This window comes from Centropristis striata, chromosome 21, assembly GCF_030273125.1.
Source record: "Centropristis striata isolate RG_2023a ecotype Rhode Island chromosome 21, C.striata_1.0, whole genome shotgun sequence".
NCBI lineage: Eukaryota > Metazoa > Chordata > Actinopteri > Perciformes > Serranidae > Centropristis > Centropristis striata.
The window spans coordinates 1,614,871-1,903,228 of record NC_081537.1 but is presented as its reverse complement, the minus strand read 5'-3'; the positions used below and the strand labels follow the sequence as shown (position 1 = coordinate 1,903,228).

The following is a 288,358-nucleotide window of genomic DNA, read 5'->3' as shown; positions in this document are numbered from 1 at the left end:
ACAAAATGACCAAAAATAGATGTAGAAATGATCAAAATAGACACAAAATTGATGTAAAAAAGATATAAAACGACCAAAAATAAATGTAGAAATGATCAAAATAGACACAAAATGACCAAAAATAAATGTAGAAATGATCAAAATAGACAAAAAATGACCAAAAATAGATGTTAAAATGATTTAAAAAGACACAAAATGACCAAAATTGATGTAAAAATGATCAAAATGGACACAGAATGAATAAAAATACAGTCGCGGAAAAAACAGCTTTGTGAGGGGCATTTTGTGGCATCCTCTTCTCTTGCTGTCGTTGTTGTTGTTGTTTTCAACACAAACCACTGAGTCACACACTAGAGCAGCTGGAGCCAAAAGCTGCTTCTCCTCCATTTAGTCAGTTTTTACTAAGAGATGATGGAAAAACTGCTAAAAGAATCTAGTTGTAGTCTGTAAATAGTTTCCTGATAGATTAACAGTCTAAAACCTCAGAGTGAGACTAGAAACTAAACACTAGATGTCTTTAGATGTTTTACACGAGTCTTTTCCAAATCTTTTAAAGTCTTCTGATGTTCAGGTAGCATTATAGATGCAGTGAAACCATAAAAGACTACTATTAATTATTACTAATTAACTCGTCTCAGACCAACAAGATGAATAATCAGGACCTAGTATTAGAGACTGACCTCTCAGGGCCTCCACCACGTTGTCCTTCTCTTTGTACACTTTGTGGATGTTACTGATGCTGCCGGAGAAAAGGAAAAAAAAAATATGTTCACAAAGTGTAAAAACAGGAGCAGAAGAGCAAGTCTGCATTATTAACTCAGCCTCAAACACATTTCTACTGGAAACTCTCTCAGTCAAACGCTTTAGAATCAAAGGGTTCATCCTTTTAATAGATATTTAGGACAGAGATATTTTGCGCTAAAAAAGTACGCTAACACTTTATATTAAGGAACACATATTCAATATTAATTAGTTGCTTATTAGCATAAACATTAGTAACAGATTGGCTCTTAATTGGACATTATTAAGTAGTTATTAATGCCTTATTCTACTGGATCAACATCTTGAACACAAAAAAACACACCAAAAACACAATTTTTTTACCAAAAACACACACACAAAATGATTTTTTTAACAAAAAAATACAAAAAGAACTACAAAAAATCCATCATAAAAAACCCGCAAAAAAAGCCCACAAAAACATAAAAAAAACGTTAAAAAATACATTAAAAAATCACAAAAAACATTCAAAAAACGTTAAAAAAAATCACAAAAAACATTAAAAAAACGTTAAAAAATACATAAAAAACACACAAAAACATTTAAAAAAAAGTTAAAAAATACATAAAAACCACACAAAAACATTAAAAAAACTTTAAAAAATACATTTAAAAAAATCCTACATAAAAACACACAAAAAAAACACTAAAACATTAAAAAACCGTTAAAAAATACATAAAAAAACCACAAAAAACATAAAAAAAACCGTTAAAAAATACATAAAAACCACACAAAAACATTAAAAAAACGTTAAAAAATACATAAAAACCACACAAAAACATAAAAAAAAACGTTAAAAAATACATTAAAAAAAATCACAAAAAACATTAAAAAAACGTTAAAAAATACATAAAAACCACACAAAAACATTAACAAAATTTTTTAAAAATACATAAAAATCACAAAAAACATTAAACACAAAATATTGCATTAAAAACGCTGAATGCACACTGCAAAATTTGAAATAACCTCTGCAAAAACTTCTGTAAAATCATGTTTCACCTAGTCATGGTGGTTTTCACTTTTGCTGGAAAAGAGTTGACGCGCTAAATGTGACATGGAAACAGAAGTCGTGGACTCCAGAGGATTAAATATGTGTACCCCAATATATATAAGAGTGTAATATATATAATATAATATATATAAGTGTTACCAAAAGTATTATTATTTGTTGTGAACGCCGTTTCCACGACACACTTATCAGAACAGAAAACAGAAAAATGCATCCAACTGTCCATATTATATAGATTTTTCAGATTATTCAGGTTTTTACCGGATGGCTTCTTTCCCTCTGAACTCTGGAGAAACCGGCTCGACGGACTCGTCGCCACCGGTGGCGCCCTTCACCTCGGCGTCGTACACAGAACTCACTTCCACATATCTCTTCCTGCGTTTGGACCAATAGGACGGCTTCAGGAAGTAGACCAAGGACCTCCTCATCCCAAACTCCCCTGGGTCACAAGGAGAAACGGTAGGAGGGAAACTTATTCTTTACCTCTTATTATCATGTTTCAGTGAACGCTCAGGGAAGATTAGCTGTTGTTATATGTTACAGTATATTAACTGTATATATATGCCAGAGGTAAATAAAAAAAGGTAAGCTTAACCAAAACTGGAAAATAATGTACATTTCAGAATTATACAAGTAGGCCTTTTTCAGGGAACAAGAAATGGGTTAACAACTTAACTCTATGGAGTCTTGGGCTATTTTGTCCATTTTTGAATTCTTTTCATGTCTTTGGAAGTCATTTTGTGTCTTTTTTGGTCATTTTGTGTCTTTTTTTGGTCATTTTGTGTCTTTTTTTAGTCATTTTGTGTATTTTGGTGTCTTTTTTTAGTCATTTTGTGTCTTTTTTTTTGTCATTTTGTGTCTTTTTTTAGTCATTTTTGTCATTTTGTGTCTTTTTTTGGTCATTTTGTGTCTTTTGGTGTCTTTTTTGTCATTTTGTGTCTTTTTTTGGTCATTTTATGTCTTTTTTGTCATTTTGGTGTCTTTTTTTGGTCATTTTGTGTCTTTTGGTGTCTTTTTTGTCATTTTGTGTCTTTTTTTGTCATTTTGTGTCTTTTTTTAGTCATTTTGTGTCTTTTTGTGCCTTTTTGGTCATTTTGTGTCTTTTTAGTAATTTTGTGTCTTTTTTTGGTCATTTTGTGTCTTTTTTTGGTCATTTTGTGTCTTTTTTGTCATTTTGTGTCTTTTTTTGGTCATTTTGTGTCTTTTTTCAGTCCTTTAGTCCAACATAAAATGTGATTTTGAATCTTTTTTTTAACTTTCAAAACACTATCATGCTCAATAAAGAATTTTAAATGTTGCAAATGTGCATTAATTTCAGAGTACACTGAGACATTAAACTGCACCATTTTCAATTAAATTCTGGAAAAGTTGGTGTGTTCTAAAACTTTTGACCAGTAGTGTATATATGTATATATATATATATATATGTGTGTATATAAAGTGTGTGTGTACTCACCAGGCAGCACCTGGTCCAGGTAAACCGCCAACACCAGGTAGAGGATGCAGTCCACCACCAGCATGAGGAGGGGCACGTAGAGAGGGTGGGGGCCGTTAGCCAGGGTAGAAAACACAGCACCGTCTCCCTGAGCCTCCAGGTACACCACCTGACACACACACACACACACACACACACACACACACACACACACACACACACACACACACACACACACCTTCAGGATCTAGTACTAGTACTAGTACTAGGATCTAGTAGGTCAGGAGCTTCATTTTTTAATAACTGCATTGGTCCTTACAGATTATTATTTGTATGTTTAAGCAAACAGACATTATGCAATACCAAAATAGCTTACCCATCTATAAAAGCAAGATGTGTGTGTGTGTGTGTGTGTGCATCCTCGATTTTGAAAGTTTTTTAGTTAATTAAAAAAAAAACCACACAAAAACATTAAAAAAAACGTAAAAAAATACATAAAACCCCCACAAAAACATGCATAAAAAAACACAAAAAAACCCACACAAAAACATAAAAAAAACGTTAAAAAATACATAAAAAAATCACAAAAAACATTTAAAAATACATACAAACCACACAAAAACATTTAAAAAAACGTTAAAAAAATACATTAAAAAATCACAAAAAACATAAAAAATACATAAAACCCCCACAAAAACATGCATAAAAAAAATACAAAAAAACCCACACAAAAACATTTAAAAAAAACTTTAAAAAATACATAAAAAAATCACAAAAAACATTTAAAAATACATAAAACCCCCACAAAAACATGCATAAAAAAACACAAAAAACCCACACAAAAACATAAAAAAAAAAAACGTTAAAAAAATACATAAAAAAATCACAAAAAACATTTAAAAATACATAAAAACCACACAAAAACATTTAAAAAAACGTTAAAAAATACATAAAAAAATCACAAAAAACATAAAAAAATACATAAAACCCCCACAAAAACATGCATTAAAAAAACACAAAAAAAACCCACACAAAAACATTTAAAAAATACATTAAAAAATCTCAAAAAACATAAAAACATGCATAAAAAAACACAAAAAAACCCACACAAAAACATTTAAAAAAACGTTAAAAAATACATTAAAAAATCACAAAAAACATAAAAAAATACATAAAACCCCCACAAAAACATGCATAAAAAAACACAAAAAACCCCACACAAAAACATTAAAAAAACGTTAAAAAAATACATTAAAAAATCACAAAAAACATAAAAACATGCATAAAAAAACACAAAAAACCCCACACAAAAACATAAAAAAAACGTTAAAAAAATACATTAAAAAATCACAAAAAACATAAAAACATGCATAAAAAAACACAAAAAAACCCACACAAAAACATTTAAAAAAACGTTAAAAAATACATAAAAACCACACAAAAACATTAAAAAAACGTAAAAAAAATGGCCCTGCACTAGTACTGTGAGTTTCCCAGTGGAGCATGGTTTTGGTGGTTTTGATATGATGGCGGGTTGCTGTCACCTGAGCGATGCCGATGGAGAAGGCGCTGGGGGAGAGCAGGCAGAGCAGCCAGACCAGCGGCTGGGGGAAGTCCTTCATCAGGACGGTGAACAGAGACAGACAGCCGAACACCACCGTCAGCATGGAGCCCACCGTGCTGGCAAACTTAGGCTTCTTAAACAGCGGAGTCAGCATGAAGGAGAAGAAGATCTGGACAGAGAGAGAGGGAGAGAGAAGAGAGGAGGGAAAAGAATCAGTAGGTCAAAGACTCCCTCCATCAGAAAAACCTCCCGTCTCAGTTAATGCTGATTATATGCAACTTTTTGCCATTAAAATCGATCTATAAAAGCAAGAAGCGTCTGTGTGTGTGTGTGCGTGTGGTTATGACCATAAAAAGCTACAAAAAAAAAAGACACAAAATGACTAAAAGACACAGAATGACCAAACAAAGATACAAAATGACTAAAAAACCCCACAAAGTGTCTTAAAAAAAAGACACAAAATGACCAAAAAATGGCACAAAATGACAAAAAAAGACACAATGACAAAAAAAGACACAAAATGACAAAAAAAGACACAATGACAAAAAAAGACACAAAATGACCATAAAAAGATACAAAATGACAAAAAAAAGACACAAAATGACCATAAAAAGCTAAAAAAAGACACAAAATGACCATAAAAAGATACAAAATGACAAAAAAAGACACAAAATGACTAAAAAACCCCACAAAGTGTCTTAAAAAAAAGACACAAAATGACCATAAAAAGCTAAAAAAAAAGACACAAAATGACTAAAAAACCCCACAAAGTGTCTTAAAAAAAGACACAAAATGACCAAAGAAAGACACAAAATGACCATAAAAAGATACAAAATGACAAAAAAAGACACAAAATGACCATAAAAAGCAAAAAAAAAAGACACAAAATGACTAAAGAAAGACACAAAATGACCAAAAAATGACCAAAGACACAAATGATCAAAACACACATATTGTACATATTGAAGTATTGTGATTTTTCCAGTCTCTCCTGTCCTCTCCTCTCTGCTCTGTGTAAACAGCCTCTCCTGTCCTCTCCTCTCTGCTCTGTGTAAACAGACTCTCCTGTCCTCTCCTCTCTGCTCTGTGTAAACAGTCTCTCCTGTCCTCTCCCCTCAGCTCTGTGTAAACAGCCTCTCCTGTCCTCTCCCCTCAGCTCTGTGTAAACAGCCTCTCCTGCTGTAGTGGTCTGTGTGTAATGTAACTTCCTACTGGCTGCACTAGTGTAAAAACAACAAGACTTATTATGTATATTTTGAATAGTTGCGTAAAAACATGATGCAACTTTATCATTTCTGACAGTTCAAAAGCAGAGAAATGTCTCATTTAAATCAGAGTAAGAGGTTTTTATTTGGTTGCCTTCATTTAAAACCTCGTATAACCATTTTACACCTGGATTACCTGAGATCTACAGATCTATAACGTCATTTATCAGACGATTTTATACAAAGACACGAACATTAGAGAGGTAAAACAAAACAATAAAAGAAAAGAAAAGAACCAAGACTAGAGTAACTCCATCATTGCTCTACTCACTGAAGATATCCCGTAGAGGAAGATGAGGAAGAAGATGACGAAGAAGTTGCTGTAGGGGAAGAGAGCGGTGTACGTAGCAATGATGGACATCAGGATGGACATGGTGGTCACCAGAGCAGCATAGAGCAGGCCCCACGACAACCTGTTGGACAACACAGCAACTTCAGCATAAACATGACAATCTGTTGAACACAGCAACTTCAGCGTTAATATGACAACCTGTTGGGCAACACAGCAACTACAGCATAAACACCACAACCTGTTGAACAACACAGCAACTTCAGCATAAACATGACAACCTGTTGGACAACACAGCAACTTCAGCATAAACATGACAACCTGTTGGACAACACAGCAACTTCAGCGTTAATATGACAACCTGTTGGGCAACACAGCAACTACAGCATAAACACCACAACCTGTTGGACAACTCAGCAACTTCAGCATTAACACCACAACCTGTTGAACACAGCAACTTCAGTATAAACAACACAACCTGTTGGGCAACACAGCAACTACAGCATTAACACCACAACCTGTTGGGCAACACAGCAACTTCAGCATAAACAACACAACCTGTTGAACACAGCAACTTCAGTATAAACAACACAACCTGTTGGGCAACACAGCAACTTCAGCATAAACAACACAACCTGTTGGGCAACACAGCAACTTCAACCACACAGAAAGGTGTGAATCAAGGTTATTATAGTTCACCAAAACCAACAAAATAACAAAAACTAGAAGTGAAAAAATATTTTTGTTAATTGAAATAAAAATAAAAATGACATAAAATTATTAGAAAAACACAAAATTTACTAAAAAAATGACACAAAATCACCAAAAAACCCCCACAAAATTACCCAAAAATGTATAAAATTATTAGAAAAAGACACAAAATGACTAAAAAAAGACACAAAATTACCAAAAAAGACATTACTAAAAAAAAGGACACATTATTTTAAAAAAGGCACAAAATCACAAAAAAAAGACACAAAATGACAAAAAAAAAGACACAAAATGACATTCCATAACATTTCCACTTCTTGCGGTAACAACAACACGGCAGATAATAAACGGTAAACGGTACCGGTAGCGTCGCCATAGAAACAAGTGAAACAAAGCTCCAGCTGGAGCAATAAAGGGACCTTCCACACACAACACGGTAAAGTGCCATTCATATAAAACTCACATTAAACTTTCATATCAAGGTGGGGGCCACAAAATATCGTCACGAGGGCCACAATTGGCCCGCGGGCCGCCAGTTTGAAACCCATGACGTACATCTTATGATTATTTTCTGATAAAACCCGGTGAGTGTTGTTCCTCACCAGAAGGACGTGTCGTAGAGCCCCATCATGGTCATGGTGTCTTTGAGTCGATGCTCCTTCTCCGCCGCCACGTTGACGATGAGGAAGGTGACGAAGGGTGTGAAGGCCAGCACCAGGTAGATGGAGATGAGGGCGTGGGGGAACTTCTGCACCTCCACGGAGCCGGGCTGCCCCATCATCACCACCTTCAGGTCCATCTCACTCCACACCGCACGCTTCGTCTGCATCTGGACACCATCATCAGCTTTATTCAGAAAACTACAGGTTTACTGGCTCTTTCTCACATGAGGAGAAGGAGAAGATTACTTTATTAACCCCACAGTGGGTAAATTCTACCTCTGCGTTTAGGCCACTCTCCAGTTGTAAGCACGATTCCCAACCTCTAGGCCACCGTAACAAAACCATTACAAAATGACCAAAAAGACACAAAATGACTAAAAAAAGACACAAAATGACAAAAAAAAAGACACAAAATGACTTTAAAAAGACACAAAATGACTAAAAAAAGACACAAAATGACTAAAAATAAGAAACAAAATGACTTTAAAAAGACACAAAATGACCAAAAAAGACACAAAATGACTAAAAAAAGAAACAAAATGACTTTAAAAAGACACAAAATTACCAAAAAAAGACACAAAATTATTTTAAAAAGACACAAAATTATTTTAAAAAGACACAAAATTACCTTTTTGGGTAATTCTGTGTATTTTTTTTCTGTCTTTTTAGTATTTTGTGTCTTATTTTGGTCATTTTGATACTTCCTCCAGGTTATTTGAGTTTGAGACCCCTGGCCTAGTACAGGGGTCGGCAATAAAGTTTGGCTGCGGACCAGATATTTTCCAAGCCATTATATGACGGGCCACCGGCAGGCTCCTACGTTTCAGCACCCTGAAGAGGACAGCGGGAGAAGTGACGGAGCTGATCATTGACTGTATACGTGACCCTGCAGTAAAACCAGCCCACAACTTCTCCACCCTGGCAAAAGAAACGATCCCCTCTTTAGATCAGGCTGCGCTGGAAATGGAAATGATTGATTTCCAAACCACCTCCGTTGTGCGATATGCGTTAAGAAGTGTGGAGTCTGTGTGTGCCTTTTGGATAGGCCTACTACGCTCTGAGGAATACAGCAACCTCAAGACAGTCGCACTTTACACTCTGACCATGTTCCCCTCCACCTACATGTGTGAGTCGTCCTTTTCAGCTATGAATGCAATAAAAACGCACGAGAGGAATAGACTGACTCACAAAAATCTCGAGAACTGCCTGAGGATTAAAGTGACGTCTAATTCACCAGATATCTAGCCTGGGTATACCCAGACTGCCTTGCGCGCTCGAATTTAATTTCGAACTGCGGCGGAGTCTGGAAACTAGGAAGGATTCTTAGCCCTGTTTTAGGGATCCAATCACAGAGCGGGGAGGGATGGCAAGACGATGACGCGTACTACTCGGCACTTGGAAGCTTGTAGTTTTCCGGATCCAACATGGCTGCTGCAGACGCAAAACTCTCTTTAGCTGTAGATGGTGTTTTAAATAGTTTAGAGCCAAAGTTGAAAGGCGAAAGGTCTCTGGGGGCTCCGCTGAGATCACCGGCGTTATGGTAGCGGGGCTATTAGCGTCGCTAGCGGCTAATAGCTAATAGTCGCTAATAGCTAATAGCCGCTAACGGCGCTAATAGCCCCGCTACCGCGGACAGCGGAGCCCCCAGAGACCCCCAGCAGCTTGTTTATTGCCCATAAAATCAGTGGATGTGTGGCTGAATGACATGAGGGGGAATAAAGCGTGAAAATAAATAATCTTACAGAAAGCGAGAACTGGAGAAGCAAAGCAGCAGCAACACTCTCTCACAGACACACACACAACAAACATCCATCTCTGTTGCTCTACTACGTCATCTGGTATAACTGATCTGATTGGCTAAGAGCTACCTACAGACGCTTTGATAGACATTCTAAGCGCCCAATAAACGGCTCTGGAGGATCGTAAACCACACCTCCTCTACAGAGAAATACATTGCTCGTTGCCAGACTAGACCTCATTTGAGAATAGTCTGGTGTTAGCCAGGCTACCAGATATCCAGAAAATAGTGACAAGCGGGAGATGCCACTTTTCACACTAGGTGAGTAATCTAAACAAGGGATTGTGTCTAATCTGAACTGTCTCGTTGTAGGCTAGGCCTAATATTACTAAGCATACAGTAAACGTAGCACGTCTGCTCTGTCGTTTCAGGAGCGTCGAGCACTCCAGCCCATGGTCGAGTGGATTCAGCATTTTTGCTTCGTTCTTTTTTGTTCTGATTTGCTCCAATTTGACTGGGCAATTGTATTGTTATCAGTTTACATTTTTGGTGCCACCACAGACAGGCCTAAATAACTTGAGTATGTTATGTTTGAAACTCGTGTTTTACTTTTCACAGTCTGTTTGATGTCTGGCATGTTTGAAAGAAGTCGTGTTTTCGCTATGTGCTTTGTTTGAAAGACAACCTGTGGACTAGTTTCAGCTAATTTCAGCACCAGGCGCTATCCAATGACTTCATTTGTCTTTGCATGTTAAGTGTTCACGCTGCACATCGCTAAAGTGTGTATTCACCCTCGTATCCAGATGAAGCATTATTATTAGACTCAGGAAATTTTTCTGTTTTGGAAAATTAAGTTTGTAAATAAAGAGCATTTTTGAGACTGTCGGTCCAATTTTATATTTTTATTTTCATTATATTTTCATATATTTTTCAATGTAGTTCAAACAACCTCAAGGGCCAGATGTTTCATGCTTGCGGGCCACATCTGGCCCGCGGGCCGCCTATTGCCGACCCCTGGCCTAGTAAGTCACTCCACTCCACACCAGCTCCAACAGCTTCAGATCTTGTTTGTGCAATAAATAATAACAATTCCTTCACATGCATACTGAACTTTAAACCACCAGAGACTCTCTGTTCAGTCTCCAGAAACACAAACTCTCTTAGAAGGTTTTACATTCATATATCGCTCACACTGATTTATTTATTATTTGACAGTTACTTGTTTTTATTTTACTGTCCCTGGTTTTATTTAACTGTTATTTACACCACATGTATATAGTGTTAAATGTTAAAGTGTTTAGTGTTCAGATATTTTCCCTTCTCTTGATATTTCTGTCTGACTGGTCGTTTGGAAGCTGCTGTGACCAACACAGTTTCCCTGCAGGGATTAATAATAAAGTATTTCTATCTCTCCATCTTCCTCCCCTCTTCTTCTTCATCACGGAGGAGGAGCTGCTGTAACCAACACAGTTTCCCTGCAGAGATTAATAAAGTATTTCTATCTCTCCTCCTCTTCATCATGGAGGAGGAGCTGCTGTCTCACCTGAATGATGGCGGCGTCGATCAGAGACTGGAGGCGGATGAAGCCAGAGTACCAGTAGTTAGCTGCTCTGCAGTTCACCGAGCTGGTGAAACAGTTGGCTGGAGGAGAACAAACACAGAGATACAAGATACAAGATAGAAAGGACAAACACAAAGATACAAGATAGAAGATAGAAACGACAAACACAGAGATAGAAGATAGAAGATAGAAACGACAAACACAGAGACAGAAGATAGAAGATAGAAACGACAAACACAGGAAATAAATCTGTTGCTGTACACTGACAAACACTACAGGCCAAACGTTTGGAAGCAAGGACTTTTTTGTTTCTTTTTTTATTCATTTTGTGTCTTTTTTTAGTCATTTTTTGTCCTTTTGTGTCTTTTTTTTTTATTTTGTGTCTTTTCTTAGTCCTTTTGTTTCTTTTTTAGTCATTTTGTGTCTTTTTTTAGTCATTTTGTGTCTTTTTTAGTCATTTTGTTTCTTTTTTTAGTCATTTTGTGTCTTTTTTAGTCATTTTGTTTCTTTTTTTAGTCATTTTGTGTCTTTTTTAGTCCTTTTGTTTCTTTTTTAGTCATTTTGTGTCTTTTTTAGTCATTTTGTTTCTTTTTTTAGTCATTTTGTGTCTTTTTTTAGTCATTTTATTTCTTTTTTAGTCATTTTGTGTCTTTTTGTGTCTTTTTTTAGTCATTTTGTTTATTTTTTAGTCATTTTGTGTCTTTTTGTGTCTTTTTTTAGTCATTTTGTGTATTTTTTAGTCATTTTGTTTATTTTTTTAGTCATTTTGTGTCTTTTTTTAGTCGTTTTGTTTCTTTTTTTAGTCATTTTGTGTCTTTTTTTAGTCACATTGTTTATTTTTTTAGTCATATTGTTTCTTTTTTAGTCATTTTGTGTCTTTTTTAGTCATATTGTTTCTTTTTTTAGTCATATTGTGTCTTTTGTGTCTTTTTGGTCATTTTGTGTCTTTTTTAGTCCTTTAGTCCAACATAAAATGTGATTTTGAATCTTTTTTTTAACTTTCAAAACACTATCATGCTCAATAAAGAATTTTAAATGTGTCAAATGTGACCAAAGGTGTCAAATCTACCATATAAGAGGGTTCCATCCAGTTCTATCATTTGATACTAAATCTATTTGAGCTTGTCTCCAGTTTTACTTGGTATATCATCATCAAACTGAAACTGGCCTCATGGAGTTTACAGCCAGAACTTTAGAGGTAAATGTACAGTAGGGCTCCACGCTGCTTTGTTTTATACTCTGATGGAGGCAACAAGTCATGCTTCCAATACTGACCAGTCATTCTGCAGGTCAGGGAACAGGTCATTGTCACTGAGTCTTTATTGGTCATTTTGTGTCTTTTTGTGTCTTTTTTTAGTCATTTTGCATCTTTTTTTGGTCATTTTGTGTCTTTTGTTGCGTCTTTTTTAGTTATTTTGTGTTTTTTAGGCATTTTGTGTCTTTTTTTTTGTCATTTTGTGTATTTTTTTTGACAATTTTGTGTCTTTTTTGGGTGATTTTCTGTCTTTTTTTGTCTCTTTTGGTCGTTTTGTGTCTTTTTGTTGTGACTTTTTTAGTCATTTTGTGTCTTTTTTTTAGTCATTTTGTTTCTTTTTTTAGTCGTTTTGTGTCTTTTTTTAGTCATTTTGTTTCTTTTTTTCTCATGGAGTTTACAGCCAGAACTTTAGAGGTAAATTTACAGTAGGGCTCCACGCTGCTTTGTTTTATACTCTGATGGAGGCAACAAGTCTGGATTATTTGGAGCTTTTGGACACTTCACAGAGTTAATGAACTTAAGAAAGTATCCAGGCACAAACCTGAAAAATGCCTTGTATACGTCCTGCTGTTGTTAAAGCCAGAGGAGGTTACTTTGAAGAAAGCAAAGTCTAAGCAAGAAAACCCCAAATACTTGATAATTATAGTTAAAACGTGTTCTAATAAGTGACTTTTTATATAATAATCATGTTTACATGTACAAATTTGATCTTGCTTCCAAACTTTTGGTGTAAAAAACCTGTTTCTGCTCTGCCGTTATAGGGATACAGAGTGTAAAAACTGGTGGCACAAAGGAAACTAAACAGACAAGTCAGATTAAAGTGTACCGATGGACTCGGTGTAGTCGCTGGGTAAGGGCAGCTGGTTGTAGGGGAAGCGTAGCCTGTACGACGTGGCCGAGCTGTCCATGAACACAACACCAACGTAGCTGGACGGCTCGTAGAGGCTGGCGTTCTCCAGGTCCTCCTCGCTGGCAAACATGTCCAGGTGATCCTGCATGTCTGACCACACCACAAGGAGGAGAAACCAGTCAGAAACCAAGAAGATCTGGTGCCCCACAACCTCCCTCACTCCCTATCTTATCTGTCTTATCTATAAAAGCACGTCTGTGTGTGTGTGTGTGTGTGTGTGTATGTGCATCCTTGACTTTGAAGATCTTTGAATTAATTTTTCTAAATATCATTATTTACGTAGGACGTGTTGCAGCATTGCACTGTTTCTGGTTAGACACCTTTAAGGGGAGCCCCGCCCCCTTTTAGTGGAACTCCGCCCATTTAGAGGAGCTCCGCCCACTTTTAATGGAAGCCCTGCCCCTTTTAGGGGAGCCTAAAAGGGGCAGGGGCAGGTTTAAAGTGGCTACAAGGTTCCATTTTACAATAATATTCTAATAGTTTCCAGCAAATATCAATGTTCAATGTGTATATGCTGGATGGTGTGGTACCTTATGGAAAGTAGTAGTAGTAAAAGTTTTATGGAGTTGCAGATTAATACATTCTTCCTACGGGCACTGCACTAGTCTGATAAACACGAATGTTGTAAAAGGGACAAAAAAGACACAAAATTACCAAAAAAGACACAAAACGACCATAAAATGATACAAAATGACAAAAAAATGACAAAAAAATTACACAAATAGACCAAAAAAGACACAAAATGACTAAAAAAGACGCACAATTTCCAAAAAAAGACACAAAATGACCAAAAAAGACACAAAATTACCCCAGAATGACACAAATAGACCAAAAAAAGACACAAAATTACCAAAAAAAACAGGAAATGACAAAAAATGACACAAAATAACTAAAAAAAGACGCACAATTTCCAAAAAAAGATACAAAATTACCAAAAAAACCCCCACAAAATTCTCAAAACTATGAAAAATTTTGATTGTTCCAGCCTCTCCTGTCCTCTCCCCTCTGCTCTGTGTAAACAGCCTATCAATGTTCAGTGTGTATGTGCTGGATGGTGTGGTACCTGATGAAAAGTGTTTTATGGAGTTGCAGACTAATACATACTTCCTAGGGGCACTGCACTAGTCTGATGAACACGAATGTTGTAAAAGGGACAAAAAAAAGACACAACATGACCATAAAAAGATACAAAATGACCAAAAAATGACCCAAAGTTACCAAAAAAGACCCAAAACGACCATAAAAAGATACAAAATGACCCAAAAATGACACAAATAGACCAAAACAGACACAAAATTACCAAAAAAGACAGGAAATGACACAAAATAACTAAAAAAGACGCACAATTTCCAAAAAAAAAAGACACAAAATTACCAAACAAGACACAAAATGAACAAAAAAAGACAGGAAATGACAAAAAATGACTAAGAAAGATGCACAATTTCCAAAAAAAAAGACACAAAATTACCAAAGAAGACACAAAACGACCATTAAATTATACAAAATGACCCAAAAATGACAAAAAAATACACAAATAGACCAAAAAAGACACAAAATTACCAAAAAAGGACAGGAAATGACAAAAAATAACTAGAAAATTTCCTCTGGGGGAAATTTTGAAAGGGCCACGGGGGCTACTGCCGGTGTGTGTACACTATGATGAGATTCTTCAGCGATTTCAAACAATTAATACTAGTAATGTTATGATACTATTCCTCTTCAAGTATTTATTTATACAGCAACCTATGCCCTTTAACCTCAAAATGTGTGTGTGTGAAACATTTGTATCTGGAGGAGTGTGCGCGCTTACACGCGCGCGTGCGTAAGCGTGTGTGTGTGCGTGCGTGTATCTGTAACTGTAATCACATCAAAGCATCAAAGCGTTGGGGTCGACCAATCAGAGCAGAGCAATCAACGGAATTAACAGCTGTGGAATCTTCTGGCACAGTGACAGCAGCCAGAGGTGGGCAGACTGGAATTTCTGTCCTCGAACAGAAAGCATTTTTGGCAAAACCATAATACCTATCATTGATCCGACTTCACTTTGAGCGTCCTGAGTTCTTCCTGAACCTCTACATATGTTTTAAAAAAAAAAAGAAAAAGAAAAATAGCTTTGTTAGAGCGATCTAAAAAAACAGTTAAATCTCACTTTTTCCGAAATCTTCCTGCGTTTTTAATATGGGAGCCAATGAGGCTGTTGGTGGTTTTGGTGGCGCATCTTTGCGTCGTACGCCCAAATTATAACTCTGACAGCTTTACCAGAGGATTGTGAGGGAGAAGACTAATTTTCCTACGTTTCTATGTATAAATTATTTCTGTAGAGTGGAATTTGCGGCCTGGAGTGCAGTTTTAAAATGTATTTATTGACAGTTTTTTCTCTCCCTCTACACTCTGGCGATGATGTCACACACTGTGACACGAACATTCCGTGCAATACACACCCATTATAATCTCAGAATTTCTCCAAAAATGATCATGGTCATTGAACAGGGATTGATAAAAAACTATATGACCTATCGAAACGTGGATTAATACACCGATACACAAGACTTGTGTCTACTGTTTAAAGTTTAAATGGAGTCTCTAGGTGAAATTATGCCGGAGAAGTAGACGTCTGAAAATCTTCAATTAATGTTCTTTTTTGCTCATTTTCTTTCGGCCGTCCCATTCATTTCAATGCAAAATTTTGGGCAGTTTTTCGCGACTTACTTCCCGAAAAATTCATATTCTGTAGAGAAAAGTAATAGCACACCGATCCCGATCAAACCGCACGTTTTGATATATAATTTAGCGGGACGAAATTGCGTCCGGAAGAGGAAGAAGAAGAAATCCACAGTATAACAGTAGTGCAGCACTGGTCCCTACAGATATTGCTGTAGGGACCAGTGCTGGGGAGATTGCCCCGAGGCCCTAACTAAAAAAGATGCACAATTTCCATGGTTTGTATGGTAGGTGTGTATATTCAGAGGATGACTCACGCATCTCCTGGGCCACCTCCTCCATGATGTGGTTGGTGATGTTGGTGATGGGCGTGTAGCCCAGCCCCTTGAAGAAGTGGTCGTCCCTCTCCAGCTCCATGGTGCTGATGCCTCCATAGTAGACGGGAGGGTTCAGGATGCTGATGAGGACCAGGAGGCCCAGCAGGAGCAGAGGGAGGATCACTTCCTGCACACACACACACACAGTAAAGGAGTCAACCCTGACAGCACCAGGCAAGGCTGGAGCAGATATCACACCTTTAACCCTCTATGGCAGCTGTTCTCAACCTTGGGGTCCCGACCCCAACTGGGGTCGCGAGATGATTTCTGGGGGTCACCAAATCATTTAGGAAGTCAGCTCTGTCTCCACTGTGTTAAAGTGTTTTAGTCTTTTTTGGTCACTTAATGCCTTTTTTTGGTCATTTTGTGTCTTTTTTTTTTGTGTCTTTTTTTGATCATTTTGTCGTCAATTTGTGTCTTTTTTGGTCATTTTGTGTCTTTTTTTGGTCATTTTGTGTCTTTTTTTAGTCATTTAGTGTTTTTTTTCGTCATTTTGTTTCTTTTTTGGGTAATTTTTGTGTCTTTTTCTAGTCATTTTGTGTCTTTTTTTGTCATTTTGTTTCTTTTTTGGTCATTTTGTTTCCTTTTTTGGGTAATTTTGTGTCTTTTTTTAGTCATTTTGTGTCTTTTTTTGTCATTTTGTTTCTTTTTTGGGTAATTTTGTGTCTTTTTTGGTCATTTTTTCTTTTTGGTCATTTTGTTTCCTTTTTTGGGTAATTTTGTGTCTTTTTTTGGTCATTTTGTGTCTTTTTTTAGTCGTTTTGTGTCTTTTTTTGATCATTTTGTGGTCAATTTGTGTCTTTTTTTTAATCATTTTGTCGTCAATTTGTGTCTTTTTTGGTCATTTTGTGTCTTTTTTTGGTCATTTTGTGTCTTTTTTTAGTCATTTTGTGTCTTTTTTGGTCATTTTGTTTCTTTTTTGGTCATTTTTTTGTCTTTTTGGTCATTTTGTTTCTTTTTTTGGTCATTTTGTGTCTTTTTGGTCATTTTGTTTCTTTTTTGGGTCATTTTGTGTCTTTTTGGTCATTTTGTGTCTTTTTGGTAATTTTGTTTCTTTTTTGGGTAATTTTGTGTCTTTTTGGGTAATTTTGTGTCTTTTTGGGTAATTTTGTGTCTTTTTGGTCATTTTGTGTCTTTTTGGTCATTTTGTTTCTTTTTTGGTCATTTTGGTCATTTTGTTTCTTTTTTATTGTCATTTTGTGTCTTTTTGGTCATTTTGTTTCTTTTTTGGTCATTTTGTGTCTTTTTCGTCATTTTGTTTCTTTCTTTGGTCATTTTGTGTCTTTTTGGTCATTTTGTTTCTTTTTTTAGTCATTTTGTGTCTTTTTTTTGTCATTTTGTGTCTTTTTTTAGTCATTTTGTGTCTTTTTTTGTCATTTTGTTTCTTTTTTGGGTCATTTTGTGTCTTTTTTGGTCATTTTGTGTCTTTTCTTGTCATTTTGTGTCTCTTTAGGTCATTTTGTTTCTTTTTTAGGTGATCTGAACTGTGTGTGTGAGATTGTGTTCAGTGAGTGGGGGTCACGGACAACATGCATGTTAAATTGGGGGTCGCGACTCAAAAAGGTTGAGAACTACTGCTCTAGACCACAGACAACACATATATAAATGTATTTTTCAACTACTTTCGGACAAACTATACCACCATTGGCCTATTCTATTTCAGAGGCTATTTTTATTTAATATATTTTTTATTTAAATGTCACTTTATGGAGCTTTGATTAAAAAAAAAAGGAAGGTACTCCTGTTATACAGTATTTATGGTCACTTAAATGAACGGTTTCAACTTGTGACATATCATATTTGACTTTGACTGAACATTTGCATTCACTTTGCGATAAAAATACCGAGGTATATATATCAGATATCAATATTCAGCCTAAATATATCTGGATATGACTTTTGGTCCATATCACCCAGCCCTACTTGTGACCATAAGTGTGACAGTTAGAAAATGAATCATCAGATAAATAGAGCACTTTGCTTTTAGACTCTACACACATACTTCTTTCTATTTCCTTGTGATGAACTCATGACAAACAGCCAGATGTCCATTAGTTGTGTCCTGTTATCCATAAACAGTTTGACTCGGAGCATCACAGGAAATTGGAACAATACATCAGGAGTCTCTCACATGTCAACAGCTGATTTTAAGAGCTTGTTAGGCCTGTAAGCAGCTTTAGACAAAGAAATAGAAATACTGGGTTCCACTATGAAAACTATCAGGAGATTTGGTTCAGTGGGATTATATATATAATCAGAGTGGAACGGTTCACAAACCAGACAGAAAAAACATTTGGTGTGTCCTTACCACGGAACATTGTAGAAAATGAGTCAATCAGTCGATCACTTTTACATCTATTTTTGGTCATTTTGTGTCTATTTTGATCATTTTTACATCTATTTTTGGTCATTTTGTATCTTTTTTAGTCATTTTAACATCTATTTTTGGTCATTTTGTGTCTATTTTGATCATTTTACTTCTATTTTTGGGCATTTTGTATCTTTTTTAGTCATTTTTACATCTATTTTTGGTCATTTTGTGTCTTTTTTGATAATTTTTACATCTATTTTTGGTCATTTTGTGTCTTTTTTGGTTATTTTACATACATTTTTGGTCATTTTGTGTCTTTTTTGGTCATTTTTACATCTATTTTTGGTCATTTTGTGTCTTTTTTGATCAGTTGTACATCTTTTTTTGGTCATTTATGTCGTTTTTGATCAGTTGTACATCTATTGTTGGTCATTTTGTATCTTTTTTAGTCATTTTAACATCTATTTTTGGTCATTTTGTATCTTTTTTGATCATTTTTACATCTATTTTTGGTCATTTTGTATCTTTTTTAGTCATTTTAACATCTATTTTTGGTCATTTTGTGTCTATTTTGATCATTTTTACATCTATTTTTGGTCATTTTGTATCTTTTTTAGTCATTTTTACATCTATTTTTGGTCATTTTGTGTCTTTTTTAGACATCTTTACACTTATTTTTGGTCATTTTGTGTCTTTTTTAGTCATTTTTACATCTATTTTTGGTCATTTTGTGTCTTTTCTGATCATTTTTACATCTATTTTTGGTCATTTTGTGTCTTTTTTAGTAATTTTTACATCTATTTTTGGTCATTTTGTGTCTTTTTTGATCATTTTTACATCTATTTTTGGGCATTTTGTATCTTTTTTAGTCATTTTTACATCTATTTTTGGTCATTTTGTGTCTTTTTTGATCATTTTTACATCTATTTTTGGTCGTTTTGTATAATTTTAAGTCATTTTTAAATCTATTTTTGGTCATTTTGTATCTTTTTTAGTCATTTTTACATTTATTTTTGGTCATTTTGTATAACTTTAAGTCATTTTTACATCTATTTTTTGCAATTTTGTATCTTTTTTAGTCATTTTTACATCTATTTTTGGTCATTTTGTGTCTTTTTTAATCATTTTTACATCTATTTTTGGTCATTTTGTGTCTTTTTTAGTCATTTTTACATCTATTTTTGGTCATTTTGTGTCTTTTTTGATCATTTTTACATCTATTTTTTGGTCATTTTGTGTCTTTTTTAGTCATTTTTACATCTATTTTTGGTCATTTTGTATCTTTTTTAGTCATTTTTACATCTATTTTTGGTCATTTTGTGTCTCTTCTGATCATTTTTACATCTTTTTTTGTCATTTGTGTCTATTTCGATAATTTTGTGTCCTTTTTTCATCATTTTTACATCTACAGTCATGGAAACATTCTTGATAATAACCAACATCATTCTGAATAAAACCATGTTGTGTTACGTCACTGAGACAAACCCAAGAATAGTTAAAGACTGATATGAACCAGATTATTACCTTAAACTGAACCATGGAGATGATCCAGTAAACTCTAGATTTACTAAATTTACTTGAGACAACGAAGCTTCATGAAGCATTTCCTTTATCTACGGAGACCAAGAGATGGAAAAACCACACTCAATCACCATTGATGAAGCCTTTTTTTAAAGCCAAGACCTCCATCTAGTGGGGTCAGAACATAAAGGAAATGCTTCATGAAGCTTCGTTGTCCCATCACTATGTGAACCTGAGCCTCAGGAAGAGAAGCTGATACACGGAGACATTAAAAATGCATCAGTGCAACTTCAAACCAAATGAAAGATGCATGTTTAACAAACAGGAGAGTGAAAGGAAAGAGAGGCCGAAGCCCAAAATCTGACTGTGTGTTGTATATAAATTACATTTATATTTAGCAGACACTTTAATCTAAATCAGGGGTCTCAAACTGGCGGCCCGCGGGCCAATTGTGGCCCTCGTGATGATATTTTGTGGCCCCCACCTTGATATGAAAGTTTAATGTGAGTTTTATATGAATGGCACTTTACCGTGTTGTGTGTGGAAGGTCCCTTTAATTACTTTTATGGTAATTTTGTCTTTTTTTAATAATTGTGTGTGTTTTTTGGTAATTTTGTGTCTTTTTTGGTAGTTTTGTGTCTTTTTTTTGTAATTTTGTGTCTTTTAAAAGTAATTTTTCTGTCATTTTGTGTCTTTTTTGGGAGATTTTGTGTCTTTTTTTTAATAATTTTGTGTCTTTTTTGTTAATTTTGTTACTTTTAAAAGTAATTTTTCTGTCATTTTGTGTCTTTTTTGGGAGATTTTCTGTCTTTTTTTTTAAAATAATTTTGTGTCTTTTTGGTAATTCTGTGTATTTTTTGTCATTTTGTATCTTTTTTTGTCATTTTGTGTCTTTTTAAAGTAATTTAGTGTTTTTGCAGTCATTTTGAAAAACTAATAAAAAAATAAACTAAAACTAAGCATCTTCCAAAAAATAAAAACTAATTTTTGGTCATTTTATGTCTTTTTTGATCATTTTTACATCTATTTTTGGTCATTTTGTATCTGTTTTAGTCATTTTGTATATCTTTTTTTGGTCATTTTGTGTCTGTTTTGATCACTTTTACATCTTTTTTTGGTCATTTTGTTTCTTTTTTGGGTGATCTGAACTGTGCGTGTGAGATGGATGGGTGGGTGGGTAGGTAGGTGGATAGACGGATAGACAGATAGACAGATAGACAGATAGATAGATAGATAGACAGACAGACAGACAGACAGACAGATAGATAGATAGATGGATAGATGGATAGATGGATAGATGGATAGATGGATAGATGGATAGATGGATAGATGGATAGATGGATAGATGGATAGATGATAGATAGATAGATGGATAGATGGATAGATGGATAGATGGATAGATGGATAGATGGATAGATGGATAGATGGATAGATGGATAGATGGATAGATGGATAGATGGATAGATGGATAGATGGATAGATGGATAGATGGATAGATAGATAGATGGATAGATGGATAGATGGATAGATGGATAGATGGATAGATGGATAGATAGATAGATAGATAGATAGATAGATAGATGGATAGATGGATAGATGGATAGATAGATGGATAGATAGATAGATAGATGGATAGATAGATAGATAGATGGATAGATGGATAGATAGATAGATAGATAGATAGATACCTGGAGACTCTGCTGCTTGGTCCTCCACTTGATGAGCAGGTTCTTGTAGAGGAGACTTCTGGTCTGGTGCCAGACTCCAGCGTCTCTCTTAGGATGCATACTTCCTGCATGCCTCATCTGGATCACGTACGGACGGCAAGTCTCTCTAATGCTGGCCTCAGCTGCAACAACAACACAAGGAAAACAGAGGATTAAAAGATTGTGGTCTTTTTTTGTTATTTTGTGTGTGTTTTTGTCATTTTTTTATTTATTTTTTTGTCATTTTGTGTCTTTCTGTCATTTCACGTCTTTTTGTTGTCATCTTGTGTCGTCTTTTTTGTGATTTTTTGTGATTTTTTTGTGATTTTTTGTCCTTTTTATGTCATTTTACATATTTTTTGGGTAATTTTACGTCTTTTTTTTCATTTTACGGCTTTTTGTCATTGTGGTCTTTTTGTTGTCATTTTGTATTTTTTTCTCTCTAATGCTGGCCTCAGCTGCAAGAATAACACAAGAAAAGAAAAGCAGAGGAAATCAAAAGATTTCCCTTTATGTAATAAATAACACAAGAACCATTTTCAACACAATCGGCTTCATAATTATTCAGACTGGGGCTGGGCGATATATCCATATAAAAGATATATTGATTTTTTAAAAATGTGATATGGAATCAGACCATATATATCGATTTAAATATATATTTTTCTTTTTTTATATATATATAAATGCTGCCTTTGCTAGGGTTTGTAATATTTAGTTATATATATATATATATATATATATATATATATATTAAATCAAATTACCTAATTTAATTTTTTACTTTTGTAATGTTTGTTATTCTTTTCTCATATATATATGTGCATATATATATATTAATTAATTAATTAATTAAAAAAAACTAATAATAATAAAAAAAAAAAAAATATATATATATATATATATATATTTTTTTTTTTTTTTTTTTTTTTTTAATTTATTAATTTTTTTTTTCCAGAAAAAGATGGGCTTTTACTTAATAGGCTTAAAAAAAAAGGTTCTCCTGTTGTAATACCGTATTTATGTTCACTTAAATAAACGGTTTCAATAAAACTACTTGTGACATGTCATGTTTGACTAACTGAACATTTGCTCTCACTTTGCGATAAAAATATCAGGATATATATCGTATATCGATATTCAGACTAAATATATATCGGGATATGACTTTTGGTCCATATCACCCAGCCCTACTTGCAATTATTAGTTATTTCTATAAAAAATAATGATGAAATTATTATCAAATTAACATAATTGTTTACTGTGCCGTATTGCCATACACAGTACCATTAAAAAAAGTAATAATTTTTATTTATTTTTTCCATTTATCCATTTACAATGATGTCGAGAGTTCAGAGAAAACACAAAACAGAGTTCAGAGAAAACACATGAAAAAACATTAAAAACTGTTACAGTGAAAGGCAGAATTATTGGTTATCATAGTTTTTAGTTTTTTTAATAAAATAAATAAATAAAAATAGAGGACATTAGAGGATAAATAATAAAGAATAAATTAAATGAAAATGAATAAGTTACTGTAAAATGCCCGAAAATTATACTGTGGATGAAATATATAATATATATTAAATATATTAAAAGACAGCTGCTCTTCTCAGTGAGTCACCCAGTTCTCCAGAGCAGCTTCACCTGGCTGATACTGCACCATCACACCTGTCATACCTCTCATAGACCTCTATAGTACCTCTCATAGACCTCTATGGCACCTCTCACAGACCTCAATGCCACCTCTCATAGACCTCTATGCCACCTCTCATAGACCTCTATGCTACCTCTCACAGACCTCTATGGTACCTCTCATAGACCTCTATGGTATCTGTCACAGACCTCTATGCTACCTCTCATAGACCTCTATGGTACCTCTCACAGACCTCTATGCTACCTCTCATAGACCTCTATGGTACCTCTCACAGACCTCTATGCTACCTCTCACAGACCTCTATGGTACCTCTCATAGACCTCCATGGTACCTCTCACAGACCTATATATATATATATATATATATATATATATATGGTACCTGTCATAGACCTCTATGGTAACTCTCATATATATCTATGGTACCTGTCATAGACCTCTATGGTACCTCTCACAGACCTCTATGGTACCTCTCACAGATCTCTATGCTACCTCTCATAGATCTCTATGGTACCTCTCACATATCTATGGTACCTGACATATATATATAGTACCTGTCATAGACCTCTATGGTACCTCTCATAGACCTCTATGGTACCTCTCACAGACCTCTATGGTACCTCTCACAGACCCCTGTGGTACCTCTCATAGACCTCTATGCTACCTCTCACAGACCTCTATGCTACCTCTCACAGACCTCTATGCTACCTCTCACAGACCTCTATGCTACCTCTCACAGACCTCTATGCTACCTCTCACAGACCTCTATGCTACCTCTCATAGACCTCTATGCTACCTCTCATAGACCTCTATGGTACCTCTCATAGACCTCTATGCTACCTCTCATAGACCTCTATGGTACCTCTCACAGACCTCTATGGTACCTCTCACAGACCTCTGTGCTACCTCTCATAGACCTCTATGGTACTTCTCACAGACCTCTATGCCACCTCTCATAGACCTCTATGCTACCTCTCATAGACCTCTATGCTACCTCTCACAGACCTCTATGCTACCTCTCACAGACCTCTATGGTACCTCTCACAGACTTCTATGCTACTTCTCATAGACCTCTATGGTACCTCTCACAGACCTCTATGGTACCTCTCACAGACCTCTATGGTACCTCTCACAGACCTCTATGGTACCTCTCATAGACCTCTATGCTACCTCTCACAGACCTCTATGCCACCTCTCATAGACCTCTATGGTACCTGTCACAGACATCTATAGTACCTCTCACAGACCTCTATGCCACCTCTCATAGACCTCTATGGTACCTCTCATAGACCTCTATGCCACCTCTCATAGACATCTATGGTACCTCTCACAGACCTCTATGCTACCTCTCATAGACCTCTATGGCACCTCTCATAGCCCTCTATGGTACCTGTCTCCAGCAGCTAGCCGTTAGCCTGTGAAGCAGCGCTAACCTGCTGATGTGTCCCCGTGTATCAGGGTCTTCCTCTGGATCTATGGATCTATGAATCTCCGCCATATTGTTTCTCTGGTGTCTGTGGACTACAGACAGTGTTTTTTAAATCTGTGACGACACACTAACGGACAGAAAGGAGCCGTTGGTCTGATTATTACCTGAGCTACTGACACTGACTGGAGGCCAGCGAGCTGCAGCAACACAGCAACACAATATCCATGGCAACGTCAATGATAACATGCAGATATTGAACATACTCACGTATGAAATACATTAAGGCATCATTTCCTCCCTGGTGGCGGGTTAACGGCTTCACATTACACGCTTTATGTCTAAATATCTCCTAGAAACCAGCTGCTCGCTGCACTACGGCGCTACTTCCTCCTGTCAAACACAGACGTGACGTCAACCAATCAGATGCGCTCGCGGTGTTAATGACAACGGTCTGAACCAATCAGAATGTTCAGAATTCACCGATGGATTTTATTGTCATCACAAACAAAACAGTCAACATATAAAACTCATACATGTATATAAATATAAATATATATATATATATATATATATATATTTATATGCATATATTATATATGTGAATTCTATATGTATAATATATAATTTATATATATTCATATAAATTATATATATATTTATATATGTATATATACACATATATTTATATATATTCATATAAATAATATATATATACATATATATATGAATGTGAATCGAATTTATATATATATAATTTATACATATATTATATAATTTATATATATATGTGTGTGTGTGTGTGTGTGTGTGTATATACACATTTATTTATATGTATGTGTATATATACATATATACAAATATATATATACATATATAATATATATATATAAATTATATATAATATATATGTATAAATTATATATATATAAATTAGATTCATACATATATAGATCATATATAATATCTGTATATATTTTATATATATATATATATATATATACAGGTGCATCTCAATAAATTAGAATATCATAGAAAAGTTTATTTATGTCAGTAATTCAATTCAAAACGGTGAAATAACACGTTATATAGATCCATCACACACAGAATGAAACATTTCATGTCTTCATTTATTTAATTTCTTCTAATTATTATGATTATGGCTTACATTTAATGAAGACCTGAAATTCTGTGTCTCAAAAAATGTAAATATTTAAAAAAAAAGACCAATTTTAAAAAGTGTATTTAATATTATTTTATTTTTATTATATATAATTTATAACATTTACATATTAAATATACTTTTTAAAATTGGTCTTAACTTTATAGTATATATAGTTAATCCTCTAACTTAGACTTAGGATCTCAAACTAATAACTATTTATCTCAATATAATTATTTAATATTGCTAAAATCATTATTAAGTACCTCAAAGTAAATACTGCAAAATAGTGTGTTTGTATTTCAAAATAACTTCAAATAACTACTTAGGACTTCAAAATAAAGAGAAATGTTATAAAAGTAAAGACTAATTTAGTACTTTAGGACAAAATAATGACCTGGTACATACTAACTTATTATTATTTTTAAATACTAAGTCATCAATTCTCAAAGTTTCTCATTATTTTGAGAACAACTCAAAATACTTTTGCTACTAAGTCAGTATTTCAACATTAACAAGTCCATATTCAAGGTGATGTTGATCATTATTTAGCAATATAAAGTCATTATCATTATTTTGAGTCTGCATCATTTCAAGATTAATTTAATTTATTAATATTATATATAATTTATTAATATTATATATAATATATACTTAATTTCAAGATAAGTAATATAAGTCACTCTTTTGAGAAATATTCACATTATAATGAATTATTATATTACATTAATACATTACAGGGTGTTTCTTATCACACCACATTGGTGGAAATAAGTACAATCATTACTTTTTTTTTTAGAAAAATAACTTTTAATACTTTTAATTTCAAGACATTTTTAAATTCTTCTGGTCCTGAGAAACAGGTGAATACAAACTGCATGTTTATATTACAGAATTAAAATTTTTTGGTCAAACTTTGTTAACCCTTTGATGCACAACATGGGTCAAACATTTCATTATGGGGTATAGTGTGTGTATAATTCTAAGGAAAACTGAATTTAATGAATTTTGGAATAAGGCTGTAATATAACAAAATGTGGAAAAAGTGAAGCGCTGTGAAAACCTTCCAGATAAAGACAAAATGATACATAAACATGTTAAATATGTTAAATATATGAGTGTTTGGCCTCTCTCACTGCTAAAGTAACTATTTGAAACAAATTACTATTATTATCTTAAATCAAATTTGGATGAATGAGTCATTTCTGAGTGTGTAAAATTGATGTAATAATACAAAAACTATTTTTCTTCTTAAAGTATGAAAGGAAAAATGGATATAATGATCGATTGTAATAAAAAAAAAGATATTCAAAGAATACTCGGACTATTCAATCATATAAAATAAATTGATTTTAAAAGAAAGACACAGCAGCATGAAATAACATGAGAAATGAATGTTTTGTGCATCAAAGGGTTAATTAGAACAGAACTTATTGTGATACAACATCTCCAAACATATCAAATATTAGTAAAATTTAAAGCAAAACACATAATATTTCCATTTAATGCAAAAGTGCAGCCATGAACAAACAGGAGCTCTTTTATTTAACAAAAATGACAAAAAAGACACAAAATGACCAAAAATTGATGTAAAAATAACCAAAAAAGACACAAAATGACCAAAAATAGATGTAAAAATGACAAAAAAAGACACAAAATGACCAAAAATAGATGTAAAAATTACAAAAAAAGACACAAAATGACCAAAAATAGATGTAAAAATGACCAAAAAAGACACAAAAACAAATTACTATTATTATCTTAAATCAAATTTGGATGAATGAGTCAAATGAGTGTGTAAAATTGATGTAATAATAAAAAAAACTGTTTTTTTTCATGAAGTATGAAAGGAAAAATGGATATAATGATGGATTGTAATAAAAAAAAAAGATATTCAAAGAATACTCGGACTATTCAATCATATAAAACAAATTGATTTTAAAAGAAACACACACAGCAGCATGAAATAACATGAGAAATGAATGTGTTGTGCATCAAAGGGTTAATTAGAACAGAACTTATTGTGATACAACATCTCCAAACATATCAAATATTAGTAAAATTTAAAGCAAAACACATAATATTTCCATTTGATGGAAAAGTGCAGCCATGAACAAACAGGAGCTCTTTTATTTAACAAAAATGACAAAAAAGACACAAAATGACCGAAAAAAGATGTAAAAATGACAAAAAAAGACACAAAATGACCAAAAATGGATGTAAAAATAACCAAAAAAGACACAAAATGACCAAAAATAGATGTAAAAATGACAAAAATAGACAGAAAATGACCAAAAATAGATGTAAAAATGACAAAAAAAGACACAAAATGACCAAAAATAGATGTAAAAATGACCAAAAAAGACACAAAAACAAATTACTATTATTATCTTAAATCAAATTTGGATGAATGAGTCATTTTTGAGTGTGTAAAATTGATGTAATAATACAAAAACTATTTTTCTTAAATAACATGAGAAATGAATGTGTTGTGCATCAAAGGGTTAATTAGAACAGAACTTATTGTGATACAACACCTCCAAACATATCAAATATTAGTAAAATTTAAAGCAAAACACATAATATTTCCATTTAATGCAAAAGTGCAGCAATAAACCAACAGGAGCTGTTTTATTTGAGGATCTGTGGCAGCAAACAAAGAGACTAAACAGTGAAAACAGATGATTTGAAGAGGCGTAAAGCAGCAGAAAGGCTTTTATCAAACACAACCGTTGGAGAGGCGGTACTCCTGTATGAAGTTAGAGAAGGGAGGAGGTGTAGAAGGAGTGTAGGAAGCCTCCTGGACGTCTTTAAACTGGAGGAAGTGATGAAGAAGAGGAGGCACCGGGAGCTGCTGCACCACGTCGCTCTTCATCAGCTGATCTGATCCCAGCAGGGAGCGGAGCTGCAGCCGGCAGAGCTGGGAAAGACCAGGAACGGAGTCTGGAGAGGAACGGAGGAGAGAAAACTGGTAAAACTCAACGCTGACTACTTATACTGAGCTACAGAGGCTAACTGCAGCAGCTAGCAAAGGGTTAAACTGAGGAAAACAGCTTTTTTAACGTGTTTTAACCAAGGTTATTATAGTGAATGTAAACTAACGAAATATCCAAAACTAGAATTGAAAAAAACATTTTTGTTAACTGAAATAAAATAAAAACGAGAGTTTAAAAAAAAAAAAAAAACGATAACTGACTGAAACTGTATTTTGTTGTTACAAAACTAACTACCTTTATAAAAGAAAAAGACACAAAATGACCAAAAATAGATGTAAAAATGACTAAAAAAGACACAAAATGACCAATGTAATATTACATCAAACATCAATCACATATTTTAACATTTGAGACTTATTAACTATCCTATTTTGTTAAATTGGTGTTTTTTTCCAATGGAAATTATTATCTGGTGGCTCTAATAAGTCTCAGATGTTAAAATATGTGATTTTCCAATGTAATCTGGTGGTTCTAACAACTCTTTTAAAGTTAAACCTTCAAAATAAGACAAACATAGTTACACATATACTCAGTGTTTCACTTTTTTTATCACTACTCTTCTAAAGCACAAGGTGATTTGTGACCCATGTTGGTCATTAGAAGGTGTTTATATGTTGTCACCAATTTAAAACCTGACAAAGAAGACACAAATATTAACTATCCTAGTTTGTTAAATTGGTGTTTTTTCCAATGGAAATTATTATTTGGTGGCTCTAATAAGTCTCAAATGTTAAAATATGTGATTTTCCAATGTAACCTGGTGGTTCTAACAACTCTTTTAAAGTTAAACCTTCAAAATAAGACAAACATAGTGACACATATACTCACATTGTTCATTTAGTGAATCACTTTTTGTATCACTATGAGGTCAAGTATAATAACTGCTTGGTTTTGAGTTGGTTTTTATGATTTTTATATAATTATTTCTCTGAAATAAAGCAAAATTGAAATCTAAAACTTTGTCACAAGATAAAACAGACATCAAGGAGTTAATTTTTAGTTATAACTCAATTTTGACCATAAATGTAGTTACTGCAGTTAGACTCTGTAAGGCAGAACAGTGAAAGTGAATCCGGAGGGCGTATTTAGTCTCTGTACCTAAATGTGGACATGGTTCCCAGGTCTTTTCTGCTCGTCTTTGGTCCAGAGTTTGTTTCAACGGCAGAGGAAGACTCGACCAGTTTAGGAACTGTAGCAGGTAATTCAACGCCTCACTGTCTGCATGAGCCACCCTAGAAAACACAGAGAAGAAGAACTAAATGATCAAGTAAAGTAGCCATTACACTGATAAAAAGGTGTTTAAAAACCAGATCAAACAGTAAATCTGAGGGAAATGATCTTGCTGCATGGACAGATAATTTACCTTGACAAGATTTATTAAATTAAGATTATTAAATCTAGAAATAAGCATGTTGAACACTTAAAATAATAAATGAACTCTTAAAACAAGATAAATGATCTAACACTTCTAAATCTAAAGTTTTTTTTTATCTTGGTAAGAACCAAATAATCATCAGGTCACTCTGCTCGGGCCAGTTCATCACTGCTGGCAGCTTTACTTTATCTCTTTTCTACATTTTTTGTCTTTGTGAAGATTTAAAAAGACGCAAAATGACCAAAAAAAGACACAAAAAAGACCAAAAAAAGACAAAAAAAGATGTAAAATGACCAAAAAAAGACATAAAAGAGACAAAAAGACGCAAAAAGACACCAAAAAGACACAACAAAAGACGTAAAATGACCAAAAAATAAACAAAAGGCATAAAATGACCAAAAAAACCACCCAAAAAGCAGACACAAAAGACATAAAAACACCAAAAAAAGACACAAAAAGTTTTTTTAATCTTTGGTAAGAACCAAATAATGTCTTTTTTGTTCATTTTGTGAACAAAAGAAGATTTAAAAAGACACAAAATGACCAAAAAAAGATACAAAAAAGACCAAAAAGACCAAAAAAAGACAAAAAAGATGTAAAATGACCAAAGAAAGACATATAAGAGACAAAAAGACACCAAAAAGACACCAAAAAGACACCAAAAAGACGTAAAATGACCAAAAAATAAACAAAAGGCATAAAATGACCAAAAAAGACCAAAAAAGAGATAAAAAGAAACAGACACAAAAAAGACACAAAAAAGACACAAAAAAGACACAAAAAAGACGCAAAAAGACAAAAAATACGTAAAATGACCAAAAAAAGACATAAAAGACGCAAAAAAGACACAACAAAAGATGTAAAATGACCAAAAAATAAACAAAAGGCATAAAATGACCAAAAAAACCACCCAAAAAGCAGACACAAAAGACATAAAAACACCAAAAAAAGACACAAAAAGTTTTTTTAATCTTGGTAAGAACCAAATAGTCATCAGGTCACTCTGCTGTTCATTCAAATTATCTGTCCATGCAGCAAGATCATTTCCCTCAGATTTACTGTTTGATCTGGTTTTTAAACACCTTTTTTACAGTGTAAATACTTCACCAAAGAGGTAAAAAGCAGAAACATACATGTGAGGCTGAAGCAGCAGAGAAGGTTCCAGTCCGGCCTTCAGGACAACAGGAAGCCAGCAGGCGGCGAAGTGGACTTGTTGTTGAGCCACAGAGAGAAGATCGCTCATTTCCTTCTGCTTCAACACAGTTTTTCCATGACGATGTGGTTCAGAGCAGGAAGTGGTGGAAGTGTCGGGTTGAGGGATCCATCGATGCTCCAGGATCAGCTGTAGAAGGTCGGTTTTCTCACTGGACAAGATATAAACCCAGTCGTTCCTGCTCACAGCTGCTCCTGCTGCCACCAATAACCTCACTGACTCACTGGAACAGAATCAATATCAGGATCACATCAATATCAGGCAGAAATACACCTGTTTAATGCTTGTTACGGTGGCCCTGAAGTGCAAATCATAACGGCAAATCAGAAAACACAACAAGCAACTACTGTTATACTGTGGATTTCTTCTTCTTCCTCTTCCGGACGCAATTTTGCATTGAAATGAATGGGACGGCCGACAAAAAATGAGCGAAAAAGAACAATAATTGGAGATTTTTAAACGTCTACTTCTCCGGCATAATTTCACCTAGAGACTCCATTTAAACTTTAAACAGTAGACACAAGTCTTGTGTATCGGTGTATTAATCCACGTTTCGATAGGTCATATAGTTTTTTATCAATCCCTGTTCAATGACCATGATCATTTTTGGAGAAATTCTGAGATTATAATGGGTGTGTATTGCACGGAATGTTCGTGTCACAGTGTGTGACATCATCGCCAGAGTGTAGAGGGAGAGAAGAAACTTTCAGAAAATAAATTTGAAAACTGCGCTCCAGGCCGCAAATTCCACTCTACAGAAATAATTTATACATAGAAACGTAGGAAAATTAGTCTTCTCGCTCACAATCATCTGGTAAAGCTGTCAGAGTTATAGTTTGGGCGTAGGACGCACAGATTCGCCACCAAAACCACCAACAGCCTCATTGGGTCCCATATTAAAAACGCAGGAAGATTTCTGAAAAAGGGAGATGTAACATTTTTTTTAGATCGCTCTAACAAAGCTATTTTTTCATCTTTCTTAAAAAAAACCATATGTAGACGTTCAGGAAGAACTCAGGACGCTCAAAGTGAAGTCGGATCAATGATAGGTATTATGGTTTTGCCAAAAATGCTTTCTGTTCGAGGCCAGAAATTCCAGTCTGTCCACCTCTGGCTGCTGTCACTGTTCCAGAAGATTCCACAGCTGTTAATTCTGTTGATTGCTCTGCTCTGATTGGTCGACCCCAACGCCTTTGATGCTTTGTTGTGGTTACAGATACACGCAGGTGTAACACAGGGCGTAGGTTAGAGGTGTTGTGAGATAAACAGACCTTTATGGAGTGTTGGAGGTGTAACACAGGGCGTAGGTTAGAGGTGTTGTGATGCCCAGTATCTTGGAGCAGTCCTGAGCGTCGGGGCTGTAACCTTCCTCCAGCAGCAGCTCCACACTGCTGCTCTGTTGGTTCTCTATGGCCACGTACAGAGGACTCACCAGGCCGTCACCTCCATCACACACACGGTCTGTAGCAGCTATCAGCCTCCTGAGGACCCTGGAACGGTTAAATGACTCGTATTAATGGAAAACAATCCTGTCATATTTGCATACAGCACCTCCTAAGAAGGGAAAAATCTGTTTACAATCATGATCATGAGCAAAAATGTGAAACCTTCTCTGTTTCAGCCAATGAGAGAATAAAATGCTGTGAATGAGGCGGGACTCACTCGCCGAAACGCCCCTAATCTGAAAAGGAGCTGTCCTAGCGGTCTTTTGTCAGGACTTTTTTCATCCCTGTAGAAGAGCAGGGCCGTTTTTCTCCCCTGAAAAAAGCCTGGTTGCTGATTGGATAGAACGCTAAGCAGGATGTGACGTAGTACTCTACACGACAACAACGCGCGCCATTTGTAAACTTTGTTGCTATATTTAGCGACTTTTCAGACCCCCTTAGTGACTATTTTTCAAAAAAAGCGACTGGAGACAAATCCAGCGACTTTTTCTGGTGTTATTGGAGACTTTTGGAGACTCGTTCTTACTCTTCTTAACGAGCCGCGGGGGCCGGAGGCTCTTCTTAACGAGCCTCCGGCCCCCGCACAGTTAGTGATGCCAGTTTATTCACAATCACTATTTTTATGATCAGCAGAGACGCTGTGCATAATTAGCAACGGCGGCCACAGTTGCTTCTTCCATGTTTAATCTGTTGTGGCGATCTAAAAACGTCACCTCCAGAGTCTCTAAATCCCTCTGGGAGCCTTTTTATAATGGAGACACGCAGTGTGAGCGGACTTTAGAGTGGGCGTGGCCTGAGACTTTAGAGAGGGCGTGGCCTGAGACTTTAGAGAGGGCGTGGCCTGAGACTTTAGAGAGGGCGTGGCCTGAGACTTTAGAGAGGGCGTGGCCTGAGACTTTAGAGAGGGCGTGGCCTGAGACTTTAGAGAGGGCGTGGCCTGAGACTTTAGAGGGAGCGTGGCCTGAGACTTTAGAGAGGGCGTGGCCTGAGACTTTAGAGAGGGCGTGGCCTGAGACATTAGAGAGGGCGTGGCCTGAGACTTTAGAGAGGGCGTGGCCTGAGACTTTAGAGAGGGCGTGGCCTGAGACTTTAGAGAGGGCGTGGCCTGAGACTTTAGAGGGAGCGTGGCCTGAGCCTTAAGAGAGGGCGTGGCCTGAGACTTTAGAGAGGGCGTGGCCTGAGACTTTAGAGGGAGCGTGGCCTGAGCCTTAAGAGAGGGCGTGGCCTGATACTTTAGAGAGGGCGTGGCCTGAGCCTTTAGAGAGGGCGTGGCCTGATACTTTAGAGAGGGCGTGGCCTGAGACATTAGAGAGGGCGTGGCCTGAGACTTTAGAGAGGGCGTGGCCTGAGACTTTAGAGAGGGCGTGGCCTGAGACTTTAGAGAGGACGTGGCCTGAGACATTAGAGAGGGCGTGGCCTGAGACTTTAGAGAGGGCGTGGCCTGAGACTTTAGAGAGGGCGTGGCCTGAGACATTAGAGAGGGCGTGGCCTGAGACTTTAGAGAGGGCGTGGCCTGAGACTTTAGAGAGGGCGTGGCCTGAGACTTTAGAGAGGGCGTGGCCTGAGACTTTAGAGAGGACGTGGCCTGAGACATTAGAGAGGGCGTGGCCTGAGACTTTAGAGAGGGCGTGGCCTGAGACTTTAGAGAGGACGTGGCCTGAGACATTAGAGAGGGCGTGGCCTGAGACTTTAGAGAGGGCGTGGCCTGAGACTTTAGAGAGGGCGTGGCCTGAGACTTTAGAGAGGGCGTGGCCTGTGACATTAGAGAGGGCGTGGCCTGAGACTTTAGAGAGGGCGTGGCCTGAGACTTTAGAGAGGGCGTGGCCTGAGACTTCAGAGAGGGCGTGGCCTGAGACTTTAGAGAGGGCGTGGCCTGAGACTTTAGAGAGGGCGTGGCCTGAGACTTCAGAGAGGGCGTGGCCTGAGCCTTTAGAGAGGGCGTGGCCTGAGCCTTTAGAGAGGGCGTGGCTTGAGACATTAGAGAGGGCGTGGCCTGAGACTTTAGAGAGGGCGTGGCCTGAGACTTTAGAGAGGACGTGGCCTGAGACATTAGAGAGGGCGTGGCCTGAGACTTTAGAGAGGGCGTGGCCTGAGACTTTAGAGAGGGCATGGCCTGAGACTTTAGAGAGGGCGTGGCCTGAGACTTTAGAGAGGGCGTGGCCTGAGACTTTAGAGAGGGCCAGGCCTGAGACTTTAGAGAGGGCGTGGCCTGAGACTTTAGAGAGGGCGTGGCCTGAGACTTTAGAGAGGGCGTGGCCTGAGACTTCAGAGAGGGCGTGGCCCTCACGGCTATCGTCTACATTATACAATTTCCTCCCAATTTGATATCACTATAAACGGAATATCTTTGGACTGACCATTTGAAATTGTCGCCTTGGGCTCTGGTTATCACATGGATTTATTCACTTTTTTCTCACGAGTACCAAAAACAATGTTTTTACGGTAATGTTTTCTAGTACAGGATGTACAGTCTCAGGCTGTGAGTCAGTACCCGATGTGTCCGGATGCAGCAGCAGCATGAATAGGAAGCTGGAACCAGTCGTGGCTGCAGCAGAGGTTAGGATCTGCTCCACGCTCCAACAGGAAGTCCACACAGGCCTGGTGACCCTCCTGAGAGGAGATCAGCAGGGGCGTGGCCAGGTCCGCCGCCTGGGTGTTCACATTAGCTCCTACAGGAAAAACAGAATGAAACACAAATAATAATGTGTCTCATTTCACTTTATTACTGTTCAAAGAGAGGAGTAAAGCTGCACCACAGGCAGAAAGGTTCAAGATCAAATTCGTACAAAAAAGATCATAGTTTCATTGCAACAAAATAAAGGTGATTATTATATAACGAGTCACTTATTAGAATACATTTTGACTCTTATTATTTAAGAAATGCATGTAAATGTTATAGTTATGATCAGGACTGAAGTTGGTCAAGAGATTTGATGCATTGAAATTGAAAAAAATACTAATATCTCATATTTTATAGCACTTTTTAAGAAGTGAACATTTTTTGCACCAAGGATAAAAGTTGGGTTGTTTTTTTTATAAACTCACACTGCTCAAAAATAAAATTAATAATGCATTTTGATCAATGTTGTTGTCAATTATTGATGTATCCAAGGGTCTAATAATCCCCCCCAAAAAAATCCAGTTTGCATTTAGTATATGGAAGAATGTTCATATTTTGTGTTTTTATCATTTAAAACATGTGGATTTACATTTCTAAAAGGGCATTAAAAGGTTAAAATTATTCAGGAAATGCATGTAAATGTTATAGTTATGCTCAGGACTGAAGTTGGTCAAGAGATTTGATGCATTGAAAGTGAAAAAAATATTAATATCTCATATTTTATAGCACTTTTTAAGAAGTGAACATTTTTTGCACCAAGGATAAAAGGTGGAGTATATTTTTTATAAACTCACACTGCTCAAAAATAAAATTAATAATCAATTTTGATCAATGTTGTTGTCAATTATTGATGCATCCAAGGGTTTAATAATCCCCCCCCAAAAAAATCCAGTTTGCATTTAGAATATATCGAAAAATGTTCATATTTTGTGTTTTTAATCATTCAAAACATGTGGATTTACATTTCTAAAAGGGCATTAAAGGGTTAAAATTATTTAAGTAATGCATGTAAATGTTATAGTTATGATCAGGACTGAAGTTGGTCTAGAGATTTGATGCATTGAAAGTGAAAAAAAAAAATTAATATCTCATATTTTATAGCACTTTTTAAGAAATGAACATTTTTTGCACCAAGGAAACTTTTGCAACAATAAACTCACACTGCTGAAAAATTAATAATGCATTTTGATCAATATTATTGTCAATTATTGATGTATCCAATGGTCTAATAATCTCCCCCCAAAAATTCCAGTTTACACTTAGAATATATGGAAAAATGTTCATAGTTTGTGTTTTTATCATTTAAAACATGTGGATTTAAATTTCTAAAAGGGCATTAAAAGGGTTAAGAAAGCCATTGTGAACAGAAAATGTAAGTTTCTTCCAGACTTTTGTCCTGTAGTGTGTGTGAAAGCTCTTCACCAGCATTAACGAGGATCTCCAGACACTCCTGCCGTCCGTACTGAGCAGCCACAAACAGAGGAGTGATCTTGTGGTCGTCTAGAGCCTCCAGGTTACACACATTGACCAGAATCTGCACAATTTCTTTATAACCCTGAGGGGGAAAAGAAAATAAAGGTGAATAACCTCCTCACAGTGCTGTGTGTTAGAGTCTCTAAGCCAGCGGTTCCCAAACTTTTTTAGCCGTGCACCCCCTTCTATGTCCAAACTGGGTTGACCCCCCCCCAATCCCCCACACCTTCAAAAAAAACCCAAAATGCAATAAGAGTTTTTATAGCCATATTAAAGGTGGAGGATGATGACAGGCTCAGGATCAGAGGCAGAAAGCAGATCAGTTGGGACAAATGTTATAATATTTTGAGATGCGTTGAACAAAAATTGCAGCAAATTTAAATGAGCGTGGAGTGAACACAACCCGTCATCATAACACAGGCTGGAAAAATGATACAAGAACAAGAAGATAACTTCTTCTACGCTTCATTATAAGATCAAAAACAACCAAAAATGACCAAAGATGACACAAAATTATCAAAATAGACACAAATTGACCAAAAATATATGTAAAAATTACCAAACAACCAAAAAATAGATGCAAAAATGAACAAAAAATGACACAAAATTGAAAAGCCTGTATTTATCAATTAATTAATAACACGTCTTTATTGTGTGGGGGGAAAAAAAATTTAATTGTGTCATTTTCAGATCGCCATTACATTTTTCATCTCGCGCACCCCCTAGCAGCAGCTCACGCACCCCCAGGGGTCCACGCACCACACTTTGGGAATCCCTGCTCTAAGTTCTATACTCACCTTATAAACAGCCTGATGGAGGCAGCTCCAGCAGGACGCCGTGTGTGTCCTGTTCACCTCCGCACCTTCACTGACCAGCAGCTCCACAATCTGCTGATAGCCTCCATCTACAGCTGGAGGAGAACAGGAAGCTGCTGGTCAACACTGCAGATCCACAGCAGTTTAACTTTAAATGGGTGTGCATCCTCGATTTAGAAGATTTTTCAATAATTCATTTTTCTAAATATCATTATTAACGTAGGACGTGTTGCAGCATTGCACTGTTTCTGATTGGACGCCTTTTAGGGGAGCTCCGCCCCCTTTTAGGGGGATGTTGTAAAAGGAACCAAAAAAGACACAAATGACCAAAAAAAAGACACAAAATGACTAACAAAGGACAGTAAATGAGCATAAAAAGATACAAAATGACATAGAAAGACACAAAATGACAAAAAAGACACAAAATGACCAAAAAAAGACAGAAAAGGACTGAAAAAAAGACACAAAATTACATAGAAAGACACAAAATGACAAAAAAGACACAAAATAACCAAAAAAAGACAGAAAAGGACTGAAAAAAAGACACAAGATTCCATAGAAAGACACAAAATGACCAAAAAAAGACAGAAAAGGACTGAAAAAAAGACACAAAATGACCAAAAAAGACACTAAAGGGCCAAAAAATGACCAAAAAATGAGACAAAATGACCAAAAAAAGACACAAAATGACTAACAAAAGACATTAAATGAGCATAAAAAGATACAAAATGACAAAAAAAACACAAAAAGACCAAAAAATGACAAAAAAGACACAAAAGGGCCAAAAAATGACAAAAAAAATTGACAAAATGACCATAAAAAGATACAAAATAACAAAAAATTTGACAAAATGACCAAAAAAAGACACAAAATGATCAAAAAAAAGACACTAAAGGGCCCAAAAATGACCAAAAAAATAGACAAAATGACCATAAAAAGATACAAAATGACAAAAAAAGATACAAAATGACAAAAAAAAGATACAAAAGGACCAAAAAATTACAGAAAACGACACAAATCATTGTACATCCCACTTTCACACACAACCTCATTTGGCCAGAATTGATAAATCTCCTTAATCTCCCACTATATATATATACACGCCCGCCGATAGGGGGGGACAAACGGGTCTGCTGTCCCGGGCCCAGGGTAGGGGGGGGCCCAGAACTGGGCCCTCATTAAATTATGGAATGATTAAAAAAATAAAATGAAATAGGCCTATTTGTGGAAAAAATATGTAATATTTATTTGAGTTAAAAGCTTTTTATTTGTTTTCTTCCTAATTGTCCTTGAACTAGTGGTCAAGAACCCCCCCCCCCCCCAACACAAAAATGGTTTGGCCACTGATCAAACTTTGATGTTGCCGTTTGATTTGAAGTTCGCTCAAAATGTCCGGTAAACACAAGTCCGGTGCTCAGAAACGGAAAGAAAAGAGAAGACGAGAAGAAGCAAATGGAGGCCTTATTTTATGAACAAATATTTTTTAAAAAGGTGGTGACGGTGAAGCTGGGACTAGTAAAGTGAACGTAGAGCAAGGTAAGAAACAGCGCAGCCAATGTTTACAGCCTTGTAACGTAACCTAACAAGCTCGCTCTAATGTTAACGTCCATTAGCTTGTATGAAAGCCTGACACAACACGTTATCTTTGACAGAAACAAAGTTTGGTAGCTCCGTCAGAGAGGATGAGACAGAGAGGGGAGAGATCCAGCAGCTGTCAGGTGACAGAGAGAGAGAGAGAGAGTCATTTATAGTTTATTTATTTAGTCAGTTATTTTCCTGCTAGTGTCAGAATTCCAATACATATGAAGAGTGTATTTAGCAACAGCGCATGTGTAGTTTGTTAATCTTAACCATTATTGTCTCTTGTCAAAGAGAGATGTGAGGAGAGGAAAGGAGAGGAGAGGAACAGGAGAGAATGTTTTTGCTTGCAATGTTTTATTAAATTAATATTTAATTTATTTTTTAAGTATAAAATAGATTCATAAAGCTCATTGCACAAATAGGCTATCTGCAAAAAAGCTTTTTGTAAATCAGGGATATTATACTTGAAAGATGGGAATTAGCCCCTTATTTCAAAATATATACTCATAATCTACAGGGTAAATAGCTGCACATTTAGTCATGGCTTATAAGGAAAGAGGAGAGGAGAGGAGAGGAACAACAAGAGAAAAGGAGAGATCTGGGCGCGGGGGGCCCATCTAAGATAATCTCGTCCTGGGCCCAGGCAAGACTGTCAGCTGGCCTGTATATATATATACACTACCGGTCAAAAGTTTTAGAACACCCCAATTTTTCCAGTTTTTTATTGAAAATCAAGCAAATCAACAGCTTGAAAGGGTCCAAAGGTAAGTGGTGAACTGCCAGAGGTAAATAAAAAAAGGTAAAATATAACGTATATATTATAATATAAAGTAGGCCTTTTTTCAGGGAACAAGAAATGGGTTAACAACTTAACTCTATGGAGTCTTGGGCTATTTTGAATTCTTTTCATGTCTTTGCAAGTCATTTTGTGTCTTTTTTTAGTAATTTTGTGTCTTTTTTGTCATTTTGTGTCTTTTTAGTCATTTTGTGTCTTTTTTTAGTCCTTTAGTCCAACATAAAATGTGATTTTGAATCTTTTTTTTACTTTCAAAACACTATCATGCTCAATAAAGAATGTTAAATGATGCAAATGTGCATTAATTTCAGAGTACACTGAGACATTAAACTGCATCATTTTCAATTAAATTCTGGAAAAGTTGGTGTGTTCTAAAACTTTTGACCAGTAGTGTACTTCCTACTGGAACTGCACTAGTAGGGATAAACAATACTTAAAGATGTGTGTTTTCTACACATGAACACCCAGGTGATAAAGTGATAATGTGCTAATGTTGCGTACCTGCGTAGAGAGGACAGGACAGGTCGTTAGTCAGCTGGTTGATGTCAGCCTGAGCCGTGATGAGGAGTCTGACCAGAGACAGGTGACCCCGCTGGGCCGCCAGGTAGCAGGCTGACTCCCCCTCATGGGTCACAGAGTTCACAAAGCTGCTGGAGGAGCCTGCAGCTGACAGGACAGACAGGAAAACAGCCACTAAGTTATGTGTGTGGCTGAAAGGTTACATTATCTGCTCCCAGCTTCTAAACTTTCACAACAACAACAACAATAACAAAGAAAATAACTTTTCTTACACTGCAAAAAACATGAAGCTCACCAAGTATTTTCTTCTTGCATCTATTAATAGTATCTTAATTATCTTGTTTTGAGTATAATTTACCTGCTGACCATAGCTTTATGTGCTTATTTAACTATCTTATTGTGTGAAGACTTTTTTTAGGATTGACATTGTAAGTTTTTTCATGCTTTTCAAGCTATTCAACATTTGAATATGGTTTTTACCTAAAATATTGGTTTCAATCGAGAGTTTTAGTTGCATGTAGATCAGGGGTCTCAAACTCAAATTACCTGGGGGCCGCTGAGGCAGTATTAAAATGACCAAAAAAAGACACAAAATTACAAAAAAAACCACTAAATTACTTAAAAAAAGACACAAAATTACAAAAAAAAGACACAAAATTATTAAAAAAGACACAAAATGACAAAAAAAATACACAGAATTATTTTCAAAAGACACAAATTGACAGAAAAAAACTAAATTACTTAAAAAAGGAACAAAATGACCAATAAAAGGACACAGAATTATTAAAAAGACACAAAATTATTAAAAGACACAAAATTATTAAAAAGTCACAAAATTATTTAAAAAAGACACAAAATGACCAAAAAAAGACACAAAATGATGAAGAAAAAAAACAAAATTACTAAAAAAAGAAACAAAATGACCAAAAAAAGACACAAAATGACAAAAAAAAGACACAAAAGGACCAAAAAGACACAAAATGACTAAAAAAGACACAAAATGACTAAAAAAAGACACAAAATGAAAAAAAAAAGACACAAAATGACCAAAAAGACACAAAATGACTAAAAAAAGACACAAAATGGAAAAAAAGACACAAAATGACCAAAAAAAGACACAAAATTACTAAAGAAAGACACAAAATTACTAAAAAAAGACACAAAATTACCAAAAAAGTAATTAAAGGGACCTTCCACAACAACACGGTAAAGTGCCATTCATATAAAACTCACATTAAACTTTCATATCAAGGTGGGGGCCACAAAATATCGTCACGAGGGCCACAATCGGCCCGCGGGCCGCCAGTTTGAGACCAATGGTTTAGGTTGAATGTTATTTCAAAAGCATTTTCTATCCACCAAAACTAGTTTCAAGTATTTCTGGCTTATTTTAATGTTACTACAGTCGGGCTTTTAAAGCCACAATTGCTCAAAATAAATATATTTGGATTTATTTCAACACATTATTGTTTTTCCAGTGCCAAGATATTTTTTTTTTACTTATTAAAAGAATTCTTACAAAGAAACATTTACTTACTGCACTGGCAGATCATTTGACTTGTTTCGAGCCTGTATTTGCTTAATTCTAGTTATTTATTTCTTATTTTTTGTCAGTTTTTGTACCTTTAGCAGCAGCCAAAAAATGACCAAAAAAAGACACAGAATTATTAAAAAGACACAAAAAATTATTAAAAGACACAAAATTATTAAAAAGTCACAAAATTATTTAAAAAAAAGACACAAAATGACCAAAAAAAAGACACAAAATTACTTAAAAAAGACACTAAATTACTTAAAAAAGACACAAAATGACCAAAAAAACAACTAAATTACTTAAAAAAGACACAAAATGACCAAAAAAGACACAAAATCACAAAAAAAAGACACAAAATTACAAAAAAAAGACACAAAATTACCAAAAAAGACACAAAATTATTAAAAAGACACACAAAATTACCGAAAAAAGTAATTAAAAGGACCTTCAACACACAACACGGTAAAGTGCCATTCATATAAAACTCACATTAAACTTTCATATCAAGGTGGGGGCCACAAAATATCGTCACGAGGGCCACAATTGGCTAAGAATATTTGGATTTATTTCAACACATCATTGGCTTTTTTTACTAACTTATTAAAAGAATTCTTACAAAGAAACATTTACTTACTGCACTGGCAGATCATTTGACTCGTTTCAAGCCTGTATTTGCTTAATTCTAGTGATTTATTTCTTATTTTTGTCAGTTTTTGTACCTTTAGCAGCAGCCAGAATGTCCTGAGCACACTCCCTGCTGCCGGCGGCGGCGGCCTCGTGCAGGGCGTTCCAGCCGCGGTTGTCTCTGCCGTCCACGCTGAATCCTCTCTTTATCAGCCGCCTCACCCGCCGCCTGCAGCCTGAACGAGCTACAGCTGCAACACTGGACACCGTGTCCCCGTAGCACTCGGAGAAGTCCATCCCTGCTGCTGGGGACAGACGAAGACGCATTCATTAGGACAATATTTTATTACAAGTTTGATAGATCATTTTGTAAAACGAATAAAAACTAAACTAAAACTAAGCATCTTCCAAAAAATAAAAAATAATTAAAACTAGCAAACTCACTCTAAAAACTCATTAAAACTAACTGAATTTGAAAACAAAAAATCACAACGAAATTAAAATTAAAACTGATAAAAATGTCAAACTCTTCTGATAGATAGATGGATAGAAAGATAGATAGACAGTGTTAAAGTGTTCATGTGGTTTAGTCTTTTTGGTCATTTAATGTCTTTTTTTGGTCATTTTGTGTCTTTTTTTGGTCATTTTGTATCTTTTTTAGTAATTTTTACATCTATTTTTGGTCATTTTGTGTCTGTTTTGATCACTTTTACATCTTTTTTTTGGTCATTTTGTGTCTTTTTTGGTCATTTTGTGTCTTTTTTTGGTCATTTTGTTTCTTTTTTGGGTGATCTGAACTGTGCGTGTGAGATAGATTAGATAGATAGATAGATAGATAGATAGATGATTGTGGCCCTCGTGACGATATTTTGTGGCCCCCACCTTGATATGAAAGTTTAATGTGAGTTTTATATGAATGGTGTGTGGAAGGTCCCTTTAATTACTTTTTTTGGTAATTTTGTGTCTTTTTAATAACCATAAACAAATATAACATTTGATATAACCTTAAACAAATATAACGTTAGATATAACCATAAACAAATATAACGTTAGATATAACATAAACAAATATAACGTTAGATATAACATAAACAAATATAACATTAGATATAACATAAACAAATATAACATTAGATATAACATAAACAAATATAACATTAGATATAACATAAACAAATATAACACTAGATATAACATAAACAAATATAACATTAGATATAACATAAACAAATATAACATTAGATATAACATAAACAAATATAACATTAGATATAACATAAACAAATATAACATTAGATATAACATAAACAAATATAACATTAGATATAACCATAAACAAATATAACATTAGATATAACATAAACAAATATAACATTAGATATAACATAAACAAATATAACATTAGATATAACATAAACAAATATAACATTAGATATAACATAAACAAATATAACATTAGATATAACATAAACAAATATAACATTAGATATAACATAAACAAATATAACATTAGATATAACCATAAACAAATATAACATTAGATATAACATAAACAAATATAACATTAGATATAACATAAACAAATATAACATTAGATATAACATAAACAAATATAACATTAGATATAACATAAACAAATATAACATTAGATATAACCATAAACAAATATAACATTAGATATAACATAAACAAATATAACATTAGATATAACATAAACAAATATAACATTAGATAAAACATAAACAAATATAACATTAGATATAACATAAACAAATATAACATTAGATATAACATAAACAAATATAACATTAGATATAACATAAACAAATATAACATTAGATATAACATAAACAAATATAACATTAGATATAACATAAACAAATATAACATTAGATATAACATAAACAAATATAACATTAGATATAACCATAAACAAATATAACATTAGATATAACATAAACAAATATAACATTAGATATAACCATAAACAAATATAACGTTAGATATAACATAAACAAATATAACGTTAAAAATAACCATAAACAAATATAACATTAGATATAACATAAACAAATATAACATTAGATATAACCATAAACAAATATAACATTAGATATAACATAAACAAATATAACATTAGATATAACATAAACAAATATAACATTAGATATAACATAAACAAATATAACATTAGATATAACCATAAACAAATATAACATTAGATATAAACATAAACAAATATAACATTAGATATAACATAAACAAATATAATATTAGATATAACATAAACAAATATAACATTAGATATAACCATAAACAAATATAACATTAGATATAACCATAAACAAATATAATATTAGATATAACATAAACAAATATAACATTAGATAAAACATAAACAAATATAACATTAGATATAACATAAACAAATATAACATTAGATATAACATAAACAAATATAACATTAGATATAACATAAACAAATATAACATTAGATATAACATAAACAAATATAACATTAGCTATAACATAAACAAATATAACATTAGCTATAACATAAACAAATATAACATTAGATATAACATAAACAAATATAACATTAGATAAAACATAAACAAATATAACATTAGATATAACCATAAACAAATATAACATTAGATATAACATAAACAAATATAACATTAGATATAAACATAAACAAATATAACATTAGATATAACATAAACAAATATAACATTAGATATAACATAAACAAATATAACATTAGATAAAACATAAACAAATATAACATTAGATATAACCATAAACAAATATAACATTAGATATAAACATAAACAAATATAACACTAGATATAAACATAAACAAATATAACATTAGCTACCATGGTAACATTCATGAATCACTATATAACTTCCGCATTCACTGCGGTGTATAAATGTCTTCAGCTTTAATAAAACACTAAATAAATGTTTATGAGACCCAACAGGTTCATTTAGTATTTAACTTGAAATAAAATGTTATATTTTTAATTTACCTGAGTAACGTTATGAGTAACAACGGCTGGACGGCGTCCCTCACGAGTCGCTGTTTGATGACGTCACACCACAACATCCCGTCGCATGCAGGCTGACGTCAGATGGATCATTAACCCTTAGTTTGGAGCTATTTTGTTGGTTTTTGATTATTTTTCATTCTGCCTATATATATGTATATGTATATATATATATATACATACACATATACATATATATATATATATATATATATATATATATATATATATATATATCACATAAAAAATATTTACTATGACGTATTAGTATTATTGTTTTCAGCACTACCTCACCAATATGACCTGATCATTGTTTTTTATATTTTGATTTACTGGATCAAAATTTTGGTAATTTTGTCTCTTTTTTTGGTAATTTTACGTCCTTTTTTTTGTGGTAATTTTATGTATTTCCTTGGTATTTTGTGTCTCTTTTGTGTCTTTTTGGCCATTGTATGTATTTCCTTGGTATTTTGTGTCTCTTTTTAGTCATTTTGTGTCTTTTTGGCCATTTTATGTATTTTCTTGGTTATGTTGAGTCTCTTTTTGGTCATTGTGTGTCTTTTTTGTGTCTTTTTGGTCATTTTATGTATTTCCTTGGTATTTTGTGTCTCTTTTTGGTCATTGTGTGTCTTTTTTGTGTCTTTTTGGTCATTTTTGTATTTTCTTGGTTATGTTGTGTCTCTTTTGATCATTTTGTGTCTTTTTGTGTATTTTTGGTCATTTTATGTATTTTCTTGGTTATGTTGTGTCTCTTTTGGTCATTTTGTGTCTTTTTTGTGTCTTTTTGGTCATTTTATGTATTTTCTTGGTTATGTTGTGTCTCTTTTTGGTCATTTTGTGTCTTTTTTGTGTCTTTTTGGTCATTTTTTGTATTTTCTTGGTTATGTTGTGTCTCTTTTTGGTCATTTTGTGTCTTTTTTGTGTCTTTTTGGTCATTTTATGTATTTTCTTGGTTATGTTGTGTCTCTTTTTCGTCATTTTGTGTCTTTTTTGTGTCATTTCACATCCTTATTTGGTAATTGTATGTATTTTCTTGGTAACAAGGGATGATAAATCCATTTACACTCAGTAATTTTATAGATTACAGGTACATCTCATGTGTTTACTGTCGCTGTGCTGCAGTTCCTCGCCGCCGCCACTAGATGGCAGCAAACATTCATTTTAACCATAACGCTCCTCTCTTTGTACATAATATTAAAAAGAGTCGAGATTAATTTCACACTCGAAGCAGACATAACGAAGTTAATTTGGTATTTTTTTTTACCAGGATTTAATTTGCTGGTTAAATCCACCAAAGACTATTAGTTTTTAAATCATGACTAGATGTTCGCTTTTTCTCCCTGCAGGACACCGTCCGTATCCCGGATGTAGGTGTGGAGCAGATGACGACACACATAATGGAGGAGCAGCTTCTCTAGCCTACTAGTTAGTTTATTCAACAGTTTGTTTATTTAACAGTTGTTGTTGTTTACTCTCCTGCTGCAGAGCGGAGCTGGGATGCTGCTGCAGGATGGGAAACCTGTTTGGAAAAAAGAAAACGACCCGAGTGACAGAACAAGACCGAGCGGTGCTGGTGAGCTAACACATTAGCCTCTCAGCTAGCATACTGACCTGTAACAAACTACAAACTACAGCTAAAGTTAGCCTCTCAGCTAACATACTGACCTCTGACAAACTACAAACTATAGCTAAAGTTAGCCTGTCAGCTAACACACTGACCAATAACAAACTACAGCTAAAGTTAGCCTGTCAGCTAACATACTGACCAATAACAAACTACAGCTAAAGTTAGCCTGTCAGCTGACTCACATTAAACTACACATTAAACCACAAACTATAGCTAAAGTTAGCCTGTCAGCTAACATACTGACCAATAACAAACTACAGCTAAAGTTAGCCTGTCAGCTAGCATACTGACCTGTAACAAACTACAAACTACAGCTAAAGTTAGCCTGTCAGCTAGCATACTGACCTGTAACAAACTACAAACTACAGCTAAAGTTAGCCTCTCAGCTAACATACTGACCTGTAGCAAACTACAAACTACAGCTAAAGTTAGCCTGTCAGCTAACATACTGACCTGTAACAAACTACAAACTACAGCTAAAGTTAGCCTGTCAGCTAACATACTGACCTACAACAATCTACAAACTACAGCTAAAGTTAGCCTGTCAGCTAACTCACATTAAACTACAAACTACAGCTAAAGTTAGCCTGTCAGCTAACATACTGACCTGTAACAAACTACAAACTACAGCTAAAGTTAGCCTCTCAGCTAACATACTGACCTGTAACAAACTACAGCTAAAGTTAGCCTGTCAGCTAACATACTGACCTGTAACAAACTACAAACTACAGCTAAAGTTAGCCTCTCAGCTAACATACTGACCTGTAATAAACTACAGCTAAAGTTAGCCTGTCAGCTAACATACTGACCTGTAACAAACTACAGCTAAAGTTAGCCTCTCAGCTAACATACTGACCTGTAACAAACTACAGCTAAAGTTAGCCTCTCAGCTAACATACTGACCTATAACAAACTACAAACTACAGCTAAAGTTAGCCTGTCAGCTAACATACTGACCTGCAACAAACTACAAACTACAGCTAAAGTTAGCCTGTCAGCTAACATACTGACCTGCAACAAACTACAAACTACAGCTAAAGTTAGCCTGTCAGCTAACATACTGACCTGTAAAAAACTACAGCTAAAGTTAGCCTGTCAGCTAACTCACATTACACTACACATTAAACTACAAACTACAGCTAAAGTTAGCCTCTCAGCTAACATACTGACCTGTAACAAACTACAGCTAAAGTTAGCCTCTCAGCTAACATACTGACCTGTAACAAACTACAGCTAAAGTTAGCCTCTCAGCTAACATACTGACCTGTAACAAACTACAGCTAAAGTTAGCCTCTCAGCTAACATACTGACCTGTAACAAACTACAGCTAAAGTTAGCCTCTCAGCTAACATACTGACCTGTAACAAACTACAAACTACAGCTAAAGTTAGCCTGTCAGCTAACATACTGACCTGTAACAAACTACAGCTATAGTTAGCCTGACAGCTAACATACTGACCTGTAACAAACTACAAACTACAACTAAAGTTAGCCTATCAGCTAACATACTGACCTGTAACAAACTACAAACTACAGCTAAAGTTAGCCTGTCAGCAAACATACTGACCAATAACAAACTACAAACTACAGCTAAAGTTAGCCTGTCAGCTAACATACTGACCTGTAACAAACTACAGCTAAAGTTAGCCTGTCAGCTAACATACTGACCTGTAACAAACTACAAACTACAGCTAAAGTTAGCCTGTCAGCTAGCATACTGACCTGTAAAAAACTACAGCTAAAGTTAGCCTGTCAGCTAACACACTGACCTGTAACAAACTACAAACTATAGCTAAAGTTAGCCTGTCCGCTAACATACTGACCTGTAACAAACTATAGCTAAAGTTAGCGTGTCAGCTGACTCACATTAAACTACAAACTACAGCTAAAGTTAGCCTGTCAGCTAACATACTGACCAATAACAAACTATAGCTAAAGTTAGCCTGTCAGCTAACACACTGACCAATAACAAACTACAGCTAAAGTTAGCCTGTCAGCTAACATACTGACCAATAACAAACTACAGCTAAAGTTAGCCTGTCAGCTAACACACTGACCAATAACAAACTACAGCTAAAGTTAGCCTGTCAGCTAACATACTGACCTGTAACAAACTACAAACTATAGCTAAAGTTAGCCTGTCAGCTAACATACTGACCTGTAACAAACTACAAACTATAGCTAAAGTTAGCCTGTCAGCTAACATACTGACCTGTAACAAACTACAAACTATAGCTAAAGTTAGCCTGTCAGCTACCATACTGACCAATAACAAACTATAGTTAAAGTTAGCCTGTCAGCTGACTCACATTAAACTACAAACTACAGCTAAAGTTAGCCTGTCAGCTAACATACTGACCAATAACAAACTACAGCTAAAGTTAGCCTGTTAGCTAACTCACATTAAACTACACATTAAACTCCAAACTACAGCTAAAGTTAGCCTGTCAGCTGACTCACATTAAACTACAAACTATAGCTAAAGTTAGCCTGTCAGCTGACTCACATTAAACTACAAACTATAGCTAAAGTTAGCCTGTCAGCTAACATACTGACCAATAACAAACTACAGCTAAAGTTAGCCTGTCAGCTAACATACTGACCAATAACAAACTACAGCTAAAGTTAGCCTGTCAGCTGACTCACATTAAACTACAGCTAAAGTTAGCCTGTCAGCTGACTCACATTAAACTACAGCTAAAGTTAGCCTGTCAGCTGACTCATATTAAACTACAAACTACAGCTAAAGTTAGCCTGTCAGCTGACTCACATTAAACTACAAACTACAGCTAAAGTTAGCCTGTCAGCTGACTCACATTAAACTACAAACTATAGCTAAATTTAGTCTGTCAGCTGACTCGCATTAAACTACAAACTATAGCTAAATTTAGTCTGTCAGCTGACTCGCATTAAACTACAAACTATAGCTAAAGTTAGCCTGTCAGCTGACTCACATTAAACTACAGCTAAAGTTAGCCTGTCAGCTGACTCACATTAAACAACAAACTATAGCTAAAGTTAGCATGTCAGCTGACTCACATTAAACTACAGCTAAAGTTAGCCTGTCAGCTGACTCACATTAAACAACAAACTACAGCTAAAGTTAGCATGTCAGCTGACTCACATTCAACTACAAACTACAGCTAAAGTTAACCTGTCAGCTAACTCACATTAAACTACAAACTATAGCTAAAGTTAGCCTGTCAGCTGACTCACATTAAACTACAAACTGCAGCTAAAGTTAGCCTGTCAGCTAACATACTGACCAATAACAAACTACAGCTAAAGTTAGCCTGTCAACTAACTCACATTAACCTACACATTAAACTACAAACTATAGCTAAAGTTAGCCTGTCAGCTGACTCACAATAAACTACAAACTATAGCTAAAAACAGGCTTGAAATATTTCACTCTATGTGTAATGAATCTATATCCTGTATGAGTTTCACTTTCTGAAATGATTGACAAAAAATATTGAACTTTTTCATGATATTCTATTTTTTTTAGATGTACTTGTAATCTATCTATCTATCTATCTATCTATCTATCTATCTATCTGTTAATTATCCTTATCCCATTTCAGATTCTGCCTGTAAATTACGAAAGTAAACAAACTTCTTTTTTAAAAGTTGAGATATTAATTACTTTAACCAGAGTGCTGCTCAGAGCTGCTGGAGCTCCGGACTGATCGATGGAACATAATGTTCAAATCAAATCAAATCAAATCAAACTTTATTTATATAGCGCTTTTCATACATAAAAATGCAACACAAAGTGCTTTACAAAAAAGAAGAAAAAACAAACAATAAAAATAACAAAACCCACCCCTCCTTCCCCCACATACACATCTGTAAGTATACATACACAAACATGCACACACGCATTTAGTCATGCACGCACACAAACACACTCAGACTCACACACAGCACATATTGATTGACAGTGTAGAGACATGTCAGTAACTGACATGTCAGTTACACGTTACACTGTTGAAGTGTTGTGGTGTTTGAGTGGAAGCTGCAGGTGGTTTCCTGAGTCCGAATACTAACATGAACCTGATAGCTGCTCTATCTAAAGCCAGTCCAGGCCATTAAATGCACAGCAAGCAGCTGCTCTATGATCTCAGTGACTGAGTCTGTGTGTAACTGACAGCTCTGTGCATATAAAACATGTTCTCATGTGTCTGTTTTCTCTTTGCAGCAACTGAAACAGCAGAGAGATAAGCTGAGGCAGTATCAGAAGAGGATCAACCTGCAGCTGGAGAAGGAGAGGCTGTTAGCCAAGCAGCTGCTGAAAAATGGCAAAAAAGAGTGAGTATACAATCGTTTACATGACACTTGAAAAACACAAATTATTGCCTCAGTCTGAGAAGAGAAGAAGAGAAAGTTATTCTGTTGAACTGTCCTCAGTCCTGGCTTTTTTTTTTTTTCGGAGAAAGAAGTAAAAGACACAATATGACCAAAAAAAGACACAAAATGACCAAAAAAAGACACAAAATGACCAAAAAAAGACACAAAATGACCAAAAAAAGACACTAAATGACCAAAAAAAAGACAAAATGACCCAAAAAAAGACACTAAATGACCAAAAAAACACACAAAATGACTAAAAAAAGACACAAAATGACAAAAAAACACACAAAATGACCAGAAAAGACACAAAATGACAAAAAAAGACACAAAATGACTAAAAAAAGACACACAATGACTAAAAAAAGACACAAAATGACTAAAAAAAGACACAAAATGACCAAAAAAGACACAAAATGACCAAAAAAAGACACAAAATGACCAGAAATGACACAAAATGACCAAAAAAGACACAAAATGACTAAAAAAAGACACAAAATGACCTAAAAAGACACAAAATGACCAAAAAAAGACACAAAATGACAAAAAAAGACACAAAATGACCTAAAAAAGAGACAAAATGACCAAGAAAAAGACAAAATGACCCAAAAAAGACACAAAATGACCAAAAAAACGAACAAAATGACCAGAAAAGACACAAAATGACCAAAAAAAACACACAAAATGACCAGAAAAGACACAAAATGACTAAAAAAAGACACAAAATGACCTAAAAAGACACAAAATGACCTAAAAAGACACAAAATGACCAAAAAAGACACAAAATGACAAAAAAACACACAAAATGACCAGAAAAGACACAAAATGACAAAAAAAGACACAAAATGACTAAAAAAAGACACACAATGACTAAAAAAAGACACAAAATGACTAAAAAAAGACACAAAATGACCAAAAAAGACACAAAATGACCAAAAAAAGACACGAAATGACCAGAAATGACACAAAATGACCAAAAAAGACACAAAATGACTAAAAAAAGACACAAAATGACCTAAAAAGACACAAAATGACCTAAAAAGACACAAAATGACCAAAAAAAGACACAAAATGACAAAAAAAGACACAAAATGACCTAAAAAAGAGACAAAATGACCAAGAAAAAGACAAAATGACCCAAAAAAGACACAAAATGACCAAAAAAACGAACAAAATGACCAGAAAAGACACAAAATGACCAAAAAAAACACACAAAATGACCAGAAAAGACACAAAATGACTAAAAAAAGACACAAAATGACCTAAAAAGACACAAAATGACCAAAAAAGACACAAAATGACAAAAAACACACACAAAATGACCAGAAAAGACACAAAATGACTAATAAAGACATAGATGGTGTAAAAAAAACATTTTGAGACGTAGCGTTGTGGAAAGACGATTATTTTTGAGTGCTTCTAATTCACCCGTCTCTTGGATTTGAACAGCAAAGCGCTCCTCTTGCTGAAAAAGAAGCGCTACCAGGATCAGCTTCTGGACAAGACGGAGAACCAGATCGGGAACCTGGAGCGGATGGTGAGGGACCGGAGGATTTCAGAGGCGAGGTAACGCGTAACGTGACACTAAAAGTTCCTTTTCTTTTCTGCGTTTTTTAGGTCCAAGACCTGGAGTTCGCCCAGATTGAAACGAAGGTCATTCAAGGGTTAAAGGTTGGAAATGAATGCCTGAAAAAAATGCACGAGGTAGGTGATGCATGCAAAGTGTCCCAGAAGTGTGTTTAACCCATAAGAACCCAGATCTATTTACCCTTAAAGGAACAGTATGGGGGTCTACCACAGACCAGGTGGACCACATAGAACACATTTTGATGTTTTTTCAAAAATTCTACCCCTAAATGTCAAAGATCTGAGATGTGACATATATACGATACATTGGGCATTTATTGTATTTATGTTTATGATATTTCAAGTTAAATGACCAAAAAAAATACACAAAATGACAAAAAAAGACACAAAATGACAAAAAAAGACACAAAATGACTAAGAAAAGACACAAAATGACAAAATAAGACAAAATTATGAAAAAAAAGACACAAAATGACCAAAAAAGACAAAAAATGACCAAAAAAGACACAAAATGACAAAATAAGACAAAATGATGAAAAAAAAAGACACAAAATGATGAAAAAAAGACACAAAATGACCAGAAAAGAGACAAAATGACAAAATAAGACAAAATGATGAAAAAAAAGACACAAAATGACCAAAAAAAGGCACAATATGACCAAAAAAGACACAAAATGACTAAAAAAAGACACAAAATGACTAAGAAAAGACACAAAATGACAAAAAAAAGACACAAAATGACTAAGAAAAGACACAAAATGACAAAATAAGACAAAATTATGAAAAAAAAGACAAAATGACCAAAAAAGACACAAAATGACCAAAAAAGACACAAAATGACAAAATAAGTCAAAATGATGACTAAAAAAAGACACAAAATGATGAAAAAAAGACACAAAATGACCAGAAAAGACACAAAATGACAAAATAAGACAAAATGATGAAAAAAAAGACACAAAATGACCAAAAAAAGGCACAATATGACCAAAAAAGACACAAAATGACTAAAAAGACACAAAATGACTAAAAAAAGACACAAAATGACTGGAGAAGTCACATGACCACCACACCAGGGTGTTGAGTTTACGTCTCTTAGGGATTTAATGAGTTAAAGTGAAGCATAAAGCTGAATATGGGAGATTCTAGAAGATTTAGCTTGTTACATAGGTTCTTATGGGTTAAAACATGATGTAATCTCACCCTCCACCTGTATCGCTGCTCTCTGATTGGCTGCTTCTCCCTCGTCAGGTGATGTCTGTGGAAGAAGTAGAACGGATTATGGATGAAACCCAAGATGCAATCGAGTACCAAAGGGTATGTTGACTCAGTCAGAAATACAGGAGGATTTATTTCTTTACCTCTAATCTACTGAGAGGTTGTTGTGTTGTTTACTGTTTGTTTCTGTTGTTTCTCTGCAGCAAATAGACGAGATGCTGGCCGGCTCTTTAACAGAAGAAGATGAAGATGCTGTCCTGGCTGAGCTGGAGGCCATCACGCAGGTTAGTGGAAATAAAACTAAAAATCATTTAGCACAGTAGTTCTCAACCTTTCTGAGTCTCGACCCCCAATTTAACATGCATGTTTTCCGCTCACTGAACAGAATCTCACAGTTCAGATCAGACAAACTCAGTTGATACGATGAAATTTGGACAAATAATGAAGCAGACAACAACTAAAACATCTCTCTGACCAAAATGACCAAAAAATTACATAAAATTAAGCAAAAAAGGCCTCAAATTGACCACAAAATGACAAAAAATAGCCCTAAAAAGAAACAAAATGACTAAAAAAAGACAGAAAATGACAAAAAAAAGACAGAAAATGACATAAAAAAGACAGAAAATGACCAGAAAAGACACGAAATGACCAGAAAAGACACAAAATGACCAAAAAAAGACATAATATGACCAAAAAAAGACACAAAATGACTAAAAAAAGACACAAAATGACAATAAAAAGACACAAAATGACAATAAAAAGACACAAAATGACCAAAAAAAGACACAAAATGACCAAAAAAGACACAAAATGACCCAAAAAAGACACAAGATGGCCCCTAAAAAGACACAAAATGACCAAAGAAGACACAAAATGACGAAAAAAATACACAAAATGACCAAAAAAGGAAACAAAATTACCAAAAAAGACACAGATTGACCACAAAATGATCAAAATGACACAAAATGACTAAAAAAAGACACAAAATGACCACAAAAAAAAACACAAATTGACCAGAAAAGACACAAAATGACCAGAAAAGACACAAAATGACCAGTAAAGACACAAAATGACCAAAAAAGACACAAAATGACCAAAAAAATACACAAAATGACACAAAATGACCAAAAAAAGACACTAAATGACCAGAAAAGACACAAAATGACTAAGAAAAGACACAAAATGACTAAAAAAAGACACAAAATGACCAGAAAAGACACAAAATGACCAAAAAAAAGACACAAAATGACTAAAAAATGACACAAAATGACCAAAAAAGACATAAATGGTGTAAAAAAAAAAAAAAAAAACATTTTTGAGACGTAGTGTTGTGGAAATTTCTGTGTTGCTGGTGAAGAATCAAATGGAGACTCCTGCTGGTCGACAAGGTTATAATTTTCTATGCAAAGAAAAGGCCTTTCAACACACGAGCAGTCAAGATGAAGGAAAGAAAACTGCATTTTATGTCTGAGGATAACACTCGTGGTTGATGGGAACAGCTGATGTATCTGATGTGTCCTCTCTAATCTGTTTGTCCTCTCAGGGAGATGTTGAGCTCCCAGAGGTTCCTGCAGACGAGCTTCCAGAAGTCCCCGAGGCTGCAGAGGAGAAACCAGGTCTGTTTTCTGTATTCTTTTCTCTGTGTGTTAAATTCCCCTTTGACCCTTTTCTGTGACAGAGAGTATTGTTATACTGTGGATTTCTTCTTCTTCCTCTTCCGGACGCAATTTCGTCCCGCTACTAGTCCTGCAACTTCAAGAGTTGCAGGACAAATTATATATCAAAACGTGCGGTTTGATCGGAATCGGTGTGCTATTACTTTTCTCTACAGAATACGAATTTTTCGCATCGTAAGTCGTGAAAAACTGCCCAAAATTTTGCATTGAAATGAATGGGACGGCCGACAAAAAATGAGCGAAAAAGAACAATCATTGGAGATTTTTAAACGTCTACTTCTCCGGCATAATTTCACCTAAAGACTCCATTTAAACTTTAAACAGTAGACACAAGTCTTGTGTATCGGTGTATTAATCCACGTTTCGATAGGTCATATAGTTTTTTATCAATCCCTGTTCAATGACCATGATCATTTTTGGAGAAATTCTGAGATTATAATGGGTGTGTATTGCACGGAATGTTCGTGTCACAGTGTGTGACATCATTGCCAGAGTGTAGAGGGAGAGAAGAAACTGTCAAAAAATAAATTTGAAAACTGCGCTCCAGGCCGCAAATTCCACTCTACAGAAATAATTTATACATAGAAACGTAGGAAAATTAGTCTTCTCCCTCACAATCCTCTGGTAAAGCTGTCAGAGTTATAGTTTGGGCGTAGGACGCACAGATGATCCACCAACACCACCAACAGCCTCATTGGCTCCCATATTAAAAACGCAGGAAGATTTCTGAAAAAGGGAGATGGAACAGTTTTTTTAGATCGCTCTAACAAAGCTATTTCTTCATTTTTCTTCACAAAAAACATATGTAGCTGTTCAGGAAGAACTCAGGACGCTCAAAGTGAAGTCGGATCAATAATAGGTATTATGGTTTTGCCAAAAATGCTTTCTGTTCGAGGCCAGAAATTCCAGTCTGTCCACCTCTGGCTGCTGTCACTGTGCCGGAACATTCTACAGCTGTAAATTCTGTTGATTGCTCTGCTGTGATTGATCGACCCCAACGCCTTTGATGCTTTGATATGATTACAGTTACAGATACACACACACACATTTTGAGGTTAAAGGTCATAGGTTGCTGTATAAATAAATACTTGTAAAGGAATGCTTGTTGTAGGTGTGCTCCTTGTATATTATATAGTATCATAACATTACTTGTATTAATTGTTATAAATCTCTGAAGAATCTCATCATAGTGTACACACACCGGCAGTAGCCCCCGTGGCCCTTTCACTATTTCCCCAGAGGAAATTTTCTAGTTTAACTCTGCGACTGTGTTGTTGTTTCAGAGAGGGAGCGTCCCCGGAAGAAGGCGGAGCGGGAGATGCTCGCCGCCTAGGAATCAGACCGACCTCCATCAGCTGGACCTTCTAGTACCACATCAACCTCCAAACACACAGACATTTACTGGAGAACCCTCTCTCTCTCTATCTATCTATCTATCTATCTATCTATCTATCTCTATCTCTATCTATCCATCAGAGGTTTCTAATGACGTAACAGCAGCCTCTCTCAGACTCTGGGTTTCCTCCATGTCAGACCGGGGCCGGGGTCGGGGTCCCTGCAGCGGGGCCGGGGTCCCTGCAGCGGGGCCGGGGTCCCTGCAGCGGGGCCCCGAGATGCTGTGAGATCACATAACTGTGCCTACCTTTGCTTTATTACTAAATCATTTACATTGACTTTACTTAAATGTAGTGAGTGTTCGGACAGCGAAGCCTTGTGAAGCATTTTCATTTTCACGGAGCCCAAGAGATGGCGCTCTTTGTTCAACAACCATTCAATCACCATTGATGAAGCCTTTTTAAAAAAAAACCCATTTAGGTCTAAAACACCTGGAAAAAATGCCTGTAAAACCTTTACTGATTTTGGAATAACCCCCTAAAACCTGAAGTTTTTTTTAGTAATTTTTTGGTAATTCTGTGTCTTTTTTTTTAATTTAATTTTTTAATTTTATGTCTTTTTTTGGTAATTCTGTGTCCTTTTTTAATACTTTTGTGCCTTTTTGGTAATTTTGTGTCTTTTTTTTTAACCCATTTAGGCCTGAAACAGCTGTAAAAACTGCCTGTAAAACCTCTGGGCGATTTTAAAATAACCCCCTAAAACCTGAAGTTTTTTTTTAGTATTTTTTGGTAATTCTGTGTCTTTTTATTTTTTTATTATTTTTTTTCATTTTATGTCTTTTTTTTTTTTTGGTAATTTTGTGTCTTTTTTTTAATATACTTTTGTGCCTTTTTGGTAATTTTGTGTCTTTTTTTTTACCCATTTAGTCCTAAAACGCCTGTAAAAACTGCCTGTAAAACCTCTGATTGGTGATTTTAAAATCGGCCCCTAAAACCGGAAGTTTTCCTGTAAATTCAACAGAAGTGTCAACTCTTCCTACTAAATAATGTATTTTTCAGCCTCTGTAGCAGATAGAAATGAAATTCTAAAAGTATTTATAGTAGTATTTTACCTATATGTGGCTTTCATGAGAAGTTGACTTTATTTGTCCAAACCTTCAATAAAGTTTTTTTTAAATCAACTTGTTGCATTGTGACACTCCCACATGTATTCTGATGCATTTCATTGGCCAAGAGACCGAAAATAGGTGGAAAAAAATACAAATACTACAAAACAACAACGTATCCGCTTTCCCGCCTTTTAATGGTAGAAATGCGGTATTGCTTTCCCGCCTTAAATGGGTTAAAGCCAAAACCGCCATCTAGTCTAGGGGTCAAAAACAGAAACAAAAAAGGAAATGCTTCACGAGGCTTCGTTGTCCAATCACTACTTAAATGCATGTATGTGTTAGACATTATAATTAATCAAATGACCTTTTAGTCAGGTGCAAATATGGTTTAATGCAAAAAAAAACTTCTACCAAAAGGTTTCTCAGTGGTTTAAATTATGAGATGCACTTAAAAACATACTAAAAGTTAAAAAACTATTTCTGACTTCAAGAAATGCTCCATTTTCAAAACCTCCAGGTCTTTAAAATGACCATTACTCCTTTTAGTCAGGAGGCGGGGCTAAAAAAAAAAGTTCCATATAAAATCTATGAGAACCAAAACATCTTCCAAGCCACTCAGAAGGTCAATCTTGGTGTCAAAATCTACATTTTCTGGGTCGAGGAATCATTTAAAGTTATTGAGAATATCACTAGATGATTATTTGATCCAATAGATTATATTCATTTTGTATTTATGTCATTTCCAACTCATTAATCTAGGTCATATACGGTGCAGATATTCTGAAAAATGAATAACGTGCATCAATTTAATTGAACTTTATTAGCTTCAATCGTATTATTTATTACATTTACAACCACCAAGATTTGATCAGTTCCAGTGAGCAACACTTTACAGTTTCCCTTCAGTAATTATTATTATTATTATTATTATTATTATTATTTCTCCTTATTCATAGTATTTTCTAGTGGTCAGATTTTGCTCAACTTTCAGTATGTAGTATTATGGACATCTAATACTACAAAAAACAGCTGAGAAACCTTTTGGTATAAGTTTTTTAGGGTTTTTTTTTTTTCCATATATGCACCTGCCTATATCTATAAAGGGTCAATTTGCCAAAATGACTCACCTGAATGACTGTAATTTATCCACTAGTGTTAGTTTTTCTAATGTTTCAGTGTTATTTGTTCAGGCTTTGGGTTTTTCCGCCTCCTTTCATCACCGTGGAGGCGAATGGAATTTTATTTGTGACGATCATGAAATTAAAAAAAGTGCTTTTTAAAAAAACTCCTCAGTAACTTCTCTTAAAAAGTTCCACTTTATAATCCACAGACTGAAACACTGTCAAGGCTTTTTTTATTGAGACTACTTTGTACTTAAATACTCTAAGAAAATCCATCTTAAATTAAACAGTTCATTCATTTTTTTTCCTTTTCTGGTTTTCTACATCATACATATTCAAATTGTAAATAAAAAAAAAGTAGAAAGTTATATTATATGCTTTTATTTTCTTTCTTTTCTTTGTGGATGGACAACTTCCCAAAAAGACCTTTTTATTTTTGGTTTTAAAGTCTCCGTCCACTCAATAATCTGTTCTTCTGTTATTGCATCTAAATCTGAGGTTCTCTTCAGGTATATTTCAATGAAATATACACTGAATAAATATATAAACTATTGTTCATATTATTGTTTGTTTGTCAACCATAAATAATGCAACACCTACCGTTCTGATACGCCTTGAGGTTTAACCCTCTGAAATCTTTTTCGGCTATTATGTCCGTTAAAAATCTTCACCATGCCATTTTGTTCCCTTTTTTTGGTCATTTTGTGTATTTTTTTAGTCAGTTTGTGTCTTTTTTTAGTCATTTTGTGCGCTTTTGGATCATTTTGTGTCTTTTCTGGTCAATTTGTGTATTTTTTTGGTCATTTTGTGTCTTTTTTGGTCATTTTGTTCCCTTTTTTTGGTCATTTTGTGTCTTTTTTTGGTCATTTTGTGTCTTTTTTTAGTAATTTTATGTCTTTTTTTGGTCATATTGTTTCCTTTTTGGATCATTTTGTGTCTTTTCTGGTCAATTTGTGTCTTTTTTTGGTCATTTCGTGTCTTTTTTGGTCATATTGTGTCTTTTTTTTAGTAATTTTATGCCTTTTTTGGTCATTTTGTTTCCTTTTTTGATAATTTTGTGTCTTTTTTTAGTTAAAATATAAAATCTGTGCAGATCATCTCTGCAGGACCAGGCAATAATGCATTTTCCTTGTTGTTTTTAGTGACCTGACCCTTTAATGAATACATAACTGGCTCTCTGTGGTTTATTTTCTCCTCACAGTACGAGCCTTGTCTGCCTCACAGCTTTGCTTTCATTCCACTTATTATTTGACCCGCCCGGGAACTTTTTTCCTAAAGTACTGAAACATTTGCATAATAAGCATCTGTTTGTCAGAATATTCCCCCAGCCTGACCCCCTTTCAAACAGCTTAACTAATCTAATTCTCTGCTCCCCTGGTGGATTAGTTCAGTGTCATTGGAAAAAAGAAAAAGGGCTAATCAAAACGTCTATGAAACCCAGACAACCGTTATTAATCTCTCCATGGTAATAACTCTGCAAACCTGGATCTTAGTATTATTATTATTAGTATTATCATAGCAGGACCTGTAATTATTTTACTGTTTATGTCATGGCCTACATTCATAAGGCTTAGGCTGGAGTATCTTTTGAAGATCCATCTCTAACTAATCTGTAAATCAGTTAATCTTACAGACAGAAGAAACTCTGGTGACTAATAGTCACGCTGCACAAGCATCAAACCTCTCAGCTGGTTTGGAGGTTTTACACTGTAAAAAATGTGTTAAAAACCAGATCAAACAGTAAATCTGAGGGAAATGATCTTGCTGCATGGACAGATAATTTACCTTGATTTCAAGATTTATTAAATTAAGATGATTAAATCTAGAAATAAGCATGTTGAACACTTAAAATAAGAAATTGACCAAAAAAAGGCACAAAATTACCAGAAATATATGCAAAAATGACCACTCAAAAGACACAAATTGAAAAAAGAGACACAAATTGACCAAAAAAAGACACAAAATGAACAAAAAAAGACATATAATGAAATTAAAAAGACACCTGCAGATATTGCTGTAGGGACCAGTGCTGGGGAGATTGCCCCGAGGCCCTAATAATCAGGTCATATAGGTGAGGTTGTGCTGAAAACAATGATACCAACATGACATGGTAAAGATTTTTAAGTGGTTTATACAGGCAGAATGAAAAGGTGTCAAAAACTGACTAAATAGGCCCAAACTCCAAAGGGTTAACAAGATTAACACACAGGACACAAACATTTTGTCAGCAGGAATTAACTAAAACGGCTCTGATTTTTCCAGCAAAGATCTCACAGAATTTTGTGTCTTTTTTGGTCATTTTGTGTCTTTATAGTCACTCTGTGTCTTTTTTTTGTAGTTTTGTGTCTTTTTGTGGTCAATTTGTGTCATTTTGTGTCTTTTTTGGGTCACTTTGTGTCTTTCTTGGTAATATTGTGTCTTTTTTTGGTAATTTTGTATCTTTTTTTGTAATAATTCTGTGTCTTTTTTTGGTCATTTTGTGTCTTTTTGTGGTCAATTTGTGTCATTTTTGGTCATTTTATGTCTTTTTTTTGGTCTCTCATAGAGCAACAGTTGAAGTGTGGTGTTTAGGCTGAATTGGAGTGAATCAATCCAACATGTGGTGAAAAGAGTGAAACCTGCAGAGTGGAGGAAGGTTTTCACTCCATTATTGTCACATTATTACCTGCTTTAGATGAGTCTGTCTCCAGATGGAACCAGTGATTTCAGATTTAGAGTAGAGAACGTATTAAAGCCTCTCTGCTGCTGCTACAGAGTGGCCTTGAATTAAACCTCACTCACCTGTTTTCTACTGGACAAAAGCCTCGACTAGAGCTTTTCAAAATAAAAGCAAGATGCTAAATGTCCCTGTCTGTAACCTTGGAGTGTTTTCACTCCACAGAAACAGCGTATTGATCCTGGAATAGCCTGAATATCTTTCAGTCTTTTAGTCGACTTCACTGATTTCACTTCACACTGATGTCCTTGTTTTGTCATTTTGTATCTTTTTTGGGTCATTTTGTGTCTTTTTTTGGTCACTTTGTGTCTTTTTTGGTCATTTTGTGTCTTTTTTTGGCCAATTTGTATCTTTTTTGGCCAATTTGTGTCATTTTATGTCTTTTTTGGTCACTTTGTGTCTTTTTTTGGTCATTTTGTGTCTTCTTTTGGTCACTTTGTGTCTTTTTTTGGTCACTTTGTGTCTTCTTTTGGTCATTTTGTGTCTTTTTTTGGTCACTTTGTGTCTTTTTTTGGTCATTTTGTGTCTTTTTTTTGGTCACTTTGTGTCTTTTTTGGGTCACTTTGTGCCTTTTTGTCATTTTGTGTCTTTTTTGGTCACTTTGTGTCTTTTTTTGGTCACTTTGTGTCTTTTTTTGGTCATTTTGTGTCTTTTTTGGGTCACTTTGTGCCTTTTTGTCATTTTGTGTCTTTTTTGGTCACTTTGTGTCTTTTTTTGGTCATTTTGTGTCTTTTTTGGTCATCTTGTGTCTTTTTTTGGCCAATTTGTGTCTTTTTTTTGGCCAATTTGTGTCATTTTATGTCTTTTTTTGGTCATTTTGTGTCTTTTTTTGGAAACCTGCAGAGTGGAGGAAGGTTTTCACTCCATTATTGTCACATTATTACCTGCTTTAGATGATTCTGTCTCCAGATGGAAGATGAGATTTAGATTTACAGAGTGGCCTTGAATTAAACCTCACTCACCTGTTTTCTACTGGACAAAAGCCTCGAATAGAGCTTTTCAAAATAAAAGCACGATGCTAAATGTCCCTGTCTGTAACCTTGGAGTGTTTTCACTCCACAGAAACAGCGTATTGATCCTGGAATAGCCTGAATATCTTTCAGTCTTTTAGTCGACTTCACTGATTTCACTTCACACTGATGTCGTCCTGTTTGAATGGAGCGTCTCTGTGGGGGCTGTGGGGGCTGTGGGAGCTGTGGGAGCTGTGGGAGCTGTGGGAGCTGTGGGAGCTGAGTGGGAGTGGGCACAGACGCACAGACAGGAACCTGAATGTCAGAGCGCCGCGCTGATGAATCACAGACGTGGATCTGAGGCGAGATAAGCAGGACGCAGTGAGGAGGAGGTCAACGCTGCTGAATGGAGAGAGAGAGAGTGTGTGTGTGTGTGTGTGTGTGTGTGTGTGTGTGTGTGTGTGTGTGTGTCCTGCCCACCTGAATACACCTCCACTGTGGACTGAATAAATGCACACATGCATAACTGTTAACTCTTTATGGTTCACATTATGATGCCAGTTAGGAAAACAAGTGTTTTTTTTGGTCATAATGTGAAAAAAAAATCAGAAGTTTTTTAAGGTTTGTTGTCCCATAATGGTGCACAAGTGAAAAAGAAAGTTTTTTTTAAATTAATTTTAACATCATTTATTTAATAAAAGTGTAAAAGATTCAGTAGCTTCAACAGGGAACAATACATAACATTTTACATTTAAAAATACTATAAAAGGAACTTTTTTAACTGGTTTCTTGTCTGAATGTTGAAATGAATGTCTTCAACAGTCTAAGTGGGTGAAACTATCAGAAATAAAGCTTTACTCACCTATCAGTAGGAATATATATTTATATTTATATTTATATTTATATTTATATATATATATATATATATATATATATAAGGAAGGAAGTTTTTTTTTCTGGTCAATTTGTGTCAAATTTGGTCATTTATGTATTTTTTTGGTCATTTTGTGTGATTTTTGGTCATTTATGTCTTTTTTTTTGGTCATTTTGTATATTTTGTCTTTGTGGTCAATTTGTGTCTGTTTTGGTCATTTTTTGTCATTTTGTGTGATTTTTCTGGTCAATTTGTGTCATTTTTGGTCATTTATGTCTGTTTTTGGTCATTTTGTGTCTTTTTTTGGTCAAATTGTGTCTTTCTTTGATCATTAATAGTAAAAATATGTATATATATATATGACTGCATATATTGACTGCAATAAACTGGGTACTACACTGTAAAAAATGTTTGTAGAAATTACAGTAAAACTCTCAAATTACATCAGAAATAGGGTGTAAAATTTAAAATTGTATATCACTGGAGTAGACACTTTTAATTAACGAAAAAAAATATATATAAACATGTATCTGTTTTTTTTTTACTTTTTAAACTATGCTGTGTATATCCTCTGTGTTTTATACGTATATATATTTCATTTATTATATATATATATATACATATATATGTACAGCAAATGTGTTAAAGTAGAAAGTGAGCTATTTAGTATGATTATAATAAGTACAAGTATAATAATATTACAATCTAAAATAAAAGTCTCGAGTCACCAGCGCTGCTTGTTCCTTGAACTCACCGTCATTAACAATCATTATCTTTATTAATTTGTGTTTAATGAGACTTCAGTCAGCAAACAACTTGTTTTTATGGTAAAAACCAGCAGCTGTGGTTTCCAGAACTTTACCGTAATAAATACGGTGCAACTTTTTTTAATATTACGGTAAAATCATATTAACACTGTTGATTTCACGTTTAAGAAATTACATTTTATTCCATTTTTTGCTGTATAAATAAAAAGTTTTTCCACCAGAAGAAACACTGTTCTGCCATATAATTAACAAGAAAATACTTTATGAATGAAAACGCATAAATTAAAGATTTTACCATTTAATATTACAGTATATTTCTGTTAGAGATATGGTGTTTAGTACATTTAACAGTGAGAAAAAGTATTTTTACAAAAGATTTTAAAATGACAGTGATGACTTGAATCTATATTACATTAAATACATATTACAATGTATTTAAAAAAATACTGTTTTGGCAGATATATACATTTTGATAAAGCTTGTAATCCCGTTCTTTCCTTAATCGAGTCCATCCTTACATGATTAAGATACATTGATATAACTTTTAAATGTTTTTGGTGTGTTGATTTGGTGATCGAACAATTACAAACTGTTATAGCTAATTTATTTATTTTTTCCCCAATTATTCTGGATCCCTCCTCTAAATGTCCCTGTTTATTTTTTATTTTATTTTTTATTTATTTATTTATTTACCTTTATTTATTTATTTGGCTACTGTTCACCCCATTATTATTATTATTATTATTATTATCACCATTATTACTATTATCATTATTATTATTATCATTATTATTACTATTATTATTATCATTATTATTATTATTATTATTATTATCATTATTATTATTATCATTATTATTACTATTATTATTATCATTATTATTGTCATTATTATCATTATCATTATTAGTATCTGTATTATCTATATTATTATCATCATCATCATCATTATTATCCTTATCATTATTATTATTAATATTATTATCCTATTATCCTGTTTTTCTCTGGGGGAGAGTTGTGTTTGCTCATTATCAGTATTATTTATTGTATTTTGCTTATTTTATGTGAATGTGACTCTCTAGTTTATTTATTTTTTTATTTATATATGTATATATATATATATATATATATATATATATTGTTCATGTATTATGTCTTGACAACCCAATAAAGATTTATATGAAAAAACCAGAATCAGTCTATTGGGCTTCTTTCTGTTCTCATCGCCTCTAAAACATCTTTTCATCTCTGAGTTGTGTTGAAGAATAAAAAGCGTGACTCTCTTTTCTCCGTCTTCTCTTATTATCTTCTGCTTTTGTCTGATTTTCATAAAGTCTCATCTGATGCTTCAGATCGTGATGTGTGGGATTCCCACTCACACTGAACACAACCCACTGGGCAGTGAACGCACCACACAACACACACAACACAAACAACACAAACAACACAAACAACACAAACAACACAACTTCATTAAGCTTTTATTTACAGATCAGACCAGTTTACAGTCAACAAGAAGAGACAACATGAAGCTGACAGGATCCCATCATCTGCTGTTGTCTTCTATAACTTAATAATAATAATAATAATAATAATAATAATAATAATAATAATAATAATAATAATAATAATAATAATAATGATAATAATAATGATATAATAATGATGATATAATGATAATAATAAACTGTGTGGAGAGGAGATGTGCTCTTGTCTTCTCAATGGTTGTGTGTGGGCAGCGTGTGACACAGCGGAGGAGGCGTGGCCTTTATTAAATGTTATGCTGCGTTCAGGGACTCTCTGTAAATCACAGAGTTACAATCACTGCTGCTTTTGGTTGGGTTTAGAGAGGATTAACTGATAATAATAATAATAATAATAATAATAATAATAATAGTGATAATAATAATAATAATAATAATAATAATAATAATGATTATTATTATCTATATAATAATAATCATTATTATTATTATTATTATATTATAATGATAATAATAATAATGATAATAACAATAATAATAATACTGATAATAATAATAATAATAATAATAATAATTATATTATAACGATAATAATAATGATAATAACAATAATAATAATAATAATAATAATAATAATAATAATAAATAATAATACTGATAATAATAACAATTTAATAATAATAACAATTTAATAATAATAATAATAATAATAATAATAATAATAATAATAACAACACTGATAATAATAATAATAATAATAATAAATAATAATGATAATTAACATGTATATTATGTTATGTATGTATGCACACCCTGCACAGGCTAAATATATGACACATTGCTATTATTATTATTATTATTGTTATTATTATTATTATTATTATTATTATTATTATTATTAATATTATATACATATACCTGCCATTAATATTATTACTATATACTGTGATATACTACTATTATCATACTGGCCTTATTATTATAATTATCATTATTATTACTATTATTATACATTATATTATAGTAAATATATTATATAGTATATACTATATTATATTATAATATATATTAGATATTATATATGCACACTGTACTATTATTATAAAGTGTCTAGTCACAATAACATAATTACCATCAACTTATCTACCAACTAATCTTATTTTAACTTCTTAAGTCTCCTTGTTCTATTCTGTGTTTTCTTCTATTGTTGTTTTTATTTATTCTACCTCAGTATTGTATTTTATTCTATTGTATTTTATTATATTGTATTTTTAGTCTATTGTATTTTAGTCTATTGTATTTTAATCTATTGTATTTTAGTCTATTGTATCTTAGTCTATTGTATTTTATTATATTGTATTTTATTCTATTGTATTTTATTCTAGTGTATTTTATTATATTGTATTTTATTCTAGTGTATTTTATTATATTGTATTTTATTCTATTGTATTTTAGTCTATTGTATTTTAGTCTATTGTATTTTATTCTATTGTATCTTAGTCTATTGTATTTTATTCTATTGTATTTTATTATATTGTATTTTAGTCTATTGTATTTTAGTCTATTGTATTTTAGTCTATTGTAGCTTAGTCTATTGTATTTTATTCTATTGTATTTTATTCTAGTGTATTTTATTATATTGTATTTTAGTCTATTGTATTTTAGTCTATTGTAGCTTAGTCTATTGTATTTTATTCTATTGTATTTTATTCTAGTGTATTTTATTATATTGTATTTTATTCTATTGTATTTTATTCTAGTGTATTTTATTCTATTGTATTTTATTCTAGTGTATTTTATTATATTGTATTTTATTCTAGTGTATTTTATTATATTGTATTTTATTCTATTGTATTTTAGTCTATTGTATCTTAGTCTATTGTATTTTATTCTATTGTATTTTAGTCTATTGTATTTTATTGTATTGTATTTTATTCTAGTGTATTTTATTCCATTGTATTTTATTTTAGTGTATTTTATTCTAGTGTATTTTATTCTAGTGTATTTTATTCTAGTGTATTTTATTATATTGTATTTTATTCTAGTGTATTTTATTCTGTTGTATTTTATTCTAGTGTATTTTATTCTATTGTATTTTATTCTAGTGTATTTAAGTCTATTGTATTTTAGTCTATTGTAGCTTAGTCTATTGTATTTTATTCTATTGTATTTTAGTCCATTGTATTTTATTCTATTGTATTTTAGTCTATTGTATCTTATTCTAGTGTATTTTATTATATTGTATTTTATTCTAGTGTATTTTATTATATTGTATTTTATTCTAGTGTATTTTATTCTATTGTATTTTATTCTAGTGTATTTAAGTCTATTGTATTTTAGTCTATTGTAGCTTAGTCTATTGTATTTTATTCTATTGTATTTTAGTCCATTGTATTTTATTCTATTGTATTTTAGTCTATTGTATCTTATTCTAGTGTATTTTATTATATTGTATTTTATTCTAGTGTATTTTATTATATTGTATTTTATTCTAGTGTATTTTAGTCTATTGTATTTTATTCTATTGTATTTTATTCTATTGTATTTTAGTCTATTGTATCTTAGTCTACTGTATTTTATTCTATTGTATTTTATTCTAGTGTATTTTATTATATTGTATTTTAGTCTATTGTATTTTATTCTAGTGTATTTTATTATATTGTATTTTATTCTAGTGTATTTTATTCTATTGTATTTTATTCTAGTGTATTTTATTCTATTGTATTTTATTCTAGTGTATTTTATTATATTGTATTTTATTCTAGTGTATTTTATTCTAGTGTATTTTATTCTATTGTATTTTATTCTATTGTATTTTATTCTAGTGTATTTTAGTCTAGTGTATTTCATTCTAGTGTATTTTATTCTATTGTATTTTATTCTAGTGTATTTTATTCTAGTGTATTTTAGTCTATTGTATTCCAGGCACCGTTGAAGGCTGTGCTCCGTATTTCCCACGGCCCCTGAAGGCAGCACCGCCCCACTTGAAGTGAGTCCGCCTCTGCGCTCCAGCAGAGAGCCGACTGGCTGACTGGCTGGCTGACTGGCTGCGTGGGGAGCAGAGTGGGCGCTACGAGGACTCTCCTATAAAAGCAGCAGGGATCCCACGGACACGGACAGCTCGTCTCTCGGTCCCCGGAAGACAAACACCCGACACCTAGTCCCTACAAACCACAAACACCTGATTGTTTTTTCCTCCCGTCACAGTCCGGAGAATAATCACCTGAAAGCCTCCACACACAAAAAAAAAAAAAAAAAAAAAAAGAAGGATTCCTCGTGTCTCTGGTCTCGTGTCTCTGGTTGTGAGTGACGCGGCTGCAGGATGTCCCGGACCGACGAGGTGCACCGGATCACGGAGAATGTCTACAAGGTAAGAACGGACTGTTGGGTCGTTTTTTGGGGGACACCTGCTGCACCGGGGACACCTGCTGGAGGACAGACAGGGACAAGTTAGTCTCACTTCACCTGTCTCACCTGCTGGTGTCCCCTCAGGACACACTGGTCCTGGTCCTGGTCCTGGTCCTGGTTCTGTGGTTTATGGTGAAGACATGATGTGTTTGTGGACCAGGAGGATCCAGGAGAGGATCCAGTCCGGTTCATTGGATCATTTTCTGGCTTTTTACACTGTAAAAAAAGGTGATAAAAACCAGATCAAACAGTAAATCTGAGGGAAATGATCTTGCTGCATGGACAGATAATTTACCTTGACAAGATTTATTAAATTAAGATTATTAAATCTAGAAATAAGCATGTTGAACACTTAAAATAAGAAATTAACTCTTAAAACAAGATAAATTATCTAACAAGTTTTTTTAATCTTGTTTTAAGAGTTAATTTTAATCATTGTGTCTTTTTATTGGTCATTTTTACATCTATTTATCGTCAGCTTGTGTCTTTTTTGTTAATTTTGTGTCTTTTTTTTCAATTTGTGTCTTTTTAGTGGTCATTTTTACGTACATTTTTGTTAATTTTGTGTCTTTTTTTGGTCAATTTGTGTCTTTTTAGCTGTCAATTTTACATATATTTTTGGTAATTTTGTGTCTTTTTTTGTCCATTTGTGTCTATTTAGTGAAATTATCTGTCCATGCAGCAAGATCATCTCCCTCAGATTTACTGTTTGATCTGGTTTTTAGACTAAACATTTTTTACAGTGTGGTGGTGAATTCATCTCATGACTAGTGTTAGTTTACAGAGTCAGCTGGTTGTTTTCCATAAAGTTGAAGTAATTAATTTTATAGTCTTTTAAATGTCAGATATGATAACAGAGCCTGTCAAAAAGCTTCATGTTTGACCACCAACCATCAACAAAGTACATGTAGCGTTACTGAACTCCATTCTGGAAACTTCTAACTGCTTATTTTTGCCATTTTTTTGTAATATTGGTGCAAGAAAAGTCCTGATGTGACAGTTTGGTTCAGGTTGTTGGACACACGGCAGAAGAGAAGCTGTCATAAATGGTGAAAAAACGTTCTACTGGACTAGATATTAGATAATAACCTGTTTGAGTGAGAGCTGATCATCATTAGTAGAGGTTGGGGATCCAAAAGGGGTCCACATTAGACCCCAGAGTCTTTATTTTTGGTCATAATTGTGTGTAAATGTTCTTTGCTGTCTGTGTTGCTGATCATTGACTCAAATAGTTGCATGAGTGAACTTTAGTTCTGCAGTTGACTTCTGCCCAAGTTCCTCTGGTCTTCTATGTGGAGTTCTCATGTTCTCCGGTTCTCTCCGGTTCTCCAGTTTCCTCCCACAGTCCAGAAACATGCAGCTTTGGTTGAATAGTGACTCTAAATAGTCCGTAGGTCTGAACGAGAGCGTGATTGGTTGTCTGTCTCTATGTGTCTAAAAGAATATCACGATATTTCAGGCTATTTTTGCGATAACGATATTCTTGACGATATAAGGAAATACTTAAAAAGATATAGAAAATATGATTTTTTTTAGTCTGTATAAATAATTAAAAATCTAAAATGTAGTGTAAAGTGCAAATCTCAACAGTTGCCAAATACAAACGTTTTTACTCTTGACTCTTGAGTATGAGCAAATAATAAAAATAACCATTCAGGGGTTCCGGGGGCATATTTTAATGACATTTAGTAAAGGAGAATAAAGGTTATTGTATGTTTTATTTAAGGCATCTTATTTTGACAGTCTTCTTGTAAATTCTGTGGTGGATTCTCTTAACACACTGTGCTCTTATTTTGAAAGCTGCATGTGTTTAGCGAGAGGGAGTAAGTAGCTTTTTGTGATTAAAACGACTTTAACCACGACATCTAGAAGTAAGAACGTTGCCAATATCATGATATGCATTTTTTTAATGGTTTTAAGTCTGGTTTTAGTGGTTTTGGGTCTGGTTTTAGTGGTTTTGAGTCTGGTTTTAGTGGTTTTGAGTATAAACCATAAAAAAAATATACCGATATTATTGTGAACGATACGATATGGCACACCCCTAGTCTGGAGACCTGTCACCTGTCCAGGTGAACCCCGCCTCTCACCCAGTGTCAGCTGGGAAGGATAATGAATGACTGGTTCAGTTGGATGACTCTACATCAGAGGTCCTCTTGGGGAACGAGGACGTGGCCTTCAGGAGCGGACCACCCTGCACTGGTTGTAACCTGAGAGCCAAAAGGTGACAAACACCGTCTATAACAAAGCTCCTCTAAGCTCCTCTAGGCAGGTGGAGGAGAGAGTTCCTCTTTAGTTTCTCTCCAGGTGAGGTAGATTTCAGCAGCGGAAGCTCAACAACAAGGGTTTTCCCCTTCTCAGAGAGCCGAGAGTTAAAAGGTTCAACATACAGGAGAGGAGGAGAGGTTTAGGGAGGCCACACTGCAAAAAAAGAAAAGTTGGGTGAACTCAAAATCTCAAGGCAACAAACTTCGATAAAATTTTAAGTTGGACAATTAAACTAAATATTTTAAGTTCTGTTTTTGAGTTTGCTCAACTCTGAATTTCTCTGGCACGATTGCTAATGTTGCGACCACAATTTTGAGTTAGCATTGATACGCTAATGGCTACTCTTGTAGCTGTAACAAGCAGCGCTGCTAGCATCAGTTAGCCGCTAGCGTCAGTTAGCCGCTAGCGTCGTTTATTACATTAACGGGGGTTATTACATTATCGGGAATTTATTACATTATCAGGTTCTACAGGGCCGAGTGTCTTTAAGCTCCTTGAAAACCAACAAACCAGCAGCTGAGTCCCTGAAAGACTCTAATGAGGATCAATGGAGGAGTTGTGACCTGTGGAGGTTTCTGTGGATCGTTAACAGAGGAGGAGGAGGAGGAGGAGGAAGAGGAGGAGGAGGAGGAGGAGGAGGAGGAGGAGGGAGGACAGAATCTGCATTAATGTGACTAGATGCTGTTTCTGTATGAAACTAGTGCAGAAGTGATGAGTTATTGGCAGAAGAAGAATAACGGTTGACTCATTGATGAAGTCATCAACAATGTTTTCAGCTTCACCAATGTGAAGACTTGCTGCTTTCTGCTCTGTTTTATTATTTATTATTATCAATCTCAGCTATTCTCAACCCTGAGATGATTTCTGGGGGTCGCCGAATCATTTTGGAAGAAATATAAATGCGCAAAATGAATATTAAATGACATAATTTCAGACAGGGAGCTGTTTTAGTTGTTGTCTGCTTCGTTATTTGTCCGAAATTCGTCGTATCAACTGAGTTTGTCTGATCTGAACTGTGAGATTGTGTTCAGTAGCACAGCGGGAAAAATAAGCAAACAGAAAGAAAAGAAACTGGCGCATTGTTGCTTTACTGCAGCTGCAGTTTGCTAACAGCTAGCACCTCAAAGTGTGTGTGTGTGTGTGTGTGTGTGTGTGTGCGTACGTTTGAAGCATGTGTATGCATGTGTGAGGAGTGTGTGTGTGTGTGTGTGTATGTATCTGTAACTGTAATCACATCAAAGATCAAAGGCAATCAGATCAAAGCAATCAACAGAATTAACTGCCGCCTGCTAATGTCCCAGAACATTGACAGGTGGAATTTCTGGCCTCAAACAGAAAGCATTTTTGGCAAAACCATAATACCTATCATTGATCCGACTTCACTTTGAGCGTCCCGAGTTCTTCCTGAACGTCTACATATGTTTTTTTTAAAGAAAAATTAAAAAATAGCTTCGTTAGAGCGATCTAAAAAAACTGTTAAATCTCCCTTTTTCAGAAATCTTCCTGCGTTTTTAATATGGGAGCCAATGAGGCTGTTGGTGGTGTTGGTGGATCATCTGTGCGTCCTACGCCCAAACTATAACTCTGACAGCTTTACCAGAGGATTGTGAGGGAGAAGACTAATTTTCCTACGTTTCTATGTATAAATTATTTCTGTAGAGTGGAATTTGCGGCCTGGAGCGCAGTTTTCAAATTTATTTTTTGACAGTTTTTTCTCTCCCTCTACACTCTGGCGATGATGTCACACACTGTGACACGAACATTCCGTGCAATACACACCCATTATAATCTCAGAATTTCTCCAAAAATGATCATGGTCATTGAACAGGGATTGATAAAAAACTATATGACCTATCGAAACGTGGATTAATACACCGATACACAAGACTTGTGTCTACTGTTTAAAGTTTAAATGGAGTCTCTAGTCTCGCCCCGAGCACTGGTCCCTGCAGCTATTGCAGCAGTGGGGTTCTTCCTGCCATCAGCAGGCTGCTTCACAGTCAGTAGGAGAACAGAGCGCTGCTGGCTGGCTGCTGATTGGAGGAGGCTGCTGGGGCCCCAGGGGGCCCCGGGGCCCCTCTCAGCTGGCTCCATGAGGGAGCCCAGCTCTGTGTTCTTTATTAATTCATTAAAGGGGAGCAGCAGATGAAGCGGTGCCAGCTCCTGTTAGATAACTGCTGATGGAGATGATGCAGATCAAGAACATCAGTTACATAACATAAATATCACACTGATGAGGTTTATTACAGGCACAGAATATTCCAGGTTCTGCCTTTTATTTTGAAAAAAAACAGTGTTCCTATCAAGCTGTTTACATGGCGAAGGAAATTAATATTCTACTGATATTTCTGTCACTGTGTCTGCTAACAGCAGATTATATCATAAATGAGATCTTTATGGAGACCACTTATTCATGTTTCCGTAGAGGAGGCGGGGTTTACGATCCTCCAGAGCCGTTTATTGGACGATTCGAATGTCTGTCTGATATGAAAGTTTAATGAGTTTTATATGAATGGCACTTTACTGTGTTGTGTGTGGAAGGTCCCTTTAATTACTGTTTATGGTGATTTTGTGTCTTTTTTTGGTAACTTTGTGTCTTTTTTTTTAGTAATTTTGTGTCTTTTTAAAATAATTTTGTGTCTTTTTGGGTCATTTTGTTTCATTTTTTTAAAGTAATTTAGTGTCTTTTTTAAATAATTTTGCGTCTTTTTAAAATAATTTTGTATCTTTTTAAAAATAATTTTGTGTCTTTTTTTGGGTCATTTTGTCTCTTTTTAAATAATTTTGTGTCTTTTTTTGGTAATTTTGTTTCTTTTTTAAAGTAATTTAGTTTTTTTCTGTCGTTTTGTGTCTTTTTTAAAATTTCGTTTCTTTATTTAATTAATTTAGTTTTTTTTTGGTCATTTTGTTTCTTTTTTCAACTAATTTAGTTTTTTTTCTGTCATTTTGTGTCTTTTTTTGGTAATTCTATGTATTTTTTGGTCATTTTAATACTGCCTCCAATGGCCTCCAGGTAATTAGAGTTTTAGCCCCCTGCTCTAACACCAGTATGAATGTGTGTGTGAATAAGTTCAGTCCATTTACCATTTATAAACAAAATAACTCCACGTGAGTCAGCCTGATCTGCGCTCTGATTGAAGCAGTTTGTCGTCTTTTTATTGTTTGCAGGAAGCATAAAAACATGCCGGTTTGTCTGCAGAAGGTTTGATCTTTGACTGATTGTGCAGAACAAACTGTAATGATCAGCAGGTGATTGTGACTGTAGGACCCTCCCCAACACAAACACACAGTTAGTCCCCAGCTGTTTGTTTTCTATTGTTTGAGAGAATATCAGCTGCCAGAATACAATAACTCCGAGCAGCGAGCCATAACCTCGCCGCTCTGCTGCTGAAATGCGAGATGCTGAATGTAATTTTTGGATGACTCACACTAGCGGATATGTGTGTGTGTGTGTGTGTGGGTAGTGTCTCACGACTGTTTGTGTGTGTTTGTCAGCAGCCAGGCTGTATTGTTGAGTTTCTGGCTTTGTAATAATAATAATATGTCACATCAGAAGATGCAGATAACTGACGGAGAATCTGTGGATCATATGTGAACACATTCCTCTGTAGAAACACTCAGAATACACTGTAAAAAAGGTGTTTAAAACCAGATCAAACAGTAAATCTGAGGGAAATGATCTTGCTGCATGGACAGATAATTTACCTTGACAAGATTTATTACATTAAGATTATTAAATCTAGAAATAAGCATGTTGAACACTTAAAATAAGAAATTAACTCTTAAAACCAGATAAATGATCTAACACTTCTAAATCTAAAGTTTTTTTTATCTTGGTAAGAACCAAATAATCATCAGGTCACTCTGCTCGGGCCAGTTCATCACTGCTGGCAGCTTTACTTTATCTCTTTTGTACATTTTTTGTCTTTTTTGGTCATTTTGTGACCAATAGAAGATATAAAAAGACACAAAATGACCAAAAAAATAAACAAAATGACCAAAAAAAGACACAAAATGACCAAAAAAGAAACAAAATGACCAAAAAAAGAAACAAAATGACCAAAAAAAGAAACAAAATGACCAAAAAAGACACAAAATGACCAAAAAAACCCCCAGAAAGACAAAAAAAGACAGAAAAAAGACAAAAAAAGAGACTTCTAAATCTTAGTTTTCCTTGTATTGGTAAGAACCAAATAATTTGCATTGTATAGATATGAATTTTATTTTATTTTTATTATTTTATTTTTAATTTTATTTATTATTAATTTTATTTATTTATTATTGTTTTGGTATTTTATTTGACTCCACCTGGGTATTTGTTTGTTTGTTTTTGTTTTTTTTGCTTTTATTTTTCTACCATCATTCTGTTCTTTCGTGTTGATTTGAAGCATAAATTAACATGTAAAAAAGAAACAAAAATGACCAAAAAAAAGACACAAAAAAAGACTTCATCTTAGTTGTTCTTGTCTTGATAAGAAACAAATAATTTTCAGTGTATAGATATGAATTCAAGTGAAGGTTTGGTGTATGTTTATGTGCTGCTGAAGTGGAGATTTCTGGCTAAAAATTCAAGATATTTAATATTTAAACATGGTTTTATAGGGGGTTAAAAGTTCATACATGTGTGTGTGGGTAGTGTCTCACCACTGTTTGTGTGTGTTTCTGCCTGTTTGTCAGCAGCCAGGCTGTATGGTTGAGTTTGTGGCTTTGTAATAATAATATGTGGAATCAGAAGATGCAGATAACTGAAGGGATGTGTGTATTTGGTGTGTTAGAGTGTTGATGAGCTGGTTCCCTGCTGATGATGTGTGTAAAGAGTTTCCTCAGGTTGTTGTGATTGTTGAACAAGCTCCATCTGTGTGTTTGTTGAGCAGCGAGCGCTGTAATCCCACCAGGGCTGCACCATTTATTTATTTCATTTATGGATTTAACTAGTGCAGTACCTGCAGGAAGTATGCATTCATATGGTGGGAGATTAAGGAGATAAAAGACTTACTTTTCATAAGGTTGTCTAAAAAAGACACAAAGTTATTTAAAAAAGACACAAAATTATTTAAAAAAGACACAAAATGACCAAAAAAGACACAAAATTATTCAAAAAGACACAAAATTCTTTAAATAGACACACAATTATTAAAAAAAGACACACTTATTAAAAAAGACACAAAATTAGCAAAAAAAGACACAGAATTACCAAAAAAGACACAAAATTAGCAAAAAAGACATAACATTATTAAAAACACACAAAATTCCTTAAATAGACACACAATTATTAAAAAAGACAGAATTATCAAAAAAGTAATTAAAGGGACCTTCCACACACAAAACGAACCAAAAATGACACAAAAAAGACACAAAATTATTTAAAAAAGACACAAAATGATTAAAAAAGACATAAAATTATTAAAAAAGACACAAAATTCTTTAAATAGACACACAATCATTAAAAAAAGACACACTTATAAAAAAAGACACAAAATTGCCAAAAAAGACACGAAATTACCAAAAAAGTAATTAAAGGGACCTTCCACACACAAAATGAACCAAAAAAGACACGAAATGATTTAAAAAAGACACAAAATTACCAAAAAAGACCACACCATCCAGCACATACACATTGAACATTGATATTAACTGTAAACTATTTGAATTTTATTGTAAAATGGAACCTTGTAGCCACTTTAAACCTCCTAAAGATAGGTAGGATAAATAGACTTCAGATGAGATGAGTCAGGGTGGAAATACAGAGAGAATTACTGTGTTACTGACCAGGTGGAGGCCTATCACACAAAGGGGCGGCGCTCCTCTAAAAAGGGGCGGAGCTCCACTAAAAGGGGCGGAGCTCCCTAAAAGGGGCGGAGCTCCCATAAAAGGCGTCCGATCGGAAACAGTGCAATGCTGCAACACGTCCTACGTAAATAATGATATTTAGTAAAATGAATCCTGGAAAATCTTGGAAAATCGAGGATGCACACCTTCGTGCCATGAGCAAGACACACACACACACACACACACACACACACACACAGATAGATGTGCTTCCTTTGTACTGAATCCTTCATCTTTAACACCTTTAACACATCCTCCAGGATTCATGGAAGGTCTTGAGTTATCCAAAGATTAATCTGTCAATTTTATCATCTTGATTGTTCTCAAAGTTAATTTGAAGTCTATAAAATGTCAGAAAATGGTGAAAAATGTCCATCAGTGTTTTCTAAAGCCCAAGAATAGTTCCTCAGGTGTTCTAGATCTTCAGTTTACAGTCACAAAGGAGTAAAGAAAGCAGAAAATAATCACAATTAAGAGCCTGGAATCAGAGAATTTAGGAAGTAACTCAAATTGATTAATCAATTATCAAAATACTTGGCAGTTAATTGAATAGTTGACAACTAATGGTAGTCCAGCAGAAAAAAACACCCGGTATATGAAAATGTATGTTTAAATTAAGGCTGTCAATCAATGAAAACATTTTATCCTGATTAACCACACGATTGTCTATAGGTAACTTAATTAATTGCACATTTTTTATCTGTTCTAAATATACCTCACGGGATATTTTCAGGTTTTAATCCTCTTATCAACACAGGAGTGGACACACATGCTGCTTTATGCAAATCTGTGTTTATTATTAGTGCAATAATCCAAAAGAATGACAAATCCTGTCCAGGATAACCTCAAAGGGAATGCATGCTCCAAAAATATGCATAACATGGCCCAACAAGACACACCAAATGCGTGCATTAAAAGCGTGTTAATGAAAATAACGGCGTTAAAAGGAATTAGCATTAACGTGTTATTATCCCGTTAACTTTGAAAAAGTAAGTGGAATAAAAAAAAGACACAAAATGACCAAAAAAAGACACAAAATGACTAAAAACAGACACAAAATGACCAAAAAAGACACAAAATGACTAAAAAAAGACACAAAATGACCAAAAAAAGGCAAAAAAGACACAAAATGACTATAAAAGAGACACAAAATGACAAAAAAAAGACACAAAATGACAAAAAAAGACACAAATTGACCAAAAAATGAGAAAAAGAAAAAAGGTTTTTGCAGTGTAAATGACATTGTAGACTTGTAAAGCTTGTTTTTATATAACTAGAAGTTAAATATGTAATTTTAGACCTCAGGATGGACACAAAGTGTAATATTATAATTGTTTGTGTGCTATTAGGTTAAGCACATTGTGTTTGTCTATGCTTGGGACTTGGATGCAAATAAAATCATGTCTTATGACAAATTAATGCAGAAAAATAGGTAGTTTCAAAGGGTTTACATACTTTTCTTGCCACTGTATTTAATACATGTGTGCATATTGTACATTTTCTGAAACTCATTAAAGAAACTGCATCTAATTAAAGTAAAGAGATGGAAACGTTTCTGCTTTATTCAGTGGATTTAATACAAAGCTGCATTAAATCAGTGCAAATCCTGTAAGTACATCAGAGACATGGAGTCCATTGTTGTGGTGCATTGACCTGTTATTGATTATATCACCAGCAATTTCCATAATCAATCAACTGAAGTAGAACGTCACCGTCCGGCTCCTCTAATGTGACCATTTGCTGCTTCTGTCTTTTTTTGGGTCATTTTGTGTCTTTTTTTGTCTTTTTTTTGGTGATTTTGTGTCTTTTTTGGTGATTTTGTGTCTTTTTTAGTCATTTTGTGTCTTTTTTGGGTCATTTTGTGTCTTTTTTTGGTGATTTTGTGTCTTTTTTTGGTGATTTTGTGTCTTTTTTTAGTCATTTTGTGTCTTTTTTTTGTGATTTTGTGTCTTTTTGGGGTCATTTTGTGTCTTTTTTTTGGTCATATTGTGGGTTTTTTTGTCATTTTGTGTCTTTTTTTGTCATTTTGTGTCTTTTTTTAGTCTTTTTGTGTCTTTTTGGTGATTTTGTGTCTTTTTTGGTCAAATTGTGTCTTTTTGTGGTCAATTTGAGTCATTTTTTGCTTAATTTTATGGAACTTTTTGGTCATTTTGTGTCTTTTTTATCATTTTGTGTCAATTTGATTATTTTTGGGTAATTTGAATGGACCTTTAAACTTGTAGCAAAGGACTTAGATTAAAAGTAACAATCATCATCATTTTTTGAATGACAATTTGTTGTGCGTGCTGGATGATGAGGAGGTGTGTTGATTCGAAAGAAAAACCACCTAAAAGACTTTGTGTTATTGTGGTGAAGCTGAAGCTTTATAAAGCTTTATAAAAGCTCCTCAGCATCCATCTCTCCTCCATGTGACAGCAACGCTTTATTTGTGTTGCTTAACTGTCACCGTGGAGCCTCCTCTGGTGATCGGAGACACAAACGCTCCGTAAATATTGTCATATTTCCACGTCCAACCTCCACAACACACACATGACGGCAGCGCTCGCAGCGAGCCAGAAGGATCCTCAGAGGAAGGTCCATGTGTGGGTTGTTGTGAGTCATGTGAACACTTTATCCACCACCAGCTGCTCACGTTTTACCCCCGTAGAGCCTTTTCATGTCACAACCAAGGAGGAAAATCACAGGCAACAATGGTGCTTTTACTATCAGGTTCTCAAAAATACTTCCAGAACTTTGTTAACCCTTTAATGCACAACATGGGTCACAATGACCATGAAATGATTAAAAAAGACACATTATTAAAAAAGACACAAGTATTCAAACAAGACACAAAATTACCAAAAAAGTAATTAAAGGGACCTTCCACACACAAAACGAACCAAAAATGACCCAAAAAAGACACTAAATGACCAAAAAAGACACAGAATTACTAAAAAAGACCACAAAATTACTAAAAAAAGACACTAAATTACCAAAAAAGACACAGAATTACTAAAAAAAAACACTGAATTGCTTAAAAAAAGACACAAAATTATTAAAAAAGACACAAAATTATTAAAAAAGACACATGATTATTTAAAAAAGACACAATTATTAAAAAAAGATACAAAATTACCAAAAAAGTAATTAAAGGGACCTTTCACACATAAAACGAACCAAAAATGACCCAAAAAAGACACAAAATTATTTTTAAAAGACACAAAATTATTTTTAAAAGACACAAAATTATTTAAAAAAGACACAAAATTATTAAAAAAAGACACAAAATTACCAAAAAAGACACAAATTACTTAAAAAATGACACAAAATTATTAAAAAAGACTCACGATTATTTAAAAAAGACACAATTATTAAAAAAAGACACAAAATTAGCAAAAAAGACACAGGATTATTTAAAAAGGACACAATTATTAAAAAAAGATACAAAATTACCAAAAAAGTAATTAAAGAGACCTTTCACACACAAAACGAACCAAGAGAGACCCAAAATTATTTTAAAAGGACACAAAATGACCAAAAAAGACACAAAATGACCAAAAAAGACACAAAATTATCAAAAAAAGACACAAAAGACACAATTATTAATAAAAGATACAAAATGACCCAAATCATTGACCCAAATCACCCGAACAAAACTATTTTAAAAAGACACAAAATTACTAAAAAAGACACAAAATTATTTTAAAAAGACACAAAATTACCAAAAAAGACACAAAATAAACCAAAAAAAGACACAAAATTACCTAAAAAAGATACAAAATTACAAAAAAATGACACAAAATGAGTAAAAATGTGCGGTTACTGCCCTGTGCTGCCTCAGTAACCAGCAGACAGAGAAAGATCTCTCTCTTTGTTGGTGTCTGAGGTCATTGGAGGTGAAACGAAGCCTCTAGTCTCCATGTTCATGAGGAAGAAGCTTAGTGAATCCAGCGCTGTGCTCAGTGTGATTGTTTCTAACCAATGATTCTCCCTCTCTGATTAGTCACACTGCCTTCACCTCCATTGTCTCTGTTCGGGAGCTTTGTGCTCCGGTTCCCTGCAGAACACTGTTCTCCGTCAGGCTCCGGGCTTTCTGCTGGCTTCCTCACTTCTTACTGGTCTTTGGGAAGAATCAGAACCAAATAATCCAGACTTGTTGCCTCCATCAGAGTATAAAACAAAGCAGCGTGGAGCCCTACTGTAAATTTACCTCTAAAGTTCTGGCTGTAAACTCCATGAGGCCAGTTTCAGTTTGATGATGATATACCAAGTAAAACTGGAGACAAGCTCAAATAGATTTAGTATCAAATGATAGAACTGGATGGAACCCTCTTATATGGTAGATTTGACACCTTTGGTCACATTTGACACATTTAACATTCTTTATTGAGCATGATAGTGTTTTGAAAAGTAAAAAAAAAAGACGAAATGACTAAAAATAGACACAAAATGACCAAAAAAAGACACAAAATGACTAAAAAAAAGATACAAAATTATAAAAAAGGCAAAAAAAAGACACAAAATGACAAAAGAGACACAAAATGACCAAAAAAAGACACAGAATGACCAAAGAAGACACAAAATGACCAAAAAGAGACACAAAATGACTAAAGAAAGACACAAAATGACTAAAGAAAGACACAAAATGACAAAAAAGGCAAAAAAAGACACAAAATGACCAAAAAAAGACACAGAATGACCAAAGAAGACACAAAATGACCAAAAAGAGACACAAAATGACTAAAGAAAGACACAAAATGACAAAAAAGAGACACAAAATGACTAAAGAAAGACACAAAATGACCAAAAAAAGACACAAAATGACTAAAAAAAGATACAAAATTATAAAAAAGGCAAAAAAAAGACACAAAATGACAAAAGAGACACAAAATGACCAAAAAGAGACACAAAATGACTAAAGAAAGACACAAAATGACTAAAAAAAGACACAAAATGAACAACTGCCTCAAAATCAAGGACCCATTTATATTTAATACATTTCATCAAATATATTAAGTAAAATGAAATGACGGCAGAATAATTTACAGTTGGCCTTTTCAAGCCACAATTACTCAAAAATAAGTATATCTGGAGTTATTATTTCAAGCCATCATTGGTTTTTCCAGTTCCTAGATATTTTTTTAAACTTATTTAAAGAATTCTTACTGCACCGGCAGATAATTTGACTTGTTTCTAGCATGTATTTGCTTAATTCTAGTTATTTCTTATTTTTTATCAGCTGTTTTTTTGCAGTGTGAATGACGTTGTAGACTTGTAAAGCTTGTTTTTCTATCACTAGAAGTTAAATATGTATTTTAGAGCTCAGGATGGACACAAAGTCCACATCCAGAAGGCTCCAGCTGATGCAGCGTGGTGCTTTATCTTTTATTATTTAGCTTCCACCAACTGTTTGCATCTGCTGCCTTTAGTACATCTGTAAGTTCTCTAACTGGAGCTGCAGTTGTTTTCTGACTCTAATTAGACTTAAATTAGATCTGTAATCTGATTTTAGAAGGAAAGGAACGGAGGGATGACGCTGTGTTCTCAGGAGATTAAAAATGAAATGCATCATTATTATTATTATTGCACTGCTGCAGCAGGCTGCATCCTTCAGGTTTCATTGTGGAAACACACACATGCACTGTAAAATAGGTGATTAAAAACCAGATCAAACAGTAAATCTGAGGGAAATGATCTTGCTGCATGGACAGATAATTTACCTTGACAAGATTTATTAAATTGAGATTGCTGGCAGCTTTAATATATCTCTTATGTAAATTTTTTTGTCTTTTTTGGTCATTTTGTGATCAAAAGGAGATGTAAAAAGACACAAAATGACCAAAAAAAGAAACAAAAAACACAAAAAGGACACCAAAAAGACGTAAAATGACCAAAAAACACAAAAAAACACAAAAAGTGTTTTTTTTTTATCTTGGTAAGAACCAAATAATCATCAGGTCACTCTGCTCGGGCCAGTTCATCACTGCTGCAGCTTTACTTTATCTGGTTTTAAGAGTTAATTTCATCATTGTGTCTTTTTAGTGGTCATCTTTACATCTATTTTTGGTCAGTTTGTGTCTTTTTTTTGTGTAATTTCACGTCTTTTTTGTTAATTTTGTGTCTCTTTTGGTAATTTTGTGCCCTTTTTGGTCATTTTGTGTCTTTTTAATGGTCATTTCACATCTTTTTTGTTCATTTTGTGTCTTTTTTGTTCATTTTGTGTCTCTCTTTTTTCTCAATTTGTGTCTTTCGAGTGGTCATTTTTGCATATATTTTTGGTAATTTTGTGCCTTTTTTTGGGTCAATTTCTTATTTTAAGTGTTCAACATGCTTATTTCTAGATTTAATAATCTTAATTTTTAATAAATCTTGTCAAGGTAAATTATCTGTCCATGCAGCAAGATCATTTCCCTCAGATTTACTGTTTGATCTGCACCTTTTTTGCAGTGCGCACACACACACACACACACACACACACACACACACACACACACCTGCATGCTCTGCAGCAAATCCTGCTCTTTTGCCTTCGAGGCCGTTTGATATTTATGAATGAAACCTTGTGAATGTGTGTGTGTGTGTGTGTGTGTGTGTGTGTGTGTGAGCTCACACTGATTCATGTGTGTAGATGGATTGTGTAGATTAAAGCGTATGCGTCACTCGGGGCGATGATGATGATGATGATGATGATGACGAGGGTGATCAGCTTTGTTCACACGGTGGAGGAGACTCCTTCCTCCTCCTCACCTCCTCCTCCTCCTCCTCCTCCTCCTCCTCGCTGTTGAACGAACGTGAGGTGAATATAAAGATGGCTTGCCCTGTTACGGGGGGAATTCCAGCACTTCCTTATATGGTCGCGGAAGTGCCCCCCTCTCCTCCTCCTCCTCCTCCTCCTCCTCTTCCTCCTCCAGCTTGTGGAGAATAGGAGGCGCTGACTCTGCTGCCTCTGCAAGCAGATAAGAGCTCATCTGAAAGGGAAATTGGCTGAGTTCACACACACACACACACACACACACACACACACACACACACACACACACAGATAAGCAGTGAATTTCCGTCATCTCCTGAGGGGTTTGAAGCTATGAAGCTACGTAGCTTTAGCTTTAGCTCGCTGATTGTCACTCTGACTGAGCAGAAGCAAATAATAATGTATAATAATAATAATAATAATCATAATAATGTCCATTTCCTCAGTTTATCAGCCCCACAGACACTACAAGTACATCTCAAAAAGACTGGACTTGATCGTGAAAACGTTCAATATTTTTTGTCAGTTATTTCAGGAAGTGAAACTCGTACGTTATATGGATTTATTTCACATAGAGTGAAATATTTCAAGCCTGTTTTTCTTCTAATTTTGATGATTCTGGCTTAGAGAGAATGAAAACACTAAACTCAGTGTCACAGAAAATGAGAATATTGTAAATAAGTTCAAGTTTGGAGTCCACAGTTGGTATTTTGTGTCTATTTTGGTAACTTTTTGTCTCTTTTGGTCAATTTATGTCTTTTTTTTTGGTCATTTTTTGTGTCTTTTTGGACATTTTGTGTCTTTTTTTACACAGGTACATCTAAAAAAAATTAGACTATCTTGAAAACGTTCAATATTTTTTGTCAGTTATTTCAGGAAGTGAAACTCTTATATTATATAAATTCATTACACACAGAGTAAAATATTTCAAGCCTGTTTTTTTTTTCTTGTAATTTTGATGATTCTGGCTTAGAGATAATGAAAACACTAAACTCAGTGTCTCAGAAAATTAGAATATTACATAAGATCAAAACAAACAAATTTACAAGAAAATAATTCAAATTTACAAGAAAAAAAATCACAAATTTAAGATAAAAAAATACAAAATTATGATAAAAAAAATAAAAAATGTATGAGAAAAAGACAAATTTACAAGGAAAAAATGACAAATTTATGAGAAAAAAATCAAAAAATTATGTGGGGAAAAAAATCACAAATTTAAGAGAAAAAAATCAAAACTTTACGACAAAAAATACAAATTTATGATTAAAAAAAAAATCATGTGAAAAATACAAATTTACGAGAAAAAAAACCCTCAAACTTCTTCACAATATTCTCATTTTATACTGACACACTGAGTTTTCTGTTTTCATTCTCACTAAGCCAGAATCATCAAAAATACAAGAAAAACAGGCTTGAAATATTTCACTCTGTGTGTAATGAATCTATATAATGTTTGAGTTTCACTTTCTGGAATGATTGACAACAAATATTGAACATTTTCGCGATATTCTAATGTTTTTAGATGTACCTTCTGCAGCAGGGTTCACTAATTTTACATTAGCAATAATCATACAATGCACAATGCATAAAAAAGGCACTGAGCCTCCACTATATCCTTGCTTTGACTCTAGACTATAGACTTAGAAACTTAATTTCCGAAAGGCACTTCCGATGAAATATTTTGTCGTTTTTACCCGCAAGCATCCTCGTGTAAACGGGGCTTAAATTTAGTCTAATTGTGGTGTTTTAATTGTATACTAGGGCAGGTTTATTATGTAATTCAGCCACAGAGGACCAGATTTCATCCACTTTACATGTTAAAATCTTGCGTTCTTCCTGTGAGTTTCCTCTGTTTGCTGGTTCCACCTGTGAGGATGTGTGTGTGTGTGTGTGTGTGTGTGTGTGTGTGTGTGTGATCTGCTGCAGGGCTTCCTGCAGGCGTCTGCAACAACAAGCTGCTCTCATTAACCAGACGTAGCAGCTAACAGTGAGCTAACACATGTAACTCAGTGAAACATCTTGTTTTAATTATAAAACTCTCCTAACATTCAGAGCATTTCACTGCTTTATTAAGGCTGCAACATTCGGAGCTCAGGAGGCTTTTTTTTTTTTTTTTCTTTTTCCACATTGTGTTGCAACGATAAGCTTTATAAGAAGGTTGTTCTGCTTCTGGTATGTTAATACATTCACAATGAAAAGGCTAATCACTAGAAGATAACAGCAGGATCCAATCTGAACTGTTTGCTCTGTTTGCAAAAGTTCCCGTCGGGTTCATGAGAATAAAAACACGTCTGAGTTTATCAGGAGAAGTTTGAGATAAAACACAAGAGGAATGTGGCTTTAACTAAACTACTGTTGAGTCAGATAACACAGGAAGTGATGGCTTTATTTCTATTATTAACATGTTGTTTGGTCACTTAGTGTTTTCTACACAGGGATTTATCAATGCTTATAATAATAATAATATTATTATTAATAATAAAACACTTATTTCTACTTATGTTCCTTTTATATAATCCTGTTTAACAATAGACTAATAAATCAGTAAATTAAAATAAGTAAATGCATATAAAGAGAATAAAAATTTTATCAATCCCTGTTCAATGACCATGATCATTTTGGGAGAAATTCTGAGATTATAATGGGTGTGTATTGCACGGAATGTTCGTGTCACAGTGTGTGACATCATCGCCAGAGTGTAGAGGGAGAGAAAAAACTGTCAAAAAATAAATTTGAAAACTGCGCTCCAGGCCGCAAATTCCACTCTACAGAAATAATTTATACATAGAAACGTAGGAAAATTAGTCTTCTCCCTCACAATCCTCTGGTAAAGCTGTCAGAGTTATAGTTTGGGCGTAGGACGCACAGATGATCCACCAACACCACCAACAGCCTCATTGGCTCCCATATTAAAAACGCAGGAAGATTTCTGAAAAAAGGAAGATGTAACAGTTTTTTTAGATCGCTCTAACAAAGCTATTTTTTCATTTTTCTTAAAAAAAAACCATATGTAGACGTTCAGGAAGAACTCAGGACGCTCAAAGTGAAGTCGGATCAATGATAGGTATTATGGTTTTGCCAAAAATGCTTTCTGTTCGAGGCCAGAAATTCCAGTCTGTTCACCTCTGGCTGCTGTCACTGTGCTGGAACAGGTGTCAGTTAATTCTGTTGATTGCTTTGATCTGATTGCCTTTGATCTTTGATGTGATTACAGTTACAGATACACACACATGCGCGTAAGTGTGCACACTCCTCACACACGCATACATATCATCCTTAATCTGAAAAACAAATCTAAATCACTGCCCTTCCTCTTTGTTAAACCTCCGGAAAAAAGTGACTATCGACAAATCTATCAACTTTTTCTGGTGTTGTTGGAGACTTTTGGAGACTCGTTCTTACTCTTCTTAACGAAAATTAAATACTATCAACCTGTCCAGCTGCTCAGAGTCCAAACACTCTGCTGCATCATGCTGTTGGTTAGCCGCGAGCTAATAATAGCTCATATAATACTAATACTAAGAAGATAATACTTTGAGAAGAAGGAGCTGCATGGATGGGAAGACAATCCTCCTATGTTTTACCCAGTGGATGAAGATCTAGAGACTACTGTCAAAAATCAAAGTCGGCGTTCTCCAGATATTTAGCATCATCACACAAATATCTTAAAAAAAAAAAAAAAAGTGTTGTCTGAAGTTTATTAACTCATTTAGGCCTAAAATGCCTGGAAAAATGCCTGTAAAACCTCTGGCTGATTTTAAAATAAGCCCCTAAAACCTGAAGTTTTTTTTTTAGTAAATGTGTGTCTTTCTTTGGTAATTCTGTGTCTTTTTGTGTCTTTTTTGGTAATTTTGTGTCTTTTTTTTGGTAATTTTGTGTCTTTTTTTGGTAATTTTGTGTCTTTTTTTTAGTCATATTGTGTCTTTTTGTGTCTTTGTTTGGTCATTTTGTGCCTTTTTTGTAATTTTGTGTCTTTTTTTGGTCATTTTGTGTCTTCTTTTAGTCATTTTGTGTCTTTTTCTGGGTTTTTTTTAGTCATTGTCATTTTGTGTCTTTTTTTGGTCATTTGTGTCTTCTTTTAGTCATTTTGTGTCTCTTTGGGTTCTTTTTTGTCATTTTGTGTCTTCTTTTAGTCATTTTGTGTCTCTTTGGGTTCTTTTTTGTCATTTTGTGTCTTCTTTTAGTCATTTTGTGTTTTTTTTGGGTCATTTTGTGTCTTTTTTAAATCATTTTGTGTCTTTTTGCGTCTTTTTTTAGTAACTTTGTCTCTTTTTTTGGTCATTTTATGTCTTTTTTTGGTGATGATTCCAAAGTTCTGGAAAAGTCCCATGATGCATTGCGACACTCCCACATGTATTCTGATGCATTTCATTGGCCAAGAGACTGAAAATAGGTGGAAAAAACTACAAATACTACAAAACGACTTATCTGCTTTCCCGCCTTTAATGGTAGAAATGCAGTAATGCTTTCCCGCCTTAAATGGGTTAAAGCAGCGTTGCTGACTGTAACTGGAGCAGTTTGAGTGAAAACATCATGCAGCGACGGCACATTGCTCATGTTCTGTTTGTTAGTGTGACTGATGAGTGTTTCTACACAAGCTGACTGGTACACGGAGAGGAACACACACACACACACACACACACACACACATTCTTGTACTTCTATCTTTGTGAGGACCCTCATTGTAACAGTGAATTCCCTACCAAGGTTATAATAGTTTTGGATTTTTCATCAGTTTTAGTTTTAATTTCGTTGTGAATTTTTGTTTTCAAATCCAGTTAGTTTTAATGAGTTTTTAGAGTGAGTTTGCTAGTTTTAGTTTAGTATTTCTTTTTTTGAAATGCTTTAGTTGTAGTTTAGTTTTTATTAGTTGTAGTTTCTTGTAATGGGGTATTTGTTGGGTGGGAGATTAAAAGAGGTCACAGTAAATTTTGCCTTTATTTCCTTTGTCTGATCCATCTTCATTATGTATGAAAAAAGTTGACAAAGACGAAAACGAAGGACATTTTCACTATAATTTTAGTAAGTTTTAATTAGTTTTTAGAGTGAGTTTGCCAGTGTTAGTTTTTTTTATTAGTAGTTGTTTTGTAATGGGGTATTTGTTGGGTCCAGATTCAATAAGGTCACAATAACTGTTTCCTTTATTTCCTTTGTCTGATCCATCTCAGCCCCAATAAGTTTATTAAGTCATAAAACCAGATAGATGAAATAGATTTCATATCAACCAAAAAGGTTTACGGATGAAAAAAGTTGACAAAGACCAAAACGAAGGACATTTTCACTATAATTTTAGTTAGTTTTGTAACCACACAATACAGTTTCAGTTAATTATCATTATCATGTAACCTTTAACCCTTAAAACAAAGTCTGAAATCTAAAAAAAACAAGCCTCTAAAGAAGTGAGGACCGGCCGAAATGTCCTCACTTTGTTGGTTAAAAACGTGTTCTGGTCCTCACTATGTAGGAAGTACAAGAACACACACACACACACTTGATGACAAGCGGTCACCTTGACTTGTGAGTGGAAGCCAAACACACAGCGGTGCAGCACCAACCTGCACCGTTTCCACAGCGACCACCTAGAGAAAGTGTGTGTGTGTGTGTGTGTGTTCTAGTTAACCTTCATACACACTTTAAACACGGTGAACTTTACTTATCAACCCTGAAGCCTTTCACTCTGAGCTGATTACACTCAGGGTTTATTTTCATCAGCTTCTCTGCTTCATGTTGTTTCTGTTTCCTCTGAGAGACGGACTGGATACATATTCAATATTAATTAGCTGCTTATTAGCATGCAAATTAGCAGTGATGGAAGAAGTATTCAGATCTCTTACTTGAGTAAAAGTACTAATATCACACTGTGAAATTACTCCACTACAAGTAAAAGTCCTGCATTCAAAACTTACTCAAGTAAAAGTACAAAAGTATCAGCATCAAACTGTACTTAAAGTATCAAAAGTAAAAATACTCGTTATGCAGAATGGACCCACTCAGATTATTTCCAAATATATAATTGGATTATTATTATTGATGCATTATTGATGCAAAGTAAGCAGCATTTAATTTATCAACATACTTCTCGTTTTAACTACTTAATATACTGTTTACTGTTACTTTATAGTATTTAGTAAATCACTTTTAAATGTTTTATGTTAAATCTCGGCCTGTAAAGTAATGTAGTGGAGTAAAAAGTACAATAGTTGCCTTAAATGTAGTGGAGTAGAAGTATAAAGTTACATAAATGGAAATACTCAAGTAAAGTACAAGTTCCTCAAATTATACTTAAGTACAGTACTTGAGTAAATGTACTTAGTTACTTTCCACCACTGCAAATAAGTAACATATTGTCTCTTAATGAGTCATTATTCAGCAGTTATTAACGCCTTATTCTGCATGGCCTAATTATACAACCAGTAAGACATTAACTAAGAGTTTTCCCCCAATAACCTCAGAATGATTGATTATTAGTAGTAAGTAAGGAAGTTGTTGTATATGAGTTACGTTAAACCATGGAAACGGCAAATAGCGGCAACCATCTCCAGACCTTTGACTGACTGGTGGCTCCGTTTGGATGATTGGATGAGGACTGGTAGATTATAATGTCAATCATTACTCTAGATAGCCAAGTTTGTGTGGAGAAAAAGGAGCCATGCATGTGATGTAAGAGACTGAAAGATGCTGAACACAGACAGAAATTAATGCAGGAAGTTGACAAATTTGAACCAAAATCTCCTGGACTTTTTTAAAAAGAATTTAAATTGGAGAAAGTCAGAAAAGAGACTTTTTTTTGGGGGGGGGGGGACGGTTGTTTAACCCTTTATCGGGCGAAGAACCATATTTGGTAACTTCAGCGGATATCCATAAATTAAAGTGATGAATCTACGAGAAAAAAATGTGCAGATTTAAGAGATTTAAAGTGGCAAATCTGCTCGAAAAAAGTCGCAGATTTACGAGAAAAAAGTGGAGAAAAAAGCTTTTTTCTTGCAGATTCACCACTTTAAATCTCATAAATCTGCACTTTTTTTCTCGTAGATTTGCCACTTTAATCTAGTAAATTTATTTCTCAAAATATTACCTCCCTCCCCGGGTCCATATGTTTTTTTTTTTTACACATTCTGGCAGTATGTAATATCCTCCAATATTCTCTAGGGTTGAAATTTGGAATTTGCAAGCATTTTTTCAATGAGTGTCCTATTAAGGGTTAAGGCCAAGTATGAATAAATGGGGGAGTTGCAAATTTACTAGATTAAAGTGGCAAATCTACAAGAAAAAAATGTGCAGATTTATGAGATTTAAAGTGGCAAATCTGCTCGAAAAAAGTTGCAGATTTACGATAAAAAAAGTGGGGAAAAAAGCTTTTTTCTTGCAGATTCACCACTTTAAATCTCATGAATCTGCACATTTTTTTTCTCGTAGATTTGACACCTTAATCTCGTAAATTTATTTCTCAAAATATTTCCCCCCTCCCCCGGGTCTGTATGTTTTTTTTTTTTACACATTCTGGCTGTATGTAATATCCTCCAATATTCTCTAGGGTTGAAATTTGGGAATTAGCAAGTATTTCAATGAGTGTTCTATTAAGGGTTAAGGCCAAGTATGAATAAGTGGGGGAGTTGCAAATTTACAAGATTAAAGTGGCAAATCTACAAGAAAAAAATGTGCAGATTTAAGAGATTTAAAGTGGCAAATCTGCTCGAAAAAAGTCGCAGATTTACGAGAAAAAAGTGGGGAAAAAAGCTTTTTTCTTGCAGATTCACCACTTTAAATCTCATAAATCTGCACTTTTTTTCTCGTAGATTTGCCACTTTAATCTCGTAAATTTATTTCTCTAAATATTACCCTCCTCCCCCGGGTCCGTATGTTTTTTTTTTTTATACACATTCTAGCAGTATGTAATATCCTCCAATATTCTCTAGGATTGAATTTGGGAATTAGCAAGTATTTCAACGAGTGTCCTATTAAGGGTTAAATATCAACAATAGAAATAAAACTCCATAGCCTGAAGCCACTTGCTTGCTTCCACTCAGTTATTTTTACCTGTCTTTGTCTCCACCTGCTCCGTCTCCGCCCCCCCTCTCTGCCGTGGTTGCCAGGTCTGCTCTGCCGTGGTTGCCAGGTCTGTTCTCGCTGGTTAATCTGTTGGCAGCATTGGACTCAGCAGGCTCTAATGGAGCCACATGGCTCCATCGGCTTTACACTAATTTACGCCCCAACATGATATGAAGCCGCTGCTGTTGGTGTAAGCTCTGACTCACCACACACACACACACACACACACACACACACACACACACACACACACACACACACACACACACACACACACACTCTCTCTCCCGTGTTGAGCAGCCGGCTGGTCTCGGTGTTCTTGGTGCTTCTTGCTGCTCTTCACCTTTGTTCTCTCTGATGTTTACCTGTCTCTGTGTTTACTGTGTGGGATGCTTTAACTCTCATTTTCACAAAGCTTCTACATTTTCTGCAGTACATATTATTGTTTTTCTTCTGCCCGGGGTTATGATTTAATTTTCTGATTTAATTTACAACATGATTTCTTTTCCTTTTCTAGTTTATTTCCTTCCATTCTGCCTTCTTTCCTCGTCTATTTCCTATTTTAATTTACTGACAAGTAAATTCTCAAAGAAGCCCAGCTGGACACGCTAACAAAGTTAGAGACAATGAAAGTGGAAACCACGCAAAAAATGTGCTTAACTGTGTTAAGCTAACGTTGCTTTATTTCAACCTAGCTAGCAAGCTAATACAAATGAAACGTCTTCACACAAAATGGCATTTAAAAAAAGATTGGGACTTCTTCTCCTCTTTTCTTCTCTTTGGATACTGAGCACCGGAGAGCTTTGACGGTGTTTCATCTTGAAGATTTATCAAAACATAACGTGTCTGTCACTGGACCTGACCTCTGAGACAGGATCTGACCGTCTAAAGGGGGGCAAGGCAATGACTGTCTAAAGGGGGGGCAGTAAAATATTTACTAGGTATTTAATTGCTTACCTGATTAGTTTCATTTAATCTGATTGTCTCGTTAAGCTCAAAGTTGAAGACTGAACAGAGTCTGATTCAAATCCACACCAGGATGGAGCATTTAGAGATAATTTGTCCAATTCTTAGATTTCCGATTAGATCTTTTTTTTTGGACTCAACTCAAAGTTTGGTCCTCGCCAAAACCAGATTTATCTGCTGGGACTTAACTTAACGTTTGTGACCAGTTAACCTTGTGTATATATATATATGTATATATATATATATATATATATGTTTCCCTCCATGTTCCTGACTAGTTTCTGTGTTTTAGTGAAGCGTATATCTGGCAGATGCTCGTCCTGCTGCTACCAGTTTTTAATTTCTTCCTGATCTTATGATTCTGTTTGGTAGAACGGACCTGTTGCTGTGGCTCCCTGACAAACATTTTGAGATAAAAATGCATTCAAATAATTTTGTTTTCCCGTAAATTTGGGATATTTTCAAGTGTTGTTCACAAACTGCTTTTAGGAAAACAAACACTGCAGACAAACATCGCTACATCCCCCAAAAAAACACGATCCCAAAAGGGCCAGAGCCTCATATTGTTCCTGCAGAGCCTGATGCTGCATGGCAGCCAGCCTGCTGCCAGCACACTGCACCACAACAACACACACACACACACACCACACACACACACACACACATTTAGCCACACTTGGATGCTTCCAGGCTGAACATCTGGCTCTCCCACCAGCTCAAACATCTTTGGGTGAGACGTAGAGAAGCTTGTTTTCTTTTCCTCTTGTGGATGAATATTTCAGAGCTAACAGCATGTCAGCTTCACATGGCTCATACTCTGTGTGTGTGTGTGTGTGTGTGTGTGTGTGTGTGTGTGCGTGCCAATTTTCTATTTTACCTGAAAGCCTGCTGGAGAACGTGTTTCTATTTTGCTGCTCAGGTTTGATTTAAAGGTTATCCAATTAATATGATTAAAAAAAAGGCCAAAACCCCCCACAAAAGAAGACACAAAATGACCAAGAAAAGCAAAATGACTAAAAAAAGACAAAAAATGAGAAGTCAAAATGACCAAAAAAGACACAATGACCAAAAAAAGTCTAATAAAAGACAAAAAATGACAAAAAAAAAGACACAAAATGACTTAAAAAGACACAAAATGACTAGAAAAAGACACAAAAAGACAGAAAATGACAAAAAAAGACACAAAATGACTAAAAAAAAGACAGAAAATGACAAAAAAAGACACAAAATGATAAGAAATAGACAGAAAATGACAAAAAAAAGACACAAAATGACTTAAAAAAGAGAGAAAATGATACATACAATACTACAATTTTGGAAAACAACATCTCTTTACTAGAACACAGCCTTTAAACCAGGAAAACACAACACTTATACCATAAAGCGATATTTTAACAATGAAAATCTAAGGTGATATCTCTTACATCAAGATATCAAGATAATTCTGTAATATTATATAATACAGCCCAAGTATAAAACGGACACAAGCAGCAGGTTGCTACATTTCAGTGTCGGCTTACAGAGAATATTTTTGGTATTTTTACTTGATAATTAACTTTGAATCACTTGAATCACTGACTAATCATATTAGTATGCTTTGTTTGGTTATATAAGTATGAAAATCTGAAACTGTTGAGTAGAAAGCTTTGTTTTCTTCTTCTCTGATGCCAAATCTGATTCATGTTGTCTTAAAGTCGTGCTCGAAAACCAACTCCTCACCATAAAAACATTTGACTTTGTCTTTGTTGAAATGAAGCCAACCTGTCGTCACTCTTTGGTCCTGAGTCAGCTAATTATTAGTTATAATATTTCTATCTTCCTTCAGAGATCTGCTTCACGGGGGATTTCAAAGTGTTGGGTGATTAGCTCCGCTGTGGCATTTAGTCTGCTGCTGTCAGGCAGCCAGCACATTAAAAACTGCTGCCTCGGTCTCACGAGCTGCATAATAGATGCAGGAAAACGCTGTTTCACAATAAGAGCCCGATCAGAACAACAAACCGTTGTTTGTGTCTGGATGACTGTTGGTGTTTGGCTTCCAGATAACTTGAGATGATCTCATTCATGAGAGCAAAATACGATATATATCCTGATTTTTCTATCACAAAGTGCACATGTAAACACATCTAGCTTTCAAAATAAGAGCACATGGATGTGTTAACAGAATCTACCATTATGAGCACTTTGTAGTGTTTACTACGGCTGGGCGATATGGACCTAAATACGATATATATCCCGATTTTTTTTAAATCACAAAGCGCACATGTAAACACATCTAGCTTTCAAAATAAGAGCACATGGATGTGTTAACAGAATCTACCATTATGAGCACTTTGTAGTGTTTACTACGGCTGGGCGATATGGACCTAAATACGATATATATATCCTGATTTTTTTTTTTTTTATCACAAAGTGCACATGTAAACACATGGAACTTTCAAAATAAGAGCACCTGGATGTGTTAACAGAATCTACCATTATGAGCACTTTGTAGTGTTTACTAGGGCTGGGCGATATGGACCAAAAGTCATATCCTGATATATTTAGACTGAATATCGATATACGATATTTTTCCCGATTTTTCTATCACAAAGTGCACATGTAAACACATCTAGCTTTCAAAATAAGAGCACAAGGATGTGTTAACAGAATCTACCATAATGAGCACTTTGTAGTGTTAACTAGGGCTGGGCAATATGGACCTAAATACGATATATATATCCTGATTTTTCTATCACAAAGTGCACATGTAAACACATGTAGCTTTCAAAATAAGAGCACATGGATGTGTTAACAGAATCTACCATTATGAGCACTTTCTAGTGTTTACTAGGGGTGGGCGATATGGACCAAAAGTCATATCCTGATATATTTAGGCTGAATATCGATATAAGATATATATCCCAATTTTTTTTAAATCACAAAGTGCACATGTAAACACATGTAGCTTTCAAAATAAGAGCACATGGATGTGTTAACAGAATCTACCTCTAAACGTTGTATGACAAATAATGCAGAAAAAAAGGTAATTTTCAAAGGGTTCACATACTTTTTTCTTGCAATTGTATATGAGAAAAGAATAACGAACATTACAAAAGAACTAAATATGACAACCCTTAGTAAATGCAGCATTTATATATAAAAAAGAAAAAATAACTTGATCCATATATGTACATATATACATTTAAAAATATATCGATATATCTTTTATATCGATACACTGTAAAAAAACAAAAAAACTATTGTTTTTAGGGTGAAAACCAGCAACTGTGGTTGCCAGAACTTTACCGTAATAAACACGGTGCAACCTTTTAAAATATTACGGTAAAAAGATATTATCACTGTTGATTTCACGTTAAAGATTGCCATTTTATTCCATTTTTTACTGTATAAATAAAAGGTTTTTACATCAAAAGAAACACTGTTCTGCCATATAATTAACAATTAAATACTTTATAAATGAAAATGCATAAATTAAAGATTTTACCATTAAATATAACAGTATATTTCTGTTAGAGATATGGTGTTTAGTGCATTTAACAGTGAGAAAAAAATATTTTTTTACAAAAGATAAATGCAAAAATGACAGTGATGCTTGTATATAAATGACATTAAATACATATTACAGTGTATTTTACAGTAGAGCAATGTATTTTTTTTTTAAAAACTGTAAAAAAATACTGTTTTGGCTGATATATACGTACATTTTACGTCTTTTACTGTCATATTTTAACAGTTTTTCATCGAAAAATCTATTTTTTCCAGTGTTTTTACAGTTTCTGAGAGCTTTTCCTGCAGCGCTGCAACGTGACAACACAATCCTCGTATTGTTCTCCAGTTTTTTTGGCGTTTAATTGGCGAGGTGATTATCCAGCCAATTAAAACACACACAGGCTGAGTGAAACCAAGCAGTGTTCGCTGGGTAAGTCCTCTCGTTTCACAAGGACTCAGTCTAAAGTGCTCTTTCATTCAGCCAGATGCTAATCAGGAACACGCTCAGCTGATTGGAAGTGGATTAAAAGGCAGCGGACGGCCAATTTACCGATCCTATTAATGATCCCGTCACCGTGGGAGCAGAAAACTCAGGAATTATCCTTCATTAGCATGTGCTGATGATGATTGACAGCTACATTATTCACAGCTCTAACACGGGCTGTTTATTTAACAGCAAATATATAAACTATAATATCTACACTATAATATCTTTTTTTTTTTCATCCTGCCTGTATACACCACTTGTGTGTTTTTTATGGTCATTTTGTGTCTTTTTGGATAATTTTGTGTCTTTTCTTAAGTCATTTTGTGTCTTTTTTAGTCTTTTTTTGGTCATTTCTTGTCTTTTTAGTCATTTTATGTCTTTTTTTAGTTATTTTGTGTCTTCTTTTAGTCATTTTATGTCTTTTTTAGTCTTTTTTTGGTAATTTCTTGTCTTTTTTAGTCATTTTGTGTCTTTTCTTAAGTCATTTTGTGTCTTTTTTTGATAATTTTGTGTCTTTTTTAGTCATTTTATGTCTTTTTTTTTAGTTATTCTGTGTCTTCTTTTAGTCATTTTGTGTCTTTTTTTAGAGACAAGGAGACAATAGAGGAGAGGAGACAAGAAGATAGGAGAGGAGATAAGGAGAGAGGAGAGGAGAGGAGACAAGAAGATAGGAGAGGAGACAAGGAGAGGAGACGAGAAGATAGGAGAGGAGACAAGGAGACAGGAGAGGAGACAAGAGAGGAGACAAGGAGACAGGAGAGGAGATAAGGAGACAAGAGAGGAGACAAGGAGACGAGAGAGGAGACAAGGAGACAGGAGAGGAGACGAGGAGAGGAGACAAGGAGACAGTGGAGGAGACAGGAGAGGAGACAAGGAGACAGTAGAGGAGACAGTGGAGGGGACAGGAGAGGAGACAAGGAGACGAGAGAGGAGACAAGGAGACAGTGGAGGAGACAGTGGAGGAGACAGGAGAGGAGACAAGGAGACAGGAGAGGAGACAAAGAGACAGGAGAGGAGATGAGAGAGGAGACGAGAGAGGAGACAAGGAGACAGTGGAGGAGACAGTGGAGTAGACAGGAGAGGAGACAAGGAGACAGGAGAGGAGATGAGAGAGGAGAAAAGTTTTTTTTGTCATTTTTTTGGTCACTTTGTGTCTTTTTTAGTTATTTTGTGTCTTTTTTTAGTCATTTTGTGTCTTTTTTAGCCCTTTAGTCCAACATAAAATCTGATTTTGAATCTTCTTTTTTTTTACTTTCAAAAAATCAAGCTCAATCAAGAATTTTATATGTTGCAGATGTGAACAAAGAAAAGAAATACACTAATTCTAAGGTATGTGTGGTTCATTGAGATTAGATATTTTTACTGGTTTTGGAAAGTCTTGACAAGAAAAAAATGTCTTGTTTGGCAGACAAATTAGCTATTTCTAAGCAAAATACACCTAATTTATGTACTTTCCCCCTCTTGTTTCTAAGAGCTGACTTCTTGCAGTGTATATTCTCCGTTGATATGTTTATTCACATGTCACGGCCCACATGTGGAACACCGAAACTGTTTTAACAAGCCGGAGAAGAATGTTACACATGAAGATAAACCTGTCGGACATGATGACATCACAGCTCATCACTCTCACTCACTCAAACAGACAAACACACAAACACACTCAAACACACCTTATTCCTCTCCTCTCTGTTGGTTCAGACATGAGAACCAGGCCGCATTCCAATTCTGTCTACAGTCTTTTGTTGACCGTCTCTTTCTTCCTGCCAAGCGGCAGTTTTGTTGAGCAGCCCAAACCTTACGTAAGAGAAAATCCATGCAGAGATGGAAAACAGGGTATAAATAGGTTTGTTTGTAAATAAATAAAATAAATAAAGTTGAGTTGTTTGTCCCCAGAAATGCATGAACACTTGTATCTTGTATCTTGTCTTTTTTTGGGGTCATTTTGTGCCTTTTTGATCATTTTGTGGTCAATTTGTGTCTTTTTTTGTCATTTTGTGTCTTTTTTTGTGTCATTTTGTTTATTTTTTGTGTCATTTTGTGTCTTTTTGATCATTTTGTGGTCAATTTGTGTCTTTTTCCGTCATTTTGGGTCTTTTTTTGGTCATTTTGTTTCTTTTGTGGGTAATTTTGTGCCTTTTTGATTATTTTGTGGTCAATTTGTGTCTTTTTTTTGTCATTTTGTGTCTTTTTGTGTCATTTTGTTTATTTTTTGTGTCATTTTGTGTCTTTTTGATCATTTTGTGGTCAATTTGTGTCTTTTTTCAGTAATTTTGTTTCTTTCTTGGGTAATTTTGTGTCTTTTTAGTAATTTTGTGTCTTTTTTGGTCATTTTGTGTCTTTTTTTGGGGTAATTTTGTGCCTTTTTGATCATTTTGTGGTCAATTTGTGTCTTTTTCTGTCATTTTGTGTCTTTTTTTGGTCATTTTGTGTCTTTTTTTGGGTCATTTTGTGCCTTTTTGATCATTTTGTGGTCAATTTGTGTCTTTGTTTTGTCATTTTGTGTCTTTTTTTTGGGTCATTTTGTGCCTTTTTGATCATTTTGTGGTCAATTTGTGTCTTTTTGGTAATTTTGTTTCTTTTTTGGGTAATTTTGTGTCTTTTTAGTAATTTTGTGTCTTTTTTGGTCATGTTGTGTCTTTTTTTGGGTCATTTTGTGCCTTTTTGATCATTTTGTGGTCAATTTGTGTCTTTTTTTGGTAATTTTGTTTCTTTCTTGGGTCATTTTGTGTCTTTTTAGTAATTTTAATAATAATTGTGGCCAGGCCGCATTCCAATTCTATCTCCATTCTTTTGTTGATGGTCTCTTTCTTCCTCTGATTCCTCTCTCTTGGTTTGTTGAGCAGCCCAAACCTTACGTAAGAGAAAATCCATGCAGAGATGGAAAACAGGGTATAAATAGGTTTGTTTGTCCCCAGAAATGCATGAACTAACTAACCTCCTTTTTCTTTTTCATGTCTGTGTGTGTGTGATTATGACATCAGACGTTGTGGAGCAAAAAAACTCTTCCTGGGAATCCGTAGCGGGGAGCTTTTGATCACAAAAACAGGCAGTTTCCATCCAGAAACCAGCCTCACACTCATCAAACTCATTTCTTTATGATGTATTTATTATTTCAGTCCGACTCCCACTCCTCACTGCACTTTTTCACCTGATTTCACTCTGAAGAAAGGTGTTTAAAAACCAGATCAAACAGTAAATCTGAGGGAAATGATCTTGCTGCATGGACAGATAATTTACCTTGACAAGATTTATTACATTAAGATTATTAAATCTAGAAATAAGCATGTTGAACACTTAAAATAAGGAATTAACTCTTAAAACCAGATAAAGTAAAGCTGCCAGCAGTGATGAACTGGCCCGAGCAGAGTGACCTGATGATGTTTTTTAGATTAAAAAAAAAAACGTTTTGTCTTTTTTTGTGTTTTTTTTGTCTTTTTATGGGTTTTTTTGGGTCATTTTACATCTTTTGTTTCTGTTTTGGCCATTTTACTTCTTTTTGTGTCCTTTTTTTGTCTTTTTTTGTCTTTTTTTGTCTTTTTAGGTCTTTTTTTGGTGTTTTTTTTGTTTTTTTATGTCTTTTTGGTAATTTTATGTCTTTTGTGTCCTTTTTTGTCTTTTTATGTCTTTTTTTGGTCATTTTACATCTTTTGTTTCTTTTTTGGCCATTTTACGTCTTTTTGTGTCTTTTTTTTGGTGTTTTTTTTGTCTTTTCATGTCTTTTTGGTAATTTTTACGTCTTTTTGTGTCTTTTTTGTGTCTTTTTGGTCATTTTGTGTCTTTTCACATCTTCTTTTGGTCTCAAAATGACCAAAAAAAGACAAAAAATGTGGAAAAGAGATAAAGTAAAGCTGCCAGCAGTGATGAACTGGCCCGAGCAGAGTGACCTGATGATTATTTGGTTCTTACCAAGATAAAAAAAAACTTTAGATTTAGAAGTGTTAGATCATTTATCTTGTTTTAAGAGTTAATTTCTTATTTTAAGTGTTCAACATGCTTATTTCTAGATCTAATAATCTTAATGTAATAAATCTTGTCAAGGTAAATTATCTGTCCATGCAGCAAGATCATTTCCCTCAGATTTACTGTTTATCTGGTTTTTTTACAGTGCAGCCCCTTGCAGCTCTTCTCCTCCTCCTGTTTCTCTCTGCTCCTGCCTCGTCCTGTCCTATATATAATATTCCCTCTTTCCTTGTCTGAAGTCGTGGGGACGTTTGAGCACCAAGGTGACTGTGGGGACATTAGCAGGCGTCCCTCGTAGCGAGACGCCACAAAAAGACGCGTCTGTCAACCTCAGATGTCCCTCCTGTCCTCCTGCCTTATGCTCATTCTTCTGTCCTCTCTTTGTTTCCTTTAGTCCTTTTACTTTCACACTCAACTTAACTCTGGAGTCCACGAAAGCACCGAACATGACTTCTTCGTGACGTCAAAAAAAGACACAAAAATGGCCAAAAAAGACACAAAATGACTAGAAAAAAAGACACAAAATGACAAAAAAGACACTAAATGACCAAAAAAGACACAAAATGACAAAAAAAAAGACACAAAATGACCAAAAAAGAAACAAAATTACCAAAAATGACACAAAATGACAAAAAAAAAGACACAAAAATTACCAAAAAAGACACAAAATGACTAGAAAAAAAGACACAAAATGACTTTTTTTGTCTTTGCTGGTCATTTTGTGTCTTTTTGATCATTTTGTGGTCAATTTCTGTCTTTTTTCGTCATTTTGTGTCTTTTTTTGGTCATTTTGTGTCTTTTGTGGGTGATTTTGTGTCTTTTTTGTTCAATTTGTGTCTTTTTTTTGGGTCATTTTGTGCCTTTTTGGTCATTTTGTGGTCAATTTGTGTCTTTTTTTGGTCATTTTGTTTCTTTTGTGGGTAATTTTGTCTTTTTTTGTGTCATTTTGTGTCTTTTTTGGTCATTTTGTGTCTTTTTTGTGTCATTTTTTTGCCTTTTTGATCATTATGTAGTCAATTTGTGTCTTTTTTTGGTCATTTTTGTTTGTTTTTTGGGTAATTTTGTGTCTTTTTTGGTCATTTTGTTTCTTTTGTGGGTCATTTTGTGTCTTTTTGATCATTTTGTGGTCAATTTGTGTGTCTTTTTGGTCATTTTGTATCTTTTTTGGTCAATTTGTTTCTTTTTTTGGGTCATTTTGTGCCTTTTTGATCATTTTGTGGTCAATTTGTGTCTTTTTTTGGGTCATTTTGTGTCTTTTTAGTAATTTTGTGTCTTTTCTGGTAATTTTGCGTGTGAGATTCTGTTCAGTGATTGTGGGTCTCGACTCAAAAAGGTTGAGAACTGCTGCTCTATGTGCTGTAATGTAAATAGTCTGACTAACGTCCCTAGCACCGTCCTCTCTCTCTCTCTTTACTTCTCTCTCTCTCTTTACTTCTCTCTGCTTCCATCCTTCACGTCTTCTCTGACAAGTCTGCCATTTAAAAGTTAGAAAAGAAAGTCAAAGAGAGAATTGCCGAGGTTTTAAATTGCTGGGTTTTGCGGAGATGCAGCAGCAGTGAAAGGGCAGCTGAGTCACTGCAGACACACACACACAGTCAAACTTCTTCTATACTCCTTCTCCTGTTAATGAGCTCAGCCTCTGCTGGCTGTGAATGTGTTTTTTGGTCAATTTGTGTCTTTTTTTTGGGGTCATTTTGTGCCTTTCTGGTCATTTTGTGGTCAATTTGTGTCTTTTTTTTGTCATTTTGTTCCTTTCGTGGGTAATTTTGTGTCTTTTTTTGGTCATTTTGTGTCTTTTTTGGTCATTTTGTGTCTTTTTTGGTCACTTTGTGTCTTTTTTTGTGTCATTTTGTTTATTTTTTGGGTCATTTTGTGTCTGTGGACTCACTCCACCACCAAACAGAAAGAGATTTATGTGAATGTGTTGCCTTCAATGTCCTGCGTCTGTCTGAACTGATCCACTTCTGCACTGATCTCCAATAAAACTAGATCATGAAAGAAGCAAAGTCACATCTCATATACTGACTGTTCAGTCCAAACACAGCAGCTATTTACTTACATTTTTATAAATAATATGAAATATTAAGTGATGAAAACAATGTCCTTACATGACATAAAAAAAAGACACAAAAATTACCAAAAAAGACACAAAATGACTAGAAAAAAAGACACAAAATGACAAAAAAGACACAAAATTACCAAAAAAAGACACTAAATGACTTTTTTTTGTCTTTTTTGGTCAATTTGTGTCTTTTTTAGGTCATTTTGTTCCTTTCGTGGGTAATTTTGTGTCTTTTTTTGTCATTTTGTGTCTTTTTTTAGCTGTTAGCTGGCAATCAATATCATGTTAACGTTGTCCGGCGATCGATAGCATGCTAACGTTAGCTGGCGATCGCTAGCATGTTAACGTTAGTGGGTGATCAATAGCATGTTAACGTTAGCTGGCAATCGATAGCATGTTAACGCTAGCCGGCAAACGATAGCATGTTAACGTTAGCCGGCGATCGATAGCATGTTAACGTTAGCTGGCAATCGATAGCATGTTAACGCTAGCCGGCGATCGATAGCATGTTAACGTTAGCGGGCGATCGATAGCATGCTAACGTTAGCGGGCTAGCAAGACCCAGACCAACTGGGTGCTGCTGATAGAAACCAACTAAAATGTGAATCATTCATTTATTTGATTTGTTTAACTGCAATGTAATTGATACGGGCTAGCGCTAGCGGGCTAACGCTATATATCACACTATAACATGAAATTATCATTATCATGAAACAATGAACCAGCTTTTGTAAAAGTTGCTTTATTTTGGCGGACCATGTAGCAGTGAGCTGGTGAGAGAGTTCAGTAATCATCCCCGGAGCACAGAAACAACTCGGGAACATAACGTTAAAAACTCTGGTGTGTTTCCTGACTCTGAGAGTTGTTGCCATGGCTCGATATCACCAGAGAGAAGTGAGAAAATGTTTTATTTATAATTTTGCTTGATCTGACCCTTTGAAAAAAGTAATTAGCAGGATCAGTGGCAGAGTTCAGAGAGTGTTAGAAAGACGGGAGGAGTCCAGGTCTGCTGCTGAGAGAGGCAGGCAGCAGCCAAAAGAAGCTTTTATTTTGGTACACACAGCAGGAAACTTTTTTTTCTCTTTTTTTATTCTTTCCTGCTATATTTCATCCCTCCGGTTCTTGCAGCGAGCTGCAGAGCTCCTCTTCCTTCAGCTGCACTCTAAAACTAATTCTGTTGCTTTTATAGAAAAAAACTGTCAGCTGTGTTTACCAGAATAATTCTGCAAAAAATACAAATGTAAACAACTTTACAGAACAACTTGTACATTTAACTTGGTATTCATTTACATTTTACATTTACATTTAGTCATTTAGCAGACGCTTTTATCCAAAGCGACTTACAGGAAGAGGTATTCAGTGTACAATAAATAATAACTGAATGTTAATTTACTGGTATTCAATGCACAATGAGCAAAATCTGCATGTAAATTTTGCATAAATAGTTAGTTTGAAAGCAGTGTAAAATTATTTATTTATTTTTATTTTATTTATGTATTTATTTATTTATTTGTTCCTTTCATGAAGGTGGACAACAACATGTGTACAGACACACTCTACACCTTCATGATTAGAAAGGAGCAGCAAGAAGAAACATTTCTTATAATTGTCTGCCCCCTTATTGAACAATAATAATAATAAAAAAGATGGTCTGACATCACATACAATTGATTTTCAGTAGCCTGCACCAACAAAACTTTGATTATAACAAAACACTTAAAACAACAAAAACAAACAAACAAAGAAGACTGCATTTGTATTTGTATTGTAATTACTACAGTTTTAGGATGTAAAATGTACAAGTTGTTCTCTAAAGATGTTGACATATGTGCATATGCATATCCGGTCTTCAAAGGACAATTTTAAATCTTCTCTTAAGACTATTTTTTTCTCCCAGGCTTTCGAACCTGCGTGAGAAGAAAGTTGTTTCTGTGTGTTGTATTGCACATCTCATCAAATTGTCTTTTATTTTTATTGTTATTCAATTATGTATCTTTTATTGGATTGGGTTTTGTTGTTGTTGTTATTCAGTTATGTAAAGCACTTTGGTCAACCTTGGTTGTATATAAGGTGCTCTAGAAATAGACCTTGACTTTGATATATACTGTATTTTTTTTAACGGAAATATTCTGGTAAACACAGCTGACAGTTTATTTCTGTGAAACCAACGGGACATTTTTACAGTGTGACTCTGTGTGTGTGTGTGTGTGTTGGTGCCCTAGTAAAGAGAGCTGCTCTCATTTGAATCAGTAACTTTGCTGCAGCGTCTCTAACCAAACGTTTCTCCTTCTCTCCAGTCCATCATGGAGCAGTTCAACCCCTGCCTGAGGAACTTCATCGCCATGGGGAAGAGCTACGAGAAGGCTCTGACCAGTGAGTACTACACTTCCTGTTTCTCCTTCATCCTCCTCATCCTCCTCATCCTCCAGTCTGTCTGTCTGTCTGTCTGTCTGTCTGTCTGTCTGTCTGTCTGTCTGTCTGTCTGTCCTCTTCATTTTTTCCTCCAGTAGAGATTTGTGTGGTTATGGCGACACAGATTCTTTATCAGGTGAAGAACTATATTTGGTAACTTCAGTGGATCTCTAACTGGGTCTCCACACTCTGAAACCAACTTGTTGTTTCAACTAAAATATTTGATTGTCCATGCTGCGAAAGAATTTTATGTCAAGACATCGAAGACTCAAATTAATCTTGCTATTTGACTCAGTATTTTAAGTTAAAATGACTTTTTTCACAAACCTTTGTTGTATTGAAAAGTAAAAAAAAGAGTTTGGACGTAGAACCACATGGATTTCTTCCAGATAATCAGCAAAGATCAGGCTACCAATCAGTATGATAATAATATAATAATATTCACTTTATTCACCTGGACCTCCAATGTAAAAATGAAACATTTAGAAAAAAAATCCTGCAGAAACAGTCGTGTAATTCTTCAATGACTTGTACGAGGAGAACTTGACGATTACGGCATATTACGGCATATTAAGGATGAATAAAAATAAAAATACAAACCTGGGGGAGGGGGGGGGGGTAATATTTAGAGAAAAAAGTTGCAAATTTACTATATTAAAGTGGCAAATCTACAAGAAAAATAATCGCAGATTTAAGGGATTTAAAGTAGCAAATCTGCGGGAAAAAAGTTGCAGATTTAAGAGAAAAATGTGGGAAAAAGCTATTTTTTTCTCGTAGATTCACCACTTTAAATCTCATGAATCTGCACATTTTTTTCTCGTAGATTTGTCAGTTTCTGGACCATTTTTAAAATGTGAATTTTCTTTCTACAATGAAAACTATTACTATTTTTAATTTACATGCAAACAGACTGTTTTGTAGTTTTATTATTTATTATGATTTCTGCTGTTTTTGTGTGTATAAATGGTAAAAAAACAACAAAAACCCCCATAGAAACCTGTCTCTTTTGTTTGTATTTAGGGTTTCTGGCAACTTTATACTTAAAATAATTAAAATAAAATGAAAAATCTGACTGATAGCCAAGTCTGTGTGGAGAAAAAGGAGCCATGCATGTGATGTGTGACATGTGACATGCAGAGGAAGTTGACAAATTTTAACTAAAAACTCCTGGACTTCAGAGGTTTAAGGATGAATAAAAATAAAAATACAAACCTGGGGGAGGGGGGTAATATTTAGAGAAAAAAGTTGCAAATTTACTAGATTTAAAGTGGCAAATCTACAATAAAAAAGTTGCAGATTTAAGAGCTTTAAAGTGGCAAATCTGCACGAAAAAAATTGCAGATTTACGGGAAAAATTTGGAAAAAAAGCAATTTTTTTCTCGCAGATTCACCACTTTAAATCTCATAAATCTGCACATTTTTTTCTCTGAGATTTGCCAGTTTCTGGACCATTTTTAAAATGTTTTCTTTCTACAATGAAAACTATTACTATTTTTAATTTACATGCAAACAGACTGTTTTGTAGTTTTATTATTTATTATGATTTCTGCTGTTTTTGTGTGTATAAATGGTAAAAAACAAAACAAAAAAAACCCATAGATACCTGTGTCTTTTGTTTGTATTTTGGGTTCCTGGCAACTTTATACTTAAATTAATTAAAATGAAATGAAAAATCTGACTGAAAGCCAAGTTTGTGTGGAGAAAAAGGAGCCATGCATGCAGAAATTAATGCAGAGGAATGACACATTTGAACAAAAAAACTCCTGGACTTCAGAGGTTTAACGATGAATAAAAATACAAATACAAACATGGGGGAGGGGGGTAATATTTAGAGAAAAAAGTTGCAAATTTACTTGATTTAAAGTGGCAAATCTACAATAAAAAACTCGCAGATTTAAGAGATTTAAAGTGGCAAATCTGCGTGAAAAAAATTGCAGATTTACGGGAAAAATGTGGAAAAAAAGCGATTTGTTCTTCCCAGATTCACCACTTTAAATCTCTAAAATCAGTGCATTTAAAAAAAAATGTATTCCCTGATTCTTTCTCAAAAGTTAAACGTGCTTATGAGAGACGACACTCTGATTGTCCCTCAGTGATGATGTCACCGGTTCATTTATCCTTGATGTCCCGCCTCCTCTCTACCTGTCCTCTCATTGCTTTCTGTGGCGTGCACAGGTGTGTTTGCATGGTTGTGTGTGTGTGTGTGAGCAGAAGAAAGATGGAGGTGTTCATGCAGCAAGGGGCTCAAGGTTAAAGACAAAAAGCTCTGGAAATGTCTCAGGGGAGCTAAAGTGGAGCAGATAAGCCAATAGGAAGTGGAACAGGAAGGAGTTCCCTACGGGGGGCAAGGAAATGAGAACGAGGAGGTATCCAGGACAAGACAGGAGGGTAAAAGAAATTAAAATAAAAGAGAAATATTCAAAATCATGAGGAGACTTTAAAAGGAAAACTTCCACACTGCAAAAAACACAAAGCTTACCAAGTATTTTCTTCTTCTATCTATCAATAGTATCTAAATTATCTTGTTTTGAGTATAATTTACCTACCGACCATAGCTTTATGTGCTTATTTAATTATTAGTATTATTATTATGTGCTTATTTAATTATCTTATTGTGTAAAGACTTGTTTTTAGGATTGACATTGTGAGTTTTTTCATGCTTTTTTAACCTATTGAACTGTTGAATATGGTGAGTTTTTACCTAAAATATTGGCTCCAGTTGAGAATTTTAGTTGCATGTAGTTTAAATGATATTTTAAAAGCATTTTCTACCATCAAAACGTGCTCGTTTCAAGTATTTCTGGCTTATTTTAATATCTTAATATTACTACAGTCGGGCTTTTCAAGCCACAATTGCTCAAAATAAGTAGATTTATTTCAAGACATCATTGGTTTTTCCAGTGACAAGATATTTTACTTATTTAAAGAAAAATGTATTTACTGCACTGGCAGATAATTTTACTTGTTTTGAGCATGTATTTGCTTAATTCTAGTTATTTATTTCTTATTTTTGGTCAGTTGGTTTCTGCAGTGCAGATTCCACTCACACACTGCAAATTATTTTTTTCTTACCAAGATAAAAAAACAACAACTTTAGATTAAGAAGTGTTAGATAATTTATCTAGTTTAAAGAGTTAATTTCTTATTTTAAGTTAATTGCTTATTTCTAGATATAATAATCTTAATTTAATAAATCTTGTCAATGTAAATTATCTGTCCATGCAGCAAGATCATTTCAGTTTATCTGGTTTTTAGACTAAACACCTTTTTTGCAGTGTGCTATTTTTACTTATTTAAAGAATTCTTACAAAGAAACATTTACTTACTGCACCGGCAGATAATTTGACTTATTTCGAGCATGTATTTGCTTAATTCTAGTGATTTATTCCTTATTTTATCAGTTGGTTTTTGCAGTGCAGTGCCCTTAGCCTCTCCATGAACATGTGGTCAAATAAAACGAGCCTCCAATCATGTTGGAGGAGGTTATCATGCTTCGCCTGCTGCCCCCGCGACCCGGCCCCGGATAAGCGGAGGAAAATGCATGCATGGATGCATGTTAATCAGAGGTTATATCATATTTTGTGCACTATGTGGAGCAGGGCTGTCCCTTTATATGCTTGGAGGAGAAATGTTGGAGAACTCAGCAGCCTGAAGACCAATAAAGAAGGCCTCACTCCAGTCTGATAGATAAAAAAAAAGGATAAAAAATAGCCCTGAGTCGGGATTACACTTTATCAATGCCATGCAGAGTTTGGGCACCATGCTGGTATCTATTGTCACTGGGAAAATGCCAGTGCAGCTTCTGGTTTCTTGGTCTGTTGTTGTTTGTTCTTAAAGCATCCGGCTCGCTTTAACTGGATGTGGCTAGCGTGGTTTGGGATGTGGTGCTTTGCTGGAATTCAGTCTTTAATAATAATAAAATAATATTCACTTTATTCACCTGGACTTCCAATGTAAAAATGAAACATTTAGAAAAAAAATCCTAAATGGAAAAAAGTTGCAGATTTAAGAGCTTTAAAGTGGCAAATCTGCATGAAAAAAGTCGCAGATTTAAGAGATTTAAAGTGGCAAATCTGCGAGAAAAAAGTTGCAAATATACTAGATTAAAGTGGCAAATCTACAAGAAAAAAGTTGCAGATTTAAGAGATTTAAAGTGGCAAATCTGCTAGAAAAAAGTTGCAAATTTACTTGATTAAAGTGGCAAATCTACAAGAAAAAAAGTCGCAGATTTAAGAGCTTTAAAATGGCAAATCTGCATGAAAAAAGTCGCAGATTTAAGAGATTTAAAGTGGCAAATCTACAAGAAAAAAGTTGCAAATATACTAGATTAAAGTGGCAAATCTACAAGAAAAAAGTCGCAGATTTAAGAGCTTTAAAGTGGCAAATCTGCATGAAAAAAGTCGCAGATTTAAGAGATTTAAAGTGGCAAATCTACAAGAAAAAAGTCGCAGATTTAAGAGATTTAAAGTGGCAAATCTACAAGAAAAAAGTTGCAAATATACTAGATTAAAGTGGCAAATCTACAAGAAAAAAGTCGCAGATTTAAGAGCTTTAAAGTGGCAAATCTGCATGAAAAAAGTCGCAGATTTAAGAGATTTAAAATGGCAAATCTGCGGGAAAAAAGTTGCAAATATACTTGATTAAAGTGGCAAATCTACAAGAAAAAAGTCGCAGATTTAAGAGCTTTAAAGTGGCAAATCTGCATGAAAAAAGTTGCAGATTTAAGAGCTTTAAAGTGGCAAATCTGCATGAAAAAAGTTGCAGATTTAAGAGCTTTAAAGTGGCAAATCTGCATGAAAAAAGTTGCAGATTTAAGAGCTTTAAAGTGGCAAATCTGCATGAAAAAAGTCGCAGATTTAAGAGATTTAAAGTGGTAAATCTGCATGAAAAAAGTCGCAGATTTAAGAGATTTTAAAGTGGCAAATCTGCATGAAAAAAGTTGCAGATTTAAGAGCTTTAAAGTGGCAAATCTACAAGAAAAAAGTTGCAGATTTAAGAGATTTAAAGTGGCAAATCTACAAGAAAAAAGTTGCAGATTTAAGAGATTTAAAGTGGCAAATCTACAAGAAAAAAGTTGCAAATATATACTAGAATAAAGTGGCAAATCTACAAGAAAAAAGTCGCAGATTTAAGAGATTTAAGTGGCAAATCTACAAGAAAAAAGTTGCAAATTTAAGAGTTTTAAAGCGGCAAATCTGCATGAAAAAAGTTGCAGATTTAAGAGCTTTAAAGTGGCAAATCTGCATGAAAAAAGTTGCAGATTTAAGAGATTTAAAGTGGCAAATCTACAAGAAAAAAGTTGCAAATACACTAGATTAAAGTGGCAAATCTGTGGGAAAAAAGTTGCAGATTTAAGAGCTTTAAAGTGGCAAATCTGTGGGAAAAAAGTTGCAGATTTAAGAGCTTTAAAGTGGCAAATCTGCGGGAAAAAAGTCGCAGATTTAAGAGATTTAAAGTGGCAAATCTGCATGAAAAAAGTTGCAGATTTAAGAGCTTTAAAGTGGCAAATCTGCATGAAAAAAGTTGCAGATTTTAGAGATTTAAAGTGGTAAATCTGCATGAAAAAAGTCGCAGATTTAAGAGATTTAAAGTGGCAAATCTGCATGAAAAAAGTCGCAGATTTAAGAGCTTTAAAGTGGCAAATCTGCATGAAAAAAGTCGCAGATTTAAGAGCTTTAAAGTGGCAAATCTGCATGAAAAAAGTTGCAGATTTAAGAGATTTAAAGTGGTAAATCTGCATGAAAACAGTCGCAGATTTAAGAGATTTAAAGTGGCAAATCTACAAGAAAAAAGTTGCAGATTTAAGAGATTTAAAGTGGCAAATCTGCATGAAAAAAGTCGCAGATTTAAGAGATTTAAAGTGGCAAATCTGCATGAAAAAAGTCGCAGATTTAAGAGCTTTAAAGTGGCAAATCTGCATGAAAAAAGTTGCAGATTTAAGAGATTTAAAGTGGTAAATCTGCATGAAAACAGTCGCAGATTTAAGAGATTTAAAGTGGCAAATCTACAAGAAAAAAGTTGCAGATTTAAGAGATTTAAAGTGGCAAATCTGCACGAAAAAAGTTGCAGATTTAAGAGATTTAAAGTGGCAAATCTGCACGAAAAAAGTTGCAGATTTAAGAGAAAAATGTGGGAAAAAAGCATGCAGTGGCACAGAGGCAGGCTTTAGAGTAGAGAGAGGGTTTGGGCACCATGCTGGTATCTATTGTCACTGGGAAAATGCCAGTGCAGCTTCTGGTTTCTTGGTCTGTTGTTGTTTGTTCTTAAAGCATCCGGCTGGGTTTAACTGGATGTGGCTAGCGTGGTTTGGGATGTGGTGCTTTGCTGGAATTCAGTCTTTGTTCAAATCTATGTTGCAGGTTAAAGCAGCGCTGTGGCAGACAGAAAACATTTAGACAAGTTTAAATTCCATTTTGTAAAGTGATAGATCTACACCAGGGGTCTCAAACTCAAATTACCTGGGGGCCGCTGGAGGCAGTATCAAAATGACCAAAAAAAGACACAAAATTACTAAAAAAAAAAAAAAAAAAATTACCAAAAAAGCCCACAAAATGACAAAAAGTCACAAAATGACAACAAATACACAGAATTAGCAAAGAAGACACAATTATTTTTTTAAAAGACACAAAATGACCAAAAGAGACACAAAATAACAGAAAAATAACTAAATTACTTAAAAAAAGAAATAAAACTGACCAAAAAAGGACACAAAATTATTTTTAAAAGATAAAAAACTTTTCCGTTTTCCAAAACTTCACCGTTAAAAAAATACAGTGAGTGGGTTTTCTACTGTAAATTTAAATGTAAATATCAGCAAATACTGTAAATTAGACTAAACAATCCCATTATTTTTAGGATAATTGTGTCATTCATTCACACATCATGGTATTTCTCCATTAATTTTACATGAAAATGTTATTTTTTTACAGCAAAACTGTGTGTTTCCTACAGTTTATGACAGTAAAAGTAAAAATTTTGCGCCCTATTTCTGCTGTAATTTGACAGTGTTTTACTGTAATTTCTACCAAATTATTTAAATGTCTTGTTTTGATGCTTGTAATTAAAGTCCAAAGCAGCAATACAGAGATTATTATTAAGCAATTAACATTCGTAAAAACATCAAATCCTCACATTCAAGAAGTTGGTAACAGGACATTTCTGCATGAAAAAATATTTGCAATTCAATCACTAGATACTACACTGCAAGTTATAACAAGTTATTTGTTTCTTACCAAGATAAAAAAAAAATTTGATTTAGAAGTATTAGAGAAGTTATCTTGTTTTAAGAGTTAATTTCTTATTTTAAGTGTTCAACATGCTTATTTCTAGATTTAATAATCTTAATTTAAGAAATTCATTCATTCACCTTTATTTAACCAGGCAGGTCATTAAGAACAAATTCTTATTTACAATGGCGGCCTGATCTTGTCAAGGTGAATTATCTGTCCATGCAGCAAGATCATTTCCCTCAGATTTACTGTTTGATCTGGTTTTAGACTAAACACCTTTTTTTGCAGTGTGCTATTTTTACTTATTTAAAGAATTCTTACAAAGAAAAATGTACTTACTGCACTGGCAGATAATTTTACTTATTTCGAGCATGTATTTGCTTAAATCTATTCTTATTCTTGCAGTGTAGCTCCACTAATTACCAGCAAAAAAAATAATATCCCAGTCACGGTTGGAAGAACAGGTTTAAACCTATTAAACTTAAAGTATTAACGTTTGGGTCAAATGGCACAATGGTCCTAAAATACACACTAGAGTCCCTGGACTGGACTGCAGAGGTTCTTATTGGGGGGTTGGTTGGGTTTAGGATCAGAAACCACTTGGTTAGTGTTGGAGAAAGATGTTTTCTCTCGGCTGTTAACCCTCTATGGTACGCATTATGATGCCAGTTGGGAAAAATGTGTGAGGAGTTTTTTTTTTGTCTTAAAATAAACCAAATAATCATAATCTGAAGAAATTTTATAATTATTTTTTTGGGAAGTTTTGGGGGTTTGTGTAAAAAAAAAAGTGAAAAAGAAAGTTTTTAAAATTGATTTTAACATAATTTGTTTAATAAACGCGTGGTTTCTTGTCTGGATGTTGGCTGTAGGCAACATTGTACCACTGAACCAATGACCCATTGAAATGATTGTCTTGAACAGTCTAAGTGTATGAAACTATCAGAAATGAAGGTTTACTCAACTATCAGTAGGAATATATATTTTTCCAGATGGAAAAGGGAAGGAAATTACTTTTCGAGTGATTTTGGTGGCGCAAAATGGCAAAGCTGTTTCCTTTGGAAAAGTCTGCAAAATAGGGTTTCAATATGGCCGCCTGGAGGTCATGTGACAAATTAAAGCGTTGCTATTGGTTCCCTATACTCTTCCCTCTTTTTAAAATGATCGCATCACTCAAAAACATGCATTGTAGAAATTTGACAGGCCAAAAATGGGTATGTGATCCTTGATGTCTTTAGACCTGCACAGCATGAAATCAATGCTTCCTTGAGAATCTGACATGGTGGAAGAGCTGATTAAGTTTGAATCTCAGCTGATTTAGACTTCATTCTTGTTTGTGTTTCACTCTGACGCTCTGTATCGGCTTTATATCACTGTTCTAATCCTCTTTACAGGCACAACCCTCCTCCTTCTTCTCCTCCTTCTCCTCCTTCCTTTATTCTCCTTTTCAACTGACAGACAAGCAAAGCATCTCCTCCAGCTAATCCTGCTGCTCTCCTCCTGGCTGGGCTTTTTTTCTGCGGACATCGATTTAAATTAGCCATGCCTTAGCCTCACCTACATCTCCTCTCTCTCTTTTACGTCAGATTATCTCAAACCAGGCTCATAAAAAAAGCCAGAAAAGCCAGAAAAAAGGGGTCTTGGATTGTCTCCTTGTCATAACTGGGAGAGTTTGACTGCTGTGTAGTGAGATTTACTGGCTTTTATTTCATAAAGAAGAAGTGAAAGCAGGCCGAGTTATTTCAGAAGTCGCCTTAAAGTGAAGTTGCCTAATTGAAGAAGTGATTTTTAAGAGTGTGTACAGACAGACATTGTTCTTTATTTCCAGAACAATAACTTGCATAGCAGTGGGATTTGCTCGGCGTCTCTGTGGACTCTGTGGAGAAGAATAGATTTCCATTGTTTTCCATGTGGAGTTATATAAATACGTTGTCGTTTTCCCCATCTCTTGGGGATTCTGCATGAGTGTCTTCTGGCAGTTCAAAAGCACAAAACCCCATCCTCTGTCATCACCGCTGTCAGTCACTGTGTGGCTAAACCTCTGACCTGCTTTAATTCACCGTCGCTGCTGCTTCAGGCCATCTTGTCCCACTTTCCAAGGCCTGAATCACCGTCATGTCTCCGCCAGCGTCCCTGGCTTCTTTGACAATGCACTGCAGACAGTAATGGCTGACATACAGTGTTTGAATTGCAAAGTGCTTTGACATCATTGCTGTGGAAAGTTGTTGTTTTTTTGTCAGCGTACTTGTTGCTGGACTTGTTGAGATGGTTGCTGTTTAGGATTTTTAAAGATTCACGTCCTCCAAATTACAAAAAGCAGAATTTTTCCTGCAAACCCTTAGTGGTATCTAGCCATGTAGATTTATTTATCTGCTGAAATGTCATTTTTTAATGCTTCAAGTAGCACTTGTGGATCTCAGTTCACCTCCAGGGTTATGGAGCTCTTCAACAACTTCTAAACCTGGACACGCTAGGTTATTTTCTGTATAAGCCCTCAAACTAATGACTCAAACTAGACTTTGTGATAGTGTTTGATGTTTAGCCAAACACCAGACCAAAATACAGAATTTTATCACTAGTTCTTGCACCCGACTCAGCAACCACTGCTGAGTGGAAAATAATGAGCCCGAGAGTGTTGAGATTCAGTCCACTGAATGCACCACGAAGCTAGTCAACATTAAATAAGAAGTCTGTGTTTTTCAGCTGACCTGTTTCGTCGGCTGCAAGTCCAAAATGTTGCCATATTGGTGCAGTTTTAGTTCCCTTTGAGACGATCTGTGTCATGCATTGTCTTGCCACACCTAAAACAACCTAGCCTGGGTTTACCCATGATGCCTTGCACGCTCGATTTTGTTCTGAACTGCAAGGTGGCATGGTGTCCATGGGCGATTCTTAGCCCTGCTGTTGGTATCCAATCACAGAACGGGGAGGGACGGCGAGACGATGACGCGTACTATTGGACAGACGGAAGCTTGTAGTTTTCTTACGGATCCAACATGGCTGCAGCAGACGCCAAGCTCTCTTTGGATCTAGCTGTAGACAGTGTTCTAGATAGTTTAGAGACAAAGTTTATTTTAAAAGAAGAAAAACGTTTGGCTTTACACTCCTTTATCACCACCAGAAAGGAGGTTTTAGCCTTGCTGAGAAACAGGATTTAATCTACCAGCTAGCCCCGTTAGCGACTAAGCTAATGGAGTTTAGCGATTGGCTAAGAGCTACGTACAGACGCTTATGATTGACATTCGTAGTGCCAGAAAAATAAAATTAGTGGTCTCCAAACTAGATCTCATTTGTGATATAGTCTGGCATTAAACAGGCCAAAAACAACCCTGTCCTAAAAGTAATGCAGAAACAAACAAACAAACAAACAAACAAACAAACAAACTCATTGGCGTCTGAATTTAAGCAATTCTATGTGTGTTACCAACCTGGAATCGGATCTTAAAGGAACTGGTTACCAAAACCCAATCCTACCCCTTTTCCACCTAACTACCTCTGGTTCTTGAAGCCACTCTGTTCAGGTTCTTGGAACCTCTGTGTAAACAAACAAACCAGCCTGCATTTCCACCAGTTTTGAGCAGAATTTGCACAATCCACACCTGAAGTTAACAGTAGTAGCTAGACTGTAGATCACATCAATTACCTGTGAGCTTTTGTTCCGTACAGATATGTGTTTTAAGCCTAAAAACGAGCATGGGCCAACTATTAATGGTAAGAAGATGTGCAAGACTCCATCTTCTCTTTCCCACCTGTAGAATCTTGAGGTCAAGGAACTTTTTGGGTTCCAAACCAGTTTATTTTTGGACGAAATGCTCCCAATAGTTGAAAAGTAGGTCTGTGAACTGTAGTGGAACCTGTTTAATGTTGTCAGATTGATGGATTAGAGTGTAAAACTGTGGGCATGGCTAGATACCATTATGGTCAAGTAAGAACATATCTGTAAGTAATCTTTTTAAAGTGCCGAAGACAAGGTTTTTTTTTATTTTTTACTTGTTGTGTCTGCGATGAGTCGATCTAGCTTTCTCTCTGTTTCCTGTAGTTGCCTCCATAGAGCTTTTTCTTCTTCTGCCTGGTCTCCATTTCCGCCTGTCGCTCTTTTTTTCCCATGCCCAACCTTGCCTCTCTTTGGGGGGTGGGCTGTAGGGGAGGGTTGCAGAGCTGAAGAAGATAATTTCAACTCTGCACCCTTGATCTGATGCCCAATGCTTCCATGTTTCCAGGTGTCACATATGCTGCAAAGGGCTACTTCGACGCTCTGGTGCGGATGGGCGAGATGGCCAGCGAAAGTCAAGGCTCTAAGGATCTTGGTGAGTCCTCGTAGTGGCTGTAGCACCCCTGGTGGGGTGGAGGGGGGCTGCACAAGCAGATGGTGAATGGGATGGCTCGTGCTGTTGAGCAGAAGCAGCTGATGACCAACCTGAAACTGGACAAACACACTTTTTTTTCCTCTGGTTAGTTGGTGCCTAATGTTATTCCCAAAAATGGAGCATTAGTCTTAACTTTTACTGCACTTTGGAGCCTATTTGATGCATTATCACCCCCCAGTTAATCTAATGAAACACATTCTTAATTTGAGAATAATTAATTCTGCATGCCCATTGGGATAATCTCTTGTTTCCCTCACATGCAGAGACAGAAAGATAAATGCTCTCCAGTTTGTTTGATGTTGCAAAGCTGTGAGCAAATCTTAAATTCACAAATTCGTCTGGGATTTCATATTCACAAGAGCACACATTGCCAGGCCAGTTTGCTCCACATTCATAATAAGCACTCAATGTATTTACAGTGCTGATGAAAAATCTTCCTGTTTGACTGGAGCGATTCTGGCAGCTGGCTCAGCGTGTTGTCTGGTTTCAGCTGGATCAGCCCTGGTTCTGCTCATTATAGACTTATCTGTAGTGATCATTTTTGCAGAGGAGAGATTTCTAGCAGATACAAGAATAGGAGCATCTGTATGAAGTAAGACAGGCCTGTATGTCATTGTCGCACTCTGTGCAAAAGTCGTGTCATAGTGGTAGCCCCTAGTCACATGGCGGGGAGCGTGACGAGTCTCTGGATCCCTGCATCCACTTGGTTCTTTCACCCTGATGCGACTTAAGATAGCAGCCGTGGACTGAAGCAGCAGAGGAGTGGAAGGAAGCAGGGAAGGAGAGGATCCGCGGCGAGTGAGGAGGATATAAAAGCTGCATTCATTATTCATGGGGAGACCTTTTTGGGTGCTCCCTCGCGCTTTTTCTGGAGCCTCATCAATTCATTTTTTCCTCCCCGTGTCTCTCTGAGTAACAACTCAGCTGAGCTTGTGTGCCCACTTGAATTCTGAATAGTGAAAAGCTCAATACTATCCCATTATTCAGCTCTAACTCCATCTTTTGTGCAGTGATCAGGAATGTTTAAGACTCAGAGGTTCGTCTGCAGCTTCATTGAAGTACAAGCTGACAGAGGACTCATCTTAAACATTCAATTATTAAAATCCACCACAGAGTATAAATAAAGTCCTTCATGCTGTAAAGCAAGATCTAATTTTTGTCTGGAAATGCTGGACGTTAGCCTGGGTTTACCCATGATGCCTTGCATGCTCGATTATGTTTCGAACTGCAAGGCGGCATGGTGTCCATGTCCGATTCTTAGCTCTGCTTTTGGTATCCAATCACAGAACGGGGAGGGACGGCGAGACGATGACACGTACTATTGGACAGACGGAAGCTTGTAGTTTTCTTACGGATCCAACATGGCTGCCGCAGACGCCAAGCTCTCTTTGGATCTAGCTGTAGACAGTGTTCTATATAGTTTAGAGACAAAGTTTATTTCAAAAGAAGAAGAACATTTGGCTTTACACTCCCATATCTCCACCAAAAAGGAGGTTTTAGCCTTGCTGAGAAACATGATTTGGCAAAAGCCTAATCTACCGACTAGCCCCGTTAGCAGCTAAGCTAATGGGGTTTAGCGATTGGCTAAGAGCTGCGTACAGACGCTTATGATAGACATTCGTAGCGCCCAATAAACGGCTCTGGACGATCGTAAACCTCCTCTACGGAAAAATGAATAGGTGGTCTCCAGACTAGATCTAGTTTGTGATCTAGTCTGTTAGCGTTAGCTAGGCTAGGTGGACGTTGTTCCAGAGTCCAAAAAGTCCATCATAAATCCTTCCGTATTAGAAAAAAGTGTGCAAGATTTTTCAGCATCAGGATGACTATAATTTCAAAAAGACCTAAAGATGTAAAAGTTTGCCTTAGTGTGCAAACTTCTCACCAGAATATCCCATCATGCATCTGTACATCCACATTTCCATCAGCTTGGTTGCTTTGCTGTTGTGCATTTCATGCTCTCTGTCTGACACCACTGTACTCTTGTAGTCTTTTTGTCTGCATGCATGTTGCAGTTGCCTGCTTTGTGTTCCTATTTAGATTTTTTTTTTCTCCTAGCAGCCTAACCATGACTCAGCAGCAAAACCTCCCTCCGCCTCCGGTGAAATGACAGACTAGGCTGAGCAGAATGGATTAATGCCGTCTCCACAAATCAGCAGGGCTCTGAGCAGACTGAAGGGGGAATTGCTCTGAAAGCACTTATTGCTTTGTGGATGCTTCAGCTGATTCCATAGCTTCACTGAATTACCTGTAGAAAATGCTAATTACCTGGCAAATTTGTAAAGAGCGTTTCAGGAGGATTCTTTAAGTGAAACTTCAGGGAATGTCAGTCTGTGGGACTAATAAGTCATACACAAACAACAACAGATGACTTTATGGAGGACAATATCTCCAACAGATGGAGTAATTGTTTATGGGGAGGGTCATGTGATTGTGTAGAGCTCTGTCATATCTCATGCTCGCTTCTGAAGCCTTTTTTTTTTGCAGCGTGACATTTTTTACAGTCTCTACAAATGCACATGCATGCATCCTTTCAGCATAGCAGGGATAGTAATAGAATGAGAAAATTTTACCAGCATATATCGAGAAAACACTGGATAATTAAAGATAATAATAATAATAATAATAATACATTTTATTTATAGAGCGCTTTTCAGGGTACACAAATACGCTTTACAGTTAAAACAGTTAAAATGCAGTTTTCTGTGGTTTTCATGCAGGACAACACGTTTGATTTGTTGCAGTTAAGTTTCAGAAAGTTTGTTTGCATCCAGGATTTTTATATCAGTAAGGCAGTTGGTGAGAGTGGCATTAGTGGGTATTTTAGTGGAGATGTAGAGCTGGACGTCATCAGCGTAGAAGTGGAACCAGAAACCATGGTTACGCATGAGATTACCAAAGGGGGAGCAAGTAGAGGATGAAGAGGAGAGGACCGAGTACTGAACCCTGGGGGACGCCTAGACTGCATAGAAGGCTGATAATATATAATTTCACAACCATTTCCCTCTGTAGGCAGATTCCTTGAGCTCATATAAAGTAATCCTGTCCCTCCTGTGGCCTGTTACTTTATTATTAAGAGACGTGGTGGTTTCTGGTTTTTCCAAAAGTCAGGATTTCTTTGCCCATTTGCTTTAAAAAAAGGTGAGTGGAAACACTGAGCGCCATTGTTGTGGCAGACAGAAAAGTAAGAAATTGTTAAGCCTGCTAGCTTATTATTAATTAGCAGATAACAGGACTGAGCCATTCACTTCTGCAGCCTGCACGTGTCTCTAACTTTGACAGAAGCTAAGACCACAGAACGAGAACGAGGACTGAAGGCAGATTTGTAAAAATCAGCCAACTTGTAATTGTGCATTTAATTGAGTTTTGTTGAGGGGAAAATGTCTTAACAGGGCAGGACTTTAAGCGGCCTGTTCTCTCTGAGGTGGCAGAGACTTTCTGCCAGAATTCACTCGCTGAAACAATGTTATTAAGATGAACAGCAGCTAATGATGTTAGCACATCAACAGAGGATGTGGAAGAGCTTGTGACGGGGCGAAAAAAAAAAGAAGAAGAGAGAGAGAGTTGGGTTTGAGAAATTGAGCTTGATGGAGAAAGTGAAAAACATGATGTACTGAAGGGTGAAGAAGCACTGGACTGCTTGATACATTAACTTATTTATTAGCATTGCTGAAAATATGCACACTTAATGGGTGACATCACTGAAATGCTTTTAGTCCAACCAAACGCTGAAAAAGACATTTGATGAACAAAATCATTAAGTGAAAATACAGTGAAAGGCTCAAGGTTATGAGACCAAACCGCTAAACGGTAATGTAAAATTATCAAAAAGGACATTAAATGACCAAGAAAAAGACACAAAATGACCAAAAAAAGATGTGAAATTTACAAAAAGAGACACTAAATTATCAAAAAAACAAAAAAATGTATAAAATTACCAAAAATGACAAACTGCTAAACCTCCTTTTTTATACCTATATAACGTTATATATTACTTTATTGACGCGTTGCCGTGGATACGCATTGTTCTGCTTCTCTCCTGATGACGGCTCGCCTTGTCAGTGACCTGTCAATCAAAGGTAGCCCCGCCCCCAAATCATATGATTCTTTATCTTCTATTTTCTTCTAAATGGGGCCATTATTTACACTATTAACATCAGATTGTCTTGAAGAAGATTTTTTACTAGTGATTGAGACCATAGTGTTGTCCTGAAAAACATTTCTGAGGGAATAAATCAAGTGACAAGTTTTCTCATTTTGTATCGAAATGAATGGAACAAAATGCTTCTGCAGCCAAACTTAGCGCCCCCTGCTGGAATTTATGGTAGAATGCAGCTTAAGGCACTTCCTGGTTTGCCTCCCTGCTAACACAAGTTTAGAGATGAATTCATGGCATTTTCTGCTGAATAAACATTCCTTTGACGGACACGAGGCCGTATGAAAGTAACAGTAATCAGCGACTGATGGATCAAAGAGAATTTGTCGGACAAGAGAATATTAGCTAAGCGACCTGCAGATCAGCCGTACTATACTCTAGTCTGGACTAAAGTAGATGTGACTGGCTCAGGATATTACAGTGTAGTTTCCCTGCAGCTCAACAAAGCTGTGGAGGAATGAGAAGCATCTGCTCCTGAGTGACATTTACAAACCGGTAAATCAACCTGCTTCTTCCGGTGGATCCACGTGGTTTAGGGTTTGGTATTGGTTGGATTTGATATATTATTATTATTTATATATTACATTTCCTGCCATCGACCAGTCGAATTTTTGCTGGTTTACCCTTGTTTTACTTAAGTTTGAGTTCCAGTTATATTGTTAAGACGAGGAAGTGTTGTTTGAAATGTGGATAGTTGGTCATAGATAAAAGCTCAATGGTTCCAAACTCCTAGAGCTGCAACAATTATTCGAACAATAATCGATTATTAATTATTTGTCAACTATTTTGATAATCCAATAATTGGTTGGAGATGTATTTTTAAAGACAATAAGTCCAAATTCTCTGATTTCAGCTTCTTCAATGTGAATATTTCTGGTTTCTTTGTTCCTTTATGACAATAAACTGAATATCTCTTTGGTTTGTGGACAAAACAAGAGATTGGAAAACACTCATTGATATTTTTATACATTTTACTGACCAAAACAACTAATCGATTAATCGTTTAAATAATCAACAGATTAATCCATAATGAAAATAATCGTTAGTTGCGGCCCTACAAACTTCAAACTTTCGTTGAAAGGACAACCTAAATGCATATTTCACAACAAGTTCACAGTTAAATTCCTATTCTGACCTAACACTTGATACCCCAAATTTAATGTTTTAACTCCCGTTATCTGTCATCTGGATATGAGTTATTACACGCAGGTGTTTATTGCTGCACTCTGCAAAAGCTTCTAGGGTCATTTTCACTGGAACACTTATTAGTAATTCGGTGTGTCACTTTGGAAGCAGAGGCAGTGGAACACACACACACACACACACACACACACACACACACACACACACACACACACACACACACACACACACACACAGGCCAGAGCAGGCAGTGCTCAAAGTAATTAGGACCAAAATAAATTACATGGCTATTATCCACTTTTGTGGCCCAAAATAAAGTGAGTCACATGTCCTGATGGGGACACTTGTTTATGCAGACGATGCTGTTTATCACTTAGGACAGCTGATCGCTCACAGGAAGAGGAAATGATGCCTCGCTGTGTTTCATTCAGTAATTCTTAATTTACACTGAGCCGCTCTGCTGCATGACGAGCTCCTCTGCAGTGTGAGTGTCCTCCTCCTCCTCCTCCTCCTCCTCTTCCTCTCCTCTTCACTACGGCGTTCGTTCTGCTGTGTGTCTGCAGACGCCCCCGCATTGATGTGGGAGCTCAGGCAGCCCTGGGAGAGCACGCCGGCTCTGCACACATTTCTAAAAATAGATGAAACGAAACGCCTTGACTGAAGGAGGAGAGACGGAGGGTACGATGCTCGATCCGCAGCCCAAAAATGGTTCGTCAGTGATGTCAGAACGGGCTGAAAACGCCGTCGTCTTCCTTCCGTATAGCCTAAATATGGACATGGTTGTGAAGGGAAAAAAAAAACAGAAAAGGAAGCTCCTGCAGTTCCGGTTCCCCTCTCTGACCATATAAGGGCTATTCTGCCATTCAGATGCAGATTTTTTAGCAGAGGTGTTACTCTCTCAGATCACAAACTTAAAGGAAAAAAATACATTTTGTCTTTGCTTTTATATAATCTGTCGATGTAACTGATTTCATATCAGTTTTTATAGATGTGAGCTGCATTTTCTGCAGTTTACACAGAGACATTTGTCTCCAGCTGTTGCTTTTAATCTCTACCTCCTCAGAAGAAAAACGTGTGTGACGATGCAGTTTGAGATAGACATGACAATAGGAGGTTATAGATGGGGATGAATATTATAATTTCATTTTAAACCTTTACCTAACCAGGACAGGAGGCAGAAATGACATTTTGGAGTGTTAAACCAGGCGGCAACCTCCTGGTCTGAGCAGGGAGGCAAACCAGGAAGTGCCTTAAGCTGCATTCTACCAAAAATTCCAGCAGGGGGCGCTAAGTTTGGCTGCAGAAGCATTTTTGTCTATTCATTTCAATACAAAATGTGAAAACTTGTCACTTGATTTATTCCCTCAGAAATGTTTTTCAGGACAACACTTTGGTCTCAATCACTAGTAAAAAATCTTCTTCAAGACAATCTGATGTTAATAGTGTAAATAATGGCCCCATTTAGAAGAAAATAGAAGATAAAGAATCGTATGATTTGGGGCGGGGCTACCTTTGATTGACAGGTCACTAACAAGGCGAGAAGCAGAACAATGCGTATCCAAGGCAATGTGTCAATAGAGTTATATATAACGTTATATAGATATAAAAAAGGAGGTTTAGCGGTTTGGTCTCATAACTTTGAGCCTTTCACTGTATTTTCATAGTTTATTTGAACGTTAATAATGATAATAATAATGATAATATAAATATTTAACTCGTATATCATAATTTTTATTTGATTTAAAATAATTACTGATAAATTCCTATTTTTTTTTAAATTAAATGCTAAAAATTTTACACTAAAATAAATATAATAAAAAAACAATAATAATAATAATAATAATAATAATAAATATTTAAACTTGTATATCATCATTTTTTTTTAATTAAAATAAATACTGATCAATTCCTAATTTAAATAAATTAAATGCTAAATTTTTTTAACTAAAATAAATATAATAAAAAAACAAGAAGAATAATAATAAATACTTAAACTCGTATATCATCATTTAACATATTTTCTGTTACTAATTTGAACCTCTTTTTTAATCAAAATAAATGCTGATAAAACTCCTAGATTTTTTAAAATGAAATGCTAAAAATTTGAGACAAAAATAAATATAATTAATAATGAAAACAACAACAACAACAACAAAATAATAATAGTAATAATAACAATAAAACATCATTTAACATATTTTCTGTTACTAATCTGAACCCCTTTTTAATCAAAATAAATGCTGATAAATTCCTAGATTTTTTAAAATTAAATGCCAAAAATTTGAAACTAAAATAAATATAATTAATAATAAAAACAACAACAACAACAACAACAAAATAATAATAATAATATTAATACTAATTATAATAATAATAATAATAAATACTTGTATAACACAGCTCAAACATGCTTGACTGACCAGCTCCAGTTGATTTCCTACTGGATCATTTCTGCTTGGCTTGAGTGAATTAACATGGCGTTTCCACATATTTTCTACTCTATTTTTGGCTCTTATTAAATGTTCCCTTCATTCCCCTCCCCATCTCATTCTCATTATTCTCATATTTTCCCATTGCCAGAGGCTGAACACGCTTTAGCATAACATCCATCTCATTAAAACAATTTAAGGTTCATTCACATGGCCAAATTTGAGGTCCAGGAAATAATTACCCTTTGGTTAATTAATTCATTGAAGAGTGTGACGGCCTTCAAGGCATATCTGCACTTCATCAGATACAGGCAGTGATATCACAGACTCAATTAGGTAACAGCAGGGCAGGATTTCATTCTGGAGGGTCAAAAACACAACATTTCCCTTTCCTGTGGTTCAATATTCTTAGTGGATTCTACTGTGTAATTTTCTGCTCATTTGTCTCTCCAATAATTACACTTCGTCTGGGAGAAAAGTGGTTTAAATCAGCTATTCTCAACCTTCAGTCAGCTCTGTCTCCACTGTGTGTTCATGTGTTCATGTGTTTAGTCTTTTTTGTCATTTTGTGTCTTTTTTGGTCATTTTGTGTCTTTTTTTGGTGGTTTTGTGTCTTTTTTGGTCATTTTGTGTCTTTTTTTGGTGGTTTTGTGTCTTTTTTGGTCATTTTGTGTCTTTTTGTGGTCATTTTGTTTCCTTGTTTTGATCATTTTGTGTCTTTTTTTGTCATTTTGTGTCTTTTTTTGGTCATTTTGTGTCTTTTTTGGGTCATTTTGTGTGTTTTTTTTTGTCAAATTGTGTCTTTTTGTGGTCATTTTTTGTCAATTTGAGTCATTTTTTGCTTAATTGTATGCAACTTTTTGGTCATTTTGTGTCTTTTTGATCATTTTGTGTCATTTTGTGGTCAATTTGATTCTTTTTTGTGTCATTTTGTGTCTTTTCTGACAAACCCCAAAGTATCAAGTTGTTACTTTCCAAGGAGTCTCTGGCTTGAAGCTGACTGTTACACACTCAGGAGGTCAGAATGGACCTTTAGACTGATAGCAAAGCACTTAGATTAAAAGTAACAATGAAATATAAAATATATATATAAATGCACAGACAGAGAGATGTTTTTGTTGTTGTCTTCTTCATTATTTGTCCAAAATCCATCGTATCAACTGACTTTGTCTGATCTGAACTGTGAGATTCTGCAGCAGCAGAAATATGAGTGGTTGCTCCTGGAAGCAGAGGTAAAGAAAACTGAAGATGAAAGCAATAATAAGACTCATAAACAAGGACATCCTCCACAACACCTTGAGACGATAGACTGTTATATTACCTGGCTTCTCTTAGAGAAATAATTCGCCCACTGTATTCTGTTGTTTTTTTACCCTCCAACTGTGTCTCATTTAAAATCTCACGTTGCTCAGTTTGAAGAAAAACCAGCGACCTCGCCGTGACCCTGGTTTTTCTGAGCCAGCACCGGCTGAAATTCCCTCGAGCTTCAACCCCAATCTGAATTCAGCCAGCGTTCACTCTGCGTAGATGGAAACTGCAGAGAGAGCAGTCTTTCAAATTGCTCTTTTTTTTTTTTTTACCCCCGCCTTGTCATCTCACAATGTAATAGTTGTCCCACTCCCACGCACATTATCCTACAGGGGGGTGGTTTCTGCTGGTGTCCAACCTTTAAAAGATTGATTATAGCGTTTTGAATCATCAGTTGATGACAAGTCTGTGAACAGAATCAAACCCGGGGGATATTTTACTGGAGTTAATTGAGTTATATAACACTGAGGGGAGGGCAATGTATTGTTATAGTGCAAGATGATTGAGATGTTTTAACAGAGAAGTTATTTTCATCTGCATGTTCAGGTTTTATCTTAAGACAAGTTGAGTGTGGGTGTTGACGTTTGGACAAACACTGTGATGCATCTTTTTCTGGTCCAGGCTAACGATTTGTGCTAGCTAACGAGGTAATTTTAGACCAACCAGTGGTTGTTGTTGAGCCAGTCAGTTGGGCATTCATGTAAAGTTAAGGCGTGATGTAGAGTCCCGTTTCCTACTTCTTTGGCATGACCCAATTGGTTAACTCATTGACGCCTAAAACTGCCTGTAAAACCTCTGGGCGATTTTAAAATCAGCCCCTAAAACCTGAAGTTTTTCTGGAAATTCAACAGAAGTGTCAACGCTTCATCTAAATAATAGATTTTTCAGCCTCTGTAGCAGATAGAAATGAAATTCAAAAAGTATTTGAGAGCTTATACAAATACTACAAAACTACGTATCTGCTTTCCAGGCTTCAATGGGTTAAAGTTTGGCATTGAACTTGTAATGGAAATCTGTTGAAAATGTATATGTAGTGTAAGAAATGAATGCATGACCTGGCAACAGGTAGGGTTTCAGTTTTTATGGGAAAGAGAAAAACTCATTAGACAAGTCAGCTTAGCATATCCAAAGCGGATGCTCTGGTTGATACGATAACATTAGAATAGGAATCTGACCTCCCAAGTGTGCTCTTATATCAAAAGTGGAACATAGCAAAAAAATTACAGGACATTGAACTTTAAATCCCGCACAAGGCTGTAATTCAAATCTACCTGGTCGTCAAGTGTTTTTCTGTAAAGATTTTCTACGATTTTCTAGTAACCAAAGGGTTACTAGAGCCACCGACAGGGACAGTAGGGCCACCCAGAGGGCCTCTTTGGCCAGTCATTGGGTCACTTGAATGAAGTGTTGGCAGTTGGTGGTAGTGTGGCTGTTGGGCTGTCTAGAGGGGCATTCCTTTTATCATATGAGAACTTGAGGCAAACAGAGGGGCACTTAAGACAACTAGTAAGTCATTATGTTTACATGACACTTGAAAAAAACAAATTATTGCCTCAATCTGACTATAACTGGACAACTGAAGTGCATGTAAACGTGTTAGTCTGACTGATGTCGGAGTTCTCCAACTCCGATTAGGACGCCCAGATAATGCGATTGGAATAGGATTTTCGCACATTAGCCAGTCGCATTAGTCGGTCGTACATCAGCCGGTCACATTAGTCGGTCGTACATCAGCCGGTCACATTAGCTGGTCACACATTAGCCAGTCACATTAGACGGTAACATTAGTCGGTCACACATTAGTCGGTCGCACATTAGCCGGTCATATTAGCCAGTTGCACATTAGCCAGTCACATTAGCTGGTCGCACATTAGCCGGTCACATTAGCCGGTCACATTAGCCGGTTGCACATTAGCCAGTCACATTAGACGGTCACATTAGACGGTCACATTAGCCGGTTGCACATTAGCCAGTCACATTAGCCAGTCACATTAGACGGTCACATTAGATGGTCACATTAGTTGGTCACATTAGCCGGTGGCAAATTAGCTGGTCAAATTAGCTGGTTGCACATTAGCCGGTCACATTAGCCGGTCACATTAGCCGGTCGCATTAGCCAGTCGAACTGAGGTCAACAGAAAGGCGCCATAATAACCAGCAGAAACATATCGCATATCACCACCCAGTGTTGAGGAGGAGGACATGTTCCTGTCAGTTATTAGATTTTCTCAGTTGCATGTAAACTGGAACAAGGACAGAAGTCTGATTAGACGCCAATATCGATTTTTAGCTCGATTAAAGTGTACATGTAAATGCACTGACTGACATTTAGGCACACTCTCCTGCTCGTATTTCACTTTTTTTCAAACCCAACCTGTGTTTTATTTTAATTTCTATTCGGGGTCAACTTTCTATCTAATTACCAAAACCCAAGTGACCACTGTCAGATGGGAGACGAAGCTATCCTTCGCCTGTCTGCACGTCATCAGGACATCTCTACTGGACCAGTTTATTATTCCCTCACGGTTTCTACCCTTTAGAACATCCTTGTCCTAGAGTCACCTCAGGAGGTGTGGGAGGATGAGGAGAAATGAAAGGAGGAACAAGAGACACATAATAAAGAGAGAGGAAGGCAAGACAGAGAATGATGTATTGCTGGCTCATTAACCCTTTGATGCTCAACATATTGACCCCTTCTAATGCACAACATTGGTCTAAAATGACCCTCATTCATTCCCTTCATGTTATTTAATGCTGCTGTGTGTTTCTGTGCTCTATCTTTTTATATCAACTTATTTTATGATTGAATATTCCAAGTATTCTTTAAATATCTTGTTTTTGATAATAACAGATAAATATTCCCACTCATACTTTATGAAGAAAAAAAGTTTTTGTATTATTATTATTATTATTATGCTAACTACTTGGTTAAGTAGCTTGCTAAGCTAACTACTTAGCCAAGAAGTTAGCCAAGTAGTTAGCTTAGCAAGCTACTTAGCTAAATACTTAGCCAAGAAGTTAGCGAAGTAGTTAGCTTAGCAAGCAACTTAGCTAAATACTTAGCCAAGAAGTTAGCGAAGTAGTTAGCTTAGCAAGCAACTTAGCTAAATACTTAGCCAAGAAGTTAGCGAAGTAGTTAGCTTAGCAAGCTACTTAGCTAAAAAATGGATATGGGTAATTTTTGACCCATGTTGTGCATTAGAAGAGTAGTGACACAAAAAGGGATTTTATTCAAAAATGAATAAAGGAAAACATAAAATTAGGATGTATGATGATCAAAAACAAACTAATTGAGGGAAACCTGGAATACTGAATGATGAAAATAATTTATTGCAAAGATATAGAACATAAAATCTCATACATATCGGGTCACTTTAGACCCATGTTGTGCATCAAAGGGTTAACAGCCTTCAGACAGTTTGTGGTTGAATCAAACCCTCACTGCCAACAGAGCACCCAGGCCCAGTAGAGCAGTAGTTCTCAACCTTTTTGAGTCGCGACCCCCAATTTAACATCCATGTTGTCCGCGACCCCCGCTCACTGAACACAATCTCACACGCACAGTTCAGATCACCCAAAAAAGAAACAAAAATGACCAAAAAAGGAAACAAAATGACCAAAAAAGACACAAAATGACCAAAAAAAGACACAAAATGACACAAAAAAGACACAAAATGACCAAAAAAAGACACAAAATGACAAAAAAATACACAAAATGACCAAAAAAGACACAAAATGACAAAAAACAAACACAAAATGACAAAAAAAAGACACAAAATGACCAAAAAAAGACACAAAATGACTAAAAAACAAACACAAAATGGCCAAAAAAAGACACAAAATGACAAAAAAAAGACACAAAATTACAAAAAAAACCCCCAAGATGACCAAAAAAAGACATTAAATGACCAAAAAGACTAAACCACATGAACACTTTAACACAGTGGAGACAGAGTTGACTCCCAAAATGATTTGGCGACCCCCAGAAATCATCTCGCGACCCCAATCGGGGTCGGGACCCCCAGGTTGAGAACCACTGCAGTAGAGTACCAGCACTTTGACCCCCATTCATTACTCCAACCAACACCACCTGCCTGCTGCTTTACTTCTGCCCATATTTCATGTTTCTGTCCTGAGTGTCACATTCATCGACACTTTCCAACAAGCCGTCTTGTCGACAGTAAGCTGCATGTCTTTTTTTTTGATTGAGCAAATGAAGGGAAGTTAATGTGGCTTTAATAACGTGTTAGGCTATAAAATGTCCTTGAGGTGTCGCATTGTCCTTGGTGTTGGGATTCAGCCAAACGGTGACTTAATGATGCTGATAATAATGTGAAGTACAGGCTCTGATCTGAGCCACTGCAGGATGAAGCTGGCAGCCCAACATCCACACACAAACACACAGACGTTTCTGTAAGACAAAGCTGAGAGACACCATACAGGAAGAGACGGATTGTGACATGTTTTAGGTTTTTAATGGGTTTATTCTCGGTTCTTGTGGGATTCCCAGTTCATCAAATTTAAACTGAACAGAGCACCACTTGTCAGCTCTCTGTTAGCTTATTGTCACCAAGCTGTAATGAGAAGCTGTCAACAAATCCTCACACCATGTCGGCCTTTATGTGGGTTAATAAGTGTTTCCACTACCGCCCAATACCCAGAATGAGGCGGTCTCACTCGCCGAAATGCCCCTAATTTGAATATGAGCCGTCCTAGCGGTCTTTTGACCGGACTTTTTTCGTCCCTGTAGAAGAGCAGGGCTGTTTTTCTCCCCTAAAAAAATCCTGGTTGCTGATTGGATAGAAGGCTAAGCAGGATGTGACGTAGTACTCGACACCACAACAACACGCGCCATTTGTAAAAGCCGGCGAAGCAGTGTTGCCAACTTAGCTACTTTGTTGCTATATTTAGCGACTTTTCAGACCCCCTTAGAGACTATTTTTCAAAAAAGCGACTGGAGACAAATCCAGGGACTTTTTCTGGTGTTACTGAAGACTTTTGGAGACTCGTTCTTACTCGTCGAAGCGGCACAGTCCTCCTGCAGCAGTCTCTCCCAGCTGCAGTCACAAAGCCGGAGGGGATGTTAACTCCTTAGCGTCCAGTCTGCAAATTGCTAACAGGCTAACAGTTAGCTCTGTAGCAGTACAGTGTGTATGTGTTACCAGGCTAACAGTTAGCTCTGTAGCAGTACAGTGTGTATGTGCTAACAGGCTAACAGTTAGCTCTGTAGCAGTACAGTGTGTATGTGCTAACAGGCTAACAGTTAGCTCTGTAGCAGTACAGTGTGTATGTGCTAACAGGCTAACAGCTAGCTCTGTAGCAGTACAGTGTGTATGTGCTAACAGGCTAACAGTTAGCTCTGTAGCAGTACAGTGTGTATGTGCTAACAGGCTAACAGTTAGCTCTGTAGCAGTACAGTGTGTATGTGCTGCTGCTGCAGGAGGTGTTCACTTAGCGATCTCTGTTTGTTTACAACAAGCACCAGACACTCTGTGCACAGTTAGTGATGCCGGTTAATTCATGTTCATGATGTTTATGATCAGTGGAGACGCTGTGCATAATTAGCCATGCTGGTTTGTTTATGATCAGCTGCTGACGTTGAGATATGGTGTTTAGTACATTTAACAGTGAGAAAAAGTATTTTTACAAAAAATAAATGCAAAAATTACAATGATGGCTTATATATATATATATTACAGTATATTGCCACGTATTTTACAGTAATGTATTTTTTAAACTGTAAAAAAAATACTGTTTTGGCTTTGATATTTACAGTGTTTCATTGTTCCTGAAACTGAATTAACCCATTTATCATTTTACGTCTTTTACTGTCATGGTTTAGCAGTTTTTCACCTTAAAATCTACAGACATGTTTTACAGTGTAGACACATGGTGACAATGTGTTTATATTAAACAACCAAGCCTCTATGTTTCTGCCAGCACAGTGTAGGATTAGATTTGTTCATGTCAGACTGCAGATGAACAAAAATGTTGATCAATTTAGCAACAAAACTTGTCACAGTCAAGTCACTCTGTAGACAAGTGGGTGCTTAAAATGTAAATAGCAATAAGGGATTGTGTTTGCTGCAGTGGAAGTGTGCGTCCCCGGTTTGTTTGTGTGCATGTAGACAGTGTTTAGAGAAATTAAAGACCCACAAGTGCACAACAATAAGGGTGTCAATCATGCAGCTTTCAGGAGGACAAATCTGCCTGCAGCACCTTGTACTCCCTCCCCTGCAGCTTTCTGGGGATTAGAGCTGCTTGTGTTTGCTTTCAGGCTCCTATAATACAGCCCGGTCCCCGCAGAGACGCACACATAAAACACCTTCCTCCATATGGCCGCTCACTCTCTGCTGAGCCCATGGAGTCGTATGGGAAGCAGCCGGGCTAATAAACCCAGATGTTAGCGCTGTTGTTTGATAGGCCACACTGCAAAAAAAAGAAAAGTACGGTGAACTCAAAATTTCAAGGCAACAAACTTAGACAATTAAACTAAATATTTTAAGTTTTGTTTTTGAGTTTGCTCAACTCTGAATTCAGATTTTTGTCAACTCAACTGTAAATTGTACTAGCTTATAATTTTACATTGTAATAACTTGTAATCCTTACTTCTGCTAAGTTTGTAAGCACGATTGTAACGCCGCTATGAAATGTCAGCTAATGTTGCGACCACAATTTTGAGTTAGCATTGATATGCTAATGGCTACTCTTGTAGCTGTAACAAGCAGCGCCGCTAGCATCATTTAATCAATCAATCAAATTTTTATTCAAGACCAAATTTGGATCCAAGGTCCATAGGAGACAGATATTAAAAACAGGAACAATACAAATGAATAAATAACACAGCAGACAAAAATATGACAGAAACCAAAAAATACAAAAAGATGATCTTCAGACCGACCAAGCCGCTAGCGTCAGTTAGCCGCTAGCATCAGTTAGCCGCTAGCTTTCGCTAATGACCGAATTTCAAAACAAAAAATAAGAGTTATCAGAACTACTGTCCCTTGTTGTGAACCCCAACTTAAAGATATAAGTAACAACAACTCACCAACTTGTTTTTGAGCAGACAACTGGCTTCCTTTGTTGTGCTAACTTACATTATTGCCCTAAATGTCAATAATTTATATTTCCAAGTTTTACCAACTTAAATCACTGTTTAAGGCCAAAAAATACAAGTTGGCTTTTTTGCAGTGTGGGTTAAAGATCCAGTAATGTGAACTTTACCCCACTATGATGTACCAGGCAAGCCATAATTTCCAAATTTAATTCTGTGAGCTGTGTTTTGAAAGGTGTTTTTAGGTGCTTAGCATGTGTTCTTGTAAAGCCCAGAATCTTGGATTTAACAACAGATCTTGTGAGTATTAGACAAACAACAACAGGCTTTTTTTGGGGGGTAATTGGGTCGGAATTTGGTTTGCCAGATGAAATATTCCAGCTCTTAATTAACATATTGCCTTTTTTAAAGTTTCCATTTGTAAGCACTGGCATGAAGAATCCCAATAAATATCAGACAATATTTTATATGCAGGTTGTTGGTTCTAGCAACATCTTTCATATCAGCAAAAGCAACATTTGTCTAGTCTTTAATTGATCCAGAGCCGTGTGTGTGGACAACAATGTGCTTTACTCCCCTCTAAGCTTTGTTTTGATCTGCTCTGATTATTAATAAGCCCCTTTAATCCTGGCGGGTAGAAGTCCACTATTTCACAATGCAAGGTGGAGAGGTTTTTTTGGATTAGATGAGTGCATGAATGAAACAAGAACATCCAGGAATTTGGGGACTTTCCAATAATTCCTACTCTATTGGCTGACCTATTGGCTGTTTACTGCAGTTTTTCTGAAGTTGTTGTCTCATTGGAACCAGACTTATTGTCCAGAGTTCATGCAAGTAACACACAACAGGAGTTTTCCATATCTTAACCCTTTTTTTATCACTATGATTCTAATGCACAAGGTGATTTTTGACCCATGTTGGTCATTAGAAGGTGTTTATATGTTGTCACCAATTTAAAACCTGACAAAGAAGACACAAAGTGACACAAAAAAGACACAAAATGACCAAAAAAAGACACAAAATTACTAAAAAAGTGCACAAAATGATTTAAAAAAAGACACAAAATTACCAAAAAAAAAGAGTTTTTATGTTCTTTATCTTTGCAATAAATTAATTTCATCATTCAGTATTGCAGGTTCTCCTCAAATAACACATAACTATCACTACTCTTCTAATGCACAAGGTGATTTCTGACCCATGTTGTTTATTAGAAGGTGTTTATATGTTGTCACCAATTCAAAACCTGACAAAGAAGACACAAATATTAACTATCATATTTTGTTAAAATGGTGTTTTTTTCCAATGGAAATTATTATTTGGTGGCTCTAATAAGTCTCAAATGTTAAAATATGTGATCTTCCAATGTAATCTGGTGGTTCTAACAACTCTTTTAAAGTTAAACCTTCAAAATAAGACAAACATAGTTACACATATACTCATACTCCCATGTCCCCCCTACAGGAAATAAAAGTGTTGGGACAACGAAGCTTCATGAAGCATTTCCTTTATTTTTTGACCCCACTAGATGGAGGTCTTGGCCTTAAAAAAAATGCTTCATCAATGGAGATTGAGTGTGTTTTCAACCCTTTTTCGAACAAAGAGCGCCATCTCTTGGGCTCCGTAAATAAAGAAAATGCTTCATGAAGCTTCGTTGTCCCATCACTGGGAAATACTCTTTGGTTTTGGCGAGGGGTGGCGCTTGGATAGAGCATGCAGGACTCAGGAAATGATGCAAAAGCACACAGTCGTTCCTTTATTTGTTTGATGATTTGGACAGTCATAAGGTACCCTCACCCTAAAGCATACCCTGCTTTATCATTTTTGTTACTCTAAATGAGACCATAATTTACACAATGGACATCACGCTGTATTGACTGTAAGACTTGACACTAATGAGTGAGACCGTAAACTCATTGGGAAAATGTTTACTGAGGTAATAAATGAAGTCAGAAGTAGGCTCATTTTCTCATAGACTTTACAGCTGGAGGAGTCGCCCCCTGCTGGCTATTAGAAATAATGCACGTTTAGGGCACTTCCTGCGTTGGCTTCACTTTTCAGAATCTATAGAAATGAGTAAAATTCAGAGACACATTGGAAAAAAACTAAAGGGGGGACTTAAATAAAAAAACACTGAAATAAAATGAACATGACCGGTTTTAATGGTAGAAATGCGTTAATGCTTCCCCGCCATCAATGGGTTAATGGATGGATGGAGTACATGCCAGTGTATTTATCTGCCTCAGTGGCCCTGATGCTCCTTTCAGACAGCAGTTTAGTTGTGAAAATACTCGAGTCCAGTTCTTCAGTAAATATTCTCTTCATTCCTGTCCACCTCTGCCCCTCCTGCTGCTCCGACCTTTCTTAAATCCTTAAGTCTGCATGACCACAGCACTTCCATTAAGCCCATTAATCCTGTTCAGACCGCCCACTCTCACTGTGGCCCCCATCACTGCCCACTGGTCCACCAGCACCATACACACACATTATATATATTATACATTACCTGGTGTCAGCATACGTTCAGCAGGAGGCAGATGAGTGACGTTAATGCATATTAAGGGCTCATTTAGAAAGAATCAGCTCTGACTGTTGGTGCTGCAGCTGGATATTTTACATATTCTAATGTGAAAGTACATGCCAGTGCATTTTTCTGCCTCAGTGGCCCTGATGCCCCTTTCAAAAAAAAAAAGGCACAAAATGACTAAAAAATGACCAAAAAAGACACAAAATGACAAAAAAAACACACAAAATTACTTCAAAAAAGAAACAAATACTACAAAACGACGTCTCCACTTTCCCAACCTTAATGGTAGAATAACACAACAGCACCCAGCAGGTTTCAATGGTAGAAATACAGTAATGCTTTCACGCCTTAAATGGGTTAATGGATGGTGGTCAAATGACTAAAAAATGACCAAAAAAGACACAAAATGACTAAAAAAAAGACACAAAATGACTAAAAAAAGATACAAAATGACAAAAAAAGACACAAAAAGACACAAAATGACAAAAAAAGACACAAAAAGACACAAAGTGACAAAAAAAAAGACACAAAAAGACACTAAATGACCAAAAAAGACACAAAATGACAAAAAAAGACACAAAATGACTTAAAAAAAGAAACAAATACTACAAAACGACGTATCCACTTTCCCGGCTTTAATGTTAGAATAACACAACAGCGCCCCAACAGGTTTCAATGGTAGAAATACAGTAATGCTTTCCCGCCTTAAATGGGTTAATGGATGGATGGAGTGTGTGTTGGGCGACCACCAAAAATGACTGGTGGTCAAAATTACTAAAAAATGACCAAAAAAGACACAAAATGACAAAAAAAAGACACAAAAAGACACAAAATGACAAAAAAAGATACTAAATGACCAAAAAAGACACAAAATGACCAAAAAAAAACACACAAAATGGCTTAAAAAAAGAAACAAATACTACAAAACGACGTATCCTCTTTCTGCTTTAATGGTAGAATAACACAACAGCGCCCCAACAGGTTTTAATGGTAGAAGTACAGTAATGCTTTCCCGCCTTAAATGGGTTAATGGATGGATGGAGTGTGTGTTGGGCACAGGAGGCAGATGAGTGACGTTAATGCATATTAGAGGGCTCATTTAGAAAGAATCAGCTGTGACTGTTGGTGCTGCAGCTGGATATTTTACATATGCTACTGTGGCGAGGCTTACTTTCCAATTTATGTATTTATTCTGAAGCTTCGTTGAAATGTTGAGCAATATTTTGTCCTCATTTTGGTAGATATGTGATAAGAAATTGCAGTTTAAAGTATGTTTTATAAGACATGTTTTTATTTATAATCAACCGTTATCTTATTAAATCAACAGTAAATAAGTAAATATTTAGTTGAATTTGTCATTAAGTGAAAATACTGTGAAAGGGTCAATTTTTTTATATCTATATAACTTTATTGACACGTTGCCGTGGATACGCATTGCTCTGCTTCTCTCCTGATGACGGCTCGCCTTGTTAGTGACCTGTCAATCAAAGGTAGCCCCGCCCCAAATCATACGATTCTTTATCTTCTATTTTCTTCTAAATGGGGCCATTATTTACACTATTAACATCAGATTGTCTTGAAGATGAGTTTTTACTAGTGATTGAGACCATAGTGTTGTCCTGAAAAACATTTCTGAGGTAATAAATCTAGTGAGAAGTTTTCTCATTTTGCATCGAAATGAATGGAACAAAATGCTTTTGCAGCCAAACTTAGTGCCCCCTGCTGGAATTTTCAGTAGAATGCAGCTTAAAGCACTTCCTGGTTTGCCTCCCTGCTCAGACCAGGAGGTTGCCGCCTGAATGTTTGGGTATTTTATCACGTACTGTTGCATCCCTAGTGTTTAGAGTCGGACCGATTTGGGATTTTTATGTCTAAAACAGATTTCAAAAGGGTAAAAATTCAGCGATTACTGATAAGGGTGGTTGCAGATTTACTCAGAGGGCTTTTCTTAAACAAATAACTTTATTAAAGATTGTTTTTTTTTTCAGATTATTCATACAATGTTTTCATTTACAACCAATTAAATACATTTAAACGTAGAAAATTATAATTATTGAACTTTTAAATAAAGAATTAATAACACAAATGTTTTTTTTATAATGTTGTTTTACATTTCAGTGTAAAAAATATACTTGTCAGTGCTCTTTGAGAGTTTATATTTCTTTTTCTGCCTTTTTTTCTTTCTGCAACAAAATTGGAGGTTTCTTTGTCAAAAATGCTGTTTCCAAAAGATAACAAAAAAAAAATGTCCCCGCTGCCGTTGTTGCTATCATTGTTATTATCAAGATTTATCTTTAACCCTTTATCAGGCAAAGAACTATAGTTGGTAACTTCAGGTAATATTTCGAGAAAAAAGTTGCAAATATACTAGATTAAAGTGGCAAATCTGCGCGAAAAAAGTCGCAGATTTACGAGAAAAAAGTGGGAAAAAAGCAACTTTTTTCTCCCAGATTCACCACTTTAACCCTTAATAGGACACTCATTGAAATACTTGCAAATTTCAAATTTCAACCCTAGAGAATATTGGAGGATATTACATACAGCCAGAATGTGTAAAAAAAAAAACCATATGAAAATAATATTTTGGGAAAAATATTTACGAGATTAAAGTGGCAAACCTACGAGAAAAAAATGTGCAGATTTATGAGATTTAAAGTGGTGAATCTGGGAGAAAAAAGCTGCTTTTTTCCCACTTTTTTCTCGTAAATCTGCGACTTTTTTAGCGCAGATTTGCCACTTTAAATCTCTTAAATCTGCGACTTTTTTAGCGCAGATTTGCCACTTTAACCTAGTAAATTTGCAACTTTTTTCTCAAAATATTACCTGAAGTTACCAAATATTGTTCTTTGCCTGATAAAGGGTTGATTTAACTTTTAGTATGATGTCATACATGGGCAGAGCAGAAAACAAGTAAACAATAAGTGCCTGTTTGTGTGTTTTCTGTGTGAAAACCTGTCGTTTGTCTCATTATTTTCGGGGTTTTTTGATCTGTCACTGTCTCCAGGTCTCTCTCCTTCTGTTCTCTGCTCAAACTAGATCTTTTTGTTCCTTTTTTTTTTACAATGCATTGCATATTCAGAGGAGGCAGCATGTAGGTATCTTTAAAACAACAAACACGCACCTCCCTGGCTGCATGAATCATCCTTTACTTTCTTTCTACTTCTCTTTTATTTCTTTTTTTTTCTTTTTTAAGTTTTGAATTTATTTCTGGATTTCTGCTTTTTGGTGTTTTGTTCCCGTTATGTTGTAGTACGACACGTTGTCTTAATGCAAATCTTAAAACTTTTCAAAAAGGTTTTTTTTTCTATGTATGGGCTGAAATATGAGCCACCAGAAACTGAATTTGAATTATTTATCTATGCATTTGAATTGCTTAAGTCGAATAATTGCATTGAAAAACTGAATCTGTATTGTACACTGTAAAAAAAACCCTAAAAAAAACTGTTTTTACGGTAAAAAACAGCTGCAGAACTTTACTGTAATAAATACGGTGCAACTTTTTAAAATATTACGGTAAAAAGATATTAACACTGTTGACTTCACGCTTAAGATTGCCATTTTATTCCATTTTTTACTGTATAAATAAAAGGTTTTTCTATCAAAAGAAATGCTGTTCTGCCATATAATTGACAAGAAAATACTTTATAAATGCAGCATAAATTAATGATTTTACCATTAAATATTACAGTATTAAAAGTAGTACAGTTCAGTAGTAAAATACACTGTAATATGTATTTAATGTAATATATATATACAAGCCATCACTGTTATTTTTGCATTTATTTTTTTGTAAAAAATCCTTTTTCTCACTGTTAAATGTACTAAACACCATATCTCTAACAGAAATATACTGTAATATTTAATGGTAAAATCTTTAATTTATGCAGCATTTATTAAAAGTATTTTCTGGTCAATTATATGGCAGAACAGTGTTTCTTTTGATGGAATTTTTTTTTTATTTATACAGTAAAAAATGGAATAAAATGGCAATATTAAACAGGAAATCAACAGTGCTAATATCTTTTTACCGTAATATTTTAAAAAAGGTGCACCGTGTTTATTACGGTAAAGTTCTGCTGCTGGTTTTTACCATAAAAACAACAGGTTTTTTTTCAGATTCAGTTTTTCAATGCAATGATTCAAATTGAACAATAAAAATTCAAATGATGTGATTCAAATTCAGGTTTTTAATGCAATTATTCAATTCAAATACAAATGTAAATAATTCAGATCCAGTTCCTGTGTCTCATGTTTCAGCCGTAGTTTCTTTCATCCTGCTGTGTGTTCAGTAGTTTAGTGTTGTAACTTCAGGTTATTTAACTCTTCTCTAGTTTTGCCTGATGAACTCTTTGATATTTATTTATTTATTTATTTATTTATTATTCTGTCTGTGCTGCATATTTCTGTAAAGTTATTTTGATTTTGTCACTTTTAATGAGTTTGTTCTGCTTCTACAGTGTCAATAGAGATGTTTCATCTTGTCCATCACCTCCTCCTCTTCCTCCTCCTCCTCCTGCTCCTCCCTGCTCCTCTCTCCTCTCCTCCTCCTCCTCCTCTCTCTCCTCCCCTCCTCCTCTTCCTCTTCTCCTCCTGCTCCTCCTCTCTCTCTCCTCCTCCTCCCTCTCTCTCTCCTCCTCCTCCTCCTCCTGCTTCTCCTCTCCCTCCCCTCTACTTTCCTCTCCTCTTCCTCCTCCTCCTCTTATCTCCTCTCCTCCTCCTCCTCTTCCTCCTGCTCCTCCTCCTCCTCCTCTTCCTACTCCTCCTCCTCTTCCTCCTGCTCCTCCTCCTCCTCTTCTCCTCCTCCTCCTCCTCCTGCTCCTCCTCTCCTTCTCTGCTCCTCCTCCTCCTCTCTCCTCTCCTCCTCCTACTCCTCCTCCTCCTCTTATCTCCTCCTCTTTTCCTCCTCTCCTCCTCCTCCTGCTCCTCCTTCTGCTCCTCCTCCTTTCTTGCTCCATCTCTCCTCCTCCCCTCTACTTTCCTCTGCCCCTCCTATCTCCTCCTCCTCCTCCTGCTCCTCTTCTTCCTCCTCCTCCTCTTCTTTTCCTCCTTGTCCTCTTCTCCTCCTCCTCTCCTCCTCCTCTCTCTCCTCCCCTCCTCCTCCTCCTCCTTTTCCTCCTGCTCCTCTTCCTCCTCTTCCTCCTCCTCCATCACCTCCTCCTCTTCCTCCTGCTCCTCTTCCTCCTCCTGCTCCTCCTCCTCCTCCTGCTCCTCCTGCTCTTCTTCCTCCTCCTTCCTCCTCCTCCTCCTCCTCCTCCTCTTCTCCTCCTCCTCTTCTTCTCCTCCTCCTCCTGCTCCTCCTCTTCCTACTCCTCCTCTTCCTCCTCCTCCTGCTCCTCCTCCTCCCGCTCCTCCTCCTTCTCCTCCTCCTCCTCCTCCTGCTCCTCTTCCTGCTCCTCCCCCTCCTCCTCTTCCTCCTCCTCCTGCTCCTCCTCCTCCTCCTGCTCCTCCTCCTGTCTCTCATGTGTTCTGTGTGGCTGCATGTTGTTGTTTAGTTGTTTTTGCACGGTTTATGTTGCTCTCACAGAAGTTGGAAATATTAAATATCACTCTCCTCTCTCCTCTTTCTCCTCCTCCTCCTCCTCCTCCTTTTGTTTATTGTCTTTATTTTCTGTGTGCTCTCTGCAGGGGAGGTGCTCTTTCAGATGGCTGAAGTGCACAGACAGATCCAGATCCAGCTTGAGGAGATGGTGAGCATGTGGTGGTGGTGTTTCTAAAACCAGCACTTCTAAAGCCAAACAGATTGTTTCCCTGTTGTTCTGGAGCCTCATTACACGATATATTTTAATATTTAATACTCTTATTACACTCAGACACACTCTTACATAATAAGAGTGTTTCTACGACAGTCCAATACCCAGAATGAGGAGGTCTCACTCGCTGAAACGCGAGAAAAAAAAAGTTTTTTGACGGGACTTTTTTCGTCCCTGTAGAAGAGCAGGGTCTTTATTCTCCCCTGATAAAATCCTGGTTGCTGATTGGATAGAACACTAAGCAGGATGTGATGTAATACTGGATGCCACAACAACACGCGCCATTTGTAAAAGCCGGCGAAGCAGTGTTGCTAACTTAGCAACTTTGTTGCTATATTTAGCGACTTTTCAGACCCTCTTAGCGACTATTTTTCAAAAAAAGCGACTAGAGACAAATCCAGAGACTTTTTCTGGTGTTATTGGAGACTTTTGGAGACTCGTTCGTACTCTTCTTAACGAGCCGCGGGGGCCGGAGGCTCTTCTTAACGAGCTGCGGGGGCCGAAGGCTCTTCTTAACGAGCCGCGGGGGCCGGAGGCTCTTCTTAACGAGCTGCGGGGGCCGAAGGCTCTTCTTAACGAGCCGCGGGGGCCGGAGGCTCTTCTGAACGAGCCGCGGGGGCCGGAGGCTCGTTAAGAAGAGTAAGAACGTGTCGAACCGGCACAGTCCTCTTGCAGCAGTCTCTCCGAGCTGCAGAGCCAGAGGGGATATTAACCCCTTAGCGTCCAGTCTGCAAATTGCTAACAGGCTAACAGTTAGCTCTGTAGCAGTACAGTGTGTATGTGCTAACAGGCTAACAGTTAGCTCTGTAGCAGTACAGTGTGTATGTGCTAACAGGCTAACAGTTAGCTCTATAGCAGTACAATGTGTATGTGCTAACAGGCTAACAGTTAGCTCTGTAGCAGTACAGTGTGTATGTGCTAACAGGCTAACAGTTAGCTCTGTAGCAGTACAGTGTGTATGTGCTAACAGGCTAACAGTTAGCTCTGTAGCAGTACAGTGTGTATGTGCTAACAGGCTAACAGTTAGCTCTGTGGCAGTACAGTGTGTATGTGCTAACAGGCTAACAGTTAGATCTGTAGCAGTACAGTGTGTATGTGCTAACAGGCTAACAGTTAGCTCTGTGGCAGTACAGTGTGTATATGCTAACAGGCTAACAGTTAGCTCTGTAGCAGTATGACACATAAAAATGAAGCTAAATTATAATAATATTCAACGTAAAATAAAACAAAAGTGTAGAAATGTGTGTGTGTGTGTGTGTGAGTTTGGTTTGTTTACTCACTTTCTTCTCATGTGTAAATAAATTGCAGCTTTTACACACTGAAAACATTTTTTTCCATCTTAGTTCCCTAAATGCTTTTTATTTGAATCTATCAAAGAGTAAATTGGCCAATTGTGGAACATTAGCAGAGAGTTTTTTCAATCAAGCCAGAGAAGAACGGAGGAGTTTCACTCTTAATGCCAAGTCTGTTTATAAAGAGTGTTTTAAACGCTATGAATGGCTTTTAATCCTTTTCTCTAAAGGATGTTAATGATCCGAGGCTGTTCTCATCATTTAGAGACGAGACATTCAGAGGATGTTTCCTTCTCATCCACAGAGACTCACAATGAATGACACACTGACATTAGTAAACAAGTTCAGACTTTAATAACTAGATTGTTTACGTTTCTTGGCAATCTAACTCACATGGAGTTTCTGCTGTTATAGTAAATATCCTGCTGATAGTAGTTTAAAAATACATAACGCCTCCAAAACATGGAGCGAGTTATTAAATATACTATTACAGTGGCTGTAGGACATATGTATTCATATAGGGGGAGATTAAGTAGAGTTTTTTTTGTCATTTTGTATGTTTTTTATTACATTTTGTGTCTTTTTTAGACATTTTGTGTCATTTTTTGGACCTTTTGTGTCATTTTTTTGTCATTTTGTGTCATTTTTTGTAATTTTGTATTTTTTAATGGTCATTTTGTGTCTTTTTTAGGTCGTTTTGTGTCTTTTTTAGACATTTTTTGTCATTTTGTGTCATTTTTTTGTCATTTTGTGTCATTTTGTGTCATTTTTTTTGTCATTTTGTATCTTTTTAAGGTCATTTTGTGTCATTTTTTAGTCATTTTGTGTCATTTTTTAGTCATTTTGTATCTTTTTTGTCATTTTGTGTCATTTTGTGTCATTTTTTGGTCTTTTTGTATCTTTTTTCTGGTTCTTTTGTGTCATTTTTAGACATTTTGTGTCATTTTTTGTCATTTTGTGTCTTTTTTGTCATTTTGTTTCATTTGTTAGTCACTTTGTGTCATTTTTTGGTCCTTTTGTGTCATTTTTTGGTCCTTTTGTGTCTTCTTTTGGTCATTATGTATCTTTTTATGGTCATTTTGTGTCATTTTTGGTCCTTTTGTGTCTTTTTTAGTCATTATGTGTCTTTTTTGTGTCTTTTTATGGTCATTTTGTGTCATTTTTGGTCATTTTGTGTCATTTTTGGTCATTTTGTGTCATTTTTTTGGTCTTTTTGTGTCATTTTTTGGTCCTTTTGTGTCTTTTCTAGACATTTGTATGTTCAGTATGTCTAGTCATGAGTGAGTTATTAAATATATAACACTCCCAGCCTCCACACAGACAGCAGACTTCCTCTGGGTGTGACGTTTCCTTCTGCCACCACAACACTGAGCCCGACATTCCTCCTGGAGGAGATTCCTCTGTGGTTGGAGACATATGAGTGGTTGAGGTTTGCTCTTGTTGTTTGTGCTGAATAGTTCTGATGTTGTTCTGTGTTTCCTGTGTGTCCTCCAGCTGAAGTCTTTCCACAACGAGCTGCTGACGGAGCTGGAGAAGAAGGTGGAGCTGGACGCTCGCTACCTCAACGTGAGACTTCCTGTTTCATCTTCACTTCTGCAGACACACAACCTGACTCATAAAACACAGTTATCACACATCTCGCAGCTCTAAGAAGCCTTTCAGCCTCTTTTGGCTGATTGTTTGCTTTTTTTTTTTTACAGCAGATGTGGTTTCTGCTCCGTCACAACACATGCACTGACACATTTAGAGCAACAGCAGGAACCTTTTTTTACCAAACAGGCCCTGCAGTTATCTATAATGTGTTTAACCCGACTAAGGTTTTATATTCTATCTATCTTTGCAATAAATTAATTTCATCAATGAGTTTTGCATCAATAATCACCAAAAAAAGACACAAAATGACTAAAAAAAGACATAAAATGACCAAAAAAAGACACTAAATGACAAAAAAGACACAAAATGACTAAAAAAAGACACAAAATGACCAAAAAAGACAGAATGACTAAAAAAGAGACACAAAATGACTAAAAAAAAGACACAAAATGACCAAAAAAAGACACAAAATGACTAAAATAAGACACAAATTGACCACAAAATGACCAAAAAAGATACAAAATGACAAAAAAAGACACAAAATAACAAAAAAAGACACAAAATGACCAAACAAAGACACAAAATGACAAAAAAAAGACACAAAATGACAAAAAAAGACACAAAATGACCAAAAAAAGACACAAAATGACAAAAAAAGAAACAAAATGACAAAAAAAGACACAAATTGACCACAAAATGATCTAAAAAAGACACAAAATGACAAAAAAAAGACACAAAATGACTAAAATAAGACACAAAATGACTACTAAAGACACAAAATGACAAAAAAAAGACACAAATTGACCACAAAATGACAAAAAAAGACAAAATGACTAAAAAAAGACACAAAATAACTAAAAGAAGACACAAAATGACAAAAAAAGACACAAAATAACTAAAAGAAGACACAAAATGACTAAAAAAGACACAAATTGACCACAAAATTATGTAAAAAATGACACAAAATCACCAAACAAAGACACAAATTGACCACTAAATGGTCTAAAAAAGACACAAAATGACAAAAAAAGACACAAAATGACAAAAAATGCCCAACAATGTCCTCATAACTGTCCCATCCCTTATTGTGCTGAAGCTGGAATTTTTTTTGCAGTAAATAAGAAAATCGCCAACTAAATTCAGACTTTAGAGAGTTATTGAAAGGCCTTTATTTATTTATTTACTCTCCAGGGAACCCTATGAACTGTGTTCTCTCTCTTTCTTTTTCTTTCTTTCCTTCTTTGCATTTAAACCACTGCAGCAAGTTACATAAATGACTTCCCACTCTGTCCGCTGAATTATGACTCATTCTGTAAAAAATAAGAAAAAATCAGACAAATTGACTTATGGTAATCAGCCGTTTGGACTCAGTCCCAGAAATGTTTCATCGTTTGGGATGTTAGCAGCGTGTCAATCTGATTATTATATATTATTATTATTACAGGCAAGAAATCAGCTTCAGAGACACTAAATGACCTCATGTTTTACATCTCATTTCCTGCTTTCTCCAAGTTCTCTTTCACTTGTTTGATATAAAGATTTCACAGTTTTTGCCTTATTTCAAGAAGTTTAAGAAAAACATTCTACATACAGATAAAAATCTTTGTATCTGTATCAAGAAAATGACCAAAAAAAGACACAAATTGACCAAAAGACACAAATTGGCCAAAAAAAGACACAAATTGACAAAAAAGACGCAAATTTACCAAAAAAAGACAGAAAATGACAAAAAAGACACAAATTAACCAAAAGAAGACACAAAATGAACAAAAAAGACACAAAATGACAAAAAGAAGACGCAAATTGACCAAAAAAAGACACAAAATGAACAAAAAAAGATGCAAAATGGCCAAAAAAGACACAAAATTAACAAAAAAAGATGCAAATTGACCAAAAAAAGACACAAATTGACCAAAAAAGACAGAAAATGATAAAAAAAAAGGCACAAATTGACCAGAAGAAGACACAAAATGAATAAAAAAGACACAAATTGACCAAAAGAAGACAAAAAGACACAAATTGACCAAAAAAAGATACAAATTGACCAAAAAAAGACACAAATTGACCAAAAAAAGACACAAAATGAAAAAAAAATGCAAATTGACCAAAAAAAGACACAAATTGACCAAAAGAAGACACAAAATGAACAATAAAAGACACCACATGACAAAAAAGACACAAATTGACCAAAAAAAGACACAAATTGACCAAAAAAGACACGAATTGACCAAAAAAAGACACAAAATGAACAAAAAAAGACACAAAATGAACAAAAAAAGAGTCCAAATGTCGTGGTGTTGAAATGGATAAAGTGGTGCTGCTGTGGGATAAATAAAATCTAATCTACTCTAATCTAATGTAATGTAATGTAGTGTAAAGATGAAGTGACTCTGTGCTGCCCCCCTCAGGCGGCGCTGAAGAAGTACCAGATGGAGCACAAGAGTAAAGGAGAGAGTCTGGAGAAATGTCAGGCGGAGCTGAAGAAACTCCGCAGGAAGAGCCAAGGCAGCAAACACCCGTCCAAGTACGGAGACAAGGAGATGCAGGTGGGTCTCCGTGTGTGTGTGTGTGTGTGTGTGTGTGTGTGTGTGTGTGTGTACCAAAGTGTTTCACATAAAAGTGCATAAAGTTCAATAAAATACAGGATTGACAAAGGTGAAAGAAACAAAAACAAAACAAAAAGGGTTAAAAGTCATTGCCTGCAAGGGTTAAAATATATTAAAAGAAGAAGGGACACTATTCCTCCTAGCACTGGCCGGAGGAAAACTTTAATTGAAGGCAAGAGAAAAGAGGGTTTTTAAGTGAGATTTAAAAACATTTAGGGACCGAGCTGCAAAGTAGAAAAACTAGAATTGAAAAAACGGAATGTTTTTTCAATTCCTGCCAGTCCTGCCAGTCATCCTCTGGAGGAAACGTTATTTTTCCATAATTTAATTAATCTTTATTATATTTATTATGTCTAGTCAGACACCAGCAGAGTGTTAGTAGCTCCTGCTGATGGTTGCAGCGTTGGAGCGTTGTCTCCTGATGGGATTTGAGCTTTAGAGCGCCTGGTAATCCGTGACGCTGCTGATGGAAAAGGACTCGCTGAGCTGAATGGAATGGGACCCCCGACTGGGCCGAGGCAGTTAGGGGCTCTTCCTCTTCCTCTTCCTCTTCCTCTTCCTCTTCCTCTTCCTCACAGAGAGAGAAATGATGACGACGGGGTTACGATTCAAACACACTGAAGGAATCTGACTGAGATTAATACGTTCAAAATACAGGAAATGTTACAATACAGGGCAAAAGATTAGAAGCTGCTTAAATGTTGTGTTCTCAATGTCTTCTTATTAAAACCAGTGTGTATTCTGTGTATTTCTGGATGTGTTTACTACATGATCAGACTTTACCTTTATTGAATTGAACCATTTTCCTCCATTGACCTTTAGGAATACATTGATGTGATGAAAAAAGACACAAAATAACTAAAAAATACACAACAAAAGACATGGAATGACCAAAAAAGACACAAAAAAGACACAAAATGACCCAAAAAAAGAGACAAATTGACCAAAAAAGGCACAAAATGACTAAAAAAATACACAACAACTAAAGAGATGAAATGACCAAAAAAGACACAAAAAAGACACAAAATGACCCAAAAAAAGAGACAAATTGACCAAAAAAGGCACAAAATGACTAAAAAAATACACAAAATGACCAAAAAAAGACACAAAATAACTAAAAAATACACAACTAAAGATATGAAATGACCAAAAAAGACATAAAAAAGACACAAAATGACCCCAAAAAAGACACAAAATGACAAAAAAAAGACACAAAATTACTAAAAAAAGACACAAAATGACTAAAAAAGACACAAAATGACTAAAAAAGAGACAAAGTGACCAAAAAAGGCACAAAATGACTAAAAAAAGACAAAAAAAATGACCAAAAAAGGCACAAAATTACTAAAAAATATACAAAATTACCAAAAAAAAGGCTCAAAAAAGACACAAAAAAGGCACAAAATGACTAAAAAAAGACACAAAATGACCAAAAAAAGAGACAAAGTGACCAAAAAAGACACATTGATGTCATCAGACCATTGGTGAATAAATGTTTCCAAAAGAAAAGAAGGGCTTAGTTTTAGGGTGGAGGAGATTTGGAATTTTTGGAAGGTTTGCATTATTCTCTTTATCTCTTTGTCTTTTGAGAGTTTGGATCCAAAAATCCCAATAAATCTCAACTGTGTTCATATCTCTGACAAAAGAAACAAGAGTTCAGATTTATACATTAAGGAAAGAAGGAAACACAAAGTCTACGCAATAAAAACCCAAAGACCTGATAATTAGAGTCAACATGTGTTCTAATAAGTGACTCTTTATAGAATAGTCAGGGTTATTTTGTTGCAAAGTTTAGCAATGAAACTATGAAACTATGATTTTTTTTTGTACAAATCTGATCTTGCTTCCAAACTTTTGGCCTGTAGTGTTACCAAAAAAAGACAGAAATTGACAAAAAAAAGTCACAAAATGACCAAAAAAAAGACACAAATTGACCAAAAAAGACAAATTGACCAAAAAAAGACACAAAATGAACAATGAATGGGGAAATTGACCAAAAAAAGACACAAATTGACCAAAAAAAGACACAAAATGAACAATGAAGGGGGAAATTGACCAAAAAAAGACACAAATTGACCAAAAAAAGACACAAATTGACCAATAAAAGACACAACATGACAAAAAAGACAAAATGAACAAAAAAAGAAGCAAAATGGCCAAAGAAGACACAAATTGACCAAAAAAAGACACAAAATGAACAATGAAGGGGGAAATTGACCAAAAAAAGACAATAATGTAGTATAAAGTTTGTCATCAGGTTCAGCAAAGTTAATTTAATTTGGATATTTGGACCACAACAAACTAATTACTGAAATTTAATTAAATCTGGAGGAAGATATATTTGAAAAAAAGCTATTCTGTTGAAGAAAACAACACTACATTTACTTTGTAACTCTGCCAAAGTCCCTTCCCAGCTTCCACTGTTTACATGTCATTATTTCTGTATTTTCTGCACTTTATCATCATTACATAACGTTAGTTTATGTAACGCAGGGCAGGTGGATCTAGTTCAGGTAGCTGCTGCAGCAGAGGCGTCAGGAGACGCTAGCGGTCTCTGGCGTCCTGTCTGGAGGAGTTGTGGGGACACATGGTGGGTGTGACCTCTGACCTCTTACACAACCTGAACAGGAGACAGAGAGAGTTCTCTGCTGTGATGAATCAATCGTCTGAGAGGAGCAGAGGGACGTGGGAGGAGGAGAAGGAGGTTATTAGTTCTGTTTGGATTCATTCAGGTGGTTTATATGAGGCAGAGGAGACGTTTGGAGCAGCTTAACATATCGATCTGTGTGTGTGTGTGTGTGTGTGTGTGTGTGTGTGTGTGTGTGTGCGTGTGCATCCTCGATTTTTCTAAATATCATTATTTACGTAGGACGTGTTGCAGTATTGCACTGTTTCTGATCAGACTCCTTTTAGGTGAGCCCCGCCCCCTTCTAGATTAGCCCCGCCCCTTTTATGAGAGCTCCGCCTCCTTTTAGGGGAGCTCCACTCCTTTTATGAGAGCCCCGCCTCCTTTTAGGGGAGCTCCACCCCTTTTAGAGGAGATCCGTCCACTTACAGGAGCCCCGCCCCCTTTAGAGGAGCCTCGCTCCTTTTTGTATAGCACAATTCAACAAGGTAATTCAAAGTGCTTTATATAACCATTAAAAACAGCAAGACACAATTTAAAATGGTAAAAACAGTCAATTAAAACAGGGAAATAGAAATAAAAATACAAATGACACAAAATAAGATACAGCAGGGGAGCTCTGCCTCCTTTTAGAGGAGATCCGTCCCCTTAGAGGAGCCCCGCCCCCTTTTAGAGGAGATCCGCCCTTTTAATGGAAGCTCCGCATCCTTTTACAGAAGCTCCGCCCCTTTTTAGGCAAGGCAAGTTTATTTGTATAGCACAATTCAACACAAGGTGATTCAAAGTGCTTTACATAAACATTAAAAACAGCAAGACACAATTTAAAACAGTAAAAACAGTCAATTAAAACAGGGAAATAGAAATAAAAAGATACAGCAGGGGAACTCCGCCCCCTTTTAGATGAGACCCGCACCTTTTAGAGGAGCTCCGGCTCTTTTAGAGGAGACCCGCCCCCTTTTAGAGGAGCTCCGCCTCCTTTAAGGGGAGCTCCACCCCTTTAAGGGGAACTCCGCCCCTTTAGGGGAGCTCCGCCCCCTTTTAGGCAAGGCAAGTTTATTTGTATAGCACAATTCAACACAAGGTAATTCAAAGTGCTTTACATAAACATTAAAAAACAGCAAGACGCAATTAAAAACAGTAAAAACAGTCAATTAAAACAGAGAAATAGAAATAAAAAGATACAGCAGGGGAACTCCGCCCCCTTTTAGAGGAGCTCCGTCCCTTTTAGGGGAACTCCGCCTCCTTTTAGGGGAGCCCCGCCTCCTTTTAGGCAAGGCAAGTTTATTTGTATAGCACAATTCAACACAAGGTAATTCAAAGTGCTTTACATAACCATTAAAAACAGCAAGACACAATTTAAAACAGTAAAAACAGTCAATTAAAACAGGGAAATAGAAATAAAAAGATAAAGCAGGGGAACTCGGCCTCCTTTTACAGGAGCCCCGCCCCTTTTCAGGGGAGCTCCGTATCCCTTTTAGGCAAGGCAAGTTTATTTGTATAGCACAATTCAACACAAGGTGATTCAAAGTGCTTTACATAAACATTAAAAACAGCAAGACACAATTTAAAACAGTAAAAACAGTCAATTAAAACAGGGGAATAGAAAAAAAAATACAAATGACATAAAATAAGATACAGCAGGGGAGCTCCGCCCCCTTGTAGCGGAGATCCGCCCCCCTTTTAGTGTAGCTCCGCCCCATTGTGTGATAGGCCTCCACCTGGTCAGTAACACAGTAATTCTCTCTGGATTTCCACCCTGACTCATCTCATCTGAAGTCTATTTAGACTGGACACAAAAAGATTTAGTCTGACAGTCAAGCCTAAGAATATATTTAAAATATATTTTTCAAATTACTTTTAAGAGTCTGATTGTTTTGGTTTAGTTTTTTCTGTCAAAATTGGAGAAATGGGTAACACTTTACAATAACCCTCATTTATAAATGGTAAACAGATAGTTTATTAATGTTTAATCATCATTTATAAACCGTATATAGGCCATTTAGAATGGTAAATACATGAGTTATTAATGTTTAACTAACTAAATCATTTATAAATGACAAATAGATGGTATATTGATGTAAGTTTATGGTTACTTTCCCATTAAAAAACAATTTAATTATAATTAATAGTTCATTAATAGTTTTAGTTGCACTCATTTTAACATTTTAACACCATATTAAGTATGTTAATGATTCTGAAATGATTCATAAACCTTTAAGAAATTGGTTGAAAACATTTAAAGATTAAATATGTATAGCACTTTGAAAATGGTTAATAATTGGTTTATAAGCCATCTATAAACATTATTTAGTTGGTTATTATAAAGTGTTACCAATAAATGTACAAAGAGTCTGATCTGACAGAGTGATAATCTGAATCTGGATCAGTTTGAATGATTATAAACAGGACATCAAACTATTAAAAACCCGTTTGTGATGACTTGCTGTGTGGAGTGAACTGGAGGTTAGAGGAGTAAACGGAGACGCTCAGCAGGAGCAGCAGGGAGGTAATTGTTGTGTAATTGTTATTGTTGCCTCCATGGATGAGTGGTGGAGCGTGAAAGGAGCGCTTTAAAAATCAATACACAGAACCACGAGGAACAAGAAGAACATTCAGCCCAGAGTCCTGCAGCTCCTCTGGGCTTTAACCCTCATTACTAGACCTGCCTCTATACAACACTAAAACAGGTTTAAATACCATGTTGGTATATGTTTCCACCTATATGACCTGATAATAATAATAATAGATTTTTTATTCTGACTTACTGGATCAACATTTAGAACCAAAAAGAAACAAAGAAAAACCAACATAAATGTGATCTTGTGATTGTGTGTGATCCTGTCATCAACTCTGGTTTTTATTCTAGTGGGACTCTGTTTGATTTGGCTCTGGTGTGTTTAGAGGAACAATTTGGGTCATTTTGTGTATTTTTTTTTGTCATTTTGTGTCTTTTTTGGTTATTTTGTGTATTTATTAGTTATTTTGTGTCTTCTTTTGGTCATTTTATGTCATTTTGTGTCTTTTTTTTAGTCATTTTGTGTAATTTTTTGTCATTTTGTGTCTTTTTTGGTTATTTTGTGTATTTATTAGTTATTTTGTATCTTTTTTTGGTCATTTTATGTCATTTTGTGTCTTTTTTTTAGTCATTTTGTGTCATTTTTAGTTATTTTGTGTCTTTTTTTGGTCATTTTGTGTCTTTTTGTAGGTTAAGACTTGTTTTTAAGGTTCAGTTTCCAATTAGGTTTAAGTTAGGGTTCATGTAAGGGTCCTCACAAAGACAGAAGAACAAGAATGTGTGTGTGTGTGTGTGTGTGTGTGTGTGTGTGTGTGTGTGTGTGTGTGTGTGTGTGGTGGACCTCCTGAGTGGCACGTGTGTGTGTGTGTGTGTGTGTGTGTGAGCCAGGTCCTGGCTGTGCGTCATATTGGCCCTGTGGGGACCAGGTCTTGGCAGGAACAGGAGACACCGATGGTCTACGCTGTGATGCCAGAAAAAGGACAGATTAGCCTTTTGAACATACAGTATGGAGCGTATATTTGTCTGGGTGTTTATGAGATAATATGTTTGTGCAAAGACTAAAAAGCTTGCCTGTGTGGATGTGTGTTGGCTCGCTTCCTGCTACAGAACGAGGTTGTAAAGCGTCATGCAACTCTCCCATAGACTGTATATGAATAATGGACGTAGTAAGCATTAACTGGGATGTTCATTTTGGCAAAAAACAAAAAATAAATGTTGGTTACTGACCTCAGAAAACCAAACGCTGAACAAGACATTTAATGAACAAAACCTTCTAATAATACGTCATTAAGTCAAAATACAGTGAAAGGCTCAAAGTTATGCTTAGTGGTCCTTTAGGTGGTTCTACGGGTCATTTAGGTGGTTCTATGGGTCTTTTAGGTGGTTCTACGGGTCTTTTAGGTGGTTCTACCGGGTTTTTCAGGTGGTTCTACGGTACTTTAGGTGGTTCTACGGGTCATTTAGGTGGTTCTATGGGTCTTTTAGGTGGTTCTACGGGTCTTTTAGGTGGTTCTACGGGTCTTTTAGGTGGTTCTACGGGTCTTTTAGGTGGTTCTACCGGGTTTTTCAGGTGGTTCTACGGTACTTTAGGTTGTTCTACGGGTCATTTAGGTGGTTCTATGGGTCTTTTAGGTGGTTCTACGGGTCTTTTAGGTGTTTCTATGGATCCTTTAGGTGGTTCTACGGGTCTTTTAGGTGGTTCTGTGGTCCTTTGGGTGGTTCTACGGGCCTTTAGGTGGTTCTACGGTACTTTAGGTTGTTCTACGGGTCCTTTAGGTGGTTCTACGGGCCTTTAGGTGGTTCTACGGGTCTTGTAGGTGGTTCTACGGTCCTTTAGGTGGTTCTACGGTCGTTTAGGTGGTTCTATGGGTCCTTTAGGTGGTTCTACGGTCTTTTAGGTGTTTCTATGGTCTTTTAGGTGGTTCTATAGATCCTTAAGGTGGTTCCACGGGTCCTTTAGGTGGTTCTATGGGTATTTTAGGTGGTTCTACAGTCCTTTAGGTGGTTCTATGGGTCTTTTAGGTGGTTCTATGGTCGTTTAGGTGGTTCTATGGGTATTTTAGATGGTTCTACAGTCCTTTAGGTGGTTCTACGGGTCCTTTAGGTGGTTCTACGGGTCTTTTAAGTGGTTTTACGGTCTTTTAGGTGGTTCTACGGTCGTTTAGGTGGTTCTATGGGTATTTTAAGTGGTTCTACAGGCCTGTAGGTGGTTCTACGGGTCATTTAGGTGATTCTACTGGTCCTTTAGGTGGTTATTGTATTGAAAATACAGTGACCAAACCCGTAAACGTCCTTTATTTATATCTATATAACATTATAACTTTATTGACACGTTGCCGTGGATACGCATTGTTCTGCTTCTCTCCTGATGACGGCTCACCTTGTTAGTGACCTGTCAATCAAAGGTAGCCCCGCCCCAAATCATACGATTCTTTATCTTCTATTTTCTTCTAAATGGGGCCATTATTTACACTATTAACATCAGATTGTCTTGAAAAAGATGTTTTACTAGTGATTGAGACCATAGTGTTGTCCTAAAAAACATTTCTGAGCTAATAAATCAAGGGAGAAGTTTTCTCATTTTTGCACTGAAATGAATGGAACAAAATGCTTCTGCAGCCAAACTTAGGAACTTAGCGCCCCCTGCTGGAATTTTGGCTTGAATGCAGCTCAAGGTACTTCCTGGTTTGCCTCCCTGCTCAGACCAGGAGGTTGCCGCCTGGTCCCTCCACTGTCCACTGGTCCCTTTAACACCACATTAAAGATTCTCTCCTCCTGATTGATGCTGACATTAAAACTCCAGCTGATGGGAAGTCGCCTGTGTCCGACAGTGTCCCTGAGGATCCATAAAGCAGATCTACAGTCTGATAAACTTCCTGCTACAGTGACTGAAGCCTGATCCGTGCAAGGGTCGTTTTTTGCGGCTTTAAATAATTCACTTCCACTGCACCATATCCTGCAATAGTCCTTTTTTTTCTGTAATAAGAAAGATTGCAGAGGCTTTTACATTAGACATCGTAAGAACGATTCGAAGTGGCACAGTCCTCCTAGGTGGTTCTACAGGTCTTTTAGGTGGTTCAACGGGTCTTTTATGTGGTTCTATGGGTCATTTAGGTGGTTCTACGGGTCCTTTAGGTGGTTCTATGGGTCATTTACGTGGTTCTACGGGTCCTTTAGGTGGTTCTATGGGTCATTTACGTGGTTCTACGGGTCCTTTAGGTGGTTCTACGTTTTTTTAGGTGGTTCTACGGTCCTTAAAGTGGTTCTACTGGTCTTTTAGGTGGTTCAACGGGTCTTTTATGTGGTTCTATGGGTCATTTAGGTGGTTCTACGGGTCCTTTAGGTGGTTCTATGGGTCATTTACGTGGTTCTACGGGTCCTTTAGGTGGTTCTATGGGTCATTTACGTGGTTCTACGGGTCCTTTAGGTGGTTCTACGGGTCTTTAAGGTGGTTCTACAGGTCCTTTAGGTGGTTCTACGCGTCTTTTAGGTGGTTTAAAGGGTCTTTTAGGTGGTTCTATGGGTCATTTCGGTGGTTCTACGGGTCCTTTAGGTGGTTCAACGGGTCCTTTAGGTGGTTCTATGGGTCATTTAGGTGGTTCTATGGGTCATTTAGGTGGTTCAACGGGTCCTGTAGATGGTTCTATGGGTCATTTAGGTGGTTCTACGGGTCCTTTAGGTGGTTCTACGGGTCCTTTAAGTGGTTCTACATTAGACATTGGAAGAACGAGTCGAAGCGGCAGCAGTCTCTCCCAGCTGCAGAGCCGGAGGGGATGTTAACTCCAGAACTACATCCAGTCTGCAAATTGCTAACAGGCTAACAGTTAGCTCTGTAGCAGTACAGTGTGTATGTGCTAACAGGCTAACAGTTAGCTCTGTAGCAGTACAGTGTATATGTGCTAACAGGCTAACAGTTAGCTCTGTAGCAGTACAGTGTGTATGTGCTAACAGGCTAACAGTTAGCTCTGTAGCAGTACAGTGTGTATGTGCTAACAGGCTAACAGTTAGATCAGCGGAAACACTGAAAAGTGAGTTTTTTAAATAATTTGTCTCCTTTAACCTGCCAAACATTTCTTGTTCTGGCTTCTCAGATGTGAAGATTTGCATTTTTCCCTTTTTTTTATTATTTTAAACAGAATATATTTGACTATATTGACTGCATGGCTTGTTGTTGTCCAACCATGACCCCACCTTTACTTTTCCCCGGATATTATGCAGCCAAAAATTCATATTTTGTAAACAGAACACAATGGAGACTAATTCCTGGTGGAAATAATGATTAGTTGCAGGCCTGATTGTGATTCATGCCGGTGGCACTTGAACTGAAGACTCAGGTGAAGTGGAAGCAGCATTCAGAGTGTTTGTGTAGGAGGAAAATATTTTTGTTGCATTTGTGCTGCTGTTGAGTTTTCTCTCGTCTTGTTACAGTAAAAAAACAGCGAGATGTGTTTGTGTCTGACATGAAAACACTGAGACATTCTGAATGGATCAGAGGAGATTTTAGCATGTTGTTAAGACAGAGCTGTGTTAGTGTAGCGAAGAGAACAATAAGAACATCTTTATTTCATCATTTAGTCCATAATTCCATCATTTTACACCCAAAACTGACACACATCTGTACTTGAGTACTTGATTAGTTCTGACTTTGTGTGTTTTAAATATTAGCATTAACCCCCTAAAGTTATAAATCCCTTCATTTAACCCTCTGGAGTCTCCAAAAGCGCCAAAATATGGCTTCTTCATCACATCCAGACGTAAAAACAAAGCAGACTAAAAAAGACACAAAATTACCAAAAAAGACACATAATGAGAAGGCAGAATAACCAAAAAACCCCACGGAAGACATAAAATGGCCAAAAAAAGACACTAAATGACCAAAAAAACACACAAAAAGACCAAATTACCAAAAAAGACACAAAATTACCAAAAAAAGACACAAAATAAGACACAAATGACCAAAAAAAGACCCCAAAATGACCAAAAAAGACACAAAATTACCAAAAAAGACACAAAATAACTCAAAAAGACACAACAGACACAAAATGACCAAAAAAACACAAAATGACAAAAAAAGACATAAAAGGACTAAAAAAGACACAACAACAGACACAAAATGACCAAAAAAAGACACAAAATGACCAAAAAAGACACAAAATGACTTACAAAGACACGAAAAGACATCATGAAAATGATTCAAAAATTGACAAAATAGCCCTATAAGACTCCGTAGAGTTAAACATTTTTTGAATACAAACAGGAATTGACATGCATGTTTACCACTCGAAACATAATGCCTAATGTTTTTGAAGGCACAATGTCCAAACATTTTAATGTGTGTGATCTTTATAAAAAGCTGATTTGTAGAATCACGGTATATATCAACTTCATTTATTATCCTAACAGCTCTTTTCTGTAGTTTAATTATTGGATCTAGGTTTGTTTAATAGGCATTTCCCTAAATCTCAACACAGTTTGTCCTATAAGGCAACACAAGGTCAAAGTTCAGCAAATGAAGAAGTTCTTATTCAGGAGATATGAGGTGTTCACTGACTGTATGGAGAAGTTATGAAACATTTAATCAATTCTATCCTCCAGTCTATTTTTTAAATGTGACAGTCTTCGGAGCCAGTTAACACAACTGTCTGTTATTACGTTCAGCCTTTTGGCAGATTTAGATTTTTCTTCCTCTCAGTGAGACGGAGAGAGGAGAGGTTTGTCAGTTAGAGATGAGGAGAAAAAAAAAGCTAAATTAATTTATGGAGCTGCAGGTAGTCGTTTAAAACACACACACACACACACACACACACACATTCTTGTTATTCTACTTTTGTGAGGACCCTTACACGAACCCTAACTTAACCCTTTGGAGTTTGGGGCTATTTTGTCGGTTTTTGACTCTTTTTCCTTCTGCCTGTATATAAACCACTTTCAAAGTTTTCATCATGGCATGTTGGTATCATTGTTTTCAGCACAACCTCACCTATATGACCTGATTATTTTTTTTTTAATTTTGACTTACTGGATCAACATTTTCCACACAAAATAACACACAAAATAACACACAAAAACACACCAAAAACACACACAAAATTACAAAAAACACACATAAAAACACAGTTAAAACACACAAAAACACACTGAAAACACATACATTTTTTTTTTTTTTTACAAAAAACACTCATAAAACACACAGAAAAGCACTCAAAAAATGACAAAAAACACACAAAAAATTACTAAAACACACATGAAACACACAAAAACACACTTTTTTTTTAAACACCCCCCAAAAAATACAAAAAACATACATAAAACACACACAAAAGCCACACATAAACACACACATTCTTGTTCTTCTGTCTTTGTGAGGACCCTTACATGAACCCTAACTTAAACCTAATTGAAAACTGAACCTTAAAAACAAGTCTTAATCTACAAAAAGTCCTTTGAAGAAGTGAGAACTGGGCAAAATGTCCTCACTTCTCAATATGTCCTCACTCAGTTGGTATAAAACGTGTAATGGTCCCCACTATGTAGGAAGAACAAGAACACACACACACACACACACACACACACACACACACACACACACACACACACACATTCAAACCTTAAAACAAAATCTTAACATACAAAGTAAAATGTCCTCACTTGTCAATATGTCCTCACTCAGTTCGTTTAAAACATGTAATGGTCCTCACTATGTAGGAAGTACAAATACATACACACACATTCTTATTCTTCTGTCTTTGTGAGGACCTTTACACAAACCCAAACTTAAACCTAATTGTAAACTGAACCTTAAAAACAAGTCTTAACCTACAAAAAGTCCTTTGAAGAAGTGAGAACTGGGCAAAATGTCCTCACTTCTCAATGTGTCCTCATTCAGTTGGTTTTTAAACGTGTAATGGTCCTCACTATGTAGGAAGTACAAGTACACACACACACACATTCTTGTTCTTCTGTCTTTGTGAGGACTCTTACCCTAACTTAAACCTAATTGTGAACTGAACCTTAAAAACAAGTCTTAACATACAAACAGTCCTTTGAAGAAGTGAGAATAGCGAGATAGTCCTCACTTCTCAATATGTCCTCACTCAGTTGGTTTAAAACGTGTACTGGTCCTCACTATACACACACACACACACAGCCTCCCAGCAGACGTCCTGACTGCTGATGGTGATGCTGTCAGCAGAAACCAGGAGCAGCTTTTGGCCACGTTTCTGTTTAGTGCCTGCGGCTGATTGGCAGCAGCATGAAATGTCTCTTAGAAGCTAATTAGCGTTTCATATGTGAGAGCATCACATGTGTGCGGAGCATCACGGCAGCCAGCCGGATGTTCTAAAGATCCTGAATAATGAAGAAGGGACTCCGCTGAGGATTAATGTTCTTTAATGTATACCAGCGTGCTGGACGCCTCCAGGAGCTCTTATAAAACTGTTCTGTGCTCGACTCACAGCACTGAAACATCTCACGTCCTATAGACTTTATGATTTTATCACTCGGACACAAGCATTATCATATCTAAGGAACATAATTAAAATGGGTTTATGAAGTCTGAGGAGATATTCTGTGAGAGAAATGTTGCAGGATTTACCCGCAGAATAAAAAACAAGCTTTCTTTATGCTGGTTTACACCAACAGAGCTGAAGTAAATCTAGAGTTTTACTGGATCATCTCCATGGTTCAGTTTAAGGTAGTAATCTGGTTCATATCAGTCTTTTCTAGTCTTGGGTTTGTCGTAGTGACGTAACACAACATGGTTTTATTCATAATGATTTTGGTTATTATCAAGAATATTTCCATGACTGCAGATGTAAAAATAACCAAAAAAAGGACACAAAATCATCGAAATAGACACAAAATGACCAAAAATATATGTTAAAATGATCAAAAAAGACACAAAATTGCCAAAAATAGATGTTAAAATGATCAAAAATGACCAAAAATAGATGTAAAAATTATTTTTTTTAAAAGACACAAATTGACCAAAAATACAGTCATGGAAAAAAAGTATTAGTATTTTGTGTCTTTTTTTTAGTAATTGTGTCTTTTTTAAATAATTTTGTGTCTTTTTTGTTAATTCTGTGTGTTTTTTTGGTCATTTAAAAAAAAAGTAATTTAGTAATGTTTTGGTCATTTTGTGTCTTTTTTTGGTAATTTAGGTTTTTTTTCTGTCATTTTGCGTCTTTTTTTTAGTAATTGTGTCTTTTTTTTGTAATTTAGTGTTTTTTCAGTCATTTTGTGTCTTTTTTTGGTCATTTTGTGTCTTTTTTTAAGTAATTCAGTGTTTTTCCCATCATTTTGTGTCTTTTTTGGTCATTTTGTGTCTTTTTTTTGTCATTTTGTGTCTTTTTTGGGTCATTTTGTGTCTTTTTTTAAGTAATTCAGTTTTTCCCATCATTTTGTGTCTTTTTTTTTGTTATTTTGTGTCTTTTTTTAGTAATTTTGTGTCTTTTTTTGGTCATTTTGTGTCTTTTTTTTGGTAATTCTGTGTATTTTTGGGTCATTTTTGTGTCTTTTTGTAAGTAATTCATTTTTTTCCCATCATTTTGTGTCTTTTTTTGGTCATTTTGTGTCTTTTTTTAGTAATTCTGTGTGTTTTTTTGGTCATTTTGCCACTGCCTCCAGCAGTAATTAGAGTCAGAGAGCCCCGCCTTCCAGCCTGTCAGTCACTCTGCTGATTGACAGCTCAGCGTGTTGCTGTGACTCTAACCAACATGGCCGCCTGCTGTGTGTTTCTGTCAGCTACCTTAAAGCCTTAAAGCCTTAAAGCCTCCTCCATGGTTTGCATGATTCATAGGTGGCATTCTCCTCGTTATTATCTCCTGTGGGTGGTGGGTGTTGGGTCAGCCATTGTGCGCCCACATGAAGGACCTGGTTCAGTTATCAAATGACCAGAATCTGCCACATCATCTCCTTTTCACTTCTCTTCCGGCTCAGTTTTTTTTTTTTTTGATGCCTGTGAGGGTCAACAGGACATTTTTTCCATTTTCTGAGGTGTGACGCTGTGGCTCCTCCATGTGGCTCCTCAGTATAATAACATATAGAAGAAAGTAGGGCTGCAACTAACGATTATTTTCATTATCAATTATTCTGTCAATTATGTAAACGATTAATCGATTATGAGTGTTTCCTAAACCACAAGATGACGTCCTCAAATCTCTTGTTTTGTCCACAAACCAAAGAGATATTCAGTTTATTGTCATAAAGGAACAAAGAAACCAGAAATATTCACATTGAAGAAATTTGTCTGTTTAAAATCCAGGAATATATCAATGAGAAATGCATGTTAATAGACTCACAATAGGGCGGAACGGTGTGTTGTTACAGCAGTGATGTTGCAATTAAGGCATGTGGAAATTAATAGATTGAATAAGATAAATGATGTCCACCATGACACTGTGGATGCCATTAACCCATTTAAGGCAGGAAAACATTTCTACCATTAAAACCAGGGGACACAAAATGACCAAAAAAGACACAAAATGACCAAGAAAAGACACAAAATGACAAAAAAATGACAAAAAAAAGACAGAAAAAGACACAAAATGACTACAAAAAGACACAAAAAGACAAAAATTGACTAAAAAAGACACAAAATGACAAAAAAAAAATACACAATGACAAAAAAAATACACAAAATGACAAAAAAATGACAAAAAAAAGACACAAAAAGATGCAAAATGACCAAAAAAAGACACAAAAAGACGCAAAATGACCAAAAAAAGACACAAAAAGACAAAAATTTACTAAAAAAAGACAAAATGACCAAAAACCCCCCACAAAAAGACAGAAAATGACTAAAAAGGACACAAAATGACCAAAAAGACACAAAATGACTAAAAATAGACACAAAATTACCAAAAAAGCATTTCCCAAACCACAAGATGACGTCCTCAAATCTCTTGTTTTGTCCACAAACCAAAGAGATATTCAGTTTATTGTCATAAAGGAACAAAGAAACCAGAAATATTCACATTGAAGAAGCTGAAATCAGAGAATTTGGACTTATTGTCTTTAAAAAAAAACTGCTCAAACCAATTATTAGATTATTATAAAATAGTTGACGAAAACTAGAACACTTCTGTTGAATTTCAAGAAAAACTTCAGGTTTTAGGGGCTTATTTTAAAATCGCCCAGAGGTTTTACAGGCGTTTTAGGCGTCAATGGGTTAAACATACATTCATAACTCTAAGTTATTATGATTTTGCTTATTAAAACGATCTTTTATAATCTAAAAAGACTCATTCCAAAGTTTCCAAACACCAAAGTAAGGATTCAAATGTCATGCCATGCTTTAAATACAATTAAAACTACAAAATAAAGTATGTATAATGAATTTTATAGTGCACTAAAATCAGCTGGAACAAACTAAAAATCACATAAAAACAATTACAAAAGTTTTGTCAGTATTGCAAGTTTTATCCCCTGGAGCGCAGTTTACAAATTTATTTTTTGACAAATTTTTCTCTCCCTCTGCACTCTAGTCATGATGTCATCACTCTAGCCTCTCCATAGGGGAACATTGGGGGGATTTTTTGGCGTGTTTTTGCCGAATAATTTAAAAACCGTTTGCCGAAACCCTTAGAAAAGTCACAGCACAAAAACTGAAAAAACACATCATCATAATTACTATGAGGTATGAATGTGTGTTTGGTTTTTTTAGTTTTAAAAAACACACATTCATAACTCAAAGTTTTTATGATTTCGCTTATTAAAACAACCCTTTATAATCTAAAAAGACTCATTCCAAAGTTTCCAAACACCAAAGTAAGGATTCAAAAGTCATGCCATGCTTTAAATACAATTAAAACTACAAAATAAAGTATGTTTAATGGATTTTATAGTACACTAAAATCAGCTGGAACCAACGAAAAATCACATAAAAACAATTACAAAAGTTTTGTCAGTATTGCAAGTTTTATCCCCTGGAGCGCAGTATACAAATTTATTTTTTGACAGTTTTTTTAATAATAATAATAATAATAATAATACATTTTATTTGGAGGCGCCTTTCTTGGGACTCAAGGACACCGTACAAAAGGATAGAAAATAAACTACAATAAAATACAATATAAAATGCAATACAATACAATACAATAGACATATTGACAATTTTTTCTCTCCTTCTACACTCTAGTGATGATGTCATCACTCTAGCCTCTCCATAGGGTTACATTGGGGGGATTTATTGGCGTGTTTTTGCCAAATAATTTGAAAACCGTTTGCCGAAACCCTTAGAAAAGTCATAGTACACTTGTCATGGGCGAGCCGGTCCATTTGATACCTTTTTTAGTAACGAAAATGTTTTTTTCAATTCTAGTTTTCGTTATTTCGTAAAAAGACACATAATTATTTAAAAAAGACACAAAATTATTTAAAAAAAGACACAAAATGACCAAAAAAAGACACAAAATTATTAAAAAAAAGACACAAAATTACCAAAATAGACACAAAGACGAAAAACGAACATTTTCACTATAATTTAGTTAGTTTTAGTTAGTTTTGTAACCACAAAATACAGTTTCAGTTAGTTCGCGTTTATTTAAAAACTCTTGTGTTTATTTTCATTTCAGTTAAGGAAAATGTTTTTTCAATTCTAGTTTTCGTTACTTCGTTAGTTTTTTGTTAACTATAATAACCTTGATTTGCGGCCTCGAGCGCTGTTTCCAAATTCATTTTTTGACAAATTTCTCTCTCCCTCTCCACTCTAGTGATGATGTCATCACTCTAGCCTCTCCATAGGGGAACATTGGGGGGATTTTTTGGCGTGTTTTTGCCCAATAATTTGAAAACCGTTTGCTGAAACCCTTAGAAAAGTCATAGCACACTTGTCATGGCCGAGCCGGTCCATTTGATACCTTTTTTTTAGTGAAAAGAGGTTAAATGTCTCCTCATTAACAGCAACAGGAGTAAAGTAACACAGCTTTCAGTCATTGAAGCATCAGACAGAAAGGTTCGTCATGACTCAGAATAATTCAGGTGTCATTCACTAATTCAAATGTCTAATTCAAACTTTCAAAAAGTCTAAACATCCTGGCACTCGTGTTAATTTTCCCAGAGGGAACTTTCAGTTCTGTCACCATAAAGTAACAGTCAGTTAACCCTTTGATGCACAACATGGTCTAAAGTGACCCGACTAAGATTTTATGTTCTTTATCTTTGCAATAAATTAATTTAATCATTCAGTATTGCAGGTTTTCCTCAAATAACTTGTTTTTGATCATCATACATCCTAATTTTCTGTTTTCATTTCTCACTTTTTGAATAAAACCCTTTTTTTTATCACTACTCTTCTAATGCACAAGGTGATTTCTGACCCATGTTGTGCATTAGAAGGTGTTTATATGTTGTCACCAATTTAAAACCTGACAAAGAAGACACAAATATTAACTATCCTAGTTTGTTAAATTGGTGTTTTTTCCAATGTAAATTATTATTTGTTCGCTCTAATAAGTCTCAGATGTTAAAATATGTGATTTTCCAACAACTCTTTTAAAGTTAAACCTTCAAAATAAGACAAACATAGTGACACATATACTCACATTGTTAATTTAGTGGATCACTTTTTGTATCACTACGCTTCTAATGCACAAGGTCATTTTAGACCCATGTGTGTAAACTTGATGTAATAATACAAAAACTATTTTTCTTCATAAAGTATGAAAGGAAATAAGGATATAATGATCTGTTGTAATAAAAAAAAAAGATATTCAAACACACAGCAGCATGAAATAATATGAGGAATGAATGAGGGTAATTTTTGACCATGTTGAGCATTAGAAGGTGTTTCTATGTTGAGCATCAAAGGGTTAATAGGGACAGGGCTTTGTGTTTTCCCACCTCGTCTCTTGTAATCTGTCCGTCTGAAGGAAGTGAAGGCATCATCTCATCTTTCCTGTCAGTCCTCTCACTCTGAGACTGAGGGGGAGGTGAAGCAACCAGGCAGTTGGATAAAGGAAAAGTTTATCCAAAGGAAATATTTCCTCATTAAAGTGAAACTCCTTTTAATGGAAAACTATCAGCTCCCATCTAAAGACAAGTGTTTAAAGTTTCTATAGAAACTAGACTGGACTATAGTCCCAGTCTAGTCTCACACTGAGATTTTAGACAGACTGTCAATGTAGCAGCATTTTGTGTCTTTTTTTTGACCATTTTTACATCTATTTTTGGTCATTTTGTGTCTTTTTTAGTCATTTTAACATATATTTTTGGTCATTTTGTGTCTTTTTTGATAATTTTACACCTATTTTTGGTCATTTTGTATCTTTTTTGATCATTTTTACATCTACAGTCATGTAAACATTCTTGATAATAACCAAAATCATTATGAATAAAACCATGTTGTGTTACATCACTGTGACAAACCCAAGACTAGAAAAAGACTGATATGAACCAGATTATTACCTTAAACTGAACCATGGAGATGACTCCAGTAAAACTCTAGATTTACTAAAGACTTTCATTCTTATTCTGGGACTGGGGACATCTTTTGGTGGAAGACCAGCATTATTGTACTTGGATTTTGTATTTTAAAAAAATGTGTACATGTAAATCTATGATGACCCCAAAGGATAGTCATCAGATTTTACACAAAACCATTCCCCCAAAGAGCACAAAATTATTATTTTTCTTTCATTCTTTTTGCCAGATAAATACCTAAAAATACCAAGAAATTCATCATCTATCTTGTTGTTTTACCACAGTTGAATTACCTGTTAATATTAATGTCAGACTAAAGTTAAGAAGCTGTGTTTAGTTTATTGCTATTTATTGTGTCATAGTTACTAAAAATGTTTACAGATACAATAGATTTATCATATTTTAAACCAGTGAAACCCTGATGAATCTCTCTATAATCTATTATTCACTGCTTAAACAAGTAAAACCATTGTGGAAGAGCATAATATCAAAGAACAACAGAGAACTCAGTGAACTGATATTGCATAAGAGCAACATTATAAGCCCTGGCAACAGTGATATCTTTTTTTCTTTTCACATCCATATCTATAAATGATCTTTTAATTAAATCTGTCAGACTGTTCACATTTGAATTGGAACACTAACTGCTGCGAGGACGGCTTCATGTGCATTTTTAATGACGAGTTAATCTTTTTATTTCGCTCCAACGTGGCATAAAGAACATTCACTAATACTATCTCACTCTATAGTTCTTGTATTACAGATTCCTTTTGTTCTGTATCAAGTCAGAGTTAAGAGAACTTTGTTCCCCCAGAGACCATTAACAAGAAAACTTTCTACGGTGCAACTAAAAAAAAACACATGCAAATACAAAAATTTCAGATCTGTGCTCGCCATTTTAGTCAGTCCGAAAAATATACCTGAAACAATAATATACCTAAAATAGACTAAATAAACATAATCTGAAAAGAGAGAGAGAGTTTTTAAATTAATTGTAACATAATTTATTTAATAAACATGTGTAAAAGATTCAGTAGCTTCAACAGGGAACAATACATAACATTTTAGATTTAAAAACATTATAAAAGGAACTTTTTTAACCGGTTTCTTGTCTGAATGTTTCCTGTAGGAAACATTGAACCATTGAACCAACGACCCATTGAAATTAATGTCTTCAACAGTCTAAGTGAATGAAACTATCAGAAATGAAGGTTTACTCACCTATCAGACCCCAAAAAACATGTAAAATTACCAAAAAAGACGCTAAATTACCCAAAAAACAGCAAAAAAGTCATAAAATGACCCCAAAAAATGATACCTGCTTTATTCCAAGAGTATACCCTTAAACTCTTTAAAGCCAAGGACTTCCACGTTGTCTAGGTGACTAATTTACCCATTTGATTCTTTTTTTTAAATTTTTTACGTATGTTGTTAAAAATTAGTTTTCTTTAAAAAAGGGTATGATCAGAATCAGAAATACTTTTTTGATCCCTAGAGGGAAATTGCTTTTGTTGCAGTTGCTACTGTAAAATAAATAGAAATATTTAAATATGCAAGTCTTAGGTCTTAGGTAAGTATAGATATGTATAACTAAAAATAAAAAAAACAATTTTAAAATTAAATTGACAGTAAATGGAGATGCCCGCAAAAAAGCCAACTTGTATTTTTTGGCCTAAAACAGTGATTTAAGTTGGTAAAACTTGGAAATATAAATTATTGACATTTAGGGCAATAATGTAAGTTAGCACAACAAAGGAAGCCAGTTGTCTGCTCAAAAACAAGTTGGTGAGTTGTTGTTACTTATATCTTTAAGTTGGGGTTCACAACAAGGGACAATAGTTCTGATAACTCTTATTTCTTTGTTGGGAAATGCGGGAAAGCGGTGAAATTCGGTCATTAGCGAAAGCTCGCGGCTAACTGATGCTAGCGGCTAACTGATGCTAGTGGCTAACTGATGCTAGTGGCTAACTGCTGCTAGGGGCTAACTGATGCTAGTGGCTAACTGACGCTAGCGGCGCTGCTTGTTACAGCTACAAGAGTAGCCATTAGCGTATCAATGCTAACTCAAAATTGTGGTCGCAACATTAGCTGACATTTCATAGCGGCGTTACAATCGTGCCAATTCAGCACATTGCAGAAGTTAGCAGAAGTAAGGATTAAAAGTTATTAGAATGTAAGTTTGTAAGTTTGTTGCCTTGAAATTTTGAGTTCACCCAACTTTTCTTTTTTTGCAGTGTAGGCAACATTGAGAAAAAGAGAGTTTTTAAATTAATTTCGACATCATTTATGTAATAAACATGTGTAAAAGATTCAGTAGCTTCAACAGGGAACAATACAGAACATTTTAGATTCAAAAACATTATAAAATGAACTTTTTTAATCGGTTTCTTGTCTGAATGTTGCCTGTAGGAAACATTGAACCATTGAACCAACGACCCATTGGAATGAATGTGTACAAATATGTATATATATACAGAAACAGTGTGACAAAGTGACAAATTGAATTATGCACATCATTTCTATAGAAAGTGGTGAAAGCAGTAAAACTGCTCGATGTTTTAAATCGATGGCTGTTTCATCTTCATCTCACTTGTTGTGTTTGTGAAGATAGTTGTAAAAAAATGCAGATTATGTCATTTATATTATGATGTGGAGGCAGAAATATGCAGTAATGAATGCAATAATTTACATAATTTGCACGTCTGGTTGTGCTTAATATGTGCGAGTGATTCTAGCGGAGGATTAGGTAACTTCAGCCCCTCATTTATAATCAGATCTCGCCTCCACCAGTTTGTTTCCTGCATCTCAACTTTAGCCTTCAGCTGCTGCTGCTAGTTGGAGCAGCCAGTCACGTCTGATGTGTGTAGGCTGCAAACAGCCCAGCTAGCTCATTAACACCTCATACATGTCTGGCACTCACACAATGTGCTTTATTACCTTATCCAACACTATGGGAATCTTTAAAAGCTTTTTATTACAGAAGGGAACCTGAGGACAAAGTGGAGTTCAACACATTCCACCATGATGAGGCTGAGTGGCTGAGATGTCCTCCACCTTAGTACCGACCTCCTATTTTATATCTATATAACGTTATATGTTACGTTATTGACACGTTGCCATGGATACTCTTTCAGGATAAACAAACCCAGGACTTTCACCCAGGAGACGTAAACAAAAACCTAACATAAAATTGCCAAAAAAGACACAAATGTACCAAAAAGAAAGATATGAAAAAACATGTGAAATTACATAAAATGACCAACAATAAAGCTTAAATGTTTCCCAGCAGAACACCCAGGAAGACATTTAAAAAAAGGTGTAAAATGACCAAAAAGCACATTAAATGACCCCAAAAAAAGATGTGAAATTACAAAAAGAAACACTAAATTGTCAAAAAAAAGGCACAAAGTTACCAAATAACATGTTAAAAATACCGCAAAAAAAATTTAAATTACCAAAAATAACAAACCGCTAAACGTCCTTTTTTTATATCTATATAACGTTATATATTACTTTATTGACACGTTGCCATGGAAACTCTTTCAGGATAAACAAACCCAGGACTTTCACCCAGGAGACGTAAAATAAAAACCTAAATTTGCCAAAAAAAGACACAAATGTACCAAAAAGAAAGATGTAAAAAGATATCAAAAAACATGTGAAATGACATAAAATGACCAACAATAAACCTTAAATGTTTCCCAGCAGAACACCCAGGAAGACAAAAAATAAATGTAAGATGACCAAAAAGGACATTAAATGACCAAGAAAAAGACCCAAAATGACCGTAAAATTGCCAAAAAAGACACAAAATGACACAAAAAGCCACCAAAAAATTACCAAAAAGATGTAAAAAAAAAAAAAAAAAAAACAACATGTGAAATGACAAAGAATGAAATAAAATGACCAACAATAAACCTTAAATGTTTCCCAAGCAGAACACCCAGGAAGACATTTTAAAAAAAGGAGGTGTAAAATGACATAAAAAATAGACACAGAATTAGCAAAAAAAGACAACAAAAAATGTAAAATGACCAAAAAAAGATGGCACAAAGTTACTAAAAAACTTGTTAAAAATGCCCAAAAAATACTTAAAATTACCAAAAATTACAAACCGCTAAACCTCCTTTTCTATATCTATATAACGTTATATATAACTTTATTGCCACGTTGCCGTGGATACGCATTGTTCTGCTTCTCTCCTGATGACGGCTCGCCTTGTTAGTGACCTGTCAATCAAAGGTAGCCCCGCCCCAAATCATACGATTCTTTATCTTCTATTTTCTTCTAAATGGGGACATTATTTACACTATTAACATCAGATTGTCTTGAAGAAGATTTTTTACTACTTTTTACTTTTAAGTTTTCTCATTTCGTATCGAAATGAATGGACCAAAATGCTTTTGCAGCCACACGTAGCGCCCCCTGCTGTAGAATGCAGCTTAAGGCACTTCCTGGTTTGCCGGCAACCTCCGGAGGTTGCCGCCTGCTTCGTACAAGCACTGAGAGACTCAGTGGGCTGAGGGTGAACGGGTTGAAAGCAGCAGAAGAGGTGAGCAAGTTCGTATCAGAGCGGAGAAAAACTAAAATTCAGATAATTTCCATGGAAAACAGAACACAAGTGACCATTTTGGCATATAATAATAACAGGCACGTCTCTGAGGAGACAGTCTGTGGAGCCGACTTCTTTTGTTCTCATTCTGTGACATTTCCCGAATGAACAGCAATTTGACTTTGAAAGCACAAATTGTCTGCTTTTTATATGTCATGATTCTGCTCCGTGATGCCTGATTTAGTTTAAACGTCCATTCATGAAAAAAACCTGTCACTCATCAGAAAAGTTGTTCAAGGCTTCAGCTGTTTGAAGGGTTGACTCACCGTTTTTACACAATGGGATTTATTTTGCGGCGCTGAAAGGTTTCTAGACTCTCCAGAGTCATCAGGACATGATTTATAAGAGTGGAGATGTTTCTGTTAATGGTTGAAAATCTTCCAGTAGTCCAGTCTTGTCTGTGTCAAACACAGATAATGGCTCTGTTTTTAGATATATGGCATTCTTCCCTCATGTTGCAGTTTTAACATAACAGTTAACCCTCTATGGTGCACATTATCATGCTATTTAGGCAGTTTTTGTGGTTTTTTTTGTCTTAAAATAGACTAAATAAAGATAATCTGAAAAAAAAAAATCAGAGGTTTTTGTTGTCTGTAGGTAACATTGTCCCATAACGGTGCACAAGTAAAAAAAGAGAGTTTTTAAATTAATTTTAACATAATTTATTTACTAAACATGTGTAAAAGATTCAGTAGCTTCAACAGGGAACAATACATAACATTTCAAATTTAAAAACGGGACTTTAAAAAGGAACTTTTTAAACCGGTTTCTTGTCAGAATGTTGCCTGTAGGAAACATTGAACCACTGAACCAACGACCCATTGAAATTAATGTCTTCAGCAGTCTAAGTGGATAAAACTATCAGAAATGAAGGTTTACTCACCTATCAGACCCCCAAAAAACATGTAAAATTACCAAAAAACATGCTAAATTACCAAAAAAGAGCAAAAAAAGTCACAAAATGACCCCAAAAACATGTAAAATTACCAAAAAACACACTAAACTACCAAAAAAGAGCAAAAAAGTCACAAGATGACCCCAAAAAAACATGTAAAATTACCCAAAAAGATGCAAAATTTTCCAAAAAAGTCACAAAATGACCCCAAAAAACTTGTATAATTACAAAAAAATGTGATAAATTAATCAGTAGGAATACATTTTTTTCCAGATGGAAAAGGGCCAGGAAATGACATTTTGAGTGATTTTTTGTGATGCAAAATATCAAAACTGTTTCCTTTAGAAAAGTCTGCAAAATAGTGTTTCAATATGGCCTCCTGGAGGTCATGTGACAAATTAAAGCATTGCTTTTGTATTTTATCCAAGTTTTTTTTATATATATAGATATATTTATTGTTAAAGTCCAGTATTTATTTATTAACAGGTACTGCTCAACAGTTCTGTGTACTCTGGAAGCCAATCAACGATATTTGGTTGCCAGATTCACTGTTGTGTTTTTTGTGCAGTGAGATGAAATAAAGCCAGTCTGAGGAGTAGTCCTGAATGCTTCCTGTCTCCTGCTCTGCAGTATGTGGAGGCCATCAGCAACAAGCAGAGCGAGCTGGACAACTACATCGCTGAAGGCTACAAGAACGCTCTGTCTGAGGAGAGGAGGAGGTACTGCTTCCTGGTGGACCGCCAGTGTGCCGTAGCCAAGAACAGCGGCGTCTACCACGGCAAGGTAAGAAGGAAAAACACCTCTACGTCTTCATCCACTGGTGGCGTCGTCTACAGGTGCATCTCAATAAATAAGAATATCATAGAAAAGTTTATTTATGTCACTAATTCAATTCAAAGAAGTGGAAATAAGACATTATATAGATCCATTACACACAGAATGAAACATTTCATGTCTTAATTTATTTGATTTCTTCTAAGTATAATGATTATGGCTTACATTTAATGAAGACCTAAAATTTAGTATCTCAAAAAAAAAAATTAAATATTTCAAAAGACCAATTTCAACCCTTAATAGGACACTCATTGAAATACTTGCAAATTCCAAATTTCAACCCTAGAGAATATTGGAGGATATTACATACTGCCAGAATGTGTAAAAAAAAACAAAAGCATACGGACCCGGGGGAGGGGGGTAATATTTAGAGAAAAAAGTTTACGAGATTAAGGCGTCAAATCTACGAGAAAAAATGTGCAGATTTATGAGATTTAAAGTGGTGAAATTATGAGAAAAAGTTGTTTTTTCCCCACTTTTGTCTCGTAAATCTGTGACTTTTTTTGAGCAGATTTGACACTTTAAATCTCTTAAATCTGCACATTTTTTTCTTGTAGATTTGCCACTTTTATCTAGTAAATTTGCAACCCCCCCCCCCCAACACCCGTTCATCCATTTTTCTCAAAGGATGTATCACTGGAACCCTTGGGCTAATCCCAGCTCAATGCATCCTCAATGGGGTTTTTCGGCCATATTGGATTTTCGGCCATCTTTGATTTGATCAAAAACCTTCCATTAATATTATACTTTATTACATTATTGGTAAAAAAAAAAAAGTCTGTTACATTATTGGGAAGTTATAACATTATCAGGTTTTATTACATTTTCAATGGACTCAAGTGCAGATTTTTATTACATTTATTACATTATCAGGTTCTACAAGCCTTTTTTTATTCAAGAAAACAAGTTTTGTCAACATGTCTTGGCTTTTCATCATCGTCGTCGTGAGTTTCTTTCTTATGCAAGAAACTGCTAAGAACACACGTCCTACCCTCCTCTCACCACTTCACACTGGAGGAATGTGAAGTGGGGAGGAGAAGTGAGAGTGGGTGAGGAGGAGGTGAAGTGGGGAGGAGAAGTGAGAGTGGGTGAGGAGGAGGTGAAGTGGGGAGGCAGCAGGAGAGAGAATGACCTACTTCTTCTTCTTCTTCTGCTGCTGCTGCAGGAACACTTGGTTCACTCACTGTGTGGGAGTCAGAGTGTCTGAATGAGTGATTGATAGACAGAGGGAGGAAGCAACCAACACAAACTGCTGCTGCATGATGCATCAACAGCAGAAAAACATTTAATTAGCCTTCATAAGGAAAGTTGAATCCAAAAATACGTGCATGAGCAGATGAAGTGATCGGTAACTGGAGGTTTTTGCATCGTTGGTCCAATGAAACCAGCAATTGGAGTTTAGTTTTATGAACTAATCGATTAATTCAAACATTGAACCATTGAAATGAATGTCTTCAGAAATGAAGGTTAACTCATCTATCAAACCCCCCAAAACATGTATAATAACCAAAAAAAACCCCACTAAATTATCCAAAAAAGACCAAAAAAGAGCAAAAAAGTCACAAAATGACCCCAAAAACATGTAAAATTACTAAAAACCCCATTAAATTACCCAAAAAGAACAAAAAAGTCACAAAATGACCCCAAAAAACATGTAAAATTACCAAAAAAGACACAAAATTTCCCAAAAAGAGCAAAGAAGTCACAAAATGACCCAAAAAACATGTAAAATTACCAAAAAAGACACTAAATTACCAAAAAAAAAAAAAAGTCACAAGATGACCCAAAAAAACCATATAAAATTACCAAAAAAGACACTAAATTACCAAAAGAGAGCAAAAAAATCACAAAATGACCCAAAAAAAACATGTGAAATGACCAAAAAAGACACTAAATTACCAAAAAAGAGCAAAAAAGTCACCAAGATGACCCCAAAAACATGTAAAATTACCAAAAAATATACTAAATTACCCAAAAAGAGCAAAAAAGTCACAAAATACCCAAAAAAACATGTTAAATTACCAAAAAAGACACTAAATTTCCCAAAAAGAGCAAAAAAGTTACAAAATGACCCCAAAAACATGTTAAATTACCAAAAAAGACACTAAATTACCCAAAAAGAGCAAAAAAGACACTAAATTACCCAAAAAGAGCAAAAAAGTCACAAAATGACCCCAAAAACATGTAAAATTACCAAAAAAAGACACTAAATTACCCAAAAAGTCACAAAATGACCCCAAAAAAGTCACAAAATGACCCCAAAAAACATGTAAAATGACCAAAAAAGACACTAAATTACCCAAAAAGAGTAAAAAAAAGTCAGAAAATGACCCCAAAAACATGTGAAATTACCAAAAACAGACACTAAATTACCAAAAAAGAGCAAAAAAGTCACAAGAAGACCCAAAAAAATCACAAAATGGCCCCAAAAAAACATAAAATTAAAAAACCAGTGTGTTATTGTGTGGGCTCTGGGTCTAAACACCCACATGTGGAGCAGCTGGATGGTTTTTAGGATCACTGGTGGTTTTTGTCTCTGAGCTCTCTTTACTTACTGCTTACATTAACAAATCTCCCACACACACACACACACACACACACACACACACACACTCTCCTGTGAGCTGTGGATGGAGGAGAGAGTTAAAGAACGAAGGAACCGTCTGGATTTATCTTCTCACTGCTTCCTCCTACACTCTACCTTAGACATGATGAGTCACTGGACCTCAGTTAGCCTTTAAACACACACACACACACACACACACACACACACACACACACACACACACACACACACACACTCAGAAGGACATGGGGAACATCTCATTCATCCATGAATCTAACCTGGAGATGAATGGCCACAGTGTGACAGAGGAATCATTATCTGAAACCAGTTTCTCAGTGATATTATGAATTCTGGGTCCCAGTGGAGGACTCAGACTGAAGAAGAACAGGGGTGAATAAATAAAAAAATGTCCCCTTCTGCACAACACGGGGCCCCACCAGTGTGGCAGCTTTAATTTATCTCTTTTGCACATTTTTTGTCTTTTTTGGTCATTTTGTGAACAAAAGAAGATGTAAAAAGACACAAAATGACCAAAAAAACATTTAAAAAAAAGACACAAAAAGACCAAAAAAAGACACACAAAAAAGACAAAAAGACGTAAAATGACTAAAAAAGACATAAAAACACACAAAAAAAAGGATACAAAAGACGAAAAATCACCAAAAAAGGAGTTCATCACTGCTGGCAGCTTTAATTTTTATCTCTTTTGTACATTTTTTGTCTTTTTTAGTCATTTTGTGAACAAAAGAAGATGTAAACAGACACAAAATTACCAAAAAAAAGACACAAAATTACCAAAAAAAAAAAACAAAATTACCAGAAAAAAGACACAAAATTACCAAAAAAAGACACAAAAAGACATAAAATGACCAAAAAAAACAGAAGAAAACACCAATAAAAAGACACAAAAGATGTAAAATCACCCAAAAATGACACAAAAAGTTTTTTCTATCTTGGTAAGAACCAAATAATTGTCAGTGCACTCTGCTTGCACCTTTAAATTATCTTGTTTCAAGAGTTAACTTCTTATTTTAAGTGTTCAACATGCTTATTTCTAGATTTAATAATCCTAATGTAATAAATCTTGTCAAGGTAAATTATCTGTCCATGCAGCAAGATCATTTCCCTCAGATTTACTGTTTGATCTGGTTTTTAAACACCTTTTGTGCAGTATAAAGGGCTCTCTAGCGTTCTTTTTCACCCATGGAGGGTCACATGATGCTAACTGTTGGTATGAAACAGATTTCTGCTCTTTTCTATCATGCATGAGTTAATTTATGTGCTCGTCCCTCCTACTTGCTGGCCAGACAACCTGGATCCTTCTGTGTTTATCCTCCAACCAGAAACTGTTGCAGCAGCAGCAGCTTCTCCAGTATTCAGAGACTCAGTTAGACTCTGACCACATGCAAATGAGTCTTTATGTAACTGTCCTCCTGTATAATGTATGGAGCAGCTGAGAGCTTCTCATGTAAAAAGAGCATTCATAACCAGGATTCATCTCTTTCCCTTCTGAATACTTCTGTTTATATGAATAATATGGTGCCATGTTGATGTCCACGAGGGAAATTACTGCAAAACATTTTCAAAAGCAGCATCACTCACTGCAGATCCAGATCTAAATGAAACTCTTACACTGGAAAAAAAGGTGTTTAAAACCAGATCAAACAGTAAATCTGAGGGAAATGATCATGCTGCATGGACAGATAATTTACCTTGACAAGATTTATTACATTAAGATTATTAAATCTAAAGAAGAAGAATACATTTACTCTTAAAACCAGATAAATTATCTAACACTTTTTAAAAAATCTTGGTAAGAACCAAATAATCATCAGGTCACTCTGCTTTAATTTAATCTCTTTTGTACATTTTTTGTCTTTTTTGGTCATTTTGTGAACAAAAGAAGATGTGAAAAGACACAAATTGACCAAAAAAACACAAAATGACCAAAAATAGACACAAAAAAAGAACAAGAAAGACATAAAAAGACAAAAAACAAACAAAAAAAAAGACACAAAAGATGGAAAATCACCCAAAAAAGACACAAAAAAGATGGAAAATGACCAAGAAATACATAAAAAGACAAAAAAATACAAAAAAAACACAAAATAAAAGACACAAAAAAGACAAAAAAGATGTGAAATGACCAAGAAAGACATAAAAAGACAAAAAAAGACAAAAGAAAAGACACAAAAGATGTAAAATGACCAAGAAAGACATAAAAAGACAAAAAAATAAAATAAATAAAAAATAAAAAATAAAAGACACAAAAAAGACAAAAAAGATGTAAAATGACCAAGAAAGCACGATAAAAACACAAAAAACACAAAATAAAAGACACAGAAAAGACAAAAAAGATGTAAAATGACCAAGAAAGACATAAAAAGACAAAAAAAGACAAAAAAACACAAAATAAAAGACACAAAAGATGTAAAATCACCCCAAAAAGACAAAAAAACAACACAAAAGATACAAAAAAAGTTTTTTTTATCTTGGTAAGAATCAAATAATTGTCTGGAAAACATTAAAAACCTTTTTATTCTCCTTGGCGTTCAGTCCCAGCTAGGCAAGAATCTTTGGCTTTCTTTTTTACTTTTTTACCCTTTTATTTGTCTTTTTTATCTCTAACTCTGTTTTGGATTGAGCTTTTATTACTATTTTATTTTATTGTTTTACTGTTTTTAGTATTTTATTGTTTTTCATTGTTTTTATTTATACCTATTTGTGTATGATTTATTCTATTTTAATAACTGTACAGCACTTTGGTCAACTGAGGTTGTTTTTAAATGTCTATAAATAAACTTTGACTTGACTTGACTTGGAAAAATAAAAAGTCTGTATTTGGAGCTTTTGGAGACTCTGGAGGATTAAACATCTTCTCTTGGTTGTTCCAGGGGAAGGAGCTGCTAACCCAGAAGATCCCTCTGTGGCAGCAGGCGTGTGCCGAGCCCAACAAGCTGCCGGACCGGGCCATGTTCCTGGCCCAGCAGATGAGTGGAGCAGCGGGGACCATGGTCCCCGGAGGGCACCATCCAGGCATGTCCATCTCTGAGCCCATCGCTGGAGCCAAGCCCCTCCCAGTGCCTCCAGAGCTGGCAGCCCTCAGGGCCAGTGGGGTCCTGGGACAACAGGTCAGTTCCTCTAACGCCTGAAAGCAGCATTTGGTCCACTGGAGACCACAGACTGGATATAAATAATGTTTGTAGTGAGCAGATGTGGAGTCTACAGCCCCTCTACACCTCAACCTGACTCACTCATGGTAGCTGAGTCAAAATGACAAGAAATTAGACAAAATCGCCCCCAAAAAAGACAAAACAGACACAAAATAACCAAAAAGACACATATTGACCAAAAAAAGACATAAATTGACCACAAAATTAACAAAAAATGATCAAAGAAGACACAAAATCACTAAAAGAGACACAAAATTACCAAAAAAGACACAAATTGACCAAACAAAACACAAATTGACCAAAAAAAGACACAATTTGACGACAAAATGATAAAAAAAAAGACACAAATTGACCAAAAAGACACATATTGACCAAAAAAAGACACAAAATGACCAAAAAAGACACAAAATGACCAAAAAAATGATCAAAGAAGACACAAAATCACTAAAAAAGACACAAAATTACCAAAAAAAGACACAAAATGACCAAAAAAGACACAAATTGACCACAAAATGACCAAAAAATGATCAAAGAAGACACAAAATCACTAAAAAAGACACAAAATGACCAAAAAAGACACAAATTGACCAAACAAAACACAAATTGACCAAAAAAAGACACAATTTGACGACAAAATGATAAAAAAAAAGACACAAATTGACCAAAAACCCCCCACAAAATGACCAAAAAAAGACACAAAATGACCAAAAAAGACACAAAATGACCCAAAAAAGACACAAATTGACCAAAAAATGATTAAAAAAAGACACAAAATTACTAAAAACAACACACAATGACATGAAATTACCAAAAAGACTAAAACACATGAACACTTTAACACAGTGGAGACAGAGCTGACTTCCAAAATGATTTGGCGACCCCCAGAAATCATCTTGCGACCCCAATCGGGGCCGGGACCCCAAGGTTGAGAATAGCTGCTTTAAAGAAACATTAACTGACTGCACTGGCAGATAATTTGACCTATTTCCAGCCTGTATTTGCTTAATTCTAGTGCCTTATTTCTTATATTTTGCAGTAGACGTGTGTGTTTTAATGTGTTTCTATGCTGATGACTCCGTGTTGTCCAGAGGCTGATGGGAGCTGACGGAGGCATGCCGGTGATGAACGGGACGGCCGGAGCTCACGGAGGAGACGACTACCAGCAGTGGATGGAGGGCAAGTTGGCCCAGGGCAAAGCTTCCCCTCAGGGCCAGAGACACGGGGGGGAGGTCTACTCCAACACCCTACCTGTACGCAAGGTGGCCCCCGCCAAGAGCAAGACCACCCTCAGTAAGGACTCACACCGGGCTCTAGCATTCACCAAGGTTTTAAAGGGTTTCGGCAAACGGTTTTCAAATTATTCAGCAAAAACACGCCAAAAAATCCCCCCAGTGTTCCCCTATGGAGAGGCTAGAGTGATGACATCATCACTAGAGTGCAGAGGGAGAGAAAAATTGTCAAAAATTGTCAAAAAATAAATTTGGAAACTTTTATACATGGAAAGAGCCTCAAGTAGAGACTTATAAGGAGCAGTCACACTGACTAAGGGAAATTATTTCTTTGTCCTCTAGAATCGATTTAAATTCACCAATTGTGATCAACTCAGACAATTTCAGATCTTTTTGCAGATTGTTCCATGATGAAACTGTGCTCGAGGCCGCAAATCAAGGTTATTATAGTTAACGAAAAATAACGAAATAACCAAAACTAGAACTCAAAAAACATTTTCATTACTAAAAAGGTATCAAATGGACCGGCTCGCCCATGACAAGTGTGCTGTGACTTTTCTAAGGGTTTCGGCAAACGGTTTTCAAATTATTCGGCAAAAACACGCCAAAAAATCCCCCCAATGTAACCCTATGGAGAGGCTAGAGTGATGACATCATCGCGAATTAAAACTAACTGGATTTGAAAACAAAAATTGACAACGAAATTAAAAGTATCTAGGGGATATCATATGGGGCTACAGAGGCTTTTTCTGTCATTGTTAGTCTTTTTTGGTAATTTTGTGTCTATTTTAAATAATTTTAGGTCTTTTTAATAATTTTGTGTCTTTTTTGGTAATTTTGTCTTTTTTTAAATCATTTTGTGTCTTTTTTTGGTCATTTTGTGTCTTTTCTAAGTAATTTTTTTTTTGTCATTGTGTGTCTTTTTTGGTCATTTTCTGTCCTTTTTGTTAATTTTGTGTCTTTTTTAAATAATTTTGTGTCTTTTAAAAGTAATTTAGTGTTTTTTCAGTCATTTTCTGTCTTTTTTTTGTAATTATGTGTCTTTTTTAAATAATTTTGTCTTTTTTAGTAATTTTATGTCTTTTTTGGTCGTTTTGTGTCTTTTTTTTAAAATAATTTTGTGCTTTTTGGTAATTTTGTATCTTTTTAGAATAATTTTGTCTTTTTTTTTATAATTTTTTATCTTTTTTAAATAATTTTGTCTTTTTTTTTAATAATTTTGTGTCTTTTTTGGTAATTCTGTCTTTTTTTCAGTCATTTTGTGTCTTTTTTTGGTCATTTTATGTCTTTTTTTGGTAATTTTGTGTCTTTTTTAAATCATTTTCTGTCTTTTTGGTCATTTTGCCACTGCCTCCAGCGGCCCCTGGTAACTAGAGTGTGAGACCCCTACTCTAGGAGATATCTATCTATCTATATGTGGCTCCAGAGTCTATAAACACCAGTCCAAGTGTTTCCTAGAGGGACTAACATCTCGTTTTCCCCCCCAGCGGAGACCCGGACCCTGCCCCGCTCCAGCTCCATGGCAGCAGGTCTGGAGAGGAACGGGAGGACCCGGGTCCAGGCCATCTTCTCCCACGCCGCCGGAGACAACAGCACCCTGCTCAGCTTCTTCGAGGGCGACGTGATCACCCTGCTGGTCCCCGAGGCCCGGGACGGCTGGCACTACGGGGAGAACGAGAAGACCAGGATGTGAGTGGAACCGGTTCATTCACAGAGTCTTAATGTGGTGCTGAGCGGGCTCTCCTGCTTTACTAGGACTCTCTTCTCTTCTGTCTGTTAGTGCTCTGCAACAAAGGTGTTTAGTCTAAAAACCAGATCAAACAGTAAATCTGAGGGAAATGATCTTGCTGCATGGTCAGATAATTTACCTTTACAAGATTTATTAAATTAAGATTATTAAATCTAGAAATAAGCATGTTGAACACTTAAAATAAGAATTAACTCATAAAACCACTTAAAACCAGAATAAAACCACTTAAAACCAGAATAAAACCACTTAAAACCAGAATAAAACCAGTTCAAACCAGAATAAAACCACTTAAAACCAGAATAAAACCACTTAAAACCAGAATAAAACCACTTAAAACCAGAATAAAACCAGTTCAAACCAGAATAAAACCACTTAAAACCAGAATAAAATCACTTAAAACCAGAATAAAACCACTTAAAACCAGAATAAAACCACTTAAAACCAGAATAAAACCAGTTCAAACCAGAATAAAACCACTTAAAACCAGAATAAAACCACTTAAAACCAGAATAAAACCACTTAAAAACCAGAATAAAACCAGTTCAAACCAGAATAAAACCACTTAAAACCAGAATAAAACCACTTAAAACCAGAATAAAACCAGTTCAAACCAGAATAAAACCACTTAAAACCAGAATAAAACCACTTAAAAACCAGAATAAAACCACTTAAAACCAGAATAAAACCACTTAAAACCAGAATAAAACCAGTTCAAACCAGAATAAAACCACTTAAAACCAGAATAAAACCACTTAAAACCAGAATAAAACCACTTAAAACCAGAATAAAACCAGTTCAAACCAGAATAAAACCACTTAAAACCAGAATAAAACCACTTAAAACCAGAATAAAACCACTTAAAAACCAGAATAAAACCAGTTCAAACCAGAATAAAACCACTTAAAACCAGAATAAAACCACTTAAAACCAGAATAAAACCACTTAAAACCAGAATAAAACCACTTAAAAACCAGAATAAAACCAGTTCAAACCAGAATAAACCACTTAAAACCAGAATAAAACCACTTAAAACCAGAATAAAACCACTTAAAACCAGAATAAAACCAGTTCAAACCAGAATAAAACCACTTAAAACCAGAATAAAACCACTTAAAAACCAGAATAAAACCACTTAAAACCAGAATAAAACCAGTTCAAACCAGAATAAAACCACTTAAAACCAGAATAAAACCACTTAAAACCAGAATAAAACCACTTAAAACCAGAATAAAACCAGTTCAAACCAGAATAAAACCACTTAAAACCAGAATAAAACCAGTTCAAACCAGAATAAAACCACTTAAAACCAGAATAAAACCACTTAAACCCAGAATAAAACCACTTAAAACCAGAATAAAACCACTTAAAACCAGAATAAAACCACTTAAAACCAGAATAAAACCACTTAAAACCAGAATAAAACCAGTTCAAACCAGAATAAAACCACTTAAAACCAGAATAAAACCACTTAAAACCAGAATAAAACCAGTTCAAACCAGAATAAAACCACTTAAAACCAGAATAAAACCACTTAAAACCAGAATAAAACCACTTAAAACCAGAATAAAACCAGTTCAAACCAGAATAAAACCAGTTCAAACCAGAATAAAACCAGTTCAAACCAGAATAAAACCAGTTCAAACCAGAATAAAACCACTTAAAACCAGACTAAAACCACTTAAACCAGAATAAAACCAGTTCAAACCAGAATAAAACCACTTAAAACCAGAATAAAACCACTTAAAACCAGAATAAAACCAGTTCAAACCAGAATAAAACCACTTAAAACCAGAATAAAACCACTTAAAACCAGAATAAAACCAGTTCAAACCAGAATAAAACCACTTAAAACCAGTTCAAACCAGAATAAAACCACTTAAAACCAGAATAAAACCACTTAAAACCAGAATAAAACCAGTTCAAACCAGAATAAAACCACTTAAAACCAGAATAAAACCACTTAAAACCAGATTAAAACCAGAATAAAACCAGTTCAAACCAGAATAAAACCACTTAAAACCAGAATAAAACCACTTAAAACCAGAATAAAACCACTTAAAACCAGAATAAAACCAGTTCAAACCAGAATAAAACCACTTAAAACCAGAATAAAACCAGTTCAAACCAGAATAAAACCACTTAAAACCAGAATAAAACCACTTAAAACCAGATTAAAACCAGAATAAAACCACTTAAAACCAGAATAAAACCACTTAAAACCAGAATAAAACCAGTAGTTTTTAGTGTGACTTTGCTGGTTTCCATAAATATAATGCCTATCATATCATTATGTCCAGATGATGGCTCTAGTATTTACTGATTATTAATTCAAGAATATTTTTCAACATATTGAGAAAATAGGTCACGTGTATTTCATTAGAATCAAGAAAAAGTCACTAGTTATTAGTTTTTGCAGTGTAGCAGAGGAACTAGTGACAGTTTCTGTTTATCTATAAAGCACTTAATAACCCTAAACTAAACCTTTAGATTTGCAAAAAAAAGTTTTAGATCTGCAATTTTACTTTCGCCACAAAATGTATTTTCCTTGCAGTAAAACACGTTTTGGTGTCAAACCAATTGACTTGCATATAAAAACACATAAGTAACCCCAGATTAAGTCACAAATTTCTCTGCAGCTATGATCTAGAAAAATATTTAAATGTGAACAGCTGTGGAAAAAATATAGAAATTTGACTAAATCTCCCAGATAACTAGTCATTTTAACCCTCTATGGTACGGAGTTTCCCCCATTTTTAACCTGTCAAATTTCTACAATGCATCTTTTTGAGTGATGCGATACTTTTAAAAAGAGGGAAGAGTCTAGGGAACCAATAGCAATGCTTTAATCTGTCACATGACCTCCAGGCGGCCATATTGAAACACTATTTTACAGAATTTTCCAAAGGAAACAGCTTTGCCATTTTGCACCACAAAAAATCACTCAAAACGTCATTTTGTGGTCCTTTTCCATCTGGAAAAAATATATATTGCTACTCAAGACAAGAAACCGGTTAAAAAAGTTCCTTTTATAATGTTTTTTAATTTAAAATGTTATGTATTGTTCCCTGTTGAAGCTACTGAATCTTTTACACATTTCTATTAAATAAATAATGTTCAAATAAAAAAAAAATTAAAAAAATGTATTTTTCACTTGTGCACCTTTATGGTACAATGTTGCTACGGAAACAAACCCCAAAAACTTCCCAAATAAATAAATATATATATATCATTTCTTCAGATTATGCTTATTTAGTCTATTTTAAGACAAAAAAACAACACTTTTTCCCCCTAACTGGCATCATAATGCGGACCATAGAGGGTTAACATGTAGATGGAAAATAAAAATGATTATTTCCCATCAGATTTGATCAAATCTTCACCATATTTGTCATTTTATAATAATGTCTAACGTGTGTTTTGGTGTCCAGGCGTGGCTGGTTCCCCTTCTCCTACACCAGGGTCATCTCTGAAGGAGACGGAAACTCCATGAGGCAGCTCAGAGTACACAAGTACGTTTTACAGGTTTTTTTACTTTTGTCCTAAAAAATAAATCATTGCTTCGCTAAAAATAAAGCAGTTTTAACCCTTTGATGCACAACATGGTCTAAAGTGACCCGACTAAGTTTTTATATTCTACATTTTTGCAATAAATTAATTTCATCATTCGGTATTCCAGGTTTTCCCTCAAATAACTTGTTTTTGATCATCATACATCCTAATTTTTTGTTTTCATTTCTTACTTTTTGAATAAAACCCCTTTTTTTTAATCACTACTCTTCTAATGCTTTTTGGTCATTTTGTGTCTTTTTTGGTCAATTTGAGTCTTTTTTTTGGTCATTTTGTGTATTTTTTCAATCATTTTGTGTCTTTTTTGGTCATTTTGTGTCTTTTTTTGGTCATTTGGTGTCTTTTGGTCATTACGTGTCTTTTTTTAATCATTTTGTGTCTTTTTTAAATCATTTTGTGTCTTCTTTGGTCAATTTGTGTCTTTTTTTGGTAATTTTGTGTAATTTTTTAATCATTTTGTGTCTTTTTTTAAATCATTTGGTGTCTTTTTTGGTCATTTTATGTATTTTTTTGGTCATTTTGTGTCTTTTTTTAATCTTTTTCTGTCTTTTTCGGTCATTTTGTGTCTTTTTTTAGTGATTTTGTGTCTTTTTTTGTCATTTTGTGTCTTTTTTTGATCATTTTGTGCTCAATTTGTGTCTTTTTTGGTAATTCTGTTTCCTTTTTTTGGTAATTTTATGTCTTTTTTGGTCATTTTGTGTCTTTGTGTCAGGTTGAGGTATAGAGAGGCTGTAGTCAGTGATCAGATCCTGATCAAATTGGTGTTTTTTTCCAATACAAATTATTATTTGGTGGCTCTAACAAGCCTCAAATGTTAAAATATGTGATTTTCTAATGTAATCTGGTGGTTCTTACAACTCTTTTAAAGTTCAACCTTCAAAATAAGACAAACAGAGTTACACATATACTCACATTGTTCATTTATTGCATCACTTTTTGTATCTCCAGCCTCCACGGTAAGAGCAGCAGCACGGGGAACCTCCTGGAGAGAGAAGACATGGCGCTGCCGGCTCCTGATTACAGCCTCCAGTCCCGTATGGCGGCGCAGAGCGCTGCGGCGCTGCACGGCAAACAACAACAACAACAACAACAACAGCAACAACAACAACGGCCCTACAGCGTGGCGGGGCCAGGCTTCTCTCAGGTGGGGGTCCGCACAACAACAAGCACACAAACAACTCACACTCACATCCACCCACACACACAGGAGTTCACAGTGACACATGAAGCTGGCAGCAGAGATCTGAGATCTGCTGTCTGACTCTGAGCTGCTGACCCACTGAGAGACGCTGCAGAAGGAGCTTCACTTCACAGGCTGTCTCCTGCTTTACCAGGACTCAGTTCATTTGTTCCTGTTAGTGCACTACAACAAAGGTGTTTAGTCTAAAAAACAGAATAAAACCAGTTCAAACCGGAATGAAACCAGTTCAAACCAGAATAAAAGCAGTTCAAACCACTTAAAACCAGAATAAAACTAGTTCAAACTGGAATGAAACCAGTTCAAACCAGAATAAAACCAGTTCAAACCAGAATGAAACCAGTTCAAACCACTTAAAATCAGGATAAAACTAGTTCTAACCAGAATAAAACAAGTTCAAATCACTTAAAACCAGGATAAAACCAGTTCAAATCAGAATAAAACCTGTTCAAACCACTTAAAACCAGAATAAAACCAGTTCAAACCAGTTCAAACCAGAATAAAACCAGTTCAAACCAGAATAAAACCAGTTCAAACCACTTAAAATCAGAATAAAAACCAGTTCAAACCAGAATAAATATAGTTCAAACGAGAATAAAACCAGATCAAACCACTTAAAACCAGTTCAAACCAGACTAAAACCAGAATAAAACCAGTTCAAACCAGAATAATACCAGTTCAAATCACTTAAAACCTTTGAACAAAAGAAGATGTAAAAAGACACATAATGACCAAAAAAACCCCACAAAAAGGCACAAAAAAGACATAAAATTACCAAAAATTAAACAAAAGGCGTAAAATGACAAAAAAAACACAAAAAAAAGACACAAAAAGTTTTTTTTATCTTGTTAAGAACCAAATAATCATCAGGTCACTCTGCTCGGGCCAGTTCATCACTGCTGGCAGCTTTACTTTATCTGGTTTTAAGAGTTAATTTATTATTTTAAGTGTTCAACATGCTTATTTCTAGATTTAATAATCTTAATGTAATAAATCTTGTCAAGGTAAATTATCTGTCCATGCAGCAAGATCATTTCCCTCAGATTTACTGTTTGATCTGGTTTTTAAACTCCTGTTTCCTATCTTAATGAGACGTATAAACCAGTCCTCTTCCTGTTTCTGTGAGGAAGAGTGTGAGACTCTTCCTCTCTCTGTGTTTCTGAGGGAAGTGAATGTGATAATGGAGTGAGCGTTCACCCAGAGAGATAAAGGAGTGAGAGGAGGCTGCTGCGTTGATAATGTTCATGTTTCAGAAAGCAGAGCAGCAGTAGATTAATGCAGCAGCTCTCCTCCCACGCCTCACCTGGAATATTACATGTGGGCGAAGCTTAATTGCTCAGCATCATGTAACAACTTCCACCGTTTCTTTCTTCGCCTCAAAACCTCCAGAGACGGAAACATCTCGCTGACATTTAAGGAGAACGGCTTTCTGTCGTCACCAGCACTTCAAAGTGTCTCAGAGCTCATATGGAGCTTAGAATATGGAGGACGGAGACACAAAGATGTTTTAACAGACGTTTCTCTTCACAAACACATCAGCAAAGAGAATTATTTGAATGTTAGAGTAATGAGGGCTTAAAACGTAATAATTGAAGTATATAAACATAAAGTTGTTCACTGCAAAAAAGGTCTAAAACCAGATCAAACAGTAAATCTGAGGGAAATGATCTTGCTGCATGGACAGATAATTTACCTTGACAAGATTTATTAAATTAAGATTATTAAATCTAGAAATAAGCATGTTGAACACTTAAAATAAGAAATTAACTCTTAAAACAAGATAAATTATCTAACACTTCTAAATCTAAAGGTTTTTTTATCTTGGTAAGAACCAAATAATCATCAGGTCACTCTGCTCGGGCCAGTTCATCACTGCTGCCAGCTTTACTTTATCTGGTTTTAAGAGTTAATTTATTATTTTAAGCGTTCAACATGCTTATTTCTAGTAATATGTAAAATTACCCCCAAAAATATGTAAAAGCACCCCCAAAAAGATGGGAAATTACCCCCAAAAAGATGGGAAATTACCCAAAAAAGATGGAAAATTACCTAAAAAAATATGAAAAATTACCGCGAAAAAGATGTAAAAGCACCCCAAAAAAAGATATAAAATTACCCCAAAAAAGATTCAACATTACCCCCCAAAAGTATGTACAATTACCCCAAAAAAGATGTAAAAGCAACCCAAAAAAAGATGTAAGATTACCTCAGAAAAAGATGTAAAATTACACCACAAAAGATGTAAAATTACCCCAGAAAACATGTAAAATTACCCCCAAAAAGATGTAAAACTACCCCAGAAGAAAAAGTAAAATTACCCCAAAGAAGATGTATAATTACCTCAAAAAAAGATGTAAAAGCACCCCCAAAAAGATGAAAAATTACCTTAGAAAAAGATGTAAAATTACCCCAAAAAGATGTAAAATTACCCCAAAAAGATGTAAAATTACCTTAGAAAAATAAGTAAAATTACCCTAAAAAAGATGTAAAATGACCCCAAAAAAGATTAAACATTACCCCAAAAAGAGCCTTGTCGAGCTGCTGGTTCTCCTCTGGTTCTCCTCTGGTTCTCCTCTGGTTCCTTGCTGCCATCTCCTGGCCGCTCTGCTCATTACAACTCTCCAGTTTCTAGTGACTTTTCATCCTCAGAAGTCTCCATCATGTTGCTCCAGAATAACTAACCTTAGTCTTTGTGTTGGCAGCAGGGAGTTGAAGAGTACGAGTCCCGATTCCCCACAAGGTAAGAACCACTTTATCTTTTATTCTCAAATGATACAGAAAAATGTGTTGCACTTCACTTCCTGTTGAGTCACTTCAAGCAGAAAATCACCAACATTAAATACGTTTAAATGTGGATAATGTGTTTCTACTCATTGGTTTATGGGTGTTAAAACTTCCATATCCACCTTCTGAAGGAAGTGACTTAATGAGAACTGACTTGGAACCATGTTGGAACATCTGGAGATGGAAAGTTGAGGGATTTTGACATTTTTTTAGACCCCCAGACCCCCAAACACAGGATCAGAAGAACACTTCACCATATTTTCCTTTTCTGTTTTTCTTTTCATTGTTTTATGTTTCTGTTCTGTTTAATAACACAGTAAATAATAATATCATATAGTTATTTATAGATATTTAATATAGTTTATACAGTAGACTGTTTAAAAGACGTGGACGTCGCCTCCAGGTTTGCCAAGTAAAGCCAAAATTCACCTTGTATAGAAGTCTATGAGAAAATGACCCTACTTCTCCCTTGATTTATGACCTCCGTTTTCTCCGTTTTTCTTGATGATTTTATGGTTTCTATCACTTTTTTCCAGTCTTGTTCAATTCAGCATGGTATTCATTTGGTAAATTGCCATTTGGAGTAAAATAAACCAACAGGACACCACAGGTCTATATTATTTAGAGTTCATAGTTGCTTACTTGTTAGTTAGGTGTTAGCAACACAATTGGGGGCCAATAATATTGTTGTAATAAATAGTTATATATAGATATTTAATACAGTTTATACAGTAGACTGTTTAAAAGACGTGGACGTCGCCTCCAGGTCTGCCAAGTTAAGCCAAAGTTCCACCTTGTATAGAAGTCTATGAGAAAATGACCCTACTTCTCCCTTGATTTATGACCTCCGTTTTTTCCATTTTTCTTGATGATTTTATGGTTTCTATCACTTTTTTCCAGTCTTGTTCAATTCAGCATGATATTAATTTGGTAAATTGCCATTTGGAGTAAAATAAACCAACAGGACACCACAGGTCTATATTATTTAGAGTTCACAGTCGCTTATGTGTTAGTTAGGTGTTAGCAACACAATTGGGGGCCAATAATATTGTTGTAATAAATAGTTATATATAGATATTTAATATAGTTTATACAGTAGACTGTTTAAAAGACGTGGACGTTCCACCTGCGACTCCACCGGCTGCAAAAAGAAGCCACCTTGTATAGAAGTCTATGAGAAAATGACCCGACTTCTCCCTTGATTTATGACCTACGTAAACATTTTCTTGATGATTTTTTTTTAGAGCTGCAACAATTATTTAATTAAACGAACAATAATCAATTATTAAATTAATTGTCAACTATTTTATAACAATCCAATAATTGATTTGAGTAGTTTTTTTTTAAGACAATAAGTCCAAATTCTCTGATTTCAGCTTCTTCAATGTGAATATTTCTGGTTTCTTTGTTCCTTTATGACAATAAACTGAATATCTCTTTGGTTTGTGGACAAAACAAGAGATTTGAGGACGTCATCTTGTATATTTTTCAACATTTTACTGACCAAACAACTAATCGATTAATCGTTTAAATATTTGACAGATTAATAGATAATATTAATCGTTATTTGCAGCCTAGATTTTATGGTTTCTATCACTTTTTTCAAGTCTTGTTCAATTCAGCATGATATTAATTTGGTAAATTGTGGAGTAAAACAGACTGTAATTTAGCGTATCACGTATTTACTCCTGTCCAAATATAGTCAACTTCTGGCTCCCAAATTATTGACGTCCAAAATGCCAAATTTTAGGCTTGATACTGTTTGTCTACAGACTGGTGGTTCCATCTACGTCTTTTATACAGTCTATGGTTTATACTGCTTATAATATAAGATAATTGGTCCATCTGGAAACACACAAAACATCTTATAGAAATATATCACATTATAAGGCATGTTATTGGTTAATTTAGTTAAGATTAAGTTGATTTAAGTTTCCTTTTTGTTCATAAATATCAAAAACACTCATGCTTTGACCTCCCATCCCCCCCATGCACCATGCAGCTCCACTAGTTCCTCCACCTGCTAACTCCACCTGATCCAGAACCACCAGAACCACCTCAGCCTGCTTCAAACCTTTATTACTCACAGTTCATTTGATCCAAAGCAACCAATCATATCAGAGGTTGGAGTTGAGAGATGAGGGTCAGATCAACACTGGAAAAAGGTGTTTAAAAACCAGATCAAACAGTAAATCTGAGGGAAATGATCTTGCTGCATGGACAGATAATTGACCTTGACAAGATTTATTAAATTAAGATTATTAAATCTAGAAATAAGCATGTTGAATGCTTAAAATGAGAAATTAACTCTTAAAACCAGATAAATTATAACTGCCAGCAGTGATGAACTGATAATTATAACTTTTTTATCTCATTATTTCAACTTTTATCTCATAATTTCGATTTTTATCTCATAATTTCAATATTTTATCTCATAGTTATGACTTTGTAATCTCATAATTTCAACTTTCATCTCATGATTTCGACTTTTATCTTATAATTTTGACTTTTTTATCTCATAATTATGACTTTTTTTATCTAATTTTTTCCAACTTTTTTTTTTTTTATCTCAAAACTATGACCTTTATCTCATAATTTCGACTTTTATCTCATATATTAAAGCTGCAAGCCAATTATTTGTTTCTTACCAAGATTTAAAAAAACAACTTTAAATTTAGAAGTGTTAGATCATTTATCTTGTTGGCTGGCAGCTTTAATTTATCTCTTTTGTACTTTTTTTTGTGGTCATTTTGTGAACAAAGGAAGATGTAAAAAGACACAAAATGACCAAAAAAAGACACAAAAAGCCCCCCCAAAAATACGAAAAGACAAAAGAAAGACACAAAAAGACAAAAAAAGACACAAAAAAGCCTCAAAAAGAAAAAAAAAAACCAACAGAAGACACAAAAAGACCAAAAAAAGCCACAAAAAAGCCACAAAAAGACCAAAAAACACCAAAAAAAAAAGACAAAAGACGTAAAAACACCACAAGAAGAAAGTTTTTTCTTGGTAAGAAACAAATAATTGTCTTTACTGCTGGCAGCTTTAATTTATCTGGTTTTAAGAGTTAATTTCTTATTTTAAGTGTTCAACATGCTTATTTCTAGATTTAATAATCTGAATTTAATAAATCTTGTCAAGGGAAATTATCTGTCCATGCAGCAAGATCATTTCCCTCAGATTTACTGTTTGATCTGGTTTTTAAACACCTTTTTATCAGTGCAGCTTTCAGATTGTTGGGTGGGTGGGGGGGTTTATTTATTTATTTATTTGCTGGTTTCTGCCTCTCCGTGTGTCCTGGTTGTGTTTGTTGCCCACCTGGAAGCCTCTCCCTCTCTTTGTCCACAGTTCCACAGAGGGCAAATTGATTTCGACAGTGTGAGGACAGACAGACAAACAGACGATCTGATAGGACAGGCGCCTCGATGCCCCGCCCCTTCCCCCCTCCCCCTTCCCCCCCTGCTTCCCCGCCATCCCACTAACAGCAATAAACTCTCCCTGAGCCAATCAAATACAAGGAAGAGACTTTGTTCTGTATCTTACCCCTCCCTCGTCCTCCCGGGCCGCCTCGGTGCACAACTAAACAGACTGTGTGCACATCTGAATACTCAAAAATCAATGTGATGGACATTGGAGGAAAATGTATCTTTTGCTTGTCTTTCATGCATGTACATTTCTTTTACATACTGCAGGGGGGATTATAATTCCCCCCCACAAAGAGGATCTCAGTGTTCTCCATCTGAATAAAAAATGTAAAGGATATGTAAATCAGGGTGTGGAATTAATGATGTTAATCCCAAAGAGGATTTTTTTTGTGTGTGTGTAAAAACGGAAAAAACGGCACTACAATCAATATTTTACTGGGTCTTTCAGTATTTAACAGTAATTTTACCTTTTCATGCTGTGAGGTTTTGTATTATTATCCTCTGAGTAAAAGAGGCCATGTATCACGAGTAGTGAGCGATAATGTAAATGTTTTAACGTGTGGAGGAGAGACGATGTGACGGGAATGTTTACTGTACATAAATGTGCCATACAGAAGTGCTTGTTAAAAAAAACGCACCTTATGAAAGTAATAGTCTATATTTCTGACTTTCTGTAAACAAACTTACTGTATCAGCCTTTGAAGTTGTTAATGAGGGACACACACACACACACACACACACCCAGCTGCTCTGGGTTCTTAACTATCTATTATTAGTGGTGTGTGAATATCATAATATCATACAAGGCTGAATGGGGTCAACCATCATCTCTGAACCACATGCAAGGCCCTGAGTTTGGTTTTAGTGCAGAAGCAATTCGTTTATTTGTCCTTCGATCAAAAACTGTCAACGTTTTTCATTAGTGTTGGGACAACAAAGCTTCATGAAGCATTTCCTTTATTTTTTTATTTTTGTCATAGAAGAGGTTAGCATATTGTTTACATTGTACAACATCAAAAACATTTGGCTTAAAACATTGTGTGTTTGCTTGCTTTATTTTGCTTTTTAGAATAAATACCTTTTTGGGAATTACATGCTGTCCTTTTAATTGTTCTACACATATGAGTGATATACCGACCTCTTCTATGAAAATAACTCCAAATTCCTTCACAATTACTAAATATTAGTGTTGGGATAACAAAGCTTCAGGAAGCATTTCCTTTATTTTTTTTTATTTTTCATAGAAGAGGTTAGCATATTGTTCACATTGTACAACATCAAATAGGCAGCATTTGTAATCAATATATGAATATGAATGATATACCGCCCTCTTCTATGAGAATAACTCAAAATTTCTTCACAATTACTAAATAGTAGTGTTGGGACAATGAAGCTTCATGAAGCATTTCCTTTATTTTTTGACCCCACTAGATGGCGGTCTTGGCTTAAAACATTGTGTGTTTGCTTGCTTTATTTAGCTTTTTAGAATAAATACCTTTTTTGGAATTACATGCCGTCCTTTTAATTGTTCTACACATATGAGTGATATACCGACCTCTTCTATGAAAAGAACTCCAAATTTCTTCACAATTACTAAATATAAGTGTTGGGACAACGAAGCTTCATGAAGCATTTCCTTTATTTTTTGACCCCACTAGATGGAGGTCTTGGCTTTAAAAAAAAGGTTTCAGTAATGGTGATTGAGTGTGTTTTCAGTAGTGTTGGGACAACGAAGCTTCATGAAGCATTTTCTTTATTTATGGGGTCCAAGAGATGGCGCTCTTTGTTAATTAACTTAATAATTAAAATCAAATTAACATACTCATATTCAGTAGTGGTTGAAGGAATTTGGAATTATTTGTCATAGAAGAGGTTAGCATATCGTTCACATTGTACAACATCAAATAGGCAGCATTTGTAATCAAAAAGCTAGTGTTGCAATAATAAAGCATTTTCTTTATTTACGGAGCCCAAGAGATGGCGCTCTTTGTTCAACAAAGGGCTGAAAACACACTCAATCACCATTGATGAAGACTTTTTTTTTAAAGCCAAGACCGCCATCTAGTGGGGTCAAAAAATAAAGAAAATTTTTACTATAGTGGTGAACATTTGCTGCATTTTTCTGCTTCTTATCATTCCGAATTTAATATCGTAGGTATTTGGACTGTTGGTTGGACAAAAAAAACAATTAGAAGACATCCCTTTGGCATTTGGACATTTTATTACATTTTGCAAACTAAATAATCAAATAAAAAATACAAAAAATCAGATGATTATATATATATAAAAAAAGATGAACAGCTGTGCTGCCCTACAAAGTCTAACTGCAGTAACTACACAAAAGGTCAAACTGAGAAAAACTGCTTTAAAATGTTCTTACTGACCAGCCAAATGTGTTATATGCAGGTCAGTGATATGACACCTATTTATGTATTGATGATATAATATTTATGCTCAAAAATCATGACGATTTATTTGACCGTTAAACACAAAAATGTAGTTACTGCTTTCTGATTTTGCATCACTATTAGAACCTTTTACAGCAAAACCAGAGAGCAGTAACTATAATCTTGTCGTCTTCTTTCAGCTTTTATATTTAGTTTTCAGTGAATAAACATTTTCAAATTGATTTTGTTATAAATGTATTTAAAAGTGTTTAACATCTCTATTCAAAGATTTGCGTATTTTAGACTAAATATAATAAAGTAATGTTATATTTTAGTTTAACATAATTCTATCTCACTTTTTTACTTCATCACTATCTAAATAATAATTTCCCTTTCAAATAAACTCATAATTTATATTATTCTTGTTTTCACTATTCGACACAATGAAGAAATACAAGACTACACTGCTTTTGTTTTATGTTTAAATTAGTATATATATCCGAATCAGACCACAGTGCAATTACTGCTTTGGTTTTAAGTTGGATTTTGCAGTTATTGCAGTTTCTTATGTCATTATTTCTCTGAAATAAAGCAAAATTAATATCTAAAACGTTGTCACCAGATAAAACAGACATCAAGGAGTTAATTTATAGTCATAACTCAATTCCTACCAAAAATGTAATTACTGCAGTTAGACTTTATAGGGCAGAATTAACATGGTTCATGCATGAAAGAAAAGACAACTGGTACTGTTGTTGGTTTCATTTGCAACCATTTAAAATCTCTGTGGACGTTAAAACATATTATAGTGCCTCTTATTGTGGGTTATATTACCAATGTGAAATATATATATATATATTTTTATTGCAACTCGTCAAATATGGCAAATATGCTGATGAAGTTCTATATTCAAATGAGGCATCAGCAGTGTTTTATCAGACTCTGTGCAGCCTTGATGGGGGAGAGAAACCTCATTCAGCCTTCTTCTACTGTTGTCATTGCAATTAAAGGTTTGATTTTAATAAACCCAGTGAGTAGAAGCATCATGTTTGAAGATAAAAGAAGTGTTTGTCTGATTCTGTCTGTGCTAAATAAAGATGCTGGTCTGCCTGTCTCTACTAATCCCTGTCCCTCTGTCTGTCCACATCTGGTGTCCTCGAACTGGAGTTGTATAAAATATGAGCCATCAGAAACTGAATTTGTATTATTTATATTTCAAATTTGATTTGCTTAACTTGAATACGTGCATTAAAAAACTGGATATGAATCACATAATTTGGATTTTTTTGTATTGTTCAGTTTGAATCATTGCATTGAAAAACTGAATCTGAATTGTGGATTTATTAGTTTGGAACAAGGTTATATAATAGTTTCGGATTTTTCATTTTTCATAGTTTTAGTTTTAATTTTGTTGTGTTTTTTTGTTTTTAAATTCAGGTAGTTTTAATGAGTTTTTAGAGGGAGTTTGCTAGTTTTTATTAGTTTTTTTTTTTTTGGGAAAATGCTTACTTATAGTTTAGTTTTTATTAGTTTTAGTGTTAGTTTTAGTTTTTTTGTAATGGGGTATTTGTTGGGTGCCAGATTAAAAAAAATTAAAACTAGATAGATGAAATAGATCATATCATATCAACCAAAAAGGTTTACGTATGAAAAAAGTTGACAAAGACGAAAACAAAGACGTTTTCACAAAAATTTTTGTTAGTTTTGTAACCGCAAAATACAGTTTCAGTTAGTTATTTTTAGTTTTTTAAAAAAGTTTTTATTTTTATTTCAGTTAACGAAAATGTTTTTTCAATTCTAGTTCTCGTTATTTTGTTAGTTTTCATTAACTATAACAACTTTGCTTTTGAACTGAACATTCAGTTCGCAAAATTCAATTTCAAATTTCTGTGACGAAGATCCAGGTAGTTGAAGCAGAATAATCTAGCGCAGATACACAGAGCGCCTCTTCAGCCAATCAGCACCTCCGTTTTCTTTTGTAACATTGGTTGCTACCCGGTTGCTATAGCGCCTTTTCGGCCAATCCATGTTCAAGCCAGTCTAACTTCTTCCGGAGGTGTTACAAAAGAAAACGGAGGTGCTGATTGGCCGAAGAGGCGCTATGGCAACCGGGTAGCAACAAATGTTACAAAAGAAAACAGAGGTGCTGATTGGCCGAAGAGGCGCTATGGCAACCGGGTAGCAACAAATGTTACAAAAGAAAACAGAGGTGCTGATTGGCCGAAAAGGCGCTATGGCAACCGGGTAGCAACAAATGTTACAAAAACAATTGAAATTGAATTTTGCGAACTGAATTTGAATTGGGGGAACTAAATGTTCAGTTCCAAACTAATAAATTCAGTTTAATTCAGATTCAGTTTTTCAATGCAATTATTCAAATTGAACAATACAAATTCAAATTATGTGATTCAAATCCAGTTGTTTAATGCAATTATTCAAGTTAAGCAATTCAAATTCAAATATAAATAATTCAAATTCAGTTTCTGGTGGCACATATTTCAGCCCATAGAGTTTGTCTTCTCATATTGTTGGCTTTAAAATGAAATCAATTTGCTTTTACAAAAATTTAATTCAAGTACTGTCTTTACCAAATAGTGGAGGTAAAAAAAAATTATAATCCTATGCTTCCTACTCTGCAAAAATGTCTGTTTGTCTCATATTTAATGTGTTGAAGTGTATGAAAACTCTTAAATATTTTTTTCTCCTAATTAAGACTCAGAATTAAGAACTGGGTTGTGGTTTTCACTTCTTTTCAGATAAATCTAAAGACGTTTTTGCATTGTAGAGATGTTCTTGTCCGTCTGTTACCTAACACTCGTCTTCCCCCTCAGCTTTGCCAACCCCCTTTTTTTTCCATTTCTGTTTTGGTGAATTTAGAAACAAAAGTCGAGAGCAAACGACTGGAAGCTGCCAGTGTTTCTTCTTTCTCCACTAAAATAAGCTCCAAGGTATGCAGAGATAGCACACCGACCACCAGTGGCCAGATACCTCCTACATCCACTGATGTGCTTTTATTTTGAAAGGGTTTTATTGTAAAAGAATCCAAACTTATTTATTGACATGCATGCTTTGGGGGCACCAACAAGTTGATGAATTTCTACTTTAAAAAGTATGAAATAAATGTATCCAGCTGGACATTTTTGGTTGTTTCTGTTTCCATTTATTTTACCCAGAAGGCCTTTATATCAAGAGAGGTTTTTTCTCTCTTTTTTTTTTGTTAAATTGGCTTTTTAATTTGTCTGGTGTCCATTTCCTGACTGTGAGTTTAGTTGCAGACTGCCTCCACACACAAGGTTTGTAACAAGTCTCCAGAAGAACTAATTTGTGGTCAGATCGTCCAATTGGGGGCAAGGCAGTTTCTAAAATTGGCCTCCAAGCTCAAATGTAAAGGTTATTATATTTATTTTAGAGTAATCTACAGCAGAATGAGTGTTCCTCTCTCATGGTTAACATGCTTGTAGTCCTCTCGCTTTAACACATTAACCACAGGCTCCTCTTACACACAAAAAATTAGAATATCATGGAAAAAGTTCAATATTTTTTGTAAATTATTTCAGAAATTGAAACTCCTATATGATATCGATTCATTACACATAGCGTGAAATATTCCAAGCCTGTTTTTCTTGTAATTTTGATGATTCTGGCTCAGAGAGAATGAAAACACAAAACTCAGCATCTCAGTATAAAATGAGAATATTGTGAAGAAGTTTTAGATTTTTTTTCTCGTAAATTTGTATTTTTCTCATGAATTTTTAGATTTTTTAAATCATAAATTTGTATTTTTTGTCGTAATTTTTTTATTTTCTGGTAAATTTATGATTTTTTTTTCTTTCTTTGTTTTTTTTTTCTCACATAATTGGTGATTTTTTTCTCATAAATTTGTCATTTTTTTCCTTGTAAATTTGTCTTTTTCTCATGAAAACTGGACTGGCCAGCAAACTCCCCATAGGAGTCTATGGCCTGTTGTCAAGAGGAAGATGACATTCCTTTTTTATCATAAAATTATGATAAAAAAATAAAAATTTCATTTACGAGGAAAAAATGACAATTTTATGAGAAAAAAAAGACAAATTTAAGAGAAAAAACTTCAAAACTTCAAAAAAATCATAAATTTACCAGAAAAAAAAATTCAACAAAAAATACAAATTTATGAAAAAAAAATCTAAAAATTCACGAGAAAAATACAAATTTACAAGAAGAAAAAAAATCTCAAACTTCTTCACAATGTTCTCATTTTATACCGAGACACTGAGTTTTGCGTTTTCATTATCTCTGAGCCAGAATCATCAAAATTACAAGAAAAACTGGCTTGAATATATTTCACTCTATGTGTAATGAATCTATATAATGTATGAGTTTCACTTTCTGAAATAACTGACAACAAATATTGAACTTTTTCATGATATTCTCATTTCTTGAGATGTACCTGTAATGTCACTTCTCATGTCGCCATTTTTGGATCTGAGTCGCCTCCATCACAACCTCCCGCTGGCCTTGTTGCATGTCTAGTGTGTGTGTGTGTGTGTGTGTGTGTGTGTTCCTTCCAGCCAATGAACAGCTGATCTCCTGCTGCTAGTTCAGGTACCTTTAATTCTCCTCCGTCCTGTGTGAGTGCGTCCTAATCACCATATTCATCGCTGTGTGTTTCTTTGCTCTGGGTTATATTATATTGTGGGTTATATACATGTCTGTATGACTGTCTTGTTTTTTTTTTTTTAAGTTGGTGTTGTTTTTTTGTATTCTAAAATAGATATATCATGTTCATAATGTACATGTTAACACACTATTGTGATCTGTTTGGGTTTTTATGGATTAAATTATTAAATTAAGATGATTAAATCTAGAAATAAGCATGTTGAATGCTTAAAATAAGAAATTTACTCTTAAAACAAGATAAATTAAAGCTGCCAGATTTATCAACTTTAGATTTAGAATTGTTGGATTATTTATCTTGTTTTTAGATAAACCTTTTTTGCTGTGTATAGTGTGTATAGTGTGTATAGTGCATGTTAACGGACCCTTTAGCGACATTTTGTGTGACCCATTGAATGCATGCCTTATATTTTAATAATCCACAAACCATTTCAATACTCCATAGTAGAGTAGGGCATAAAAAGTCATTGTGTTGTGTTCAATAGCAATTTTAAAAACATGATATGCCATAAAACATGTTGAAAGAAAGGTATTCTCTACTGCCCTACAGAGTCTAACTGCAGTAACTACATTTATGGTTGAATTTGAGTTATAATTAAAAATAAACTCCTTCATGTCTGGTTTGTCTTGTGACAAAGTTTTAGATTTCAATTTTGCTTTATTTCAGATAAATAATTATATAAAACCACAAAATCCAACCCAAAAACAAGCAGTTATTGCACTTACCATGGTCTGCTTTGGATATATATATATACTAATTTAAACATAAAAATAATATAAATGATTAATTTGAAAATGTTTATTCACTGAAAACTAAATATAAAAGCTAAAAGATGACAACTTTAAAGCAATTTTTCTCAGTTTTACCCTTTGTGTAGTTACTGCAGTTAGACCTTTTTTATTTTATTTATTTTTTTATTGACAAAATCGTTGAATAGCATTAACCTGTCATCATCTGCATCTAACATATAATATTACATGTACATTTTTGTGTTTTTTAATTTTTTATTATTAATTTACACAAAATACAAAATAAATCACCAATGGACAAACACAGTAAAAAAAAGAAAAGAAAAAGAAGAACAACAACAACAACAAAATCACAAAACCACCCTAAATAAATAAATAAAACAACAATAATAAATAAGAACTTTAACACATTAAATAACATGTGGTATGATGTTTGTTTGTGTCTAGCTTAGTTTTAATGTTATTTATAAATACATTTACAATAAAGTTCTTATTTATTATTGTTGTTTTATTTATGTATTTAGGTTACTGCAGATAGACTTTGTAGGGCAGGATAATATGTTAAAAAACAAAAAAAAACATCTAATTTGTAAAAAAAAAAAAAAAAAAAAGTCATAGAATAGTATGCCACAACAGTGTTTTTCATAAAATGCCCCAACAAGTAATACTATAGTATTTAACTTTTTAAAGTAATAAGAAATAGAAATGAGAAGAAATGTGCAAATGTGATCGTAACGTTTCATTTCACAGCTGGAAAAGACAAATAACGGTGGAGGAGGAGTCATAAACCCTTTATATCCATGACTTAAAACATAAGAACATACAGTAATAACATGTTATAACCTGTATAAGAGCTGACGTTGACCCGTGGGGACTGTCTTCTTCCAGTACAGGACCTGATTACGCACGCTTTTGAGTGACCAAAACCCTTCGTAAGTGACCGACTTTGGGTCTTCAAGGTCTTCACGCAACCATTTCCTCTTTCAATTTACAATCATCACCAAAAAAAACAAAAAACCGCTTCATTCTCTTGTTGGTTTGTTGGGCAGCTTTTGTTTATTTCCATCGTTGTTTGTTTGTGTAATGTGATGTGTAACTCTTCTTGTTTCAGCATCATGCTCAACTTTCTGTCTTTTTTGTGTTTTTTGCATGACTCACCTGTTACTTCACTACTTTTCTTCTGTTGTTGTAAAAGCATGGTTTTCATCCTGTGTTCTGTTTGACGGTTACTTCCATCTACATTATGCATGATTTATAGTGTTGGGACAACGAAGCTTCATGACGCATTTCCTTTATATTTTGAGCCCATTAGATGGAGGTCTTGGCTTAAAACATTATGTGTTTGCTTGCTTTATTTCCCTTTTTGGGAATTACATGCTGTCCTTTTAATGTTCTACACATGAGTGATATACCGACCTCTTCTATGAAAAGAACTCCAAATTTCTTCACAATTACTAAATATTAGTGGTTGGGACAACGAAGCAGCGAACATTTATTTTATTTTTCGACCCCACTAGATGGCGGTCTTGGCTTAAAACATTTTGTGTTTGCTTGCTTTATTTCCCTTTTTGGGAATTACATGCTGTCCTTTTAATGTTCTACACATATGAATGATATACCGACCTCTTCTACAATAAGAACTCCAAATTTCTTCACAATTACTAAATATTAGTGTTGGGACAATTAAGCTTTGTGAAGTATTTCCCTTATTTTTTGACCCCACTAGATGGCGGTCTTGGCTTAAAACATTGTGTGTTTGCTTGCTTTATTTTGCTTTTTAGAATAAATACCTTTTTTGGGAATTGCATGCCGTCCTTTGTTGTACACATTTTGTTTGTTGCACAATTGTTCTACACATATGAATGATATACCGACCTCTTCTATGAAAAGAACTCCAAATTTCTTCACAATTACTAAATATTAGTGTTGGGACAATGACGCAGCGAACATTTCTTTTATGTTTTGACCCCACTAGATGGCGGTCTTGGCTTTAAAAAAAAGGCTTCAGCAATTGTGATTGAGTGTGTTTTATCAATCCTGGCGTCTTTGCACTGGCTCCCTGTTAATTTTCGTATTGATTTTAAGATTTTATTGTTTGTCTTTAAAGCTTTGAATGGCATGGCCCCAGAGTACATCAAGGACCTCATCCTCTGTGGTCGGCCCCAGACTTTGGAATGCCCTCCACGCCCAAACCAAGGTTATTATAGTTAACGAAAACTAACAAAATAATGAAAACTAGAATAGAAAAAAAAACGATAACTAACTGAAACTGTATTTTGTGGTTCCAAAACTAACTAAAACTAACTAAAATTATAGTGAAAATGTCCTTCGTTTTGGTCTTTGTCAACTTTTTTCATCCGTAAACCTTTTTGGTTGATATGAAATCTATTTCATCTATCTGGTTTTATGACTTAATAAACGTATTGGGGCTGAGATGGATCAGACAAAGGAAATAAAGGAAACATTTATTGTGACCTTATTGAATCTGGACCCAACAAATACCCCATTACACAACAACTACAACTAATAAAAACTGAACTAAAACTAATAAAAACTAAACTAAAACTAATAAAAACTAAACCAAAACTAATAAAATCTAAACTAAAACTTAACATTTTCCAAAAAAATAAAAACTAATTAAAACTAACTGGATTTGAAAACAAAAAATCACAACACAATTAAAAGTAAAACTAATGAAAAAACGAAATGAAAAACTATTATAACCTTGATCCCAACAGCCTCCACGGTGGTGTTTTTAAAGTCTCTTGAGACCCATTTTTATTCCCTGGCCTTTTAACTTTGCATGAGTTTTGTGGTCCTCTGTGTCTTTTATTTATTTTACTACATTTATCTGTTTGATTTTATTGTTTTATTTATAGCATCATTTTATAATTATTTACTTATTTGATTATTTATTGCTGATTGTTATATGGAAATGTTTGTTTTATTGTTTTTATGATTCTATGTACAGCACTTTGGAGATGTTTTTGTTGTTGAATAAGACACAAAATGACCACAAAAAAAAACAAAAAATGACAAAAAAAATACACAAAATTACAAAAAAGACAATTATTTAAAAAAGACACAAAATTACAAAAAAGACACAAAATTACAAAAAAAAGACACAAAATTACCAATAAAGACACAAAATATTTTAAAAAGACACAAAATAATTTTAAAATTACACAAAATTACCAAAAAAGACACAAAATAATTTAAAAATGACACAAAATTATAAAAAAAGACACACAATTTATAAATAAAAGACACAAAATTACCAAAACAGTAATTAAAGGGACCTTCCACACAACACGGTAAAGTGCCATTCATATAAAACTCACATTAAACTTTCATATCAAGGTGGGGGCCACAAAATATCGTCACGAGGGCCACAATTGGCCTGCGGGCCGTCAGTTTGAGACCCCTGATTTAAAAAAAGTCTTCATCAATGGTGATTGAGTGTTTTCAGCCCTTTGTTGAACAAAGAGCGCCATCTCTTGGGCTCCGTAAATAAAGAAAATGCTTCATGAAGCTTCGTTGTCCCAACACTAATGATTTGCATCACATTTAAAAACAGAAAATGAAAGTTTTTCACCATGTTTCTCCGTTCCTCCCAGCGATGATCCGCCCATGGAGCCCACCGTGGAGGCCCCAGCCAAACCGCCTCTCTCTGATGAAGAGGAGGAGGTCGAGGAAGACTTTCCTGATGAAGCTCACTACGACTCCGTGGAGAAGACCTCCATTGGCCCGGAGGAAGAACTACAGCGTTCTCCTTCAGTTTAAACAGCTGCAGATGTACCCAAAGCTCTGATTCAGCCACAATATTACCATAGTGCTACAATAAAATCTGAATTATTAAGACAACTATTCACATTTACACTAATCTCTGTATTAGTTAAGAGATAATGTAATGTAAAGAAAAGCTAGAATTGATTTATATGTGATCTTCTAGCATGGAAAACACATTGAACGACGGAAAATCTAAGTTTATTTGCTTTTGATGTTCCTTTGAGTTTTATGTGTTCACATTAATGGGTCTTAGTGACGAAATGCTGTGGAGAAATTCACCTTTTCACTATCAAAACATACAAAGATCATGTGGTTTAATATATAAGATGTTAGCACATGAATTATGAGCCTGAATGAATCACATCACCACCCAGAGACTGATGACTGAGAAGTCACCCGACAACTTCTCGTGGTTTTTTAAAAAATAAAACAGCTTCTTTCCCAACAAAAGCTCTTTAATGTTGGTAATAAGTAATAAGTCTGTTAATACGGCCGACTCGCGGGGTCAGCAGACCACCGTGTGATGGTGCTGCCCAAAGCTACGGAAGCCATGAGAGGACAATAAAAATATATATTTAAATATATATAAAAAATATGCTTATCCCTCGGTTTATGACTTAATAGTTCCAGTTTTTCATCTGTGAAAACAGGCAAATTTGTATTTTATCTATTATTATTATTATAATTATTATTATTAATATGCTTGTTGTTGTAATATACCATACCACTGCCATGCTGCATACAAACAGTGAGGTCTTGAGGTCGACATTTCTCTCTCCCAATCTTGGTTTATTAATGTCGCCATATTGGTTTTTTGCAACCAGTGCATGTGCAGAACGGATCGGGAGCCAGAATGACGTTAGCGCTAGCTAGCTAACTAGCTTCGTGAGCAAAGGTAACGTTATTCAGAATGAACAGCCAACTCCAGTCCAGGCGACTCCCTCGCTGAGAGTGCTAACCACCACTACACCAACACCAGACTAGATCACAAATGAGATCTAGTCTGGTGACCACCTATTCATTTTTTCATAGAGGAGGTTTACGATGGTCCAGAGCCGTTTATTGGGCGCTACGAATGTCAATCATAAGCGTCTGTACGTAGCTCTTAGCCAGTCGTATCAGTTATACCAGATGACATATGTAGAGAGACAGAAATTAGACGAGGAAGAAGACGACTGATGTTCACATGATGGCCAACCTGGTCTCACAGGAATCCGTGAAATAGCCACGGATTCGCTTAACTTAAAATCCGTGGCTATTTCACGGATTCCTGTGAGACCAGGTTGACGATGGTGCATAACAATTATTGCCATTTGTGCAAGATAGTTATAAAGGAAGAAGGACACTCACAAGGTCTGGCTAAACCCTGTTAGCTTAGCCGCAAACGGGGCTAGTTGGTCTCGCTAAACGCCATTAGCTTAGCCGCTAACGGGGCTAGTTGGTCTGACTAAATCCCATTAGCTTAGCCGCTAACGGGGCTAGTTGGTCTGACTAAATCCCGTTAGCTTAGCCACTAACGGGGCTAGTTAGTCTGGCTAAACCCCATTAGCTTAGCCGCTAACGGGGCTAGTTGGTCTGGCTAAACCCCATTAGCTTAGCCACTAACGGGGCTAGTTGGTCTGGCTAAACCCCATTAGCTTAGCCACTAACGGGGCTAGTTGGTCTGACTAAATCCCGTTAGCTTAGCCACTAATGGGGCTAGTTGGTCTGACTAAATCCCGTTAGCTTAGCCACTAACGGGGCTAGTTGGTCTGGCTAAACCCCATTAGCTTAGCTGCTAACGGGGCTAGTTGGTCTGGCTAAACCCCATTAGCTTAGCCACTAACGGGGCTAGTTGGTCTGGCTAAACCCCATTAGTTTAGCCGCTAACTGGGCTAGTTGGTCTGGCTAAACCCCATTAGCTTAGCCGCTAACTGGGCTAGTTGGTCTGGCTAAACCCCATTAGCTTAGCCGCTAACTGGGCTAGTTGGTCTGACTAAATCCCGTTAGCTTAGCCACTAACGGGGCTAGTTGGTCTGGCTAAACCCCATTAGCTTAGCCGCTAACGGGGCTAGTTGGTCTGACTAAATCCCGTTAGCTTAGCCACTAATGGGGCTAGTTGGTCTGGCTAAACCCCATTAGCTTAGCCGCTAATGGGGCTAGTTGGTCTGACTAAATCCCGTTAGCTTAGCCACTAACGGGGCTAGTTGGTCTGACTAAACCCTGTTAGCTTAGCCACTAACGGGGCTAGTTGGTCTGGCTAAACCCCACTAGCTTAGCCGCTAACGGGGCTAGTTGGTCTGACTAAATCCCGTTAGCTTAGCCACTAACGGGGCTAGTTGGTCTGACTAAATCCCGTTAGTTTAGCCACTAACGGGGCTAGTTGGTCTGGCTAAACCCCATTAGCTTAGTCGCTAACAGGGCTGGTTGGTCTCGCTAAACCCCAGTAGCTTAGCCGCTAATGGGGTAAACTGGCTCTAAACTATCTAGAACTCTGTCTACTACAAGCTTCCGTCCCTCCCCGTTCTGTGATTGGATACCAACAGCAGGGCTAAGAATCGTCATGGAAACCATGCCGCCTTGTAGTTCCAAATGAAATCAAGGCAGCATGGCTAAACCAGGCTAGCCTCTCAGGGCTTCTGTATCAAACCCATAAAACAGAAACGTCTGTTCCATGTCTGGACGTCAGGTTGGCTCATCTAAATGATGACAGGAAGTCAGATGATGGAGACAAACTGAAACACAGCAGAGGAAAATAGACTAGCCAGAAAAATCAACAGTTATCTCTGAGTGATAGCATGGAAACTGATAAGCACACTGCTCATAGTACTACACTGTAAAAAAATATGGTGTTTTTAGCCTAAAAACCAGATCAAACAGTAAATCTGAGGGAAATGATCTTGCTGCATGGACAGATAATTTACCTTGACAAGATTTATTAAATTAAGATTATTAAATCTAGAAATAAGCATGTTGAACACTTAAAATAATAAATTAACTCTTAAAACCAGATAAAGTAAAGCTGCCAGCAGTGATGAACTGGCCCGAGCAGAGTGACCTGATGATTATTTGGTTCTTACCAAGATAAAAAAAAAACTTTGTGTCTTTTTTTGATGATTTTTACGTATTTTGTGTCTTTTTTGTGTGTGTGTTTTTTTTGTCTTTTTTATGTCTTTTTTGGTCATTTTACCTAATTTTGTGTGTCGTTTTCATGGTCTTTTTGTGTCTTTTTTTGTGTGTTCTGTCTTTTTTGTCTTTTTGTGTCTTTTTTGTCTATTTTTTTGGTTATTTCGTGTCTTCTTTTGGGTAATTTTGTGTCCTTTTTTGTTCATTTTTTGTTCATTTTTTGTCTTTTTGTTCATTTCGTGACAAAAAAGACAAGCAGTGATGAACTGGCCCGGGCAGAGTGACCTGATAATTATTTGGTTCTTACCAAGATAAAAAAAAAAACTTTTTGTGTCTTTTTTGTGTCTTTTTTACTTTTTCTGTCTTTTTTTAAATTTTACGTCTTTTGTTTGTTTTTTGGTCATTTTACGTCTTTTTAGTTTGTTTTGTTTTTGTCTTTTTTTTGTTTTGTTTTTGTCTTTTTTGTGTCTTTTTTTTGGTCATTTTGTGTCTTTTTACATCTTCTTTTGGCCACAAAATGACCAAAAAAGACAAAAACAGTACAAAAGACAAAATTATCTGTCCATGCAGCAAGATCATTTCCCTCAGATTTACTGTTTGATCTGGTTTTTAAACACCTTTTTATCAGTGTGTATAATTAACCAACTATATTCTGACAGTAAATCTTATATTCAGTAATATTAGCTATAAGCAGCAGCACCTACAGTAACACTGTACTGGTTCTCAGATTAACCTGATTAACTTGTTGATTAATATTGTGTTCAAGCAGTTTGTAAGATCTTAAAGCAACATTTCCAACAGAAATGAAATGAAACAATCACCAGGAGAATATCTGTGTGATTGCATTTAGTCTTCAATCATGTTTAAGATAACTTTGATGCAATCAGGATCTCACTGATACAGGTTTTATCAGTTTGTTACAATGATTAGAAACATTTTCTTTCAGCCTACATTGGGTTTACACTTTAGTTAAGTCCATGAGAACAAATCTTGGAGGTTCACCTGTTAAATAATTCACTGGTTGAATATTTTAAATCTGTTTGCTTCGTCTTGTTACTGATCATTCAAGCAGAGAGATAAAATGTTTAAAAACAGAGAAAAATGGCACAAATGACTTCATGCCTGTTAAAAATGACTATTTTACAGATTTACAGAGGAATTTATTAATGGAAGAACAATGTAGGGAATTTAAAATACATTAAGATTATTAAAAACAGGATATCGATGTTAACGATATCATTGTCTGGGAGCTGAAAAATCCAGAATTTCAGCCAAAAAAATTACACAATGCAACGAATACGAATCAAGTTTCCATGAGTTATGATTGTTCATCATTGTAACATTTTGTGAAAAAAACTATGAAGGGAATTGTCCTTCACAATTCATAGAATGAAGACTAAGGCTTGAGAGGTTAAAAGAAAGTATTTAGAAAATGTGCACTGACTTTAAAACTGACCCACTTGTTGAGACACCCAGCTGTGATATGGCATCCAGACCACGTAGCTCCAACTGATAAAACCTGCATCGCTATAATACAAATATGACTGTAGCCGAACCTGTATCATGTGATTTGATGTCTGTTTTTTAATTCATTTTGAGAATAAAGAATCAAGTATTTACCCACAGAGTGCTCTTTTTCTTGTAAGAACTGTAATGCTGGATTCAGACGACATAATATACATAATATTTGCCATAACAACCCCATAATACGGATCATAAAATTACCAAAAAAATATAAGCAAAATAGCAAAAAAAAAACACAATTAATTGACCAAAAAATACACAAATCCCCCCCCCCCCAAAACAAACATAAAAATAAGCAAAATAGCCCAAAAAACACAATTGATTGACCAAAAAAATACTCAAATTTACCCCCCCCCCCAAAAATCATAAAATTATCAAATAAATATAAGAAAAAAAGCCATAAAATTACCCCAAAAAAAAGAAAAATAGACAAAAAAAAACACAAATTGACCTCAAAAACACAAAAATGTACCAAAAAAAAAAAAACATAAAATTACCGATAAAATATAAGCAAAATAGCCAAAAAAAACCCCCACAAATTGACCTCAAAGACACACAAAATAACCAAATTGATTGAAGACACAAAAAACAGAAACCAGAGTCAAGTCTTTTCTCTCCTCATGTGAAAACAGAATAAGAAAGACTCCAAAGACATGTTAAGATGTGTAAAACAGACTTTATTTATATTTGATAGAAGGTACAGAAAGTAATGATGTGATCAGGTCAGAGTGGGGAACATGGTACCGACAGTATCGCAAACCAAAACTTCACCTCCACCTTATTATTTCATTTTATTTTTACGACCAGGTCAAAGGTCGTGTCAGGTTCCTCCTCTCTGTCTCCGTTCTGTTGCCTCTGAACCTCAACACAACATCTCTTTGGCAATTACCAAAAAAATATGAGCAAAATAGCCAAAAAAACTCCATTAATTGACCAAAAAGTAGGCAAATTTACCCTCCAAAAAAATCATAAAATTACCTAATAAATATAAGAAAAATAGCCAAAAAAAACACCATTAATTGACCAAAAAATACACAAAAAAAATCATAAAATAACCAAAAATTTATAAGAAAAAAGGCCAAAAAACCCACCATTAATTGACCAAAAAATACACAAAAAAACCCATAAAATTACCAAAAAAATATAAGCAAAATAGCCAAAAAACCTCCACCATTTATTGACCCAAAAAATACACAAATATATCCCCCCCAAAAAATCATAAAATTACCAAAAAAATAAAAGCAAAATAGCCCAAAACCCCCCCCACAAAATGTGTTAAAAGACTGAAGACACAAAATTACACCAAACAAATCAAACACCAAACATCTGCTCGTGTGAAAACAGAATAAGAAATGGTCCGAAGACATGTTAAGATGTGTAAAACAGACTTTATTTATATTTGATAGAAGGTACAGAAAGTAATGATGTGATCAGGTCAGAGTGGGGGAACATGGTACCGACAGTATCGCAAACCAAAACTTCACCTCCACCGTTTATTTTATTTTATTTTATATTTACGACCAGGTCAAAGGTCGTGTCAGGTTCCTCCTCTCTGTCTCCGTTCTGTTGCCTCTGAACCTCAACACAACGTCTCTTTGGCAATTACCTAATAAATATAAGAAAAATAGCCAAAAAACCCACCATTAATTGACCAAAAAATACACAAAAAAACCCCATAAAATTACCAAAGAAATATAAGCAAAATAGCCAAAAAAACCCCACCATTTATTGACCCAAAAAATACACAAATATACCCCCCCCCAAAAAATCATAAAATTACCAAAAAAATAAAAGCAAAATACCCCCAAAACCCCCCAGAAAATGTGTTAAATGATTGAAGACACAAAAAACAGAAACCAGAGTCAAGTCTTTTCTCTCCTCATGTGAAAACAGAATAAGAAAGACTCCAAAGACATGTTAAGATGTGTAAAACAGACTTTATTTATATTTGATAGAAGGTACAGAAAGTAATGATGTGATCAGGTCAGAGTGGGGGAACATGGTACCGACAGTATCGCAAACCAAAACTTCACCTCCACCTTATTATTTTATTTATTTTTACGACCAGGTCAAAGGTCGTGTCAGGTTCCTCCTCTCTGTCTCCGTTCTGTTGCCTCTGAACCTCAACACAACGTCTCTTTGGCAACAATAAGACAGAAGAGACATGTTTCCTTTGAACCTTCAGTACATCAATACTCTTTAAAGTATTCTTGTCGAGATACAAAAATATGAGGGAGAGCTGTCTAGATGGTTCTATGCTAAACTATTACAGAATACTAATAAAGCCTTGGAGGAGAAACAAACACTGAGAAGACACTATAATGTTGATCAAAGCTTCCATCAACCGTCCATCTTCACATTTACACACGAAGCAAAGCGTTGGAACATTTCATGAGTCTTCCACTGCTTTTCAACCAGCTGATCACACAAATAAGACTAAACTCTGCATTAATCTGGAAAAAAGAGAAGCAATTAAAAGTAATAAACTTTTTTCTTTTGAATCTGCAAAGTAGTGTTGGGACAATGAAGCCTTGTGAAGCATTTTCTTTAGTTTTTGACTAAAAGAAAAAAAACCCCACTATTAATTGACCAAAAAATACACAAATTTAACCCCCCAAAAAATCATAAAATTACCAAAGAAATATAAGGAAAATAGCCAAAAAAAACACCATTAATTGACCAAAAAAAATGCACATTTTCCTCCCAAAAAATCATAAAATGACCAAAAGAAATAAGCAAAATAGCCAAAAAACCCACCATTAACTGACCAAAAAATACACAAATTTACCCCCCAAAAAAAAGGACCCGGGGGAGGGGGGTCATATTTTGAGAAAAAAAGTTTACAACATTAAGGTGTCAAATCTACGAGAAAAAATGTGCAGATTTATGAGATTTAAAGTGGTGAATCTGTGAGAAAAAAGTTGTTTTTTCCCCCACTTTTGTCTCGTAAATCTGCGACTTTTTTCGAGCAGATTTGCCACTTTAAATCTCTTAAATTTGCACAATTTTTTCTTGTAGATTTGGTACTTTAATCTAGTAAATTTGCAACTTGTGCTTACTTTTTGGAAACAACCTCCTTCTCTCGAAATATCCTAACTGTCCAAAAGGATCCTGAACTCAGAAAAGATTCCAAAAGTGTCCTTTTAAGTTCAAGATTCATTCTTTTTTTAAGCCAACACCGCCATCTAGTGGCATCAAAAAATAAAGGAAATGCTTCATGAGGCTTCATTGTCCCAACATTGCAAAGGTTCAATAGTTCAGATTCAAATACCAGAATTTAATTGTTGTACAAAACTGCTCAAAACAAGCTCAGTGTAGCCAAGATAGCAGGTGACAGCATAAAGTGTTGGAATGGGCCCAGACTGGGAATACTGGACGTGGAATGGGCCCATATACTGTTTGTTCAGACTAACGTGTGCAGACAAAGGTTCCATTTAACAGCCTTTTTAATATCGTTGTGCAGGTTTGTGTTTTGTTTTACTGACCTTTAGTGTTTGGCAATATGTTGACGATAAAACAATGTTTCTCCAAGAGGATTTATGGCTCTGGTTGTACAATTCCATTGTGAATATTGCTGCAAATAAATTGTAACACTGCATTCTGGAAATACTGGATATGTTGGATCTTTGCATCAATGTGATGAAGAGCTTTGATGTTTTTTTTCTCAAAGTAGACATTTTATTTATTAACTCTTTCAAAGTGAGAGTTTAGGAAAAAAGATTTTCATTATCACAAGACTGTCTTGTAAAAGGGTTTGTATGAGTTCCTATGAAAACTCTTGTATGATAAATTATGAAATGTGACAATGCATCACAATCTTTTACTATCTTTTAACCCTTTAATGCACAACGTGGGACTAAAGTGACCCGACAGAGTTTTTATGTTCTATATCTTTGCAATAAATTATTTTCATCATTCACTATTCCAGGTTTTCCTCAATTAGTTTGTTTTTGATCATCATACATCCTAATTTTATCTTTTCCTTTATTCATTTTTTAATAAAATCCCTTTTTGTGCCACTACTCTTTTAATGCGCAACATGGGTCAAAAATGGCCTATATCCATTTTTTTTAGCTAAGTAGCTTGCTAAGCTAACTACTTAGCTAACTTCTTGGCTAAGTATTTAGCTTAGTTGCTTGCTAAGCTAACTACTCAGCTAACTTCTTGGCTAAGTATTTAGCTAAGTAGCTTGCTAAGCTAACTACTCAGCTAACTTCTTGGCTAAGTATTTTGCTCAGTAGCTTGGTAAGCTAACTACTCGATAACTTCTTGGCTAAGTAGCTTGTTAAGCTAACTACTCAGCTAACTTCTTGGCTAAGTATTTAGCTAAGTTGCTTGCTAAGCTAACTACTTCGCTAACTTCTTGGCTAAGTATTTTGCTAAGTAGCTTGCTAAGCTAACTACTTAGCTAACTTCTTGGCTAAGTACTTAGCTAAGTTGCTTGCTAAGCTAACTTCTTCGCTAACTTCTTGGCTAAGTATTTAGCTAAGTAGCTTGTTAAGCTACCTACTGAGCTAACTTCTTGGCTATAAGTAGCTTGCTAGGCTAACCACTTAGCTAAGTTAGCTATGTAATAATACAAAAACTTTTTTTCTTCATAAAGTATGAGAGGCAAAATGGAAATAATGATCTGTTGTTATCAAAAACAAGATATTTAAAGAATACTTGGAATATTCAATCATAAAATAAGTTGGTATCAAAAGATAGAGCACAGAAACACACAGCAGCATTAAATAACATGGAGGGAATGAATGAGGGTCATTTTAGACCATGTTGTGCATCAAAGGGTTAAACACATTCCTAATGCTGTAAAACAGTCAAGTTTAGGCGCCAAAACATTTTCCTTAAGGTCAGAAAAAAATAACAGGGTTGGGCTTAAAAAATATTACTTCTGCGCACAAAGTTTAACAACATAAATGTTCTCCAGCTGAAAGATCCATTAACCCTCTATGGTACATTGTTGCCCCATTTCTGGCCTGTCGAATTTCTAAAATACATGTTTTTAGAGGGTTAAGCCAAAAAAACACCCTTTTTTTCCCCAAACTGGCATCATAATGTGTACCATAGAGGGTTAACAGTGCGTTACTTTTTGTGAACTTTCAACCAGGAGACCAGAATTTGTGTCCCGTTGTTGGTTTTTGTGCCTAAATCGAACTGTTTTACAGCAATAAAGTGATAAAAACAGCAACCAGGAGATTTATAACTGGGATTGTGACATAGTGTGCAACGTAGGTTACGTATGTAACTATAGTTCTATGAGTGCAACGTAGGTTACGTATGTAACCATTGTTCTATGAATCTGGGTCCATGTCTTTGTTGGAGACTAGTGTCTTTATGCAGCAAAAGAAATCATGAAAATGGATTTCCATGACCATTTATGCCCGTCTTCAATCCAAAACAAACAAAAAACCGTCCCCCTTTTGTCTCTTAGTAATAAATTCTTATACATACTGTTTTTCTAGATACTTGAAACCATGCATTGCTATATTTGAAAAAACCTGTTAAACCTTTTAATAAGAGTTAAATCTGAAATAACTTCTTTCACTTCTTTCCAATGCTGTGGTGCCTGGTGAGATAATGAGCCATAGATTCATGTAAAACAGTACAGTAGTGGTCCTGATACAAAAAAAAGAAAAATAAATAGAGTCACAAAATATCAAATTGTCCAGGTTCGATCAGCTGTTTCCACAAAAACTTCTCCGTCGCCAGACACGAGCCGTTAAAATCCTCCTTTGCTTCTTAGCAGCAGTTCCTTTGTCTCCGCATGAACCATAATAATAACATTATATTACTTGTGATACCCCCAAGGATTCTCGTTGATATTTATTAAGACAGTAAGTAAAGCAGTTTCCTAAAAAGTAGAAAGTCTGTGGAGCTGTACAGTCTTGTCCAAAGTGCAGATTCCTCCATTGAAAAGCCAGAAAACCTGAAGTTTACTCGTTTTAACTGAAATCCAGCTGGTTCCACTCTCTCATAAATGCTTCCCGTCATAAATTAAGAAGTGAAAGAGGTGGCGAATGTGATGCTTTTCCTTCCATTGTGTCTTTTTAATCCGAAAAATATGCACAATCCAAAGTTTTCCCCCCTGCTCTCATAGATTCTTTACATCATACACACAGTATATATTAACATCCTGTAATTTTTTTTATATATTAACCATTCTCTTTTCAGTATTCTAAACAGTTTAGGTCAGTAAGACGGACCTTTCAAAAGTGTCCAGAGGCGGTAAGAGGCACTGTCTTGTGTTTTTCTAAAACCTGACGTTCAAAAAATAAAAGAGAAGTCATGCTAGGAGGCCGAGATGTCGTCTCAGAGAGGCAGAAAGATCCACAGCAGTTATTCTTTGTCTCCGTCCTCGCTGCTTCCTGTAAAACACACAACCAGGCAGACGGGTTCATGAACACCAGGACTCTTTACAAGCTGTTCGGCATCTTGCTCCTGCAAACTGTTGGCAGATTTCTATGAAATTTGGCTAAAAAATGTATTATGTTATTGTCTTGTTTGACTGTTATTCAGTCTGTGGCAACAATTGCATCTTCAATGGGCCAGTTTTAATACAATTTTGTGTCTTTTTTGGTAATTTTGTGTCTTTTTTTGGTCATTTTCTTTCTTCTTTAAGTAATGTAGGTTTTTTCTGTCATTTTGTGTGTTTTTTTTGTTATTTTGTGTCTTTTTAAAAAATAACTTTGTGTCTTTTTTTGTAATTTTGAGGGTTTTTGTAATTTTGTGTCTTTTTTGTAATTTTGAGGGGTTTTTTTGGGTAATTTTGTGTCTTTTTGGTAATCCTGTGTCTTTTTTGGTCATTTTATTTCTTCTTTAAGTAATGTAGGTTTTTTCTGTCATTTTGTGTTTTTTTTTGTTATTTTGTGTCTTTTAAAAAAAATAATTTTGTCTTTTTTTGGTAATTCTATGTATTTTTGGGTAATTTTGTGTCTTTTTTTGTAATTTTGAGGGGGTATTTTGGGTCATTTTGTGTCTTTTTGGTCATTTTGTGTCTTTTTTGGTAATTCTGTGTCTTTTTTGGTAATTCTGTGTCTTTTTTGGTAATTTTGTGTCTTTTTTATATAATTTTGTGTATTTTTTGGTAATTCTGTGTCTTTTTTTGTTATTCAGTCTGTGGCAACAATTGCATCTTCAATGGGACAATTTTAATAAAATTTTGTGTCTTTTTTGGTAATTCTGTGTCTTTTTTGGTCATTTTTGTTCCTTCTTTAAGTAATTTAGTTTTTTTTTCTGTCATTTTGTGTCTTTTTTTGTAATTTTGAGTATTTTTTGGGGGTAATTTTGTGTCTTTTTTTACATAATTTAGCTCTCAGGGTCTCCATAAAAACCCGTTGACTTGTATAATAAAAACACAAAAGTAATCCCAGATTAAGTCACGGATTTCTCTGCAGATATGACCTAGAAAAATATTAAAATCTGAACAGCTGTAAAAAAAAAAAAATAGAGAGAAATGTGACCACATCTCCCAGATAACCATATAACATTTTAATGTGTGAGGATCAGAGTAGTGATGTAGACTTGACCCACCTCCTGCAGAGTCCATGTCAGAGTCAGAGATGTGGGTGATGGAGAACCGAGACACGTTGGAGGGGGAGACGGTGAAGCGAGAGAACTGGACGGCTGGTTTGGGGTCCGGAGCTTTAGGGGCCGATCGGATCAGAGGGGAGTCCGAGGGTCCGGAGGAGGTGGGCAGAGGGAGCAGAGGGAAGTCGTCCTCCCACTCGTACCCTGCACCTGAGAACAACCAACAACAACAAGATAGTTAGGGGATGACATCTGTGAACTAAGAGTGTTTACATCAGGGGTCTCAAACTGGCGGCCCGCGGGCCAATTGTGGCCCTCGTGGTGATATTTTGTGTATATACTTTACCGTGTTGTGTGTGGAAGGTCCCTTTAATTACTTTTTATTTTTTGGTAGTTTTGTGTCTTTTTTTGGTCATTTTGTTTCTTTTTTGTTTTTTTTGTGTCTTTTTTAAAAATAATTTTGTGTCTTTTTTGGTAATTCTGTGTCTTTTTTTGGTAATTTTGTGTCTTTTTAAAATCATTTTGTGTCTTTTTTGGTAATTCTGTGTCTTTTTAAAATAATTTTGTGTCTTTTTTTTGGTAATTTTGTGTCTCTTTGAAATAATTTTGTGTATTTTTTGGGTTATTTTGTGTCTTTAAAAGAAAACATTTTGTGTCTTTTTTGGTCATTTTGTGACTTTTTGTAATTTTTTGTCTTTTTTAAGTAATTTAGTGTTTTTTCAGTCATTTTGTGTATTTTTTGTAATTTTGTGTCTTTTTGGTCATTTTGTGTCTGTTTTAGTAATTTAGTGTCTTTTTTGGGTCATTTTGTGTCTTTTTTTAGTAATTTAGTTTTTTTCTGTCATTTTGTGTCTTTTTTTTAGTGATTTTGTGTCTTTTTTTGGTTATTTTGTGTCTTTTTTAAGTAATTTAGTTTTTTTCTGTCATTTCGGGTCTTTTTTAAGTAATTTAGTTTTTTTCAGTCATTTTGTGTCTTTTTTTTTAGTAATATTGTGTCTTTTTTTGGTCATTTTGTGTCTTTTTAAAGTAATTTAGTCTTTTTCTGTCATTTCGTTTCTTTTTTCTGCCATTTTGTATCTTTTTTTGGTCATTTTGATACTGCCTCCAGCGGCCCCCCAGGTAATTTGAGTTTGAGACCCCTGGTTTAGAACGAGCAGTCCAATCACTCTTTATTCACACCAACATCATATTTCAGTAAGTGTTCTTGTACTTACTCTCCTCTGAGATGTTTCCATCTGAAGAGTCATCGGAGGCGTTCAGCCTTTCTTGGGATTTGCTCCATGAACTTTGACCTTCTCCTCCTAAAGGGAAGCCGTGCTCCACCAGCTCCTTCGTTGGGCTCTCCTAGTGGATGTAAAGTAAAGAAACACTTGTTAGACAGACTGAAGATCAAAGCAAGCTGAAATATACACAGCCACCACCATGTCTCTGGCTTAAAGGAGGCAAAATTAGCTTTAATGTGACTAATGTTTAAGTCTAAAAAATATCATCTGGGTATTTAGCAGCTAGTTACTTCACTATGTTCAACTACAAGCAGCGTTGGAAAGTATCACATCACAGTAATAATATTACTTTCCCCTGTAACGAGTAGTGGAACAAATTACTAACAAAATCTCACTAATAATAATGTATGTAACTCCCATTTGTTTCCCTTGTTTACACTGTTTCTCTTCAGTTTGTGCATAGTCTCTCTTTATAGTGCATGTTTTGTTATTTACTTAAAAAAAGTTGTGAAAACTTTTTCAACATTACTAAAAATCATGAGATGACCACCTCTTTAACTCTATGGAGTCTTGGACTATTTTGTCAATTTTTTAATCCTTTTCATGTCTTTTCATGTCTTTTTTTGGTCATTTTGTGTCTTCTGTGGGGGTTTTTTTTTTGTGGTCATTTTGTCTTATCATTTTGTGTCTTTTTTTGTCATTTTGTGTCTTTTTTTAGTAATTTTTTAGCCAGTTTGTGTCTTTTTTTGTCATTTTGTGTCTTTTTTTGTGATCCTGTCATCCAACTCTGGTTTTTATTCTAGTTGGACTTGATTTTATTTGTGTCTTGTGTGTTTAGCGTAACAATTTTGGTCATTTTGTGTCTTTTTTTATTTTGTCTTTTTTAGTCATTTTGTGTCGTCTTCTGTGGGTTTTTTTGGTCATTTTGTGTCTTCTTTGGTCATTTTGTGTCTTTTTTTAGTCATTTTATTTAAATATATATATATATATTTATATATATATATATTTAATTTGTCTCTGTGTGTGATCCCTGGCAATTTTATATATATATATATATATATATATATATATATATATATATATATATATTTATTATTATTATTACTTTACTACTATTGTTATTATTTTCATCTCCTTTTATATTTTTTTCTGCTTTATTTACGGAGCCCAAGAGATGGCGCTCTTTGTTCAACAAACACTCAATCACCATTGCTGAAGCCTTTTTTTTTTTTTTTTAAATCCTCGCTCTCCACCACTCACCTGATCGAACAGATAGACGGTGACGTCGTCAAAAAAAGACACCGTCTTCTTCTTGCGCTCCTCCTCCTCCTCCTCCTCCTGCAGGTTTGTCTTCGTCTTCAGGAGGCTTCTCAGTTTGTGGGCGTGGCTGTCGTCGCTGACCACGATGGGCACCGGGTAATCCTCCTCCTCGCTCTCCTCGCCGCCGCTCTGCTCCTCCTGCTGCTGCTGCACGCTGTAGCTCCGCAGCTCCTCGTCCGACTCGTCACTGTCGTCGGTGTCCCCGCCCTCCTCGTCTGCATCCTCTCCATCAGCTGCAGGTAATGGAGGAGGTGGAATGGAGGGAGGTGGAGGAGACGAAGAGGAGAAGCGTCTGGTGCTTCCTGTCTGCTGCAAGGCCACTTCATCTTTGGGTAAAGTGTGCTGGATTTCACCTGATGCTCTGCTTTGAAGCGTCTTGATCTCTGGTTCTTCTGTTTCTAAAGCTTCAACAGATTCCACCTCCACCTTGTTGGGGGTACACTCTCCATTCAGGGCACCGATAGCTTCCTCCATGGCTCCCACCACCTCTGCAGCCCAGTCCCCTAAGGAGGAGCTCTCCTCCTGGGACGGCCATTCGTCCAGGCCTCCTTCTGCTATGGAGGTGGTGTCCGAGGGCTCCAGAGGAAGGCCCAGCTCCTCCTCATCCTCACCACACTCTTCTGTCAAGAATGCGTTCATCCCTAATGGCAAGGAGGAGGAGGAGGATTCTGCTCCTCCTGTTGATATGCATTTAAGTTCAAGTTTTATTTTGTTTACTACAATCTCATTCAGCTCTCCGACCTCTTGATTCTTCCTTTTCTCAGCCTTCTTCTCTTCTCCCGTGTGCGCCTCCTTTTCAACATCGCCCCTTTCCTCGCCTTCATCCCTCGACTGCCTCTCGCTCTCGTAGTCTGAAAAGTAGGCGGAGTCTCTGTACGGAGTCTTATCGCTGAGTGGTAAAAGGATGTGGTCGCCTGTTTGTGAGGACAAATCTTCCCCCGATGATGTTTCAGCCTCAACTTTATCCTCCGTCCCCTGCTCCTCCAGCTCCTTGTCCTCCTCGGGGCTCTTATCCAGGGTAGTGGGCTTCCCCAGAGGTTGTTCACGAGGTTCGTGAGGCTCTTTGGGTACAAACTCCGGGCTCTCGTTGTTTTCCGTGTCGTAGCCGCTGTCCATAGCTTTGGGCGAGCTGGACGGGTGTGACGAGGCGGGGCTGAAGCCTTCGCAGGACCCGGCTGCAGATGGCAGGTCCATGGAGTCCATCGAATCGGGGGTCCCCACCTGCTTCTGGAGCGACTTGAAGGCCGGAGAAGCGGTCAGCTCGCTGGACTCGTCGACGAAGATGCCCGAGGTGACGTCGGTGATGTCGTCCGTGATGTCATCGTCCTCGTCTCCGTCACTGCAGTCGAGGATGTCGGCGAGGCTCACGGAGGAGCCGCCTCGGTCCACGTCGCTGTCGGCGGTGTGACTCAGCTCTGACTGGGGGTCCGTGAGGGCCACCATCACATGCATGTTGTCAGCAGGAGGCGGTTCGGTCACTCCTTCTTCTACTTTAACCTCTGTCGGCTTTTGCATGATTGGATTTTCTTTGATTGCATCCACGTTGTTGCTCTTCTCTTTGTTGTAGAGTGTGTCATCAGTCGTGAGGTCAACATACGTTTCTCTAATGTCTTCAGGTTTTATCAGGGCCGGTTTGGCCACAATGGGACCCCCCGGAGCCGGCGATAGATTGATCATCTCGTCATTGCTCGGCGCGTCTACGGCCTTATCGCTGGTGGTGTAGCTGCTGTGACTGTAGCTGTGGCTGTAGCTGTTGTTTCTGATGAGTAATCCTGTAAGAGGGTCGATAAAGTGGGAGTGGCAGCACTCTGAAGATGGGGGCATCTGAGTTTCGGCCTCGTGGCACAGGTAGATGTAGGCGTTGCAGTTGTCTGAGGGCACCATGGTGTGATGCTTACTCAGACTAAGGCAGGCACTGTTGTCTTTGGCCTCCAGATAGTCGATGGGTTTGGGTAGAGAGTGGAAGGCCAGGCTGTAATCCTCCGGCCACGAGTCTTCGATGTCCGTACTCGGCATGGTGTAGTGGAAATCCACGTACGCATCCTGTCTGCAGCTGTGGCTCGCCCGTCTGTGGTGGCTCACCCGGTGTTTCGACGGCCAAGTGTTGCAGGTGTGTCTCTCAACAAAGATGTCCTCTTCATCTTCCTCCTCGGTGTCGCTGTTGTCCCTGTGCCCGATGAAGAGCGCCCCCTCCGTCTCCATGTTGATGCTGACCGAGTTGTGCCTGTTGTGGCTGGGCATCGTCTTCCTCAGGGAGCCCATCATGTCGTAGTAGCCTCCCGTCACGTTCTTCCCAATAATGGAGGTCTGACTGGTGTCCAGGTATGTGTCTCTGTAGGCCTGTTGGGGTGCGCTGCCCACAACGGGGGCTACACCCAGTGGGTTCTCCAGCTCCCCCAAGGCCTGACGCAAACTCCTGGACCCCCAGCTTTCCTGAGGATAATCACTTGCGGTCTCACTGCCAATTAAATAGCGATCTATCCCCAAAGGAGGCGAGTGCTCGTAGTAGTACCCCCCATCTCTGTCTTTATAGGACACATAGTGACTAGACTCCCAGTGCTGCAGTGGGCTGTTGTCCAACACTTGCCCTAGAAGAGGCTCCATCGTCAAGGAAATGGCAGGACTGGAGTCGTTCGAGTCGTAGATGTCCGACTTGTGGATATCTGCCGACCAGTAAGGAGTCTTAGTTTGGGACGGGCAGGCCATGCACTCACCTGAGTCGGCACTCCCAGTGAGGAAGCTGCCGCTGCTGCCCTGGTAGTCCGGGCTGTAGGAGCACATGGTGAAGTCCGGGTCGATGTTGCAGTCTACCGGCTCTTCGATGCGGATGTAGTACTCGCTGCTCACCGAGGGGCTGTGGGCGCTGAGGACAGGGAGGATTCCCGGGGCGTGCAGATGTTTTGGTGGGTAGTAAGAGGATACTCCGTGGCTGAGGCTCTCCATGGGGCAGCCCCCCACGATGCCCCCAGGGGGGTAAAACGCCTCCTGGCAATGGTGGTTGACCTGACCGAGGGAACTGGAAGAGTCCGGGGCTCGGTACGACTGCTCCGCTCTGGCTTGCTCCCACTTGTACTCAAAGTTGAGGCCGTGGCTGGTCTCCGTGACCGTGAGGATGTCGTCCCCGGACTCTGAGTGGTAGCCGTCGGCCGCCGAGAACTGCTCCAGGAGGGGGAAGGAGGAGGAGGTGGTGGATGAGGGGTGGTCTCGCAACATGGCCGAGGCGCCGCGGTGGCTGTTGAAGACGGTGTTTGGGCGCAGGGAGTTCCACCGCCTCTCAAAGTCCTCTTCGGCCTCGCTGGCGCCCTTGGCACACAGGTAGCTGAGCAGCAGGTGGACTTCTTCTGCGTTGGGTCTCTGATCCGGCTGCAGCCAGCAGAACTGCATCACCTCGTACCTGAGACAGTCACAAACACAATACCGTCAACAGAACACGCAACTCCACCAAATAGTTCCACTGAAATAAACGTAGTGTGCTCCATTAGAGTCAAATAAGAAAAAACAACAACTATATATATATATATATATATACACACACACACACGTATATATATATATATATGTATATATATATGTATATATATATGTATATATATATATATATATATATATATACAAACACACACACACATGTATATGTGTATATATACACACACACACGTTTATATATATATATATAGGTATATATACACACACACACGTATACATGTATATATATATATATATACACACAAACACACACACGTATGTGTGTATATGCACACGTATATATATATATATATATATATATATATATATATACACACACACACATAAATGTATATATATATACACACACACGTATATATATATATATACACACACACATACACACACACACACACACACACACATATATTTATACACATGTTTATATTAAATAACTTTTAACCCCATATTGTGTATGAGTGTGTCTAAAAATATTTCCATAAAAACACATAAAACATTTCACCATGCTTAGGTAATAATTCATGCAACAGAGGGCTGCAGAACAGAAAGACCACCGTCCCCAGAAGGAGAAAACAGATCCAGCAGTATGAGCATAATATTCATCTTTCAGTGCATTTAATCATGTTGCTCTGAATATTTGTCGTGTTTGGCCTTCGCTAGAAGGACTGTTAAATATTTCATGAATGTGTTTCTAAATGTGTGTGTGTATGTGTGTGTGTGTGTGTGTGTGTGTGATTGCTTCAAGGTTTGCATTGAAGTTTTAGTATTTTTGCAAATTCCACAATTATAGAATTGGCTTCTTAGAACAGTATCTAATTTTCATTGTTTTATGTAAAAGTAGGTCCCCATTAGTCACCAAATAATCTGTGTGAAATATGTTAATTAATGTGAATAATGTACCCTGAAAGCATGTTTACTGTTTTTTTCCAGATGTCCCCATAAAGCCTGATTAAAACATCATTTCAGAGGTTTGAAGGTGTGTATAGGCTAACTGAGCTATGGCAAGTTTACTCATTTTTTTTCAGCTCTCTATAACCTCAAGAAAGGGTGGTCCCCACAAGTGATGATTAAAACTGACGTCTCCATGATTCATGAAAACCAGAATGTGTGTGTGTGTCTCACCAGCGCTCAGCCAGCGGTACTTTGAGCAGAGGTTTGGGGAGTCTGAGCTGCTGCTCTCTGATGGCGTAGGTCAGGACCTGTCTGTCAGAGTAGTGTCTGTAGGGCTGGCTGCCCAGTTCAAACAGCTCCCAGATAGTCACACCCAGAGACCTGAAACACAGCAACCAGGACACGTAAACAAGTCATCACAACATAATTTATTCTCCCCAAGTACGGATACTTAATCTAGCCCCTTCTTATTTTTGTCATTCTCTACACTGTAAAAAATGTCTGTAGATTTTACGGTGAAAAACTGCTAAACCATGACAGTAAAAGACGTAAAATTCAGTTTCAGTTACAATGAAACACCGTAAATGTATATATCAGCCAAAACTGTATTTATTACAGTTCTTTTTGTTACATTACTCCACTGTAAAATTCACTGTGTGTGTAACAAGAATATACTGTAATATTTAATGGTAAAATCTTTAATTCATGCTGCATTTATAAAGTATTTTCTTGTCAATTATATGGCAGAACAGCGTTTCTTTTGATGGACAAACTTTTTTATTCATACAGTAAAAAAAATTTAATAAAATGGCAATCTTAAACGTGAAATCAACAGAGGAAATCTCTTTACCGTAATTTTAAAAAAGTTGCACCGTATTTATTACGGTAAAGTTCTGGCAACCACAGCTGCTGTTTTTTTTTTTGTTTTTTTTTTACCATAAAACAACAGTTTTTGTGTGTTTTTACAAAACTTTCCGCAATAAATACGGTGCAACTTTTTCTAATATTATGGTAAAATGATATTAACACTGTTGATTGAGATTGTCATTTTATTCCATATTTTACCATAAAAAATTTAAAAAATTCCATCAAAAGAAACGCTGTTGTGCCATATAGATGACAAGAAAATACTTTACAAATGCTGCATAAATTAAAGATTTTACCATTAAATATTACAGTATATTTTTGTTACAAACACGGTGCCAGAATTTTTTACAGTGGAGTATTTTTTATTTTTTTTAAACTGTAAAAATATTGTTTAGTATGTTGAGTATCTTATATCTGTTTTTGACGTGATCTGCCTCTTCAAGTCTTTTAAGATATTAAACTATGATATGTGGGTGATGTGGCAGAGTTTATATTTGGGCCAGTTCTCCCAGCTGGTCCCCTGCTTTTCTAATTTTAGTTACAAGAGCTGGAAGTCCGTAAAAATGAAAGGAGCTGAAGACAGTTAGTTCCCCAAAGGATAACACTTTATCTGTTTACCGTGTTTTTCTCATTTACAAGCACACAGAGATAGAGTTGTCCATTTTTTAACTAACTCTAATTTACTGACACAAAAAAAGGCCACAAATTGACCCAAAAAGACACAAAATGACCAAATCAGACACAAATTGACCCAAAGAATACACAAGAGGACCCAAATAGGCAACAAATGACACAAAATGACCCAAAATGACCAAAAACAGACACAAAATGACCCAAAAACACACAAATTGACCAAAAAAAGACACAAAATGACCCAAAAAGACACAAATCTACCAAAAAAGACACAAAATTGCAAAAAAGGCACTAAATGACCAAAAAAATACACAAAATGACCAAAATAAGATACCAAATTACAAAAAAAAGTCACAAACTGACCCAAAAATACACAAAATGACCCAAAAAAAGACACAAAACCACCCAAAAAGACACAAAATTGCAATAAAAAGACACCAAATGACCAAAAAACTACACAAATCCACCAAAAAAAGACACCAAATTACCAAAAGAGACACAAAATGTCAAAAATATCATTGTGCAAGATCTGTTTCCATCAAACATGAATGCGGCATTAATAACAGAAAATGTATATATAAAAGACTTCAGGTTGTGGGGTAAAATAGATCTGTCCACAATCAATAGTGCTTGCCAAACAAAGTGTTTCTTCATTTATCTTCTTGTTCTCCAGTCTGTGAGCACATTACATTTTAGTTTGAAAGAACAAATAACCTAATGTGCACAGAGCTTTGTGTGTGTGTGTGTGTGTGTGTCCTTGTACTTCCCACATAGTGAGGACCTGAACACGTTTTTAACCAACAGAGTGAGGACATTTTGGCCGGTCCTCACTTCTTTGAAGGCTTTTTTGAGATTTCAGACTTTGTTTTTAGGGTTAAAGGTTACATGATAATGATAATTAACTGAAACTGTATTGTGTGGTTACAAAACTAACTAAAATTATAGTGAAAATGTCCTTCGTTTTCCTCTTTGTCAACTTTTTTCATACATAATAAAAATGGATCAGACAAAGGAAATAAAGGCAAAATTTACTGTGACCTCTTTTAATCTCCCACCCAACAAATACCCCATTACAAAAAACTACAACTAATAAAAACTAGACTAAAACTAGCAAACTCACTCTAAAAACTCATTAAAACTAACTGGATTTGAAAACAAAAATTCACAACGAAATTAAAACTAAAACTAATGAAAAATCTAAAACTATTATAACCTTGGTAGGGAATTCACTGTTACAATGAGGGTCCTCACAAAGATAGAAGTACAAGAATGTGTGTGTGTGTGTGTGTGTGTGTGTGTGTGTGTGTGTGTGTGTGACCTACCACATGTTGCTGCGTGGGGTCTGGTCGGCCACCAGCAGGTTTCCGTGAACCTCGTCCACCAGCTCCGGAGCGATCCAGCGCAGCGGCACGAACAGCTGATCTGACGTCACGAAGTAATCATCCTGACGGACGGACAGTGAACGCACCACCAGTTTATATATAGCCACTGGCAACTTTACACTAATACAATGTATTTATTTTATCATTTTCTTGCAAAATGATAACACATCACATCACATATACAGATATACCGACCTCTTCTATGAAAAGAACTCCAAATTCCTTCACAATTACTTTTACTTTTTACTTTTACTTTCCGTTTTTTTTTTTTTTTTATATTAACATTATTTCAGGTATAAAGATATATTGTACAAAGAGACAAAAAATGACAAAAAAGACACAAAATGAGAAGACAAATGACCAGAAAACCCACAGAAGACACAAAATGACAAAAAAGACACAAAATAGCAAAAAAAAGACACAAAATGACAAAAAAAGACACAAAATGACCAAAAAGACATAAAATGGCAAGACAAAATGACCAGAAAACCCACAAAATGACTATAAAAGACACAAAATGGCTAAAAAAAAAGACACAAAATGACTATAAAAGAACACAAAAAGACTAAAAAAGACACAAAATGACAAAAAAGACACTAAATTACCAAAAAAGACACAAAATGACTAAAAAAAAGACACAAAATGACTATAAAAGAACACAAAATGAAAACACATATGAATGATATACCGACCTCTTCTATGAAAAGAACTCCAAATTCCTTCACAATTACTAAATATTCGTGTTGGGACAATGAAGCTTCATGAAGCATTTCCTTTATTTTTTGACCCCACTAGATGGAGGTCTTGGCTTTAAAAAAAGTCTTCATCAACGGTGATTGAGTGTGTTTTTTTTTTTATATTAATATGATTTCAGGTATAAAGATATATTGTACAAAGAGACAAAAAATAGACACAAAATGACCAAAAATGACGCAAAATAGCCCAAAAAGGACATAAATTGACCAAATAAAGACACAAAACGACAAAAAAGACCCCAAATAGCCCCAAAATGATGCTTGATGAAGCTTTGTTGTCCCAACACTAGTGTTTATGTTTGCATATTTTACTGTGTGTGTGTGTTTTTCTCTAATAAACAGACCTTGTACTTGTTCTGGGACAAGCCATAATCTCCAATCTTCACTGAGACGTCAGCAGTCAGCAAGCAGTTCCTCAAAGCCAAGTCACTGGATCCAGAGAGGAGGAGGAGGAGGAGGAGGAGGAGGAGGAGGAGGAGGAGGAGGAGGAGAAACAGCTGTTACAGCTCATCATTATTTATAAACAGACATATTAAGACCAGAACACTGCAGGAGGGTCATAAACACGACAGGCCAAAAGTTTGGAAACAAGATCAAATCTGTACAAGAAAAAGATCATAGTTTCATTGCTATACTTTGCAACAAAATCAAGGTGATTATTATATAAAGAGTCTCTTATTAGAACACATGTTGACTCTAATTATCAGCTCTTTGGGTTTTTATTGCTTAGACTTTGTGTTTCCTTCTTTCCTTAATGTATAAATCTGAACTCTTGTTTCTGAGATATGAACACAGTTGAGATTTATTGGGATTTTTGTCTCCAAACTCTCAAAAGACAAAGAGATAAAGTGAATAATGCAAACTGGGATTAGTTCCTCTCCTGCCTCCTTTACTCCTCTCCTCATCTCCTCTCCTGTCTCCTTGTCTCCTCTCCTCATCTCCTCTCCTGTCTCCTTGTCTTCTGTCTCCTCATCTCCTCTCCTGTCTCCTTGTCTCCTCTCCTCATCTCCTCTCCTGTCTCCTTGTCTCCTCTCCCTGTCTCCCCTCCTCGTCTCCACTCCTGTCTCCTTGTCTCCTCTCCTCATCTCCTTTCCTGTCTCCTTGTCTCCTTTCCTGTCTCCTCTCCTGTCTCCTTGTCTCCTCTCCTGTCTCTTGTCTCCTCTCCTGTCTCCTTGTCTCCTCTCCTCATCTCCTCTCCTGTCTCCTTGTCTCCTCTCCTCATCTCCTCTCCTGTCTCCTTGTCTCCACTCCTGTCTCCTTGTCTCCTCTCCCTGTCTCCCCTCCTCGTCTCCTCTCCTGTCTCCTTGTCTCCTCTCCTCATCTCCTTTCCTGTCTCCTCTCCTGTCTCCTTGTCTCCTCTCCTGTCTCTTGTCTCCTCTCCTGTCTCCTTGTCTCCTCTCCTCATCTCCTCTCCTGTCTCCTTGTCTCCTCTCCTCATCTCCTTTCCTGTCTCCTTGTCTCCTTTCCTGTCTCCTCTCCTGTCTCCTTGTCGCCTCTCCTCATCTCCTCTCCTGTCTCCTCTCCTCATCTCCTCTCCTGTCTCCTTGTCTCCTCTCCTGTCTCCTCTTGTTTCCTCTCCTCTCCTTGTCTCCTCTACTGTCTCCTTGTCTCCTCTCCTTCCTGTTGAACTGTAGTTGTGACTCTTCCTAATCTCCTCCACCCTAAAACTAAGCCCTTCTTTTCTGTTGGTAACATTTATTCACCAATGGTCTGATAACATCAATGTTTACCTAAAGGTCAATGGAGGAAAATGGTTCAATTCAATAAAGGTAAAGTCTGATTATGTAGTAAACACATCCACAAATACACACAATACACACTGGTTTTTAACAAACACATGAGAACACAACATTTAAGTTGATTCATAACTTTTAGCCTCTAGTGTATCTGACGGCACAAAAGTTCTGCATGCAAAACACTGACTGACTTAGTTAGCTGTCTCTGAAAACACTCATCAACCACCATGTCTGTCTGAGAGGACTGGGTTGTTCTGGAGACGACGAGGGTCACCGCCTGCAACAAAATCACTGATGCTGGAGTCAGTCAGGATCACTCAGGCAGCACCAGGATATTGTTCCAGGAAGCAACCGAAGATTTAACTGATCACTTTAACCCTGTGGAGTCTCCAAAAGACTTGTTGCCTCCATCAGAGTATAAAACAAAGCAGCGTGGAGCCCTACTGTACATTTACCTCTAAAGTTCTGGCTGTAAACTCCATGAGGCCAGTTTCAGTTTGATGATGATATACCAAGTAAAACTGGAGACAAGCTCAAATAGATTTAGTATCAAATGATAGAACTGGATGGAACCCTCTTATATGGTAGATTTGACACCTTTGGTCACATTTGACACATTTAAAATTCTTTATTGAGCATGATAGTGTTTTGAAAGTAAAAAAAAAAAGATTAAAAATCACATTTTATGTTGGATTAAAGGACCAAAAAAGACACAAAATGACCAAATAAAAACACAAAATGACAAAAAAAGACACAAAATGACAAAAAAAAAAAAAAAAAAAAGAACACAAAATGGCTAAAAAATACACAAAATTACTAAAAAAAAAAGACACAAAATGACCAAAAAAGAACACAAAATGACTAAAAAAAGACACAAAATGACAAACTAAAGACACAAAATGACTAAAAAAGACACAAAATTACTAAAAAAAGACACAAAATGGCTAAAAAAAGACAAGAAATGACCAAATAAAGACACAAAATGACTAAAAAAAAGATTCAAAATGACCAAAAAAGAAAACAAAATTATTTAAAAGAGACACAAAATGACTAAAAAAGAACACAAAATGGCTAAAAAAGACACAAAGAGACACAAAATGACTAAAAGAAGACACTAAATTACCAAAAAAGACACAAAATGGCTAACTAAAAGACACAAAATGACACAAAATGACTAAAAAAAGACACAAAATGGCTAAAAGAAAGACACAAAATAACTAAAAAAGAACACAAAATGACTAAAAAAGACACAAAATAACTAAAAAAAGACACAATAACAGACACAAAAAAGACACAAAATTACAAAAAAGACACAAAATGATGAGACAAAATGACCAAAAAACTCACAGAAGACACAAATTGACAAAAAAAAGACACAAAATGACCAAAAAGACACAAAATGGCTAAAAAAAGACACAAAATGTCTAAAAAAGAACACAAAATGACCAAACAGGACACAAAATGGCTAAAAAAGAACACAGAATTACTAAACAAAGACACTAATTTACCAAAAAAGACACAAAATGGCTAAACAAAAGACACAAAAAGACACAAAATGACTAAAAAAAGACAAAAAAAGACTCAAAAAAGAACACAAAATGACCAAAAACGACACAAAATGACAAAAAAAGACACAAAATGACCAAATAAAGCCACAAAATGACAATAAAAGACACAAAATTATTTAAAAAAGAACACAAAATGACTAAAAGATAACACAAAATGACTAAAAAAACACACAAAATGACCGAAATTACTAAAAAAGAACACAGAATGACTAAAAAAGACACAACAGACACAAAAAAGACATGAAAAGGATTAAAAAATGAACACAATAGCCCACGACTCCATAGAGTTAGTTTGTATTAGTGTAATAATCAGAACTGTCTCCTACCCGTGAGTGAAGCTGTGTTTGTGCATGTGCAGGAGTCCTGCAGCGATGTCACAGGCCATCCTCTGGAGGACCAGGGGCTCCGGGGCCATGCTCTCTGAGCTCCTGCAGCTCCTCAGGTACCCCTTCACGTCCCCCTGGAGACAGACACACAACACCTGGCTGTTACAACCTCTGGCCACTGGGGGGCGCTGCTGTTCCAGCATCTAAAACCAGCTGAGGGTCACCATCTGTAATCCTGCATGGAGGTTCACCAGATGGACCAACAAACCTGCTGACCTCAGGTTTATCAATGCAGTTGTGTAGGAGTGAGCTACATGTGAATAAAATAGTAGTTTATTAATATAATAAAAATATTATTTTTGAACTGGGTGGACGAAGCTGTCAGCACATTATTTCAACTCAATGAGTTATTTTTCCACTCCATGCCTTAACCAAATATGTTGAATTTAAGCATTTTTAAATGAAATGTAGTGTAAACAACAAAATTACTAAAAAAAAGACACAAAATGACAGAAAAAAATCCTAAATTACTTAAAATCGAAACAAAAGGACCAAAAAATACACAGATTTACCAAAAAAGACACAAAATAATTTTAAAAAAGACACCAGAAAGACACAAAATGACAGAAAAAAATCCTAAATTACTTAAAAAAAGAAACAAAAGGACCAAAAAATACACAGATTTACCAAAAAAGACACAAAATAATTTATAAAAAGACACCAGAAAGACACAAAATGAAAGAAAAAAAACTAAATCACTTTAAAAAAGAAACAAAATGACCAAAGAAATACACAGAATTACCCAAAAAAGACACAAAATTATAAAAAAAGACACAGAATTATTAAAAAACGACACAAAATTATTTAAAAAAAGACACAAAATTACCAAAAAAAGTAATTAAAGGGACCTTCATGTGTTTGCTTTTATTTTGAAGGCAGGTCTAACACGTTCCTACTGTAACGTCTTATGGTGTGTTATATTAACACTGAAAGTCTGAACTTGGAACAACTTCAAATTCTGACATTCGTGTTAACTTGAATGTATCAGGTGTCAGTCATAAGTATTGATTATTGTAATTATTAACAAATGTTCAAAGAAATTGTTGCATGCTATTTTAGAAGGTTCATGGCTAAATGAGTAATTGTTATTTATTTATTTCAGGATTTGTTTTTGTGGTTTTTGTTCACGAATGACCTGTAAAAAACACTCTTTTACAATAAACTCAACTGAGTGGCGAGAATTTATTATTTTATTATCCTTTCATGTACATTGTCAATTTTATTTTATTTCAATCTTAATTTAAAGTATCTTCCCCAACTGTGTTGACATGTTTGTAATGAATGATATCTGGGGGAATTTTGGTAGTTTTTGGACTGAAACTGTCTCTTAAAACTGTACTTATTACTACTAATATATATAATTAATTATTACATTTTATCTCATTAGATACATGGTTATCTTAAAAAAAAATGTCACATCACGAATTTCCATCACTTACACTGTGGGCTGAATTATAGATTTATAGATATAAAGTGGAAGGAAGCCAGTTCTAATGATTTAATTGCTTCAGTATCACTGTTATAATATAATTATTAAATCTACTGAGCCAATAAATCGTGTTGGAGCTGAGGGTGGATGTGACATTAGTGTAACTGGGTTTATAACTTTAGGTTCATCTGCCAAACATTTACAGCAGCTGCCAAAGAATGTTTTTATTGCCAAAAGTAATAAAGAAAAAAATCTTATAAACTACAAATTACAAGACGTTTTCAATCCATTTAATGTACTAAATACAGGATATAATGCAGACTTTAAATTAAAAGCCTCAACGTCTGCTTTCATAAAGTCACACTGGAGATTATTTTTAATACACTCCATGCAGGCTTTGGTTGCTAAGCAACCAGGGCCAGGTGGCGTCCACCAATCAGAGCAGAGCAATCAACTGAAATCAACTGCAGCTGTGGAATTTGACGCCACTGTGAGAGGTGGAAACAGGTGAAAATTACCCCTCGAACAGAAAGCATTTTTTGCAAAACCATAATTCCTATTATTGATCCGACTTCACTTTGAGCGTCCTCAGTTCTTCCTGAACGTCTACATATGTGTTTTGTGAAGAAAAATGTAGAAATAGTTTTTTTTACAGCGATCAGAAGAAACTGGTAACTCTGCTTTTCACTCCAGAAATGTTCCCTCCTTTTTCCCATGGAGGTCTATGGGGCTGTGGGTGGTGTTGGTGGATCATCTGTGGTCCTACGCCCAAACTAGAACTCTGACAGCTTTACCACACCAATGTGAGGGACAAGACACATTTTACTATGTTTATATCTATAAATTATTTCTGTAGAGTGGTATCTGCGGCCTCGAGAGCAGTTTACAAATTTTCTCTCCCTCTGCACTCTAGCGATGATGTCATCACTCTAGCCTCTACATAGGATTACATTGGGGGGATTTTTTGGCGTGTTTTTGCCGAATAATTTGAAAACCGTTTGTCGAAACCCTTAGAAAAGTCATAGCACGCTTGTTATGGCCGAGCCGGTCCATTTGATACCTTTTTAGTGTATGTGAGACCAAAACATGGAAGAAACGGAAGAATAAAATCTAGGATTAAGCCCAGTGGATATTAGATAGTGTGCTCTTTCAAGCACACTCAACTATTAAAATCCTCAAATGAAATAATAGATTTCCAACATTTGAAGGCAGCAGGGTGGAGAACAATTCAGTCGCTTGGCTCTTGGTAAACCTTATTGATCTCATTGACACATACTGTAAAGTAATGGTGGGACAACGAAGCCTCATGAAGCATTTCCTTTATTTTTTGACCCCACTAGACGGCGGCCTTAGCTTGAAAAAAAGCTTAATCAATGGTGATTGAGTGTGTTTTCAGCCCATTATTTCAGGTATAAAGATATATTGTACAAAGAGACAAAAAATGACCAAACCCCCGCACAAATTGACCAAATAAAGACACAAAATGACAAAAAAGACACAAAATGACAAAAAAATATGCACAATGGCAAAAAAGATACAAATTGACCACGACACAAAATTACAAAAAAAGACGCAAATCAGCCCAAAAAAACATAAATTGACCAAAACCCCCCACAAATTTACCAAAGAAAATACATTCAATTACCAAAAAAGACTTAAAATAGCCCAAAAAACCCAACAAATTGACCTTAAAAACTCACAAAATGACAAAAAAAAACAACGCAAAATTCCTAAAGACTTCTCTTCAGCTTTAAATCTCCGCGTGTTGAATGATAAAGCGAATGCTTCACTAGGCTACGTTGTCCCATCACTACTGTAAAGCCTCCTGTGTTACTCACCAGAGGACAGAACTCCATGACCAGCAGGTAGGGCGTCACCTCGGTGCACTGGGCCAGACACTGCAGCAGCGCTGGGTGCTGAAGGCCTCTGCAGCACAGAGAGGATCAGTGTTAACACAAACCAACTCTATGAGGGTAAAACATTCAGAAACACACACATTTTATTGTAGAAAAACAGATATTCACTTTTATTTATTACCTATACTGTGAGGTGCAGAAGTTGATTTTAAGCCTTTCAAAATAAAAGCGAGTCTACCAGAAGCGCATATTTTTCGTTCTCCATGTTTGTTTCTTGGAGCTTTATTTTATGGATACATTTTATGTGTAAATGTGTTTATGTGTAATTTATGTGCTCAATTAAAAAGTTGTATATCTTTCCAGTTCAACTGGATAAAGTGAAAAAACGCAAGAAAATATCAAATATAAAGAAAATACAAAACGTTATGACTACTTCTAGGGTTATTCTACAGATAATCAAGCCAAATTATATGTACATCTATAATTATGATGCCCTTATCATCCATCCATCCATCCATCTATCTATCTATCTATCTATCTATCTATCTATCTATCTATCTATCTATCTATCTATCTATCTATCTATCTATCTATCTATCTATCTATCTATCTATCTATCTATCTATCTATCTATCTATCTATCTATCTATCTATCTATCTATCTATCTATCTATCTATCTATCTATCCATCTGTCCATCATCCATCCACCCATGCATCCATCCATCTATCCATCCATGCATCCATCCATCCATCCATCCATCCATCCATCCATACATCATCCACCCGTCCATCATCCATCATCCATCATCCATCCATCTATCTATCTATCTATCTATCTATCTATCTATCTATCTATCTATCTATCTATCTATCTATCTATCTATCTATCTATCTATCTATCTATCTATCTATCTATCTATCTATCTATCCATCCATCCATCCATCCATCCATCCATCCATCCATCCATCTATTATCATCTATCCACCCATCCATCCATCCATCATCCATCTATCATCCATCCATCCATCCATATGAAACAAAGATGTTTTTAGTTACTGACATCGTATTTGTAGTATTTTGAATGTAAATATTTGAATGTAAGATATAAATCTGGAACATAAGAAGTAACTCCAGCCATCAAATTAATGTTGTGGAGTATGAGAGTCAAATTATTTCCTTAAAGCTCTCACTAAACAGTTTCATCACCTCACACCTGCCGGTACAATCCTTCAGTAACAGTGTGAGTCACTCTAAGATGACGGGTGAATATATAAATATAATATATATATAATAAATATTTACCGGAAAGGCTGAGCTTCCTCTAGGAAATGCATCTGGTCCTGCACGCTGCTGCTGGCCTTCAGCTCCTTCACCACCACCTGGGTGGTGTTCAGGCCGGCGTTCACCTCCCCCAGCAGAACCTGGAACAGGACAGACAGACAGATAGAGACATACAGGGAAGACAGACAGACATTTAGACATTTAAACAGTGAGCATGGAGCGATGGAAGACCAGACAAACAGACATGAAACAGTCATGCAGGAGTTGAGGGAGGAGGATCCAAAGACAGATAGACATACCCAGTCAAGGAACACAAGGATGGAGAGATGACGAGTGTGTTGATGAGTGAACAGGTTGAGATGGAAGAGGAGGAGAAACAGACAAATAAACAGAGGAGGAGAGGAGGAGAGAGAAGGACGACAACATGTTATCTGCTTGTAAAAACATCACATGCATCAGCCTGCAGCCGAGGCTTCATCCATCTATCTATCTATCTATCTATCTATCTATCTATCTATCTATCTATCTATCTATCTATCTATCTATCCATCTATCCATCCATCCATCCATCCATCCATCTATCTATCCGTCCATTCGTCCGTCCGTCCGTCCATCTGTATATCCATCCATCCATCCATCCATCAATATATCCATATATCCATCCATCCATCCATCAATCCATCCATCTATATATCCATCCATCCATCTATATATCCATCCATCCATCCATCCATCCACCTATATATACATCCATCCATCCATCCATCCATCCATCTATATATCCATCCATCCATCCATCCACCTATATATACATCCATCCATCCATCCATCCATCAATCTATATATCCATCCATCCATCCATCCATCTATATATCCATCCATCCATCCATCCATCCATCCATCTATATATCCTCCATCCATCCACCTATATATCCATCCATCCATCCATCCATCTATATATCCATCCATTCATCCATCCATCTATATATCCATCCATCCATCCATCCACCCATCCATCCATCCATCTATAAATCAAGAAGCGTCTGTGTGTTACCGTTAGTCAGACTGACCTCAGATTTCGTATGTGGCTTGCGTATGGTATGAAGGTGTGCATTTGTTTTTCTAAATATCATTATTTACGTAGGACGTGTTGCTGCATTGCACTGTTTCTGATCGGACGCCTTTTAGAAGAGCTCCGCCCCCTTTTAGAAGAGGCCCCGCCCCCTTTTAGCGGAGCTCCTCCACATGGAAGTGGACTTACCTTCCCGAACCAGCCATGGCCGATCTCTTTCAGGTACAGCAGACTGTGGCGGCTCAGATCAGTGGACTTCAGGAGTTGGACTGGAGAGAAAGAAGAGAGAGGAGAAGATGTTAGATAATTCTCCACCATCACAGTCTGGATCATCTCTACCAGTTAGCACAAACTGGATAAGCAATAACTTAATGAAACTTTAAAAAAATGTGGAATTATGAAATAAAATTCCCCTGAAATTAATAAATTGGGCCTTCTGAATTAAAAGTCGACTGGAAAAAATAAAAACTAGTCTTGCTTAATTTATTTATATCAGGATTTGCTTCAAATGGATTTAGTTCCTAATCATATTTACTTATTTCATAGCATAATTATATTTGTATGTATATGTGGATTAATTCATTAATTACATTTTATTAGATGCAATTCCTTTCTGTGGAGAAAGTGGAGGCCAGCGTTTATTATAGTTATCAATGTTTTTATTAGATGGTTGAATAAAAAGACGTGTTGCCTTTTGTCAAACTAGAAAAAAAAAATATAAATGAAACTAGTTTCATTAAACTGTTTCACTCAAGTAAGAAATCATTCTGAGAAAACATGTACGCCATCATGTTGACCTCAAATATTATTCATATTCATAATACTGGAACAATGGAGGGGAACTAATACGTTATACGTGATGTTTGTTGCAGAAAATAACTTGCAGACTAAGTTATAGATAGACTAGAGGCCAAAAGTTATGAAGCAACTTAAATGTTGTGTTCTCAATGTCTTTGTTAAAAACCAATATGTATTCTTTGGATTTCTGGATAACATTGATGTTATCAGACCATTGGTGAATAAATGTTACCAAAAGAAAATAAGTTTTAGAGTTGATAAGATTAGGAAGAGTCACAACTTCGGTTCAAAAGTTTTAAAAAACAAATCCCAGTTTACATTATTCACTTTATCTCTTTGTCTTTTGAGAGTTTGGATCCAAAAATCCCAATAAATCTCAACTGTGTTCATATCTCTGACAAAAGAACCAAGAGTTCAGATTTATACATTAAGGAAAGAAGGAAACACAAAGTCTAAGCAATAAAAACCCAAAGACCTCATAATTAGAGTCAACGTGTGTTCTAATAAGTGACTCTTTATATAATAATCACCTTTATAGCAATGAAACTATAGTTTTTATTTGTACAAATCTGATCTTGCTTCCAAACTTTTGTCCTGTAGTGTACATAACTCTTACATGAAATGGATGAACTTAAAATATGGATTTATATATTTTTTTTAAAGTGTTGAGTTCATTAATTCCAATATATGATATTGAGACGGATTATTTCATCACATTTAAGCTGTTGAAGAGATCAAACAGAACAGAAACATTTCCGAAAAGCCGAATTATATGGAGATGACTCATGACGAATAATTAAAATAAGATAGAATAAGTCATGACATTTAACGCACCATATCCAGATCCGTAAGTAGTAACAGTAGAACCATCATCTGTCCAATCAATAGTTATTAACGTCTCTACAGTGAAGAAGGATCCCAACATGTTCCACCAGGAAACACATATAACTCCACTCTCAGTCTGATTCTCTGGCTCCAATCTGTCTGAATGTCCTCACAACTCCTGAAGCGTCTCTGTCAGGTCCCCAGATGACCTGAATCCGTCCAGCTTGGACAGCCTGGTGGACACGCCCGACCGTCCCGTCCCGGATCAGTCAAACGAAACGGGACTGACGGCAACAAACCCCTATACCCCCCCTCCCCCTCCACCACCTCCCACCATGACACTTAGATTCTGGTTGTAGAAGCAGACAAACAGATCTTTGTGGTGCAAACAGTCCCGTCACTGTGAGGACGCCATATTGGACAGCCCCGTCTCTTCCACTGACGGGTCATTCCTTCACCCACTCATGCTCCCTGCAGAATAACCACCATTGTCCAGCTGCTGGGGGCCGCATGGCACCAGTTAGGACCAGTTAGTCTGCACACACTCGGACCATTATCCACCTGCTCCATGTCATAGGAATGAACTGAGTTATGGCACAGCCAACAGTGGGTCCCACCCACATGTACGCCATCATGTTAAGTCTTTAGAGTCTGGGGCTATTCTGTTCTTGGCTGCTTTTTTTCATTCTGCCTGTATAAAACACTTAAAAAGTGTTCAACATGCCGCACTGGTGTCATTGTTTTTAGTACAACCTCACCTATATGAGCTGATTATTATTTTTTCATTTTAACTTACTGGATCAACATTTTGAACACAGAAAAACACAAAAAACACAATAAAATTACAAAAAAACACATAAAAACACACTAGACCACACAGAAAACACACAATTTTTTTAAACAAAAAACATTTTAAAAAAACACATAAAATGACATAAAAAATACAAAAAAGACATTTAAAAAATTGCAAAAAACACAAAAAATTACAAAAAACACACAACAAAATTACAAAAAACACAAAGATATTACAAAAAACACACAAAAAACATTAAACACAAAAGATGACATTAAAAATGCATTGAAATGCTGAATGCAAACTGCAAAATTCCAAAAAATCTCTTCAAAAACTTTAGTAAAAACATGTTAGACTTGGTCGAGGTAGTTTGAACCTTTGCTGAAAAAGAGTTGATGCACATGGAACAAAGGGGAAGATAATACAAGATAAATGATCTAACACTTATAAATCTAAATTTTTTTTCTATCTTGGTAAGAACCAAATAATCATCAGGTCACTTTGCTCGGGCCAGTTCATCACTGCTGGCAGCTTTACTTTATCTGGTTTTAAGAGTTAATTTCTTATTTTAAGTGTTCAACATGCTTATTTCTAGATTTAATAATATTAATGTAATAAATCTTGTCAAGGTAAATTATCTGTCCATGCAGCAAGATCATTTCCCTCAGATTTACTGTTTGATCTGGTTTTAGACTAAACACCTTTTTTGCAGTGTGCACAAACTGGATAAGCCATAACTTAATGAAACTGAACAGGGGTTTTAAAAGTAAAAGCCCCCCAAAAATATGGAAGGCCACTGAAATAAATAAATAAATATGAAATTAAGAAATAAAATTCCTCTGAAATAAATAAATGGGGCCTTCTGAATTAAAAGTCGACTGGAAAAAATAAAAACTACTCTTGCTAGTTTGTGCCGGTTCTTTTCTAAGCTGTGTGCTTCATCTATCTCTGAAGAATGCGTCGAGCTTAATCGCTATAATAGCCAGAAGTCTTCAGGGAAATGAACAGCGGCTAAATCACTCAGAGGCAAATGGAATTCCCATTACGCTCTTCCAGTCCAGTGCACAGTACTGGTCCGGCCTCTACTGAGGTACTGAGCTGTCCTCGGACGTTTAAATCCACTTATTCTTGTTGTGTAAGTCGATTAGAAGCAGCAGCATGCTGAGGAATGAGATGTCGATGTATGTGAGTGATTGTGTGATGCTAGAAGAATGCATGTGTGTGTGTGGAGCTGTTCTCATGTCCTCTGAGTGGGTGTGAGCTCCATTTTTTTTTTTTTGCAGTGCAGCCTGCAGCAGAGAACAGCTGCATCAGGGCGGGTCCTGAGGACCGACCGGTCCATGGACGGAGCCAAACTCTGACAGAACTAGTGTCCCAATGGGAACTCCACCTATCCACAAAGTCCTCCAGAGCTCCAGAGCACAGCAGGAAGACAGAGGAGATGGGAACATTGGCTGAAAAAAGCCAGACTTTGCTCATAGTATTGGGACAACGAAGCTTCATGAAGCATTTTCTTTATTTACGGAGCCCAAGAGATGGCGCTCTTTGTTCAACAAAGGGCTGAAAACACACTCAATCACCATTGATGAAGACTTTTTTTAAAGCCAAGACCTCCATCATCAGGCTTCATTGTCCCAACACTAATATTTAGTAATTGTGACAGAATTTGGAGTTCTTTTCATAGAAGAGGTTGGTATATCACTCATATGTGTAGAACAATTAAAAGGACGGCATGAAATTCCCAAAAAGGGAAATAAAGCAAGCAAACACACAATGTTTTAAGGCAAGACCGCCAGTGGGGCCAAAAAATAAAGAAAATGATTCATGAGGCTTCATTGTCCCAACACTAATATTTAGTAGTTGTGGAGGAATTTGGAGTTCTTTTCATAGAAGATCTCGGTATTTCACTCATGTGTAGAAAAATTAAAAGGACTGCATGTAATTCCCAAAAAGGTATTTATTCTAAAAAGCAAAATAAAGCAAGCAAACACACGATGTTTTAAGCCAAGACCGCCATCTAGTGGGGTCAAAAAATAAAGGAAATGCTTCACGAGGCGTCGTTGTCCCAACACTAATATTTAGTAATCGTGAAGGAATTTGGAGTTCTTTTCATAGAAGAGGTCGGCATATCACTCATATGTGTAGAACAATTAAAAGGACGGCATGTAATTCCCAAAAAGATATATTTTTTTTCTAAAAAGCAAAATAAAGCAAGCAAACACACAATGTTTAAAGCCAAGACCGCCATCTAGTGGGGTCAAAAAATAAAGGAAATGCTTCACGAGGCTTCGTTGTCCCAACACTAATATTTATTAATCGTGAAGGAATTTGGAGTTCTTTTCATAGAAGAGGTCGGTATATCACTCATATGTGTAGAACATTAAAAGGACTGCATGTAATTCCCAAAACGGTATTTATTCTAAAAAGCAAAATAAAGCAAGCAAACACACAATGATTTAAGCCAAGAGCGCCATCTAGTGGGGTCAAAAAATAAAGGAAATGCTTCACGATGCTTCATTGTCCCAACACTACATGGACATCACAGCTACTGGGAGTTTTTACTCATACAATATTTTTGTTGTCTTAATAACTGCTGTTCCTATGTATTTATTTTCTTCATCTCTGTTATTTTTGTGCTTTTCTCCATTCATCTGTACTTCCTTTCATTCAGTAGCTGTGAGTTTAGCTTTTAGTTTTAATATTTTATCACCTCGTGAAGCACTTTCAACTGCATTTATATGAAGTGGGGCTATACAAATAAACTTGAACTACCACTTTCCTTAAAGGAAAAGAAGACCAAATATAAGCCAACAAATATAAGAAAATACTAAGAGAATAGGCTACAAGAGAGGAAATGTTTAATGTCAAAGCTTTTGCTCATAACTGTTCTCTGTATGATCTGGTTGGAGGGTCTGCCTAGTCTTAAACATTGATATGTTCTTATTTATAAGGCTGTTTTTGGATTGATAGCCTCTTATCTACAAATGCAAAAACTATGGAAAGTTATAGTCTATACTCTTTAGAAAAAGAGTATTTTATTCTCAATGCGTCTTTGTTAGATCAAGGGTAAATACATTTTAAAAAGGGAAAAGCTACAGTAGATTATAATGGATCCATTTTCCATTAAAACAAAAACCTATTTCCTTCATGATGTCAGTGGGCGAGGCAGTCCTGAAGGTGCAGTTATGAATCCCTGACCTCTGCCACTATTCTAACATGTGGTTTCTGTTATCCACACAAGAAAAAAAGCATATGTTAAAGGGCCAGTTTACTTGAGTTAAATCACAAAAGATAACACTAAAAGTATTTCAAGATTCATAACCAAGAGGTTTGAAGTCATGCAGATATATTTGGTTTTTAAAAACACTCTGAAAGTCTGACAACCACAAGTTTTTCTATTTCTTGTTCTACGAGGTCTAGATGTCCTAATTTCAGTAAGGAGGGAGGGAGTGAATAATGGTTACATTTTGGATGGATGGATGGATGGATGGATAGACGGATGGATGGATGGATGGATGAATGAATGGATGGTTGGATGGATGGATGGATGATGGACGGATGGATGGATGGATGATGGATGGGTGGATGGATGATGGATGGATGGATGGATGAATGAATGAATGAATGAATGAATGAATGAATGAATGAATGATGGATGGATGGATGGATGGATGGATGGATGGATGGATGGATGGATGATGGATGGATGATGGATGGATGGATGGATGAATGATGGATGGATGGATGGATGGATGGATGGATGGATGGATAGATGGATGAATGAATGATGGATGGATGGATGGATGAATGATGGATGGATGGATGAATGAATGAATGAATGATGGATGGATGGATGATGGATGGATGGATGGATGATGGATGGATGGACGGATGAATGATAGATAGATAGATAGATAGATAGATAGATGGATAGATGGATGGATGGATGGATGGATGATGGATGGATGGATGGATGGATGGATGGATGGATGGATGGACGGATGGATGATGGATGGATGGATGGATGGATGGATGGATGGATGGATGGATGGATGGACAAGGATAAGACCAAATTTAAGAAGATTTGGTATTCATGAAGAAATTCTTATTTTTTCTTTCTTTTTTTTTTAAACTTTCTTCTTATTTTTTTTTTCCAAAGATAGAACTTGAGAACAAATTAGATTCTTGAAAACAAAGTTCTTAGATTTCTTCTCATATTTCTTCACAACAGAAGCCCTCAGCAGTCTGAAAACAGCTACAGTGAAAATAAAAGTATTGATTTGTATTTACTTGAACAAAGTAGTATTTATTTATTGGATCTCCATTAGCACCAGCACATTAGCATAGCTATTCTTCCTGGAGTCTAAACATTAAATCAAATTGTCCATTCTCCGAGATCATCAACAAAACAAAAACAACAACAACAACAACAACCGTCAATGCAGTCACACATATACAATCATAGGACAAATATGACATTTATTTGATTTCTTTAATATTTAGTTAAGCCCTAGACAATGTGTTAGTTTTCTTGTTATTCTGGCCTATTCCTAGATTACACTACAATGTACTCTTAGTAAATCACAGAGGCAGTTGTTGTATTTGATACTACTTAATGATCTAGTGATGTTAAGTTAAAAATCTAAGAACATCCTAAGTGAGAAAACTAAGAAGTTCCTAAGACATATGAAAATTCTTAAGAAAAAAATGGTGAATAGCATTTAAGAACATTCTTAGGAACATCTTATCTTAACCCTCTACGGTACGGTGTTGCCCTCAAGCAACATACCCATTTTTGGCCTGTTAAATTTCTACAAGTCATGTTTTTGAGTGATGCAATACTTTAAAAAAGAGGGAAGAGTATAGGGAACCAATAGCAATGCTTTAATTTGCCACATGATCTCCAGGAGGCCATATTGAAACACTATTTTGCAGACTTTTCCAAAGGAAACAGCTTTGCCAGTTTGCACCACAAAAAATCACTCAAAACTTAATTTTCCTGGCCCTTTACAATCTGGAAACAAATATATTCCTACTGATAGGTGAGTAATCCTTCATTTTTGATAGTTTAGTACACTTAGACTGTTCAAGACATTCATTTCAATGGGTTGTTGGTTCAATGGTATAATGTTTCCTGTTGAAATTAATTTAACTTGTGCACCATTATGGTACTATGTTGCCGATGGACAACAAACCCAAAAACTTTGAAGAAAAAAAAAGAATTATAACATTTCTTCAGATTATTTTTATTTAGTCTATTTTCAGACAAAAAAAAAATCCTAAAAACTCCGTTTCCTAACTGGCATCATAATGTGTACCATAGAGGGATAACATATTTTTTTTCTTAAGAATTGTCGTATCTTAAGAACACTTTAGTGAATCCGGCCCCTGGTTCCCAGTGATCAGAGGATGTTCATCACCTCTATGTGAAAATAAATTTTAAAAAAGGAGGGGTGGAGTAGAAGAGGTTTACAAGAGAGGGTCAAACCGTGTGAATGTAAAACACCAAGCAGTCATCCATCATTCCCTTTCTTGAGGTTAGATGCAGACTGATGGCTGAGTTAACTGAGTGGGCATGATCCATTAGATCTCTCCAGAGTGTCAGAAGTTTATCAGGCAGCATTATCGGCCCATTACCACACAACGAGGACCAGTGTCACGTCCCAGCAGAAAGAGAAAGACGGCGACAGAGTGAAAGAGGAAAACTCTCACTGGGGTTTTGTGCTTCTCGCATGCTTGACATTCCACCAAGCAGCAGTGTAGGCTGGCCGCCTGGACGCTGTTACGCAACAGGCAGATGTTTGTGGGAGAGAGTTAAAGAGCACAGAGTTCATTCCTCGGGGAGCTGCAGTGAGGGATTGTGGGATAGGTGGAGGCCCAGCTGACCGAGGCCAGCGTCAGGGCGGTGTTCACTCCGGGGACAAACTTTGACTAACAGCTCTCTTCACTCTGATTTTTACTCTCACACCCTGGAAATGTGCGTGCATGTGTAAGACTCTGGCTCTTTTACAGAGATATTGCAAGGTTTGCATCAGCGAGTGACTAAAGAAGTAAATTACAAAACGTTACAAATGATCTCATGATTGGATATTATACTTTGACCGCCCATTCATTTTATTTTTCATCCCTTATTACAACAGGGAGAAGAGTAAATAAAATAGGCATAAAATAACACGATGAAATTCCCAAAAGAAGTCTCAAACTTGTGGTTATGAGAAAGTTAGCACAGAATTGGGTGGTAATTTATATCTTATGCTTTATACAAAATGACTAAAAAAGACACATAATGACCAAAAAAGACACAAAATGACCAAAAAAGACACAAAATGACAAAAAAAACTACAAAATGACAAAAAAAGACACAAAATGACCCAAAAAAAGACACAAAATGACCAAAAAAATAACACAAAATGACAAAAAAAACTACAAAATGACAAAAAAAGACACAAAATGACCAAAAAAAAAGACACAAAATGACAAAAAAAGGACAATAAATGACCAAAAAGACTAAAACACACTTTGATTTTACTCTTTTACTTTTGATTTTACTCTCACACCCTTTAAATGTGCGTGCATGTGTAAGACTCTGGCTCTTTTACAGAGATATTGCAAGGTTTGCATCAGCGAGTGACTAAAGAAGTAAATTACAAAGCGTTACAAATGATCTCATGATTGGATATTATACTTTGACCGCCCATTCATTTTATTTTTCATCCCTTATTACAACAGGGAGAAGAGTAAATCTTCTTAAGTGTTGTGTGGGGATTTCAAAGAGTTAATGAGTGGCTGGAATAATGGAAGTGGCAGTCTTAGTTTAACCACTTTAACACTTGAGTTTAACTTTAAATTTCCCTGTATTACAGTTATTTTTTTATGACTCCATCTTATTTTATTTCCAAAACTGTCTCCAACAGTCTGTCTTTTGAACTTTGGTCAAATTTGAGTGGGGTTCAAAAGTTAATCAAATCAGACATTTGGGTGTGTTTCATCAAACTGGCACAAAATAATACGATGAAAGTCCCAAAAGAAGTCTCAAACTTGTAGATTTATATCTTATGCTTTATAAACAATCAAACAAAACTAGAGAGGCCAAATGTTGCACGATCAACGGGACGACAATATGAACGGAAGTAGTGTTGGGACAACGAAGCTTCATGAAGCATTTCCTTTATTTACGGAGCCCAAGAAATGGCGCTCTTTGTTCAACAAAGGGCTGAAAACACACTCAATCACCATTGATATTAGTAATTGTGATGGAATTTGGAGTTCTTTTCATAGAAGAGGTCGGTATATCACTCTTATGTGTAGAACATTAAAAGGACGACATGTAATTCCCAAAACTGTATTTATTCTATAAAGCAAGCAAACACACAATGTTTTAAGCCAAGACCGCCATCTAGTGGGGTCAAAAAATAAAGGAAACGCTTCACGAGGCTTCGTTGTCCCATCACTAAACAGAAGTGAGGACTTGAACTCACCTGATCGAGCAGGTTGCTTGGCGACCGGCAGGGACACCTCGGTGAGCGGCAGGATGTAGACATCCGGGCTGCCCTGGGAGGTCGGCGAGGCCAAGGTGGACATATCTGCATGGTACTCCTCCCCGTCCACATTCTTGAATTCCTGGAAAACAGATGCAGGTCAAGGGTCACGCAAAGGAACAGGTTGCTTGCATTAGACAAGGCGGCAACCTCCTGGTCTGAGCAGGGAGACAAACCAGGAAGTGCCTTAAGCTGCATTCTACCAAAAAGTCCAGCAGGGAGAGCTGACGGTGGCTGCAGAAGCATTTTGGTCCATTCATTTCAATGCAAAATGATAAAACTTGTCACTTGATTTATTATCTCAGAAATGTTTTTCAGGACAACACTATGGTCTCAATCACTAGTAAAACATCTTCTTCAAGACAATCTGATGTTAATAGTGTAAATAATGGCCCCATTTAGAAGAAAATAGAAGATAAAGAATCGTATGATTTGGGGCGGGGCTACCTTTGATTGACAGGTCACTAACAAGGCGAGCCGTCACCAGGAGAGAAGCAGAACAATGCGTATCCACGGCAACGTGGCAATAAAGTTATATATAATGTTATATAGATAAAAAAAAAAAGAGGTTTAGCAGTTTAGTAGTTTTTGTGTTTTGCCAAAACTAACATCAGTTAATGCTCCAGTTGATGCTAAGGACCACAAGAACCACCTAAAGAACCACCTAAAGGACCCATAGAACCACCTAAAAAAACACCTAAAGGACCCATAGAACCACCTAAAAAAACACCTAAAGGACCCGTAGAACCACCTAAAAAAACGCCTAAAGGACCCATAGAACCACCTAAAAAAACACCTAAAGGACCCATAGAACCACCTAAAAAAAACCCTAAAGGACCCACAGAACCACCTAAAAAACACCTAAAGGACCCATAGAACCACCTAAAAAACACCTAAAGGACCCATAGAACCACCTAAAAAACACCTAAAGGACCCATAGAACCACCTAAAAAAAACACCTAAAGGACCCATAGAACCACCTAAAAAACACCTAAAGGACCCATAGAACCACCTAAAAAACCACCTAAAGGACCCATAGAACCACCTAAAAAAACACCTAAAGGACCACAAGAAGTGTTTTTTGTTTTTTGCCAACACTACCATCAGTTGATGCTAACATGAATTAGCAGAAAATAACCTCACAAGAATCCTTAAACCTGCACCGAGGGTCATTGTAGATCATATAATTGGTGCATATCTACTGTTTATGTAACATTTGACTCGATCAATTTACACATATAAAGAAAGTGTCTTCCAAAATTGATACTTTGGCTCAGCCAGTGAAGCAGAGCTGAGATAAATTGAGGCAAGCTGTCTTGGCCCGCCTCAGAGTTTCTGTGAGCTGTTTGTGAGTCCGACTGGAACTCAGTGTAAACAAAGCAATCTGATTCACCAGGAAGATTATTTGTGCTAAGATTACATGTCTCTCAATCCCCAACTTCGCAATTAAGCCCTGTGATTTTACTGCTGAGATGCTTTCTGGAAGCCTGGAGAGGAAAGCCTTTCTGTCTTTTTAGAATTCATATCGAAGCCAACAATGAGCACATTCACAAAATAATAAGACGGAGAAAAGAACATTTCACTTGATTTACTGCTCTTCTTCTTCCAACTCTAAGCTTCACAGCCCCCCTGAATCAATCAGAAGACTTTATTGTCACTGCACAGAGTAACAAGTACTAGGACAACAAAATTAGCCATCAACCCGTCCAAATGTATAAAACACACATATAATATAACAGAGGTGGACAGGACAGGGAGACAGAGATGAAAGAATAGAAATACAGCACAACATGAGGAGAGGAAAGGAGGAAAAAATAATGAAAAAAACCTCGGCAACATAAGCATAATACACAATACACTACGAATGTGTGCATAAAAGCGATAACATAGCGGTTGCTATGTTACCGCTAAGACTAAGCTCCTGCTGGTCTTCAGCTCTTAACCCTCTGGGGTCTTTTGCCTATTTTGGCCGTTTTTTAATACTTTTGATTTTGCCCTTCATGCACCACATAAAAAATGTTTACTATACCCATATTTGGTATTATTTTCTCACTTTAACCTTCTTTATCAACATATTGAGCCCAAAAATAAAGAAATCTGAGATGAAAAATTATACTATGTACTACAATAAAAACCACAAATATGCTCAGTGAACGGTAAATGAATGGTAAAAATTGAAATATAATAAAACTATGTAAAAAACATGTATGTTTATAGGCTTTTTTCCTTGTTAGCTGCAACTCTTCAAAACAAACTATGTGTGAAATGACACAGAGAGCTCCACCAACGCTCAAATATTTCTGTACTATCAAATTAAAAAATCATATCTTTGGTTTTACATGAGCTAGGAATGTCAAACAAAAACTGGGAGAAAGTTTCAAGTCTGAACTTTGGAGTGAAGTTGATAGCAGCGCTCCATGTGACCTCGTTTTTTTCTTAAACGTCACATGATCTGATCAGGACGCCACCATCAGAGACCCCAGAGGGTTAAGGTCACTGAGTCGCGCAAACCCCCCGACCACAATAAGGTGGCAACCCCTCAGGGGGGGAAACTGAAAAATAAAATTAAAATAAATGAATAAAATAAATTATTTATCATTATTATATATCTTATTTCTTTGTTGTGAAATGCGGGAAAGCGGTGAAATTTGGTCATTAGCGAAAGCTAGCGGCTAACTGATGCTAGCGGCTAACTGATGCTAGCGGCTAACTGATGCTAGCGGCTAACTGATGCTAGTGGCTCTGCTTGTTACAGCTACAAGAGTAGCCATTAGCGTATCAATGCTAACTCAAAATTGTGGTCGCAACATTAGCTGACATTTCATAGCAGCGTTACAATCGTGCCAATTCAGCACATTGCAGAAGTTAGCAGAAGTAAGGATTAAAAGTTATTACAATGTAAAATTATAAGTTAGTACAACTTACAGTTGAGTTGACAAAAATCTGAATTCAGAGTTGAGCAAACTCAAAAACAAAACTTAAGATATTTAGTTTAATTGTCCAACTTAAAATTTTATCGAAGTTTGTTGCCTTGAAATTTTGAGTTCACCCAACTTTTCTTTTTTTGCAGTGTATGAAAAGTGAGGAGTCCCTATTGGATTCCTCATCAATGTCCAACGTATGGACACATTGCAGGATGAAGCAGAGGATGAGGAGGGAGGAAGAAGGGAGGAAGGAGGGAGGAAGGAGGAGGGAGTTGGCTGCATCCACAGACCGGATGTCAGAATAAAAGTCTCTTAGTTGGGAGCTGGAGAGCTGTGGGGTCCCAACGCTGGAAAAATGTGACCTGCTGCAGCCCTCTACAACACCCACACACACACACACACACATTCTTGTCCTTCTATCTTTGTGAGGACCCTCATTGTAACAGTGAATTCCCTACCAAGGTTATAATAGTTTTGGATTTTTCATTAGTTTTAGTTTCAATTTTGTTGTGAATTTTTGTTTTCAATTCCAGTTCGTTTTAATGAGTTTTTATAGTGAGTTTGCTAGTTTTAGTTTAGTTTTTATTAGTTGTAGTGTTTTGTAATGGGGTATTTGTTGGGTGGGAGATTAAAAGAGGTCACAGTAAATTTTGCCTTTATTTCCTTTGTCTGATCCATCTTCATTATGTATGAAAAAAGTTGACAAAGATGAAAACGAAGGACATTTTCACTATAATTTTAGTTAATTTTGTAACCACACAATACAGTTTCAGTTAATTATCATTATCATGTAACCTTTAACCCTTAAAACAAATTTAAAAAAAGCCTTTAAAGAAGTGAGGACCGGCCGAAATGTCCTCACTTTGCAAAAATGTCCTCACTCTGTTGGTTAAAAACGTGTCCTGGTCCTCACTATGTCAGAAGAACAAGAACACACACACACACACACACACACACACACTCCCTCCCTTTGGCCTCAGGACCAGATCTTCACACGGCCCAGCTCGCCCTCCCATTCAACATGTGGTTTCACTCTCCACACCGACACACCAACACACACACACACACACACACCGACACACACCGACACACACACACACACACACACACACGCATTCACAGAACAGCAGCATTATCTCTCAGTGTCCACACATCCTGCAGTAAAACGTAAACGGTATCAAATCTAGACCTTCTAATGTTTTATATATATATATATATATATATATATATATATATATATATATATATATATATATATATATTATATATATGTTATAATAAATCAACAAATAGAAAAAAAATCCCATTACTATTTCCAAGAATACAAGGTGACGTCTTCAAGTTGCTTTGTCTGGCCAGTTGTCCAACTCCCAGTTAGTTGTCATCTAAAAAATTATCTACCAAATATTTTCACAATTGATTTGAGGGAAAAAAGTCAAAGTTCTCTGATTACAGCTTCTTAAACGTGATTGTTTTCTTGTTTCTTCACTCCTCTATGACAGTAAATATTTGAGGTTTTCATCTTGGTTTTATGAATCAGTGTGATCAATATGTTTGACAGTTTATAGACCAAACAACTGATCCATTATTGGAGAAAATAATCACCAGATTAATGGACGTTAATTGCAGCTCTAAAGACAAAAGCAGCAACTCTGAAGCTGAAACAAGATTTTTCTCTCCATGAGCTTTTCCAGCTAATAAATAATTAATTGTACAATCTTTTAACCCTTTGATGCACAACATATAAACACCTTTGTTTGAATATATATTTTTTTATTATTACTGCAGATCATTATATCCATTATATCCAAAAATCACCTTGTGCATTAGAAGAGTAGTGATAAAAAAGGGTTGTTATTCAAAAAGTAAGAAATGAAAACAAGAAATTAGGACGTATGATGATCAAAAACAACTTAATTGAGGAAAACCTGCAATACTGAATGATGAAATTAATTTATTGCAAAGATAAAGAATATAAAAACTTAGTCGGGTCACTTTAGTCCATGTTGTGAATCAAAGGGTTAAAGACTCAATAAAATGGGTATAAAAACAGAAAAATAAAGCATAAACATATTTATACTTGTTTTTTTTACATGAAATTCTGAAAAAAAAACCTTCTTAATATGAAGTGATGAGAAAACTATTAAAAAAAAAATATTAAGCTGTCCAGAAAACTCAAGATTTAATTTGTCCCTCTAATAACTAATTCTATATTAAAACATAAAACGTCTCTGCTGGTAGAATCAGCAGTGTACATGTGTTTCTGTGACCCTGCACACTGTAAAAAAAAAAAAAACTGTTGTTTTTACGGTAAAAACCAGCAGCTGTGGTTGTCAGAACTTTACCGTAATAAATACGGTGCAACTTTTTTGAATATTACGGTAAAATGATATTAACACTGTTGATTTCACATTTAAGGTTGCCATTTTATTCCATATTTTACGGTAAAAAAAAAAAAGTTTTCCATCAAAAGAAACGCTGTTCTGCTATATAATTGGCAAGAAAAAACTTTATAAATGCTGCATGAATTAAAGATTTTACCATTAAATATTACAGTATATTTCTGTTAGAGATATGGTGTTTAGTACATTTAACAGTGAGAAAAAGTATTTGTTTTTTGAAAAATGTATGCAAAAATGATTGCTTGTATATATTACAGTATATTTCTTGCTACAAACACATTGCCAGTGTTTTTTACAGTGGAGAATTTTTTTTTTTTTTAAATCCTGTTTTGTCTGATATAAACATTTACAGTGTTTCATTGTTACTGAAACTAAATTAACTAATTTATCATTTTACATCTTTTACTTTCATGGTTTAACAGTTTTCCACCATAATACAATACAATTTTTAATTTTATGCCCTATTTCTGCTGTAATTTGACAGTGTTTTACTGTAATTTTTTTTTACAATTTTTATGTATTCATGCCCTTTTTTGTCACAAGACAGTCTTTTACTATCATGGTTTAACAGTTTTTCCACCATAATATATTACAATTTTTAATTTCACACCCTATTTCTGCTGTAATTTGACAGTGTTTTTCTGTAATTTTTTACATTTTTATTTTTATTTTTATGTATTAATGCCTTTTTTTTCATAATACAGTCTTTTACTGTCATAGTTTAACAGTTTTTCACTGTAAAACAATACAATTTTTAATTTCACCCCTATTTCTGCTGTAATTTGACAGTGTTTTACTGTAATTTTTTACAATTTTGATTTTAAAAAAAAAGTATTTATGCCCTTTTTTGTCATAAGACAGTCTTTTACTGTCATGGTTTAACAGTTTTTCACCCTTAAAATCGACAGACATTTTTTACAGTGTAGTCCTCTTACCTCTCCTCAGGTCCAAAGGTTATGGTGCATCTCAAATAGTTTCAGCATCTCAACCTTTTTCACGTTTTTCTTTCTCACAAACACACAAAAAAACACACACATTCGAGCCCCCCCACCCAAAGGTGCCCATGAGGGTGCAGAAGGTTGGCTGTGCTGCAGAAAAAGGCTTCATCATCATCATCATCATCCTCATCCTGCTGCAGAGAGGCTCTGATTGTTGAGTCCAGAGAGGAGGAAAAGAGGCTTTGTGAGCTCGGAGGGATGGAGGGAGGGAGGGAGGAGAAAAAAGGAGGAGGTGGGGAGAGGAGAGGAAGAAGGAGGAGCACTATCTCCCAGTTGACAGGCCAGAGAGAAGCTGTGGTCGTCTCAGGAGGAGAAGAAGGAGAAACTGAGCCCCCACAAGAATGTGAGGGAGAAAAATACTAGTGGGAGGAGGAGGAGGAGGAGGAGGAGGAGGAGGAGGAGGTGAGGAGGGGTTTCATACTCTACATGTGACATCACTCTTCCTCTCTTCCTCTCTTTTTTTTCTCTGTCTTTCCCAAAAGCCAAAGAACATCTGCGGGGCAGTCCCCTTCAACCACAAAACCATGACACACACATTTCTGGTTAACACTTTACTTACGAGGACCTGGTCTCACAGGAATCCGTGAAATAGCCACGGATTCCCTTAACTCAAAATCCGTGGAATAGCCACGGAATCACTCAAATTTCCGTGAAACTCACACGGATTTGGCTACAATGCAAGTTAATGACAGTCATATCCCGTGGCTATTCCATGGATATTTGTTCCTATTGGTTTGTTCCAAGTCACGTGACTTTCAAGGTCCCGGCGGTCAGAACAAAAAACATGGCGGACAGTTCTCTCATTTTTAGTGAAAAAAATCAATATTTTGACTTAGTTTCTGCATAAAAATGGATTTTGATCACATTTCTAGCGGGAAATATATGTTTTATTTTCTAAATATTCACTCAGTGAATGTACATAATCACTTTGTATGTTGGAATAGCCACGGGATATGACTGTCATTAACTTGCATTGTAGCGAAATAGTAGAGGACTTTAATCCAAGACCTCTTAACTTCATCACGACCAACCTGAACCTGAACTCAACTCACCTCAACTTAAACTTTATTTATAAATAAATAAGGTAAAAACTAAAATACTAAAATACATGAACACAATGCAACAATAGAATAAAAGTAAAATACAATAAAATAAATTAAAATTTGAATACATTTTTTTGACAGATGTCCACTTAAACTTGATTAAAAGCCAGGGAGAAAAGGTGTGTTTTTAGGGAGGATCCATCCATCCATCCATCTATATATCCATCCATCCATCCATCCATCTATATATCCATCCATCCATCCATCCATCTATATATCCATCCATCCATCCATCCATCCATCAATCCATCAATCCATCCATCCATCCATCCATCATCCATCCACCCATCCATCCACCCATCCATCCATTTATCATCCATTTATCATCCATCCATCAGTTTATCCATCCATCCATCCATCCATCCATCCACCCATCCATCCATCCATCCATCCCTCCATCCATCATCCATCCACCCATCCATCCATCCATCCATTTATCATCCATTTATCATCCATCCATCCATCAATTTATCCATCCATCCATCCATCCATCCATCCATTTATCCATTTATCCATCATCCATCCATCCATCCATCCATCCATCCATCCATCCAATCTTAAACTAACTCATGCTTCTGACTTACATTGGATTTTTTATAGCTTTTTTCATCACTTCATATTAAGAAGTGGGTTTTTTTTCAGAATTGAATGTAAAAACCAAGTGTAATATGATAACTGGGGACGCTGTGGGATCACAGAAACACATGAACACTCTTTACCCTACCAGCAGGGATGTTTTATGATTTAATATAGAATTAGGGATTAGAGGGACAAATTAAATATTGAATTTCTGTGAATCTTGACCCAAGTTTGCTGGACAGCTTATGAATTAAATCATTGGATTTTTAATAGTTTTCTCACTCTCTTCATTTTAAGTAGTGTTTTTTTTCAGATTTTCATGTAAAAACCAAGTATAAATATGTTTATGCTTTATTTTTCTGTTTTTAAACCCGTCATTAAAAGATTTTACAATTAATTTATGAGCTGGAAAACCTCATGGAGAGAGAAATCTCTGGGTCAGCTTCAGAGTTACTGCTTTTGTCTGTTTGATATCGTTGTAATGTCTTTAGAGCTGCAACTCATCCATCCATCATCCAACCATCATCCATCCATCCATCCATCCATTTATCCATTTATCCATGCATCCATCCATCCATTCATCCATCCATCCATCCATCCATCCATCCATCCATCCATTTATCCATCCATTTATCCATCCATACATCCATCAATGCATCAATGCATCAATCCATCCATCATCCATCCATCCATCATCCATCCATTTATCCATTCATTTATCCATCCATCCATCCATCCATCCATTTATCCATTTATCCATTCATTTATCCATCCATCCATCCATCATCCATCCATTTATCCATTCATTTATCCATCCATCCATCCATCCATCCATTTATCCATTTATTTATCCATCCATCATCCATCCATCCATCCATCCATCCATCCACCCACCCACCCACCCATCCATCCATTCATCCATCCATCCATCCATTTATCCATTTATCCATCCATCCATCATCCATCCATCCATCCATCCATCATCCATCCATCATCCATCCATCCATCTATATATCAATCCATCCATCCATCCATCCATCCATCCATCCATCAATTTATCCATTTATCAATCATCCATCCATTTATTCATCATCCATCCATCCATCCATCCATCCATTTATCCATTTATCCATTTATCCATCATCCATCCATCCATCCATTTATCCATCCATCCATTTATCCATCTATCCATCCATCCATCCATCCATCCATTTATCCATCCATCCATCCATCCATTTATCCATCTATCCATCCATCCATTTATCCATCATCCATCCATCCATCCATTTATCCATTTATCCATTTATCCATCCATCCATCCATCCATCCATTTATCCATTTATCCATCCATCCATCCATCCATCACCATGTTTTCTCTGGACTGTGTGAGGAACCAGACAACATGGAACCTCCACCATTCTCCATGTATCTATCTAGTCTTACATAATGTGAGCAGTGCTACATTTTATTCATTAAAGACTATAAATTTGAACCTTTAAACCCTAAAAGTCCCTAAAAGTCCAAACCGCGACAGTGGAGACGATTGTTGGAGGAAGTTTCTCATCTTTCCTCGACTGGCTGTGAAACACAGAGAGCTTTTCTCTCTCGTCCCCTCTTTAACTTTTTTTCTCTCTTTGTAATCCCTTCTTCCTGCTCTGGGAGAGGCTGTGTCTAATTCCAGATGGGGCCCTGGGGCCGGATGCACCGTGGCCTCATGGGTTTGCCCTTCCTCACGCCTCCTCCTCTTCCTCCCAGCCCAGCCCCCTCTTCTCTAGACACACCCTGACAGGTCTGACCTGGGTGGTCCAACACAAACCAGACAGCCTCACCATGAACACTGGACATCTTTAACCCTTTGATGCACAACATGGTCTAAAGTGACCCGACAGAGTTTTTATGTTCTATATCTTTGCAATAAATTATTTTCATCATTCAGTATTCCAGGTTTTCCTCAATTAGTTTGTTTTTGATCATCATACATCCTAATTTCATGTTTTCCTTTATTTTTTTTTAATAAAATCCCTTTTTTGTCATTACTCTTCTAATGCACAACATGGGTCAAAAATGACCCATATGCATTTTTAGCTAAGTTGCTTGCTAAGCTAAGTACTTAGCGAACTTTTTGCCAAGTAGCTTGCTAAGCTAACTACTTAGCTAACTTCTTGGCTAAGTAGCTCGCTAAGCTAACTAATTAGCTAACTTCTTTGCTAAGAAGCTTGCTAAGCTAACTACTTAGCTAACTTCTTGGCTACGTATTTAGCTAAGTAGCTAACTTCTTGGCTAAGTAGTTTGCTAAGCGAACTACGTAGCTAACTACTTAGCTAACTTCTTGGCTAAGAAGCTTGCTAAGCTAACTACTTAGCTAACTTCTTGGCTACGTATTTAGCTAAGTAGCTAACTTCTTGGCTAAGTAGCTTGCTAAGCTAACTACTTAGTTAACTTCTTGGCTAAGTATTTAGCTAAGTAGCTTGCTAAGCTAACTACTTAGCTAACTTCTTGGCTAAGTAGTTAGCTTAGCAAGCTACTTAGCCAAGTAGTTAGCTATGTAATAATTCAAAAACTTTTTTTCTATTATATTATTATATATCATATTCAATCATAAAATAAGTTGATATCAAAAGAGAGCGCAGAAACACACAGCAGCATTAAATAACATGACGGGAATGAATGTTGTGCATCAAAGGGTTAACAGGCTGCATGCATCCAAAAACTCAAGAGCACTAAAAACCAGCAGCTGTGGTTGCCAGAACTTGACCGTAATAAATACGGTGCAACGTTTTCTAATAGTAGTATATAATAGTAGTAGTAAAATGATGTTAGCACTGTTGATTTCACGTTTAAGATTGCCATTTTATTCCATTTTTTACTGTATAAATACAAAGTTTTTCCATCAAAAGAAACGCTGTTCTGCCATATAATTGACAAGAAAATTCTTAATAAATGAAAACGCATAAATTAAAGATTTTACCATTAAATATTACAGTATATTTCTGTTAGAGATATGGTGTTTAGTACATTTAACAGCCAGAAAAAGTTTTTTTTTTTTTTTTACAAAAGATAAATCCAAAAATTACAGTGATGGCTTGTATATATATTACATTAAATACATATTACATATTTTTAAAATAGAGTAATGAATTAAAAAAAAAAAAACTGTAAAAAATACTGTTTTGGCCGTGTATTTACGGTGGATTTGCAACAGTATCCTACTGTATTTTATAATAATAGTAAAATTCTGTTAAATATTCATCTCTCACATGTAAATTAACAGTTAAATCGGTCAATTAACAATAGATAACTGTAATTTAACAACATTAAATGGTATTAAACTGTTTGATAAATTACGATAATCAGTGAAATTCATTACAGTGTAAATATTACAGTATATTTCTGTTAGAGATATGGTGTTTAGTTCATTTAACAGTGAGAAAAAGTATTTTTACAAAGAATAAATCCAAAAATTACAGTGGTGGCTTGTATATATATTACATTAAATACATATTACAGTGTATTGTAGTATTGTATTGAAGTGAAGTAATGTATTTTCCAAAAAACAAAACTGTAAAAATTACTGTTTTGTCTGATATATACATTTACAGTGTTTCATTGTTACTGAAACTGAATTAACTCATTTATCATTTTACGTCTTTTACTGTCATGGTTTAGCAGTTTTTCACAGTAAAATCTACAGACATTTTTTACAGTGTACCACGTATAAACTCACATGCAGCGTTCAGAAAGGACAGGAAGTTATGTAATGTGGCTGCCTGCAGCTTTGTGCTTTTCAAGATATTCAAAGTGGAAACAGTGGAGAATAAATCATGTTGATGTGACAGCTTCAAGATGAATCACAGTGAGGGGTTTGTTGTTGAAGAGGAATAATTAAATAGGTTCGATGTCATAAATTAGACCTGTCGCCAATTATTTCCTCAACTTGATTAATAAACAACATCGATGATAAACTAATGATTAAAACTGTCGATCATTTTCTGTCTATGGATTCATAAATGCACCAAACTTATTAATGCATTGCATTATATATATATATATATATAAAATAGAGGATTTTCCCCCCCTAAAGTCGCTTTATTATCAAAGTGCATAAACTCAAACAAGTTCAGTGAATATTTTACATTTGGAGCGTTTCCACAGCTTTTTGGTTGAAGGAGGTAAACAATGTTTTAAACCAGGCGTCTCAAACTGGTGGGCCCTTGTGACGATATTTTGTGGCCCCCACCTTGATATGAAAGTTTAATGTTTTATATGAATGGCACTTCACTGTGTTGTGTGTGGAAGGTCCCTTTAATTACTTTTCTTTTGTAATTTTGTGTCTTTTTCTAACAATTTTGTGTCTTTTCTAAAAGTAATTTTGTGTCTTTTTTGGTCATTTTGTTTCTTTTTTAAGTAATTTAGTTTTTTTGTCATTTTGTGTCTTTTTTAAAATAATTTTGTCTTTTTTCGTAATTCTGTGTATTTTTTGTCGTTTTGTCGTGACTGCCCCAAAATAAACGCTTTTTTTTGTCGTTTTGTGTCTTTTTTTGGTCATTTTGATCCTGCCTCCAGGGGCCCCTAGGTAATTTGAGTTTGAGACCCCTGATTCAAGGTAAGTTTTAATTCCAAAAGAAGAGGAATTTCTCAGAGTCAGAAAGTGAAATGCTGACGTCCAACAGCTGCAACACAACAAACTAGTTTAGTTTGGCAGCATAAAAAGTGAAAATGAAGGAAATCAGTGGTGCTGTCAGAAGAGTAGCAGTGGAGCATTAAACTCCTGCTGAGGTTGGAATATTTCCAGCCTGATAGCATATATAATATCCACATATTGTTATTATTAGGATGGAGAGATATTATCCACTTCTTTACATTTAGTAATTAGTGTTACTGCATGTGATGCATTTGTGGGACCAGTAAAGGTTGTCTGTGGGGATTTTCACATTCTGTCTGTATGATGTGTTCAAGGACAAATTCATGCATCAGCACTTAAACGATGAAGAAGAAGAAAAAGAATGCTGGATGAAAATAATGTGTACGCTGCAAAAAAAATCTCCTTGTAAAATGTTTAGTAAATGTTTTCAGGATGTTTGTTGAGCCTCAGATTCAGATTTAACACTGAATGCAAACAGAAGTGTTTGTTTACTCCAGAGATCTACAGAGTAATAAGGTTCAACCTGGAGGTGAATCAGCAGGAACACAGAAGATAAACACAGTTATGGATTTTATGCAGTCGTATGCATAGTCACCACACACACACATAATATATATATATATATATATATATATAAACTTCCCTCCTAGCTTTGCTCTCTGTCCTACTTTCTGTGTTGCTGTGGCCCATTAAAGCTCAGAAACAGGTTCTACATCAATAATAAGACGGTCCTGAGTATCTGCAGCCTCCATCACCACATAAACACCTTCGTCTGCTGTTCTATATTATTATATTATCATTATTATATATAAGTATCTGCTTCCCATCAGCATGTTGCAGGTCTAAGTGGCTACAGGACATAATGGACGTCTAATGAGGCTGAGAGGAAGGTTTGTCTGGCCAATTCTCCAACTCCCAGTTAGTTGTCATCTAATAAATTAATTACCAAAGAATTTCATAATTGATTCTTCGGTTTAAGTCAGGGGTCAGAAACTCAAATCAACTGGGGGCCGCTGGAGGCAGTATCAAAATGACCAAAAAAATACACAAAATGACTAAAAAAAGACACAAAATGACTAAAAAAAGACACAAAATTACCAAAAAAGACACAAAATTATTAAAAAAAAGACTTAAAAGTATTTTAAAAAACACAAAATTACCAAAAAGACACAAAATTATTAAAAAAGACACAAAATGATTTTAAAAAGACACACAATTATTTAAAAAAAGACACACAATTACCAAAAAAAGTAATTAAGGGACCTTCCACACACAACACGGTAAAGTTCCATTCATATAAAACTCATTAAACTTTCATATCAAGGTGGGGGCCACAAAATATCATCACGAGGGCCACAATTGGCCTGCGGGCCGCCAGTTTGACGCCCCTGATTTAAGTGATATTTTAAGAGGGGAGATGAGATTTTCCAGTTAATAAATGAATTGTACAATCTTTTAATGACTCAATAAAACGGGTTTAAAAACAGAAAAATAAAGCATAAACATATTTACACTTGGTTTTTCCATATGCAGTGATGATAAAACCCTCCCACCACCACATAAACCCCTCCGTCTGCTGTTCTATATATATATATATATATATATATATATATATCTGCTTCCCATCAGCATGTTACAGGTCTAAGTGTCTGGAGAGCTTCTCTACAGGCCATAATGGACGTCTAATGAGAGGTTGAGAGGAAGGTTTGCTGCTCATCTGATTTCCAATAATATTCACGAGAAGAGCGAGAAAATGCTAGCCTCCTCTATGATCCATAAAAACCTAATGTGATTTAATGACGTATGAGTGAGCAGAGGTGTGTCAGTTTGTCTTCATATTTCTTCCATATTTCATGTGTGAAGTTAAAAACCCTGTGGAGTCCAAAAGCTTCAAATAATCCAGACTTGTTGCCTCCATCAGAGTATAAAACAAAGCAGCGTGGAGTCCTACTGTACATTTACCTCTAAAGTTCTGGCTGTAAACTCCATGAGGCCAGTTTCAGTTTGATGATGATATACCAAGTAAAACTGGAGACAAGCTCAAATAGATTTAGTATCAAATGATAGAACTGGATGGAAAAAAAAGATTAAAAATCACATTTTATGTTGGACTAAAGGACTAAAAAAGACACAAAAGACCAAAAAAAAAAGACACAAAATGACACAAAATTACAAAAAAAAAGACACAAAATAACCAAAAAAAGACACAAAATGACCAATAAAAACCACAAAATGACCAAAAAAGACAGAGTTACCAAAAACGACACAAAATGACCAAAAAAGACATAAAATGACACAAAATAACTAAAAAAGACAACAAAAGACACAAAAAGAAACAAAAAGACACAAAGTGACTAAAAAAAAAGACACAAAATAACCAAAAAAAGACACAAAATGACCAATAAAAACCACAAAATTACCAAAAAAGACAGAGTTACCAAAAACGACACAAAATGACCAAAAAAGACACAAAATGACACAAAAAAAGACACAAAATAACTAAAAAAGACAACCAAGTAAAATAGACCCAAATAAAATAGAGTCCCACTAGAATGAAAACCAGAGTTGATGACAGCATCACACACAATCAGGATGGAAAGGATTCAAAAATGGACTAAATAGACCAAAACTCCATGTAGTTGATGCTAAAAGGTGTTCAGGTGTTCAGAAGAAGAGAGACTCACTTTGAAGCCGCTCTTGTTCTTGGTGCAGCAGAGACAGGCCAGCATGAGGAAGACGAAGGTGAAGAGGCCCGACAGGGAGACGGCCACCACGGCCAGAGACGAAGACCAGGACAGCTCGCTCAGCGGAGCGCCATCTACAGGAAACAAGAGGTTTATATATTTATATTTAACCCTCTGGAGTCCACCAAAGCATGACACCTCATGACGTTGAAACATAAAAACCAAGCAGCAGTTTTTTGTATTTTATTGTGTGTTTTTGTGTATTGTGTGTTTTTCAGTTTTTTTAATTTTTTGTCATTTTTTGTGTGTTTTGTATTTTTGGTGTGTGTTTTTAGTGTTTTTAGTGTGTTTTTGTGTGTGTTTTTTTGTGTTCAAAAACCCCCGTTTGTGCTGATTCTCTGAAAGATGGTGCGACTGGCAGGCAGAATGAAGGAAAACATGCAAATGTAACAGTTAAATGTTACGCCGATGACACCCAGCTGTTCCTTTCCTTCCCACCAAGGACTTCATCCTTGCTTGAGTTGTATTAACTCTCATTAGTACGTCACTTTGGATAAAACCAGGGGTCTCAAACTCAAATGACCTAGGGGCAGCTGGAGGCAGTATCAAAATGACAAAAAAGACACAAAATGACTGAAAAACGCCCACTAAATTACTTTAAAAAGACACAAAATGACCCAAAAAGACACAAAATGACCAAAACAGACAAAATGATAGGGAAAAAAAACCTAAAATTACTTAAAAAAGACACAAAATGACCAAAAAAAGACAGGCAAAATGTAGGAAAAAATGCAAATGTAACAGTTAAATGTTACGCTGATGATACCCAGCTGTTCCTTTCCTTCGCACCAAGGACTTCATCCTTGCTTGAGTTGTATTAACTCTCATTTGTATGTCACTTTGGATAAAACCAGGTGTGTTCAACATGCTTATTTCTAGATTTAATAATCTTAATTTAATAAATCTTGTCAAGGTAAATTATCCGTCCATGCTAAAGATCATTTCCCTCAGATTTACTGTTTGATCTGGTTTTAGACTAAACACCTTTTTGCAGTGCACTTTTAGGAATACACTTGAGAAACTGGTATCATATGAAACTAGGAGATCAGATATAATGAGCTGCTGTCACCTCTAGGATAATCACAGCCTCATGAAACTTTACAACCACAAACTAGAGACCTGGAGCATTCAGAAGATGTGCAGCTTCCCTAGGTTTATTAACAACACGAGGGTTTCTCAGCAGTTTGTAGAACAGAAGTGCTCGTCATCCAATCGCTGAAAATACAGAAACATCAATCCTCAACCTCTCCGTCCTCTTACAAGCCCCATTCTCTAACTTCTAGGCCACAGACTGTCTCAAAATAAACGCTTTTCCACCACACAACTCTGAAACATCTCACAAAGAGATGAAAGCCCAGTAACAAACACTATAAAACACACTGAAGAGACCCTGGAGGACACTTTTTAAGCTGAAGAATCAGTCTAACACCTCCCTTGTACCCTAAATGCGTCAATTTTTCAGTAGGATTTCTCTGCAAAACACAGCATTTGTTGATTTAATTAAAATAGAGCTGCAATTATAATAATGATGCAATATTAATACAGTTTACTCAGAATATAAACACACTCTGGTTCTGCCTCTGAAGCCCAACAGTGCAGATTACTCTTGAGTTTTTTTCCTTGTGCTCTCAAAGCCAATTTTCAGACTTTGATGGTTTGAATTATCCTCCGTGTGCATGCTGTCCAATCTCATGAATAATATCTTGTTCCCAATTTTTGGAGGGGGATTTTTTGGAGTAGTGCATGATATTATTTTTCCTCACTCTGGGACGGCTTCCCGAAATGCAACGGTTACCAGGGAAACAGATTGGACAGACGGCCATGCAGGATTGGATTTAGCTGTAAATCTCTCACACTCTCATTTTTTACGTCACTTTGGATAAAAGCAGGGGTCTCAAACTCAAATTACCTGGGGGCAGCTGGAGGCAGTATCAAAATGACCAAAAAAAGACACAAAATGACCAAAAAAGACACAAAATGACCAAAAAATGACAAAAAATGACCAAATAAGACAGAGAATTACCAATAAAGACACAAAATTAATTTAAAAAAAGACACAAAATGACCCAAAAAGACACAAAATGACCAAAAAAAGACACAAAATGGCCAAAAAAAGACACAAAATTATTTAAAAGAAGACACAAAATGACCCAAAAAGACACAAAATCACCAGGAAAAAAAACTAAATTACTTAAAAAATACAAAAAATGACCAAAAAAAGACACATAATTACCAAAAAAGAAAAAATGACTGAAAAAAATGCAACGGTTACCAGGGAAACAGATTGGACAGACAGCCATGCAGGATTGCCTTTAGCTGTAAATCTCTCACAATGACTGCCAAGAGCAGCACCCAGCTACACACACACACACACACACACACACACACACACACACAATAAACAGCAAATAGAGTCCTTCCTGCTGCCAGTTTGTGCTGATTCTCTGAAAGATGGTGCGACTGGCTGGCAGAATGTAGGAAAACATGCAAATGTAACAGTTAAATGTTACGCTGATGATACCCAGCTGTTCCTGTCCTTCCCACCAAGGACTTCATCCTTGCTTGAGTTGTAATTAACTCTCATTTGTACGTCACTTTGGGTAAAACCAGGGGTCTCAAACTCAAATGACCTGGGGGCAGCTGGAGGCAGGATCAAAATGACCAAAAAAAGACACAAAATTACGAAAAAAAAAGACATAAAATGACCAAAAAAGACACAAAATGTCAGAAAAAACACAAAATGACTAAATTACGAAAAAAGACACAAAATTACCAAAAAAGACACAAAATTACGAAAAAAGACACAAAATTAAAAAAGACACAAAATTACCAAAAAAGACACAAAATTACAAAAACGACACAAAATGTCAGAAAAACAACACTTAATTACATTAAAAAGACACAAAATGACAATAAAATACAAAAAATGACCAAAAAAGACACAAAATTACTAAAAAAAAGACACAAAATTACTAAAAAAAAGACACAAAATGACAAAAAAAGACACAAAGTGACCAAAAAAGACACAAAATGACAGAAACACTAAATTACTTTAAAAAGACACAAATTTACAAAAAAAGACACAAATTTACAAAAAAATACACAAAAATGACCTAAAAAATACACTGAATTACAAAAAAAAGTCACAAAAAGACACAAAATGACCAAAAAAAGACACAAAATGACTAAATTGCCAAAAAAAGACACAAAATTACCAAAAACAGTAATTAAAGGGACCTTCCACACACAACACGGTAAAGTGCCATTCATATAAAACTCACATTAAACTTTCATATCAAGGTGGGGGCCACAAAATATCATCACGAGGGCCACAATTCGCCAGTTTGAGACCCCTGGATAAAAGCGTCTGATAAATGACATCGTAGAACATGGAATCCTGTGAATTTTTAATCAAAAGGTCTAAATAAAAGCAGCGGTCCAGTCCGAGTGTCCATAAAAAGAGCAATATGAAGCCACATGAGGCAAAGTGGGAGAAAGCCAGCTTGCTGAATCAGTCAATAACACTTTAGTGCTTTGAAACACCATACCAGATGATTCAGATTTAATTATTCTTTATTTGTCGAGGGGGGTAATTACACAGAGCGGAGACGTATTCTGGCTCTGTTGTGGTTTATTTAAAACTCCCCGCTGATAAATCCTTCTCCCCGAGCAGCAGCACAGGGAGAGAGTGACCAGGGATTAATGATACAGGAAACACTCAGATACAGACAGAGAAACCAGACTACACTAACAGATAACAGTTATTATCTGGATCTGTATCTGTATCTGTCCGCTATTCAGCTATAAGACTGGAAGTGTGTGAAGTTAATACCAGAAGGTGTAAAATATATATAAATAAATATATAAATCAAGCAAAAGTTGCATATAATCTCACCATATATTCATTAGCAGTGCAATTGTTGTGCCTTTATCTTGACATATTGTTAAATATATTTCAAATATAAATATAAAGTTACCTGTGTGTGTGTGTGTGTGTGTGTTTGAAGCATGTGTATCTGAAGGAGTGTGCGTGCTTACGCGCATGTGTATGTGTGTGTGTGTGTGTGTGTGTATCTATAACTGTAATCACATCAAAGATCAAAGGCAATCAGAGCAATCAACAGAATTAACTGACACCTGCCAATGTTCCGTAACAGTGACAGCAGCCAGAGGTGGACAGACTGGAATTTCTGGCCTCGAACAGAAAGCATTTTTGGCAAAACCATAATATCTATCATTGATCCGACTTCATTTTGAGTGTCCTGAGTTCTTCCTGAACGTCTACATATGTTTTTTTTTTAAGAAAAATGAAAAAATAGCTTTGTTAGAGCGATCTAAAAAAACTGTTACATCTCCCTTTTTCAGAAATCTTCCTGCGTTTTTAATATGGGAGCCAATGAGGCTGTTGGTGGTGTTGGTGGATCATCTGTGCATCCTACGCCCAAACTATAACTCTGACAGCTTTACCAGAGGATTGTGAGGGAGAAGACTAATTTTCCTACGTTTCTATGTATAAATTATTTCTGTAGAGTGGAATTTGCGGCCTGGAGCGCAGTTTTCAAATTTATTTTTTGACAGTTTTTTCTCTCCCTCTACACTCTGGCGATGATGTCACACACTGTGACACGAACATTCCGTGCAATACACACCCATTATAATCTCAGAATTTCTCCAAAAATGATCATGGTCATTGAACAGGGATTGATAAAAAACTATATGAACTATCGAAACGTGGATTAATACACCGATACACAAGACTTGTGTCTACTGTTTAAAGTTTAAATGGAGTCTCTGGGTGAAATTATGCCGGAGAAGTAGACGTTTAAAAATCTCCAATTATTGTTCTTTTTCGCTCATTTTTTTTCGGCCGTCCCATTCATTTCAATGCAAAATTTTGGGCAGTTTTTCGCGAAAAAATCCACAGTATAACAATAGTGCAGCACTGTGCTCGGTGACATTGCCCCGTGGCCCTAATAAGCAGCAAGCTTGGGTAGAATAAATATTTCAAGACATATTCGGGTACAACAGACACCACCATTGAAATGATCACCAGATTTTTACTGTAATCAGACTATTGAATGGCTGTTTACAGTCAAATCGACTAAAAATATAATCTGTATAGTCTGACCCGGATGTGCGTCTTGTGATATTCCAGTGAGCTATGAACATTATTGTATAAATGTATAAAAAGCCTCCTGTTCCTAGTAACATTTGCGTAAAGCTTTTTAAAGCCTCAAGCTTTAAAAAGACCCATTTCTGAAGATTCTTGGTAGAGCCACGGCAGGAATCAATGAGCATGAGTCAGAAAATACTGAGAAACGTATTGATTGTTATGTAACAGAGGTATAAGACGTCTGTTCCACCTGAATCCTCCTGAAGGAGCAGCTCGGTGTGGAGGAGGTGGTGAGTGCAGGAAAGGAGGAGAAACGTGGAGGAGAAAGCAAGAATTAATATCTTCTCTCATCCCTGAGCTTCTTCCAGTCGACTCAGAGAGCTTTAGTGGAGGCAGGTGCAGGGAAAAAAAAGCCTAGTAGGTGAAATATTATACGTTTTCCAGTCTGGTACCTGAAAAAGGTCAAATGGCACATATGGTGCCAAAATGTGGCCAAATGGCACCAAGTGGTATCCACCTGGACAAACCTGTGTTAAAACTTCTGTAAAACTGCCTTACACTGTAAAAAAAAAACTGTTGTTTTTACGGTAAGAAGCCAGCAGCTGTGGTTTCCAGAACTTTACCGTAATAAATACGATGCAACTTTTTCTAATATTACGGTAAATTGATTTTAGCACTGTTGATTTCACGTTCAAGATTGCCATTTTATTCCATATTTTACCATTTTTCCATCAAAAGAAATGCTGTTCTGTTGTTAATGTATTTTTGTGTGATTTTTGTAATTTTTTTTGTGTTTTTTGTGTGTCTTTTGTAAAAAAAAAGGGGTTTTATGTGTGTTTTTGTGTGTATAATGTGTGGTTGTTTGTGTGTTTCTGTCCTTTTTTTGAGTGTTTTTGTGTGTGTTTTATCCATGTTTTTTGTAATTTTTTGGGTAGTTAGTTAAAAAAACCAAGTATGTGTTTTCGGGGTGTTTTTGTGTGTTTTGAGGTTATGCTGAAAACAATACCAACATGGCATGGTGAACACTTTTTAAGTGGTTTATACAGACAGAATGACTCAAAAACCGACAAATTAGCCCCAAAATCCAGAGACTATTTAATCATTCATGCATTCATGTTGGTAATTATTAAGTTCATGTTACTGAGAAAAGGTAATTCACCTCATTCAGACTCAAAACATTGCTTTGAATTAATGTAACAGCAGCAGTTGGCTTCACTTAGAGAAAGTCTAGTGGAAAATGTTCACATAGTGTGTTTTGTTGAGCCAATGTTTTATTTATTAGAGTGCAGTTGGTAAGTTTTGCTGGCAGAGAAAAGAAAAGAAAAGAAGAGAAAAGAAAGAAGTGTGAGATGTATTGGTGCAGTCCTGCTGCTGTTCAGCCAGTCAGCAGTTGTTCCACTACATCGTCTTTGTAGCTTCACAGAAAACACCTTGTTGTTGTTTTTCTCCCCTGGCGGTGTGAAATCAATAGTGACTGTTAATCCTAATGAAATAGAGGATTCTCCTCCTGTCAGCTGGAATGAGCCGAGGGACAAAGAGACAAATGTCTCCTGCTAAAGGACATTTCCCTCCTGAGAGCTTCATTAACCCTCTGGAGTCTCCACAATCACATCCAGACTAGAAAACAAAGCAGCGTGGAGCCCGACTGTAAGTTTACTTCTAAAGTTCTGGCTGTAACCTGTAAAAAGACACAAAATGACAAAAAAATGACAAAAAATGACCAAAAGAAAGACACGGAAATTACTAAAAAAACGTCAGAAAATTACTAAAAAAAAAAACAGAAAGTGACAAAAAAGACAAAATGACAAAAAATACACAAAAGACAAAAAAAGACACAAAAATACACAAAATGACTAAAAGAAGACATAAAATTACCCAAAAAAGACCCAAAAGACAAAGAGACACAAAATGACTGAAAAAAGACATAAAATCACCCCAAAAAAAGGAACAAAAAGACAAAAAAGACACAAAATGACTAAAAAAAGAGACAAAATGACTAAATAAAAGACACAAAAAGAGACAAAATGACCAAAAAAGACACAAAATGATGAAAAAAAGGCACAAAATGGCGAAAAAAAGACACAAAATAACAAAAAAGACACAACAAAAGACACAAAATGACCAAAAAAGGCACAAAATGACCAAAAAGAAGACACAAAATAACTAACAAAGACACAAAATGACCAAAAAATACAAAAAAAGACAAAAATACAAAAAATAAAAAATAAAACGACAAAAAAAAATACACAAAATGACCAAAATTGTTCGGACAAGAGCCAAATCAAACAGAGTCCCACTAGAATAAAAACCAGAGTTGATGACAGGATCACACACAATCACAAGATCACATTTATGTTGGTTTTTCTTTGTTTCTTTTTGGTTCTAAATGTTGATCCAGTAAGTCAGAATAAAAAATCTATTATTATTATTATCAGGTCATATAGGTGAAAAAATATACCAACATGGTATTTAAACATGTTTTAAGTGGTGAATACAGGCAGGATGGAAAGATTCAGACATGGAGGAAATAGAACAAAACTACAGAGTTAACTACAATAAAAAACAGACAAACGTCCCGTTAATACCACAGGAAGGAAGGTGGACTAACTACGTCTTCTGTCCTTTTACTACTGGTGCTAGTAGCGTGTTAGTAGCGTGTTAGTAGCGTGTTAGTAGTGTGTTAGTAGCGTGTTAGCAGCGAGTTAGCAGCGTGTTAGTAGCGTGTTAGTAGGGTGTTAGTAGCGTGTTAGTAGCGAGTTAGTAGCGTGTTAGCAGCGTGTTGGTAGCGTGTTAGTAGCGTGTTAGTAGCGTGTTAGCAGCGTGTTAGCAGCGTGTTAGTAGCGTGTTAGCAGCGTGTTAGCAGCGTGTTAGTAGCGTGTTAGTAGCGTGTTAGTAGCGTGTTAGTAGCGTGTTAGTAGCGAGTTAGTAGCGTGTTAGTAGCGTGCTAGTAGCGTGTTAGCAGCGTGTTAGTAGCGTGTTAGTAGCGTGCTAGTAGCGTGTTAGCAGCGTGTTAGTAGTGTGTTAGCAGCTCTCTGCAGCTCAGAGGTGGGAGCCATTTTTAGCCTCCTGAGGCAGAGAGCTGAAGAACATCCTGATGACTAAATGATGAAAAGGGAGCGAGAACGAGGAGCTGAAGAGGAGAGAAGCAAAGGATCTGAGGAAGAGGAAGAGGAGGAGGAAGAGGAGGCTGAAGGGCTGTGTACTCTGCAGCGTCTCCCCAGGAGGATCAGCACTCAACACACACTCAGAGAGAGAAAAAGAGAAAAAGCAGCAGCAGCTCAGAGTGGAACAGCAGCAGAAACTGAAGACTGAATCTATCCGACTAGATATCATGTTTGATCTCCTTCACACCAACGACTGGATATAAATAATGGAGGTAGTGGCCGTTACGTCACCCGTTGCTTTGTGGCCCGTTGGAAGCAATCAATGGTTTTACTTAGGGCTGGGACTTTAACATGTTAATTAAGATTAATTTATTACACAAAAATTAACGCGTTAAAAAAATGTATGCATTTTCACCGCACTTATTTTTGCACGGCGGAACGTTTCTCACTGGATGAGTTTTTTTTGAGGGATCAGATCCAGTTTAAAAGGAATAAAGAATGAATGATCTAAATAATGTTTTCTCTCTGTGTTTATGACTTAAGAACAGGTTTAATCTAAATTCCTTTTTTTTTCTTTCATTTGAGACTTGGCGGAACTTTTCTTTCTGAACTCTAAATTGTCAGTCTTTTCTAACAATGTACTAAAAATATACTGACAGACCCCCCAAAGAAAGACGCTCTGAGGGGTCGGCTGTTATTCTGAATATCGTTACCTTTGCTCACCAAGCTAGTTAGCTAGCTAGCGCTAACGTCATTCTGGCTCCCGATCCGTTCTGCACATGCACTGGTTGCAAAAAAACCCAATATGGCGACATTAATAAACCAAGATGTCGACCTCAAGACCTGAACCAGAGTTCACATACCACTGTTTGTATGCAGCATGGTAGTGGTGCACTTACGCCTCTTGTGACTTGTATATTACAACAACAAGCATAATAATAATAATAATAATAATAATTAGGGCCTGGACTTTAACGCGTTAATTAAGATGAATTAATTACACAAAAATTAACTTGTTAAAAAAATTGACGCATTTTAATCACTTATTTGTTGCACGGCGGAACGTTTCTCACTGGATGAGTTTCAGGAGGAGCGATTATACTGGAGCACCAACTAGCGTTGATGAGTTGAGACAACAACAAACCACAGTGAACATGAAGGAAGAAGCAGACATCAGAATACACTGACTAGCTACAGCGGAGGAGAACTTTGTCCAATCTTAAAGGTTGCTGAAAAAAGGTGTCCCCCCAATAAAAGCCCTTAGTTCTTTCTACTTTCTCTGTCTGTGTTTGGGCATTTAAACAATTTGTAAACCACAATTGTAACATCCCACAACTCCAATGTATGGAGGAGGTTTTTCCTGAACGCACACGCTGCTAGGTCTACTTTTAACATTAAAAGGATACAACTTATACTGTTTATATTCTGCTCCCCAACGCCTCTAATATCTGACAAATCCCAGAATCCCTCCTACAGCACGTTATTTCTGGTTTAAACCGGCTGTTACATGATCAGGAGGTCACACTGGGGATTTTTAGTAAAGCAGCTGACTTATGATTAAAAGTAACAGAAAATAAAAAGCATGAACGACGTTTTAAGAAAGAGTACTTCGAGTAGAAAGGGTTCAAGTAGCAACATGCAACAACTTGGCTTGGGTCTTGAGGAGTTGTAGCAATTATTCATTAACAAAAAGCTTAAACTGCACACAAACTGCACTGCTACATTCCCCCCAATAATGAACTTCTAACTCCAGTACATTGATGGTCAGACTGGTCTGCAAATGCAGAATATCCAAAACATTTGGCCAGGAAGAGTTAAAAACAGTAGCAACACATCTCCTCAGAACTGATAGAACTGAACTAACTCTAAAAAACATTTTTACTGCCAGATAATGAGGCAGCCTGTTATTAGAGGAGGTAGTGAGTCCACTTGGATCCACTAGAGAACCCTGAGAGTTATTGACACCAGACCTCAGGCCTTTAAATGAACAGCTCACTAGTGGAAGTGCTAGCTCAGCTGGTTGAGTCTCTGACAGGTTGTGAGTCCCAGACAAGTCTGCATTTTCTTTCCCGTCTCTAGCAGCAGCAACAAGAAGCACTGAGCTGCTGCAGGAGGAGGAAGAGGAGGAGGAGGAGATCAGGTCTGAGTCAGTACTGGTGTGACTGGACTCATCAGATAGACTAAAGTGAGGCTCAACATTTAGATCAGAACTGACAGACTGAGAGGACTCACAACTCTTACATGTGTGTTCACCTGCTGATGTTTCATGCCCATTTGCACAATTGTTTGCTGCTGTATGTTTTTACTGGTGTGTATTTATTTAATACCTATGTGTATTTATGTTTATTCAGAGATTGTATGTTTTTTTATGTGTGTCATGTTTGTATTTAATATATTGGAGGAGCCTTTCCAGTTCAACTGGATAAAGTGAAAAAATGCAAGAAAATATCATATATAAAGAAAATCTATCTATCTATCCATCCATCCATCCATCCATCCATCCATCCATCCATCCATCTCTCTCTGCAGCTGCAAGTGGAGGAAATAATACCAACAAATAAATGTGTATCTGTGTTTTGGAATGTATAAATGCTTTACAGGTAGTGACCATGAATCATATTCAGGCTGAGTGATCAGTGTGTCTCTATGCTAGCCTCCTCTATGACTCCCTGAGTCTCACCTCCACCAGGAGGAGAGAAACTTAGAGGTGATGATTGATGACCAGCTCACCTTCTCCAGTCACATCGCCTCTGTTACCCGGTCTTACACTGCAAAAAAGGTATTTAGTCTAAAAACCAGATCAAACAGTGAATCTGAGGGAAATGATCTTGCTGCATGGACAGATAATTTACCTTGACAAGATTTATTAAATTAAGATAATGCTTATTTCTAGATTTAATAATCTTAATTTAATAAATCTTGTCAAGGTAAATTATCTGTCCATGCAGCAAGATCATTTCCCTCAGATTTACTGTTTGATCTGGTTTTTATCACCTTTTTTGCAGTGCATAAATCTGATTCAGGCCTGAGTGATTTCGTGGTTCCAACACTAACTAAAACTAACTAAAATTATAGTGAAAATTTGAATGAATGAATGAAATTTGAATTGAAATGAAAACTCAAAAATCAAAAATCAAAAAGTATTATAACGTTGGTCCAAGACAATCCAGCCAATTTTACTTTGATCAATTTGAAAGACAACACCAACCGTTAATGCAAATTATAACAAACAAACCACGGACATTTTCATCTTAAAGTCACCAGTTAACAGGGTCACTTAATGATACATGTCTATGCTAATTGTACCCTCTGGGTATGAAAAACAAAAACAAACTGGCAAAGTTCAAATCTAAAACTTTGTCACAAGATAAAACAGACATCAAGGAGTTCATTTTTTAGTTTTAACTCAATTTTGACCATGAATGTAGCTACTGGAGTTGCCGCCATCCCACACATGGAGCAACACCAGGCATTCCCACTGCAGATATTTATGAATCATTTTAAATCCCTGTGAATATATGTATATGACTACAGCCAAATGATTCATTCACTGCTGAAGTTGGAAATGTCTTCTGAATGCTGTATGAGGAGAAGATCAGGAGACAAAGTAAAAGGCTCCAACCTGATGCACTGCTAAAAACATGAAGCTCACCAAGTATTTTCTTCTTCTATCTAGCAATAGTTTCTTAATCATGTTGTTTTGAGTATAATTTACAGACTGACCATAGCTTTATGTGCTTATTTTAAAAAACATGTCTTTTTTGTCTTGTATAGTTAAGAAAAGCTAAAAAAAAGCTTTTTTTTTTTTTTTTTTTTACAATAATAAGTGGATTAACCCTCTTCACAGCGAGTTCATTTTCTTTATTTACGGAGCCCAAGAGATGGCGCTCTTTGTTCAACAAAGGGCTGAAAACTAGTGTTGGGACAACAAAGTTTTTGCTTTTTAGAATAAATACCTTTTTGGGAATTACATGCTGTCCTTTTAATGTTCTACACATATGAGTGATATACCGACCTCTTCTATGAAAAGAACTCCAAATTCCTTCACAATTACTAAATATTAGTATTATTAATACGGTGTTAACTGGTGACTTTAAGCTGAAAGTGACTATACTCATGTAAATATTTCTGCTATACACTGTAAAAATAAAATCTGTTTAATTTACGGTAAAATACCGGCAGCTGTGGTTGCCAGAACTTCACCATAAGAAATACAGTGAGCGTATGTAAATGTAAATATCAGCAAAAAAACTGTAATTTATACTGAATAATCCCATTACTTTCAGGATAATTGTGTTATCATGGTATTTCTCCATTCATTTTACATGGAAATGTTTATTTTTACAGCACAACTGTGTGTTTTCTACAGTTTATGACAGTAGAATTTAAAGTTTTATGCTATTCTTTGATTTACAGTAATTAAAAGTATCTACTACGGTGATGTACAATGTTCAATTTTACGACCTATTTCTGATGCAATTTGACAGTGTTTTACTGTAATTTTTACAAACATTTTTTACAGTGTACTAACAAGAGCATTTGTATAAAAAACTGTATTTTTCATGTATTTTCTTTCTTTATTTAACTCTTTCATTGTATTTCGCTCTTTTCGCATATTGTACCTGTCACATTTACCTGGAACTGATTATTTTGTTTGTGTCTTTGATTTTTGTATTGGTATTCCCAGCTTGTTGTTGTTGTTTTGTCGTTTTGTCTGGTCCTGTCTTCTGTATGTTTGCTTATAAGAAAAGTTAATAAAAATACAGTGTCCGTGGTTGTTTGTTATGATTTTAACAAAGGGCTGAAAACTAATGTTGGGACAACGAAGCCTTTGCTTTTTAGAATAAATACCTTTTTGGGAATGACATGCCGTCCTTTTAATGTTCTACACATATGAATGATATACCGACCTCTTCTATGAAAAGAACTCCAAATTCCTTCACGATTCCTAAATATTAGTATTATTAATACGGTGTTAACTGTTGACTTTAAGATGAAAATGTCCATGGACGTCACTACGTCCATTATTTATATCCAGTCTAGGTACAAACATTATTTATATCCAGTCTATGAAACAAACATTAGCTGCTTCCTCTGTCAGATATGCAGTGTGAGTGTCTGTGCAGCAGTGACAGAGACTACAGGTTACTGGTTAAAAAATGCTGCTGTGGTGAAATAAATCAGTGCTCCTCCTCCTCTGCAGCTCCTGCTGACAGCGTGGTTCTACTGAGACGAGGACGGGAGGACTCATCACTCATAAACAAACAACAGAGGAAGAAGATGATGATGAAGAGGAGGAGGACAGACGGCCGAGGGAGGCTCAGAGACCAGAGTTAAACCAGCAACACATGAACTACATGGATCTGTGATGATCAATCTGTGATGATCAATCTGTGGAGCATCTGCTGCTGCACATGAAGACATGCAGAGATCACACACTGTAAAAAAAGAAGAAGTGTTTTTTATGTGTGTTTTTGTAATTTTGTGTGTGTTTTTTGTGTTTTTTTATGTGTGTTTTTATGTGTGTTTTATGTGTGTTTTTTGTGTTTTTTTATGTGTGTTTTTATGTGTGTTTTATGTGTGTTTCTGTCATTTTTTGTATGTTTTTGTGTGTGTTTTATGTGTATTTTATGTGTTTGTTATGTGTGTTTTTTGTGTGTTTTATGTGTTTTTTAAGTGTGTTTTATGTGTGTTTTTTGTGTGTTTTTGTGTGTTTTTTTGTGTTTTTATGTGTGTTTCTGTCATTTATTTAGTGTTTTTGTGTTTGTTTTATGCATGTTTTTTTGTAATTTTTTTGGGAGGCTTTTGTAAAAAAATGTATGTGTTTTCGGGGTGTTTTTGTGTGTTTTAAGTGTTTTTTATTTGGATTTTTTTTTTTTTTAAGAAGTGTTTTTATGTGTGTTTTTGTTAATAAAAAAAAAACAAAACAGTTGTTTCTACGGTAAAAACCAGCAGCTGTGGTTGCCAGAACTTTACCGTCATAAATACGGTGCAACTTTTTATAATATTACGGTAAAATGATATTAACACTGTTGATTTCACGTTTAAGATTTACATTTTATTCCATATTTTACCATAAAACATAAAAAGTTTTTCCCCTAAAAGAAACGCTGTTCTGCCATATAATTGACAAGAAAATACTTGATAAATGCTGCATAAATTAAAGATTTTACCATTAAACATTTCAGTATATTTCTGTTAGAGATTTGGTCTTTAGTACATTTAACAGTGAGAAAAAGTATTTTTTTTACAAAAGATCAATGCAAAAATGATGGCTTATATGTATATTACAGTATATTTTTTGCTACAAACATGGTGCCAGAGTGTTTCACAGTGGAGTAATGTATTTTTTTTTAAAAACAGTAAAAATTACCGTTTTGGCTGATTTATACATTTACGTTGTTTCATTGTAACTGAAACTGAATGAACTCATTTATCATTTTACGTCTTTTACTGTCATGGTTTAACAGTTTTTCACCCTAAAATCTCCAGACATTTTTTACAGTGTAGTCATGGTGCTGTATTGGACAGATAGAGAGATAAATAGATGGTCATGCATGATGAAGCATGTTGGTTTGTCATCAATAATCAGAATGTAAACACGACCAAATGTTAACGAACAGCTGCTGATGTGTGTCTGACTCAGGAACAGCCTGCAAAACATCTCTCTCTCTCTCTCTCTCTCTCTCTCTCTCTCTCTCTCTCTCTCTTTTCTCTTTTTCTTTTTTTTTAAACCAACTGGTTTCCATGGTGACTGCTTCCCCCAAAAAACCCTGTTCAGCCTCCCAACGCTCACAGACGCTGAGCCAAGACAAAGAACAACTCGCTCTGACACTACAGAGGAAATGAACACTGCAAAAAAGGTGTTTGGTCTAAAAAACAGATAAAAACAGTAAATCTGAGGGAAATGATCTTGCTGCATGGACAAGAACCACCTAAAGGACCCGTAGAACCACCTAAAGGACCCATAGAACCACCTTAAGAACCCATAGAACCACCTAAAGGACCCATAGAACCACCTAAAGGACCCTAGAACCACATAAAGGACCAAAAGAACCACATTAAAGACCGTAGAACCACCTAAAGGACAAAAATAACCACATAAAAGACCGTAGAACCACCTAAAGGACGCGTAGAACCACCTAAAAGACCAAAAGAAACACCTAAAGGACCAAAATAACCACATGAAAGACCACATAAAAGACCGTAGAACCACCTAAAAGACCAAAAGAACCACCTAAAGGACCAAAAGAACCACATAAAAGACTGTAGAACCATCTAAAGGACCACAAGAACCACCTAAAAGACCTGTAGAACCACCTAAAGAGCCACAAAAACCACCTAAAGGACCACAAGAACCACCTAAAGGACCCATAGAACCACAAGAACCACCTAAAGGACCCATAGAACCACCCAAAGGACCACAAGAACCACCTAAAGGACCCATAGAACCACCTAAAGGACCCATAGAACCACCTAAAGGACCCGTAGAACCACCTAAAGGACCCATAGAACCACAAGAACCACCTAAAGGACCCATAGAACCACCTAAAGGACACATAGAACCACCTAAAGGACCCATATAACCACCTAAAGGACCCATAGAACCACATAAAGGACCAGTAGAACCACATAAAGGATAAACAGATAATTTCATTTGTTTTAAGTGTGTTTTTGGTGTGTTTATGTGTGTTTTGAGTGAGTTTTTATGAGTGTTTTGTGTTTTTATGTGTGTGTTTTTGTGTGTTTTTATGTGTGTTTTTGAATTTTTTTTTGTGCGTTTTTGTTTTTCTGTGTTGAAAATGTTGATCCAGTAAGTCAAAATGAGGAAAATAATTATCAGGTCATATAGGTGCACTGCAAAAAAGGTGTTTAGTCTAAAAACCAGATCAAACAGTAAATCTGAGGGAAATGATCTTGCTGCATGGACAGAAAATTTACCTTGACAAGATTTCTAATTGATCTTGTTTTAAGAGTTAATTTCTTATTTCAAGTGTTCAACATGCTTATTTCTAGATTGAATAATCTTAATTTAATAAATCTTGTCAAGGTAAATTATCTGTCCATGCAGCAAGATCATTTCCCTCAGATTCACTGTTTGATCTGGTTTTTAGACCTTTTTTGCAGTGAAACTTCTCCATGCATGCGTGAATAAAACCAAAAGGAAAACTAAAAGCAGAACTAAAGCGAGCTGGTGATGCTGATGGATGAACATGGTGCTTTATCTCTGGTTTCACTCCTACGTGTCCATCCACAGCTGACTGCTGCCTCAGACTCTCTGTTCTGGAGATTAAATTGTGGGAAATACAGGAAATCCCCATTGATGAGTTAGAGTCTAAGTCACTCCACCAGAATGAAAGTGTTTCTTTTTACAACTAAATGTGTAATATTGTAATTTCGGCCGTTAGGAGTCTCACAAGCGAAACAAAACCATGAAAAACACAGAATAAAGCAGATTTCAACTTAAAAACTATAGTTTGTTTCTCTGATAATTTAAGATCCAGACATTCAGGAGGTTTTTAGAGAGCCGCATTATCCGTAGAAGTCTCCTTTTCTCTGAAACAAACATGTCAGTGGCTAAAAAACAGTGAAAACACTGAAGAAAACAGTTCCGACCAGGCGGAAACCTCCTGGTCTGAGCAGGGAGGCAAACCAGGAAGTACCTTAAGCTGAAAAGTACCAAAAGTTCCAACGGGGGGTGCTAAGTTTGGCTGCAGAAGTGTTTGGGTCCATTCATTTCAATACAAAATGATAAAACTTCTCACTTGATTTATTAGCTCAGAAATGTTTTTCAGGACAACACTATGGTCTCAATCACTAGTAAAACATCTTCTTCAAGACAATCTGATGTTAATAGTGTAAATAATGGCCCCATTTAGAAGAAAATAGCAGATAAAGAATCGTATGATTTGGGGCGGGGCTACCTTTGATTGACAGGTCACTAACAAGGCGAGCCGTCATCAGGAGAGAAGCAGAACAATGCGTATCCACGGCAACGTGTCAATAAAGTTATAAATAACGTTATATAGATAGAAAAGAGGACGTTTAGCGGTTTGGTCTCATAACTTTGGGCCTTTCACTGTATTTTCAAGAACCACCAAATGGACCCACAGAACCACCTAAATGACCCGTAGAACCACCTAAAATACCCATAGAACCACCTAAAATACCCATAGAACCACCTAAACGACTGTAGAACCACCTAAAAGACCATAGAACCATCTAAAAGACCCATAGAACCACCTAAAGGACCCATAGAACCACCTAAAGGACCCATAGAACCACCCAAAGGACTGTAGAATCACCTAAAATACCCATAGAACCACCTAAAGGACCTGTAGAACCACCTAAAAGACCCGTAGAACCACCTAAACGACCCTAGAACCACCTAAAAGACCGTAGAACCACCTAAAAGACCGTAGAACCACCTAAATGACCCGTAGAACCACCTAAATGACCCATAGAACCACCTAAAGGACCTGTAGAACCACCTAAAAGACCCGTAGAACCACCTAAAAGACCCGTAGAACCACCTAAAGGCCCGTAGAACCACCTAAAAGACCCGTAGAACCACCTTAAAGACCCGTAGAACCACCTAAATGACCCGTAGAACCACCTAAAGGACCCGTAGAACCACCTAAATGACCCGTAGAACCACCTAAATGACCCGTAGAACCACCTAAATGACCCGTAGAACCACCTAAATGACCCACAGAACCACCTAAATGACCCACAGAACCACCTAAAGGACCCGTAGAACCACCTAAAAGACCCGTAGAACCACCTAAAGGCCCGTAGAACCACCTTAAAGACCAGTAGAACCACCTAAATGACCCGTAGAACCACCTAAAAGACCCGTAGAACCACCTAAAGGACCATTAAGCATAACTTTGAGCCTTTCACTGTATTTTGACTTAATGACGTATTATTTGAAGGTTTTGTTCATTAAATGTCTTGTTCAGCGTTTGATTGGACTAACAGACACTCCAAGGAGTCGCTGCTCAGTTTTCTGACGTCAGTAACCAACATTTAAACTAGCATCAGTTAATGCTAACATGCTAACAGCCCACATACTGTAACCTGATCACACAGGAAGCTCTAATTCAGAGCAAATACCCATGAAACACATTTTATGTCCCCGGAGCGGCCATATTATCTCTGTTCAGCAACCTTTAACAAATAAGAGAATAGTTACAGACAGGAGTGGGTTTATTCCAGGGTGTGTGTGTGTGTGTGTGTGTGTGTGTGTGTGTGTGTTGGCAGCAGACAGCTTCACCTGAGGCTCTCACTTCTCTCCCCAGATAATACACTCCGTCTGGTTTATTCAGCACAAAGCTCCCCGGAGGCCCGACGGGAACATTAGCAGGACGTCCAGCAGAGAAACACCACGACATCTATTTACTCTCTTATTATACACTATACTTATTATACACTATACTTATTATACACTATACTTATTATATACTACACTTATTATATACTACATTTATTATATACTACACTATATGCTGCCAATCACACCGAGCACTGGTCCCATACAGCAATAGCTGTATAGCTAGAGACTCCATTTCAACTTTAAACAGTAGACACAAGTCTTGTGTATTGGTGTATTAATCCACGTTTCGATAGGTCATATAGTTTTTTATCAATCCCTGTTCAATGACCATGATCATTTTTGGAGAAATTCTGAGATTATAATGGGTGTGTATTGCACGGAATGTTCGTGTCACAGTGTGTGACATCATCGCCAGAGTGTAGAGGGAGAGAAAAAACTGTCAAAAAATAAATTTGAAAACTGCGCTCCAGGCCGCAAATTCCACTCTACAGAAATAATTTATACATAGAAACGTAGGAAAATTAGTCTTCTCCCTCACAATCCTCTGGTAAAGCTGTCAGAGTTATAGTTTGGGCGTAGGACGCACAGATGATCCACCAACACCACCAACAGCCTCATTGGCTCCCATATTAAAAACACAGGAAGATTTCTGAAAAAGGGAGATGTAACAGTTTTTTTAGATCCCTTTAACAAAGCCATTTTTTCATTTTTCTTTAAAAAAACATATGTAGACGTTCAGGAAGAACTCAGGACGCTCAAAGTGAAGTCGGATCAATGATAGGTATTATGGTTTTGCCAAAAATGCTTTCTGTTCGAGGCCAGAAATTACAGTCTGTCTCTGTTACGGAACATTCAGCAGTTGGTGTCAGTTAATTCAGTTGATTGCTTTGATCTTTGATGTGATTACAGTTACAGATACACACACACACACATGCGTAAGCGCGCACACTCCTCACACATGCTTCAAACACACACACACACACACACACACACACACACTTTGAGGTTAAAGGGCATAGTTATAAATCTCTGAAGAATCTCATCATAGTGTACACACACCGGCAGTAGCCCCCGTGGCCCTTTCAGAATTTCCCCAGAGGAAGTTTTCTAGTTATATACTACACTTATTTACTGACTGTCAGTCAGGACAATGTTTCTTTATGTCAATATTTACACTTTAAGAGATTCTATCGTTTCTGATGAAATTTCTTTCTTTCTTTCGTTCGTTCGTTTGTTCGTTCGTTCGTTCGTTCGTTCATTCGTTCGTTCGTTCGTTTTTCGTTCTGTCTGTCGGTCGTTCTTTCTGTCTTTCTTTCTTTTACGCCCCAAATCATACGATTCTTTATCTTCTATTTTCTTCTAAATGGGGCCATTATTTACACTATTAACATCAGATTGTCTTGAAGAAGATGTTTTACTAGTGATTGAGACCATAGTGTTGTCCTGAAAAACATTTCTGAGGGAATAAATCAAGTGACAAGTTTTCTCATTTTGCACTGAAATTAATGTTAACAGAAATGTTTTTTTTTACAGCCAAACTTAGCGCCCCCTGCTGGAGTTTTTAATAGAATGCAGTTTAAGGCACTTCCTGGTTTGCCTCCTGCTCAGACCAGGAGGTTGCCGCCTGGTGTTGCCACATGTGGAGTTAGATGTGTGTGTGATCTGTTAAAGGTCACAACAGAAAGAGAAGCAGCGGTGCAGCGACTTCCCTCCCACTGACCTCATCACAACAACAGACTGTCTCTCTGTTCAGACTCATGTTTCTCATCTTTTTTCTCCTTCGCTGTCTGATAGGGCATGATGGGATTTACAGCATGCATACACTGTAAAAAGGTGTTTAGTCTAAAACCAGATCAAACAGTAAATCTGAGGGAAATGATCTTGCTGCATGGACAGATAATTTACCTTGACAAGATTTATTAAATTAAGATTATTAAATCTAGAAATAAGCATGTTGAACACTTAAAATAAGAAATTAACTCTTAAAACCAGATAAAGTAAAGCTGCCAGCAGTGATGAACTGGCCCGAGCAGAGTGACCTGATGATTATTTGGTTCTTACCAAGATAAAAAAAAACTTTAGATTTAGAAGTGTTAGATCATTATTAAATATCTTCTATTCAAATAAAAAAGTAACTCAACTCAAAATATTTGTTCACCTTACCATTAAAATAAATTAATAGAAGTGAATAATTTTTAGTACAAAAAGCATGTGAATTCATATTTTAGAAACTCTGGCAGCTTTCATTGATCTGGTTTTAAGAGTTAATTTCGTCATTGTGTCTTTTTAGTGGTTATTTTTACATCTATTTTTGGTCAGTTTGTGTCTTTTTTGTTCATTTCACGTCTTTTAAATGGTCATTATATGTCGTTTTTGGTCATTTTGTGTCTTTTTTTGTCAATTTGTGTCTTTTTGTGTCTTTTTTGGTCATTTCACATCTTTTTAATGGTCATTATATGTCGTTGTTGGTCATTTTATGTCTTTTTTGGTCAATTTGTGTCTTTTTTGGTCATTTTGTGTCCTTTTAGTGGTCATTTTTACATCCATTTTTTGTCATTTTGTGTCTTTTTTGGTCAATTTGTGTCTTTTTTTTGTTAATTTGTGTCTTTTTAGTGGTCATTTTTACATCTAATTTTTATCAGTTTGTGTCTTTTTTGGTAATTTCACGTCTTTTTAATGGTCATTATATGTCGTTTTTGGTCATTTTGTGTTGATTTTGGTCATTTAGTGTTTTTTTTGGTCAATTTGTGTCTTTTTTTTGTTAATTTGTGTCTTTTTAGTGGTCATTTTTCACATTTACTTTTGGTCAGTTTGTGTCTTTTTTTGGTAATTTCACGTCTTTTTAATGGTCATTATATGTCGTTTTTGGTCATTTTGTGTTGATTTTGGTCATTTAGTGTTTTTTTTGGTCAATTTGTGTCTTTTTTTTGTTAATTTGTGTCTTTTTAGTGGTCATTTTTCACATTTACTTTTGGTCAGTTTGTGTCTTTTTTTTGTAATTTCACGTCTTTTTAATGGTCATTATATGTCGTTTTTGGTCATTTTGTGTCTAATTTGGTCATTTTGTGTCTAATTTGGTCATTTTGTGTCTTTTTTTGTGAATTTGTGTCTTTTTTTTGTCAATTTGTGTCTTTTTAGTGGTCATTTTTACATCTAATTTTTGTCAGTTTGTGTCTTTTTTGGTCATTTCACGTCTTTTTAATGGTCATTATATGTCGTTTTTGGTCATTTTGTGTATTTTTTGGTCATTTTGTGTCTAATTTGGTCAATTTGTGTCTTTTTTTTGGTCAATTTGTGTCTTTTTTGGTCATTTCACATCTTTTTTGGTCATTTCACGTCTTTTGAATGGTCATTATATGTCTAATTTTTTTTTTCTGGTCATTTTGTGTCTTTTTTGGTCAATGTGTCTAATGAATATTCCGCCCCAGAGAACAGAGTATTCCTCTAGTAGTATCCAGTGACAGCCTGGCGTTCATCAGGTCCTGGTGGTGGCGAGGGCAGCAGGAGAGTGAAGGATTGTGGGTATGTGCAGCCTGATGGAGATCAGTGGAGCATGAAAAGAAAACAAGCCTTTATGTAGATGTGCAGTTATTGTGTATGCACAAACAGAAACATCAGACAAACACACAAAGACTGAGAGGAACGTTAGAACCACGCAGAACGCTTCACGCTTCACCTGATGACCTCACAGACTCAAACACTGATGAATCATCTCCTCTCTGACTCACTGGAGCAGGAGCGTTCTCTAACTCCCTCTGGGTTTACTCCTTCTCCTCCTTTACTCCCCCAGGAGCTGCTTCACTAACCTGTTCTCTCTTTCTACACTCAATCACTCATTTGGTTTAAATATTTGTTTCTTTATCTCTTTTTATCCTGCAGCCCCACTGGAGTCCACTGGAGCAGGATTCATCTCTTCTTCTTCTTCTCTGAAGGAGAGATGATTTAAAAATAATAATAATAATAATAATAAATATGTGTCTTTGTTGGGTCATTTTGTGTCTTTTTTAAGTAAATTACTGTTTTTTTATTTATTTTTATATTTGCTTCTTTATCCATTTCTGGTAATTTTGTGTTTGTTTTTTTTAAATAATTCTGTGTCTTTTTTTGGTAATTCTGTGTATTGTTTGGTCTTTATATATATATATATATATATATATGTATATATATATATATATATATATATATATATATGTATATGTATATATATATATATATATATATATATATATATATATATATTTGCTTCTTTATCCATTTCTGGTCATTTTGTGTCTTTTTTGGGTCATTTTGTCTTTTTAAAAGAAGTTTGTGTCTTTTTTGGTAATTCTGTGTATTTTTTGGTTATTTTGTGTCAGTAATTTACGAGTTTTGTCAGTCTTTTTTATATTTTTTAATGTTTGCTTCTTTATCCATTTCTGGTAATTTTGTGTCTTTTAAAAAAAATAATTCTGTGTCTTTTTTGGTAATTCTGTGTATTTTTTGGTCATTTTGTGTCTTTTTTAAGTAATTTACTGTTTTTCAGTCATTTTTTAAAAATATTTGCTTCTTTGTCCATTTCTGGTCATTTTGTGTTTTTTTTTTTAATAATTCTGTCTTTTTTGGGGTCATTTTGTCTTTTTAAAATAAGTTTGTGTCTTTTTTGGTATTTATATATTTGCTTCTTTATCCATTTCTGGTAATTTTGTGTCTTTTTTTTTTTAAATAATTCTGTGTCTTTTTGGTCATTTTGTTTCTTTTTTTAAGGAGTTGATTGTTTTTTCAGTCATTTTTAAAAAATATTTGCTTCTTTATCCATTATTATATTTTTACACACCTGCAGGGAAAAGTTACTTCCTTCATTCTGCTCGGGCCAGTTCATCACTGCTGGCAGCTTAAATTTATCTTATTTTAAGAGTTAATTTCTTATTCTAAGTGTTCAACATGCTTATTTCTAGATTTAATAATCTTAATTTAATAAATCTTGTCAAGGTAAATTATCTGTCAATGCAGCAAGATCATTTCCCTCAGATTTACTGTTTGATCTGGTTTTTAGACACCTTTTTTTGCAGAAATATGCTAATAAATAAATGGATGTGAAGGAGAATCGCTGCATGTGGATTGTTGCAGATGTTTTTTACCCAGATTGGTTTGACGCAGTGCTTCCACAGCTCCAGCAGGACAGAAAGCAGCTCAGAGCAGGAAACTGCATGTCACAAAATACTTTTCTCTGTCTCAAAACTGCATTTCTGCATTTTGAATCTCAGCGTTTATAATGACAGTAGTTCCTGCAGGAGGTAGAAGACAGACAGACTTCTGCAGATCCAGACTCACCGGAGCTGTGCTGGTATTTCTCCTGTGTTTCTGCTCTGGACATTTGCATAAAAGCAGCTTTTAACCAATCAAGTGTCTTCACTTTAAAAGGCCGGAGCTGCATGCAGAACACAGAGAGAGTCTTCTAAAGTATTAATGGGAGATGCTGGCCAGGTTTGTGATATGCGTCTGCGTATGATTATGCATGATCACAGGGAGCGGACGCGCTCCAAAGTGCCCCCCTGTTGTGTTGCCGGGTTTTTTTCCAAGCACGGTTGCCATGGAGACGCTTTTTAGTATAACCAGGCTGCTTCATTTCAATGTGTGGCTGCATGTGAAATGGCTTTAAAGCCAGGGGAACGTCATGTATCTGAAGTGCTTTTCAGCAGGAAATGGCTCCTAAATTTAGAGCAAAAACTGGAAGAATGAAGAGTTTTATATCATTAAGGAAACATGTGATAAACATGTGATAAACATGTGATAAACGTGTGATAAACGTGTGATAAACATGTGATAAACGTGTGATAAACGTGTGATAAACATGTGATAAACGTGTGATAAACGTGTGATAAACATGTGATAAACGTGTGATAAACGTGTGATAAACATGTGATAAACATGTGATAAACGTGTGATAAACGTGTGATAAACATGTGATAAACGTGTGATAAACATGTGATAAACATGTGATAAACATGTGATTAACATGTAATAAACGTGTTATAAACATGTGATAAACATGTGATAAACGTGTGATAAACATGTGATAAACATGTGATAAACATGTGATAAACATGTGATAAACGTGTGATAAACATGAGATAAACGTGTTATAAACATGTGATAAACGTGTGATAAACGTGTGATAAACATGTGATAAACATGTGATAAACATGTGATAAACATGTGATAAACGTGTGATAAACATGAGATAAACGTGTTATAAACATGTGATAAACGTGTGATAAACGTGTGATAAACATGTGATAAACATGTGCTAAACGTGTGATAAACATGTGATAAACATGTGATAAACGTGTGATAAACATGTGATAAACGTGAGATAAACGTGTGATAAACGTGTGATAAACGTGAGATAAACGTGTGAAAAACGTGTGATAAACGTGTGATAAACGTGTGATAAACATGTGATAAACATGTGATAAACATGTGATAAACGTGTGATAAACGTGTGATAAACGTGATAAACGTGAGATAAACGTGATAAACGTGAGATTAACGTGTGATAAACGTGTGATAAACGTGTGATAAACGTGTGATAAACGTGAGATTAACGTGAGATTAACGTGTGATAAACGTGTGATAAACGTGTGATAAACGTGTGATAAACGTGTGATAAACGTGTGATAAACATGTGATAAAGATGAGATAAACGTGTGATAAACGTGTGATAAACGTGTGATAAACGTGTGATAAACGTGTGATAAACGTGTGATAAACGTGAGATAAACGTGAGATAAACGTGTGATAAACGTGAGATAAACGTGTGATAAACGTGTGATAAACGTGTGATAAACGTGAGATAAACGTGTGATAAACGTGTGATAAACGTGAGATAAACGTGTGATAAACGTGTGATAAACGTGTGATAAACGTGTGATAAACATGTGATAAACGTGAGATAAACGTGTGATAAACATGTGATAAACATGTGATAAACATGTGATAAACATGTGATAAACGTGTGATAAACGTGAGATAAACGTGTGATAAACATGTGATAAACATGTGATAAACATGTGATAAACGTGTGATAAACATGTGATAAACGTGTGATAAACATGTGATAAACATGTGATGGATAAATTATTAAACTGTGGTGATCTACACTGCAAAACACATGAAGCTCACCAAGTATTTTCTTCTTCTATCTACCAATAGTATCTTAATTATATTGTTTTGAGTATAATTTACCTACTGACCATAGCTTCATGTGCTTAATTAAATTATTATTATTATTATTATTATTATTATTACAAGTGGTATATTTTAGTGTTGTAAACAAACAAAAAAGATCGCTAAGTGAACACCTCCTGCAGCAGCAGCACATACACACTGTACTGCTACAGAGCTAACTGTTAGCCTGTTAGCACATACACACTGTACTGCTACAGAGCTAACTGTTAGCCTGTTAGTACATACACGCTGTACTGCTACAGAGCTAACTGTTAGCCTGTCAGCACATACACACTGTACTGTTACAAAGCTAACTGTTAGCCTGTTAGCACACACACACTGTTCTGCTACAGAGCTAACTGCTAGCCTGTTAGCACATACACACTGTACTGCCACAGAGCTAACTGTTAGCCTGTCAGCACATACACACTGTACTGCTACAGAGCTAACTGTTAGCCTGTTAACACATACACACTGTACTGCTACAGAGCTAACTGTTAGCCTGTTAGCACATACACACTGTACTGCTACAGAGCTAACTGTTAGCCTGTTAGCACATTCACACTGTATTGCTACAGAGCTAACTGCTAGCCTGTTAGCACATACACACTGTCCTGCTATAGAGCTAACTGTTAGCCTGTTAGCACATACACACTGTACTGCTACAGAGCTAACTGTTAGCCTGTTAGCACATACACACTGTACTGCCACAGAGCTAACTCTTAGCCTATTAGCACATACACACTGTACTGCTACAGAGCTAACTAAAGCGTTTTAAAATAAATTAACAAACCCAAAAGAAGAGGAAATATAAAACAGATATACATGAATGAACGTGATAAACATGTGATAAACGTGAGATAAACGTGTGATAAAGATGTGATAAAGATGTGATAAACGTGTGATAAAGATGTGATAAAGATGTGATAAACGTGTGATAAACATGTGGTAAACATGTGGTAAACATGTGATAAACGTGTGATAAACATGTGATAAACGTGTGATATACGTGTGATAAACGTGTGATAAACGTGTGGTAAACGTGTGATAAACGTGTGATAAACGCGTGAT

General features: G+C 35.7%; 5 protein-coding genes and 1 long non-coding RNA gene across 8 annotated transcripts in view; 3 read left to right on the top strand and 3 right to left on the bottom strand.

Annotated features, from left to right (window-relative positions):
• The window catches only part of abca5 (ATP-binding cassette, sub-family A (ABC1), member 5), a 75,438-nt gene extending 50,207 nt beyond the window's left edge, over window positions 1–25,231 (bottom strand). The window contains exons 1-11 of the mRNA XM_059325116.1: window positions 25,111–25,231; window positions 21,741–21,901; window positions 16,161–16,347; window positions 13,099–13,272; window positions 11,000–11,097; window positions 7,659–7,885; window positions 6,328–6,469; window positions 4,772–4,960; window positions 3,249–3,396; window positions 2,054–2,231; window positions 681–739 (exon numbers count right to left, since the gene is read on the bottom strand). Of these exons, the coding sequence (XP_059181099.1) occupies window positions 681–739; window positions 2,054–2,231; window positions 3,249–3,396; window positions 4,772–4,960; window positions 6,328–6,469; window positions 7,659–7,885; window positions 11,000–11,097; window positions 13,099–13,272; window positions 16,161–16,347; window positions 21,741–21,901; window positions 25,111–25,123 (1,576 nt within the window). The 5' untranslated portion in view covers window positions 25,124–25,231. The remainder of the gene's footprint in view (window positions 1–680; window positions 740–2,053; window positions 2,232–3,248; window positions 3,397–4,771; window positions 4,961–6,327; window positions 6,470–7,658; window positions 7,886–10,999; window positions 11,098–13,098; window positions 13,273–16,160; window positions 16,348–21,740; window positions 21,902–25,110) is intronic.
• Window positions 25,232–26,785: 1,554 nt separating this feature from the next.
• Window positions 26,786–43,344, bottom strand: asb3 (ankyrin repeat and SOCS box containing 3). Its single transcript, XM_059324079.1, has 9 exons — window positions 43,089–43,344; window positions 40,818–40,982; window positions 37,922–38,034; window positions 37,074–37,206; window positions 35,523–35,700; window positions 32,858–33,076; window positions 31,507–31,809; window positions 30,097–30,230; window positions 26,786–28,945 (listed from the first exon to the last, which is right to left on the bottom strand). The coding sequence occupies exons 1-6, from the start codon at window positions 43,318–43,320 to the stop codon at window positions 32,860–32,862; spliced, it is 1,038 nt and encodes a 345-aa protein (XP_059180062.1). The 5' UTR covers window positions 43,321–43,344; the 3' UTR covers window positions 26,786–28,945; window positions 30,097–30,230; window positions 31,507–31,809; window positions 32,858–32,859.
• A 4,077-nt stretch (window positions 43,345–47,421) lies between these two features.
• On the top strand, window positions 47,422–58,412 carry chmp6b (charged multivesicular body protein 6b). Its single transcript, XM_059324080.1, has 8 exons — window positions 47,422–47,619; window positions 51,875–51,984; window positions 53,473–53,560; window positions 53,641–53,727; window positions 54,859–54,924; window positions 55,029–55,109; window positions 56,372–56,444; window positions 57,788–58,412. Exons 1-8 carry the CDS (start codon window positions 47,557–47,559, stop codon window positions 57,835–57,837), a joined length of 618 nt encoding a protein of 205 aa, XP_059180063.1. The 5' UTR covers window positions 47,422–47,556; the 3' UTR covers window positions 57,838–58,412.
• Window positions 58,413–69,828: 11,416 nt separating this feature from the next.
• On the top strand, window positions 69,829–192,537 carry baiap2b (BAR/IMD domain containing adaptor protein 2b). 3 transcript variants are annotated; one of them, XM_059324074.1, is made up of 14 exons: window positions 69,829–70,229; window positions 106,405–106,480; window positions 117,966–118,052; window positions 142,349–142,410; window positions 145,260–145,331; window positions 147,767–147,904; window positions 172,665–172,817; window positions 178,329–178,565; window positions 179,696–179,897; window positions 181,324–181,525; window positions 185,015–185,095; window positions 186,102–186,297; window positions 189,057–189,091; window positions 192,484–192,537. In XM_059324074.1, the coding sequence occupies exons 1-14, from the start codon at window positions 70,182–70,184 to the stop codon at window positions 192,515–192,517; spliced, it is 1,623 nt and encodes a 540-aa protein (XP_059180057.1). In that variant the 5' UTR covers window positions 69,829–70,181; the 3' UTR covers window positions 192,518–192,537. The 3 variants fall into 3 exon arrangements, with proteins under 3 accessions (XP_059180057.1, XP_059180056.1, XP_059180058.1); XM_059324073.1 differs by having other exon boundaries at window positions 189,054–189,091; window positions 192,484–192,528; XM_059324075.1 differs by lacking the exon at window positions 117,966–118,052 and having other exon boundaries at window positions 189,054–189,091; window positions 192,484–192,528.
• Window positions 192,538–213,790: 21,253 nt separating this feature from the next.
• LOC131959000 (uncharacterized) lies at window positions 213,791–214,220 on the top strand. Its single transcript, XR_009389371.1, has 2 exons — window positions 213,791–214,000; window positions 214,039–214,220. It is a non-coding gene; the product is annotated as an uncharacterized LOC131959000 (long non-coding RNA).
• Window positions 214,221–214,263: 43 nt separating this feature from the next.
• Window positions 214,264–262,329, bottom strand: aatkb (apoptosis-associated tyrosine kinase b). Its single transcript, XM_059325115.1, has 14 exons — window positions 262,284–262,329; window positions 261,469–261,602; window positions 246,077–246,218; window positions 236,372–236,451; window positions 235,132–235,250; window positions 233,810–233,897; window positions 230,483–230,616; window positions 227,197–227,281; window positions 226,038–226,159; window positions 223,447–223,596; window positions 218,779–222,232; window positions 217,510–217,639; window positions 216,299–216,505; window positions 214,264–215,133 (listed from the first exon to the last, which is right to left on the bottom strand). The coding sequence occupies exons 1-14, from the start codon at window positions 262,327–262,329 to the stop codon at window positions 215,105–215,107; spliced, it is 4,920 nt and encodes a 1,639-aa protein (XP_059181098.1). The 3' UTR covers window positions 214,264–215,104.
• Between the last annotated feature and the right edge of the window lie 26,029 nt (window positions 262,330–288,358).

Bases quoted from the DNA above. Each gene is read 5' to 3' on its own strand.
- asb3 (XM_059324079.1), bottom strand. From the start codon at position 43,320: ATGCGTCTTCGTCTGTCCCCAGCAGCAGGGATGGACTTCTCCGAGTGC. The intron at 35,701-37,073 runs GTGAAGAGCTTT...TTTTTCCTGTAG, and splicing joins GGAGATCCTCGTTAATGCTG to GAGCTAATGTGAACACCCAG. The intron at 33,077-35,522 runs GTACTGACTCAC...TAACCGTTCCAG, and splicing joins GCTGCATCCGGACACATCGG to GGTCCTCAGGAGGCTGATAG.
- chmp6b (XM_059324080.1), top strand. From the start codon at position 47,557: ATGGGAAACCTGTTTGGAAAAAAGAAAACGACCCGAGTGACAGAACAA. The intron at 51,985-53,472 runs GTGAGTATACAA...GGATTTGAACAG, and splicing joins CTGAAAAATGGCAAAAAAGA to CAAAGCGCTCCTCTTGCTGA. The intron at 55,110-56,371 runs GTTAGTGGAAAT...TTGTCCTCTCAG, and splicing joins AGCTGGAGGCCATCACGCAG to GGAGATGTTGAGCTCCCAGA.
- baiap2b (XM_059324073.1), top strand. From the start codon at position 70,182: ATGTCCCGGACCGACGAGGTGCACCGGATCACGGAGAATGTCTACAAG. The intron at 145,332-147,766 runs GTGAGACTTCCT...TGCCCCCCTCAG, and splicing joins TGGACGCTCGCTACCTCAAC to GCGGCGCTGAAGAAGTACCA. The intron at 185,096-186,101 runs GTACGTTTTACA...TTGTATCTCCAG, and splicing joins AGGCAGCTCAGAGTACACAA to CCTCCACGGTAAGAGCAGCA.
- aatkb (XM_059325115.1), bottom strand. From the start codon at position 262,329: ATGAAGTCCTTGGTGCGAAGGAAAGGAACAGCTGGGTATCATCAGC. The intron at 223,597-226,037 runs GTAGGTCACACA...GCTGTGTTTCAG, and splicing joins ACCCCACGCAGCAACATGTG to GTCTCTGGGTGTGACTATCT. The intron at 216,506-217,509 runs GTAAGTACAAGA...GGTTGTTCTCAG, and splicing joins TGGAAACATCTCAGAGGAGA to GTGCAGGGTACGAGTGGGAG.